This window comes from Phodopus roborovskii, unplaced genomic scaffold (genome assembly GCF_943737965.1).
Source record: "Phodopus roborovskii unplaced genomic scaffold, PHOROB, whole genome shotgun sequence".
In the NCBI taxonomy this organism is placed as follows: Eukaryota; Metazoa; Chordata; class Mammalia; order Rodentia; family Cricetidae; genus Phodopus; species Phodopus roborovskii.
In genome coordinates, this window is record NW_026125572.1 from 657,476 (window position 1) to 945,833 (window position 288,358).

The 288,358-nt window shown below is 40.1% G+C and overlaps 2 protein-coding genes and 1 non-coding gene across 6 annotated transcripts; 1 reads left to right on the plus strand and 2 right to left on the minus strand.

Annotated features, from left to right (window-relative positions):
• Positions 1–3,897: 3,897 nt before the first annotated feature.
• Positions 3,898–203,098, minus strand: Pdgfd (platelet derived growth factor D). Of its 4 annotated transcripts, none has more exons than XM_051177792.1 (8): positions 202,685–203,098; positions 151,838–151,915; positions 80,247–80,433; positions 75,450–75,630; positions 32,845–32,907; positions 27,751–27,949; positions 16,470–16,684; positions 3,898–4,433 (listed from the first exon to the last, which is right to left on the minus strand). In XM_051177792.1, the coding sequence occupies exons 1-8, from the start codon at positions 202,806–202,808 to the stop codon at positions 4,308–4,310; spliced, it is 1,173 nt and encodes a 390-aa protein (XP_051033749.1). In that variant the 5' UTR covers positions 202,809–203,098; the 3' UTR covers positions 3,898–4,307. The 4 variants fall into 4 exon arrangements, with proteins under 4 accessions (XP_051033749.1, XP_051033747.1, XP_051033751.1 ...); XM_051177790.1 differs by having other exon boundaries at positions 80,247–80,451; XM_051177794.1 differs by lacking the exon at positions 151,838–151,915.
• Positions 111,689–111,795, minus strand: LOC127216927 (U6 spliceosomal RNA). Its single transcript, XR_007834056.1, has one exon. It is a non-coding gene; the product is annotated as a U6 spliceosomal RNA (small nuclear RNA).
• Positions 121,970–123,531, plus strand: Ddi1 (DNA damage inducible 1 homolog 1). The gene has a single exon (XM_051177789.1). It carries the CDS (start codon positions 122,199–122,201, stop codon positions 123,420–123,422), a length of 1,224 nt encoding a protein of 407 aa, XP_051033746.1. The 5' UTR covers positions 121,970–122,198; the 3' UTR covers positions 123,423–123,531.
• Positions 203,099–288,358: the final 85,260 nt, after the last annotated feature.

Below are 288,358 nucleotides of genomic sequence, written 5' to 3' on the forward strand. Positions count from 1 at the left end.
GCTCTTGGGTCTATATATCACTTCAGAACTCTTGACTCAACTATGTTTACTGATGCTCTATTCATAATAGCCAGAAACTGGAAACAACCTAGATGCCCATCAACAGATGAATGGATAAAGTAAATGTGATAATTTTACCCAATGGAGTGTACCCAGCAATTAAATAAAAAATAAAATCATGATCCAGACTCAGAAAGAAAAATATGCCATATGTTCAATTATAAGCGGATGTTAATTGTTAAGTCTTTGATAACAAGCTACAATCTGTACAACCACAAAGGTTAGGTGCTGAGTGAGGGACTGGCAGGAGTGATGGATCTCTCCTTTGGAAGGAGAAATCACATAGATAATTATGAGTGGATTGCATCTTAGGGACATCCGGAATTGAAGGATAAAACGGGGAGGGGGAGGAAAGAGAGGGATGAGGATGAGAACAGAGATATGGGTAGGGGCAGCTAAAACTAAGTGTCATAAAGGAGTTATAATGGAACTCAATCACAGTAAAGTTTCCTGAACTATACATTTATGAAGGTGTTCTAAATGAAATCTCCAAATAGTGGGGGAGACCGGGCCCTGACTGGACACCTTTCTTCTCCAAATGAGCTTTCTTGTAAAAAATGAACCGAAAGGTATCTCTGGAGATTCTTATCTAACGTTGAGCCAGGGATTCTTTTTTTTTTTTAAACTGTGTAAGTCTTTTGTATATACATTTTTGCTTCCAGTTTTGTGTTTTCATGGGATCCCTATATGTCTAAGTGTGTGTGACCCTGTGTCTATATGTATTTCTTGTGCTTTTTCTTTGGCTCTTTTCTTTTTTCTTTTTTTTTTTTTTGTTTTGTTTTGTTTTCTCTTAACTTGTTTGTTTTTGTTTTATCTTATTGTACTTTACTTAATTTTATTATTTTCCCTTAGATGCTATTTGTTTTCTAAGGAGAGACAGAGAGGGCATAGATCTGGATGAGGGTTGTGGGGAGGAACATGGAGGAATTGAGGGAGGGGACACTGTAATCAGAATTTATTGTATAAAAAATCTATTTTAAATAAAAGAAAATATATCTTCAACAGCAAGAAACACACAACTTGTTGCTTACCCTACCAACAATGTCTATTTTATTTGACACATCACAGGGGGATCTTTTTATACTTGTAGGTCTCTGCAGTGTTCAACTTGATCTTTAAAAACAACAGAATTTGAGTAAAAGCCAATAAAACAAAAGCATTATAAATACTCTATTGTCCAGCATATATGATAGGAATGCCAATAAACAAAACTGTATTTTATGAGAATTCAGGACCGGATACTAATCTGTGAGTTTTAATTTAACCCTGATGCCATTTGGATATCTGTGGAGTTAGTAGTGGAACATAACTGTACACCTGTACATTTTAGGAGATGAAATTAAAGTCTTAATGCCTTCACATTAAATGCTTTGCATATAATTTCCGTGATGCTTTACATAAAAACCAAAGCTATCTGAACTCATTACCACACATACTACTGTTTAATCTTTCACCCATTCCATCCCTTGGCTAACACACTGACCCATATTTCTGCTGATAAAAGTTTACCCTGACCATATAACAAGTACATTTCTGTATGTGTTTGTTCTCTAAACTTCTACAGCCATCAAGTGAGAAGCAATGTTTCCCTCAGCTCTTGGCAGCTGCTGTTCTGTCTTTTGCGGGATGTCAATACAGACCAAGCTGTAAGCAAATGCTCTTGGTTGTAACAGATGGCTCTTCTTGGTCATGGTCTCTGCTCCTTCAGTGGGGAGAGAGCTCAAAGGCCACAAGGAAGAGAGAGGATGGGAACTCTGATAGATGGGCAATGTCAGAGGAGCATTCACTGAAAGGCTGACTGAAGAAAGAAACACAGAAGCCAAGACCACCAGCAATGAGAGGGCAGCCCTCCCTCAGGCGAGAGGCGGGGAACATGGAAGCCTGTGGGCTAGGAGCAGATGCTCTGTCTTCCCAGCCATCTCCCTTCCTGCTATTCTTGTTAGATACATTTGTGAAAGTGCCTTGGTAATGTACACCTTTTACAATCGCAATTCAGTACTAAATAATGGAGTAGTTTTGTTCAAAAGCAGTGTTTATTTTTTTATGAAGATAAGAGCCATTATTAAATTTCTATAGAAAATGCGGTCTGAGGAAAAAGCTGCATGTTACTGATACGATTAAAAAAATGTCATCAAAACCCTCCACTTATGAAAATGTTCTGCCCAATAAGAACATGTTTAGACTGGCTTTATTCCAGGTAAGTGAGCTATACAGAATTGTGTATTTATTAGTTTGCTTTGAAACGTAATTTGTACTGTGGTTTGTTTTTATTATTAGTCCTTTCATGGCAATCAAACAGATTTATTTGCTACATGTTGGATGTGGAATAGATAAGCAATAACCAAGGGAGATGGTTTAATAAAATATTCAAGAAAGGAAAGGCAGCCTTTGTGTATACATGTGTTTACAGTGGAGCTAGTAAATAAAAGGATAGCAAGGCTTTAACAGGTTATTGCAACCTGGAAGAGTTACTGAAAATTGGGTAAAGTACTTTATGTTTTTTTTTTTTTTTCACATCTATTTTGTGAGCTCTGCCCTATACAGTGAATGATGTAAAATATAGTTTGGTTTTGGTACAGGAAGCCATTGTTTCACAGGAAGCTTGCAAGTGGCCAGCCACGGAGGGGAAGTGGCTTCTGACTGTAGGCCTGACCTACTTTTCACTGTTCTCTGTCATGCTGGACAACTAACAATGCTGTATTTCATTCTAATGCTCGCTGAGTAGAAATTGATAGATAATTGCAGAGAACCTTTAGAAGACATGTGACAATAAGCACAGGTCTGCTGAGCACGGCAGTAACTTGGATCGGAGGGCATTGTGCATCATAGCGATGCAAGTGTTTTTGAGCCAATCATGTGACACTGCACTAATGAGGCCTGTGCACAGATCTCGTGTCAAACTGGTCTGTGCTCAGCACAGCACTGGAATCACAGAAGAAATCACAGAAGAAGATGTAGTTCCCTGGGAGCAGCCCAGGCAACCTGACTTCAGTGTTCCCTCTCAAGCATCTGGCTTTGGAAAGTGATGGACAACTTTCCACTTCTGGACTCAGTCTCTGTAGCATAGATATAGGGGAGCCACTGATGAATATGAACTCTCATTCCTAATAACCAATGCAAGAAGCTTTCCAGTGGGAGAACAGGACCAAATATTGGAGACTGAAAAGGTAGGAAACCTCACATCTAATTTCCACTGATTCAGAATACATATTCAGCATCTTAATTATAGGATTAGGAATTTACATCAATAAAAGTTAGTTATTTTGTTACTACATAAAAGCTTTTAGGCAAATATATTCATATATATATATATATATATACATATATATATATATTAAATGTGGATCTAATCAAAAACCATTTAACTCCCAGTTATGTCATTATTTGCTTATTTCTGACTTTCTGTAGCTCACATCTTCCGGTGAATGCCATGTTGAAAGGCTCAAGGGTAATGGTATGCTATTCCTGATAATACTTGATTTTTGGCAGATTTTAGAAAGAGAAAAAATGAATAATTCTGCTGCAACCTCTTGCTTGCCTCTTGAAAGACTTTCACACTCCCTGAACAACTGATTGAGAAGGGTGCTCAATGATTTAGTTTGCTTGACAAAATACAACTGTGTATGACTTTGATGTTGTTTTGGAGACAGATAATTACCATCCACATTTGTAGGTGTATAGTGAATCTCATGCAGAAAATACTTAAATACTTGCTCTTATCCCTGGAAACTTTATTGTCTTCAATATAATTAAGATATATACATAACAGAGTTGCATCTTTTGTTTAATGAACACATGCCTTCTTTAAGAAAGTCCTGATATATTTTGTGAAACATTTCAAAAGAAATTTATATTCTAAATTTCTTAAAGAGATGTTTTATATGTTTGACACATCTTTATTATAGCAAATTTTTTGAGTAATAATATAATCACTTGTCTCTGATGGACCTCAGTAAATATACTGAATAAAGCATTTCATCTATTTACACACATAGAAATAGACATGTGTCTGGGTATGCATACATATCTTCACATACTATTAATAAATGAACTCCTATATTTATGGATAGAGAAGTTGATGAAATATGCTTCTTCTTACCATGGCACTAACAAAGCGAGATATGCACCTGTGTTCGCTGCATTGTATCTGAGAATCAATTTTGGTTGCTTAGGGTGGGACAAGGGTCCCTTACCATGTCTTAATCTAAAGGTCTTTTCATGCTTCATGTAAAAAGGTGCACAGTGTCTTATCGAGGTGGTCTTGAGCTGCAGATACAGTCACACCGTTCATGGTGATCCAACTGGATATCTACGAGAGCCATATTCTTAGCTTTGCCCCTTCTCTTGAGATGGCCAGGCTCAAACTTTAATACCTAGAATAAGAAGCATATTTACTATTAGAAAGCCCTGGGGAGTGTTAATTCAACCAATGCCACCGATCTATTTCCCTTTTGATCACTACTGTGTGTGGCAATTTGAAAGAAAATGCCCTCCATTGGGAGGTGTGACTTGTGGGAGTACGGATGGCCTTGTTGAAGGAAGTGTGTCACTGTGGAGACAGGCTTTGAGGTCTGACGTGCTCAAGCTATGCCTAATATGGCATACAATTCACTTCCTGCTGCCCGAGGATCAAGATGTAGAGCACTTAGCTCCTTCTCCAGAACCATGCCTGCCTTTAAGCTGCCATGAAGATAAAGGACTAAACCTCTGAAACTGTAAGCTAGCCCAGATTAAATGTTATCCTTTAGAAGATTTGCTGTGGTCATGGTGTCTCTTCACAGCAGTAAAAACCCTAAGACAGAGCATAAGCCTTTAAAAGTCCAATGAATGAGATAAACTTGCTGTTGAAATAAACACATGAAGACATTTCTGAAAATAACCTTTGACCACATAACATGCAGGAATCTATGCCTCCCAGAATAATCTCCCTGCCTCACCTTCAGTAGGAAGATGTCTTCAGGTGTCTTAGCAGGTATTATTTATAGCCTCCTAAAGCTGTGCAAAGTACTATACAAAGAGATCATTGCTCTTTTGAGCAAAGCATGTTTTCTAAACAAATATAATACTAAGCATATTAACTCCCAGGACAGGATAAGGCTTGAGCATCTGCCAATACAATAAATGCTATACTGAAGTAAATCCCTTCCCCAAGAAGGCCATTAATGGCCACAAAATTAATTATTTGTGACTATATAATGCCTTTTACAATTCAAAGAACTCAGCTACAACAATACTTGCATGTCATCATTTTGTTACCATACTCAATAAATATATAGTGACTTTTAAAGTAAGTTTAGAATATTTTTTCTTCTTTTAAAAGTACTTATTGTTACTTTTATTTGTATGGTGTGTGTATATGTTTGTATTATGAGAGAGTGTATATGAGAGAAAGTGTGTGTGTGTGTATGTGTGTGTGTGTGTGTGTGTGTGTGTGTGTGTGTGAGAGAGAGAGAGAGAGAGAGAGAGAAAGTCAGTGGATGTCAGAAGACAATTTTGGGAGAGTAAGTTCCCTCCTACTGTGGGTTTTTTGGGGACTGAATCCTTTTGTCAGGCTTGCACAACAAATATTTTATCTGCTAAGCCATCTCTCTGGTCCCTAAAATAATTTTGCTAGTCATTAATTTAAAGAGACTCTATGCCTTCTTTTCTGCTGCAGGCTTCAGTGAGTCAAACACTGGCCCAGGGACATACACTTGGTAATATCTTACACTCATCTCTACAGCTAGTCAGCCCATTGCTTCTGTTCCTCATGTACCTAGGTTCCCACCAGCCTAGATAGTCTACTGGTTTCTTTCATCACCATGAAACCAACAAACAATTGTGCAGCATCTTGCAGTTTCCCAAATATCTATACAGGTTTTCCCCAGTTTTGGTCACTGTTTGTAACATGAAGTAGAAGAGGCATTGCTATGCATGTTTTACTGATTAGACACAAAAGGGTTGTAAGGGCAAGGAAGCCCCTCATCGACAGTCTTCTGGTGCTGTAGGCCCAGGACCAGGATCTTATCTCTTAGCTTCTGAATGCTGATGTGATGTCTCTGTGACATACCTACCATTTCCTTCTGCATCTGAAGCTTTGGAGCCAAGTGTGAAGTGCAGTGGGAGCTCCTTATGCTTTGTTTGATATACTTTGGTCCTCACTGGAGATTACATGGGGTAGGGGGAACTTACTTTAATAACTTTCCATGACATCTCTACAGTTCTATGCTATACATTGTATTACCCTCACAGTCAGTGCTGAAAGTGTTAACCAAACTCAAAGCATGTATTAAGAACAACTATGCTAAGACTCCTTAGCACTGAGCATCTGAGTCTACAGTCTCCTTTTATTTGACTGTAGAAATGCTAAGTGTTGAGTTCTCCAGCAAGGTGAATCATTGTTTTTATGTTCATTCCAGTGAGGTTCCTGGAGTTTGATTCAAAAGAATGATTCTAAAAAGAGAAGAATAAAGGATCATGCTTCAGTCAGTTCAAGTGACAGTTTTATAGATCATATATTTTTGCCTTATGATTCTACTGAAATTATGTATGCATAATCTGTATCACATAATTGTGCATAAATTTTTATGTTCTCTCTGTTAACTGAATTGTAAAAACAAGAATGCTAACCATTACCGCCAACATTAAGTATGGCCTAGATACCAGACCATGTTGTAAGTGGCTGTGCAAGTATAAAATTATTTGGACTTCATTAGATTACACATCTATTTTCCTAATTTAAGGCTCATATTGAGAGAGGGATTAAGTTACTTGTTCAAGATCACAGTGCTCATAAGTGGGACTGACGACAAAGTTTCTGTCCAGTTCAGTCCTGCCGCCCTTCAGTTCCAAAGAAACACACAAAGGCTTACATTAATTATAAACTGTTTGGCTGATGGTTTATTACCACCTAACTCTCTCTTAATTAACCCATTTCTATTAACCTATGCATCTCCATGTGGTTTTGGCTTACCATAGAATGCCCAGGCATGCTACCTTCCCGGTGGCTACATGCATCTCCCTGACGACTCTCTATGTGTTTCTCCTCCCAGCATCCCTAGTCTGGTAGCTCTGCCTATGCTTCCTGTCTGGGTTAATGGTCAACCAGCATTTATGCACCAACAATATATGTGAAACATATAGTCACGGCATACAGAAGGACATCCCCCATTATGGAAGAACCAAAAAGACATCAGCTCCAGGTGGCCTAGGCCAGATCCTTATCCACAGCAAGGTTTGCTTGTACTTCTAAGCAGCATGTTGGCAGCAAAGTAGATCCTGAAGAAAATGTCTTGAAGATGATTGCTTCAAAGCTGACCTTCCTAAGTACATGTTAAAGAAGACCATTGTCAAAGGCTGGTAATTTTCAGTGGCAGGCAACTATAACATCAGTGCTCTGCTGATTTGCTTTCCATTTGAAGGCAAACATGACGAATGTTTGGTATAAGAGTCTAGGCAGGTGTTTTAGCTGATCTGATCATTCAGGAACACCCCTTCATGTGATTTATAATAAACTACAATGTATGTATGTATGTATGTATGTATGTATGTATGTATGTATATATGTTTTGGTGATAAGAAAAAAAAAAAAAGAAGTGGCAGACACTTTTTCCAGACAAGTCAGAAAAGACACTATTTGAACAAAGTGGAAATTGCACTGCTTTAATGGCTGATCACAGCACTGATGTTCAAAGCTTCAGACCCTGTAATAGTCTTAAGTCCAGGTCCACAGTACCGAAAGGATGAAGAAAGCAAGGCTGATTTGAGGAAGCATGGGAAGTTAAAAGAAAATGAAAAGCTTTTATCAGGGAGAGCAAACTGGTGGGTTATGGGTTACCTGGCCATGTTTAGAGAAGAGTGACCATTGAATTAACCGCAACAGCCAAAGGGACTTGATAACGGGTGCTGTCACAGAATGCTGTCCTATTTTCCAAGCTATGATTCACAGATGCAAGAATACACACTGAAATGAAAATGCACCGAGGTGTAGCCAGCCATGGCTCACCATCTATGGATGAAAATGGAAATCTGGACTCCCTTTCTTTGTCTGGAGACACCAAATGAAGCCAAGAAAATTGGTATCTACTAAATGGAGAGTTACAGACCCAGTTGATGGCTTTTATGCTACAAAATCAGAGATGCTCAGCTTTATAAATAACCAGTGTCACAGACACACAAGATGTTTGACTACAACCCTTTGCCTTGTTGCTAATACACCAGTGAATGAGTCATTGCTATAAGGCTATTACAGTAATAAAACAATACCAGGCAGAAAAAGCTATCTGCTGACTTGAGCTCTTGTTTATTGGGAATATAAAAAAAGTAGTTAAAGCCCTGTAACAGTGCCCAAATTAATGGATGGCATAGAGATACAAGCACATATTTCAGGGTAAATGTATTATATAAACCTGTATCATTAAGAGTTTATTTAAGGTTTTACCTAAGTTGGAAGGCAGGCAGTTTCAACATAGAGATTCCTTTCCTTAGGAAATAAATTCCTAGTGTTTGCTTCCATTTAACTTCTTTCACATGTAAAGACTTCACATGAATGTAGAGATTCACACCTTATCAGGGGTGTCATGAATTACTTTGAAACTTGAGTGTCAGGAAAGGTATTTGGAATAAGAATTATGTTTTTTTCCCTGATGATGACTCCTCAGAGACTGAGCTGTCTGTGTGAAGTACTGAAACTTGGTTAAAACACAGTACCCCAAGGAAAGACTATTTAAGCTGTTGTGAACAGCTTAAATAATATACTGAAAAGTTTGAAGGTGACAGAGACTTGGGTTACAGTGAGGGTTTAGGGAATGCTTATGGCTTCTAAAAAGGCAATCTTGACATCTGTGAATATTTGTTTCAAACAAAAGCCTTATATGAGCATGCTGTAATTATCATGGGAACCTTTATAGAATTAAATGGTAAAATAATTTTAAGCACACTTTAGAGGAATCCTGTCTACGTATCTAGCTTCTCTGTTGCAGGAAAACATGGGAGGTGTCATGCACAGAGTTCTAAAACACCTTTGGGTGTTGTTTATGACATGGGTGAGACTTGTTAGCCTAGAGAGCATCATATCTCTTGCAGGTTTCCTAAGGCCTGGTGTGGAAAGGGGTATCATCTGTATGTTACAGTATTGGAATGAAGGGTTATTCACTTGGCCTGTGATTATCAGGGCTGGAAAGCAGTCATTGTAAAGACAGTTGGGCCATTGGCTCAGATAATTCTGTTCTTACTTGTGTTGTAGTTTACAATCTCTGGATGGTGTCACCCACCTCACATCCCCACATGGAAAGATGTAAAAGTGTTGATTGCCATTCTGAATGACTAAACTCACTCTCTCTCTCTCTCTCTCTCTCTCTCTCTCTCTCTCTCTCTCTCTCTCTCTCCAAGTAACATCCCACACCACCACACTATATCTTTATTGTTTTGCAATCTCAGGGCCCTTTAATCTTCAGTTCCTTCATATGGCTTATACAATTTCAGTACGATATTCTGAGTAGAGGGAAATGTGGAACATATGATGGATTTCATGCTATTGGAAGGCCTTCAATTTGCAGGCTTCTCTGGGACTGGGGGATTTCCTTGGCTAGCGTTCAGCAGCATCCTGCTTGGGCAGAGCTTGAACCTATGCCTTTCTGCTTCTTGACCTGGTTCCCTCTAACACAGCATGGAAAAGGCATGACTCACAGTGCCTCCAAAGGTTAACGAAGGCTCTCTGTCTGCTCTGCAGATGCTTGTTCCAGGAAGCTGCTATCCAGCATTTCCTGATGTTCATTGTGGTTAGTTACATTCATGACCTCAACCTCACTGCTTCTTTTTGCAGAGGGTAGAATGTCTTGTCTTTTGGTTTCTTAGTTCTCATTTGCTTGGTTTAGTGTCAGTTTTAGTAAAAAAGTATCAAGCATGTAAAAGGAAACAGTACACTTCTTTTAAATCTGCAGCTCAGATTGGACATCTCAGTACCTTACCTAGGGTCCACTCTTCTGGAGATGATTGAACTTCTTAGTACTGCTCTTTGGACCCACTACTCCCTTGAGTCTGTCTTCTTCCTTATTGTGTCTTATAATTTGCTGTTTATTCTTCCAGAATAGATCAGGCGCATTATTTTAGTCTTATGAAGCCTGCATTTCAGGGATATATGACCACTTATATCTTCTATCCTTCACACTATAATCAGATGTCAGTTTTTAAATATAAAATTCTGCATTAACACACAAAGATGGAAGGATAACTCTAGATGCCATAAATCAGCAACTCTCAACCTGTGTGTCGTGAACCCTACGTGGGCAAACAACCCTTTCACAAGGGTCACTTAAGAACATTGGAAAACACAGTTCTTTACATTATGATTCATAATAGCAGCCATATTATAGCTATGAAGTAGCAATAAAAATAGTTTTATGGTTGGGGGTCATTACACATGAGGAACTGTATTAAAGGGTCACAGCATTAGGAAGGCTGAGAACCACCACCATATATGTACTAGCAACGTAGATCTCCACTCTATACAACAAGCATGGTATCCACTGGTCCACCTGGCAATTCGTATTTCAATTACTTACAATGAAATTAAATTAAAAAAATCACTCTCTCTGCATTGTGCACATGTCAGATGCTTGGCCATCATAAGTTGCTAGGAACTGTCCAACGTTCTCTTCCCTAAGCTGTGCTGATATGCAGAGTTTATGCCATCATGCAGTAAGTTTTACTGGATCTTATAGGCAGCTAAGCCTTAATGTGTAATTTTTGGTTCTACGTCAACTTGCCATATACTGAAATCAATGAGTTGGGATCCTAAACTGATTTAGGACTTGATTGCCTTAGTTGATTTGTGTTCTGTTAGTAGCTCAGACTATGCATTTTTCTCTCCACCCCACCCCCTCGCATCCCTACTGTGTTGTTGACCCTTTGTGGGTATCAGAGCAGTGATTCCATTTCCTGGTTTGACTATGGAACAGCTGCTCTCCAAGAACCGTCCAGGTGTTTGGCGCCAGATTGGGATGGCTGAGGCATCTGAACATCTGAAAATAGTTAATTTAATAAATTCTTTCTCTCTCTTTCTCTCTCTTTCCACCTCTATCATTCTTATTTCTCTAGAAAGCTCTGATTAACACACAGCATCATGATGGTATCAATATGGGAAGGACAGAGAAAATAGGTAAAATACATTTGTCTGTTGTCCCCTAAGTTTTTGACTATTGACTCAATGGCTGTGGCCTAGAGGCTAAACGATGACAAATAGTCACAATTCATTATGAAAGGGAGAACTGAAATAATATCACTGAATTATATTGTTATTGTTATGTACTGGTAGTAGTGATATTGAAGCTAGGACCTGACTATGCCAGGCAAGGACTCTGCCACTGAACTACAGCCCCAGCCCTGACCCTTGGTTTTCTTTCTTTATTTTACATACTGGCTGCAGTCCTCCAGCACCCCCCCCCAAACACACAGTCCTGCCCCTCCACCCCTTCTCCGTTTCTACCCCCAGCCCACTTTTTCTCTGTTCAGGAAAGAACTGGGGTCCCATGGATAGCAACAAAATATGACATATCCAGTTGGAGTAAGACTAAGCACCTCCCCATATATTAAGGCTGGGCAAGGTAACCCAGTATGAGGAATAGCAACCCCAAAACCAGTAAAAGACTCAGGGACAACCCCTGCTCCCACTGTGAGGAGGCCCATAAGAGGACCAAGCTACACAACTTAACATCTATGCAGAGTGCCTACATCAGTCCCATGCAGGATCCCTGGTTGTCGGTTCAGACTCCCTGAGCCCCTGTGAACCCAGGTTGGTTGATTCTGTGGGTTTTCTTGTGACGTCCTCGACTCTCTGGATCCTGCAATCCTTCCTCTCTTCAGCTTGATTCCTGAGTGCTGCCTAATGTTTGGTTGTGCATCTGCATCTGTTTCCAGCAGGTGCTGGATGAACTGAGCCTTGCCTTTGAAAGAGTCACTACCCAAAGTATGTTTTGGAAGGACAGAAGTCATTCTACAGATACTCTCAGCTGTCTCTCGTGAAATAGGTCATAAACCCCATGAAGCAGGATGAGAAGACCTTATAGGAGCTCCGTGCCCCGATGGAAGAAGACAGCCTCATATGAGCTGTGGACCGTTTTTATTCTGATGAAAAATCACTGTCGTCTTTCAGACAACAGGACAGAAGAGAACCCTGAACAATGCCCTGTGGGTGCTCTGGTCTCAGCAGTGATGCGCACTCCACCACCCATCGGCCTTCATCAGACCTGCTACACAGAACTGCCCTCAGGCTGATGAGTTTGTAAGGGTCTTCATTTGTTTACAATAGCTCCTGTGCCATGTGAAAGGTGTTAAATCTTTATGCGCTTCTGCTATTGTCTCTCTGATTAGGGTGGCCTCAGTCACAAACTCAGAAATGGTATTTTTCCAAGTTTACACTATGTGTTCAGAGATGAAGGGGAGGAATGCTATGAAAGATGAATCTGGAAACCTGCAAAACTATATATATATATATATATATATATATATACACATATATATATACACACACACACACATATATATACACACACATATCTATATCTATATATATACACACACATATATATATACATGCACACTCATATTACTGTGTGAACGTGTGTGTATGTATGCATGTGTGCGTGTATGTGTGTATGTGTGTGTGTGTGTTTGTGTGTTATCTATGCCTGTGGACATAAACCCAGTGATCCCCCATCTCTACCTATCACAGTGAAGGGTTTACAGACACATGTGGTCATACCCAGGTTTTATATGGGTGCCTAGGATTTGAACCCAGGTCCTCAGAATTACACAGTAAGCACTATCATGCATTCATCCTGAAAGTTGAAAGCAGAAATACTTTGTCCTGCACTGAAGACACTCACCCCACTACAAGAGAAGTAGTGCATGGCCTGTGCAAACAGTGACACTGTTAGCTTCACCTAGAACTTTCTAATTGTTCATTCTTATCTCTGACTGTTGAGCACTAAAATTCTTGTGGAGAAGCACACAGGCTCTCTATGTTCTTAATCCCTTAGGGCCATCACTTCTCATAGAAACTCATTTCACATCTCATCAGCTGCAACACAGACTGGGGAAGCTGCCTTTTATGTAGCAGAGGTAAGAATATAGGCACGGAGTAATAGAATAATAGAACAGAATAAAATAGAATGTAGAATAAAGGGTTTCCACTTTCTCCTAATGAGCTGAGGATGTTTCTGGAACTGGAAGAAGTTCTCTGCCACTCTTCACAGAGCACCTGACAGTGACCACCCTGACACATTTTAGCAGTTGGACGGGAGGTTGACAGGCCTGTTTTTCAGTCAATGACCTGACCGAGTGATTGATGCTGTTGGGTGCTTTTGTCCCGCACTTGGTAGGGTCATTTCATATAGGACTCTGTGGAGCCCTACCTGGACAAATATTATGACCTGCGTCTGAATGCGATGCTATACACCGTACTTCCAGAAGAACACTGATGTTTTATACCTCACAACCAAACAAAGCGATCAAGGCTTTCCTCTTTGTCATTAATTGTGACAGGCAGCTCAAGGCTGGCTGTTGTAGACAACAGAGAATAGAGGAACTGATGAGAGGTTGGTATCTGAGGCTTCAGATTACACAGGCCCAACTGCCTGCCATGCAGAACTCATTTTTGGAGTTTCTAGAAATAAGGAACATGGAAAAAAAAAAGTCAAGCTGAAACCTCATTCCCCAGAGTCAAGACAAAAGGAAAGCAGTCTGCAGATGCATCAAAGCTGGTCTTGCACATCGTGGCTCACTGCCACTGCACAGCAGATCCTGACACTTCCTGGAGTATTTTAGCTCCCACCAATTACTGAACCCCACATTTATCTTTTTGGTAAACATGACAAAATTGACATTCTGAGACTGAAGGACAACCTTCAATCTGGGGTTCATCTGCTCACACAGAAATAAAGCACGGTGAACAGGGGCGATACCACTCTGTTCACATGAGAACAGCTTTTACTTTCCTCTGAATGCAGTGGGGTGGAGCCGACTATCCTTCTCCCCCCTTTCAAATTTAAATTTGAAACAAGCTTGTTTTACATGCCAATCCCAGTTCCCTCACCTTCCCATCCTCCCATCCTCCCTACCAAACCCCAGCCCACCCCCAAAGAGGGTGAGGCCTTCCATGGGGAGTCTTCAAAGTCTGTCACATCATTTGGGGCAGGGCCTAGGCCCTCCCCCATGTGTCTAGGCTGAGAGTGTCCCTCTATGTGGAATGGGCTCCCAAAGTCTATTCTTACACTAGGGATAAATACTGATCCATTACTAGAGGCCCCATAGACTGCCCAGTCCTCCTAACTAACACCCACAGAACCTGGAAGCAACATTGATGCCTCTCAATGTTGGGATGGGAAAAATGTGGTACATTTACACAATGAAAACCACAATGGAGTCCTGAAATTCGCAGGGACATGGATGGAACTAGAAGAAACCATCCTGTGTGAGGAACCCAGTCACAAAAAGGCAGCTATTCTTAAGACCCAGAAAATGCTTTTTGTGTGGGTGTAAAATGGTAAATTATGCTTCTGGGAATCTAACACTGTTGTGGGACCTGTCTCTCCCAATGCACAGAGGCAGTGTTGATGTGCTCCGGTTTTTTTTTTTTTTTTTTTTTTTTTTTTTTTTTTTCTTCAGAAGTTACATTACATTGTTTCCAGGACAGAAAACCACTATAACAACAACAACAACCCAAAAGTACCTGATGCAAAGTTAGTGTTTTATCTTTTGTTTTTGTTTGTTTTGATCAAGGTCTAGGACTATTTGTAGCCTGCTGTTTTATCTTTTTTTGTTTGTTTGTTTTGAAAAAGGTCTGGGACTTATTGTATGGCCTACACTGACTTCTAAGTTGCAGAAATTCCCCTGCCTCTGCCTCTCAAATGCGGACATTACAAACTTAACCCCCTATGCTCAGCTCTCACACCCGCAACTCAAATTTGCAAGTCTTATTTTGAGAGACTGTCCATGTATTCCTTCTCTCTGCCTGGTTTTGAACTCAGGTCCTATTGATTAACCTCTGCCTTAGTTAGGGTTTTTATTGCTGTGAAGTGATACCGCGAGTGCAACAACTCTGATAAAGGAAAGCATCTAAGCGAGGGTGGCTTACATTTTCAGAGGGTTGGCTCTCTATCATCGTGGTGGGGGTCATGGCAGTGGGAAGTATGGCGGCATGCGCAGATGTGGTGGGGCCACATCTTGACGCACAGGCAGCAGGAAGTGATCTAAAATACTTGATCATGTATGAGACCTCAAAGCCTACTTCCAAAGTGACACACTTCCTCCAACAAGGCTATCCATACACTCCAACAAAGCCGTAACTCCTAATAGTGCCATTCCCTATGATCCGTGGGGATCAAGCACATTTCAACTGCCAGGGCCACCAAGCACTACTGCCCATAAAGCACCTCCTTAGCACCCAAAGTTGCCCAAGGGCAACATCTGTGCCACATGTTAGCATTTTTAAGTGCATTTGCATGGATGCCTCGCCTCTTCCTCATCTGTCAGCCTTGGATCACTACCTATGAATACAACCTTGAGCTAATGCATTCTTTTAGCACTGGCTACCCCAGAGCTTGAGCCGCTGTGTTCTCACTGTAACAAACATGTCCTTTAATTTGTGTTTTCTGATCTTGATCTTTACGTTTACTTTTCACTTCTTTAACAATCTAAGAGCTAAGTCTCCAGGTAGCAGTGAATACTATTTAGGGAAATTAAGCATTTCCATGAAAACCACTTCACCATTTAGAGAATGAACAGGCCTCGGACAATTTACATTTTTACTCTGCTTTTTTTTTTTTTTTTTTTTCAACTATAATTCCATTGAAAGAAAATTTGGTCCTTAGTATTTTCTTGCAGCTACCTAGATTTAACAGTTATAGCCTATAAATAAATACCAGATTTCTCTACAAGTTGGATGAAGAGGATCTAAAAAGTATCAATATATAATCTGATACACTGTTGTCTTCCCATATGTTTACTGTGAAGGTAAAGCAGGAGTCCCTTCTTTGGATGGAATTAACCTTGAGCCAAGGTACAATTTTAGCTCCCAGCCACACCCTTGACTGGGTGAGCAATTGAACAACCATATTTCTTTGTACAGATTTCATTACTTTCATTGTGTGTGTATGAACATTTGACCTGCATGTGTGTATGTGCCTCGTACATGTGCAGTGCCTGTCGATCCTCTGGAACTAGTGTAACATTCCAGCTGTAAGCTACCATGTGTCTGGAAAAGGAACAGGGGCCCTTTGCAAAGTCAGCAAGTGCTCTTATCCAGTGTGCAATCCCTTCAACCCCTTGACCAACCATGTTAAGTGGCATGATCTCCCATGACCTCACGGATACAAGATGACAAGGCTAGAGTAGCTGGGTACAGCACTGGAACGACGCTGGAGATGATGTACCTCATGATACTTCTTCACCGTCTTCCCTGAGCTGCAGGTGCAGGACTTCCAGCTGACAGTTCCACAACCGCAGTTGCCTCCACAGCGCTGCACGAGGAGGCATCGTGGGAAGAAGACTGCATTGGTCAGTTTCAGCTCCTCCCTGAGATTGACCGAGTGATTCCTGGGAGTGCAACTGTAACGCTTGACATCATCATTGAGCCTGTCCAGGTCCACTGGGGGCAAAGACACACACACAGGCAGTGAGCTTGTGAGCAGACACGTGCATAAGCAAAGATTCTGATTCGAGATAAACCTAATGCAGGGGGTAAACTTGTCCTTGGGATCCTACTATGGTTGGAAAATTCCTGTTTCCCTTTTGAACCCATATGATCAAAATCACAAAACATTCATTAGGTGAAATTTGAATCTTCACTGAAATTTCCTATAACTTGTGCATGTGTAACATTTTTGACACAGGTTTGATATAGCCCAGGCTTGCCCCGAACTTGCTATATAGCTGAAAATGGTTGAATGCCTGATTCACCCACCTCCAGAGTGCTGGGATTACAGGCATGCGCCACAAGGCTTTGCCTGAGAACCTTAAATGATGCAAAAAGAAAAAAGAAATAACAAAGTGACTCAAAAAAAAAAAAAAAAGAAATGAAACTTTTGACAATTTAAAATAATTATAATTACCCTATCTTAAAAAAATAAATAAATATACCCCAAGTCCCAGTTGTTAAATATAATCTGAATCATACAGGGGCAACATTAGGAGAGTTACTTTAACGTCTAATGATTTCCAACACTGAACTATTTACAGATGAACAGTGTGAAGAAAAAGGTTTTATTTATTTTAATTCCAAAACCAATCAAGGCACTAGTGAAAACAGTAGTACAGTGGGGTGAAGGAGCAAGTCTGCGCATGGAATCCAAGGAGCAAGTCTGCGCATCGAATCCAAGGAGCATGCGTGCGCATGGAATCCAAGGAGCAAGCCTGCGCATCGAATCCAAGGAGCAAGCCTGCGCATCGAATCCAAGGAGCATGCGTGCCCATGGAATCCAAGGAGCATGCGTGCCCATGGAATCCAAGGAGCATGCGTGCCCATGGAATCCAAAGAGCAAGCCTGCGCATCGAATCCAAGGAGCAAGCCTGCGCATCGAATCCAAGGAGCAAGTCTGCGCATCAAATCCAGGGAGCATGCGTGCACATGGAATCCAAGGAGCAAGCGTGCCCATGGAATCCAAGGAACAAGCGTGCCCATGGAATCCAAGGAGCATGCATGTACATCAACTCCAAGGAGCATGCGTGCACATCAAATCCAAGGAGCATGCGTGCCCATGGAATCCAAGGAGCATGCGTGCGCATCGAATCCCAGGTGGCAGTGGTGTCTTGCTGTTCAATGAGAATGTGACTTTACCTTATGTTTCCTTTTAGTGGAGCATCTGCTTCCTCCTCTAAAGCATTCAAGTATTTAAAAGGCTGAAAGAGTGGACCTGTTATGTGATGAATGCTGGCTAATTTTATCTTAATTCACTTGATTTTCTCCACCTTTAATTTTTCCCCCTTTAAAAGTAGGTGGTTAAAGCAAGGAGAGAAAATGCCAGTACCACCCCCCCTCCTATTTCTCTTCTTAAAAATAATTATTAAGGAGAATTCTGAATGGGGATTATGATGAATTAATAATGCTATACTAAATTTTCAAATCTAAGTCACTTTGATGTTTGATGTTGTGAGGATTAATTCATAAGGTATGAACTATCTAAAATGTGGGTGGAAATATTCCTTGAGCAGGGATACTCGACTGCATAAAATAAAAATGTGATATGAGCCTTAGCATTTGATGCTTGTTGATTCTTATATCAGGATGCAGCATGAGCAGCTGCCTTCTCAAGCTCCTACTGCTGTGGCTCCCACAGTGATGGACCGTAAGGTCAAACTATGAGTCAAAGCAAAGCTGTCTTTCCCAAGTTGCTTGATGTTCAGGTATTTATTACAGTAGCAGAACAGAAACCAAGACAACTATACATATTTACTTATATAATTGCTGCATGACTTACATTTTAAAAGGTTTTCTCATAATCTACATCTGAATTCTCTAATTGATGCACACCCAAGTAATGTACTGCACAACTAGTTAGAAGAAATCCTGGTACCCACTCTGAGTACCTTACCTTGTGCACCAACCAGGCTACCACCAGAGAAACATCACAGATGCCCTAGGATCCAATGCCATCCTCACTGGCACTCTAGCCTCAGTAAATGCCTTAGTCTGAACACAAGACTGAGGAGCAGGAAGGAGTGATCCCTCAAAAGTCAAGGATGATAGTGAAATGGTCCCGAAAAAAAGAAAATTAAGAGAATACACGGATATGGGCCAACAGTCCATTACCCCCATACAGTCAGGAAACTGCACTGAGGGTAAGGCTGAGTGGCCATATGGTCAGGTGACCCTTGCGTAGGAATTGAAGGCATCTGGATTGATGGGCTGCCCTGAGTGCCTTTTCAGATAGACAGCTCTGCTTTCATTCTCAAGGGCAGTGCTTTATGCCTAGCGGTTATGTGCTGAGCCCAGGACACTGTGGGGACTCAATAAATGCTAAATAATCACTGTGCATAATTTATTGCTGTTTTTTCTCCCTTTGTAAAGCCATGTCATAAGTTTAGCTATAATCAATGCAGCTTTAAATCGAATGAACTCTGTCTTGGGAAAGGAACCATTTTTATTGCTGCTAAAGCCCTGCCAGTAACTGCAAGGAAAGGAGGCAGGGTTACATAAACGGATTAAGAAGTGCAGCAGTCAGCCCTTGCAGGTGTCACCTTGAGATAATACTGCTGCTGGCCTGTGCATTATTGAGTTGGTAGACCAGGCTGAGGCAGAGGGCCAAATCTGCTGCTAGTGATAATGACAATGCTTTTTGTCAAACAGAAGAGAAAAGGATGAAGTTAACATGGGGGGGGGGGTGAGTGGGTTTCTGATGCCCACAAAGGCAAAGACAAGGCATATCTAAGTTGAGCTCTTTCCTTGCCACAGCCCTGTGCTAGGCAACTTCTCAATGTGACTGCAGGTCTTTGTTCCCCAAACCTTTCAAGGAGAATAATGAAAGTGAAGAGAAAATGGTAAAACTGCGTTTTGGTCCATAGCCTCTTTCCTAAAAAGCAGAAAATAGAGAAACCACTGGTGGAAGGAAGAAAATCAACAGCACTGGACCTGTATTAGGCTTTTTTGAAGGATGCTGAGCTGATAGTGAGTTACATCCTTACATGCAGGGGTATTTAAGCCGATTTTCAGTATGACTTCTCTACTAGGTTCCTTCAGCAATCTAGGTAAAGTATCCAAGTCTAATTCACCTTGGAAAGACCCCCTCATGCTGCAGACGTGTTTTTATGGCCAAGCACGGCTCCCTTGCACTTTTCACAGGAAGAGATTTGCAAAGCTGTCCAGTTTAATGAATCAAATCACTATGTGACTGCTCTCACCAGCGGATGAAGACCACAGAAGCACTCAGCTTAGAAGGACAATGAAGAGGGTCTTCTGACTGGATGTACCATACATTGAGCTGCCAATCAGAAAAGACTGATTATAAAATACTACAGACTGAGAACTCGAGGCTCGAAGGAGCTCTCCACTGTGAGCCCCCCCACCCCCCTGGGGACTAAGGAGAAGGGGCTGCCCTTGCTTTGTGGATTCCATTTCTGTGGCTGAACAACAAAGGAGAAACAGGATATCTCAAGCTTAATTCAAGTGTTCTTCACTTTCATCTAATTCCGTTTATTTCACTCAAGAGGATATGGTATTATAATGCCAAATTTCCTTTCCCTTCCGATTTGGCTCTAGATTTTTTTTAATGACTCTTTGACATCAGTTAAGTCCTGGGTACTCTGCACTGACAATTTTCTAGAAATGGTAAGAAGGTTCCAAGATGCAAAGCTCCTTCTGGAAACAGTGATGCAAGGTAGCATGCTGCCCACTGGGTCAGGGTTAGGAATTATCTCCCTGCTACAGCCTCAGCCATGAAGTGCAGCCCAAGCACAGGTTACCTGGGCTGTAGTATGAATTTTATCTTTATCGTAGAATGGGAATATGAATGGACACCTCTGTCCCATTTCTAATAGATGAGGGCTTAGGTGGGGAGAAGAAGCAACCCATCGTGTTCCAGTCTGTTTAGCAACTAGCCAGAAACTGTATCACATTCTCATGTATGACTGAATGAAACCCCCATAAAAACTATACACAAATATCAGCTGACTTTCATGGTGGAACAAATAAAATCTCTGAAAAACGAAGAAAAGAGAGAAACACAAACATCTTCCAGTGACCTGTAAGCTTTATAGGAACAGATTAATCATCGCGAGTTCTCCTCCTTGTTGTGTGGGTTCTCATGGGAGAAGCAACACAGATCACTTAGATATCCTTCTGAAATCATGATGCCCACCAGGAGAAGCCACGTGGAGCCAAACTAAATTCGCCCCCTCTTTGTGCCAGATTTGTTTTTTTTTTTTTTTTTTTTTTTTTTTTTTTTCTGCTAAAATTTGGTATTCAATAGCTAACAACAACATGAAGGAAAGAGATTACTCATTCTTTTTCGAATAATCTTTTCAATAGTACACAGAAGGAGACATAAATTGAATCAGATTATTGTCTCCTATGCTGGGAAGTGCCTACCTCTAACCTAACCTAGGAAGTGGCCCGAAAGGAAATAAATAAGTTCCGACCATCAAAGCTGTAGACTCAGCTGTCCATGGAGACAGATGCACGAAGACCCATAGCATCCTGAGTCTGGTGTCAAGGAGGCTGCCTCTCAAATGCCCACCTGAAATGCTGAGGAACACAGCCTTGTTTAATGTGGACTGTCACAGCAACCTGGTAGTAAGAGCTAAGAAGGGGGCATTGAGGCTGGGCTGTAGACTGTAGTCTTGGGGGGTGGAGAATAAATGAATAATTATATTTTTATAACAAGCAACCAGGAGCTCTCAGCTGTTTTCAAGGTTCATAAATTCCCTACTAGGAGTCCATCCACTTCATGTGCTTTACACTTTCACAGTGATGTTTCAAGTCCCCTCTTCTCTAAATCACGTCCCAATTGTACAAACTATTTTTATACATCAAGCAAAAGTTGGGAAAGAATCTCACAATCATTTCATGATTCTTAGAAGAAATTAGGATAATTTAAAATTAAAGCCATGAAATGTTTTAAATTTCCTAATTCTTTTTGTAGGTTGGATACTCAGATAAATAAAAACATTTACCATTGGCTATAAAAAGTAATCATCACCAGCCAATGCTAAATTCTAAGGTTCAGAAGCATCATGAGGCAATGTGGTATTGGGGAGTTACTGGGCCCTATACACTTGTGTTGGTTGCTTGCACACATTTGTATTGGTTTCAAGAAAAACCTTTACAAATCTGTTTTCTAAATGTCAAGACTCAGATACAAACAGGTTAAGTGACTTTTAAAACTAGTAGACACCTACCCAAGTTGTTCTAGGAAATAACTATGGATAACAGAAAATCTGAAGGGCATTGAATTAGACTTGGAGCATACTGACACCATTCTCGGGCAGGTCTCTGACCCCTGGGAACACTACCTGGGCAGACATATGTAGCCCACCTATGAAAGCTAAGAAAACAAGTGAAGGTGTGCTTAAGCATCAGGGAGATTTTAAAATACCCCTCTTTCTTACCTTTAAGCCTATGATTCTAAGCTTTAAACACCAGTGAATTTCCCATAGCTTTGTATCCAGCAAAGCCAGGTTCGTGACATGGCTCTCTACTTAGACAACGTCAGTGAACCTTTCGGAATTTGTCCCTCTTTCTGCAAAGACAGGAGTGATGATACTGTCATGCCATGCATTTATTTGAATGAATTTCGAGTGTTTGAAGTCCAGGTCCAAATCCCAGCTCTCAGCAGGTGTGGCCCACATTAGTGTAGCAGACAAATGAGGACAGGCTGAAAACAGAGTCCCCTTCCAGCAGAAGTAGCCAAGGGGACGAGGGGGGTCATAGTACCTTCAACTGAATATCAGAGGGTCAACAGCCAGGTGTGTTCAGTTCAATTTCATGTGACCTCCACTGTTATCTCAAGTGAAGGTACCCAGCGGGTCAGGTCCCTGCACTGCCAATCCCCATAACATATATGCTAACATGCAGCAGGGGCATATTTCCTAAATCTTGGTGGTCCAAAGAGCAAAGGTAAAAAGTGAAGTTTGAGAGAGGAAATAATGATGAAAGTAGTCTCAAAACGTCTGTAGGTAGGCAGTATCCTAGCAAGTTTTCTATAGGCAGTTCTGCAAACTCTTAATGAGTGTACCAGTTATACAGATACGAAAACAGGACAGTGTTTGGAGGCTGCACGAGGCTCTCCAGATTACTGCATGACCTCAGACCCTTACAGGGGAGAGCACAGAGCTCAAAGAAGGAATTAGCTCTGCAGAGAGCTTGCAAGCGATTAACATAAATACCAAGTACCATTTGCAGACCTGTGATTAGGAGAGGGATAAACTGTTACTGTCTCATCCTAGCTTTGAAAACTATATTTACAGTTTTGCAAACTATTTCACAGCAGGGGAAATAGAGAATCGGGTATTGTTTTAACATGTGAATTTGAATTGTACCACAGATTCACTTGGCTCTAGAGTCCTTTTTGATTTTTAATCCACAGCATTCTTCATCCCTTTTATTCTGTGTGTGTGTGTGTGTGTGTGTGTGTGTGTGTTATATTTCAGAACTGAGGGTAAACACTTTTAATACTATGAAAACTTTCATCTGGTGTTTATCATGTTTCAGAAAGTGAATTGTCAGAAAATGAAATCTATTGTGGTATTTGCTCTCCAGTGCATATGAGTGTCTAACTTACACAGAGAGCTACAGAAACTACCATCCCAAGGCTGGCTCACCCAGGGTTCACTAGTTTCAGTGAAAAGCTTTATAAAATAACTTTCACCCAGGGATTAAATAAGTATCTAGAGAAAGTTGTAAGTACTCGGTTTCTCAAATATTTACTACCTTAGTATTCTTGGGAACTTCTGGATATGACATATTTTTATACCCGTTCTCCAGGTTCTTGTTTATCATTTACCTTATTTTAAAAAGTAGAGCCAGATGCTTTTAGAGATTACAGGGAAATATAATGAAGAAATGGACAGAATTTATATTAGATCCTCAGAAACAGTTGGGAACCTTCCCAAAGTTACCTTCCCTAGCTATTAGGGTCTGTAAAAGTCATATATTTTACATTGTGTCATTTGTAATAAACTGAATTTCAAGGTATTTGTTGCACTTAATGTTAAAATACTGACAGGGAGCACATGCCAACTTTGGTATGTGCATCCATAGCTGGTAAATGGAGAAGGATATACTTTATTAACAATTCTTAACTTTTAATTTGGAGCAGGCCAAGACATTTGCTAATATTTTATACTTTCTCCCTCGTGGTGTGTGTGTGTGTGTGTCTGTGTTGCTAGAGATTGAACTCAGGTCCTTGTACATTGCAGGCAAGTGTGTTTACCATAGCTGTTGCTTATAAACTCCATCACAGCACTTACACAATGGACAAGTTTTTCCTTTAGCCACCATGTTTTGGGCATTACTATGACATGGTGTTGTCATTGTGAAAAAACAAGTTTTCCTCCAAGAAGCAAGCAGCTAGCTAGCTGTTATCTGCATTGTTAATCTCTTACTTAACATCCAAATTTAGCATAACCTAGGACTAATAACTTCTTAATGTAGAAATGTCTAATTTTGTTCTATGAGCTTAAAGAAATATACACAGCACCTAAGTTCACAGTTATATCATTTAAATGAATCACAGTTTGGCTTTGGTTAACTACAGTGGTCATGCAATGAGGTGGTGTTAGGCAGCTGCTCGAAAGAACATCCACATCATTTAGCTGTACGGTGTCATTAACATATTTTGTGGTGACATCGGGGTACGTTTTGGGTTGTGTAAGGAGTCACCCTTGCATGACTGCTTTCCTGTGTTCACTTCGTATTCTCAGATTCTGCTCCTTGGCCAACAGGACCCAAGCCCCCGGCTTTTGTTTTTAAGTTCTGAAGGCAGAAAAGACCGGCTGAAATATCAAAGGGACTGTTCCTTGGCACGTGATCTGTGCAGGTGGTTCAGCCTCAGTGGGATGACAAACGATTAGGCCAGTACATTTATTCAGTGTAAGACATCGGTGACTCGGCAGGGTTAAAGGAAAGGTGAGTGAGTTTGCCTTCAGGCTGTTTTGTACACGAGACTGGGGAATGCAACCTAAACCAACAGGGGGAGGAATGCTGTTTACTTTGTCATAAACATCAAGTAGGACACTGCCTTGAGGGCTCTAGCACGGTTACTTCTGTCACCAAAGGCACTCTTAACAAAGGGGCACTTCTGTCTGTTGGTGGAGATTTTAGAAGTGCACTGGGTGAGGGGGAGTGTCGGGCTAGCGACAGAAAACTTGGTAGGTGTGTGCAAGGCACCGAGTTCAGTCCTCAGCACTTTAAAAATCCATCCGATATCCAGTCATGTACAAAATGCACCTTAGACATAGGGGCTGAAAGCTGTCTTGACGGTGGCGTTCAGGATACCCTAAAGAAGCAGTAAACACCAGCAGTGTCCCCAGCCTCTTCCCTCAAAGATTCTGAGTCAATGCGTCTGGGGTGGGGCTACGCAGCTGATGTTCATAACGCTTCCCATAAAATGATTGATTCATTTTAAGGTCCTGAGATTGCTTATTCCCTTAAAGAAGCCACATTTTCTCTGTGATTGGTGTTACCCGTCTCAAGCCCCTCCTAACTGGACATATCAGGGACAGGGTAACGGACAAGATGGGTTCACCAAGGAAGTGACGCACACACATTTCAGAACTGGAAGTTGGTAGCGCTAGCGAAACACTCTTGAACAAGTGTCACATGGCTGACATACTTCAGGGCTTCCAGGATAGCCCTCACAAGTAGCTGATAAGTACCTCACCAAGAGGAACCAGAGACACAAGAAAGATTAGTGATTTAAAGGAAAAGAAAACCACAAAAGCCCATAAGGGTAGTATTTAAATTCAGGTTTCTGCACATAATGTAATTTTCAGGAAGGAAAAACAAACAAACAAACAACAACAATAGAAAACAAAAACAAACAAACAAAAAACAAAAAAACAAAAACAGGACTATGCAATTTTTGCCCTGAGGCAGGGTTTCTCAGTATAGCCCTGGCTGTCCTGGAACTCTCTGTAGACCAGGCTGGCCTCATCACAGAGATCCACCTGGCTGGGATAAAGGCATAAACTGCCACTGTCCAGTCACTCCGCGATTTTAAGTTGAGTATTTGCAGGCAAGAGGTGTTGGTGCTGAGAAGCCTGAAGGCAGGGTCCGATGCCCCTAATTCTGTGTCTGACACCATATTTTAAAAATGTTTTCTGCTGGTATTTTCAAGACTTAGGTTCATTCCGCTTTCCTTCGGATTGGCCTAGTGAACCATAAAATACAACAATTCCTTAAATAAAACCAATGCCATCTCTGAGATGGATGTTCTCCGAGGGCATGGATGTTCTTTCCTGTCACACCAATGGCACATGGTACATCTCCGTAATACCGGGATGCCTATGCATCTTTGGTCCTTGCACCGTGAATACTTAGTATGTATGATGTATGACCTAAGCCAGGAGCAGAAAATCCTCACAGAAGTTTAGTAATTAGTCATTCAGGCTCAGCATTCTGATGGGTTGTGTAGGAGCAGCCTGGGCTCAGAGCCTGGAAACACCCTTGACATTACACAGTATGGGAAACAGGCCACATCTTGGCTGAACACCGTCACAGCATTGTGACACAAACCCCATGAGACTTGTTAGCAAAACTTGATAACAAATCTTATCAAATAAAGCAAGTACATAATAGGAATGTAACTGGAGGTAGCCATGTCTACTGATTACATAACATAAACACACATTCTTTCTCTAAGATTATGTCAGTCGTCTGTGTGATAATTATAGAACATAAATGCTTTCTATTTTTTTAAAATGTTGGAGTTATTATTTGTCCTCAAAACTTCTGTATAAACATTCTCTTTCTCTGTCATTATTTTTTTCCTCAAACTTACATGAAATAGGCACAGACATGCCTTCAAACTGTCCCATAAGTTCTTACTCTCTTGGGACCCTTACCTTTTCAGCCTGTGAGTCACATAGGTGCCCAGTACTTAGTAGACATGGATAAGAACAAACTTTGCCAGGTGCAGAAAAAATGCATGTGACTGCAGATAATCATGATAATATAATCTCAGAAAGCAAATTTCCCATTTCCCTCTCATTTCTGGCTTCTAGATTTCATATAGGTTAGGTGTCAGAGGAACAGAGGACCAACAGGTGGGGAGGGGGACTACGAAAGGGAGGGTGGGATAGGCGGATATGCTAAACATGCATGCAGTATATGCTTAAGCAAACCAACCTTGAATGGGTCGAATTGAACAAGTGCAGAGGCCTAGCTGTTCACAGCAGCCCCTTGGCCCTAACACAGGCAATCCTGCACTGAGCCAACACTGACAGCTGTTACAAAAGCACAGTGGCTGATCACATAGACACTCTGGTATAAACCAAAGACCACAAAGCTCATCTCCATTGTCACCTAGCGGAGCCGTCTCTGTGATCTATACACAGTTCTTGACTTTGGCTTCTTCCACTGTAAAATCAGGATTTACAGGCAAGAAACAGGAAGCTTGCCTAGATGTTGTATTTTGTGTTTCTGTTGTGTTATGTGTAGGTATGTGTGCTCTGTGCATGTGCATCTGTGTATGCCAACGTATATTAACACGCATGTGGAGGTCAACGTTTGATGCTGGAATCTTTCTCAATTACTTTTTAACTATTTGTTTTTTTAATTTTAGTTTTTTGAGGCAGGGTTTCTCGCTGCTCTGGGGCTATACCTGCTGACCAGTGAGTCCAGAGGTCCCGCTGGTCTCTGCTTCCCCAGCACTGGATTGAAGATGTCTGCTGTCATGTCTGCCTTTTTCTGAGTGCAGATGATCCAAACTGGTGTCCTGGTGCTTGTGCAGCAAGCTCTTTACCTACTGTACCACTTTTTCTAGGCCACAGATACTTTTCATAAGGTCTCCACACTATGGTCTATTCTTTTCAGCCATACACAAACAACAGTGTGGTCAAAACACACAACGTAATCAGAAAGTATTGTGGCATACAGATGTGATAATGGACTGACAGTACTCACTAGACAGAGTGAATTAAATAGATTACATTACAGATTCTTATTATTACTCTGAACACTCTCACTTACTGGTGAAGAACATCGAAGACTCAGCTTCTTACCTTTGGACTTCCGGTCATGGTATGACCTGCCTCTATAATGAGGGGTGTCCAGATACAGATTTTCCAAATCATCTTGCCAAGACTCTGGATTGAAGTGCTTGAGTAGATCTTCTACAGTGTCGAATTCTGCAATTGTTTTGTCCAGAGCATCAGCAGTGAGCGTGGGGTCCGTTACTGATGGAGAGTGATAGGACACCCCCTAAGAGTGACATACAACTCAGTGTACTTAGAAAGGGCCCATTGTTTGAAATACAACAATCACACAACCGAAATGAAGGGGCACAGATAGGTTTTGGAGCACAATATACCGTTAAAGTATCATACCATAGCAATCCGGCACTTAAAAGTCATATTGTCAAATAACTCAAGTGTACCATTCTAATGCACAACACTTACGGATATCAAAGCCAAGAAGATCATACAACTTCCAGTTCATCTGAACTGTGATTATTTCAAAAGATACAGCCTACATGGAATATAAAAGTTGACTTCTGATTTCTTGGTTCCCAGTTCCAGATCATTTCTATATCAACTAATAACAGAATTAAACTCTTTCCTTTCAAGTGATTTCTGATCTGATCTGTTCTTTTATGCTGAGGTTCTGTGCCCCATGCCTTTTCCATATACTTCCCATTGCAGGCTCTGCCTGAGGTGAATTTGACTTGTCTGGAGACATTCTGATAAAATATGGCACTTTAACCAACTTATTTACTGTCAACAAGATAATTAGCCTTGAATTGACTCTCATAACTTAAGAGCAAGGTTCACATGGGAAGCATATTAAAAGGGAAAACGGAAAAGGACTGCCGTCACTTAGCAGTGATCCCAGTTGTCATGAAGAGTTCCAGAATATTATTTAAGCGATGAACACAGTGCCTTTGAAAGGCCAGAAAAGGGTTATTATTTTGTCAGAAATAAAGCATTCTCACATAGTTCCTAGACACTCCAGTAACCCTACTATACTCTTGAGGTAAATGAGCCATAAGTCATCATCTCGGTGAAAATCATGACCCATTATCAGGGAGACAGAAAGGACACAGCCTCAAATAACTATGTAAACATCTTTATAGAAACTAGCCAACAACTCAGATCTCCCCATGGGTAAATATTTCCTATCACTGATAGCTGGGAAACCAGCATTGGACCAACTCGGACCCCCTGAACATGGGTCTCAGCTAGAAGGCCTGGGCAGTGTACGGACCTCTGACAGTAGAACCAGGATGTATCCCTGGTGCATGAAAGGACTTTGGGAGCACATTCCCCATGGAGGGACACTCCCTTAGCCTAAAGGCAAGAGGGAGGGCCTAGTCACTACTCCATGTGACTTGACAGATTTTGTTGACCCATCCTTGAAGGCCTAACCCTCCCTGTGGAGTGGAGGGGGAAGGTATGGGAGGGTGGTTAGGGAGAATGGGAGGGAAGGAGAGAGGGAACTGGGATCGATATGTAAAATAAGAAAAAAAATAAAATAAAAATAATGAAAACAAAAAAAGGAAAAAGAATATTTTCTATCACTAAAGTGGGAATTAATGAAAGCTTGCCTTCTTAAAGCTGAGTTTTAGGAGAGAGAAATAGCACTGCTTCAGAGCTTACAATCACACAGCAAATCTCTCATTTCCTCTTAGTCTTACCTCTTCCACCACTTATGGATCATAGGACAGTGAATGACTCTGTGACCCCCCACTTTCAGAGGACTGCACCCTAGTTGGTGAAATTATGGGGTCTAATGAAATCAGCTACTATTGGTGTGACTCAGGAGCTTCCACTGATGTTTTGCATGAGGATTATGGAGAATGTGGGAGTTGCAAATAGACTGGTGAATTTGTCCACTTTTAGTTAGCCCCATCAAGATAAGCAGTCTTATCCTGTCTCCACCATGGAGCTTCACTCCCTCTCCATGAGGCCACACTGGCATGGACAAACAATTGTTTATCCGGTTACTTAGCATTTGTCATTCATGACTTTAGAGGGGTTTGTTAATAGCTTGAGCCAAGATAAAGACATACTCTATACTCACCTTGCTGGTGATAATACAACTTCAGTTCTTTTATTTTAAATATTTCTTACATTTATTTATTTTATGTATATAAGATGAGTGTTTGCATTGCAAGCATGTATTAATATGTAACACATACATGTCTAGGGACCCAAGAGGTTAGAAAAGGGTGTCAGAGTCCCCGGAACTGGAGCTATGGTTGGTTATAAACCACCAAAATCGGTACAGGGAGCTGAACCTGGGTCTTCTGCAAGAGCAGAAATTACTGTTAATTGGGGAACCATTTCCCTAGCCTTTAATTATTGGCAGGCTAGTTCTTTAAATGAGGTCAGTGTGTGTGTGTGTGTGTGTGTGTGTGTGTGTGTGTGTTGAGATGAATTCTGATAGAGTCACATGATTTTGCCTTCTACAATTCTCCTTATTCAAACATGCTGTGGGTTATAACATTTATAAGTCACACTATATTTACAAATCTCCATTCACCCTATATGGATAACTTATTATTCAGTCATCCCCAGTGGTTAGAATTCACCACACAATTAGCCTTATATCACAACATGAGTCCGTTACCCCACAAGTCAAAATGAATTGACATGTTTATGAGATTTTTAGCATTTAAAAGCTTTTAAATAAAAGTAAGAACGTCAATCAAGTCATTTATACACAGGTAAAAGCTTTTTGCTAGCGCCCTGGGGAAAGTGGCTGCAAGAAGCATTCTCTGATAGCCCTCAACAGTTCCTGGAGTGCTGCTGTATACCTAGACACTTCTCCCAGAAGGAGCTCTTAAGGGATTCTCAGCCCTGGGAGGGAGGCAGGGTGAGAGCAGACCACAGAATCCCCTCTAACCGTGAGCTGGACTGAAAATCCAAACTATACATAGAATTGAGTCTTATCCTTCTGCATGAGGTTCATGGTTGTTTTCCAGGTTTCACTTAGGGAGCTGACAGACAAAGGATGATAATTAGGAATATTAACTGACCAATAAACCTACAAGTATATTTGTTTCTCAAGTGAATATTTAAAAAAAAAATTAGAGAGCCATTTACATGTATCTCCTTCAACTGCACCATGCATTTGGTTGCACTGAGCTTCTGTTATATATTTATAAAGATAAATTAGAACGTTAAACTAAAATATTAATTGAATTAAAATGATCACAACAGCATGCCCACTACATAAAAGTAACCTCTGAATTCGTTTTAACAAAACAAAATATGGTCCACATAGAAACTGATAGTTGCTAGTGACCCTTAAACTAATCTAGAAAGATCTAAAATCTAAGAACAGTTTTCACAGAGGAGAGGATAGAGCAAAGGGGGAGGGTGGAAGAGAGTAGTGGGTGCTTATGCCATCGGTATCTCACTCAAACTCACCCTCACTGTATACTAATGAAAATTAATGAAACAACAAGGAGCACACTTGGTTTTCATGTTCTCTAATGAGGCTAAAGCCTCAGATGCAAACCAGAAGTTTTCAGTAAATATTGACCAGGGCTGAACTTTGCCAAATATTCTGAGGGGATAAGCCAATCTTCTCCCTGTTTCAAAGCCTGGATTATGCTTTAGTAGGTAAAGGCCGTGTAAACTGTTTGGCTCTGCACTCAAGAGCAGGAATAGTTGGACCACCCTGAACCATCATAGTAAGATGGAAAGGAAGCTGGAGTGTCCTTCTGCCCTCAGCCCAGGCTTCAGAGGCCCCTTTGGTGTGTACTCAGTGTCATTAGCCACAGGCTGATAAAGGCCCTGACCTCCTACTTAGTCTGAGGAATGCATGCATGGGGCTACCTCATTTTGAAGTCCTCCACCTGATAGAGTGGCTTCCACTGAGCTGAGCACAGAATGTGTGTGACTCAGAACATCACCACCACATCCTCAGTACTCTTTTCCTATCTAGTCTCCTGACACACTATTTGTTTCAATTTTTTTTGATAATTTCAGACATGAGGTCTCACTGAGCTTCTATTATATATTTATGAGGATGAATGACAGTGTTAGCTGAATTAAAATTACCTTCATGTTCATTGCCAGGCCTTCTCTTCTACGTCCTTGCCTAGTGACTCAGCACTTTTCCTCCCAATTTCATGGGCTCATAGAGAAACAAAAACGAAAACGAAACATCCACTGAGTCCACTGAGTGTGGCCTGTGTATTCTCAGGCGTGGGGCCATCCACTCTACGTGTAGAGAACCGATCGCTCACTCTCCAGAAGCCACCTAATGTTCCTCCGCTAGGGAGAGACCTCACAAGTCTTTCCAGCCAGGAGGGATTCGGTGTGGCTTGATCTTGTGCAGGCAATCACAGCTGCTATTGGTTCATTTGTAAGCATCTTGCTATGTCTGCAAAATACTGTTTTTCTGCAGATATTCACTACCTCTGCTATTACAATCTTTTTCCTTCCTCTTCTTCAATGATCCCTGAGCCCTGGAGGCTGAGGGTGTAGATATAAATTGAGTGGCCACATTTGGGGATTTCAAGAGACATAGAATGCAGACTTGTTGAGACCTTGCCATAGAGGGAATTAAACACGTTGCCCCAGTGAGAAAAAAAAAAAAAAGCATTGGCTTAAAAATAGTACTACTGACTCAGACACATGTCCCTGTGTTAGAACTAGCGACACTTATTCACCGTGCTTAGGCATGGCTGAGAAGAGCTTGGCTTTATCATCTTGTATTTCATTACTGCATAAGTTCTACATGCAGGATTGGTGATGGCAAGATCTGTTCTTCCCATGCAAAGCAGATAAGGCGATAGGACCCTGAGAAATGACTAAATTTGGAGGAAGAAAATGAGACATGAACCGTTTTATAGCCGTAGGGTAAGATATGTGTTATATCCCAATCAGAGCTGTGCATGGCTGATTTTCACTTAAGTCATCCTACTGTAAACACTGAGATTTTCCCATCCTAAAAAGACTCTTGAAAATGCAAACGTTAAAAAGCAGCCAACAGCGGGCGTGCCTGAAAGAAACAGAGGAGCTCAAACTGCCCGAGATCTGGCTTATCTGGCTCACAGTCAAGCCAGAGTTCTAATGCAGTCAAGGTCCCCCTGAGGCTGACCTGAGCAGTTTTGTTCACTGGCAACAGAATAATAAATTACTCACAGAGATAGAGCTTGTGACTGATTCCCAGTTGGTATCTGAGGCTGCTTCAGGTTGGAAATCTTCCTGGAAGGTAAAGACACATCCCTGAGTAAGTCAGCTCTGTGTTCAATTCACCATGCCCATGGTTGCAGCATCTCAGCCTTCTGAATCTCATTCCAATTGGGTGAAAAGAGGAACAACCTACATCACTAGCCAGCAGGTCACATTTCCATGAAGCACTGTCCACAAGAACCCCTTTCACGCCAAACACAGACAGCTGTCATGTAAATATGGGAGAAAGAACTGTACAGAGGTTCAAATTCAACTTTGCCATCTATTGGTGTGTGACCTTGACTGACCTTCTCACCCTCTAATTCCTCTCTTCTTCATCTGCAATGGACTGGGGTGCTTAAATTGCAGAGGTGTTTCCGGAATTGAATGCAGCAATTATGTAATTATAACAGGCATTTAATAAGATCTTAATACAGAGAAAGAATAATTATTGTCATTCTTGATGTGCATTTGGTTTAAACCAGGTTGTAAATCAAGTTAAATTATGCCTGCTAAGCCAGTCCTCAACAGCAATGGTCTTTTCAAAGATTACCCTCTAAAAGCTGTCCCCGACTCCATTACATGGAGTACCCCCCCCTACTCCATTACAAATGCCAGAAAGGATGGCAGGGGAGGACGGTGACTGGGGACTGACAATAGGCAGAGAACGGAGCCAGCCTTAGGCAGTTACCTCTAACAAGGGTTTGGGATAGTTACTGCCCTCAGAAAGAATTCCCCAAAAGGGCAGACCACACACACACTCACACATGCACATATGCACACATATACACACATATACATGGACACACATATACACACATGCAGACACACATACACACAAACACATTCACACACATTCACACACACAGACACGCACACACACATATACACACATAGACACACATGCACACACACATGCACACATATACATGCATATACATGGACACACATATACACACATGCAGACACATACACACAAACACATTCACACACATGCACACATAGAGACACATGCACACACACACATGTACACACATGCACACACACATACACACAAACACATGCACATACATATACACACATGCACACACACATACACACAAACACGTGCACACACATATACACACATGCACACACACATACATACAAACACATTCACACACATGCACACACATATACGCATACATGCACACACACATACACACAAACCCACAAACACATTCACAGACACATATATGCACAAATGCACACATACACACAAACACATGCAAACACATATATACACAAACATTCATACACATACACACAAACATATTCACACATGCACACACACATATACACAAACATATCCCCACATATATACATACACATATATGCATACATGCACACACACACACACACACACACACACACACACTGGGAAGGAGAGGTGAGCCTACCATTTGTACATGTCACAGGAAGCTTCTTGTCTCTGCTAATATAAGTCATCCTGGTCGTTTCTTTCAGACTAGGTTGAGTTTGAGGCATTTTGTGATGATACTGATAATATATTCAGTGGCTCAAGCCAAGAAACTTATTTTCTTAATTATGTTTACTGAACGAGAGCTGAGAATCAGGTCTGAATATCATTTGCACCATAGAGGTCTGAAAGCACATCTTTCGAATTGTCACAATGACATTGATTTCTGTATAAATGTCGGCAGTGAGGAAATGTAAGTTGTTCACCTAGAGAGAACTGGATCACATATGAGGTAGAAGGCAAGTGGCTATTGATCAATATTTCAATCTAGCCTGAGTGCATAAAAAGAAAGGAACAGCAAATATGTCAGACCTGGGCATAGGGAACAGAAAGGACCTACAGTAGAACAATGTATCCAAACAAGGGAAGACTGGGGCTTATAGGAGCCTCTTGGAAATGGACCACTGAGAGAGAGGTAAGGGCTTTGTGGGATGTAGTGAGTGTATTTTACATCACTGTAACCCTGTACTCCAAACTGGGTCCTTAACAAAGAAGCAAGAGTTAGTTAGTTCAAAGTTTGGAAGTCCCAAAAGTTGAAATTTCCAAATAGGGCAGCCCTGTTTATTAGGCCTCTGGCAAGGGCCTAAGCACAGGTGACAGGACTGTGTGAGGGTCTGTGTGAGAGGGAGAGATCACATCTTAAAACAGAAAGCCAGAGGCTGGACAACTACATTAATTCATCCCTGGGTGGCCTAAGGAGATCACAGTAGGCCTCAGCTTTTAAAGAGTGAACTAAACTTTGTCACTCAGAAAACAAGCTGCCTAACACACGAGCTCTTGGGCTACCACTCAAGCCATATCCAAACCACAGGACCAGGTAAGGTAATGCCATGAGCAATTTGTAGACCATACAGTTTTCCTTTCACTTGTTCATGTAACACGTGTTAATTACCTATTATGTCAGAGTGGAGTCTGTGAAGTGTGGTTGAGTCATACATAAGTGAATAAAGACAGCATCTCTTCTCTCAAGGATTTTGAAGTCCTTAAACTCACTTGAGTCTCTGATCTCACTCTGCTCATGTAACATGGAAGGTGGCAGACAACTGTGCCCAAAGAGGGCCTGGAATCTTGCAAGGTATATAGGTTACTTCCTAGAGGAGGCTAAGGAGTTGCGCATGGTGTGTGAGGTCTATACATAATTTACAGGGAAGAACACTCAGAAAGCTTCCTGTAGATGAAGGATCTCACCAGAGAGACTTAAATTTCCATACAAAGAAGACAACAAAATCAAGTGATGGTTAGGGGAATTGTGCACAGTTTCAGAGCTAGAAAGAGTTTTAGGACTTTAGCCCAATTTCCTCATTGGTAACAATTTATAAATAATGAATGGGTTGTATGTAATCTCAGAGAGACATGTGGCAGGCTGTTGGATATAAGAGGCCTTTGGTGAAGCCAGAGCCACCAGCGGAAGCTATCCCCCATAGCTGGCTCAGACAATGTGTGGGGGTAGAAAAGATGGACGCATGTTCATGGTGCAGTCAAGACAAATAGCAGAAAGAAAAGCAGAGTATAGACCTGTGTGGTCTTCCTTCAAGAGGATGGCAATACTTAATGAATTCCATGATTTCAATTTGTTTTTTCATATAGATACGTAGGTATTTTGTTGGGTAGGGAGATGGCTCCCTATGTAAATCACCTGTTATATTCCCATGGGGTCCATAGAACTCACAAAATACCTAGTATGGTGATGTGCTTCTGGAATGCTAGTGCTCCTATGGAGAGATGGCAGGAGGAGAGTCCCATGGAACCTCAAGAGCGAGTAGCATGGAATAAGTCACTAAATAAGAGACTGTCTCTTGAGACTGACAACTGGGCTTGTCCTCAGATTTCCACACAGTCACAGGAGCTCAACTGCAATCTCTCTCTCTCACACCCACCATTACACACTTACACACATACACACACGGAGGGCAAAAGGGAAGGAGAGAGAGAGAGACAGTGTATATGAGGTCCTTTCAGAGTATAAAAGGATTTTCACAAATAAGTACCTAGATAAATAAATGTTACACAAGTAACTCCAAACTTATACACCATATGAGTTACAGAATTCCAGTCAGAAACTGTGATAGGAGCAAATGATAAAAGAATTCATTCCATTCTAGATAAAACGCAAGTTCATCTTCTGTTACTCACACAAATATGAGACGTTTAAGAAAAGCCAGGTTTTATGTTAAGTTTGCCATCATTTAGAAGTGATATATTTAACATGAACTTATAAAATGGAATGGCATCATTTATGTGATCATTATTCATCTCCTTCACTGAGCCACCCCATCAAGTCCAAGATACTAGTAAGCTTCCACACGCTACTGCTTGAATATTCATGCTCCAGTGGCAGCCAGCAGGGTGCTGAAATTGCATCAAATCACTGCAGTCCCCTGTTCCATCTATTCAGTGGCTGCTTTCCATTGCAGGCAGGACCTGAGTCCCCTGCCTGTGAGAAGTCACTGCTTGAGTCATTCTCTCTGGCTTGGTGTTCTGTTTTCCCCACTGAGTCCACTATGTCAACAATGACCCTCTTAGGCTCCTTCAGATAGTATCAAGTTTCTATTCTCCTTAATCAGAAGCTGTTTTCTCTGCCTAGAAGCACCTCCTTCAAATGTCCTTGCAGCTAGCTCCTCAGCAGTTAGTAGTCTGCTGAAAGATCACCCTTGGGCTTGTTAGACACATTCTCATTCCAGGTCACTCGTGGTCTGCCCTCTTAAGCCATTCAGGTTCATTGAAGACTTTTAGGAATGCCTGGAATGATCAATCTCCCATTTCTTTGCCAATGACTTCGTTAACTAGAATGGCAGAGACCATAGTCCTTATTTCCTGCTCAACTTCAAGTGCGTAGGTGTGTTTTCTGGATGCACTTCCATTTCCCCTGTTGTAGTTTACTTAGGAATGAGCACACAGGCAGCACATACTCTGACCGGTAGGTACCTGTATTCTATGATTTACATATCATCATGATTAGTTTAGGTGGCTTGATTGTAAGTGCTAGGCTCATGACAGACACACTCTTTCTCATGAGTACTCTTAGCAGAGCAGTGTGCTCAATGTCACTTGAAGAGCTACTAAAATAGAACAAACAGTGACTAATCATTTGAAATGTCAAAACATCCCAGTGTCTAAAGAACATATTTCTGCTCTTTGTAAAAACACACTCATACAAACACTTCACCAGCCATGTCCCATCCCAGGCAGAGATAAGGGTTTCCCAACTCCAGAGATCTGGTGTATAGTCAGATCTCACTTTGCTTACCTCCTGCTGAGCTCCATCACAGAATGGAGAATGCCCATGGCTTTGTTACTTTGTTTCCCAATCTGTGCAGGGGACTGCTACACTTTGGTATAATGGCTACCTTACTGTACCATATAGACATTATGGACATCTACTTTATAGACATAGGGAGAAAATGACTTTTCTAGAGAGGAAAAATGTGAGTTCACAAAGCAGCGTACCTCCCCATCAAATGTCAGAGTTAGACCCTGAGTAGCTACTGTGTCTCTATAGTAACCTGTTCTTTTCAGCTCACATAATATTATAAATCATTCTACAACCACAGGCACTGCAATCTACACTATTTTTATATTATAAGAATAATTTATATCATTTAATATACTATTTTCTTAGCTCATACTCTCATATTTAAAGTTCATAGTTATATTTGGGCATTGAAGCTCATTGTTGGCATATTCTTCATTCCAATCCTTTCATTCTTTGGGTTAGTTTAAAAAGCAAACAGGAGTCTCTGACATTCAGTTTTAAATAGCACAGTAACCAGAGTTTGATATTTGTGAAGAAAGAATTGTGGAGATATATAGAACTGAAATCTAAAAACATTACATGAAAACACAGATGAGTTCTTTATATCAGTGCAGTGAGAGAATATTTCTTGTGAAATTTTATAATTATATATATTTTTTTGTGTACTTGTGTGAATTGTGCATGTCCAGTCATGTGCATGTATGTACGCTCATGCACGTGTGTGCATGACCTGTGTGTGTGTGTGTCTATGTATGTGTTCATGAGCACATGTATCCTGGTACCTGTGTGGAGGTCAGAGCACATCTTTGGTGCTCTTTCTTTTCAGCATGTAGAAGTTAGGGATGGAACTCAAGCAATCAGGGTTGGTAAGAGGCACCTTCTCACCAGTCCTAGAAGCAATATTTCTAACCACAAAAGCTAAACTTGAAAAACACAAAAAACATATACAATGTGTCTGTAGAAAATCTGCAAATCCAAAAGTTACTGAAGCAAAATGACAAACATAAGCGTAAACTGATAAATACACATGTGACAGATGTATCTGACAATATCTTTAAAATAAAATGAAGTCATAGATCCACAGACAATAGATGGTCAATTTTGACACTATGTAGTCTTGCTAGAAAAATGTACTGAAGCAGAATTAAAAATGTATATTTACAAAGATACTGATTTTAACTAGCCATGAATGGTAGATGTTTTGTTTTCTTCCTTTTGTTCATATATTATAAAATTTCATAACAAACATCTAGTTTTAATAAAAAAATTATATATATATATATATATATATATATATATATATATATATATGTTTTCACAGACAGGGTTTCTCTGTGTAGCCCTGGCTGTCCTAGAACTAGTTCTATAGACTAAAAGAAAAATTTTGATGAGAATCCTTCTCACTTACCCTTAAAGTCTTATATGCTATTAAATTATGTTCTTAAAGGTGTCATTCATGAATTCCATGTTGGAAAAATGGTACTCACCAATTATTAAATAGGGTAATTGTTGTGGAATATTACTTCAACTGTGCAAAGGTGTGTTGTAATTGTTTATGCTGCATTTGTTGAATGATGCATGGATGTGTGTTTAATTATGTAAAGAAATGCTGCATTTGTTCCATCTTGTCTGCCTAAGGTACCTGACTGGTCTAATAAAAATTTGACTGACCAGTAGTTAGGCAGAGAAAGGATATGTGGGACTGGCAGAGAGAGAGAGAGAGAGAGAGAGAGAGAGAGAGAGAGAGAGAGAGAGAGAGAGAGAGAAAGAGGAGAAATCTCAGAGAAGAAAGGAGAGACTAAGGGAGATACCTGAGGCCAGTCAAGCAGCTGGCAGCCAGGAGATACAAGAAAGTAAGTTATATTACAAGAAAAGAAATGGTTAAAAAAAAAAAAAAAAAAAAAAAAAAAAAAAAAGAGCTAGCCAGAAACAAGCCTAAGCTAGGCCAGGCATTCAAAACTATAATAAGTCTCTGTATCATAATTTGGGAGCTGATTGGTGACCCAAAAGAAAAAGCATGGTACAGGGTATTAGGCAAAGAATAGAATTAAAGGGTTATACAATGGATCACAAAGACCTCTATATAATGAAAGACAAGCAATATCTTGAGAATCACCTGCACCCCATCATCAACCAGGGGCCTCTATAGGTACATGAACACATACTCATGAGCAACTCTCCCCCTCACACAGGGAAAGAGTAAAGAGCAGTCATGAAACATGCAATTAGCCACGTCTATTTTCTAGCTAATCTCTAAAAACCTGAAAACAATTTACCTGCAGACTTAAAGCAATATCAGAGGTTAAGTCAAATCAAAGACCTCTCTAACAGTGGAAACCCTGAATTGTGTCTTTGTTTTTAGTAGAAAAGATGGCTATTGAAAACATTTGGTAGCCCTTGCTACTAAAGACAAAGGCACAATTCGGGTTGCCACTATTGGAAAGGTCCTTGATAACACTGAACCTTTGATATTGGATCCTTTAGGTTCATCTGAGAGAGAAGGCAGAAGACTATAAATAACAAATACTACACTACTCAGCAGAGTGAGCTTGCCACGCAAGTGATCACAGAGCACCTTCAGGGAATGTCCGAAACGAATTCCTCTCCTACCCTGTTGGAGCAGAGCTGGGGGCTCCTGTTCTGAAGACAGTTGTTGCCATGTCTTTATTCCAAATGCTGTGTTCAGCTGGTCCCATCCCACTCCAAACAGTTCGTTTTCATCCTAAGCTGAGTGTGAGCGCATGAGCTATTGACAACCCATTGCTAGAGGACTGTATTCACTATCCCCACAAAACATACACAGTCACTTACAGTTTCTCAAAGCTTGCAGCCCAAACAACCTAACTTAGCCAGGAAAACTTCCACTAGGAAGGTTTCAGAAGACATTTTGTGAAGTCCTTTTCATCATCTTGGATACTTTTCTTTTGTTTGCTCTTTTATGCTCATCCCTCAGAGGAAGAAAATAAACGTCTTTGCTAAGCATACTTTTGCTTCTTGATTGGTCTAATGTTTTGAAGTATTTTCTTTGCAATTAGAAAGATGCACTAAAGGATTGTTGGAATCCATAAGACAACAACTGACAATCACACTATTGACATTATTCCTTCAATGTATTCCCTGCCTACTCATGGCACGCTCATAACCCACTGAGGAAATGTCCAATGTTAAATCTTGAAGGCAGTAGAATAAGATCACTCCACAGGGGAGATTCTTTAGAATAAAGCTGTTGATCCTTTAGTACTTGAGTTTCTGTGATGAAGCCAAAGCTCTACATATAGAAATGTTAATATAGCAAAAGTCTTCAAGGATGGGATAAAGTAAAGGCTAAACACATGGAGGCAACCAAACTCTGATCCATTAGGCATACTTTGTTGGAACATACTTTGATTAATCATCAATTAATCACTTCTAAAATAATATGTATATAAGGAAGTGCGATTGTTACAGACAATTATAGTTTTTAAATTTATGTATCTGTGTCTCTGTGTGTATGTGGCCATGCGTACAGATATGCTCGGAAACCTGAAAAGGCTCTCTGATGCCCTGGAGATGAAGTAGCAGGTGATTGTAAATCATCTGACATGGCTTCTGTGAACCAGTCAGGTCTTCGGCAAGAGTCCCAATCACTCTTAATTGTTGATTTATCTTTCCAGCCCTGAGCCAAAGACATTAAATATAAGCATACAAAACACTGAGAATAAATAATGAACAAGAATCAGAGACTGTCTTTTAGAGGTAGAAAAATCTCATTTGCCTCTGGAATTTAACAAAACAAGACACTTAGAGTTCTAAGGAAGGTGTAGTCAGTAATTTGGAGGAAGCTGTGAGACAATAGTGAGATCCAGAGATGTCAGTGTGTGCTTGTAGACACAAGGGGAGTATTTACCAAAATCAGTAAAGGAAAAAAAAAAAAAAAAAAAAAAAATGAAAGCCTGCAGTTGCTTGTTTTGTACCATGAGCTGAAAAGATAATGGTCCTGGAGAGAAGAGGTAGAGTGTCAGAAAAGGTCACTAATACTGCACTGACCACATGACAGAACGTTAAACTGCAAACCGAAAACTACAACTTCGCTCATTGTTTCTGTCATGTTTACCCCCTTCCCCAAACAGACGATTAGAGAAGACTTAGTTCACACCGCGGAAATGCTGTTAGAGATCTCACCATGATGTGTTGCTGAGATTGTAGGTGAAGATGAAAATTTGGGGACAATCCTTTACTATTAATATAAGCCATTGGGAGGCCACAGAGATGGCACAGCTGTCAAGAGCACTAGCTGCTCTCCTAGAGGACCTAGGTTGGATTCCTAGTGCCATCATGACAGTTCACAACTGTCTGTAACTCATGTTGCAGGGATCTTTCACACTTGTCTGGCTTCTGTGGGCACCAGGTATGCAAGTGGTAACTGACATCCATGCATGAAAAACACCTATACACATAAATTTAAAAAATTAAAAGACAGAATAGTTCTATCCAAGCAACTGAAAGATTTCTTTGCTAAATTCTTCAAGTTGTTGAAGAAAGAAATTGAAGAAAATATCAGAAGATGGAAAGATTTCCCATGCTCATGGGTTCAGAATGGTTAACATACTGGATGGCCATCTTAACAAAAACTACAGATTCAATGCAATCCTTATCAAAATTCCAACACAATTCTTCACAGATCTTGAAAGGACAGCTATCAGTTTCGTATGGAAACACACACACACACACACACACACACACACACACGAAAAAACAGCATAGCTACAACAATCCTGACTAATAAAAGAACTGCTGGGGGTATCACCATTACCAATTTCAAGTTATATTACAGTTATATACAGTTATAGTAATAAAAACAGCATGATATTGGCATAAACACAGAGATGTTTATCAATGGAACTGAAATGAAGTCCCAGACATAATCCTCAAAACTATGGACACCAGATTTTTTAAAAAGCCAGAAATACACAGTGAACAACAAACCCAGACTCAAATCGGAGGTCTGAATGTAGAAGAATGCAAATAGATCCATAGTTACCTCCCTGGAAAACTCAAGTGCCAATGAGACAAAGACTTCAACATGAAACCAGATACCTGAACCTGGAGAGAAAGTGGGGGATATCCTTGAACTCATTGGCACAGGAGAAGACTTTTTGAACTGAACACTGATAGTGCAGGCAAAAGAATCAACAATTAATAAATGGGACCTTATGAAACTGAAAAGCTTCTGTTGAAGACAAAGGACATGGCCAATGATACAAACCGGCCACCTACATAATGAGAAAAGATTTATTTTTAACCAATTCCACATTTGATACCGGACTATTATCCCAAATATTTGAAGACCTCAACTAAAACAGAACAAAAATCCAATTAAAACTGGGGTGTAGGTCTAAACAGAGATTTCTCAACAGAGAAATCTCAAGTGGTTCAAATGGTTGAGAAACTCTTAAAAAGAAATGTTTAATGTACTTTAGCTATCAGGGAAATGCAAATCAAAACTACTTTGAAAGTCCATGTTACTGCCATGAGAAAGGCTAAGATCAAGAACAGAAGTGACAGTTTGTTCTGGCAAGGATATGCAATAAGGGAAATGCTCATCCATTGCTGGTGGGAGAGCAAACTTGTGCAGTCACTATGGAATTTATGTGATAATTCCTCAGAAAGATGGGAATTGATCTACCTCAAAAGCCATCTATAGCGCTCTTGGGTAAAAGACCCTTCCACCTACCACAAGGACACTTGCTCAGATATGTTCATTGCTGCTATATTAGTAATAGCCAGGAATTAGAATTAGCCTCAATGTCCTTCAACAGAAGAATGGATAAAGAAAATGTGGTATATTTACACAATGACGCATTACTAAGCTCTTAAAAATGAAATGTGTAGGCAAACGGATGGAATTAGAACAAAAGCATCTTGAGTGAAGTAAGGCAGGCCCAGAAGGATATATCCTTCTGGGATATATATGTTATGTATTCACTTATATGTTGATATTAGCTGTTAAATAAATGATAACGAGGCTACATTCTGTAGACCCAGAGAAGTTAACTATAGAGGAAGGGACTGGTGTGACATATGGATCTCCCTTGGAGAGAGAAATAGAATAGATCTTATGGGAAGACTCAGCCTGGGATACAGATAGGAATGGGAGTGTCAGGAGGGAAGGTGATTGGAAGTGTTGAGGAAGGGAATGCAGGGAAAGACCGCTAGAATTGAGAGGCATTTGATGGATGGTATGGAAACCTTGTGCAGTGGGAGGCTCCTAAAATATATGAAGGCAATCGTATTGAAATCTTCAAATAATGGCGGACACAGGGTTCCATCCAGTCAACTCTTGTCACCAAATGAAGCTTTTAGTACCAGGATTGTGTTACAACTTATTCAGTTGTTGGTCAAAGGGGTCCCATGAGGTCCCCAAACAACCTAGGCTGTTTCCAAGACTGTAGGTTGTTCTCCACAAACTGGCAGCAAAGCCCCCTTGTTGATGGCTACACCCACACAACTGACTGAACAGGAGAAGTCAAGCTGGTGCCTACATGGAACCTTCACTGCCATGCTCTTGTGTCTTTGGTACAGAAAGTGTTCTGCAGGCTACTAAAATAAAACACAAACATCAATCCAGCCACAAACCTTTGATCTACAATGTTCTCCTGCCTGAAAAATATTCCTGGGCAATGGGGGCACAAAGGTGGTAGGAGCAACCAAACATGTGATCTGACTTAAGGCCCACACTGTAGATGGACACCATGCGGAACATGGCTTGGGTGAACAAGAACCAGAGACTGGAGAGCCCAGAGACCCAGGGAAAAGCTAAATGCTACTGGTCTTTAAAAAAATGTGATAATGAGTCCTAATGATATACTGCTATCTCATGGTTCAGTGACTTATTTAGCCATGATCAGAGAGGCTTCCTCCTGCAGCATATGGGAAAAATAGACATATTACATAGAGAGTGTATGAGATTGAAACCCAAAGCTCCATCAAATCCCTCCCCTCAAAGCTCAGGGAACCCCATGGAATAGGAAGAAGAAAATGTAAGAGCCAGAGGGGATGAGGGCACCAGGATAGCAAGGCCCTCTAATCAACTGAGCAAAACTCACAGAGACAGAAGTAGCATGAACAGAGCCTGAATGGGTCTGCACCATGTTCCCTGCATGTATATTATAGCTATCATGTACTTTTATGGGGATCCTTTGTTGAAGAATATTCATTTAACTACTCAAAAATGTGCTACATTTGTTTATCTATGTACAGATGTGTTGCATTTGTTTATGTCACAGATTATTTGTTTGATTACATAAACATGTGTTGTTGTTTGACCTTGCCTGCCTAAGGCACCTGATTGATCTAGTAGAAAACTGAATTGCCTGTGGGATCTGGGCAGTCTATGGGGTTGCTGGTAGTGGAACCAGTATTTATTCCTACCACAGAAATGGGCTTTGGGAGTCCATTCCCTAGAAGGGACACTCTCTCAGCCTAGATCATGGAGGCAGGCCGAGGTCCTGCCCCAAATGATGTGACAGACTTTGATGATCCCTCATGGGAGGCCTACCCTCCCTGAGGAGTGGATGGGGTGTGTTGGGGGGTTAGTGGGGGGAACGGGAGGATGGGAGGGAGAGGGAACTGGAATTGGTATGTAAAATAAGATTGTTTTTAATTTAGATAAAAATTAAGTTAGAAAAAGAAAAGAAAATTGAACTGCCAATAATGAGAAGGGATGGGCAGAGCTTCCAGGCATGGAGCGCAAGTTGGAGGAGGAATTTAGGCTCAAGGGAAGAAAGAAAAACAGACACCAGGGAGATGCCAGGAGCTAGCCAGCCAGACAGAAAGGAAGCATGAAAGTAGGACATACGGAATGAAAAGAAGGTAAAAAACCCTGAGGCAAAACATAGATGACTAGAAACAGCTTAAATTATGTTAAAAGAACTAGTGGAACAAACCTAAGCTGAGGCTAAGCTGAGCCGTGGCCCAAAGAAAATTCTCTGAGTCTCCTACTTTCTCTCTGGGCTTCTTTATTTTTCTGTTGGTAGCTTGTTCAACTTCAATGTGATGTTTTATGATTTATCTCATTATTTTTTGTTTTGTTGTTATCTCAGAAGCCTGTTCTTTTCTAATGAGACAGGGAAATGGGGTGGATCCAGATGGGAGCAGCAGCAGGGAGGAATTGGGAATAGTACAGGGAGGAGAAACTAATCAGGACATACAGCGCGAGAAAAGAATCTATTTTCCTAGAAAAAAAAGGGGTGGGGGAATATGTGGGTAATAATTCTGTATCAGTGGCTGTTATTTGTGGGGTATAGACTTTACCTCAGGCACTGTGTGAAAACTACCCCACAGTGTGTCATTCATCATGCCTCAACAAGGTGACAGGTCATGGCTTGAGGAAGGAGTGTGTCTACTGAGAAGATCCGCAGATGTCTGAATCCGAGGCCAACTCCTGACTTTGCAAGGGATCCTTTTATATAAGACAAACACAACTTTTGCATTTGTGCAAAGTACAGGCTTCCATAAATTTCTAAATATGTTTCAAAGAGAACACGTAGTGTAGGTACAGGGGCCTGAACATGATTAGAGATGGTACTTTCAATATCACAGCACTAATCTTAAATAGTTTATATGGCTAAGCTAAAGCGGGAGGCTGAGGTAATTACTCCATGACCTTAGGAAGTAATTTGTTTTAAAACCAAGAGAAGTAACACAGGCCTGGCCTATTCACATTTTGGTTTCTTGTATGTTGCACAAAGCCTGAAAAGACAACACAGAAAGCGTTCTGTTTATTTGCTTGTTTGATTTTTGTAACTCTGTTTGGGGAAGAAAATACTGTTTCTTTGGTAGGGAAAAGCAGCATTAGAATTGCTGCAAGCTAAGCAAGATCCTTGCACCTGAGAGATACTCCCAGACACAAAAAGTCTCATTTCATGATCAAAATTCAAAAAATCCTTTCCATCACTTCGCTATATTTAGCAAGAATTTCTTAATTTCTATAGACAGATTATCTTTGTCTTAGCCCAAAGCTATCGGCATTATTAAAGCTATTATTAGAGGAGATGAGAATTATAATGGGTATGAAGATTAAGGCCGTGTCACTAAAATCCCCGAGTTAAAAGAATTATCTCTGAAAACTCAAATCATTTCATTGGTAATTAAAATATGCATGATCTGACTTTAGAGAGAAAATAGTGTTTGAAATTTAAATGAGAAAACCACAGTGTACTAGTTACTTGTCTTGCTGCTGGAACAAAATATTTGACAAACCAACTCAAGGAAGAGTTCATTTTGCTTCACAATTCAAAGGTCTTGTCCATAATGGAGGGTAGACCCAGGGATAGGAACACTTTTACTCATGTTTTGTCCACATCAAAGCTCAGCTTGCATTCTCCCTTAGACCAGTACCCTGCCCATGGATGCACTCAGCTTTCATTCTCCCTTAGTCTAGTACCCTGCCCATGGATGCACTCAGCTTGTGTTATCCTTTAGCCCAGTACCCTGCCCATGGATGCACTCAGCTTGTTTCTCCTTTAGTCCAGTACCCTGCCCATGGATGCACTCAGCTTGTTTCTCCTTTAGTCCAGTACCCTGCCCATGGATGCACTCAGCTTGTCTTCTCTTTCAGTCCAGTACTCTGTCCATCGAAGACTATCACCCACATTTTGGTGGTTCTTTCCACTGCAATTAACCAAATCTAGAAACTTTCTTATGGACAGGCCCAGAAGCTTGCTTCCATGGTGATTCAAAATCTTATCATGTTGGCAATAAAATTAAGCATTGTGCATATTAAACCTAGTATAAAAACACAAAGCCAGGAAGGGAAGCCCTCACTACATGCTATTGGGCAAGCGTTTTTGGTGAAGAAATCAAGGGGAAAATCTTGTAAGAGATTCTAAGAGAGACAACCAAGCAGCATTCAAGACATATATCGATGCTGTTTTTAAAAATAAGTATATTGCCTAGGGATATATTTGAGTATGCTTTCCATAAGCCCATAACCAAAAGCAATCTGGGTAGGAAAGGCTGTACTTCAGCCTACAGTTGCAGTCCATCAGGAAAGGTCAGGGTTGGGCCCCAAGGCGGGACCTGGAGGCAGAAGCTGAAGCAGAGAATTCAGGAAAGCCATCCTCAGTCCTCATAGCTTGCTCTATGGCTTGCTCAGCCTTCTTTCTCATACAGCCCAGGACCACCTGCTCAGGGCTGGTGCTACCTTCCCACATCAGTTCATAACAATGGTGTACACATTTGCCTGTGAGCCATCTGATGAAGGCACATTCTCAGTGGAGGTTACTCTTCCCAGAAGAGTTGACTAAAAACCAAATCAGGACAGAAAGTGACTGAGTCTCTGCTGTGTGACATCTTCTTCCACATGTTATCCATATCCTTAAATTCTACCATCCTGCATTCATCAAAAAAGCAACCAATCCTAGTTGGGTTTTATCATTGAAAGTCACACCAAATATAAAATATTTGATAGCCACATTATATTAAAGAACTATGTTTGTGAATTAATAGTTAATTAAAAGTATTCTTTTTATTTGTGGTTATACCAGAAAGTTTATTAACATAAAGTCTGAAAAAAAAGTATGGCTTTTAGAACCTTGCAAATCAACATTCTTGACCCCTAGTTACTCCTTCCAGTTCCCACCGTTTTTAGTTTTTCTTTGTTTGTTTGTTTTTTCAGTTTCTGATCTCTGAAACAGGCTTGCTTTCTGGGCCCCAAACAGCCTGTTGAAGACAACGGTCAAACACACAGCCATGCGTCCTATTCTGTGCTGCTATCAAGCTGTGAGAGACCTTCTAGGAACCACACAATCCATATAACTTCGTAACTGCATACATAGTACAGGGCTGTCTTTGCTCTCTGGGGATCTTCTCACTGGGCAGGAGAAATGGTGCTTCTGTGAGTGAGTCCACAAAGGTGCAAGGTCCTAGAATGCCATTTGACTTTTGTTGTCCTGAGTTTCCAGTAGCATATTGTTAGTCTTAGCAGAACCATACAGTGACAATTTGTTAGTTAGGACATTAATTAGGCTGTTCATGGCAGTTTTTACCCCAGGTCACCTACCCTATGCTCTGTGTTATACTATTTGCGCATCACCATGTGCTATGAACTAAGAGAATAGAAATACACTGTTGCGCATTTATGCTTTAGGGTTTGTCTTGCTGTGAAGAGACAGCATGACCACAGCAACTCTTATAGAAGAAAATATTTAATTGTGGTGGCTTGCTTACAGTTCAGGAATTCAGTCCATTATCATCATAGCAGGAAGCAAGGCAGCATGTGGGCAGACAAGATGATAGAGCAGGAGGCTGAGAGTTCTTAAACTTGACCCAAAGGCAACAGGAAGTGGTCTGAGACACTGAGTGTGGTTTGAGCATATATGAGACTTCCAAGCCTGCCTCCATAGTGATACACTTCATTCAACAATGCCACATCGACTCCAACAAGACCACACATCCTAATGGTATCATTCCCTTTGGGGGCTATTTTCTTTCAAACCATCACATTCTACTCTCCGTTCCATTTCTGAATCTGTTTGTCTCCCGGAATACAGGACACAGCTCCATTCCACTTCCTCTGCTCCTTTTCTCCTCAAGCATCCTTCCTTACTCAGCTTGCCCCTTTTCATTACATAACTTCATCCAGTTAACAGAAACCACACAACAGTCTGGACTGGGCTGTTTTGAGATTTGTTCTGCCAAGGGAATTAATCCAAAACTCTTCATTTTAACCTCAGGCAAACTTTTCAGACAAGGGCAAAAAGCAGCCATATTTTTCACCAAAATACTGCAAGAATGATCTCTATAATTCTTCTTCTCTGAAACCTCTTGGGCCAGCCTGTCACAGCTCAAATCACTCTTAGCATCACTGTCTTCCATGTTCCTACTGGTATGGTCCATTGAGCAGTGTTTAAAGCATCTGATTGCTTTCCTGACTCAAACTCACAAAGCCCAAATTCCTCCAAGCAAAATCATGGCCAGATCTATCATAGCGGTACCAACCTGAATGAGCCTGATCTTGTCTGATCTTGGAGGGACCTTCATTGTTGGGAGGGCCATCCAATTTCCCCATGGTAATCTGGATCAACCACCACTCCTAACACTGTTATTTCTTTCTTAACCTGCTGGTTTAAGGGCATTAGAATCCCAAAGTGACCAGGGGGAAGTCTAAACTTCCAGTTCAATGCAACCTTTGTTGTTGTTACTGGAAGGCATGCTCTTCCCTCTGGGACCAAAACGTCTAGGCCAACAGAACTTAGGGTGGTGGGAACAGGAAGCAAAATTTTCCTGGTGGGTCACTAGGGATTATAACTGGTAGAATTATTCCCTTTCCTACCCCTGGACCTGTGCATCCTGGCTATGGGAGAAACAGTACCATATACTGGATACTGGGGAGATCCCTTCCCCAGCACTCATGGAGATTCTACCTAACTGGTGTTGGAACTGCGTCTTCAAAAGGCCACTCCATCTTTCTATCAGGCCTGCTGCTTCAGGATGGTGGGCAACATGGTAAGACCAGTGGATTCCATGATCATAGCCCAGTGTCATACTTCTCTGGCTGTGAAGTGAGTTACCTGATCAGAAGCAATGCTGTGTGGAATATCATGTTGGTAGATAAGGCATTATATAAGTCCATAGATGGTAATTTTGGCAGAAACAATATGTTCAGGAAAGGCAAGTCCATAACCAGAGTTAGTATCTACTCCAGTAAGGAGAAAGTGATCTTCTTTCCATGGGGAAGATGGTCCAATGTAGTCAACCTGCCACTAGACAGCTGACTGGTCACGCCTGGGGAATGGTATCATATCTGGGGAAAGGAGCTGAGAATTAGTATATCTTGACCTACAGGCAACAGGAAGTAGACTGTCTCACTGGACATGGCTTGAGCATATATGAGACTTTAAAGCCTACCTCCATAATAACACACTTCCTTTAACAAGACCACACCTACTCCAGCAAGACCACATTGCCTAATATGCCACTCCTTTATGGGAGGGGGCATATTCTTTCAAACCACCATATCATCTAAGCCAAATAAAATTTTGTGGTTAAAAAAAAAAAAAAGCCTCAAACACAAAAACAATGGATTCCAAAGTCAATGAGAAACACACAAGGGATAGGGAAGCTTTTTTTTCTCTCTCTCTCTCTTCTAGATCTGGAAAATTCAGAGATTAGTATATATCATAGGTTGGCTCAGGGTATCATATGGAAATTTTGTTTTTTGTTTGTAGGCTTCATATCTCAACCCTCATAACAATTTTTTTATGCTCAGCAGCACAGCATACCATCTGGAAGAAAGCTCACAGATCTTATACATTCCAAGCTAGTACTTGATTACAACTCTCTGTGTGTGTGTGTGTGTGTGTGTGTGTGTGTGTGTGTCTGAGAGAGAGAGAGAGAGAGAGAGCAAACATATGTGCATGAACGTGTGCATGGCATATGTGCATTTGCATGTGCTAGTAGTTCCTGTGAACTTGCACAGGCTGAAGGAAGATGTAAATGGCCCTGCGCTAACACTCACCTCCTTTTCCCTTGAATCAGGGTCTCTCATTAACCTGGAGCTAGGCTGGCAGCCAGCTAGCCCCATTGATTGTCTTGCCTCTGTCCTGCACAACACTGGGGAACAGTGCTGCAATCATGTTCAGCCATACTCAGCACTTTATCGTGGGTGCTTGGGATTTGAACTCAAGTCTTCATGCTTCCATAACAGGCATTCTTATCACTGAGCCACTTCACAAACCCCATTGACTGTGACTTGAGAAAGACGAAAGCATGTGTCTTGATTAAGGCAACCCAGACCAGGCTTTCACGGAGACTACCTCATGACCACCATTTGCCTACATGCATGCAGTGAAACCACTAAAGGCTAAGCATCATCACCCGAGGCAGATCTAGACCTGGAGCTTCGGTTGCTTGGTATACTGTACAATATTGTGCTACCCCTTAAGGAGCTGGGATTTAATAGAGCCAAATCTGCTGCCTTATTCCTGTGACCCCCTTTCAATGTGTGTGTGTGTGTGTGTGTGTGTGTGTGTCTATACTGTGGGGTGGGAATATTTTATCTATCTTCTTGACTTTAGTGAACTTAAGGAACATAAGGGCTTTCTAAGAAAGATATAGTAAATGATAGTTACTTTGAGTAATGATAGAAGAAAAAAAAATGTCCAGGCAAGAAATGTCATTCTGAGTTTGGAAAACTTTCCAACATGTCCATAATTTTTCCAAGCAATTATAGAATTAGGAGTCATTTTTTTTTATTTTGCTAATCAAACCCTTAAGATGCATTTTCCCGCTGAAATACAATTTCTTCCTATCTCACCTCTTAGCAGGGCACAGAAGAACCTTCCTCTTTCATAGAGGAGTTAATGTGTTTGCCTGATCAGTGAACGCTGGAGACAGGGATTGCCTGAGTGCCTCGTATCTACTACTCAGGTCAGTGGGCAGGAAGTGTTTCAGTGGGGTTACTATAAGCTATTATACAGCCAGCAGGGATCATAATGATGCTTGAATACAAATGGTCATTGGTTGTTGTCTTCAGAGGATGTTTGAGGACATACAAAATAAAAACAGAACCTTTGCCTTCAGAAAAGCAGACAAGTCCACAAACTTGTGTGAGTCCCCTTGCTGGGTGAGGGTGATGGAGATGGTTTCACCTGGGCAGAGGGATTAAAGAATCCACCTGCTAGAGAGCAATCTTTGGAAAATTTCCCAGTCAGACTCCACCTGGAACACCACAGAACTTTGGGGGAGACTCCGAGCACATGACTTCTCAGTGACAAATGAGCAAGGGGCACTTTCTGTCACTACAGAGTTAATGCAAGGATTAGAATAGTTGAAGTTCACAGAAATCTGTCTGAAACAACTGTAGTGTATGTGTTTCTGTGCCTTCCTTAGAAGGTAACAGAATAATCCCTTCCAGAGGCAGGAATCACCTACAACAAATGGAACTCTCTTCATTCTGTTGCACACTGACCACTTAGGAGTTACGCTACTCGAGTAACTCAGTTTCCTAGTTCTTCCATATTCTTGCTTAAAAATGAAGACACTTTTTTTTTAGAGGAATTGGGGGGTGGGGGTGGGTGGTGCAAAGCAGGCTCCTACATGCAAAGTGGTAATAAAGCTCTTGGCATAAGGTGTCAACTTGGATGCCTTTCCACATTTCTTTTCTTGAAGAAAAAAAAAAAAAAAAAAAGCCTGTTGGGTCCTTTTCCAGCTCCAGCTCCATAATAGCCTAACATATATATTGTCATATAATAGAACTGAGATTTTTCTGAAGCTTCCCAAACTCTCACCTGTTCACCTGTTCTATTTGTCTCTCTCACATACAAGCTGGATACAGGTCAGCCACAGGTACGTTAGACACAGTAGCCAGGCTCCTTCCAGTAGAGATGTTCGGTTTTTCTTATCGCTCATTTCTGCCAGCACTAGAGAGGAGTATGAATGATCTCTGCAGGCTTTTACACAGGTGAAAAGGAAGCAGGTGCCATCTTTTCCAGTGTCCCATGTGGTCCCCACCACTTTCTGCTGGGCACTTCTCCAGGCAAGGGGAATGCCTGGTAAACAAACTAGATATGAACAGTTGGCTGAATAAATAGTTTATTAGCTGTAAATGACAATATGCATGAAAAATACTATTTTATACAACCTTCAAAAGAAAAATTTATTAGGATGAGAAGAAATAACCACTTGATAAATTGATGATGGAATGCAAAGATAAAAAGTTCCTGTCCAGGCACAAATTACTAATTTACATGAGAGTTCAGCTTGTTCTTGGAGTGGGTTATCCTTTATCCACTGAGTGGTTCTGGGCAAAATATTTCTACATTGGAATCTGTTATTGCTGTCTTTAACACAGAAATAACAGGTAATTTGGGAGTTGGAGGGAAGTCTACAAATCATTTAGAGCTCTTTCAATGCACAGATATCATACTTCTCCCCATCACGGCTCCACTATTCCCACACGTCCATGTGTGCCCTTCCTTGAGGAATGGTCCAGGTTTGCAGGCAATGTAAGTGCTCATCAATGTCATCCCTGTCCAAAGCTTTGAAAACACTGCATGTTCTTTCCATTGCTCATGTCTGTGCTACAATAATAGCCTTTTCTAGAGAGGGGTGACCCTTCATGGTGCATCCCTTGATGAAGAAGACAGACTGGGGGATGACAATAACTCTAACAGGAGTGAGACGCATGATCAGCCATGCCTCTCCAAGAAGGACTTTGATAATCCATGAGAGCACCAATTCAATTCCACCCTCGTGCCGGAGTCCAGGTGTTTTTCACGTTAGCACACATATTAATAAAACAGTGTCTTTCATTTAGTCACAATATTTTCCTTCTCATTGTGTCTACTGAGGAATTTACTTGGGATCCGGGTATTGAAACTCATACTTCCCTGTCACCACTTAACCATGGAGCCATCCCCATTGCCCTCATATCTGTGTCTTTAAAAGTAGGGAGACTTCACAGGATGGTAGAGTATTCAAAGATTAATCCCATACTAGACCTATGATTGCAATTGACATTTAGGGTAAGTCCCCAGAAATGGAATTCCTGGTTTACTATTAAATGATAGTATAGGCCATAGTTAATGCCTAATTTCAATTGTAAGTCTGATGAGATCTAGAATTACAGGCTTCTGGCCATGCCCCTAGGGAATGATCCTGATTAGTTTAACTGAGATGGAGAGAAAGCCCATGGTGGGAGACACCATTCCATGGGCTATGAAGGAGAACGTGAGCAGAGTGCAAGCATTCACCTCTCTCTTTTTCTGATTGCAGAGGTACTGTGCCCAGCTACTGCCTCAAGCTTGCCCTGATGTGACTTTCTGAGCTGTGAGCCACAATACACGCACAGTCTTCCTGTGATCCCCCCACAGTCCTCCCCCATCCCTCCCCTATGCCCACAGTCCTCCCCCATCCCTCCCCTACACCCACGGTCCTCCCCCATTCTTCCCCTACGCCCACAGTCCTCCCCATCCCTCCCCTATGCCCACAGTCCTCCCCCATCCCTCCCCTACGCCCACAGTCCTACCCCATTCTTCCCCTACGCCCACAGTCCTCCCCCATCCCTCCCCTATACCCACAGTCCTCCGCCATTCTTCCCCTATGCCCACAGTCCTCCCCATTCTTCCCCTACGCCCACAGTCCTCCCTCATCCCTCCCCTACACCCACAGTCCTCCCCCATTCTTCCCCTATGCCCACAGTCCTCCCCATCCCTCCCCAACGCTCACAGTCCTCCCCATCCCTCCCCTACACCCATAGTCCTCCCCCATCCCTCCCCTATGCCCACAGTCCTCCCTCCATCTCTCCCCTACACTCACAGTCCTACCCCATCCATCCCCTACACCCACAGTCCTCCCCCATCCCTCCCCTACACCCACAGTCCTACCCCATCCATCCCCTACACTCACAGTCCTCCCCCATCCCTCCCCTATGCCCACAGTCCTCCCCAATCCCTCCCTTTCCTTTATTCCTGACTTGAGGTTCTTTTCTCAGGGTATTTTGTCATAGCAACAGTAATATTAAGGCATCTTGATTCATTGACAGTGAAGTACACTCCCACTCTCTCTGTGCATCTGAAATCTGAGAAACCACAGGAGTTTTTATACCCATTCAAATGTAACTCTTCAAATTGCAAATGGTATGCAAGGAAGGTATCAGCAATTGATAAATTCTTTTCCAGAAAAATAAAATTCAAAGAGGATGTTAATACTTACCTGACTCACAGCTCTACAAACTGAATCAATTCTTCATTACTATTAGAAGTGGCCAGTGAGGTCTCCATCCTAATTTCCAGTTATAAAGGCTCTGTTTTGAAAGGTATGAAATCAGTGCTTGATTCTATTTGTATTCTAATTGGATGCCAAGGTCCCCAATACTCTAAGCACTTCTGCCTCAATGCAATGCTTATATACACAAACAATTCAATTGAAAACTCTTACATACAGAGGAGACTCTTACCAGGGGTGCTAGCTGGGGGCAGTGGCTTGGAAAGCGATAATGGTCCAGCTCACACCAGTTTATCGCATGGTATCAAGTCTTAATATCAAATCCATGCCGCCCCCCCAGAGGTCTTTAGTGAACTCCTGACAGTATGACCAGCAGGCATGGAAGAGCTCTCAGGAATAGGAAACACCTGTGCTGTGTAAAGTGAAAAATCCTGGTGCTTCAACAAGTTCTTGCCTGCTGGGTCAATGCAACAAAAGCTCCTGATTTAGCAGCTCCAGAGGAGTCTGCAATGTCCCAGGTAGCAGGGTTCAGCTGCTATCTCCTAGACCTTGAAAACCTGATAGTACCATCGGCCCCCATTTTAGCATGTACTTGTGTCCAGAGCCACCAGGAAAAACAAGATATTTTTCATATCTTGTCATGAAGCTGAGAGAAAACAGTAAAAAACCACATTTAATATATGAAAGCCCCAAAACTCTTATCTCAGGCTAAAGCTACCCAATTAGATCCACTTTTATCTTGCGGTCCTTTAAGACACTTCTTTAAGTTATGGAAGTCAGGCAGATGGACAGAATAAGAATAAGAATAAGAATAAGAAAATAATAAGAATGGAGAAATATATCTGAGAGCAAAACAATATTGTATTTAAACACAGTGTCAACAGATGCTGGAGATTAGATTTGCTATAGGCCCATCCACCTCAGCTAACTCTCCCTCAAATAGTTCTAGTCAAGCCCTATAGTTATGTTCATTGCATGGTTGCTGCATGCCTGTGACATTTTATCAGGATAAACAAAGAAAAGCACCCATAATTACCCATATGGACCATGGGAGATGTGATATTTTTCAAGAGGAAAGTGCCTTAAACTTCTATGGGAGATAGGAATAGAAGGTAGCCAGCGGCTTTGCCTCAGAAGAACACCTTGGTATCTATCTTCTGCCCTCATCTTAGCTTAGTGATGGAATCAAAAGCTGAGGATTTACTATAAATGATAAAGAATATTGCTTTTGGGAGATGCTTATCCTGCACTCTATATTCTCTTAAAATGAATAGCAACCTTGATATTGGATTTCTGACAGTGCTGGAGTGATTTCAGTCTAGAATCTATTGTTTATTAAAATTGAAACAGGCTACCATGAATCCAGTGTTATTTCTGAGAGGATACACTTTGCGTTGTAATGCCTTGTAAACTCCCAGATCAGTGAAGGCATAACTTGGGATCTCTCAGCCTTCAGTGGCTGCTTACCCTTCACTGCTGTGTAAAAGGTTTTACTCTCATTGGAAAATAAGACTTCAATCTGCTCCAAAGTAAATGTGGGGGTTGGGTACTTCTGTTCAAGTTCTTAGAAACTTTTGAGATTTCTAGCATCCAACAGTCATAGAATGGACTACACAAGTTAGTGATGGGGGATGTCCTTCTGTATATATGTTTCTCTTATTGGTTGATGAAAAAAATGCTATTTAGTCAGACAGGAAGATAGGTGGGACTAGGAGATGAGGAGAATTCTGGGAAAGGTAAGCAGAAAGACCCCGTCAGAAACAGACACAAAACCTAGCACACTGTGTGGGTTTTTTTTCCTCTCAAGGCTTTGCCCTTTCCTTTTGCTTGTTCATTGTTTATGATTTAGGGAAAGATGAGTGTCATTAGCTCCTTGAAAACTATTTCCTCAGTTCTTTCTAAGTATTTTGTTAGTATTCTATATTCCTTTTCCTTTATATACAAGCTTCTTGAAATGTGTTACTCTAGTTGGCTTCAATTTGAATTCTTTCTTTATCCCACAGCAGTGTGGTTCTTGGGTTCATAATTTTATAAGATGGCTGGTTCATTGATATTTGAAATATTTTTTGAATTGGCAGACTTCCCTCCTCTCCCTTTTCCATCCCTCCATTTCGTTACATCTTTCCATTGCTCTATTACTGTTTCTTTTCTTTTATTTGCATATCCACCATAGATATGTTACAGTGAGCATTTCTGAGTAATATACATGGTCAATATTTAAAGTAAGATGTCTTAGGGTTGTAAAATGGACCAATGGGTTAAAGGAGCTTTCTGTCAAGCCTGAACTCCTGTGTTTGATACTCAGGATTCATGTGGAAGGATGTGCTTTGATGTGTGGTGACTCCTTACCAGACTCAATACATAAATAAATGTAAAGGATTCAGATGTCTCTCAGAAAGTAGAGTCATCTCCGCAGCTACATGCATCAGGGAAATCCTCCAAGATTTGTCAAATTCACTTACCCTTTTTAGCCATAGAGGTACATGACTTCTTTCTCACACTTAATGTCTCGATGGTCCTCTCCTTGACATGTGACATGTTCCTCCGGTCCTTTTTGTGATATTATTTTGATGTGCCTTTTAAGATATTCCCTGTCTCTAGTTACTTCTTTTGTTATCTCAAATGTCAATATTTCCCAGGATTCTGAAACTCAATATTTAGCACCCGAGCAATGTGCTGAATTTCCTGGCTTGTTCATTTATTTATACACCAATGATGTCTGACTCCAGAATCCAGGCCAGGAACTCTTTAGTGTGAACTTCTGGCCTCTTCTGTTTGGGTACTCCTTAGGCACTTTAAAGTCCACATGTCCAAAATGTCACGCAACAACTCTTTCACAAAACATATTCACTGTACTATGTCCCCTTTCCAAGAAAAATACCATGACTTTCATCTGATAGTGTCTCCTACAGAGGAACTTATGCACAAATATCCTATATTTTCCTAACTCTTCTAAGATGTGTTTTTAAAGCCATTCTTCAAATTTATTACTTCTCTTCTAAACAGTCCTTCTCTGTTCTAAACCACTTGAAATACCTTCTCCACAGGCTAATCAAATTAGTCTCCAAAACCAAAATCCAAAGAGAGAATGATAAGATGTGCATGTAATCTCCATGATCAGATCTCTGATGGGCCTGTGGAGCTTTCAACCACTTGATAAAGGAACACATTAATATTTCTGAACTAGCTCCTGTCTTCTTCTCCAACATCATCTCCAGCTATTAGAACATGCCCAGGCTCTCAGGATCATTTTACACTTTATCAGCCCTTACATTTGCATAAATTATTGCTTTTTCTTGAAAGTTCTTCTAACTCTTTCCCATTCAGGGAAGTTTATCTCATTCCTTTTAGAATTATGTTCAGATCCCTACTGGACAGCAAAGGCTAGGAAATAAAAACATTAGTCCTAGAAATGAGTTGTTGCTTCTTTGGAGTTGTTGGCCTTCACAAACATTCAAACTATTTCCAGTCTCTTGTCTGCCATCCAGAACATGACAACAAGATTCAATTGTTGAGGACAAGACACACTTAACTCATAGAACATGGAAATATCAAGCTTGCACTGATTTGGAAGCTTCACCCTGGTGGATAACTTTCATGGTGATAGATGGTGGCAGACACAAGAGAAGATAATTTGTTGTCAGTCTTACCCAGGTATAAACCTTGTGAATTACAATCCTAATTGGGTGAAATAGTCCTATGAACACCGTAGTAGTCATCAACCACTTTCTGATTGGATTTAAGGCCCATTGCACAAGATGAAACCAACACTTGGCATCATTATTGGGCCAAGAACATATGGCCAGACAGATAAGAGAGCCCAGAGGAGACCTTACCACTGTTATTCTGCTAGGTATGTACAGTATTAATCTAACTTCTAATAGCCTATCATCATCTGCATATATTATCATCTCTCATCAGAGAAGCTTCTGTTTAAAGCAGATACTGGTCAGCATGTATCAACCATGCACCAGTGGTCAAGGCTCAGACAATAAACAAGTGCAGAACATGAAGCCCTGAATGAACATCTATACTACACTTCCTCCTCCAAAGATTCAGGAATTTTTTCAGAAGAGGAGATGGAAATAGTATAAGAGCCAGACTACAAGAAAAAGTTGTTCTCTGCATAGAGGATGCTGGGTATGAACCCAGTGTGTGACAGCTTGCACAAGGCCTGTGCAAGCTTCAACCAGACAAAATCTCAGCATGGAGAGGAGACCTGAGCACAAGTGCAAACCCTTTCTCAAAAGTTATTGGGAAATCCTAGCTGCTGGGAGAGGAATGGTCCATTTTCTTTAAAATAGGTTGACCATGCTCAAGTGGAAGGGAAAATATCCAAGAGCGATTGTACAGTACAAATTGGCCTTAATGAAAAGATTAAGGGGGAAAAAAGACAGAAAGTTGTGTAGGAAGGGAAGGAGGTGGAGGATATGGGGAGGGTCATGATAGGAAGAGTGAATACAATCAGAATATTGTATGAACGTTAAAGAACTATCAATGGGGAAAAGAGGCTTGGCCAGGTCTGGTGTAGCTGCTCCCACCTCCGTGTGTTTAGATTTCAGAGACTTCATTTTCTACTTCTTTTCAGGCTCCATAGCAAACAGTATAATTCCTAAGTTGTAATAGGATGTCAATCAAGACTAAAAGAATGAATGGGCTCTAAGATTGAGGCACTGATGTTATCAACTTCTCAATTGATGCTATCAGATTCCCAATATAAGCCCACTATTTATAACTGAGAATTCATTTAAAAGCTTGAAAACTCCCAGGTGTTTGAACTTTGGCTAAAGAAGTAAGTCAATTATTTCTAGTCTTTACACCTTAGACATATGAAACAGCTGAAGTAAAGGCCTCCAGAGCTACTTTCTTTTCCATGAAATCACAGTTAACATTTAGTTTTATTTTGAAGGTAGTTTTCTTCTTAGTGAACTGTTATGGCAACGCTAAGAAGGTCACTTAGAAGGTGACTGATTCAATCAATTTAAACTTGTATGAAAAGGATATTTTCTTGTACATTTTTGTCTTTCGATCCATCAAAACTAGTCCTTCAGAGGCATTAGTGTGGAATTTAAGGAAGTGATACTCCAGGCTCAACAATGCTAACAGGGTCAATATCTTTTAAGATTTATTCACAACCTACATTCAGTTGAAGATGAAAATAAATGCATCTTCTAGGAGAAATACTCAGGAGAAAACCATGATACTATCACTAATTCTGAGGATGGAAAACAGGTTTGAGTGTTGTGAAGATGAAACAGCATGGTAGAAGACAGAAAATGATCATGTCTTACAGATACATGAGCAGGAATTTGAAAAACAAGTTTCTCTTCCATAGGTGATTGTGCCTAATCAGCATGAAAGATACAGACAAATTAGATGTCTGTTGAGCTGTGATGGGCAAGGTCCATGTTTGACAGAGGCTGTGCAGTAAATTAAATAACAGGTAATATGCACAATCTTCTGAGAGTAGATTTAATGGGGAAGTGTCAATAGATACAGGTCACTTGATAGGACTCAAATATTAGTGAAATGGCCGCTAACTATCAATACTAAATGTAAAGTGTCTACTACAGTACAAAAGATATACTGCAATAAGGAGTATATGAGTTTTAAACAGACTTGTTTCAACTTGTTTGGTTATCATTAATCCTACAGCTACAAAGTGCTTTAGCTGAAAAGAGAAAACTGTGATGGAAAGCTAAAGAAATCACTGGGAGGTCTCAAAGGTGCAGATAAAGTCAACAAAGCACTGGGATCTGAAGCTGAGAACCCACGGCTGACCTGTGGGCAGCCTCAATAAGACAGGACGGAGATTTCACAAGCATGCTCCAGATAGATGTTCACAAAAGTGAGAGAAATTGATGAAGAGCTCATTAATTAGCAGACTTCGAACATGGCATGGGTAAGAGTATCAAACCCAATATTTTGTTAATTGACTAAAGAATGAAGTCCTGGATACATGGGTATACATACCATTTTTCAGAAAGTGACCTGTGGTGTACAATATTCATTACTGAAATTTTAAAAATGCATCCCTGTGAAGGGAAAGAATTGTTCATGATGCTCCCTGGGGATCTAACTAGAAGTCAGGGCATGAAATTGAATATGAGAAAATGTAGGCTCTTTAGCTAAAAAGTTTTCCCAATAGTGATATCTATTAAACTGTGGAATGCCTCACAATGAAAGTAGTGGAAAGCCATTTTGTAAGTCATTTCACACACGAGTGGACAAAGTGTTCAAAGACATACCTGTGGACAAAAAAATCTACATGGCTGCTGCACTGAAGAGCAAAATGAAAGGTTCCCTGGAGGCTCCTACTTCTGCATCTAGGAGTCCTACGTGCTTCAAGCAAGTATCTGTTGTCTACTGTGAATATACTCATGTCACAGGTTTGATTTTATGCTTATCATCTCTACTCTTTTTTAACTTTTACAAAAAGCTCCTTGGATTACAAATTGTTTGTTTTGTCTAAAATTTATAAATCACATTTCTAGTTAGTATCTGGAGCTCTCTTAGGATGACTGCTTTGCGGAAGAGGCCAAACAAGCAATTGACATTTAATTCATTTTACCATGTATCTTGAAATGTAGATGCCCAACCCTCAGTTAGTAAGTAGCCTTGCATGCAGATGAGAGTGTGATGAGAGAAATTTCCATGTTTTATTTGGTACTATAAATTATGTCTTAAAAGTCTTCCCTTTAAACCACTCATATACACACAATTTCTTTGTGTTTTATTGAAAACAATTCTGTTGCTTATGGGCATTTATTAACTGAATTTTCTCTCCTATGATAATTTATGAGAAATGGATTAAAAGTAATGGTTGTACAGCACAGACATATCTGAGGTGGCACCTTGAAAATAGCCTATTAATTACAGGCTCATCCTGGAAATGGTAAATGTATATAGATACATTTCATGAACTAAAATACTCAGCTAAGTGGGAATGTATTATAATTTTAAGTAATGTCTTAAACAATAACAACAGCAACAACAAAACAATAAACCAGGAGCCTAAGGCATTATCTTTATAAAAATGAAAATATCCCATTTCATGTCTAAGACTGATTTAAGGGCTGAGGCAGCAGCTCCATAGGTAAAGTGCTTGAATTTCCAGAACCTAGATAAAAGCCAGGTGTCACAGAATGAATGTGTAATACCAGCACTCCTATGGGGAGATGGGTGCTGAGGCAGGAGAATCTCTAGAAGCCCTGAGGCCAGATAGCTTAAGCAACAGTGGCCAACAAAAGAGATCCTGATCTTAAGTAAGATGGAGACTGAGGACCAATGCCCAAGCTTGTCCTTTAATCTCCACACTTACTCCATTCAAGTAAATGCACACATCAGACAGACAGACCGATAGGCATGACTAAATTAAGTCTAGTAAGCAGTGTCCAATGCAATAATGTAAGGAAGGCAGGAATGTGTAGGTAGGACCTGAAGCAGAGGCTATGGAAGAATGCTGCTTACTGGCTAACCCAGGACTACCAGTCCAAGAGTGACTATTCACCGTGGGCCAGTCCTTCCCTCTTCAAGAATTGTTTCAAAAAATTACTTCATAGAGTGTTCTAGTACTAGTCTGATGGAGGCACACTCTCAATTGAGTCCACTATCTTCAGATGCCTCTAACATGTCAAAGTGAAGAAAAGTAACCAGCACAGTGATGTCATAAACAGCAAAGATCGGTTGCTTTACAGGCTCCAGTGGGTGGGGTGCGTGGGGTAGAAGACTTGGGATGGTATAAAGAAAAGGGTTACTTTATTGTCTTTCTTTTATTGTATTTCTCCCTTATTGTGTTTCATCCTTCCTGTATCTCCCTTCCTTCCCTTCCTCCATCCCTCCCACCGCCTTCCTTTCTCCCTCTCCATATTTTTTCCTTTGCATCCTCTTTCTCTCTGTCCTCCCCCATCTTTCTCTACCCATCTCTTTCTCTTCCCCTAATTCCTTTCCCTTCTCCCTCTTTTTCATTTTCTCTTCTTCTTCCTGTCTCTCTCTCTCCTTTTGGATGGACATAGCATGAATATCTCAGAGCAAGTCCTGGGCACTTGCTCCCCTGACTCTACACAGGAAATGGGATGCGCAAACTAAAATGGTATTTGACTTGAAGATAGGAAATTAAGAGCACAACTTAAAGTTATTTTCTTCATAGGACTTAAATATGTTCATAGAAATGTGAAAATCTCATAAGAGAAATATGCCATTCTACTGAGCATTTTAATGGAATTCAACATGACCCATAATTTGTATTATAAATTCCTTCAAAACTATATGGAGCAATCACATGTTACAGAGCACATGCTATATCTCATTTTATGTGATCCTACTGCTGCTCGGTACACAAGAGTTTTAGAAATGTCCAGTTATTTTCCCAAAGTCTTTGAACCAACACATAAACTCAAGTAATAATGTACATTGAGTACCTGCCAACTTTATCCCAAATGATGCCACTGCTTCTGAAGCTCTTAGATTAGTGATGGCACAGGTCCTCATCATGAGACCTGTGAGCTCAGTGTTATGCAATGAGCAGCACCATGATCTTGGCAACAGTACTATGAGAGCAGAGGGATTAAGTCTTGTGCTCCACTCTCTGTATTGAGAATTCCTATCAACAAAACAAAGAAACAAACAACAACAAAAAAACCAAAACCAAAACAAAAACATTCTTAAGGAGTCAGTATGTCAGAGACAACTTTTAAAAATAAGGTTTGTTTGCAGGCTGTCTCCCAAGAGAATCTCATATAGGCTCATACTCCAGATATCTGTGTTATAAAGGTCCTCAGATGGTTTTAAAAGGAGCACTTGTTTATGAATCACCACCCTGCATGCTCCTCCCACTTCCTGCTGCCTCCCTGGTCCTCTGAAGATGGAGTCTGAGCTGCCCTGGGTCACTTACTCCCCCTTGGTCTCAGACCTTCTTGCTTTTATATGTAAATCCTTAGGATGGGTAAGGCTCCAAACTGTGAGCAGCCAGACAGTTCCTTATCTATCAGCTTTTCCTTTTCTCTTTCACTGGCAGGGTCATTTCCCCTTTCTTCTACTCTCCCAAGCCTTAGTTTGAATTTAGCTGAGGTTTGCTATGTCTTCCTCCTCACTGAATGCAAGGTGGGCTTCATTATGCAGGTCTTACACCAGAATCCCAAGGCCTATGTTGAAGCCAGTCGTTGGAGAATAAGACTTCAGAAAAAGGCTTGTACAATAAGCTAATGAATAATTCAAGAATTAATTCACATTCCGATCTATGTTCAAAATCAGCTAGTAATTTTGATTTCTGTGGAGAGAAATACTGAGTATTTTGTTAAGGAGAAGTACGTGTGTGGATGGCATGTCTGTAGAGGATTCCAAGAGGAAACTGCACAATAAGATCTGTTCTGTCACTCTGCCTGAAAATGAAAGTTTGTCACCTCCTAAAAAACCACTTTATTTTCAGTGATGCATCCCATAATACATATATACAAAAAATAAGTATGTTTATACATGTTTTACATAACAAATACTCTTTTTGTTATGTTTTTGCTTAAGATTTATTTTCTGTATTGTGTGTGTGTGTGTGTGTGTGTGTGTGTATGCTCCCTCTGTGTAGGCACTAATAGTGGTCAGAAAAGGGCATTGGATTCCCTGGAGCTAGACTTTCAAGCCACCTTGAGCTGCCTGAAATGGGTGCTGGAAATGGAGTTCTGGTCCTCTGAAGAGCAACTAGTGTAACTAATCCATCTCTGCAGCCCCTTCTTGCTTCCTGCGGCAGGGTCTAATGTAGCCCAGACTGGTCTTGAATTTTGATCATCCTGTCTCCATCTTGCAAGTGCTAGAATTACACGGTATACGTGACCACATCTGTCTTGTGACACACACTCTTCTGACAGACTCAGAAGAAAACTGAATCAAGGAAATTGTTTATGCTGATTACAACATTAAATCAAAACTAGGTACTTGTTTGAAAATTTAAATTAAAGCTCTGTCTTTCTAATTTTGAGCTCCTCTCAACAATGATTTCTTGGTTAGATTTTTATATTCATAGTTTTAATTTTCTACAATTAAAAAGAGGCTCTTCCCCAACTAGGCCATCTCTTGTGGCTGAATGGAATAATTGTGTATTAATTATTCATATTTTTATTTGATATAGACTTATTTACCACAGAGACTTAAATTCTAGGGATGGTTATGTACTTCCTCCCATTACAATAATACCTGATTTAACCTTTCAGGAAAGAAAGGAAATGCCAGAGGGTCAGGAGCACAGTGGCTTCGTGTCTGTTTCCTTTAGTGTGCAGGTTCACCTTTGAGCCAAAGGAATATATTAGGAGCTATTTGTCCAGTAATTTATAGATTTCTATTAGGAATGAACACTTTTCCCAAGCTGTGAAATCAAGAACAGTTCCAAATCTAAACTTATTATTGATATTAGAATTTTTTTATTAAAACTATATTTCAGAGTTATCATTACCAGTTCAAAAGTGACTCAAGGAGAAACAATAGAAATAAGAGAGCGGAAGAGAGTCAGAGCTTTGGGGCTCTGGTCCTTCCTTTACTGCCTAAGAGACGAATGCTTCTGCTTGGGAACTGGATTCACACTGCATACCTGCTTCCTAATACAATCTTACTCTAAAGTGCTGTCAGGGTTCATTTGGTTCTAAGCTTCTTTGAGGGCCTTTGTTAGTGGGCATTCTCAAAATTCATATATGGAAATCCTACCTTTCAGTGTGGTAGCATTCACTTAATTAAGTCATAAGGGTGCAGTTCTCACCAAGGGGATCTGTGCCCATCTGAAAGTCATCCCTGAAGCTGTCCCCAAGAGCTGTCTCACTGTAGGAGAAAATAAGGCTACAGAATGCGACCCAGAAGACCTTCATCAGAATCATGTTCACACTCAGATTTCTAACACTGCCAGAATGGTCAGAAGCATGTTTCTGGTGTTTACAACCTACTTTCTTATAAAAGTTTGTTTTATGGGTACTTAACTTGACTCCCTCCTAAGGTATAAAAAAGCTCCATCTTTGATACAAGGATGTGGCCAAGCTATAGATTTTATAGACAATCCTCACATCTTACAACCCACGTGGATCTTTCCCAGTTTACAGATGGAGAAATAGTGGTTTGAATTATTAAAATGACAGGCCCTCGACCTTATACACAACACACAATTCTGAGGGACTCTGACTTGTGTATTTTTTATTGGAGAGGGGCAAGAATATAATCAAAGTATATTGCATGATTTTTTTTCATAAAAGCCAATCAAGAAACCACTCTACACATACACACACACACACACACACACACACACACACTCACACAAACAAACAAATGAACACACACACACACACAGACACACTACACATATACACACAAGTGGTCATGGAGTTTCTTAAAATTCTGCAAAGCTCTTGATATCTCATCAAAGGTCTTTTGCAATGAAATTTTTGGAATGTCAGAGATGTAAGTATTGAAAATTCCTGAATATGTCAAGGCTCTCAGTGCTGTTCTTAAGGAGGCCAGCTCAGCAGACACAGAACTGATCCTGTCTGCTAGGACAGTACTTACACAGCCTGACGAAAGACATGGCTGCTCCTGAAGGCTCCTTGATGTTGGAAGGTGACAGAGACATTCAGAATTGATTATGTGTTTCATCTACATTCTACACTTACCCTAGCATCAGCGCCTCATGGCTGGCTCCTCTCTGTTCTTATCCCCAAGTCAAGCCCACCTTCAGGTTCTTCAATGTCCTAAGGGGCCCACAGGAAGGCAGCTTCAAGCCCTTGGTACAGCCATATGGTCACAGCTTTAGAGATTCCCAGCCTCATGGAAAAGAAAGCCATGTTTTACATGTGTGTTTTTGCTTTCTACATCATTGGAAATTGTTTTGTGACACACTGTTTTCAAGCTCCCAGATGCATCTTAAGTAATGGATTGATGTCTGTTAGTCTAGCTAATTAAACATCACAGGACTTCTTATAACAATGTCCTGTGATAGAAGTTTTAGCCACCATGAAAAAGCTCCAACTGCAACTGTCTGAGAAAGATATACTCATGGGTTTTTATGGGTTGAAATAAATGTGCCATCACACACGTGTGTGTGTGTGTGTGTGTGTGTGTGTGTGTATACATATATATGTGGATACACACACACACACACACACACACACACACACATATATGTTGAGGGGTAGAGTCACATGTGGCAGAGTACAACCTCAGGTGTCTGTCTTCACATTCCACCTTGTTTGAGAAAGGGTCCCTTGTTATTTGCCACTGTACACATCAGGCTGGATGGTCTATGGGCCTCTGGGTTTCTACAGTCTCTCCTCCTGCCTTACTGCGATTATGGATTTACCCCACCACATTTGGCTTTATGTGGGTTCTGTGGATTCAAATTCAGATCTTCAAGCATTCATAGCAAAGTGTCACCCCAGCCTACGTGTGTGTGTGTATGTGTGTGTGTGTGTGTGTGTGTGTTTATAACTAAATTAAATGTTCAGCTAAATAGTTTTCAAAAAGATAGTTAAAATGTCTCATTCAACCAGAGGTCTTGTCAATAAAAATCAAAGGAATGTATAATTGTGTACTTCTTTTCAGACAAAAGAGTTTTTGTTTTGTTCTTTAAAGGTTAAAACAACATAACAGCATTAAAATAGGTGGTGTCAGGGGCAAGAAAAGAGGAGTTAAGACTCTCACATAATCTTTACACTCATGGGGGAATTATGACACAAAAGGTTGTTTTGTTTTTCTAAGTGGTGAGCATTAATGATCATGATTCTTTTTAATTTCTGCATTTCTCAAGTGTCCTTTGCTTACACTCAAGGAGAAGAGAGGATGTGGTTGGAATGAGAAATGCTCCCCATAGCATAGCTGTAGAACCAGAGTGACTAGAATTCAGTTCTCAAAGATGACTGTTTAATAGCTACATGAGAATCAACATCCATTATCAACAAATATTTTTGATCTTTCTTTAATATAATACTTCATTCCTTCACCACAGTTTCTTTCTCTTCCCTATCCAAACCTCTGCCCCATTATCTTTTTTTTTTGGGGGGGGGGTGGTAGGTCTGATTTTAGCCCTGCTATCTCTTGCCTCTCTTCTACTTCTGGGATTCATTTGCTCAATACAACAGGGTTCAATGTCTTCCCATCTTGCCTGCTTTCCTGCCCATTTGTGACCATTTGTAACCACATCTTTGCTCCAGCAGCTGGAAGGACCCGCTGGTTAGTTGACCTCAGAGTTCTCCTAAGAATCTTTGTGTCTAACCACCCCACTATGGAATTTTGTCCCCGGAAACACCTCAGTTCTAGCTTTACTAGAAAGTCCTGAGCCATGGTAACCCTGTGATGAAACTATCTTGTTATCATTTTGCTTCTTGCATCCTTTCTACTGAGTTGAATAAGGAAGTGGTAAGTGTAATAGACTCTCAGTTTGTGAAGCTGAGTATCCTGAAATACATGGGGTTTCTTGCCATTCTGCCTCCCTTACCAACACCATCTTTCTAGAGTGCTCTTCTTAACTCTGGAGGACCCACGCACCACCCCTCTTAGGGTTAAGAGAGTCATCCTCGTGAGATACACAGACTGTAAGCTTTTTATCAGAGCCTTCACACTGATTCAAGTGTGAATTCCAAGTCTGGAATTCCTTCATATACAGAGTAAGTCTTCAGAACACGTGTGAGAGGTGCAGGATTAGGGGGAAGTGTACTTCACTCTTCTTTGAGAACAGACTCACTATTTAGCGTCAGCTATCCTAGACATTACTATACAGACTGACTGGGTTTAGATTAACACCTATTCTGCTTTAGCCCTTCCCAATGATAAGATTACATCAATCACACTCCCTCATGCCTGGTTTCACCGTTTAAAAATTTTTCTTCAGTTACATTTAGTGGAGTGTGTGTGTGTGTGTGTGTGTGTGTGTGTGTGTGTGTGTGTGTGTGTTCATACATACTACAGTGTGTATGTGGAGCCCAGAAGGCAACTTTGTGTCTTCAGCCATGTGGGTAAAAAAAAAATTGAATTCAGTCTTGGAAGCAAGTGCCTTTACCCACCGAGTCATCTGTCTGACCCCTGTCATCCCTTTTTAAAAGTGAAATGGTGATCTACCTGAGGCACAACTTCCAAATACAAGCCATTTTCTAATAGAGCTGTCTAGCTCTTATCATTTTCATTTTCTTCTTTGCCTTTATGTACCAAAAGGTGGATATCCCAGAAATCTTAGTTGTCGACAGAAGGTAATATGTACAAAAAAGGCACAGTCATCTATAAAACACTACAGCTTTCTGGCTCTTAAGGGTGCAAGTTCACTGGTCTCGCATCAGTATAACTAACATGAGATAAGCAGGATGCTGGACTTTCCAAGTGTCCTCAAACAGCATCTCCCTCCAAGCTGCAAATGTTTGTACTCAGCACACAGAAGAGTCATCTGCTCATGTGCTTAGCCAATTAGGTTTATAAAGAAAATTAATTACAGTAGTAAAATAAGATTTCAAACACTCCTGTGTCAGAAGGCCACCTCAACCCAGAGGCCTCCTCACATGCAGAAGAAAAAGGTGTAAGGCTTGGCCCTCTACCTGGGGCTCCGTAAGACCTCCCAGTGAAATCCGGGGGGCCTGCTGAAACTCTCTGCACAGTGTTGAGCATCTTTATTTTTGCCTGAAGTGAGTCCACTGCGTTTAGTTTTGGGAACCCTGGCTCTATGATCACACAGCCACTTTCTTACTGCCCTACGCTCACTGCTCCATCTCTCATTGGCTACATTCACATAGCACTGGTTCTCTAAGCTGCCAGGCCTGCATCCTAAATGTTCCTAAGACAGTTTTCATGGAGATGCATAATTCCTGGTTGAACAGCATATGATATGCAGGCTCTGCAAACATTAGACGCCTTATGTAATCTCCTATATAAAATCCTTGCAGTTTCAAAGCTTTAGCAACTATTATTTTTATCATCATCCTTTTGTAGCAATAGCAATATATTATTACTGTTATTATCATTGTTACCAGGACTGTATATACAAAACACTATGTTCTGGAAAAGCAAGAGTTTTGTTAAATTGACTACAATATACACAATATTAACCTTAATATATAACAAGTAGTAAGAGCCCAAGAGATACAAGCTTTGCAGTGCATTGAAACCAGTGTAGAATGGAGAAAGCATTTCTTTTCTCTCACCGATTGGGCCCCTTTCGCCCTCTCAGTCCTTCTCCCCTCCCTCCCCCTCTGCTGCCTCTCACCAAAGGAATCCCTTCACCTATTACCTAGCCTTGTATTACTCCAGGGTTCCAGCACATTTTGTCTCATTGGTTATGAGCTCTATCACAGCTCTGTTACATATTTATACATGTAACAATCTGATTAAAATAACTGACCCACTCAATGCTCCTACGGAGAAACCTCATTCAGAGGCATCTCTAAAGTTGGTGATGTCTTAGCACATTTGAGAGATACTAAGTGTTGTTTGGCTGTGGCGGTGGTGGTGGTGGTGGTGGTGGTGGCGAGGAATGAATTACGGAGCTGAACAAGCCCACGTAGAGTTTATTAGGAAAAAGGGTGGGGGTAGGGAGAGCTTATGCTGGTCAACCAAGAAAGGGAGTGAGGAAGAACAGATAGAATGTTTAAAGCTAAGATAAAGAATGCTTGAATGTATCGTAACTCCTTCCATTTACCCACCTGCTGGCAGTAGTTGGAAAATATCCATAAAATTTTGGGATCTAAAGAGTCATTAAGCTGCCAAATTTAGTTGATATCTGGGGGCATATTGAACCATTTCGTAGTGCAGAGGCGAATAAGTCCGGAGGCTGTTACATATGGCATTAATAGAAAGAGAGAACCTAATTGTCATTCCAAGTTGAATTATTTTTATTGTAATATTTTTATTAATTCTTTGAGAATTTCATGCAATGTATGGGGGTCATATTTGATCATTCCAGTGACTGACCTAAATTATTAAATAGCGGTAGTAAAGGAACTTCTTCCTTTTACTTTTAAATTTTGTGGAAATTCCATCACGTTTTATAAAGGCAGACACATTTTTAAAAATATTCTGAACATCTTCTGGTATTTGGCGATTTACACAGAATTGTAAGGCATGAGTAGTGACATCCATGGCAGAATCTACTCACCTCAGTTTCCCCCTGAAAACACTGTCCTGGAAGTTTGAGAGCTGTCGGACGGAGCTGTGGTGTTGTACAGAGATTGTTTAAAGGGCCAATAGGAACAGATAAAAGGGAGCAATGTGATGAGAATTGACTGGGGAGGGTCTCAAACGAGCCAGGATGTCAAAAAGGATGAGCTGAAATAAAATGCCAACTGAAGGAGAAACATTAGGGCATAGTGGTGTGAGGCTTCGGAGAAAAGCAACCCGCCCCCGGAGAAAAGCAAACCCCAGAGAAAAGCAACCCCCCCGGAAAAAAGCAAACCCCCCCGGAGAAAAGCAACACCCCCCCCACCCCGGAGGAAAGCAACCCCCGGACCACAGCAAAGTCTAGGACACAGAGAGGCGCTGCCCTCCTGTAGGTGGCAGCAATGTTTCCCTTCCTTCACGGCTGCCAAAGGTAGAGAGCATAAAGGGGAAGCCAGCCAAAGTCTGTGCCAGGTAAAAGGGAGGACTTGCTGGGCTTGGTAATGCACTTTACTCAGAAGGGTCATAAGTTCAAAGCCTGCCTGGGCTAAGAAGTGTATTCAAAACCATCTGGGTAACTAAGCAAGACCTACTCTGGAAATAAACAAAAACAAAGAAAGGAAGGAAGGAAGGAAGAGAGGAAGAAGGAAGGAAAGAAGGAAGGAGGGAAAATTAATGGGCTGAACTATAAATCAGGAATAGAGTACTTGCATACCATGTTCAAGGCCCTAGGTTCAATTCCTAATAGTACAAAAGAGTAAGAGAGAAAAAAGAACGAAGATTCTTACCTTGTCTACGGCCCATTCTATATTGGACATATCTTAAGTGTTTTTGTGTTCATAAGGGATAAAATAGCTAAACCAAAAAGTCAGGAAAGACCAAATGCTAAAAAATGATCAAGACAGTGAACAATGCTGACAGAAAGTGAGTCCAGGATGTAGTCATAGGCAGACACAGTAAGGACAAGCACTAGCTCCAAAGTATGAAGTCAATTGTGTCGGCCACAAAGTTAGCAGCTTACTAGTCCTGCCTTATTGGCCAGACACTGTTTTATCCAAAACCCAATAAGAGAAACATATATACAGAAGGACATTCCCTATCATCTCCTCTTTTTTGTCTATATAAAAAGAAGGGTTTTAACTTCATCCAGCAACAAAATGGTGCCATTAATGTGGGTCACATGGATTTCCATGTAAAATGTGACAAAAGCTTAGAAAGGGATTCTAAGAACAAAACAACAGAGGCAAGCAAGGATTCTTGGTAGCAGCATTTTCTCTGGTGCTCATGGCTCTTTTAAGGGAGGCTTCCTGACTCAGCATTAGCAGCAAAAACCACACAGTTGTTTTAAGAGGACCAGTGTTACCAAACAATTGAATGGTGTTTATGAGCAGCTGGCAGCAGCAGGGCCCACATCTTCAAGTTGGCAGCATGCTACTTGATGGCAGCATAGACCATGGTGGGGAGCACAGCTCCATGTGCTGGTGGTAAATGTACCCCCCCACCACCGCCATCTTGGAAAGCCAGAGATTAAAACAGCTGCCCCTTTAATTTTAGTGATGTTGTTTAGCAGATAAAAGACTCATTGCTAGAAAAAGATGTACAGTAAAGACAGATCAGATGAAGGAAAAAACTCAAAAGGTTGTACAGTGTGTTTTAAAATATACATAGGCTTGGGAGAGAAAAGAAAAAGGATAAAGTGGTTAAAAAAGAAATAGAGTAGCTAGGTATGGTAGCACACGCCTTTAATCCCTGCACTTGGGAGGCAGAGGCAAGCAAATCTCTATGATGTCAAGGCCAGACTGGTAAATAGAGAGAATTCCAGGACAGGCAAAAGTTACACGGAAAAACCCTGTCTCAAAAACCAAACAATAAAAATAAAAGAGAGTAATTAAAAAACCATGTAAAGTTGGAAAATACACAGAGTCTGGATTTTTGTATGTTATTGTGTGGTCTTTGAATTGTTTGATTGCTGAGAAAGGAACAACAGGTGCTAACAGATATTTGTTGATATTTGCTGCTGGATTAACCCAATTTATACAATTTGAAAATGCCTTGCATTTTTAATGTAAGTATAAGAACATGTTACTTTGGAAGAAGAAGTTTTTTTGTTTCCACAGAAAATGAAAAGCTGTGGATTCCTTCCAGACTAACATGATTTGATCAAGCCAGACCCACTGAAGCAGTGTCCATGGGACAGGGCAGCCTTGCGACCACTACAGCAGGGTTTCTGTGTCTTCTTAGGATCCTCATGACAGCGCCCCCTACCAGCAGGAAGCAGTTTGGAAAGAACGATGCCAAAATTCCCAAATGTTATTATAAATGTTTTTTTTTATTTAATCGTGATTGATTATAAATGGTAAATGATCACAATCAATCTCTTTTTAAAGAAAAAGAGGGGAATATGATATAGAAATGAATACTTTGCATTGGTATAGATTTTATTGATACAAATTTAAGGCCAATTTTGTTAGAGATATATTTCTATTCTTGTGTAGATATTGCATTTATATAGCTCATTTAAAATACAATGTATAATTAAATTCAGGATATAGATAGTCACCTATGACGGTCAAAACTTATAATCATGTTAGGTTTTCTAGATATACAGAGATATATTTGAGATGGATAGATAGTCTTCAAACCTTTTAAAGACCTTCAGAACATGACATTTAAAATGGTTTAGGGTTTTTCATGGCAAAGAGACACAACTATGATGGGGGTTGCCCTTCTGTATATGTGTTTCTCTTATTAGTTAATGAATAACCAGTGAGACAGGAAGATAGCCAGGACTAGGAGAAGAGGAGAATTTTGGGAAGTGTAGGCAGGGAAAGAGTTGCAGATCTGGTGTTCTGGGGTGAGCCAAGACCATGTGGAAATACACAGATGTATAGAAACGGGTTAAGAATTTACAGAGCTACTAGTAAGAAGCCCTAGCCATCAGCAAGCAGTTTCTCAACTAATATAGCATCTGTCTGTTTATTTGGGGCCAAACAGCTGTGGGAAGCTCTCTACACAACTGCTCCTGCAAACACCAATTACATCAGAAAGGAGGATAGGCATCAAAGAAACTTGATATGGAGCTGCATTCATTATGGCAGAAATAGCCATTTGGGCAAGAAACTGCTCTTGCCTGGACTGTTTGACTGTGTGTTGTATAAACTGGCCATGCAGGACCCCACAGGAACATGATTGCTGAATTCTCCAAACCAAGATGGTACATTCCTGCAGAGGTCCTGCTTCATGGAAGAGTCTGGCAGACATTCTGCAGGGCACAGAAAAATGACTGACAAACTGCCAATACAGTAGACAGTTTCAAATGTCCTGCTTGCTTCCAAATTAAAACTGGAACCAGTGTCAGGTCAGCTCAAGCTAGGTTTTTTATTGACAATGTTCTGATGGAGAATTCACTCAGTGTTTACAACACAAGAAAACAACAGATGATTAAAACAGAAACAGAATAATATTTTTCTATTCTAAATTTAACCCAAGCACAAAAGACAAAAAAAAAAAAAAAAAAAAAAAAAAAAAAAAATGGACGAGGAATGAAGATACATGACTATCTGCAGCTCCAAAGCTTGAATTAGATTCCAGCTTACTACAGGGTCGAATATTTCCAAACACAGAACCAATGTTGAAAATGGCTGTTAAGAGGCACACACACACACACACACACACACACACACACACACACACACACACACACAGCTAGATATATTTATTTTGCTTTAGTTGAATTGACCTCACTTTGCTACAGACACTTTCCATTTCTATTTTCTATTTCCCCTCAAAATTCATGGCTCTAAGTTTGACAGACTAGATCCAAAATGGTTTTCCTTACAAATAGAGGCTTTAAGAATTTGTTTATAGGGAAGGAATAAAACATGCGATAAGGAATTAACTACACTACCCCTCATAGTGATGTATTTAATTAGAGGAAATGATCTTTAAGCTTTATGAATCCAGTGTCTATTTTAACCACAGAGTGATTTTGCTACTCACCACAAATGAATAGTAAATTTTGAATCCAGGTTTTGCCACAAAATAGTCATCGGATTTGAATGTGATTTTGATCTGGTTTGTTCTTGATGTTATCCTTGGAGGGATTTCCTTGTGACCACACCACCTTCCTCTAACCACAGTGCTGGTTTCAGAGATATCTTCAACTTCCACAAAGTCATACCTAGACACAATGTGATTCATGAATGTTTTTTTTACTAAAATTGATTTCACTTGCTGACATACCAAGACTCACACATGATTTCTTATGACTTACCAACGTACTGAAAATGATAATGTGACTAAATGTACAAACCCCAAAACTAGTTTGGGGAATCTTTGGCAAACTTGAATTTCAACAGTCTAACCAGAGAGAACCCTAATTTACTCCATTTGACAATTGCAATGTTCTATATAATTAAAAAGTACTTTCAGACCATGAAACTTAGAATGATTCCTGGGAATAAATAAGTACCTATAATCTGTTAACATATTTTAGAAGTAGGTTGAGATACATGTCCAAATATTTACCCATTCAACACCTCCTTGAAAAGTACATGATTGACATCTCCATAGGTCAAGGAGTCTCTCTCTTTCTCTTTTTAAATGTCTTCTAGAAAGACCATAAGATAACATGGCATTTTTTTTTTTTTTTCAGAAAGGAAAGCATTTAATGTTAAATTGGCTATGTGTGTTAATCAGTAACTGCTCGTTGCTTACAAAGGGTGAGTGAGTTCTGCATTAACACAGGATCACTCTTAGCACTAGTCACAGAAACGCAGAATCCCAGGACTATAAAGAACAGCACAGACAAGTAAGTATTCCCATTTGATCCTTGTAGTTCCTCTACCCATCCCTGATGTTCTCCTTCAGTGACAAACCTACATTCTCTATGGAGCATTTATTCTCTTCTAGGACACCTCAGGTCTTGAACCATTATACAAGATCCATTAAACAATCTGTCTTCCATTTGGTCAAGATTCTCACTCCTTATCTCTACCTTCCCCCAAGTGACTTTAGGTGTTAAAAGTCACAAGCAAGTGGCAGGCACTCATTCCAGTGTCCAGAGGTAGAAGTCTCATGTCCACCTTATCTATTTGTTTGTTTTCCCAGAGGAGGCAGAAGTCTCAGGGCAGTCTTATTTATTTGTTCATTTATTTTCCCATTAGGATTACTAGAAGGAAGCAGTATAAGAAACCTCAAGTTCCAATGTTCAAAAAACCAGCTGGCCCTCATTTAGTAGCTGACAGAAACAGAAGCAGACACCCACAGTTAAACACTAAGCCAGACTGCAATCCAGATGCAGAGAGGGAAGACAAGACCAGGCTACAGAAACCCACAGAACAGCTGACCTGAACAAGGAGGAGCTAATGGGCCCCCAGACTGATAGCTGGGAATCCAGCATGGGACTGACTCAGACCCCCTGAACAAGGGACCTCTGACAGTGGAACCAGGATGTATCCCTGGTGCATTAAAGGACTTTGGAAGCACATTCCCCATGGAGGGATACTCCCTTAACCTAGAGGCAGGAGGGAGGGCCTAGTCCCTACTCCAAATGACTTGACAGATTTTGTTGACCCCTCCTGGAAGGCACCACCCTCCCTGTGGAATGGGGGGAGGAATGGAAGGGTAGGTGGGGGACATGGGAGGGAGGGAGAAAGGGAGAAAGGGAGGGAGAGGAAACTGGGATTGATATTTAAAATGAGAAAAAAAAAGTGATATAAAGACTTGAAAGGATATTTGAGAATTTAAATCATGAAATACATTGTCTCTGGTATAAAAGTGAGCAAATCAGGCCTGGAGAATGTGACTATCTAAGGTGGCTCTGGTAATATAAGGATCATGGGATCTTGTCTCAATGCTGGACTTGGTTTGAAGGGCCTTTTCTTGAATTTAATTCATCCAGAAAACATGTTTTATGAGGGATATTAAGGAACATTGTAAGTTACTAGCACTAGGTAGTGAATAAAGAGCTCTATTCCTTACATAAAATGAAACAAAACGAAACAGCCAGCCGGAATTTGTTGCCTTTACTCAGGCTTTGCAGGGTTTTCACTGCATTGTGAAGGATGACCTAAAGAGCTGCTAGAAACAATAATAAGCTGACTAAATATTCCTCACAGTTATTTATGCAGCCTTTATGTCCTTTGCCTCAGTTTCTCTCTAGGTAAAATAAGAAGTACATATCATATAATTTTGCTAGCTACATACATATCCCCTGTGTGCTGTGTAGATTAATTATTTAATGCTTATATGGTTCTTGGAAGGTGAAAAGCAATGAGAAAGTGTTGGTATTTCAGAAAAAAAAAAAGTATTGCCATGTACATAGCCGCAAGGTTTGCTGGAAGATGGTAAGAAATCACTTTGCATTTTATTTCATATATAATATTTGTAAATCATTTTTACTGCAAAACATAAATCCATTTGAAAGATTTTCATAACACCAGGTCACTTTTATTTTAAAACCTTCAATGTATTTTAAGCTGTGTCCCAGGGGAGTACACAGCACAGGGGCTGTGGGGCTAGGCTCCTTTCTATCTCCTTCACCCTCTTTCCATTCGACCTTATCCTGGAAAATTTGAGAAGCAACTTGAATTGAAGAAAGGTCCAGAAAATGTACCACCCTAACACTTCTTCCAGTATTGTCTAGGATCAAAATCCCAGTTCATCTGTGGCTTCCTTTCTGTTATGAGAAAACAGACTCATAGCAGAATGGAAGCCACAGATGAACTGCCAAGTGATTGAATGAGAAGAGCATCTGTAGTTTTCGGCAGTTTATGCTAATGATGGGAGTATTTATGACACCAAGGGCATCTGTGATTTTGTGATTGTGATAGTAAATAAGCAAAGCCGAGGAGGAGTTGTGATGCTCTGGTTCACTGGGTGGGGCAGAAGGTGGAAGGCCAGAGACCTGCATGTGACATTCTACCATGGGGACGCTCATAGGATTGAACTCTGGTCCTGCGGAGTTGGATGCCAAATCAGACTGGCTATGCCAGAATTAAACACACTATAGGACATGCTGCAGATGTCAAGCGCTGTTCAGAGTGGAGGAAACAAAGCTGCCCCCAGCACACATTTGGGTCTGTGAAGATACACCACAGTAGTTAATTTGATGAGGTGTAGAATAGATCAAGGGATGCAGGCCTCTGGCGGTATGGGGAATTGTTTTGATTCAGTTAGTGGAGGGGAGAAGACACATCCACCATGGATGGCCACTCCCTGGACTACCTCCAGGTTACAGCATAACAAGAAAATTAGCTGAGCACCAGCGATCCTCCCTCCCCATTACTTCATAACTAGCATTGCCGCATGACCAGCTGCCTTGGCTTCCCTGCCATGGTGAACAATGGACCTATTCTCCCACAAGTTACTATTGCCAGGCTATTTTTAGCACAGCAATTGCAAATGAAGCTAAGGTGGTGTCTGACATCTAATACCATCCAAGACCATCCATGTTATCGCCTTTAATCTTCTTTAATAGTGTTTTATTTTGTTTTTTTTTTTCCTCTTGTCTCATCTTATCAGCACACACACATACACAAATAGTTCTCTTTTTCAAGGATGAAAGACACAAGATCAGCTTCAGTTCATTCTCTGTGTAAATATTAACTAGCTCGCCATGTGTGTATTTGTCTCTATATTCTGGCATACATTACCCTCTGTGGTCCTAGAAAATAATAGTCAATCCTGTTATTTTTCTGGGAAAAATAGCAGCATAATAAAAGGTGCCAGTATAATAAGTATGCAACAAAGGACAACCAAATCAGATGCACCTCTTTTTATTATTCAGAGGAAGATAAACCGTGGAAAGGATTTAGTAGTTCAGGAGTTCACTGGCAATGCAGAATAAGGGCAGCCAGTAAAGTACAAAGAGGAAAAAGGAAATCCCCTGAGGTCTCTCTCACTCAGGGCAATTAAGGGAGTATGCTGAAGCCTGGACAGTTTCTGGTCAGCATGCTAATGAAGAGGGGCATTAGCTGGCTCCCATCTTCTCCCTCATCAGGAAAGAACACAGGTTCTGAGTTGCCTCTGCTTCCTTCTCATGCCTATCAGTGAAGGCGAGGAAGGCCCAGGCCTGGGTCTCTGCCATCTCCCATCAACACTACAGTGGTCTAGCCTGTGGAGCAAGCCAAGTCTTCATAATTTGTGCCTGTGTCAGACTTTGAGCAGTCACAGCATGTCTCAGGGGACCTGGACTGAATGCGCGTGCTTGCTCACAACACCTCCATGGGCTTTGGAAAATCACAGATCCCAGAGTCTATTATCAGGGAAAGGTAATGGCGACTGATGACCGTGTCCATTTCTATGGGCCTTCTACAGTACCAACATAACACTTTTTAAAAAGAAAGGCCATTGTCATTGTTAGTATTGACTGAAAACCTGTTAATTTGAATTGCAACTTACCCTAAAAGATGTTGGCATTATCCCCCATGCTAGGGTCCTATATTGCATGGAAAGGGAAAACAAGGTGACTCCCAACATTGTCCCTCTATTCTTGCTGACAGTAGGTAGGCTGTGAGCATCTTCTACAGGTTCAATGAGATCCTCAGACTGTGAGCCTAAAACCTTCTCACTTAAACAATTTTTTTACACAGGAATGGGGAAAAAAACCCACAATGAAGTAAAATAAAAAACCAAACCAAAGCAAACCAACCAACCAAACAAAAACGAAGACTAACAACAACAATAACAACAAAAAAAAATGTCTTTGGTAATTTCAGGCAGTTTAAGAAGAATGTTTTAAATTCAGTTTTTCCCACTTTGATTAAAAGACTACAGAGGCTTATTTTCTCTTACCTACAGATGTCATTTTCTGCTTCCTCTAGTCCAAACTGATGGTCAAAGGCCAGTTGTATGCGTGTTTTCTCCTGTGAGTGGAGCCTCCATGTGAGGAGCAGGTTCCGGGGGTAGCTGCTGGGGAATCGAGGACTCTGCACGTGACCATTGCCTGTCACCTGGATGTTCTCCTCTCTTCGGTACAAGTCTGTGAGGTGATTGCTCTCTGTTAGTAGTCACAACTTGTAGAAATTAGTATGTTGCTCCAATTACAGGAAAGCAAAAACAACAGCAAAAAGAACAATTTACAACATGACGTTTCAAAACACTTCTTCATTTTGTTTATAGACATAAGATTAAGTAGTAGATTTGGGTCAACAAAAAGTTCCTGTTTCTATTTTGCCTGCTTCCCCAAACTCCCTACATCTCCTAGTGTTCAATACTTTGTAACCTTGGGGGCTTTCCTCCATTATTCTTGAGACGTAAACTTATCCAATTATCTCAGACCTCAGATTCATTTAGATTAGAATCAAATGAGAGAATGACTTCAGACATTTCATCTTTTTTTACTATGTTATACAAATAAAATGAAAAAGTTTAACAGCATTTCTAGTGACTACAGGGTTCAATAAGTAATGATGAATGAATGAGTGAAAAAATACAAATGAAGAGATTCTAATAATATACAGGGCGACTTATAACTTGTTTAAATAAAAGGTTTTAAGTGAGTTTTTCCTCCATAAACCCTAGAAGCTTCTCTTTTTGGATTTCTGTGACTTAAGTATCTTTAATCTGTGTTGTATTTTCTGAATGTTTTATAATAATCATTTATTTGGTCCTTGTCTTGGGTCCCTGGGAACAAGGGTCTTGTCAAGGGTTCCAGACCCTTGAAGTTCTCAAGTGGTTACGAGTATGCTTGTTTTTATGATGGGGCCCTGGGACTCTTTTTAATGCCCATGGAGAAACTGGCTGTGGGATCCTTAGACAGCTTCAGGGTGAACACCAGAAACACTGTGTGCTCACAGAGGTCCTTAACTATGGGCAATCAGACTAGACTTTCAAAGTCTAAGAATGGCAGTGGGTTGGATATCCTCTCAGCATCATCACTGCTTCAGTAAATCATACCTACCTCTGAGAACTCTTGTAAGCTTTCTGCTTGTGACACATGCTTCACAGGAGGTGACATAACCTAGGAACAAGTGGAATTTTCCCGGACTTACCCTCTGAGTGTTATGATTTCACCTCTCCTAATTTTGGTGTTTCAGTTTTCTGAATGACTGAAGAGCCATGGACAGGGATTCTTGTATTAGTAGCCAGCTTGTGAGCAGTGCAGCTATCTTGGGATTTGTATACATGTCTGAAGTGAGGGTAGTTTTATGTGGACTGCACATTTAATCTTTGAAATGACTAGGGTGGCTATCAGAATTGCAGACTGCACGGTGGATATCATTTGGTATGTTTCAAGATTCAGAGTTCTTGGCATTTTTTAGGGTTTCTGAATCCCATAATAAACAGACCTCCAACCACACTCTATTTGTATCCTCCCACGAAGAATTGCTCTGAAGCCTATAATTCAAATGAGCCTAGCAGGAGTGCCCTGGAAGGTCTAAAAGATGGGGCTGCTGAAGCCAGCTTTAAAGCTTCCAAAACAAGAGAGAGGATGCTAGGCAGGCACTCCCAAGTGCAGATGCAAATGGAGAGAGTCTTTGGAACTGGTTAATGCTCAGTCAGACCTAAGGAGAGGGAGTCATTCCAGAGAGGAGAAGTGTGGTAATTGAGGAAGCTGAGGTCCCCTTCCCTGGACCTGGATGACAGCACTGGCTCTGTAATAGACATGCTCAAAGAGCTGAGAAACATCCACCAGATGACCTTCTCTTCACCCTTGACATTATACTGAAAATCACTGGTTTTCTCATTTTGTGCTGAGGAAATCTTATAGAACCCAGGCAAATGCTGCTTCCTGGGCTGACTGATGTGTGCTCTCAACCAACTAGCTATTATTCAAATGCAGACGAACTGGACCATACCACACCGTCTTCAAGCCTCCTATTACTTGAGTAGTATGTGCTACGTACTACAACTGTGTAGTGCCACAATTGCTGTGCTATTTTCTTAGATTTAGTATTGTGGGATGACTTAGTTTTTAAGTGAAACTTGTGTTTAGTAAACAATAAATTTATTCTAAAATACAAACATATCAACAATGTCAAAAGCTCCTAGATATAATGTGCATGAGTAAAAGGAAGCATATATCTCAAAAGGCTACTAAATTCTAAAGCACTTCAGATTCCTCATTTACATACTAAAGGGGTTGGGGGTAAGTTTTTCTTTGGTCTTTTTCAGAGGCAATATCTAGTGGTTATGTGCATTATATGTGTATATTTCCTGTTCCAGATGCTATGCTAGATTTGGATTTAATTGGAAGACACTTAAAGAATAGGTCCCATCTTCCTACATGCAAAAAAAAAAAAAAAAAAAAAAAAAAAAAAAAAAGTGGATTCTTGTCACACAGTGTAAATAATGCCCAAAGGAATGCTAAGAGGCAAGTATAAACTCTAAGTGCATTGGCTTTCCTGAAGCTTTGTGAAACTAGGGGGGATGCATGTAAGATATGGGCTTGGCATGGCAGCAGAGGCCTGTCCATCACACTTCAGCTGGACTCTTGGTACACAGGCTTTAAAGATGAATTTGTAAACACCTAAGAGAAATTGAAGTGTCTGCACTTGATATGAGTGGAAACTGGAAAGTTCTGGGATGAACAAATAGCTTGGCAAAAGGAACATCAACTGACTGGTGGTACACAAAAGGAATGGCGAGAGAGTGCCACCGAGGTACCATCTCCCCGGAGGAAACTGCTACCTACAGGGTATGTGTGACACCAGGAGCCTGCAAGGACAGTTTGAAGAAATGCAAGTTCAGTGTGATGTAGTGATACAGAATTCAAGTGGAAATGTCGCTCGGCTTGGGGATAGATAGGTGGCTGGGCTTGTGATGAATACAGAGAGTATGTGAGACCTAGAGCTCCCAGAGGAAAGAGCGTGGGACACTGAGCCCCCAGAGCACAAGTGTAGCACACCCACCCTAAAGTCAAGGTCAAGTTTGATGTGAGTGGATCTGCTTGGGTGTCAAGTGACAACAGGCGTGCTTGGGGAGATCAGACCTGTCCACAGAAGGGAAACCACATCTGAGCTAAGATGCCCCGTAAAGAGCCACTTTCAGATGTCAAATCCAGGGCCAAACACCGTAGAACTTGGCGACAGGGAAGTCAAGGTCATACTTTAAAATCCACATTGAGAGATTGTGTGAGAGGATCTTTTTCGTACATCTATCTGAGCATATCATTACAGGCCAGATTATCTTAAAGATATAAACTGTGGTTATAAATGAAATGTCAGTCACGTCTGGAAGGGGACACTGTGGAGGAGGTAGGTAGAGAAGTTTATCTTTTTATATAATACTCGATCCAGCTTGGTGAACTTACAGACCGCACTGTTTTGAAAAAGAGAAGGAAATTAACAGTTTTCTAAAAGTGTTTTCCTTATAAACTAATCCTTTCCAAAATATACATTCGTATAAACTCAGTACAAGTAACAGAAGATTATATTCATGTTTATTTCATGTTAGACATTATTTTAAACTCTTATCATTTCCTTTCCAGGGTAAAATCATTGCTATGTGTGTTTTTTCCTGTAACAGGCATTATTACAACCAACATTGTCATTGTTTGATATATGATGGTTCTGGAGTACAGAGAGGTCAAATGTCCTTCTCAAGATGGCAGAAGGTGAATCCAGCCATCTGTCCCACAGCTTACGGTTATAAAGGTGCTAAGACTGTCATCTCGGGGGCAGGTGCTTGCTGAATACACATGAGGACTTGAGTTTAGATTCCCAGCACCCATGTGAAACCAGAGCAGTTCCATGCATCCATAATTCCAGTGCTCCAGTGGCAGATGGGAGCCAGAGACAGGGGAATTCCTGGAGGGTCATGAGTGGGCTATGTTTGTGTATACAGCAATGAACAACTAGAGACTGTCTCACACTAGACCTTAGTGACAATGGACCTTAGACCTTCTCCTCAGACCTCAACTTGTGAACCATGACACTGGGAGGCCCAAAACAGCTGTCCTTCCAATAAAATAAGTAAATAAATACATAAAAAAAAAAACAAGTATCAGTGAGCAAGAGGAAGTGTTCTTTTTAGTGTGAGATTCATTGAAGGCGGTTTTGCTTCTTAGCTATTTGCAATACACTTTAACTTTAGAATCATATTGTTTACATATAATTTATAACTTCATGCCAACTCAGGGTTACTCTTGGCAGGAGAGCTGCAATGAATTCTAAGTACAGAGAACACCTATCAGGTTAAACACAAGATAACTACAAACATTATGCACAGTCACATTCCTGAACAAATGCATTTACTTTGGTGTTCCAATAATAGCTAACATTTATGGGTCAATTATTATGTGCCAGGCACTCTGATAAGTGCCTTTCAATCCACTCCTGCATTTAATCCCCATGATAACCCTGTGCAGTTAGTAATATCAGCCCTTCACAAAGGAAATTCTGGGAGTTCAAGAAATCTATGGCTCAAGGCACAAAGCCACTCCAGAAGCAATAACAGACTCTGGCAGCTGACTTGTCAGAGCAGACTTAACAAGAACAAGGCATGAGCTGTTAAAGCAAAAACATAAGCCATTCACCTATGTGTACCTAGCTAGCAGGAGTATATAGTCTTATTTTGTAACTTAATACAGAAGGAGGTACATAGTTACAGCTTCATAAAATCTGAACTATGCATTTGATATTTAAATATTCAGTTAAAACAAGAGAGGTAAAATGTCATCTGCATCTATTATATCCCTAGCCCTTTAACAAACCTCAGTTCACCCTATCACATCCTAAAGCACAGTCCTCTGTTTCTAGGATTCTTTTAAACCAGTAACCACTAGTGTAATGGTCACCAGAGGATCAGCAAGTTCTAGCTGCACCCTAACCTACACGATTCTCAACTTGCAAAGGGATTAATACAAGTATCGTTTGTGTAAAGGCTGTTTCACCACCTCAAACCATATCACTGCAGCACCGCCCAGGATGTAGTCGAATTATTTTTAAATATACAGTCTCAATTCTGCTTCCAAGCAACCATGGGTAAGGGCATGTTTAGGGAGATGAAATGAAGTTTATCCACAGCCACTGTGGAAGCCTGTCCCAAGTTCCCAAAAGTGAGAGCATCACGGGCGCTTTCATTATTGTATTTTCATTATTATTACTTGTTTTATTTTTGAGGGTGGCAGAGGGCAATGGGGCTGGGTCTCAGACTGACCTTGAACACACTATGTAACTTGGGATGACCTTGAGCTCCCTGTCTTCCTGCCTTCACCTTCTGGGAATACAGGTATCCATGCCTGGCTCATCATGATTTATTCAGATTTCAAACAATCAATTTTTGTAGCATTTTAACAGAGAAGAAACTCAGCAAAGAGAGCTAAAATGATTGGGTGAAAGAATGAATAATGGGTAGAGAATGCTAGAGCTGTCCCCTGCCTCCCCCTTCCTTGGGCTCACAGGGCTGACTCCCTGCAGCACTGGCCAAATGTTTTGTGTAGCTTTCCTAACCTAACATGTCCTTGGCTGGATGAGATAGAATTTAAGAGTCTTTTTCAGGCAATGGTTTTCTCCTGGAAATCAAAATTACTAGTAATTTGAGCATAGCTAATAGAACATGAAGTAACAATGGGATTGTGGAAGCAAATCCAGTATGTGATATTAAAAATGAGATATTTTACCCCTAACACTAGTGCTTTTAAACATTCCTGAATTTACTTTTTATGTCTCCTTGTGTGTACTTGTTCATGTATGTGAGTGGGATTGAGAAGCATGTGTGTGACATCCACCTTGGGTATTGGTCCTTGCCTTCTACCTTGAAAGATAAAAATTTCCTTGTCATTCATTGCTATACACACAGGCCAGCTGCCCCAAGAGATCTGTGACTCTCCCTATAGCAAGGGAGGTATGCTGGGATTACAAATGCTCAAGATAATGCCAACTTTATGTGACTTCCGCTGATGTGAACTCAGAACTTGTCACTTGCACAGCAAGCACTTAAGTCACCCAGCAATGTCCCCTTGAAAAAATGATATTAGAAAGTGAATAGTATCAATTCCAGTAAAAGCAGAAATTGACTGTTTAGACAAACTGATCAAAGATATTATTTCGAAAAACTATTTTGTAAAAATTTAGAAAAGTATCTGATAACACAAAATAATACATTCCTATTTGAGTTGAGCATGTCATAATGGAATTAAAATGAATCTTTGAATTTAAAGGAAATGTAGTTTGCCTTTTGTTCATTTTAAAACTATGTAAAACCACTCTTTCAAGTCAACTTAGAATGTAAGATAATAACTAAAATACTTTTACTTTCCATGAAAGTTTGGTGGGAGAGTTAAGAAAATAACAGTGCAGATATTATATTTATTATGTCTTATTCAAACATAACTCCTGTGTGTTGCCAGTCAGGGCATATGGAGCTACTCAGAATAAATCAGTGTAGTACTATGTGGATGGATGGATGCTGCAGATAATGAGAGACAGATAACAGAGAATAAAATAATCAAACAAAAGACAATTTAATCAAAAGAACATAAAGCAACCTAAATAGTTTATTTGTAAGAAATTCAATTCCAATGTTAACCCTGGAGGGTTGACATTTGTGTGAACATATTTACTATGAATGTTAACAGATTAATCTTGAGGGCGTTCCATAGAAATAACTTTATTTGCTCTTTGATATTTACATATGAATTCTGCAATGGGTACCTCCTATTAAGGTCTACTTGAAGTTTCATTCACAACTAGTTGTACCAGAACCAGAACCCAGTACACTTGGGAAGTCACGGCATGAAAGGAGCAGGTGAAGTAGGAGAGTGTGGTTTTGTGTTGGGGGTTGGAAGTCAATCCTTGATTGCTCTCCATGACTAAGTGGTTGGAGAAGGTGCTGGACTGTGTACCATCAGGCTCTCACTATGTGCCAGCCTCTGTTGAATTGTAACCTCAGGCTGGTGAAGCCTCAGCTCTGTGCACTACAAAGACATTACTTCAGGGTTATTTCTCAACCACTTCCAATGATTTCCACACTCTTGTTCAACAAATACTAACATAGAATAGAAAAATGTCCTAGCATGGAAGATGGTGCCTGTTGAGACCTGGTGCAGAGTACTGTTGCAGACTAGAAACTAGAAATGAGGAGTATAAAAGAAAAGAAGGCAAGGCATCTTTAATTTAAAAATGAAGAGGTCAAATTTTAGAACAGAGCCTCATTCACAGGACTGGGGTGAACTTAAACTTAATGAAATAATTTCCTACTGAAAATTCCCTAAAAAGTACAGGGTTGCGTCTCTGAGAAAGGGAAGTTAAAGTTTAACAACATTAAAAACAAACAAACAAACAAACAAAAAAAACACACACAGCAAGGAACACGTTCAATGCTTTTGCCCTTCAATGTTTGATTGGACAATGAGGCTTGCAATCAGTGAAATAAATTCCTCCTGCCACTGACTGCTAATGGACCAACCTTCATTAAGGAATTTTTGGTGAGCATCTTGAACATGTCACAGTGAGAAACCATGTTACTAGCCTCAGCGCTTCCTACAAAGAGCCTTCACTTCTGCTCTGGCTCTGGTATATTTTGAAGCTACTCGACCAAAACTGGTAAAACAGGAGTCACTGTTTAGAAAACACCAACAGAATTTTCTAGGAATGAAATCACAATATTTAAATTTTATGTTTACATTTATTTTGGAAGGAGTGTGTACGTGCACATGTACACTTGTGCAATGCACACACATTTACATACACATCACACATATGCAAATACGTGCACATGCACACACAGGCACACATGAACATACAGAAACATATATGCACATACAAGCTCATAACTTTGCAAGCCAGGATATGGAGTATTTTTTTTTTCTGAAACCTTTTTACAAGGGTATGTTTTAGTTGGAATCCATTACTTGAGTAAAGATATATTTGTAACATTTCCTATTATTGTGAACCATACAGTATGAGAAAATAAAGAATTATCATGGTTGAAAGTTTCATAGGTTTAGACCATGATCACACAGTCCTGTGTGCTTGGGCAAGAACATCATGGTGGCATGATTATGTGACAGTAGAGAAATGTTTACCTCGTAGCAGGCAGAAAGCACAGAAAGGAAGGAAGGAAGGGTCCAGAGACCAGGTAATCCCCCCAAGTCCCAGTGATACATTTCCTATAACTCTGCCCTACCACTTCAGATCTCCAGAACATTCTAAAGTAATGCCACCAGCTAGGAACAGGGATTAAATATAGGATTTTGTGGAGGACAGTTCACAGTACTATAACAAACTCCGGTGTGTGGAATTGGACAGGCAGTGAAGATGGCCATAAGTACTCAAGTGGTCCAAAGGATGATTTTCATGGGTTAAAAGTTCTTTCTTTACTATTTGACCATACAAAGATCTCAGAGAAGCCTAACATATATTAGCATAAGAAGCACATTGCTTATTATGTGAGTTGTACATACATCTACGTATACATTTAATAAGTCATACAGCATTTAATTTGTAGTCATACTTAAATAGTCATGAAGCTACATGGCTTTATTAGTGCTGTCTACAAACTGTCATTTGAATACTATTTTTCTGAGTTCTAAATTTTTTTTGCACATCTCAAAGTTTTAAAATTGGGAAGTATTATTCTTACAGATAACTGCCAGCTTGTTAGGAAGCGAAGCACATTGGGACACAGGTGTAATGTCTTGGTATGTGTCAGTTTACTAACAGTAAGATGCCAGTTTGCTCATTTGATTTCAACCTCATATATCTCCTTTAATGTTTCCAAGTATGCATGTATATGACATATTTAACTACCATTTATGATGTCTTTATGAAGAATGTAGTATGGTGGGACACAGACAAATCATAAAAATGCAATGAAATTAAGATGCAGATATACTCAAAGATGTATCCATGTTTGCTGGTAAAAAAGCAAGCAGCTCATGGAATTAGGAAGCTGGGATGATGCACACAAGTAACCCTATTGTGATTTGTTATCCATCCTCTACACTTACTGCCCACATCAGAATTAAAATTAAAGCCAATAGAAATCAGGGAATGTCTCAAGTTGTCACAGAATTCTCAAACTTCTGAAAGACTAAAGTAAATAAACCCCACATTGTGACAATGCCTTGGACCTGTTTGTCACAAGCTGGTGACTTTCAAGGAGAATACTCAGTCATGTTCAGTAGCCAGGGATTATAGAAATACTGAACAGGACAGGAAATGTGGAGAAATTCTCCAGCAGTACCTGTTAGCATTTAAAACACCATCAAGTCCTAAAATGTTCACTGACTAAATCATGTCAGCTTATAACTTAGGGGACCATGCTATCTTACAGCTCTGAATCAATGAATACTGGAAGACATGGATGGCTTAGAAGACCTTGGAGCCTCCATGTGAAGGCTTACACTTGGACTCACACTGTTACAAATGGATGTACTCCATTATCACTTTACTGAAGAGGGTTCTGCGAGCTTTTAAGGAAGATTTCTCTTCTCAAAGTCATTACTCCATGGGGACTTGGTAATTAACAGGCAGTGCTTCAGAAAGAAGCCCTTGGGTTCATTGTTCAGTCTCAGTCTAGCATGTCTCACCCAGCACTGCTGTTCCCCAGACTGCAGGGTCCCTCAAGGGACCCTTTTCTTGGGCTAGGAATATTCAAACCATGTCTTGGGCTAAGAATCTTCACACTGTGTTTGTTAGTACAGATGACTATCGAGGTGCTGCTGTGAAGTTGTTTTCCTCTTTCCTATGCTACATCCCCACTCCCCAGTGGTGAGATTCCATTTGCTCACTTCCCAATCCACAGCTCAGGCTCTGGGTTGAACTTTAAAATGCTGTGATTCACGGCAGTAGAAACCAGGAACTGTCTGACACATTGACCATTTCAGGACTGTGGGTCTTGTTTCCTTCTCTTTTTGTGGTGCTGAGGGTCAAAGCCTTAGGTATACTAAGAAAGTATTTTACCCATGAGCTACATTCTTGTGGTGTGTGTGAGTGTGTGTGTGTGTGTGTGTGTGTGTGTGTGTGTAAAAATGCATGCCCTGTGTCCATGAAGAAAAGAAGCAGACATCAAAAAGCCTGCAGCTGGGTGACAGGTGGTTGTGAGACACTTGATGTGGGTCCCTCTTGAGAGCCACCTCTCGCTTTCCTTCTCTCTCTCTCTCTCTCTCTCTCTCTCTCTCTCTCTCTCTCTCTCTCTCTCTCTCACACACACACACACACACACACACACACACACACACACACACACTGCCTTTTAAACGCTGCTGCTCACATTCTACTGGTAGCCTATGAAAATGAAATGGCCACACCCAACTTCCAACAGAATCACAGAATAACTGAAGCTCGGTGATGAAGTGCAAATTGAATGCTGTGATGGTCCATTTGCTTCTCACATGCTTAGTTAGGGTAAAACTCAGTCTTTTTTCCCTTGTGACCTTTTGTTTTAAGCAACTGAGAACATGAACTTTCCACATGCCAAGCAACATTGCATAATTGTTTTACTACAAATTATTGCAATGATATAGGCAGAGATGATGAGGAGAGAACTATAGGTTAAAACCTGATAACTGGGAAAGAGGAAAAATAGTGTTGATATGCTAGGAAACGATATTTGAGCATCTCCACGATCCTTTGACTTGCTGTCTTCTTGTTTTGAAAGAGACAGCCAACAGATGTTTCTCAACGGAGAACCCTGAGCAGTGGCGGCTTCCTTCTTACGGTGCTGTGTAAGAAAGGGTGGGAGAGATCTCAGTAGTTAAGATCACTGGCTGCTCTTGTAGAGAACCTGGATTCTCCATCACCTCCATCACCTACATGGAGACTCACAACCACCTGCAATTCTAGGTTCAGGGGATCAGATGCCTCTTCTGGCCTCCAAAGGCACTGCATTCATGTGGTGTACTTACATACATGAAGACATTTAAATATATTTTTAAAGGAATGATGCAGAACCTGCATTTGCATTAATGAAAAAAGAAACAACATGATTGATTAATAGTGTCTGGCTCATATTTGGGAAAAAAGAGACAGATAAGGCTTTGCTATCCTTGTTGACAATATTCTATATTTCATCATTGCTGTGTTATTTTTTTTTTTGCTCATTCAACAAGATTATGAATTTTCAGAGAGCAATATTTTTCATAGTAAGTATACAGTAATTACTTACGAATTATTTTTTATAATTTACTTTAAAAATAATCATGTAAAAGCAAAAAAAAAAAAATCTGTGGGGTAAGTACATTTCTGTAGCAAGCCATTTCAGAGTTTCTGAGGATGCTAATTGAAATAACACTGTTCACAAAAGCTAATATTTGCTAAATATGTATCAGGCACTCCACTAATGTTTAGTTCAAGTAAATCTCAGAGTGTCACAGATGAATTAGTTCCCACTATTTCCAGTTATTCAGGAATAAGAAGCAACCTCCAGTAGAAGACTATGAAATTTCCACAACAATTTCAGCCAATATTGAGGGAATAAACTGAACAAATGAGGCCAGTGTTCACTTGACTTAATTCTCTTCCTCCCAATAGTTCACGGTCCATCACTCAATACAAGACTGTGTGCATATAATCCCAGCAACAGGCATGGTCCCTATAACAGATTCCTCTGTGCTTGCTGCGTGAGGAAATAAATGGACGGGATGTAAGGAATGTATAGCTTGGTGATCCTTCAAAGAGGAGATGTCTCACCATCTGTAGTGGTTTAAAAGACAACTTCCCCACAGTTCCAAGCATTTGAACACATGGTCCCCCACTCATGGGGCTGTTTAGGGAAGTTGAAACAGTTCAGTTTTACTGGAGGAAGTTTGTCACTGGGTATGGCTTTGAGATAAAATGCCTTGCCTCTCTGTTTTGTGCTCATGGCTGCAGATGCGAGCTCCTAACTTCTGTCTCCTTTAATTGTGCCTGCTGCCTGCTGCTTGCTACAGGGCTGTTGCCACCATTTTGGACTTTAATATTATGAAACCATAAATCCAAATAAACTCTCTTTCTCTTGCCTTTGGCACAGTGTTTTATCACACTATTAGAAAGGTAACTAATATACCATGTAAAGAAGATGGTCCTACTTAATGCCTATAACTGTCATTTTAAGCTGAACTTTGGTAGCTGTTAGACTTCCGTGACTGCTTAAACTTATTGATGTATGATGTTTGCAGTGTACACATCCAGTAAAGTGACAAACAGGTAGCCTATAATTATTCTAAAATACATTATCTTTTAGGGATTTTTCAAAATGTTTATTATTTATCCCTGGCTGATGAACTATGTGACAGAGCCGGATGCACTTGCCTTCTAATTAGACTCTTCCCATGCATGACAAGTTATGGTCTCTTATTCAGATACATTATAAGAAATAGGTCTAGTCCTTAATAAGGGACAACGTATGTTTAATAAATATAGAAAATGCAGGAAAGATATATATATATATCTTGCTAAAAATAATCAATTTGTGAATTCAAAGTGACATTGCCACACTTAACAAGCTTTGGGGAAAAATGACTAATGCATAATATTGGTTTGAATGTTCTATCAACCAATATATCAATAATAATCAGATAATAAGGTATTTGCTGAGATGATATTCAAAGTAGGCTGTCATTCTACATATTCTCACTGAGACCTTAGAGAACCTTGGATGAGAAATCAGAGCTGCATACAAACAGTGAGAGAGACTGCTGCTTCCATTCTCCATGCAATTGCTACTACACCAGGTGGGCAAGCTCTTCTGTCTGTTTGTTCCATTATTTTTGTAGAAGCAAAGACAAGGTAGCCTCTCCATGACATCATCTAAAGGCTTCAGTGCATCTATGTTTCACAACTCTGCATGGTGTGACTTTTAATACATGAAGCTAAGCTTTAAATAAGAAAGATCTAGAGAACTACAAGACTGCCACCAACTAACAATTTGAGCTTCCATGGAAAGGCTACCATAAATGCCCTTCCCGGATAGTGAGATCAACAACTAACTTATCCATGGAGCCTTCATCTAATGCCTGTTGGAAACAGGAGCAAACTCCCATACATAAACATTGAGTCGAAGTAGAACTCAGATGCAGATGGAGAGGACAAGACCAGGCAGCAGAAACACATAGAGACAGCTTACCTGAACAAGGAGGAGCTAACAGGTCACCAGACTGACAGCTGGGAAGCCAGCATGGGACTGACTCAGGCCCCCCTTAATATGGGTCTCAGCCAGAAGGACTGAGCAGTCTAAGGGACCTCGGTCAGTGGAGCCAGGATGTATCCCTGATGCACAAAAGGACCTTGTGGACACATCCCCCATGGAGGGATAACTGCCTTAACCTAGAGACAGGAGAGAAGCCCTAGTCCCTACTCCACATGACCTGTCAGATCTACATGACCCCAACTGGATGGCATTCCCCTACACACAGAATTGGGGTGGGGGGATGGGAGGGGAGGGTGGTTAGGGTGCATGTGAGAGGGCAGAGAGGGTAAAAGGGAGGGAAGAAGGGAGGGAGGAAGGGAAGGAGGGAGGGAGAGGGAACTGGGATCGACATGTAAAATAATAAATTAAATTTTAAAAAATGCTTTGACTCAAAATTTAAGTTCAAGGATAAGATACTGGGAAAAGGATTTCTATTTTTGTTTCCACAGAAAATGAAAAGCTGTGGATTCCTTCCAGACTATTGTGGTTTGATCAAGCCAGACTGCCTGAAACAGAGTACCAGGTGATCCTACATTCAAAACAGCTGGACAAAGCAGCCTTACAGACTACAGCTATGATTTCTGCATCTTCTTAGAATCCCAAATGACAGCGCCCCTTACCATCAGGAAGTAGTTTTGAAAGAACGACGCCCAAATTCCCAAATATTGTCTATAAATGTTTGTTTTCATTTAAATGGACTTAGTTATATAAAATAAATTAAAAAAATCACCAAAAAAAAAAAAATATCAAACTTCTCGAGCACCCACAGGAGAATTGTGTTGAGTTACCAGTCTCTTCTGAGACTGGCACAGATTCCAGACTGTAAAAAGCCAGAGAATGCAACAAGACTCTTTCCCTTCTCAGATTGTCAGGGAACTACTAGGGAAACAAACGAAGATTTTTCTTTTCCATAGAGTCTCCGGTGTGAACACAGCTCTGGTTGAGGTGAATCTAAGAAGAAGGCCAATTTTAAAGCTGAAGGGCTGCAGGTGAGCTCTTTCAGGGCTTCGCAGGAGAGAGGAGACACATTGCTTCTGCACTGCAGTGCAGGAAGCAGCTGAGAACACCTGCGCTCATAAGATCACGTATTTAACGTTTGCCTCAAATAAAACATCACATTCAAAAGCATAGGCTTTGGCAAATATGTCTCTACACAAGACTTGAAAACCATGTTCTGAATAAAATACGGATCTCATAAATGTGAGCCTGAATAAACTTCAAACAACCTAGGCATTAGTACACAAATAACTCTCCAGAATGGCACATTTCACCAAATTATAATAGCACATGAAAATTTTGCTTGTTGTTAAATTTAGATATTCATATATTTTACCTTATATTTTCCCTTTTTAAAAGTAGAATCACACAGCACCCTTTGATGGAAACACCACATTGAATGCCAGCTGGGTTTTTCTCTTGATTTCATATTTGTGTACAGTGTACAAATCCTCAGGAGAAACACGTTTTCTTTTAGTTCATCCGTTTTCAAAGAGAAGTAACTTCTCAAGAACAAGTTACTTCATGAGTTCTGCTGGAGTATTTCACTATAATATATATCATATTGGCAAATTATCAAGTATTCTTTAGGTTTATTGGAAAAAGACTGTGGGAGCAAAAAAGCTTTCCCTGGTCTCCCCCAATACTCTCTACCCAGGGATGGGATTGGGATGGTTACCCTAACTGTGACAAGGAGTAGCAAAAAGGTCCAAGAGTTAAAACGTGTCCTTGTAAATAGCTAGAACAGAGTTCATCATTGAGGAGCCCATGAAAAAAAATTGAGATGTGGGGAAGAGAAACTGGAGGTTCAGAGATGGGCAGTTCAGCCATGGAGAGAAGGCTCAACCAGGCTCTCAAGCTGACTAGCTCAACCTCTTCAGTCAGCAACTTCCAGAAATTCCAGATTTGGTAATGCTACTTTTGGTTGCTCTCCAAGTCAGTCTACTCCCACCACTTTCGTGGGATGCTGTACAAGCTCCTGAGTTGATGGTGTTTTGTTATCTGCTGCATCATGACATGCTACTTGGCATCTGTCCTTTACATTGGTTTGCTATATATTTAATACATTCTCCCACTTGAAACTGAAAGCAGGGCTATTGTGGTTCACTCTCCAGATCATAGCAAACAAGTACACAGAAAGAGCTTCTCCTCTATTTGAATAGAACCGTATGTTCAACTACCTCTCGATGTTGTTCCTTAATTCTGGCTGTCAAGACCAAGGACCAAGATAAAAGTGGCTTAAAGTATAAGGGTGATGAGTTTGTCACATAAGAAGTCAAGTAGGTAGGTGCCTTTAGTTTGGGTTAATGCAGAGCTTTGTGAGCAGTCATGAGTCATTTGATATTTCTGTTATTACGTCCTGGGTAGAGTGCTAATAGGTGCTAATAGGAAAACCCTCTTCAGTTAGCATTATTAACAAGTTTTCTTTTGCTGTGACAAAAGGCATTGCAAAAAACAATCTAGAGTATGAAATTTTCTCCCAGTAGAAAAGGCATGACCATAGCCAGTGCAGAAGACTGGGTGGCTGGCCACAATACATTCAGAGAGGAAGAGGATGTTATTAATCTTGTGCTCAATTATCTTTATCCGTTTTATTCAGATCAAGATCCCACACATAGAATGATGTGGTCCACATAGTTTGGATCTTCCCACCTCAGTTAACTTAACCTATACAGCTCTTCACAGCCCTTGCCAGAAGTTTCTCATCTAGAGGGATCTAGATTCCATGAAACTGACAGTGTTAACCATCACAGCACATCATGACACAAAGGAATGTTAGTTTCCAGAAGAAGTTCTGTGAAGAAGATTTTGCTCATTTTCTCAGTACTCCAATGTCTCTGTGCAACACTGGGACATTTTTGTCCTCATTAACATTATATGTTGACATCATAAACTGCTTACTGATCGTATAAGGAACACAGCTTTCTGCGAGATACTTATAAGGGTGGAGAACTTATGGACAAATTAGTGATGTTATAAAGGGATATATAGAAATACCCTTAGCATTTCATTTTCTACCAGCTTAGGACATGGTGACAAGATACCACCAGTGACTCAGGAAATGGCCCGCACTAGATGTCAGATCTGCTGGTTTCTGACCTTGGACTTCCTAGTTTCCAGAACTATGGGAAATAAATGAAGTTTCTGTTACTTATAAGCAATACAAACAACTAACGTACACATTGCCTACTTATTCCCTGGGTCTTTTTCCTTGTTTATACAGATAACTCCTATAAATTAAATATCTATTTATTGTAAGCAGAGTCATAGCCATGTGAATGTCAGTCTTGCTCTTTTACCTTCTACAATTCTGATCAATCATATGACCAAACCTGGCTTTCTTAAGCGTTTATTGCTGTGAAAAGACACCATGACCACATGGCAACTTGCCTTTTCTCATAAAGGGAAAACATTAATTGGAGTGCTTTACATTTTCAGACATTCATTATTATCATCAAAGTTGGTCATAGTGACATGCAGACAGACATTGTGCTGGAGAACTAACTGAGTGCCTACATCTTGACTTGGAGACAACAAGAAGTGGTCTGAGACACTGCATGGCTTGAGCATATGAGACCTCACAGCCCATCTCCACTGTGGTACTCTTCCTCTAACAAGGTCACACCCACTTCAACAAAAGCCACACCTCCTAATAGTGCCACTGCCTTTGAGGGCTATTTTACTTCAAACCACCACATTCCATTCTATGGTTCCCAAAGTCTTGTAGCTATCGCATAATGCAAAACTGCATTCAGCCCAACTTCCAAAGCCCATATATTTTGTAATAGCCTGAGAGTCATGCAATCTCTTAGCTGTAATTCCCTGAAAAATAAAAATCAAAAAGCAGATCACATATTTTCAACATATAATGGCACAGGATGTACATTATGATTGCAAAACATAGGAAAGGAAGCACAGTGAGGAAATATTGGACCAAAGTAAGAAAAAAAAAAAAAAAAAACTGGGCAAACTCCAAACTGTGCATCTTCATGTCTGCTGTCTTTACATCTCCAACTCTTTTCTTAACTTTGTAGACTGCAACACACTTCATTCTCTTGGGCTGGTTCTACTCCTGGTTAGACGCTTTCCTGAGCAGATATCTGATGGCTCAAGCATCTCCACATCTTGAGGTCTCAAAGGCAATTCAGCTCTTGCCTCCTCAGAGTCACACACTGGCCTCTCTGGGACTGCATTCAGGGACACCCCTAATGCAGGACTGGCCTCAGCAGCTTTCCTCAGACACGGAGGCAGATTGCATGGCCCATTCTATCCTTAACTCCGGAATCACGTGGTTGAAGCTACCAAGTTCTGCTGCCTACTGGTCCTGGAACATGGCTCCCTTGTTCATAATATCTTTACACACTTTTAGGTTTTGGTGGTTTTCTTCACTGACTAAGCTTGGCTCTCATGAAACTGGATCTCGAGACCAGGCCTCAAACTCAAGAGAACCACCAGCCTCTGCCTTCTGAGTGCTGGCATTAATTTTTTCAGACCTGGATCTAATGTTTTCTTTAATTCCTTTTCACAATTTGGAAACTTTGCTGGGTGAGATCTTGCCCTGAGGTCACCACTCCCTTTATTCCATTCCTCAATCTATTTATCTCTTTGAACACAGAACTTAACTCCATTCCACATTCTGCTGCTCCTTTTCTCCTCAAATAATTTTCCCTACTCAGCTTACACTTTTTCATTATATATCTTCATCGAGTTAACAGAAATCACACAGCAGTCTGTACTGGGCTGTTTTGAGATTTCTTCTGCCAAGGGAATTAATCCAAAACTCTTCACTTTAGCCTCAGGCAAACTTTACAGACAGAAGCAAAAGGCAGCCATATTTTTCACCAAAATATCAGAAGAATGATCTCTAGGCAGCAACACACTAAAATTCTTCTGCTCTGAAATCTCTTGAGCCAGCCTGTTACAGTTCAAATCACTGTTAGTACCACTGTCTTCCATGTTCTACTGGTATGGCCCAATAAGCATCATTTAAAGCATTTTACCACATGGTCTTGTCCTCTCCATCTGCTTCTGGATTTTAGTTAGACTCAGTGTTTATGTATGGGTGTTTGCTCCTATTTTCAACAGGCATTAGTTGAGGGCTCCATGGAGAAGTTAGTTGTTGATCTCTCTCTCCGGGAAGGGCATTTATGATAGCCTTTCCACGGAAGCTGAGATTGTTAGTTGGGAGCAGTCTTGTAGTTCTCTCGACCTTTCTTTGTGTTCAATTTTATCTTCAAACCAATATTGGCTCCCTCTTTTATGTTCTCTCTCTTTGTCTATGTCTCTCTCTCTTTCTCTTTCCTATCATCTATTCCTAACCAGTCCCTACATTCAAAACAGCTGGACAAAACAGCCCTAAAGACTACAGCCAGGATATCTGAATCTTCTTCGAATCCCCCAAGACAGCACCCCTTACCAGCAGGAAGTAGTTTGGAAAGAATGACGCCCAAATTCCCAAATATTGTGTATAAATGTTTGTTTTCATTTAATTGGACTTTGATATATATATATATATACATATATATATATATGATACAATAATCATGTAGGATGTCACATTAAAAAAAAAAAAAAAAAGCATTTTACCGCTTTCCTAACACAAGTTCTCAAAGACCAAATTCCTCTAAACAAAATCATGGCCAGGTCTATCAGAGCAATACCGCAGTCCATAGTACCAACTTCTGTCTTAGTTAGAGTTTCTACTGCTGTGAAGAGACATCTGAGTTAGCCAGGGTTTCTATTGAACTGAAAAGATACCATGATCAGGACAATTGTTATAAAGGAAAACATTTAGGTAGGGCTGGCTTACAGTTCTGGAGGGTTAGTCTACAATTCTCATAACAGGACATAGTGGCATGCAGGTAGACCTGGTGCTAGAAAAGGAGCCAAGTGTCCTTACATCTTGACTTTGATGCTACAGTAAGTGGTCTGTGACACTGGGTGTGACTTGAACATATAAGAGAGACCTCAAAGCCCATCTTCACAGTGACACACTTCCTCTAACAAGGCCACACCTACTAATAGTGCCACTCCCTTTGGGGGCCATTTTTTTTAAACCACCACAAAACCCATCACCATAAGACTTTCATTCATTCATTCATTCATTTATTTATTTTTGCCAAAGGACCTTTTAACTAATAAACTACACAGTCATACATGGAAAACTTCCATAAACAATAATTAAGATGTAACAATATTGCTCTTTTTCTCTACTAGGGTACTGATAGTGTGTGATCTGCCTTTTAAAGACTTATATTGGGGATATTTCTCCTGTTTTGTATTATTACAGGAGTTTGAGATGTAGGTCAGTGATAGAACATTTGCCAAACATGCACAAGACTCCAATTCAGTCTCTAGCATTGAAAGCAAAAGGAAACAAAGTGAAAAAAAGGAAAAAGGAATTTTAGCACATATACCAAGGTGATAACTTTCGTAGTAGCTGGCACCTATTAGAGACTAATAAGTCAATGCCCACTGTTTGTTACATTACAGACAATTTCATGGCTACTGATGAAAATGCTATTTTTTAAGGCATAACATTGCCCTTTTGCTGTGTAGAGAAATATGAAAATGTGTTACAGTGGCTATTACTGTTGGATAATTATGAGGAGTGGGTTTTTGTTTATTTCATAGGTAGATGTCTAGATGTAATAAATTAAGATTACCATTTTTTATGACAAGGTTTGAAGGCAGGATAAATAGATTTCTCAGGCATTCAGATGGAAAATTTATCTTGTGTCATCATACTGGCTTTGTCTGAAATATTAATTCTTTTCCTTTGACTTACTTCCCAGACTGAAACCTTTTGGCAAATAAAAACTGTTTTGTTCCATGTGACTTGATGCTTTGGGGAAACGATAGGTTCTTTCAATAGAAATAAAGAAATGAAACTCAGAATATATTGGAGGCAAGTCATAGATAGACAACACACACACACACTCACTCACACATACTGACACAGAATTCACTCACACAGAGAAACATTGACATACACATACACACACATACACTACTCACACATATACACTCACATAATACACTCACACATACTCTCTCTCTCTCTCTCACACACACACACACACACACACAGGAGTACTGAAGAAGATAGGCTACCCATGGCTCCTTTAGCTGAATAAGGTCATTGCAGTTTTGAAGCTAGATTCACACACACCCCAGTCAAATCCATGACAGGTAATCTTGCAGGCAAATTTCTGAAGACAAAGATGCCTCCGAGAGCACTGCTCAGTTCCCATAGGTCCCCTAGTTGTGAGTAGTACCAGGAGTGTACTGCAACTCCTGTTATTCAGAATAAGTGTCAGTCAGCCGTGTCCTCATCACTACGTCTTCCTAGCCATTACTCATTTAGTATATTGTGGTATGTTGTGATGGTTAGTTGTAAATATGGTATGTTGTGATGGTTAGTTGTAAAGTCAACATCCCATGATGAGAGGGTCACCTAGGAAGAGTCTTAATTGAAGAATTATCTTAATCACGCTGGCCTTTGAATGTGACTGTGGAGTTATCTCAACTATTAATTGACTTAGCCTACTGAGGACTACACCATTCCCTAGGCGAAACCATGAGGGGATGAGTGGAGAAACCTGGCTGAGCAAGCAAGCAGGTGGCAGCACTGTTGTGTTCATTTCTCTCCATTTTTGACTGGAAGTGATGAGACTATCTGCTTGAGTTTCATTATTTTCTTCCGCGATGCTGGAATTGTAGCCCAAATAAACCTTTTTCTGCCTTATGTTGCTTTTCGTTGGGCTATTTTGAGACAGTCACAGAAGTGACAGTAGGGCATATGTTCTTTTCTACCTACCTGCCATGCCTTAAGTGTGGCCTGCTTTAGTAACCCTTCCTGTTTTGGACATCTCACCCCATCTCTCTGTCTCAGATCATCCTGATACTCCCCCACCATATTACTGCGGATCAGGTTGTTGACAAGTACTATTCCTCTGCTGGGTGGAATTCTCTTCCATAAAGGATGGGAAAGATTATTTCTCCTTTTGCCTGTCCTTCAGTCACAAAGCTCTGCACTACCGTGCAAGGCTTTCCCTACATCAGGACCTTTATGCAGAGAGCACACTCCCCTGCTCCTCACCAGCAAACCTGTCCTGTCCTTTTGTGGGCATCATCTTTTATGCCCATTGTAACCTTTTCTGTTCATTAAATGCACATTATACTTTGCATTTTATATGTGGGTGCTATTGGTTTTAGCTGGTTCTTTCTGAAACTGCACAAGGTCAAATTATGCTTGCTTTTTCCAACACTCTACATCCAGTATCTGGTGCAGAGTTGACTAAATGGATTCAACCTTGAGATTCAAATGGGTCACGTGTGCCTGGCACAGGTGAGTTCAGCATCACCTTACGGATAAATGATTCAACACTGGTTATAATTTTTTCCTAATAGTCATAAAATTCTTCCATATTATAAGTTTCACTGGATCAATGGTTTGCTTGAAGTTATTAATGTGGGGAAAGTTTTATGGTACAAGTTGCAGTGAAAGAGATATCAAAGTCATAAATCCTCACAAAATATTGAGCTGGAAAAACCATCATATTGAAACTTGAATAAAACTGATGAAAATTGGTCTACAGTGATGAGCTATACAACCTTGTCATCATTGTCTTCTCACCCAATGGCCACCTCTTCCAAGTGGAGTTCACACAAAAAGGGCTCCACGGTGGTTGGTGCTTAAGGAAGGACATTGTTGTTCTGGGTATGAAGCAGAAACAGTGGCCAAGCTACAAGGTGAAAGAACAGTATGGAAGACCTGTGCTTTAGACTATAATGTCTGCAAGGACTTTGCAGGCCTCACTACTGATGCAAGGATAGCTTTCAACAGAGCAGAATGCAGAGACACCAGCTGACTGTGGAGGCTCCAGTCACAGTGCAGCAGATTTCTTGCAACACTGCTAGTCTGAAGCAGCGCTACACACTGAGCAATGGACACAGTCCATTTGGCATCTCTGCCCTCATTGTGGGTTTTGACTTTGATGGCACCCCAAGACTATCAAACTGACCCCCTGGGTCCATATCATGCCTGGAAGGCCAACACCATACTGGGGTGCCAAGTCAGTGTGTGAATTCCTGGAGAAGATCTACACTGATGATGCCATCCAGACATGATATGACCATCAAACTAGTGATCAAGGCACTTCTGGAAGTGATCCAGTCAGGTGGCAAAAACATGGAACTTGCTGTCACAAGGCAGGGTCTGCCCCTCAATATTCTAAATCCTGAAGAGTCTGAAGAGTGTGTTGCCAAAATCATAAAAAGAAAACAGAAAGAAAATGAAAAAGAAGAAACAAAAGAAAACATCTTGATGAAGAAAGCATTGGTTGGAGAAGCCTTGCTGGTGTGAGCCTCTGTTTACTTGTCTGCAAGGTCAATGAAAGTCTACACTTTTTAACTAAAAAAAAAAAAGCCTACAATTATGTCCCCCATCCTGATGTCCTGATGTTGTATGGTAATGAAGTAATGAACATGGTGTACAAGGAAAAATGTTTGCCCTGAGTCTGGAGAAGAAATAAATGTCAGAGCACATGTCACATTAGCTGGTACTATTGGAGAAGGACAAACAGTGAAGCACATTGTCTCTGTAAAGAAATGTGTGCTTTATAAGAACACTTATTATTGATCCTTTCTGGATTTCACATCATGCATCCTGATCTAACTCATCTTCTAGTCCTCTCGGTTCCTCCCTCTGCCCTTTCAAACTCCCTCCATAAAAACCAAGCTTTAAAAATGTGCCCCAAACCCAACCAACCAACCAAGTCTCAGTATGGAAGCTGTAGTGTGGCCCAGTGACTCACACAGTATACCCTTCAGTCCGTACAGATTTGCTTGTAAGTTTTTACTGCAGCAGGTGGGAAAGCTGGCCTTGGAGGCATGAGAATGGAGGAACTGTCCCTGTCCCTGTCCCTCATCAACTGCAGCAATCGGGACAGCCGGGTCCTGCACCTCACCTGGGCACGACAGTAGAAGTGTCGCTGGTGTGCATCAGACGGACCCTAGGTCCTGAGAGCAGAATTGGCCCTGACTGGGGCGGGACTGGAGATGATGGGGCAGTGGTGATGATGAGGGAAGCTGGTGGACTGACCAACCACTATCACCCAGGCCCAGAAGCAGAGCTATAAATTAGTCCACGCCAATATCCACCTCATCCATGAGCTGCTGGAGTTAGAAATGTGATTGAGTGGAGTTTGCTCCACTTCATTTGTCATTTGCAAAAAACATCTTGTAAGCTAGGTCTCTTCTCTTGTAAAATAGTGACAATATAAACTCCTTTCTGCAGCTGCTATAAACACACTGGAAATGTGGACATGTTTTTCACCAAATGCAAAGCAGCACAGGAATGTCACAGAGAATGCAAAATGAGCAGAGAAAGGAATAACAAGAGTGAACAAATCAGAAGGTGCACAAGTCATCTCTTAGGACAGCTCTCTCTCCCTCTCTCTTTCTCTCTCTCTCACTCTCTCCCTCTCTCTCTCCCCCCTATCTCTTACAGGCACAAGAACAGATGCAGTGAAATGCAGAGATGTAGATACACAAACCCAGTGTGTGAAATTCTCTTTCCTTGACATTGTTTTTAGATGTATTAGGCTTGAAGCCAGTTCATTAATTTTTTTTCCTAGCAAGTTTAAGATGGTTGAGGCAGTCTAATGAACACATTGAAAATTTTAAAACCATAAAGTTTCACCAAATTCTCTCCATTTTGTGTCTCCCAATGTATTATAGATGATTTACTGATAGTTTTGTGTTATCAAGATGGCTCACTGGGTAAAGGTACCTGCTACCAGGCCTGATTTGAATTTAGTTCCCAGGACCCATGTGGTGAAGAAACAACAGAACCCTATGGGTTTTCCTCTAACATTCATAGGCATGGTGTAGCGGGAATGTACACACACACACACACACACACACACGCACACACGCACAAGCACACACACACGCACGCAGGTAAATAAAAATGTAAAAAGAGGAGACATATTTTACATGTCCTAGATTAACGAGAATAAGAAAATGCATAGGGAAGGACAAGTATCAATCACAATAATTATTTTAAATCATTAAAACTTTGAACAGATACTTACACAGTTAAGGAAACACAAATGTTTCAAGAAAGTGTGGAAATAGGTAGTGGGGTGTGGATGTTATAAATGTCTCTACTTAAGAATAATAGGCCAAGGAAATTGTTACATTTTACTTTTTATTTATTGTGCATTTTTACAGAAATGCCACACATCATATCTATCCCACCATCACAAGACAATTTCCATGAATTTCTACAAATAAGGGAATGGTTTAAAAACACAAGAATGTCAGTAAAAAGATATCAAGTTCATTATATCATAAGTTAATTCTGGGTACTTACATGATTTATCAGTTTTGGGAAAACACTGAAATTCTGCATCATGGGCCCTATTTTCCCATACACTCTAGGGCTAGAGAGTTAATCTGCACTGGATTACGAACCTTGGACCAGGTTGAAACCAAGAGGAATATTATCTTTAATAGACAACTTCTTCCTCAGAAACATCTTTAGCAAACCAAGTAAGAATTTTGAGTTGTAGCTAATCTAGACATGGCTAAAGATTTTTCCTTATCTGTAGACTAAAAATAAAGGGCCAGACAATGGCACCCACCCATGTATCACATCTGGGCTGTGGTTGCTTCAGGAATGCAAGGAATGAAGTGATTCTTCTCAGTCTGACTCAGTAGCAAATATGTATTACTAAAATATCTTAAACAACTTTATTTTTGGAGGCTAAGGGCCTAGAGGTCAGTTTCTGAGAACATCCAATGATAGATTTCAATGTTGTTCCATTTCATCTCACTGTATTTTAAAAATTCTTTTATGTCTTTGTGATGTCCCATGTAGGGTTGTTCTTTCATGTCCAGCCCTGCTCATGCTGGTATTGAGAATGTGGTTTGATTGTGGTAAGAAAATCCAGGGGAAATAGTAAGTCTGAGCCAAGCTTTAGTGTCCTCAAGTGTTTTCATTTAAATATCGTTTGCTTCCATGAGTGACATGGACAGGATATTCTACTGAGCAGGGTTCTTTGCAAAGGGTCAGAGATTTTCAGAGCAGGTCTAGATCTAGCTTGAAGGGAGAAGCCAGCATCACCCATGCTATTCCAGGTTAGTCAAACCCCACTAATGCCAGATATGAAAGAGAATGAATACATTATTTCTAATTAAGCTACTGAGTTTGTAGATTATTGTTGTATGGCGCAATATGCTCACAGCTGACTAAGGTAAGCAAGAACAGTATATTTAAAAATTTAACTCAGACAGGGCTATTGAAATAGATATTATTGAAAGAAAAATGTACACACCATGGTGACACACATATTAAAAGTACTGATGACTATGAGATCAGTGAGTTGCATCAGGTAGGCATTAAAACCCTCTTCAGTGCTCCAATATATGGAAATGACTACTATTACTCACTTTCTACCCTGGTTAGTTTAGCAAACAACAAAAGTAGAATGTAACACACAAGGTCAGGAGATGAATATTTTTAAGATATAACAGAAGACTTGAGTTATTTACTACACAGGAATTTGAGACAATACAGAATGCATGTATACTAAAATATACTGAATATATTCATCTTGCTTCATTAAAATAGTTACACAAAGGGCAAGTACAGAGTTTATATTCTATAGTGTAGATTCAGTTGATCACTTAATATTTGAGTGCTTTAAAATTCTAACTTAATGGGCTCCCTCAAGACATTGTTTAAGATGAGTAGTTGACTTTGGAAGACTACAGCATTAATTTACAGTATGAATAGACTGGGCAAACGGAGCTGCTACAATAACACATTCATGATTGTTGTTTAGAAGCACCACATTACCATAGCCTGTACTTTTTGTGCCATTCACATGGAGCAGATTTTTCCCCTCCAATTTTTCCAATGTCTGTTTCCAAAACATATGGTCCCAACCACATGATAAGAAAGGAACAAGCTGACCCTAAAACTTACAAAAGTAAGTGTCACAATATTGTATCTTAGTTCTTATGACTTCTATGTTAAGCCAAAATTTAACACACAGGTCTGAACCTAGCAAATGTTTACATTTAGGTATAAATACAAACACACACTGGAATGTGTAGTCTACTTTTAGTGCTATTAAATTTTCTGGATTCCATGCAGGGAAAGTGTAAAATTTCCAGTTTATTCCCTAGAAGGCTTATTGGTATGTATTTCAGATAGTCAGGAAGTGAAAAATATGAGCCAAATCTCGCCCGAGGAAATAGGACATATATACAACAAACCTTTGAATTAGTAACCACAGCCAGATTCTGAGCGAACTGATACAATAAGATGGTGAGTCATTTCTGGTGTGTGTGGGCTCCCTAGAGTGGAATGCCCCACTTCTTAAAGCTTTGTATATAATTAAAAGTCTCACGTAGATATGATCTCAAATATCTTCTGGAAAAGGGTATAATTAAGTAAGGCAGTGCTCTGGTAACTAAGAGCTGAAAGATAAGTTCTTTGCCATCCAATCTGTGTCCCAGCCTCTGAAGGCATTCCAAGCTTTATGGCTCCTGCTCACTGAGGCTCCTTGTCTCTGTTGATCTCAGAGTTTTAGCATCTGTTTTTGCATTTAAGGCTTTTCCCTGTTTATTCCTTTACCAAAGACAGATCCACAGGACCATCTCCCGACACTCCTACCCAGAGGCATGGAAAGAGTGTTGATTTTTTGAAGACCCAGGGAAAAAAAAGCATTGGTGATTTTAGCAAGAGGCTGTACTATAGTTTAAAAGCATGGTACCCATCCATTCTGATAAACTGAAACATTTCCCTGCCTGTTCAGGTCTTTATCACAGAAAGACAATCTTGTGTTACAAAACACGTTGTGGAGCAGTAAAGTTCAAGTAAACATGCTGTGGAGACACAGAGCTCAGTGCTTCTGAGAACAAAATCTTATTTTAGTCACAAACTTCCACATGGAGTTTTACAGGCTGGCAGTGAGACCACCACGTTCTATGTGCACCACTGGGGTTCTTTCAGGAGCAATTAGTAACTCCCCTGCATGTATAAAAGTCAAATTCTCTCTAATATTATTCATATTGTAATGTATGAAGCCAGCATAGCTATGAAAATGATATAAAACTTGGAGCAAAATGACTAATGTTGATCATAAACATTTTTTCAAAGCACACTTGATTTTTACAAGCTCCTATAAACTTCAACATGTGTGTTATATGTATAACACATATGTCATGTGTTATATTAATTAGACTCCCATCATAAGAGATCACCTGATCAAGGTCAAAACTCTGTGCAACCCCACAAGGTCTCTTAAAATATGCAATTTGTCATTTAGTGTGAAAATGAAGTTTTCCTCTTTCAGTAAAGGAAGAGGATCAAACAGGTCATAATAACCTTGAACATACACTTCAAGAACATATTGCAATATTATATGATACAAAAAAAACCCTAAAGATTTGAATCTGTCAGTTATGCCTTTGCTGACATTGCAAATGTAGCACAAATGGTCACAGAATATGAATTTTCTGCAAAGAACCTCAGTGGGTTGACATTCAAATTGCATGCAAATACCTGCGGCTGAAGTCAATGTCTCTAATGTTTGCTAATATTGTCAAAACAATGAGGCAGACGCTGAAACCGCTGTCAAAACTGTGCATGCAAATTCACCATTTGCACACATAAGCGGCAGGGTCTGTTCAGCCTCCACAGAAGACCTGATTTTAAGACGCTGAGTGTGTGCAGAATACAGAACACGTTCATACCCAGTTTCTCTGACAACACAGTATCACAATTGATTGAAGCTATGACATAAGGCTCTGAATCAGTTCCTCATGGGTTTCTTTTTTTTTTTTTTTTTTTTTTTGCAAGCCCCTTTAGGAAAAACTGTATTTGGATTTTGCTTCATAGTTAATGGTTATCCTTTATACATGGAGTACCATAGTTAATGAGGAGAGGTGAAACGAACAACTTGGTCTAAGATGGCCTTGATGAGGCATCAGCTTCAATACCAGCTTTCAGGCAATTCGTGTATCCATGTTCCAAGATTTCTAAATCACATACTTTCACAGTTAATGATACATGAATTGTTCTCTGGCTATATCCAACTCCAGGAAGTCTACCTTGGATGGAATGCTATTAATAAAATTTCACTTGACAACGCTGTTTGATTGTTCTCTGGACAAAAGGCATACCCATCTCCAAACGTTCATCAGCATCAACTGAATATGTAGAGTTGAAAGTACATAAAAGGTCAGAATGTCCTCCAGATCAAACGTTGTCTAGGGCAGTGGTTTCAAGCAGTATTTTATGAAGAATTTTACATAAGGAAGTCCCTTTAGATGTTACCATGATGGTAAAGGAAGATAGCTGTGGCAGGCTGCAGACCCCCTACTTCTGCTTCACTACTTCATCCAGAGCAGCTTCACTTTACTCTGGACATCCACATAGCTTTCCTTCAAAGGCCTTTGTCAACATAAAGCCTTTGGAAAACCAGTGATAGGGTAAGTTGTTCACATAATGCATATAGTTTCTATCTTGATGTGTCAAGAGGTCTTTTCCGGAATCTGGTTGAAGCCTTATCAGATGGTTAGGTAAAGGGATTCCTTAGTAGAATTTCTTAAATTGGCATGAAAAGTTTTGGTTCCTGAGTAACCCAAAGATGGTACTATGCGGAATTCAATGTGCCTTGGTTTTGATCCCAGTGAGTCAGAATATCTGTTTTCTCATTCAGTAGACAGCTACAAATTTGAAGTAGGAAAAAAAACAAGAGTCCAGTGACCTTGACAGGATCCTAGGCAGTTCATTAAACTTCAGTCATTTGAGATTGTGGAGTATATGTTCCAATGCTGTTCTCAGAGATGATGCCATTTTCAGACAGTGTTGACAATTTAAGAACAAAACACAAAATCCCCCGGTCCAAGTTTACTATGTGTCTCTGAAGACTTTTAACTGCAGAAATGAACTGTACATATTTATGGAATAAACTTGGCCTTTGTTGTGATAAAATAGCTTCAGTTATTTGGCTTGAAGACTCTTGACTGCACTATAAAGGGCCGTGCTGAATCTGAGCAGAGTAGAACTGGAGTGGAGATTAAAGGTCACATCATGATGGCTGAATGCTTCTTGGGTCACAGTGGTCCAATGGAATGGTGTCTTCTTCAGTAGTAAGGTGGTAGGAATCACCATGGACAAAAATCCAGGTACCAGGTCTGCAGGCTGATGGACTAGCCGAAGGAAGGTCATCAGAGGGTCCAGGTGAGCACTCAGCAATCAGGAGGCACAGGACGTAGTTCACTTTGGATGGAGTGTTGTCAGTTTGCACTGAGGGTCTGGGCAGAAACTCAGGTCTTCAAGTTCCCCATAACAGTGCTGGTGGCAGTGCTTGGTGACTTGTTGCCTCTTTACTCACAGCAAGATCAACAGTTCCAAAACTGAAAACAAAAAACGTCTACCTCCAGAGTTGCTGCCACATCTTGACAAGCTCTTCCGGGTCACAGATCCAGTTCTTGAAAATCTGGAAACCTGGAGTCCACAGTGGCAGCTACACAGAAAAGTGTATCTGCTCCAACTACTGCAAACACTTCACGAACCTTCAATCCTGGACATCTGTGTTTTGTTGTGGAATTTCAAGCTTTTAAGTTCCAGTTGATTTTTTTTCTTCTCCTTTCTCCTCCTTTCTCCAGAGGAAAGCCTTTAACACCACAGTCTTAAAGAGTCTTTTGAGGTACATCCAGATTTAATTACAAAAGAACTAAGACCAACACATTTTTTCTCCAAACAGTCACTTCTCTTGAAAGGAAAGCATTGTCTCTGGCCCTTTGGTAAAGGGAATAGTCAACTTATTTTTTTTTTTTTTAGGCTTTTGAATAAAATATCAGAGTTGGTAACCTCTAATCATACAAAATACACTTAAATATGTATGTGTTCACTTGCTTCGAGAGCTGTACCACTTGATAAGCACCACTCCACAAAACGAAAATGTTTGAAATGCAAATGTCCAAACATTTTTATAGTGTTTGCTGGATAATGGCCTGGAATTTGAGAAAAGCAGCTGACAATGAACAGAGAAATAAACAAAAACAAAAACCAAAAACAAACAAACAAAAAAAAAAAAGGCATTTTGGCCATTTCAGTCTCACACTTGCAAGGAATTAGAATACAAGGTTAGCCAGGAAAACGTAAAACTCCAAATTACTTTCAAATATATCGATTTTGTGGTTCAGCCAGAGTCCAACAAAACTTTTCAGAGAATGTTAACCTTCAATTAATAATAAGAACCAAACCAAAAAATAACCCCAAACATCTTCAGGAATCCAATGCCTGGTTCAGTCTGTTCCAGGGAGCCCGCTTACTAAAAATTCACCCGCACCATTAGCTGGGTTTGGCAGCACCATTTAAAAATACGCCTGTTCCCTATTAACCTCGCAAACCAGGGATACAAAATAGGAGCAAACGATGGATGTCAATCACGGTCGGAGAAAATAGTCAATAAAGAAAAGTAGTCAGGCACCAGTACAAGCAGCAGGAAAACAATTGCTGGGCCAAAGATTACATTTCTTGATACTACAGAACACATTCACTCCTAATTGTAGCTGCTTTAGTTTATATTGGGTGCCATTGTACCATACGTATCAGCCACCCTTCAGGCACCCTATGGTGAAAGGAAAGGGCTTCGAATAGACACCAAGCAGTGAAATGATGTTACCCAAAATAGCCATTATGCATTAAAAAGCAGCTCACATATACCAGGGACTCAGATGGGGGCTTCAAATAGGTTGTGAAGGGTCCCAAATGACATGTAGGCCTCAGTTTCCTCCCAGAGGCATAAAATTGTTTTAAACTCTTTCAGGTCATAGCCCCCCTTTGAAAACTTTGCTATCGATGGATACGCTCATTTCCCTAGAATGCACTTTCCCACATGTTTCTGCACACAAAATCAAGGAGCCCGCCGATCTCCAACGCCAATAAAGGTTCCCGGATTTAATTTCAGGGAATGAGCAATTGCTAAGTCTTCTGGCAACTCAAAGAAAAAAAATACAAACAATAATCACCCTTTATATAAACCGACGCTTTTGTAAAGCGATTTCAATCCCATACACACACTGATAGGCAGAGGAGGAAACTGAGGCGCAGATAAATTACAGAGTGACTTGCCTAAGGTCACTCACCAGTGGGTAAAAATATGGAACGCTTCAGGAATTTGCGTGTCATCCTTGCGCAGGGGCCATGCTAATCTTCTCTGTATCGTTCCAGTTTTAGTATATGTGCTGCCAAAGCCAGCACCCTCATGGGTTTCTTGACCACCAACAAGATATGAACATTATTATCCTCAAAGTAAAAAGAAAGCTACACACTTGAGATGCTCTTGAGGCCCCTTCCCTTACAAAGGAGCCATTGGCAGTCGCTAGCTGCTGACAGAGAAAGAGTCATTCCTTTTTGGATGTGTAGTGACTAGTATATTTTCCATGCTCTAGTGTATGGATGCCTGTACAGACGTGGGCAGCAGCCTGATGCCTTTGATTGTGTACAAGAATTACTAAATAAATATGCATAATTCTCAGACTTGCTGTTAGGCCACTTTTGACTCTGAAGAGCCAATGCAGAGCAGGAGTGAAGAACACACTGCCGTGGAATGGGCAGATATATCAGTGCACAGAACACAGCTTCACACGTGCACGAAACCCCGATCTAAACATGGGCATTTTGATTGATAATGTGAACTACAAATCCACTGCTGTTTCACGTGAATTATTTGAGGCTCTGGAACAAAGTATTTTAGAAAAATTCAACACAATGGATAAAATATGTGACTGTACCTGCTATGCCAAGTTCTGTCACGCAAAAGCAGTATTCATCCTGGGCAAGTAGCCCGGGCCATCTTTTGGGAGGACCAAGATTAGAATAATGGCTAAATGCTTCCTCTTGGGAAGCTCCCAAGGACAGAGAAACCAAGACACAAGGCTATAGACCTCAGCTTTACAGGGATGCACAAGGATTTGGGGCAATGCACTAAACAGCAAGCAGTGACTGCTCCCAGAGCATAAACATACAAAGTCACAGCATTTCCGTTCCTCTGCCTTGACTTTCTCATGAGCAGCTCAACACCCAGCCACCAATGAACAGAAGCAAAGTCTTCTGTGTTTGCATCCCGTTTCCCTCTTTTCTGGGAGAGGTGGCCATATCACCTGACTGCTGATGGCCCATGGAATCTGTGAGAAGGCTCTTAGCAGCTCTGGGTAGACTAAGGTCAGCAGAGCTCAAACCCTCAGCCCCTCCCCCACCAAACTTGACCCTGTTCTGCCTCAGCAGCTTCAGCATCCCCTCTGGGCAGTGGCTATTGTACTCTCTGAAGGCTATCTGCTGAATATTCCATGGAGTCCATACACAAATGAGTTGGAAAAGAGATTGCCACCATCATGGTTTTACATGACAGGACAGTGAGTCTGGGAGAAACCCTGCTGTGTCCGTGGACCTGCCAGGGAACTGGGAGGAACCCGAGAACTTAAGTGTCAACGTTCTGATGCAAAGGCTTTCCATATCATTAGTTTATATCTCTGTTCTACTTCAGGGTTTGTGCCAAGACTCACAGAGGGCAGGTCTTCACAACTACCATCGGTACAGAACATGATTACTTCCAGATATACAGTAACATGCCTTCATTTTTTAGGAGGCATTTTTCTTTAAATTTTGTGTCTTATAGACTACTTTGGGATACAACATCTAGGTCAGGTCAATATTTTCAAAGAAAATATATTAGGGATGTCAAGGTAAGCTGTGGTTAACTTAGAGCCTGCTATATCAAAAGTGTGAAATATTTTTCTCTATTGAGATACATTTGTCTAGTATGTTCCTACTCATTTTATACTTAATAAATCCTCCTGTTAAAAAAAAATAATTTTCCTGCTGAGCATTGCTGGTGTACACCTTTCATCCCAGCACTCAGGAGGCAGAGACAGGCAGATCTATGGGAGCTCTAGGCCAGCCTCGTCTACAGAGCTAGTTCCAGGACAGGCACCAAAGCTACACAGAGAAATCCTGTCTCGAAAAACCAAAAAATAAAATAAATAAATAAATAAAAATAAAAGAAAGAAGAAAGGAAAACTCATTTTCTCTGTAATTCTAACAAGGGAGATGGAGGCTGGCCACTAACTTTAAAGGCATTTGCTCTGTATCCATTGCTACAAATTCAAGTTAAAATTATTTTTCAGTTTTATCATTATCTTTCTTTTTGGCTGGCTTACTGCCAATCCAAGGGCTGGCGACCTTATTTTCACCATTGTACATAGAGAGGCCTCAGATCTAATTTTTGTATCAGATATCTCAACTGAAATAGGACTTAACTTTTTGATGCCATTCTAATGTCAGTATATTTCACATAGTTCATAAGTAGTAATTTGCGGTTACCCTTAGAACATTGGGTCTAGTATCTCCTAGCCACAGGCCCACTGCAGCTCAACATTCTAGATGAACAACACTGAAGTTGATACAAAAAAAGGGGGGGGGGATGTTAACTATAACAGTGTTTCTAGTTTTTTTCTTTTTTTGCAGAAAAATAAAGAACTCAGGAACAGCTTTGTTAGGCTTGCCTGAGATACTTTGTTTTATGTCATTTATAGTTTAAATGGAAAAACAAAGCCAACATTCTTTCCTGCTTGGTTCACTATCATACACCTGGTTCCTGATAAGCCAGGATACACAGTCACTTTGCTTAGTTCCCATACTCCAAAGAGATACTCTGAGAGAAAGCATGGGGATATATCCCTATACTGAGTATGGGAGAGCACATCAATATTAGGCACATATTAGGAGGAGAGGCAAACAGAACATCTGTGGCTAAACGGAAATAATAATGGAAAAGTGGATGGTTGGGGAAGCTCTATGGCCCATCCCTCAGGACAGACACAGCCCACTGAGGCATGAATGCTCTCCAACCATTCCAGTAATAAGAAACTCCGTAGGCCTGCCATCATGCTACTGCTCTGAGAACTCTGCTGTGTCCAGGCTGCTAAATTCAATTTCCTGGGGAAAACAGATAAGAAGTGAGCTGATTTATCTTCTTCTTTGCCATTGTTAAAAAAAAAAGAAAAGAAAAAAAAAAAAAAAACGAAGCTTTTATTTATCAGGCTTTGTTTCTCATTTTCATGGTTGGAATACAAGGACATTCTACAGACAGATGGGCCTCTGCCATACTAATTACCACAGAAGTCTGTTAGCTCAGGTGCTGTTGAGAGTGGGAAGGCCACATAATCTACAACCAGGGAATTCTGTTCTATGAGACAGCCACAGAAGCAGCACTTTTCATGCATGTAATTTGTAAAATTTCCAAAATGGCCATGTCTGGGGTGACAAAAAGCCTTTTCTTATTTATTCGGGATCTTTCAATACACGTAGCTATTCTACAAATGCCTGGCATGTGGCCACAAAGGAAGGGACTTGGGAAGCAGTAACTGTTGATGTGTTCTGACCAGATGCTGATTGGGCAGACTTCATGTGATTACCCTTACTGTTCTGAAAGGTTAGGAGTCTTATTTTTCAGAGGTGAAGGCCAGTGGGTAACACAAAAGCTGTTCACTTTCTGTCGGTTCTCTTTGATGATATTGTTAAATATGTCAATCACTAGCATCTCTTCAAAATTTAAGAATGACATTCAGCGATTATGTACATCAATATGCAAAGTATCTGTAATGACTTTGCTCGAAAAATGTCCCCAATGAAGCCTCCACCTTTTTCTAATAAAACAAAACAAAACAACAAAACAAAAAGATAAACAAAAACCCTGCTGGCTAGAGAAGGCCAGGGGTAAAGATGGATGGCAACACAAAGGCTGAGGGAATCTTCAGCGATGCTCATCAGATGAGCGGAGTCAATGACCCACTTAGGTTTTGACTCAGGACCTTCGTTTATGAGGGGATGACTTTAGCCATCAGACGGAAGTACTGGTGTGCATTGTGCTGTGCCAGGGACAATAGTGTGGGGTGATGGGCTGCTGTTTGATAAAGGAAGAGAGACTATACTTCCTATATGCCAACCCTGCTACCTTGGTGCATGGTGGTGGTTATATCAAGCACAGGAAAAACATGGGCAGAACCATTTACATGGAGCAAAAAAAACCCAAAAAGTCAAGAAACGTGTGTGATACATCTAGCCATGTATTCTCATTAAGTAGAACCCAAGTGGGTGCAATGTAAATGCAGCTATGGCTGAGTCTTTCAGTGACAGTACTAGGGAAGATTCTGGACAGTTCTGATAACTCCCCTCACCATACTATCTCCAACAAATGAACAGGTTTACCTCCTGTAAGTAACTAGCACATCTTACATGCCTTCCATTAGTTTCTATTCCATAACACAACTCAGCATGCATTTATCTCCATTAATAGACAACTTGTTCAGAGGAGGGCACCCACTCCATTCTTCCAGCTGCTCTCACATCCCTGGCTTCATTCATGCTCATAGAGGGTAGCCAACAAAGATAGCATGGTTCCAACATCAGTGGGAAATGTCCATGGCGGTAGGTGAAGGGTTTTACTAACATTTTTGTCACGTGTACTGTTCTCCTTTGTGTAGCTCTGTGTTTATTTTGTTATTTAGTCCTATCTTTTTGACATGTATCATGAACAAAAGACATGTCAGGAATTTTGCAGATGTCGGGGTTGAGCAAGAGAAAAAATCTGACACAGAAAAATTAAATGGTGGAAATAAGTCAGAAATTTTCAAAAGCTAAATTTTCAAAAGCAAAGCATAGTGGAGATATAATGAGTGTCCTGACTTTCAGACCTCATTGTCCTCTTACTGACACCTTCTTAGTACCTTATGCAAGCCTTTGTTCCTGGGGATGAATGCGCATGCTCAGAACTAAATGTTTAAAGAGACAGGCACCCAAAATGTGCCTGGAAGTCTTTATTTTCTTGACGGATTATGAATGCCACAAGAGGTTGTTAGCTTTTTCCTTCCCATGAGAGCAAGTGGGCACATCCGTGCAGTGTTGAGAGTGTGCAGACACTTCACTAATGTTAGAAACACAAGGTGTGTCCTTTATGCATGACAGATCTTCTGATCGGGCCCCATGGGAATTTCTAAACCTAAGTAACTACGGTTTGTAAATGAGATTACAGGATAGTGAGATAAAGTAAACCCAAACCAGACTGAACGCTTTTTTTAATTGAAGAAGCACTCAGTGTCCTTGAGGCCTCCTTACTAGCCCTACTGTTTGTGAATCTGGTAATTTCTACACTAGGATCATGACAACATTCTCCTCACGGACACTGAAAGTGTCAAATGGAAATATCAATCCACCAATCAAACGTTTCTTATTGTGTTTCAAACTTGCTCCAAATTCATGTAAACTGTGTTTATTTCAGAAATTATAAGTAGTAATAACATGACATGAGCCCCACAGACCAGATAACATCTACACTATAATTAAGAGATTACAAGAAACCTTGGGGCAAATGAAACACACGTGTTATTAACACATTTACACACAGAGACAGACGTGGGGGGATTGAACATGGTTTATCAAATGCAGCAATCAACGTGGCCATGGGAGTATTCCTTACAGGAGAGTAAGAAAACCCTTCAAAGGCCCTTTCTATGTATTTGCAAACACGTCCTGTCACTCATGTTCATCTCAGACTTCTCCCCTCCCCCTCCCTATGGGTACACAAGCACATACTTTCTGTCACAGGCTTACCAACTTGTACCAGGTGAGCAGCTGCTTCAGGGTGACTTCCCTGGAGACTGATGGGACTTCTAATGCTTTCCTTCAATTACATGTCTGCTTATGAATCTCATCAGTCTTGCAGAGTTAAGTTTCAATGACAGGCAAGACTAACCCTTTTCTCATTTTAATGTATCTAGCAAATAGATGTTCGATTATGTACATGCTACTGGTTCCTGGTGGTTCTCACCTATCTTGCATGAACCTAAAGCAACTGAAGAAACAGTGGAACACTGAAACTCTCAAGTGATGAAACTCTGTGTGTGTGTGTGTGTGTGTGTGTAAGTGTGGCTGTAACATCCAAGTGTGATGCATCTGTGTGTGTTTGTGACATCTAAGTATATATGATATATCTGTGTGTGTTTGTGAATGTGTGTGGCTGTAACATCCAAGTGTGATGCATCTGTGTGTGTTTGTGACATCTAAGCATATATGATATATCTGTGTGTGTTTGTGAATGTGTGTATGGCGATCCCATGAACACTTCTAGTATAAATCCTTGCCTGCCACCTTCTTTGAGACTGAGTCTGTTTGCCTCCCAGTGCTTGCATGCCAGGCTACTTATCCCCAAGCCTCCAGGGATCTGCTCTTTCTGCTTCCCAGCTTGCTTTAGAGGGATTAGGGACAACTGCTAGGAGACCCAGCTTTGCACTGGTCTTAGGGAACTGAACTTAGGGCCTTAAATTGACACACCCTCTCTTTCTCTTGGAGTACTAGGGAAGAAACGCTGGGTTTCCTGAAGCTAGGCAACTTACCTGCTACTGACCAACATCTTGAGCCCCTCAGGCAGATTTTAAAAGGATTCTAAGCAGGGTAAGCAAATATAAGTACTTAGAAGTCTTTTATTCTTATTTATGTGAAACATAAAATTTAATCAGACATCCTATTTTTTTTCACAAATTAAATCCCATATTTACTTTGCTTTGTAAAGCAACATATAATACAGTAAACAGCAACTGGTTATAGTATCATCAGCTATCTGAGTTTTTGTTGTTATTGTTGAATTAAGGCAGCAATTCTGAACCAGTGCATCAAGACCCATTTGGGGTTTGAATGACCTTTTCACACAGACTCCATATTAGATATCCTGGATATCATATATATATATATATATATATATATATATATATATATATATATTACTATGGGTCAGAACAGTAGCAAAATTACAGTTAAGAAGAAGCAACAAAAATTATTGTATGTTTGGGAGTCACCACAACTTGAGGAACTGTATTAACAGGTCTCAGCATTAGGGAGGTTGAGAACCACTGCATTAATATTTTAGAAAGAAGTGAATTATAGAAGCTATTATTATGGGTTTATTACAGGAGTATCAAATCTGTGTTCTGTCCTCCAATCTCTGAGTATTTTGGCTATATAAGGAGAACTAATGTTCTGAGTGATAGCCACAAGACATTGTAGGAGTCTCACTTATCAAAGAAAGAGTCAATTATGTTCTATACATTTCAGGGAATATTGAAAGTATTCCTGGATAAAAAGTTGTAATAACCTCCAGTTAGCTACATGCTCACACCTGGTTTTTCTCAATATTCGTCAGTTCACAGCGCCTGTGCAGTGGGAATTTATGGCACATTTGATGTCTGGAAGTTTCTATAATTACCATGTTTACCACATAATCAGATGATGCTTTTAATTAAAAATTTGAGTTAAGAAAATTATACATCTGGTATTTGAATCACCAATACTGCCGAGTAAATTCAGTGAATTAAAGAATACACAATCAGGGAATACCAAATAGCCTGGGGAGAAGGAGTTTAGCTTTGGAGATTCCAGCTGTTTAGTTTAAAAGGTTTAAAAGTGTGGTGGGTGGCTGAGCCAGATGATTCTTGCCAAGCCTGTCTAGCTGTGAGTTAGGGGTAATGAGAATTCACTGGCTAGACCTTGAGGCTCTTTGCTTCCTTATGGGTGGAAGGTAAAACAGTAAAACCTACATCAATGCAAAAATGGCATAAAAACTAAATAATTACAGCAAAGTAACAGAATAGTCTCCATAAAACTGAAATCTGTTCAGTATCTAGGCAATGATAATATTTAAAAATGTATTAGTTTCTTTTGATGTAAACCTTCAACTTTTGCTTTACTAAAACCAAAAGAAAAGGGGGAAAATGGTAAGAACACAAAGATAGCTTTTATTCTACAAAAACAATTTCATTTGCATGCATGCACGTGCACGCATGCATAAACACACACACACACACACACACACACACACACATCAAACAACCCTAGTAGTATCTCCACAAGTAAATACAGTTTTAAGAACAAAATATCACATGGTATTTGAGGAATCACTGAATCCCTGTTCTACCAGCTTTCCCAGAGTCTTCTGGAGAATAATAGCCTGCACAAGATGTCCAGTATCATAGCTGGTCCCAGACTTGAGAAATCATTAGTGACTTTGGGAAAGCATCAGAATACAGAGACAGTGAAGGAAACAAATGACCTGGGGTGATGGCATCGTGAGTAAATCACCTGTAACACAGGAGAGAGGCCAGGGGTTCAGATCCAGGCACCCAAGAAATGTCAGACAGGCTTGGTTGCTGCTCTCTGATGCCTGCACCCAGAGATAGAACCAAGAGATTCTACTAAGGCAATCAGATTAGCTGAGTCTGCAAACTTAAGTCCTAGTGACAGATTATGACTTAATATGTAAGGAGGAGAGGGGCCAAGTCAAAGCTGTACTCGCAAGCTCTGGTGGCCATTTTTCTGTACACCCATACATGTATGAACACACATAAAAATGCAACAACAATGAAACAGAAATTGAATGACTAGATAGGTATAAATGCCTGTAGCAGAAAATGTTCTTTGTAAAATTAATATGCTTCCCAGAAATTTTTGTTGTTTTTTTCCCTAAAATTTTAAGTATTTCTCCATATTAAAAAGTTTTGCAAACCAGGGCACCCTTCTCCCCTTCTTATTTGTTTCTCTGCCATGTGGCACCTTTCATCTCGCTAAAGCCTGTCTCTTTCAGAAATCTTTAACAGATCTCATCATCTTCCACATCTGTTCTCCTGGTAAGTGATTACCTTCAGGCTGTTTGGAATTATCCTGTGCTTTCCTCCTCATATGCAACCTCCCCAGTTTGTGTGCATGCATGTGTCCTCTTCCGGACTGTGAGCTCCTATAAGAACACAACATGTATTTCCCAACATTTATGGCTGTCTCCCTGTAACCCAGCTAATGCTTCCCATTCATTCATCATTCCCAATAAAAGAAACAAGGAGTATGGCAACGATGAGATAATTAGAGCAAGAAGTGTTACTGTCTTTCAACTGAGACAAACATAAGAGAAACTGTTGCTGGAATTTCTTACTTGCCAAGTCCCACGGCTTCAGTCCCAAATAAACACACAGAGATACTCTATTAATTATTAAACTGTTGGCCAATGGCTAGGGCTTTTTACTGGTTAGCTCTGCCTTAATTAGTAACCCATTTCTATTAATCTCTGTATTTCCATGTGGTCTTATCCTACTGGAGAATGTCCAGACTTGTTACTCCTTCCTGGGCTACCTGGTATCTCTGGAGGTCCCTCTCTGCCTACCTTTCCCAGAATTCTCCTCATCCCCTAGTCCTACCTATCTTACGGTCTCTATTGGCTAGTGTTTTTTTCATCAGTTAATATGAGAAACATATATACAGAAGGACATCCTCCATCAAAGAAAATTCTTTAAGCTGGTGCAATAGCCTCTGTATGGTGGGGCACAGCTGAAAATTCTTAAATATGGGTGGGGTCCTGGCACAGAACTGTGACTACCCTTTGGTTCATAAGTAGACACCTGGGAGCAAGGGGCCAGGGGCCCATGAACTCTTTATAGCAGAGAACATTTTATACTAGAGAAAACTGAGTACACCAGAGTTCTACCCAATCCCCCTTTACTTGTTTGATTGCTGGGGTCTGCTGTGCCTCAGGTTCAGAGAGAGTCGTACTTAGCTTCTGGGTTGCCATGTACTTTACTACAGAATCAGTGTCAAGCTCGTCTCATCAGGGGTTCATTTCACTCATCTGGGCAAGACCATGGCCTATTTTTACCCAGCCTTCCACTTTAGGGACTTTATGTTTTGCATGTAAACTTTGTCTTTGACATGGTGACCATCTACCCAGAACACCTTACTTCCCACTATTCTTCCGCTTTCAATCCCTACCATTAACTCCCTGTCAGCCTCTGGAGCAGCTTTTGCCACCGCATATCCTTTCTGTGCTTCAAGACACCCTTAGTATGTCAATTCAATGAAAACATCAATCACCACATCTCAAATCTTTTTTGTTCCTTTACTTTTTCTTCCTACCACACGTCCCTATTCTTCCTTTCTCCTTTATCTCTCAATTTGTCTGAAATAACTAACCTTTTCTTACCCAGAAAAATATTTCTCCTTCTGCATTTAGCTAGCTACTTCTGTAGAGAATACAGTCTCTATACTGTTGGCTGTGCTGAAGACAACCCCCCTCCCCCGATCTACCCTCAATGGCAGGCATCTACTGTCCTACTAAGAACACAGCATGGTCCTTGTAAAGTTCAAGTCATACCCTCACTGTCTCAGAGATAAGAATAAGTATATAGAATGCAGGTATAAAGTTAACAGACTGAATATTAACATGTTAAAAAGAGTTTAGATGTTCCGCATAGGTAGTATTAAGTAGATTTTGAAGGGACAGCCTTGGAACCCACTGGCCTTGAGTAACAATTTCTATGGAAACAGACGTTCTAAGTTCCAAGCAGTACATACGTACATGGACTTGTTACCTTGAGGCTCAATGGGGCCATCAGCTGGCGCTGGGGCTGGGAGGCAGCCCCCATTCTGGTCGCTGGTTTTGCCTTTCTGAGGGTTGAATGAGTTTCATACCAAGGTGTGAGGAACAGGCCAGCCATCCACCCAAACCAGCACCAATCAGCCAGCTATTTACCAGATGTTTTCTGCCAATGTGGCTTTCCTGAGTGTGTACCATGCTGCTAACTGTGTACTGTGTGCGTAGGGACCTCACAGAGGTAACCTTTTCCCTCCAGGTCAGCCCTGACTTTGAGCTCTGCAACTTCAGAGTCCTCTGTGAGCTTGAGTCTGGTGTGCGTGCCGAGGAGATTCAGCTCATCTACATGGAACAGCTCCTCACAGATGACCACTGTACCCTGGGCGCCTATGGCCTCAAAGATGGTGACATGATTGTATTACTCCAGAAGGACAATGTGGGACTTCGGACTCCAGGAAGGACCCCAAACCAGCCTCGAACTGATTTCACTGGGTCAGCCGTGCCTGGAACGTCAAATTCCCGACACCATCATCAGCATCAGCACCAGCATCAGCATCACCATCAGCAACGCATACCATCAACACAAGCGCATGGATTGGCCTCAGGAGAGAATATGGCCTATGCTCAGGATCTCAACAGCCCTGCTCTGATTCGCAGCATGCTGCTTTCCAACCCCCATGATCTGTCCCTATTGAAGGAACGGAATCCTGCTTTGGCTGAAGCTCTGCTTAGTGGAAACCTTGAGACATTTTCCCAGGTCCTGATGGAGCAGCAGAGAGAAAGGGCCTTGAGAGAGCAAGAGATGGTTCGTCTCTATTCTGCAGACCCATTTGATCAGGAAGCTCAGGCTAGAATAGAAGAAGAAATCAGACAGCAGAATATTGAAGAAAATATGAACATAGCTATGGAAGAGGCTCCAGAGAGCTTTGGACAAGTGGCTATGCTCTACATTAACTGCAAAGTGAATGGGCATCCTTTAAAGGCCTTTGTTGACTCAGGTGCCCAGATGACTATCATGAGCCAAGCCTGTGCTGAGAGATGTAACATCATGAGACTGGTGGACCAGCGATGGGCCGGGGTTGCTAAGGGAGTGGGCACACAGAGGATTGTGGGCCGAGTTCATCTGGCTCAGATTCAGATTGAAGGTGATTTCTTACAGTGCTCTTTCTCTATACTGGAAGAGCAACCCATGGATATCCTTCTCGGGCTTGATATGCTCAGGAGGCATCAGTGTTCCATCGACCTAAAGAAAAATGTGCTGGTGATTGGCACCACCGGCACACAGACACACTTCCTTCCTGAAGGAGAGTTGCCCTTGTGTGCCAGGCTGGTGAGTGGAACTGTGCAAGAAGACTCTTCAGATAAGGAAGTAGCAGGCAATATCAAACATCACGTCAAGGGTCCAGGACGAAAAAAGCATTGAAACAGGTTGTATATGAGCCACTGCCACGAGGGAGCAAGCTGTGGGTCCCAGGAAAGTATAAGACATGAGCTCACTGGCAATGTCATCATTAAAAACATCTTAGCAAACAGTCTTGGCCTTGTGACTGAGTTCTCAGATGGGTGGCTCAGTAAGTCATCACTGACTCATCGCATTGGGTCATTCCTTCACTCCAGATCACTGAACCTCATCCAGGGGAAGGACAGGAGCTCCAAGTTGGTTTCCCAACAATCCACTGGAGGGAAAATAAGTCTCTCCTGTCAGATTACAGGGAGGGCAAATCCAAACCAAGGCGGTTTATTTTGCATAAGTTCCTGGAAAAAAAGCCATTCATTCCTTCAGACTACAAAGACATGTAAACAAAAGGATTTCACATTAGCAATAGCAAAGGTTTTGTTTTATCCTCGTGTGTGTGTGTGTGTGTGTGTGTGTGTGTGTGTGTGTGTGTGTGTGTATACCCACAGAAGTCAGAAGGGGCCATCAGACCTTGTGAACCAGAAGTTACAGTTATTTGGGAGTGTCTTGAAGTGGGTTGTGGTATCTGAACTTGGACCTGATCTAGCATTGGTAATCTCTGAGCCATGGACCTGATCTAGCATTGGTAATCTCTGAGCCCTGTCTCCAGTTCATAGTTTCTCACCAGAAGAGCTTTTTGAAGTACAGAATTATCAACATTTTGATGAAACTTTCTTCTATGTTGAAGTCCACGGAGGTGATGTGGCTCTGCTTTAGGTCTGGACAGAGTATATATTTTCTACTGCCAATTAAGTTATTGTTTTTGTATTCAAATAGAAGGTTAGCAATTACCAACATAAATATACACTAGGGACATAATCATTGATCCATCAGATTCTTACCCCATAACCAACTTGAAATTCTACTGTGCCAAATCTTTATATCAAGGACCCCTTAACATAGACAAAATAATTAAGACTATATTAAATCACATGTTTTTCTCTTCAAGCTCCTATTGTATCTAGGAATACATGAGCTTTTTGAGCCAAAAAAAAAAAAAAAATCAGTGTTCCGCATTTGAGGATGTGTGAGTTTTGGCCCCTGTCTCATATCATGAAGAGAAACAAGAAAATGAAGATACCAACTTAGCACTTACAAAACATCACAGCCCCAGGAGAGGAATTAGAAAGTGCGAAGTGACACACTAAAGCATAGAGATTCCAATGCTGACTCATGTGCAGGGTTCCAATGCAACAGACTCAGCAGAGCACAGCAGGATCTGCCCCACAGAACTGTAATGATCATCGATCATGTGCCAGGTACAACATTAGGTATTGGATGTCCTCAGTCAAGCCACTGATGTTCAGTGCAGGAATGGTACTGTGACCTGCAGCTGGGATGGAAAATCTACCACTTTGTTAGAACTTGACAATAACGTGACTTTATCACTCATAGGTAGGGTTATAATAACAGAACTGGAATGCATGTGTAAGTTAACAACATTGCTGATATTTGCATAGAAAATTAAATTCAACTAATCCTTCAATAGCTTTTAGCATAGTGGACTTGTGAAGTGCGTCCTTCCTCTTGCTATAATAGGTGTTTATAGTGGCCAAGAAAACATTTCCCTGATATTCCCTCTGCTTCATCAACTCCTCAGACTTGGACAATGCACAGCAGTTAGAAGAAGCATTAAAAGTGAAGTTTAAAAGGTGCCCTTGCGGGCATGATACACACCCCCAAACAGAAATAACCTGTAATGGTCTGGTGATAAAGGTTCCATGCTAGCAGTACATGCCCCAAGGTTAACAGGAAGATACACTAATTCATTTAGACAGAAGAAGCAATCTGATTGAAATAATTTATCAAATATGCCTGGGATGGGGAAAGTTAATCATTTCAAAATTCAATGAAAAACATTATTAAAGAACTATAAAGATAACTTAATGGAAGTATTCTGGAATAGTTTCTATCAAATTCATTCTAGAGCTGAACCTTAAAAACCTTTAATTTATACAGCTGAGACCTAGAATGAGTATAAAGGGACATGGAGAAACAGAGATATGAGACACTAAAAACATGCTGCATTGAAGTGACTCCCAAGCTCGGATCAACCTAAAGAAACATTAATCAAATTACAATAGTTTTCTTTACCATTTGATATGGATGGAGTGAATTAGTCAAAATAGTTCAAAGTTGGAGTGTTAAGGGAGTTTATTTTTTTTAAGTAGACAATTCTGAAGTAGCATAAATAGTGATGATACCTGCATACTTAACATTAAATTGTCAGGAGGGTTGGCCAAAAAGGCCGGGTGGGAAGGAGCACAGTGGGAGATAAGTGCAGAGGACTGGCACAGAGAGATGATTCTGTTGACAGAGGTTGGCATGCAGAGTCACAGACTGGCTGGGTGATTGGATGAGGGAAGTGTAAAGCGGGGAGGCCACGGTTCTGTGTCTGCTGTGCAGAGTGCAGACAGAGCAATGGTTCTGAGGGTGCTATGCAGACTGCAGGTTCTGGGCAAAAATGGAGAGGTGTGACCAGAGTAGCCTGTTGCTATGGAAGCAGAGGGAAAATGTAGTTGCAGAGTAATACTCTCCCTTTGGACCAGAAGCACAGATAAGAGCTCAGTTCCACAGCATTGAATGCCAGTGCACAAATCAATTGATCATCAACAGAACACCACATATTTACCCAATTTGCTACTTACTTTGAAAGCCACTGTTTAATAACTGTGTTCCGGAGTTTAAAATTAGATGGTACGAGGTCATTTTTGTAAAAAGTTGAGAGAGGCAATGTTATAGGCTCCTATCAGAAATAATCACATAAAGTTCAAGCAACAGATGGGCAGTTAGGGTGAAAGGGAAATGAAATGGTCTCTGCTCACACACTGCCAAATGCTATCACTTGGGCTTCAGAACAGAAACTGACAGGAAGTGATCCCACTGGTATTCCATTGCCATAGGAGCTTATGTTCCCATATGGCAAGGCCAGTGTTGTGAAAGTCTTGCCGCACGACTCCCACAGCACTGCTAGGGAAATGTTCTCATTGGCACAAGAAATAAACACGGCTTGCTTTCTAGCAAGTTTCCAATTTATATTTCACGAAAGACAAAGTATTTCCTCCACCATTTATCTGATCTCACTGATTCACTTTAGGTTGTTTTGTTTTTAAAATGAAAAATATATCCATAATAACGAATAGTGATAGCATCCTTTACAATTTTTCTCCCGTGGAAAATTTCCAGGCATATTTCAGTTATGGGAAAGGACTATCGTCAGCACACACTGGCAAGTTTAAATTTCTACTGTAGTGTAGCTTTTGATCATTTTCTAAAATTCTGGGGATTTGACCATGGACAAAAGGGATGACCTGATACCTGAGAGCAAGTTCTGGTAACTCATGGGGAACTGGTGTCCTTTGGTAGAGACACTGGAGAATGGGCCATTGCGACAGAGCAGAATAACTGTTGTGTATTCTTTCTAGGTAACTCATGGGGAACTGGTGTCCTTTGGTAGAGACACTGGAGAATGGGCCATTGCGACAGAGCAGAATAACTGTTGTGTATTCTTTCTAGGTAACTCATGGGGAACTGGTGTCCTTTGGTAGAGACACTGGAGAATGGGCCATTGCGACAGAGCAGAATAACTGTTGTGTATTCTTTCTAGGTTAGCCACTGATTACAGTGTATGTCTGAGGGAGATCTGCTTCTAAAAGGCAGGCAGATGTCACCGTTGTCACTTGTCCTTCAAAATGCAAATGAACCCCTGTATGCAGTTGGAGAGGACCATTCCCTGGCTGCATATATTTGCACAACCTCACTGAGGAGCACATGTGGGGAGTCCTCTTAGGGGCGTATTCTCGAGTATCTGGCTACACTTCAGCATTTTCTCTGATGCTCTGATGGTCCCCCATTCTAACCGACTGTCATCAGTTTAGGGGTAACTCATCCACCCAGACCAGTTTACATAGGTAGCAACTAACATTTATCCCCAAATAGAAAACACTAATTACGACTTTAAATTTCCCAATATTTAAAAGACTCTAGAAGCAAGTGGATAAAGCTGAGTATTAAGATCACACACAACACTAAACCTGCCTTTCGTTCCGTTTCAGCTGACTTTTCTATGAATGGCAAAGTCAGCGCTCTGAACTTATTTCTATGCAGTTTCCGAGGTCACTTCGGACATTTGGTGGCCACATGGGGAAGGTCTGAGCAGAGCCTTAAACGACTGGAAGGTTATGGAAGGCGAGCTGACACAGCAGGTATTGTACCTCACAAGTGTTCTAAGTCGCTTCTCATGACAGACGGAATGGATTCACTGTTTGCTGGCTGTGTATACAGAGATCCTCTCCATCAGTCACCTGATGGATCTCACAGCTAGGTACTGAGAGCAACGTCATTCATATTACAAAATGGCAGTGCAGGAGAATGGCTGCAATCTTCTCCTGGAGCTTCAGATAAAGACAGAAATCAGTTAGCATCTGCCATTTCCTCAGCACTAACCAACTGAGTCATGGATTAAACATGGTATCTTTCAAAATAACTAAGTCATAGCAATCTAAGTAATGAGGAACACCCTTATTTTAAGATTGGGACGCTGAAGACTGGAACAATGAAGTGGCTTGTCCATGGTCACAGATCACTGAACTAGGTGACAATATTCAACAACTAGGGTATCCAGAGCCTGTCGCTCATTTTGTTATGTTGCCTTCCAGTGACAGTGCTTCAATTCGAAAGAAAAGGTACCAGGTAAATCTACACACACTAGATAAATGTATAGGACTGCAGTGAAATGGAAGACAATGGAAGAGAGAATACAAATTTACTCCTGAGTCGGAGATCAGCTCCCTGAGAAAGAGATAATTGAGAAAAAGCTGGGTGATGAGAGGGATGAATCCAGAAGACGTCAGGCCAAGAACATTGCAGAAGGAAGGGGCTGGAGTGGTAGCAAACAAGGAGCGTGAAAGGAGATGAGCATGGGCACAGGGAGGTGTAACGTCCTCCTTACAGGGAGTAATGTGGAAGGGACTGCATGGATTAGGTAAGGTTCACAGTTAGAAAAGCAGTCCTTCCTAACTGTTCTGTGAAGTGATAGGGGTTTTAAGAAAACAGGGTCACCCTGTTTTTTAAAGTAACTTTACTGGTTGCTTTGTCAAAAGTCACCAATTGTAGATAGGGCCTTGAGAAGTCCAGAGCCTCTGGTTATGTGGAGGACAAAATAGAGCTGGAGGAAAATAAGTGAGGAGGGTTAAAATGACCAAGACACTCAGTGAGGACATCTCAAAGAGGAAGGTGCAGACATGGTTAGCACTCATCATGGCAGGCTCAGAGAGGTGGCAAAGGATGGCGCCCACCGCCAAAGGGAAGCTATTGCTGACACTGAGTGTGGTTTTGCAGGGTGGGGGTGAAGAAGCCCTTGGTATGAAGGGGTAAGATATAGGATGGGCATGGAGAGCAGCAGGAGCCATCAGGAGTGAGGTCTCTGGAGGCAGAAACGCTGTGATGGGGGAAGGGGTGAGAGCCTTTCTTTGGCTGTAATGGTAGTCCAGTATGGCTCCAAGATGATGGCATTAATCCCATGGGAGGGAGGGACTGAAAAGTGGTAATGAGGGGACTCAAGTGGTATGGTCATTGTTCCCGAGGGAGAAGCTGGGATTGTGTGACTCCAGGGTGCAAAGGCAGGCCAGTGGGTGTGAAGGAGACTGCTCCCCCCCACAGCTCCCTCGTACAGGAAGCATGGGGTGCAGAGAAGGGGGAGGACTGAATGTCTAGAGATGCCCTTTAGACAAGACACGAAGCAGGGAAGAAAAGGCAATTGGATTTCAGATTATTTCTGGGACCAATTCTAATTTAAGATACAAAGGATGGGACCAAGTCTACCTTAAGATATAAAGGAAGGCCAGGCATTAGTGGTGCATGCCTTCAATCCCAGCACTGATCTCTGTGTGTTCAAGTCCAGCCTTGTCTTCAGAGCTAGTTCCAGGACAGGCTCCAAAGCAATACAGAGAAACTCAAAAAGCAAGCAAACAAACAGAGATGCAAAGGAAATCAACTATACTCATGGGGCATTAGATTGGTTCTGATTTTGTCACTTCCTGGCCACGTGTCTTTATTCAATGCAGCAAACCTCTCTATAATTCAATTTGTTGGCCATAGACTAACACTGTGAGACACAGAGGAAGGTAGAGGAAGCTTTGAGCTGTCTCGGGAACACTGGGATATAGTTTTGGGGATGCAGAGGTGTTCAATGTTCTTTAGTAAATGGGAAAATCTGTAGGATAAATAATTATGTCTCTTGATTATCCAGCAGCACCCATTCCTGTTGAGACAGAGGCAGATGATCATGACAAATGTCTCCCAAGTCTAACAACCATATCCTGAGAGTCTAGGTCAGAGGAGACCATTTATGATGATGAGTAAATCATACCCCACTAGCTCACCACTTTTAACCCTCCATCTTCTCTTAGTACATATTGAACAGAAAATAGGTTGCTACCCAGACAAACTGAACAGAAGTTGACTCTGCTCCTGTTATTTCTTCAGGCTTAGAGGTACTATTGAGCATTGACATGCTCTGTAGGTGACAGCCAAGACAAGCAAAAGCCAGCAGAGGGTGACCTAGAAGTGGAAAGGAGCAGTGATCGTGGAAGCCATTGTCATTAGTGATCACAATAATTAACCCTGGTGCTGGCAGCAATCACACCAACAGGAGCAGAGAGGCTGGGTCTCAGGTGTCAGTGCGGCAGCGATCATCCCACTTACTCTAAAATGAGAAAAAATCTATTTTAACCAGATTAACCATAGGCTTCCAACATGAACTAAGAATGTGTCCACAAGGGCAGGGCGATTATCAAAGGCAAAGGATTAATCTCTATTCAAATGATTAGTCCGGTGCAGCAGGCATGGCTTTTAGTGACCTTTCTAGTTGACACCTTCATTAAGGACATACAAGATGAAGATCAGCAATGAAATGGATTTTCAAAGATAATTCTGCCCTGGAAATTGCTCCAAGTGAGAGCTTCTGATATCACAGTAATCACCAGTTGAAATGAATACCTGGGTCGCTGGGAGAGTTACAGGTCCAGGTAGATGACTGAATAGTGAAACAACAGAAACATGTGCAGGCCTCTAGGTGAAAATCTTTAACAAAAGCAGGCGATTCCTGGGGTGAAAACCCAGCCATTGCAAATAATGGTTTTGTTTTGTTTTGTATTGTCCATGTCAAGTCATTTATTTCTTTTTCTATTTTTTCATTTAAATTAGAAAGAAGTTTCTTTTACATGCCAATCCCAGTTCCCTCCCCTCCTTCCCTGACCTTAACAATCACCTATCCCATATTCTTTCTGCTCGCCAGGGAGGGTGAGACTTCCTTGGGGGATCTTCAAAGTCTGTCATAACATTTGGAGCAGGGCCTAGGCCCTGTTCCTTGTGTCTTGCCTGAGAGAGTATTCCTCTATGTGGAATGGGCTCTCAAAGTCCATTCATATACTAGGGATGAATACTGATCTACTATCAGAGGCCCCATAGACTGTGCAGTCCTCTTAACTGACACCCATGTTCAGGGGGGTCTGGGTTGGTCCTATGCTGGTTTTGCAGCTATCAATCTGGGGGTCCATGAGCTCCCCAAGATCTCCTGAGCAAATTGGGGGCAGTGAGGAGCAGTGAGGGACTCAGAAGAAAGAAAAGAGGAGAAAAGGAGGGGAGAGGAGGACATGGGAGAACAGGAAGATTGAGTCAGGGGAAGAATAGAGGAGAGCAAGAAAAGAGATACCATAATAGAGGGAGCCATTATAGGTTTGAAGAGAAATCTGGCACTAAGGAAATGTCCAGAGACTTACAAGAATGACCCCAACTAACAATCTAAGCAATAGTGGATAATGAGATTGATGAGTACTTTATATGCCATCCTAGAGCCTTCATCCAGTAGCTGATGGAAGCAGAAGCAGACACCCACAGCTGATCTGAACTCCTGGAATCTAGTTGCACAGAGGGAGGAGTGATGAGCAAAGGGGTCAAGACCAGGCTGAGAAACCCATAGAAACTGCTGACCTGAGCAAATAATTTTCTAAATACTTATTTTTAACTATGTGTAGAGGTGTATTGTAGAGGGAAGGAGGCCATAAAAGGTTATCAGATCTTGAGTCCAAGTCACAGGTGCATGTAAACTGCCCTACATGGATGCTAGGGATGAATCAAGGCCCATGAAAGATCAGTATACGTTCTTTAATGCTAAGCCATCCCTCCAGCCTCTAAATTAGTTTGGAAAACTGCTCATTATATCTGTTACAGAAAGCAAGGAGCAAAAAAGCACAGGCGTTCAGCAGAGCAGAAATGCATAAATACATGCATAATCCTGAGAGAGCAAATCAAATGCAATGCTGGGCCACAAAATAGCACATGCTCGTTGTAAAATTTGATGAGTCTATAAAATGGATGGAACAATTCCCCAAGCTCCCAAGGCTTCCAGACTTCGGGACTGTCTTGATTATGATGCTACTTTGCTACATAGTGGATATGAACGAGATTTATAATTTAGCTTAACAGGGGCATTTTGAAGGTACAAGTTTCAGGAATCATAGAAAAAGAAAAACAGGAGGCATGTCATCTTATTTTAAAAGACAAACTTTGCTTCTGACTGTTGACAGCCCGCAGGATTGCAAAGACATTACGGTCTGTCCCCAAGAGCTACAGAGGCAAAGGCAGTATGTCCTCAGTCCCTAACTGATTTGGGCTGCTGGGAGGTGCTGCGTGCAGAGGAGGTTTTGCTGAGGAAATGAGATCTGTACCATCACATGATGTCCCTCATCACTCAGCTGCTGATGTTCTCAGCTACAGTGTACTATTGACCTTTGCAGGAGATGATGGAATCATTTCTGCACCCTGCCCATTGCTGCCCAGCGAGGAAACAATCTTATTTTCACCAATTGACATGTGACTATTTATAAGAAAGGGAACAATGACAGCTAATAAATCGCCTCAATACTTGAACAAGCAATAAAAACAAACATCAGAAATGGGCGGGAATATGGAAACGTTCAACATGGAGCAGAATATTGTTATTTTCAGCATCAGGTTGGCAGAGTCTTTTGAACACAGACAGTGGAAATAGATGAAGAAGATGAAAGTGGTAGGGAATTAACAAGTAAGGAGAAAGATGCTAGCATGCAGAGGATGCTTCTAAATTGCCTTGTTTTAGAGGGAAAGAGGAAAAGCATCAGCTGCAGGGGGCCAGAGGGGTGGAGGGTGATGCTTGTTAAATGGTAGATACTTGTGCAAATTTCAATGTCAAAAAGAAGCTTCTAAATACGGTAGGACAAGCAGCGGCTGAGGGATTGGGGTAATGGCAAAGTAAGGGCCCAGAAGCAGGATAGCTGGTGCTACAGAACAAGTGGGCAAACCTTCTTAAACAAGAGGCCAGTCGTAGAGAAAACAAGGGTTAGTGTCTCTGAGACTGTGGGCAGGGCTACCCCACTGTTTCTGAACCTAATTTGTTCCCTTTAAACTAAGAAGAAAAGTGGTTATCGTATTAAAATAGTTCAACCAACGACATATAAATGTTTACTCATTTCCTAATATGTGGAGGACCTCTCCCTTAGGTGGATTCTACTAGGGTCAAGTCACAAGAGTTGAAATCCAGTTTCCCAGGGTCGGGAAATGCAACCTGGGACAGCGCTGTGCTGAGCATGAGGGAGTCCCTGAGTTCAATCACCAGAACGTAGAAAATAAGAAAGGAAGCAAGGAAGAAAAAGGAGGAAGGGAAAAATCAAACAAGAAAGGAAAACTAGAACAATCTCCTGGCAGAGACTAAGGTATGCTTTTCCACGGTGCCACAAAATACAAGCTCCCTTGTAATGACTCACTTACAAGGAGCCAACAGTCTGAAAAACAGGCTGAGAGTCAGCAGACTGTGTATTGGAAGGAACACAGAGTACATCTTGGAGACAAAGCTTGAATTCTAGCCCAGTTTTTTTCTAGTTCAACCTTGTTCACTGCTGTGTGTCTGATAGAATAGTGTCTGTGAATATTCATTAAGTTCCTGTGCTTTGATTTCTTTATGGTATTTAATGGTAAGCTGGACTCAGCTACAGCAGAATAAATAAAGAGGGAAAACGGAAGCGGTAATGCAGCTGAGCCTGCCACTTAGCTGGATCTGCACAATGTACAGTATCACTCAGGTAATGACAGACAAAACCAACAGAGAGAGAGTAAGAAATGTTACATGTGTGATAACTTTATTATTGCTCAAATCTGAGGTACATTTAAAACATATTTTTAATTAGAAAAGTGTCCCTAAAATCTTTTTTTTTTTTTTTTTTTTTTTTTTTTTTTTTTGTAGTAAAGTGACATACTTGTGTTATTCTGCAGTTTGCTTCTCTTGACCAATCTCATGGTAGGGAATCATGATTAAAAGAAAAGCATAATGGACTCATTTTGATCTTCTTCACTATTTATTGAATGTATTTCCTTCAAATGACTATAAAACAAGCACACACACATACAGACAAATAAACATGTAGGTACACGAACACATATACAAATGTGCACCTACCTGTAAATACATGTACACATATAAACAGGCATGTGCATGTACTCATATGCATACACCATGTATATATAAATATATGCAAAACTGACTGGATTCTCTTATTTTTCATTTAAATAGTTCTTCTCCTTTAGAAAAACCAATTGAAGAACAACAGCGCTCAACCCACAAAACTAGAATATTCACCCCAAACTAAGAATTAAAATGTTATCTATAATATGACTTAAAATTGCTAAAAATCCTCTAACCACAGAACCTATATAAAACCTGTCAAACTTTAAAGGCTTTTCAAATGCAGGGATAGGGGAGAAAGAGAGAGGGGGGGAGAGAGAGGAGAAAGTGCAATTGAATGTGTGTCAGATTTGGTTCAGAAACAAATACATCACACGTCCAAGTCATTCCTCCTTCTTTACTGAACCAAGCAGGAAATTTAACAAGAAGCCAATGTCTTGACTTTCCGTTACCCATTCTCTAACATTGCGAGTGGTTGAAGGGTATCCTCCTTCTCACATACAAATGGCCAAGTCACAATTGCTGATGCTTCTGTTTTTATGCAAACATGGACTTTGTAGATATACTTAAGTTAAAGGTTTAGAAGCAGATAACTCTGAATTTAAGGTGGGCCCTAAATAAGTTTCTCTTTCCAAATTGGCGTCTGTAAAGAGGAGACAGTGACTTGGGCCACAGAGGAAAGACTGTCGCATGAAGATGGATGTAAACATGGAAGGTTTCCACAAGCTGAGGACTATGGAAGTTTGGGGGGGCATGACACAGATTCTCCCCAAGAGTTTCCAAAAGAAAGCAATCTTACAAATGCCTTGTTCATAAAATAACGAAAGCATATATACTGTCAGGGCCCAGGAACGGGGTTTGAGAGGCACTATACAAGAACCCAGGAAGTTTTAGGTACAATACAGCCTATATCTTTGCCTTGCTTGGAACTCAGCTTCTACTAATCAAAACCTGACTATGGGGCTCTAGATGGTACAATGTGTTATGTATAAATGACATCTTAATATGTCTGTAAAGAAATGATCTAAACGGAGGATTTGGAGCAGCTTCAACGTAGCTATAAATGTACTTGGCCCTCTGAAGCTTCTTTTTTCCTGTGTAAGGTGTGGGGTACCCAAACACGGGACCTTGGACAAAATCCATTTGCATAGATACATCCATCAAGATGCCTGGCACTTCTGGGTAAACAGATATCTTAAACAAAAAATTTATATATTTATATATCTAAAAAACACATTTTTCTTCTATGTATCAAGAGTCTTTTTAGCATGGCCTCAAATGTCCTGGTTATTTGTAGTTATTCACTGTTTCAAGGAAAGGCACAAAGTGTGTGTGTGTGTGTGTGTGTGTGTCTGTCTGTCTCTGTGTGTGTCTGTGTGTGTGTGCGCGTGTGTGTCTATCTCTGTGTGTGTGCGTGTGTGTATGTCTCTGTGTGTGTGCATGCATGTGTGAGTCTCTTTGTGTGTATCTGTGTGTGTGTGTCTGTCTCTGTGTGTGTGTGCATGTGTGTCTCTGTGTGTGTGCACACATGTGTGTGTGTCTGTTTCTGTGTGTGTGTGAGTGTGTGTGTCTGTGTCTCTGTGTCTGTGTGTGTGTGTGTGTCTGTGTCTCTGTGTCTGTGTGTGTGTGTGTGTGTGAGCCCTCCTCTTCCAGGTCAACCTTTTAGCTCTAGATATGATATGTTCTTATAAGATCAGTCAATTTAATTTCACTTATTCAGCACACCATCCTTCCGCAGCTGGCTGTAAAAACCTCTGCTTAGAAACACATTGCTCACACGTGTCTTTGCTAATCCTCTAAGACAGTTGGCACCCCTCCTTCCCAAAGTTCTGTTGTTCCATGGCTTTTACTCACTTGATGCTCCTACTTGTGTCTTGGCAGAATGTCACCCCTTTCCAGGACAGTGTCCTAATATGAGATCAGGTATCCTATCATTCACACCGATGTTTTCCTAGCCCCTAGCAAAGAGCCACACCATTACAAGGCTCTACACACAAGTTAGATTTGGGAAGAAGCCCTTTTGAAGATCAGCTACCATATCACCATGTGGAAGGTTTAGTTTCTGTAACTGATTGGCCTACATGGATGATAGCCCTAGGAGAGATTCAGGACGGCATGATATACGAAGGACAATACATTATATCTTAACTTAATGATTGCAGATGATAAACAAACATGACAACATTATGTCATTCCAAAAGCCCAGCTAATGTGGGTCTGTGTCAGAAACGTGTAGACCACTCAAAGAGCTGCAGAGATTTATTTTGCTAAGAATCACTTTTTGTGTCCTGAAACACTCAGTTCTAGGTTGAGGTTTTATCCATATCAGCAACCCAGAGGACCCCCTTAGAACTTAAACATAGGCTGCTGGCACCCTGACCCTCATGGCTTCCACATTCCTGGACTGTGCACCCACCTTTAGACCAGAGGAGCACCATGGTGTACATAATCAGTTATTGATCAAAACTGCCCATTTAAGTTTGGAATTAAATTAACTTTTGTTAGACTACAAAACCTGTGGGGATATCCCAGAAGTGATCTCCTATATTAACTAAATATTCCTATTCACTCACTGATACCCTCCATTTATTGCAGCAGTAGCCTACTGGGCAATGACATTCCAAGAGAGCAGAGTACTGTACCCTGTAAACATTCTTCCTCTGTGAACAGCCAGAACAGACAAGACAGAGGGGTTTTCCAGAAGTACTTCCTAGTAACAAAGAGATGCTGGAAAGTTCTTGTGAAAGTAGAAAACAAACTATCTTCAATCAGACTTGCTCCAACCCACAACAGATATACTAATGACCCTCATGATTAGATCTGCAGTCTTTAGAGGTGAAAACATGGAGTCTGCCATTGCTATTAGTTTTATCTTCCATACAGAACTTTCTGGCTACCTACTTCTGAGCACTAATGGAAAAATCCTTTTAATTTTGAATATGCATATTTTGAGATAATTTGCATGCTTTTAAGTAATTCTCCTGAGATTCAGCTAAAGGAGGCAATTATTCCAAGTTTTGAAAAGTGCTAACTGACATGCATTCAATTATGCTGCTTCAATATGGCTCTATGAAAGCACCTTGAGGGCACAGAGGAGGTAGTTTTCTCTCAGGTACAAGATCTCGACAACTTTCTACAAATACCCATATCTCAGTAACAGAGCATCTTCACTCCTCCATGAAGACAAATCAAAAAACCCAGGAGAGTCCTTTAAGCATTTTCCCTTCTATGATGATGTTGTATGTGCAGTTGCATGACTATGCATGTGTGTGAAAGACAGAGACAGAGATGGGGGGGGAGCCCAAGATTGAATTTCTTTTATAAATAGGAGGAAAAGAGCTAAACCCTGAGTTATAAATACATGGTGATACTGTTAATAGCACTGGATCACAAAACTGCCTTTTTTTATAAAATTAAATGCATTGTTTTCTAAATCGTTAAATTTAGTCACAGCAAATTCCACTATTGCTCAAAAAAAAAAAAAAAAAAAAAAAAAAAAAAGGAAGCTAGAGGGCTCACAGAAGGCAGTGACCAACAGGGAAATAAACACCTTATGGAAATGACTTTGGACCTTAATTCCAAACCTACTGAAGCTATGCGTATAGACATTGATTTTAATCTTCCAAATGAAGTCAGTGACATAACCAAAATGAAACTCACAGCATCCAAAATATTCCTTGCGCACTTGATTTTGCACCTATGATAGAACAGTGAGTGACACCTTTGTAAATTTCCCTACCTATTGATTTGAAAGAGAGCACCTAAAATTGTGTTTGAGGTCCTATCTTCAACTGCCATTTGGTAAACATCTTCACTGGCTTTACAGTGTGATCCAATTGAAATGATAACTATTAGCTCTATGGACAACACTTCTGAAGGATTCTTTAGGCAAATGCGCATGTACCTGAGCACATGGGGGCAAGGATAGAGTCATTGTTCCTATAAGGTAGATATGCCCACCCATTAATAGTCATGGAGGCGGGGACACAGATGCAGTGAATCAACATATGACTCGGATGTGGCAGTCATATAGTACACTGGCATTTCATTTTTAAGGAACCATTTTGAATTGTCAGGCACTCATAATACTGAAGGAGAAGGTGAGAGATAAACTAAATGAAGGTATGCAATAACAATGCAGGGGGACCACTCTGCAGGGGCCCTCTTTGGAACAAAGGCCACAGCCTGCTTTTGCAATTAATCCTGTAAATGCTGCCTCCTTTTACACTGTGGCTTCTGAGTTTCACTCCCAGTTGAGACAATGTGTAATTGCTTATGCTTCAAATTAACAGAACCTAAAGTGAAAAAAAGTTGCAATTAATGAGACCTACTTGTATTCCAAACCTAAACGTGTACTTCCTTGACTTACCAGTTTTGAAAAACATAGTTTTCTTACCCGCATACCTTATTAAAAGTTTTGATCTGGAAAGTGTTTATTATTTCCATTTTTTACTATTTTACTTGTGTATACATGAATTTTTTGTTATTCTTGTCTAGCATTGTCCTTAAAATTCTTATTTAGGAGTGTGAAATTTGAACTACTTATAAATAAACATTTCCATGAATTGGTGAGCATAGTTGGTAAAGAAATTCAAAGTAATAGGATACAAAACCTCTGAGAATATAATTGATCTTTTAAGAGTTTGTCTTGAACTTTACTGACAGGAGAAAGTGCCTCATTCCAGCCCATTAATCATATTCCGAAGACTAACGATTAGAAGTTTTGCATAGAGCCATTTAAAATTACATTTAAGAAGTTAATCATGTGTATATGTGTGTTGGGGTATACATGGAATGGCATGCATGTGGAGGTCATCAGCAGAGGGTTTGCAGGAATCGGTTTACTCTATTCAGTATGTGTGTCCTGGGATGGAAACCAAGCAGCTGTCAGCTTTCCTCACTGTCATCTCATAGACCAGAAAAGGACATTTTTATTGCCTGTACAATTCTTTGCTCTGCCTTCTTCATCCAGTGTTTCAAACAAAAAATCATGTGTTTTCTGAATATGTGGCCTGATAGATTTGCTAGAGCAAAATTTTGCTAAAATGTATGGATGCTTTGTTCAATCCTAGTATGCAATTAATATGTGACAGGGAGATGAGAAAAGACGTCACTTTAGTAGATGAAGGTGGACATGATCGTCCATCTCCCCTCTCACCAGATTCGGTATCACCTGGGTTGAGTCTTTGGGTGTGTTTGTGAGGGTGCTTCCAGAAGAGATGCCTGGGAAGGAAAGGCTGGTGGCATCAGCTCTCTCTCCCCCCCTCTCTCTCTCTCTCTCTCTCTCTCTCTCTCTCTGCTTCCTGACTATGAATGCTGTGTGGCCAAGTGCCTCACACTCCAGCCCCCATGCCCTTACAATGATGGACTGCATCCTCAAACCATGAGCCATAATAAACACTGAAGTTTCTTTAGACAGATATTTTATCACAGAAACAAGAGAAGTAATCAACAGAAATAGAAGTACAAATACTTGGATTGTTCCAAATCCTACAAATAATAATAATAATAATAAAGCTGGTTATCTATAATATTCCCATAATTGTTTTTGAAATCTTGTCATATATAGCAGAGTCCTATAATCTGTCAATGTATCAAGTTTAAAAAATGTTTATTGTTGAAACATAACAGCACATAGCTGTTTTGTGGGGAAGGATGACTGACTTTTACAGGGCAATGCCAGACACAATTCATATTCCAAAATTTTGTGTATTCTCTGACAGCAACATAGCTTTGATTTGCTACGATTCCCAAGAACTCCTATCTCTGGAGATCTGTAACAAAAACATCATAATAATCTGAAAAATACTGGGAGAAAAACCCCAAATGTACTGAATTAGACAGTGCTATGCAGAGGCTAAAAATGATCTGATACTTCAGTGAATAAATGAACAAAAGACAAAATTCTTTCAGAAATCTGCTTTCTTTAGTCTCATTGATGTAAACTCCGAAGAGTGAGAAGATAGTAAAGCACTCATTGAAATGACAGAAACCTTACCACAGTGGATTTCAGACATAATATGGAAATATTCCTTTTATAAATGCATAATAGGCTTGACCTAACACTGAGAGGTAACCGTGCGAAGAAGCGTAATGGATGATGATTACAGTTTAACTTTCACATAGAGAAGTGCTGAAGCATATTATTAAGCACACATCCAAAGGTACTGATAAAAACCCATTCTGATATCATCACTGTATGAAACTCTGACTTCAGTCTGTCCAATGGCCATCCCAGACATACTGACAGGGTTCTTATCTTCAAATCTAATAGGTTTCAATATTCTTTACTGAAATCCAAAAGTATCTTGGGTGCTTAAAAAGTTGTATTCTGCCATGTCTGTAGGAGCAGGGGTGTCTTCAAATTCTCTCCCATTCTCAGTCACAGATCTCAGTTCTTCCCACAGTTTGGGGGACCAAATATAGATCATTTACATATACTTAGCTTATTTGTTTTTAGCTATATCTCTTTCTCTCTGTGGTGGATTGAATGAGATGTCTCCCATAGTCTAGGCATTTGGAGACTTGAACCAATTAATGACTCTTTGGGGAGGCTTAGGAGGAGTGGTCTTGCTGGAAGGAATGTGTTAGGGATGGGCTCTGAGTACAAAGACTATGCCATTTCAAATTATCTTTCTGTTTCCTACTTTTAGATTGTGATGTGAGCTCAGCTGTCCTGCTACCATTCTTGGGGGCTGTTGTCATGTTTCTCTGTCATTATGGTGATGGAGCCTTATCCCTCTAGAGCTATAACCTTTTCCTTCCAACTTGCTTTTGGTGAAAATGTTTAATCGCAGTAATAGAGACACTAACTGTGTGTGTACATGACTGGGGGTCCTATACTCTGTACCCATGTTATCCTATTCATGCCTTGATATTTAAATGCTTTTCTAAAAGCAAGAAATAGTCTCATAGAACATGGTGCTGTCATTTCAATCAGAAAACTAACATTGATGTAATATGAAATGTATAGATGCTACAATCCCTCCTTGTCCTAATTATTTCTAGAAAAGTCTAAGATCGCGCACTTGTCATGTCACAGACACACCTTTTTTCCTTTGACAGCTTCTCACTGTTTTCCTCTCATCACACATCTTTGAAGAGTACACGTTAATTATTTCATAGGACAACTGGCAATTTAGGTTTTCATGCTGGTTTATCAAGATCTGGTTCAGTTTATTCTTTAGACAAGAAAAGCATAGAAACCCTGCTGGAATGAAGGGAATGATAGTAATGAAGGACATAGTGTCTTTCAGACTCATAGCTAGCTGATGATGTTATTTTTCAGTGCTTTGTTTAGTTATCCTCTGCCATGTTTTCACATCAAAGTCATTATAACACCATCATAATTAATGCTTATCTTACTATAGGGTACTTGGAAACTGTAAATATTCATTTACTTAAATTTATACTCACTTATTTTATATCCGCTGATGTCACTTACCAGAACTAATTATTTTTATGATTATCATGGCTCAGAAATAGAAGCTTTCTAATTCTATCAACCCATTTTTACTTAATGGAAGACTTTCTCCTGAAGAATGGTAGGTTTATAACCTACCATTCATAAGTGCAATACTCTACCCCCACATTTTTTAAGGTCCCAGGTTTTGCCAGTGGGGACCCCTCCATTGTTGGCTCCTTTAGAGAGAGGTCTTTGGAAATAAAAGCCTAGGTTCTAACTGTACTCATTCATTCTCTCTTTAGTGTGGAATGTGGCAGGCTCTGGGCTTTTTGGAGAACAGAGCTGGGAGATAAATGCATCTGTCTATAATTATTGAAGTGCTATTGCTTTTAAAGTCATGGATATTGTAGGAGAATCTATAAACACCACTTATGAAACAAGAAGAGTCCCTAACAACAATCTACATGTATCCTTACACCCACAGATAAGTGTAGTCCTAGTCCTTCATCAAGGAAATTTCTCTTTGCTACAGACAGAGACCATTATAGAAAAACAATAACCAATCAAAATGCAAATGTATGGTGCCCAGTCCCAGCTGATACATCTGTAAAGTGTTTCCACACCTAAGGGCCAGTGAGCATTGGGGAAGGGATGTCTGTGTGTAGAACCAGAAGGATGGGGAGTTATCTGTGAGACTGTGTCTCCTAGGAATGTCATAAGCTACACCCACACAGTCACACCAATATGACCCCCCAGTGTGAGCTGAATGAGGAGATGCCAAATTAGATGGGAAAAGCCCATGAGGCCTCAACTCTACACAAAGAATGACAGATAACTGAATGTTAAGAGAGGAAGAAACAGTCTTCCGACAGGAAGAGCACACTGATTGGTTACCCAATACCAAATGGCCAGCCCTGAAAACATACATTCAAGGAACATTATATAGACTTACAAGGTTATATTTAGGAAAATACACATATGCATTTGATAATAAGAAAGAAATAACTCGAAAGAAGGTAAGGAGGGGTGTGTGGGACGGTTTGGGCAGAGGAAAGAGAAGGGAGAAGTGTTGTAATTACCTTATAATCTCAAAAATAAAAAAAGTCTCAAAAAATACAAAAATGGCCATGAAGAACAAGAAGGGTCTGTGATTTTCTGTACCCAAAAACCAACATAGGCATTGTTCTCTCCCATGCAATAATTATGTGAAACATGTTACTGACAAGTTTACAAACATCTTTTCCCTAAGGTAATGTTAGCAATATTTAGCTACATAGGCAGATTTTTTTTGGCAAAATATACGAAGCTCTACAGCTTTAAAATATGATTCTAAATCTAAGAGATCTGTCTACCGCCTTACCTCCAAGTTATTAGCTAATATGAAATTGTATTTACTTGACAGAATGATGAAGTAAAGCTGTCCTCCAATTGTCCCTCTCTGTTGCATGGCTATTACACTAGCCTTATCACCTTTGTCTACATCTTCTTTCTCTCACACTTTGCACTGACTCCAGGGTCCTATCACTAGGCCCTAGTCCTCCGTGCTCTGTGATATAAATCTATAATCTATTCCACCGTGCTCTGTGATATAAATCTATAATAGGCATCACACCAGAATTAGTGTGAAAATCCCTTGACTGGGCTTCCTTCTATGGCTCTGTGCTCTAATCATCTGCCATTAAAAGTATTTCCAGAGCTATCTGTCATCACTAATAACATTACCTTTTAGTGTGACTCCATACCAATTTTCATATTTCTCCTCCCAGGTACTCCCCTCACTATCCTCGGGTCCCATATTTCAATCCACGTCTTCATTTCTGTTTAAGAAAGCCAGGTCTCCCATGGCATATCAAGTTGCAGTAAGACTAAGCACATCCCCATGTATTGAAGCTGGGCAAGGTGACCCAGTATGGGCAGTAGGGTACAAGAAACCAGTAAAGGAGTCAGAGACAGCATCTGTTCCTACTGTTAGGAGCACCATAACAGGATCAAGCTACACATCTGCAACATACACAGATGCCCCAGTTCAATCCTATGCAGGCTTCCTGGCTTTCAGTTCAGTCCCTATAAGCTCCTATAAGCTCAGGTTAGTTGATTCTGTGAGTTTTCTTTGGTGTCCTTGAGCCCCTGGCTCCTATAATCCTCCCCCTTCCTTCATAGGATTCCCCAAGCCTGGCTTGTTTGGCTGTGGGCCTGCATTTGTTTCCATCTGTTGCTGCATGAAGCCTCTATGATGACAACTGGAGTAGGCACCAATGTGGTATCAGTAGATAATCAGTTTAGGCTATGTATCCTCTATTTCTAGGGGTATTAGTTGGGGTCATCCTTGTAGATTCCTGGGAGTTTCCCTTGTATGAGGAATGGATAAAGAAAATGTGGTACACCATGAAAGTTGAAGGCAAATAGATGGAACTAGATAAAAAAAAATCATCCTGAGTGAGGTAACCCAGACTGAGAAAGACAAACTCACTCTTAAGTGGATATTAAATTTAAATAAGGAATAATGATGCTACAATGCAAAGCCCCATGGAGGGACCAATGTGGACACATGGGTCTCCCTGGGTAGACTGGGGGTGGGGGAGTAGCAACTTGAGAGATCAGGTTGTGATGGACAGAGGAAGAGAGTACTGAAAGAGACTATTGGGAAGGGTCACATTTCAAGGTACATCACTCTTTAGCTTAAGAATTTTCAAGTGTTTTCATTTAGGGGATCAAGAGGCACTGTTATAGTTTATGGCAGGAATATGTCTCAAAGAACAACGAGGTTTACAGGAGAAGTGCTGAACTTAGGGTTTTTGCTTCACATTTGTCTTTTTCTAGATCATTTTTTTAATAACTGTGGCTTTGATGGAATCTACAGAGGAGCTTTGAGAAAACATCAATGTAAGGGTGTTCAAATCCATACAATATGTGATGTATTTTCTCTGGAAGACTGGCTGTCTCCCCTTAAATCATTTAGATGATATTCTTGAGGCAGTGGGATGCTGCAGGAGGATTTCTAAGCATGGAGAAAGAGGAAAGCAGGCTTGACTTGGAAAGGGGTCACAGAATCCCTGTGAGTGATGTTCCCAGAGCAGGGAGCTCCAGATGGGGTCCTAATGTACTCTAGCAAAGCACGGTGGGGGGAGCTAGAGTCAAGAAGTGGGGCCAGTTGTACATTTTGAGAGAGAGGGAGGTGGAGAGAGAGGAAGGGAGGGAGGGAGGAAGGAAAGGAGGGAGGGAGGGAGAAAGAGAGAGAGAGAGAGAGAGAGAGGTTGAGCACTTTAAGGAAATGCAGTTCAGATAATTCAGGCTTAGGTACTTGAGATCTCAGCCCCCATCACTGCCCCTGAAAAAGAGAAAGCAGGATGGACTTGAATTGGGGAGAGGTTAGGTACCCATATGAGGAGCTCAGCAGTAATGCAGGGAGCTACCCAGAGAAGTCAGACTCATTGGTGTGCCTGATGAAACTGTGCTGCCTTTTCACGTACTTGTACAGAGCATTACAGCTTCCCTCTGCATCTCCTCAAGACCTCACTCAAGGGGCATCTGCAAGGAAAGGCGTCTTGCTAAATACACGCATTTCAGTGTTTTCAGGGCATCTGAATCTCTTGTCATTGTCTCAAAGGAAAGTATGGAATTAATTCACAATGTAGGTTCTCTAAAAATTATGCAGTCTCTCCTGTTCTCCGCAATGGCATTTGAGTGACTAAGAAGCCCAGCCCTGGCTTTCTGTGAGGTGGGCTGTGGAAAGATGCGGTTATTCTGTGGTCTCTATGGATGTAGTCCCTGTCCATTCATGGAGCTGGGCATACAGAAAATGCTGTGATACTAATGGTCTTCCATCACGGGTTTGCCTTCGCTGTAGTGGGATCAGACCACTCAGGGCCATGTTTCTGACTGAGAAGTCAGACACAGCCTCTCTGAATGGCCTTCATACCTGTCGCTATTATGACCTCAGGAGACCACCTGCTTCCATTCTCAGAGTTCAGATCCCCTTTTCTCCTGCAGGGTACGTATTTATTAGGTTTTAAAAAATTATTATTGTTGTCATGTACATGATGAGAGAGAGTGGGAGAATATGCCTGAACATAGGCAGGATCCCACAGAGGGCACAAAAAACCATGGAGCTGCAGTTGCGGATGGTTGTGGCCCAACATGGGCACTGGGGACCAAGCTCAGGTCCTCTGAAAGAGCAGCAAGTCCTCTAAAATGCTGATCCATCTCTTCGGCCCCTCAATAACTGGCTGAATTGCTGTCTTCTTAAAAACGAATGGTACAATTTTATTTCCTCCAGTTCTGAAAACATTGAGACCAGCCTGAGAAATGTGGAAGGAACTCATATGGTCATTTCAGTCTCTGCAGACTATCAGCGGACTCGGATTCCACTGTCTTATAAGTAAGAGAGGGCCACTACTGTGCCTCAGTTACCTCCACTGCTTTAGCAAATTATGTTTGCTCAAGTTGCACATGTGCAATTGGGACAAGACTCTCTCCACTCCACTCTTCTCCTAAAATGAGCTAAATAATTATAACATGAGCTCCTGAATTCCAGCCCTAATTCCAGTTTAAGGACCACATTTTTTCCTCATGATCCCCCTGCAGAAGCTCTGACCATTCTCTAAATATTATGTATTTATTTACGAACATGTGTATGGCTACATGCCATGAGTGTGGGAGCTCCTGTGGATGCCAGGAGAGGGTTGCAGATTCTCTAGATCTGGTTACAGGTGGTTCTGAGCCACATGAAATGGGTTCTGGGAACCAAACTGCAGCTCTTTGCAAGAACAGTAAGCACTCTTAACTACGGGCGTTTCTTTCCATCCCCAAATTAGTATTCGTATCTGATACATTCACAAATGTATTTCTGCATTCTCAAAAGTTCAGCAGCATAAGTTCAAGACAAAGATGAAAAGGTGAAAAGATAATTTCATGGGACCCACGCACACTACAATTTGTATTTCTGAGAGGGACCATATGCCTCTGATATGTTTGTTTTATACATGATTCTGGGGCTACATCACAATCTCTGAATTAAAAAATTAACGGTGCTGACATTTTCATTGCTGATACATAGAAATGTTACAAAATTTCATATGTGTTTTTTAGTCTTACTCAAATTCTATGCCAAATAGGGCTAAGTAAAGTGAAAAGAAGATAGGGAGAGGGTGCCTCTGTAGACAAAACATTCATGAAAGAAGATAGGGACAGGGTGCCTCTGTAGAGAAAATATTCGTGAAACTCTATAGAAAGGCTACCCCATCTCAAGACTGATTCACTCCATGCTTTTTCTCTTAGCCCTATAGACTGACACTCAGAAGCACATATGTGTTACACTCTGTAATAATAGGTATAGATAACGCTGTACACACACCAACAAAGGTGGATAGTAAATTCTAAATAATGTCTTAATAATAGCCATCCATCCCATTTGGATCAGATGCTAGAACTACAGATCCATCCATACCATTCAGAGCATAAGTAATTCAGTTACCACATATGCCCCAGCTCATTTATTCCTTGAACAATCTCATTTAAACATCTACTCTTTTCAGGCACTGTATTGTGTGTTAGCAATAAAACAATGAGCAGAGCACAGTGTTGTCCATGTAAGACAAGTTCTTATTAGTCTTGTGTTTATGAACTAGTGGATTTCAAAATTAATGCAATTTCTAGTCTACAAAGGGAGCATAATGAATATAAATTGCTCACTCTAAGAAGGGGAAGAGGGAAGGGAAGGGAGAGGGATAGATGGAGAGAGGGAGAGATGAGGAATGAAAGAAAAGGTAGCCTGATAGAGGGCACAAAATAAGAATAAATCAAGCTTATAATATGAGAAATAAAGTACTTTTACAATCACAACACATAAAATAAAATTAAGCAAAAAGAAATATTGTATTGGAACCACAGGAAGTCTAAAGAATAACCTTGTCTTACAACATTTTATTGTTTAATTGGGAAACCATACTTATCCAAGGCAGGATTCAATTTAATTGTTAACTGGGTGGTACAGGCAGTAAAGCACTGCAGAAAATGATGGAAAGAGCGATCACTGTGCTCTTTGTTCATAATAAGTATAGCAGTATGACTAATACTTCTGTCAATAAAAGCAATAATGCCAAGGATTATGTGAGAACAAAGAAGCAAAGTAGCAAATATTTAATGTATTAAAACAAATTACACTCTAAACTCAGATCAATGCATGACAAATTACAAAGCTGTGCCTTTTATTTTGTGAGTTGTTCCCTCCCTCAGAGAGAATATAGAAAAAGCATGGGGAGGAAAGGCCTGCCTTTAACTTTATAACTCACCACTGCAACAAAGCAACCTTGTCTGTTAATCACTAAGAACACATTCTGTCCATCATCATTCAGAAACAGCTTACTGAGCCTTTTTATGTGTGTGGTATCATTCCAAGATGGAGAAGTGATGTAAGATAAAAGAATAGATACTTTAGGGACTTCCAGCAAGATTACAATTATGTCTAACATATTAACAAGCCCTCTTTAATCCACCCATTCACCCCACAGCCATGATCCCACCACGATTATATAGGGTTCAGCAAGAGAAAATGATGGAAGCTTGATGGAAAGGATCTTGGGAAATAAAGCAATGGAATGTGGTTTCTGAAATATGGAAAATAGCCATACATAATATATTCACACACATATACATACATACATACAAACATATGTACGAGAGCCATTTCAGATGAGTGGAACATATTGGTCAATCAGAAATAAAATTAAACAATAATAATGACTTTGTATTCACCTTCAGATACTTAGAATTAGGCATCCAGATTTTTTTAAATGAAAATGTCTCCTAAATATCCTTTTCCAACAAATACCTAGGGTTTGCTTTCCAGTTGTCTAAGTGACTTAAGCACGTTTTTAAAACTTTGTCTGAATATGGATTAAAACATATCAGTGCTACCTTATTATTAATGTGTTAGATTAAAATACCTTCCCAAGCACTGGAGAGACAGCCCTTTGGGTAAAGTGCTTCAGGACTGGCATATCTCTTCATGTTATACTGATCATCAACTAAAAGGCTCTGTGTGGCTGTGGATTTTAAAGGCTCTGTGTGTCTGTGGATTTCAATTTCTTTATCTATTGACCTACTGAAGGGCATCTCGGTGGCTCCCAGTCTTTGTCAGTCATGAAAAAAGGCACTAACTGTCCATGCCAGAGTTTTCACATGGATGACTTTCATTCAGCTCCTTCTTGGTAATTGCCAAAGGGTTTGTGATTTTGTTTCAATCAGTTACTTTAAGAACAGTTCAGTATATAAATAATATCTTAGTGGATTCAGAAGAGAAATTGGTTTTCATTTATTTATGAACTCTGACAAGGAAATACCCCCCAAAGCACCGTGCGTAAGTCCAGCAATATGCTGATGGAGTAGTATTTTCAGGCTGCTGTTGATAGAGAAATTCATTGCTAATATTTTTGGTGAGAGGCGAAGTTGCCTGTTTTATGTGACAGATTGAAAACCCCTTGGAATGCATGTTCAGCTTGTTATTTAATGTCTTGGAAAAAATAAGTCATCAAACGTTATTTTTCTTTCATCGGGAAACCTATAATTCCTATCAAATACCAAATGAACTAAGAACCACAAAGAATATACAGTCCCTATGATAAACTCTCTTCATTCCAACTGTAAAATTTCACTTTCATTGTAGTTATGGTGGCATAAACAATGAAGAAGAGTTCAATTTTGCAATTGCAGCAGCGGGTAAGAATATTCAGCTATAAAAATTCTGCAGACGCAACCATGTTTACAAGGACAGTGAGATCAGCCATTTACACAGGTCTTTGCTTTCCTGCTTTCCATCACAATATTTTGCATTTTACTTTCCAGAGAAGAACAATTCATATCCAGGTTTGAATATCATATGCAGAAAATAACTCCTACATTCATTTTTACAATTATTAAAATTGGTTTAAATCAATGACCTTTGAAATAGCCAGTTGCATAAAATCTTCATGTTAAGAAAAACCCTTTGGGCATATGAAGAACACCAAGTTTTTCAAGGCAAACACACATTAATTATAGCAATGAATTTAATTCACAAACTTTTCAATTTAGTTTTTGACTATTAATGCTGCTATTTTTTTTCTTTTTCCATTGTTAGCTTTTATATTCCATTTTCAATTATGTGTATGCATTACATGTGTGCAGGAGTGTGTGTATGCATTACATGTGTGCAGGAGTGTGTGTATCTACAGAGGTCAAAAGAGGGTGTCAGGTCCTCTGGTGCTGAAGTTACAGGCAGTGATGACGATGTGGGACACTCGCTTCAGGCTCTGGGAGAATATCATACTTTTGACAGCTGAGCCACTTCTCCAACCCCACTTGTTTATTTTTGAAGCGATATTTCCTATTTAGCCCAGGCTGGCCTCAAACTGGTCACCCTCCTGTCCCACCATTCGGGTGCCAGAATGAGAAGGATGCCTACCACTCCAAGTTCATAGGGCTGTTAGTTGTCGACAATCTTTGTCTCGGTTGCTTAGCAATCAGAGTGAATTAAGTTTAAATTGCCTGCTATAGTTGGAAAGTGAAATTTCCCTTAGGTTCATGGTGGGAATTCTCTTTATCTATCTTGCAGCGCTATTTGGAAGCCTGGAGTTCCTTTAAGTGGGTAGGATCTTTCTGACAAAAGTAGGCTCCTAAGGGAGGGCATCTGCACCTTAAATCTCTGGCCTGTAGTAGTCTGAACTTGCTTTATGCTTCCTGGAGGGGCCCACATATGGAGGCATTTCATCACACCTTTTCTGTTACAGTGGACTGAAGTCTCTGAAATCATATAACCAAATAAAACTGTCCTTTCTCAGGTTGTTTCCAAATAGGATATTTTTTTGTAGAGACAAGGATAAGAAATCTTCATATGATGTCTTTGCTGCTGTTGGCATGCAAAGAACGAGTGTTGACTTTGGCCCTACTTACATCACATAGACACATGAGCAAGTATTCCAGGTCTCAGCCAGGTGTTAGGTGTCCTTCTCTGACAGCATCGGATACAGAAGATGGATTAGTTATACCTAGCTGTCAAAAAGTAGTTTAAAGAAGGGATGGCTTGATTTTACTCATGGTTTAAAAACACTGTCCTTTAATAGGGAAGGGAATGGTGGCAGAAGCCTGAGAAATCTGGTCACCTTGTATCCACCTTCTAGAAACATGGAGAGTTGATTGGTGCTGGGCTCACTGTATTCTTAATATTAGTGTAGGAGCCCATTCCATAGACTGGGCTAAGGTGATCCCAAATCCCATGAAGTTCAGAGCCATGATTCACTATCATAGGAGACTTCTACTCTGATGAACCAAACCTGGATAGTTTCACATCTGTCCTTGGGTTTCAGAGCCATGATTCACTAACATAGGAGACTTCTACTCTGATGAACCAAACCTGGATAGTTTCACATCTGTCCTTGGGTTTCAGAGACATGATTCACTATCATAGGAGACTTCTACTCTGATGGACCAAACCTGGATAGTTTCATGTCTCTCCTTGGGTTTCAAAAATGCTTGTCCCTTATATGAACTTCACTTATAAGTCATTCTAATATTGGCCTTAAACATTTTCTAAGAAGAATCCTTTCTAAGTTTGCTTGTAATTTTAACCATGTAGATTATAGTTATACCATTTTTCTTATAGTTACTAAAATTTCTAGTAACCTTTACCCAAAATTGGCCTGCTGAGACTTTTGATTGTTCATCTCAAAGCCCAATTAAAAAAAAAAAAGTAGTGTTAGGTCTTATTTTATCAACAAAGCTCATAAAAAGGCATTATTTTTATTTTACTACACATGATATAATGGGTAATATCAGTTTTATTATAAGAATCTTTAAGGTCTTCATCAGTTATCAATTTTTTGAGGTCATTGTAAATCACCTACATAATGTGTAAATCTCATCTCATATTTATTTCATGTTAACCATAATCCAATAATTTTTTAAACTCTGGAGATCTTTACAGATTAATTTTAAAAGTTTGAAAATAACAGGTTAGTCATAGGAGAATTAGAAACAACAATAGACGCTAGTTGAAAACAAAACATTGAATAGAACAAAAGATGGGGGAAAAGAATTATAGCAAGGTCAAACTATGTGGTTTCTAAGAGACAAAAGCATGTATCAGACATGCTGTGGAGAGTCCTAGGACATATTAACATGTGAGACATCTGAAAGCAAGCAGAACCCCTCATGTGTTAGTGTTTTACTGAGCTCTGACCATATTCACTGACCTGCACATGCTGGCAACACTGGACATCCTGATAGCTCAAGTCAAAATTTTCAAGTACTAATACACAGAAAATATGGTTGTTGCCCAAAGTTCCAAATAACAACAAATCAAACAAAATATGATATGATTCCAATAGGAATATATAAATTTTATTTATATATATATATATATATATATATATATATATAAATGCTTTAGACAAAATACCAGAGTATAAAAAAACCTAGAAAGCAAAAATATTAAAATTGACCAACCATTTTGGAGATTGCAGTCTGTGACTGGTTGTCCGGAAGAAGGGCAGCGTCTCTTAGTAGGACAGCATGTTGCTCTGGCTGTATTGGTTGAAAAGAGACAGGAAGGACTATAATACGTTTAGTCCATGACGATTATGCACATCCAAATACTACCTAAGGGCTCTCATTCCACCTCTATTAATGTTCTACCCTTTCAACAGGGCTAAGGGTTCATCCCAGACCTAAACTTCAGCACTAGAATGACTTAGCATGGAAGTAGGTTCCTCTCACGAGTCTGCACGTGTATCTTGAGACAAATTGCTGAGTCGTATAAGATAATCTACTCTTATAGAAATCCTGATAAAGTACACAACACCCAGTTACATTTGAATTTTAGGGAATGAACTGTCCATTCAGAAGGGGCTACAGCAGCTCAAATCACACACAGATGTTATGAATTCAGCCATGCAACTGCAAACTGACTAAGCGTTTTCAACACTAAGAATGTTGATCCGATTTAAGCCGAAGACGAGAGTGTATGGAAAAGCAAATTCACGGAGCCTATCTGTTTCCAGTTTGGGTGGGCTTCCCATGATCTTGGGTCCAGGCTGGTGAAGTGTCACGGTGCGAGCTGAACCAAGAGAACACAGAACATGGCTCGGGGGCTGCCTTATATACCATGGTCAACTCCAAGGAAATCCATTTAAACTGAGACTAAATTATGAGACAGAATCAGAGATGGAAGATGGGGGCACAAGTTTTAGGAGGAAGAAAGGGTTGGAGCAAAGGTTTGGAATTCATTTTAAGAAGAGTGCAGTGAAATGTAGTGAAGGATAAGAGAGGTGGGTTCCCAGGTTTCCACAGAGATCCTTTCTATTCTCTTTACCTTTGTTTTAGTTAATAAAGCATCACTCTCTCTCTCTCTCTCTCTCTCTCTCTCTCACACACACACACACACACACACAAAATTTTCCCTTTCTTTGTGATTGTGCCTTTGTAGTGTATGTATGTTGGTTCACATATATGTATTGCTATGTGTATCTGTGCATACATGTGTGGAGGCCAAAATTCAATACTTAGTGACTTTCTTAATCACTCTCCACCATATATTTTGAGACAGTATCTTCCACTAACCCTGGGCCTCATCACTTTCATTAGATTGGCTAGTCAGGAAGTCCCATAACCCACCTGTCTCCTTCTTCCTAGCTGGGAGGGGGGGTTAGGCTCCCATGGCTGACTGTTATGTGGATGATGGGGATCTGAACTCAGACTGTCATGTTTATACATCAAGCACTTTAAACAATAAACCTCTATGCCTCTGTAATTTTCATACAACTAAATTTTTATTATCTAATTGTAAGGTAATTATAAGGCAGTTGTATCATTTTAATACATAACCATACATGTATTATATAATCTGGTGTGCTCTTCTCTCAATTATAATTTTTTACATACTCATAACACATTTTAAAACTGATAATGGTAGGGCACTATTAACTTACATACATCCCTTATTCAAATTTCACTGTTTTATAGTAGATGGTTTTTTTTGGGGGGGTTGTTTTGTTTGTTTTGGTACATAGATGTAGAAGTTGGCTCTCATTTATAAATGTGGATAAGCACACAACAATGCTGTTATTTCACCATGAAGGAACACTATGTATGATGGTTTGAATAAGAAATGTTCCCATAGGTTCGTCATGCATTTGAACACTATGTTCTGTGTTGCTATCTCTGCTTAGGGAATGGGGTAACTTTTAAGACCTGTACATAGTCTTGCAGAAAGAAATAAGCTGCTGGATATGGCCATTGAGAGTTTATAGCCTTGCTCCATTTTTCAGTTTACGTTCGTGGCTTCTTCTGTGACGACATGTGCTCAGCCAGCTTTCTGCTCCTGTTTCTATGCTAAGCCTTCCTCACTATCATGGGTTTTCCTCTGGAACTGGAAGTGAAAATAAACTCTTTCTTCCCCAAGTTGCTTTTGGCCATGGCATTTTATCACAGCAACAGAAAAAGTAACTAGTGCCTATGTAAATGAATCACTTCCTTCAAGCATGTCAGTTACTTGAGATCCTGATTGTCTGCTGCAAGATTCAGGCACTTCAATTTTCTTGACTGCCAGGTAGTGTCCCAGGGATGGATGCACCAGTTTACCCCTGCATCTGCTTTAGGACAGTTCTGTTATCTTTGTATACCAGAATAATACCAAAGATTCCAAATGTCTTCAGGTGTGTTGTAGGTGCCAAGGTTTACCATGCTAGAATCTAAAACGAAATCTTAAAATATTAATTTACCTAAAAATTAATGCTAAGCTCATTACAAATAGCAGTGTGCGTATGAATGTTTGCATGTGTGGCATATTGCATATGTGTTTGCAAGCTCATTTATTTGCATCTACGGTAAGGTGGAGAGGCTAGAGGTCAGGAAGTTTTCACTATTGCTTTTCACATTATGTTTTAGGAAGGGTTTCTCACAGAATTTGTAGCTCACTGATTCAGCTACACTTTCTGACCAATTGGTCCCCAGAATCCTACTATTCTCTTCCCCTTTCACATTGGGGTCTCAGAGGGGTCCCACAAACAGTGGGGTCACTGGGGGATAGCCCAGACAGTATGGTTACAGAGGGGTGTGCCCCAGAGGGTGGGGTCACAGGGGTGTGCCCCAGACAGTGGGGTCACAGGGGCGTGCCCCAGACAGAATGGTTACAGAGGGGTCCAACTGTGGGGATATAAAGGGGTACCACTGCATCTGGTTTTTATGTATTTTCTGAGATTTGAACTCAGATCCTCATGCTTTCTCAGTGAGTACTTTACCCAATGGTCATCTCATCAAGCATACGTATTATTTTTATAAATTCATATGTACATATATGCATATATATGTATTCATTATATACACACACATACACATACACTGAAACAAAAGCAGTTTAAGAATAGAATGGTGTTGCTTTTCATGTTTACACAAATGCTGTGAGATAACCCTTCTGTATGCTATGAATGTATGTTGTTCTCATTGGTTGATAATAAGAGCTGCTTTGGCCAGCTGGTGGTGGCTCACACCTTTAATACTAGCATCTGGGAAACAAAGGCAGGTGAATCAATGTGAGTTCCATGCCAGCCTAGTCAATAGAGCAAGTGCCAGGACAGGGTCCAAAGCCTCACAAAGAAATCCTGTCTTGAAAAACAAAAACAACAGCAAAATAGCTACTTGGCTTATAGCAATGCAGAATATAGCTAGGTGGGAAAGCCAAACTGAACACAGGGAGAAGAAGGATGGAGTCAGGGGGAGATGCCGGCCACCGGAGCAGCAACATGTACTAGGCCACAGGTAAAGCCATGGGCCACATGACAACACATAGATTAATAGAAATGGGTTGATTTAAATGTAAGAGATAGTTACTAATGAGCTGCAGGCCAGGCAGTTTGTAATTAATGCTAAGCCTCTGAGTGATTAGTTGGAAGCAGCTGTGAGACAGAGAAACCTCTGTTTACATACACGTATGCAGTGTGTGTCCTAAGAGATGATTTTAGGATTCTCACATCTGCATTCAATATGTTTGAATATCATATGTCCCTTGACCTTTGAGGAACCTGCCTGAACAGTGATGAAAGGAGGAGATGAGGGAGAAGAATTAAAAGGTGCCTTAGAAATATTATACAAAATGTTGTGGCCTCATAGAACAATGTGCAGAAGTAACAAGGACCCCTGAGAATCCCTGCATTCTTAGATAATAAATAATTGTGCCTATAAAGAAAAAAATCTACTCAAGAGTCATAAACCAGTATTCTGATTTGATTCATACATTTCCACTGATAACTTCTCTGGATTCTATGAGCACATGAATGTCTAGATTCAGGGTGGGGTAAATGGGATTTAGGAGAGACTCAAGTTTATCACTTAATCGTGATGCTGTCTTTGGAAGGGAATATCCTTTGTGTAAGTGGGCTACAATGAAGACAGCATGGTTTTGGTATGTAGAGTTTGTATTCTCAGTGATGGGTGAAATTGTGGGAAATGAAGGAAAGAAAATAAACAGTTGATTTACCTATTTTGCACTTGGGTGTTGGTGTATAGAACCATGTCCTGAATAGCAGCAAAATTTGGAGCAAGTTATGCAAAAAAGAGAAGTTTTCAGCTAATAGGCTGTATATCCCCTGTATCTTCCAAAACTGTTATTTTTTACTAGCCAGTTATAATCAATGATTCTATTAAGGAAACTACATGTCTTCACTAGCCCAAAATATTAAAAACAGAAGACTATCACTAATTGAAGACTTAAAAGGTAACTTTATACCTAGGCACACATAAATGTTTAATTCTCAATTCCACTTTTACTCTCTACACTTTGTACATTGGATAGAAACTAACATTGCTTAAATATGGTACAGTTCAGGGGAGACACTAACAGCAGGTGAATATGCCACTCAAACATCAATACCACTCACTTTTTCATTAGCTGTTTGTCTTGCTCTATTCCTTTCAAGGATGAAATGTAAACAAGATCACTTAATTGAAGTAAAAGCTAAGCCACATGTTTAGAGCCAGCGGTGATCAGATGTGCAGCAGATTCATAAATACCTGGCCATACTGTCTCAAGTATGCCAAATAATATTCCCTAGTACATTAACATTACGGGGAAGACTCTAATACCTCAAGAGTAATGTAAAAAAAAACAGTGGTAGGGTTGCTGGACTTTGCTTTTTAATACAACCCTCATCACTCCATTAATTATCAAGTTTTTAGTGTCTCTGTTCCTTCATCATTTCAATATACTTGACATGAGTTCTTTTTGTTTGTTTTGGTTTGGTATGGTTTGGTTTGGTTTGGTTTTTCGAGGCAGGGTGTTTCTGTATGGCTTTGGAGCCTGTCCTGGAACTAGCTCTGTAGAGAAAGCTGGCCACAAACTCACAGAAATCAGCCTGCCTCTGTCTCCTGAGAGCTGGGATTAAAGGTGTGGGCCAACCATGGGATTGACACAAGTTCTTAGCAAAACAAAACTTATATCTAAATTATTTTATTACAACCATCCTGCACTCAAACCAAGCTATCTGCGTAGAGCTTTCTGTAACCTTCTCTGCTCATACAGAAGTGTCCAGTAACATTAGGAGACTCAGCCTTCCTGAAGACAGGCTTTGAAACAATCTACTTTCAGTATAAAGAATCTTTGAGATAGAGCAGCTTGTACAAGGGTGGGTGCTGGGATTTTTTGTGAGTTAGAGAATTAATTAAACTAGAGTTGGAATCAGGGAAGGGAATATTACTGTATCTTCTCCCCACTGAGGAACACAGACGGTTCCCTAACATGCACTTGCATTGATAAAGCCACATTGTAGGAGCAACTTAATTAAGCAACACATGATAGTTTAACTAGGATGCCCTCAGATTTCTAGGCATTGAATGTAGGTTTGATGTTAGAAATTCTTAGAATATACAAAGAGAAAATTCAATTGTAAAAGTAAAATACTAACAGGAAGAATGTCAATGACAATCAGGTTGTCACTTAGAAATGCCAAGTACTATTAGAAGAATATTTACAGCCCCCATGAAGTTATCTTTTTGATTTGATTGATAGAAAAATGGGTCATGTCTGAGTTTGGCCAGCCCATGAGAATATCTATATTGGTAATTATTCAGAGTTTCAACACCAAAATGCAGCCTCTTACTTTAAGGGGAAACAATCATAAATCTATTTTTTGATTTATTTTCCTTTATGCGGATGTATGTGTGTCTGTGTGTTGATGTACTTGTACATGCGGTCACCACGGATGCAAGGTAGCTGATTCCTTAGGTGTGAAAGGAGACAGGTGTTGTGAATTAAAACTACCCCTGAGAGCCTTGGAGCCAGACTTATGTATGAATAAAACAGGACAGGCATCGTTTTTACAAATATCTTTTCAGTTGGACATACTTAAAAATTAAAACAATATTGAGAATTTTTTCTTAAGTAATTACACTGCAACATCAGCTGTGAAATACATTCTTATACATTACGAAATAGGAATAATATGGTCCCTAACTTATATCTGAGAAAAAGGATAATGTGTTTCATTTCCTTAGCCCTTCTGTAGTTCTACATGGACCACATATGGCCAGTGTTGCAGAACATGCCTGAGAAAACAAGGCTGGGCTAATGGCATTGACAGAATGGAGGGAGGCTGAATAACCCCAAATTGACTGACATTTCATCACTGCAGCAGAGGACTGGGATCCACACTCTGCTTGTGGAGAGAAACTGACAAGCTGCCTGTAATGAATCCATTTTCACAGCTTGCTGAAAAGTTCACTGATAACATCCTCCCAGGAGCAGCAAGCTAAGATGCTGGTTCATGAGTTAGCTTCTGTACTTAGAACAGAGCCTCTACAGCCTATCCAACAAATAATTTTAATGTCCATTATATAACCAATGACTTCATAAGCTTGGTCTTTTTTTATTCTGAAATTGACACCATATTGAGAAGATGACCTAATATCCAGGGACTTGTGGGTGCAACAGACCATGGGGACTGGGTAAGGTGTTAGATGAAATTGCAAGTCATATCTGTCAGGACAGAGATGAATCTGGCTGATAATAAAAGAGAAGCTGATGTGATGTAATTGTTTCTAACAAAACAAGTTGATATAATGGTACAATACATGAGCAAGCCTTACATATTCTTTTCTCTATGATATAATATATATGCATATAATATATATATATATATTTATATATATAATACTCATTTAACAAGAAAACCAGCCTTATGAAATTAAGATGAATATTTTTGCCTAATGATGAAGAAGAAACTGAAGTATATAAAAGATGTGCATCTTTATTCCTAAAGATTAAGTTAATCTAGGCTCAGAGAGCAAGATGATATCCCCATGTCACAATCTACACATCTGGATATGTGACTACAAAGACAATGACTTCTTTAATGGCTATACCTTCTCCACATTTCTATTGACTTGTAACTGCTGTTTACTCAATAATAATGAAAGGGGTCATCCTATTAGATTTATTCTTATCCGTTTCATATGTGTACACAGAGCACTGTGATCATTTCCCTTTCCATCACTCTCTCGTAATCCTCCACATTCCTACTGAACCTCTTCTTCCTAAGTAGCCCCCTCCAACTTTCATGTCTTACTTGTGCAGACAGCCACCACTGTGGAATGTTCAGGAACCCACTAGTCAGGTCATGCCAAAAAGACATTTCATATGTTCCAGGCTACATATAAGGTCAGAACAGATCCTATTTTCCAAATATCTTTACAATATCTCTACACTAATCAGTGTCCTCTACGGAAAGAAGCTTTATGGGAGAGAAGGAAATGTCCATATTTTCACTAACACTTGAGAGTTCTCTCAATGGACTTCCACAGTGCCCCAAATGCCAAGATGCAAAGAGCAAAACAGATCCAGAGTTAGAGCAATTGCTTTTATTCCTTGTGGTGGCTGGAATAGGAATGGGCCCCAGAAGCTCATTTATTTGAATGCTTAGCCATCAGAGAGTGGCCCTATTTAAGAAGGACTCTGAGGTGTGGCCTTGTTGGAGGAAGTGTGTGGAGGCGGTGGGCTTTGAGGTTTCAGAAGCAAGCCCAGTCTCTTCTCCCTGCAGCCTGCAGATCCAGATGTAGGACTCTCAGCTACTTCTCCAGTGCTGTGTCTGCCAGCTTGTCACTATGCTCCCTGCCGTGATAATGAACGGAAAAACAATAAGAGTTGCTGTGCTCACTAACACACTAGCTTGAAACACAACTTGAATAGTGTTCTGAGCAATAACTGCACTTTTCACAAATTATAAATATCTCAGGCAAAGATGTATTTTTAGAATTGAACAAACCTCGAGTGGTGGGAGATGTCCTAAACCTTAGCGTCTTTCAAAAAGTTACTGGATGTGACATAGCACTGTGTTAATGGCACATAGGTAAGAAATTATAATCTTTTGAAATATCCTCTTAACAAAAATACACATTTACAATGCTGGCTTTTGTAACTCCTTAGTCAATGTGTAGATTTATGAGAGAACTACACTAGTATAAGAAGTGATAAAATGACATAGCCATTTTTGCTCTATACTCTTACTCTCTGGTACTTTTAGGATTGTCCCAAACATGGAATAAATCTCTTTACAGGTGGACTGAGAAGATGTCTAGCATTTTCCTGTGACATTAAACCAAAGCTCAGTAAAGAGCAAACTCAATAGATTACAAAATAGTTTGCTCTGGCTCTTTTCCCACCTGCTTTCAAGTATGTGCATTTTCCTGCCCTGTGTTCCCCTGGGTCCTGGGGCAGATGTTTTAGCTTTCAGCCAGCTGAGTTTCACATGCTAATAAAACTTACAATAGCCCTTCTGAAAGGATTTGACTTCACTGGGAATACTGGATACTCAGAAGAAATCAAATGATACATTTTGTTGGTAAAATTTTAGAGGAATGGATAGGGAAGAGCAATGGGAGATTTAAGGTCAGCCTTGGAGGAGTTGGCATGAATGTGTCCTCAGACACTGTCACACCCTCAGAAATAAGAGTCCCTGTGGAGAAGTCAGGCACATTTTCTTTAGTTAGGTATTCTTTTATTTTTTATTTACTTTATTATTTTATGTCTATGAATGGTTTGTTTGTATATATTTAAATATACCATGTGTGTGCCTAGAGCTCAAGGATATCAGAAGAGGGCATTGGATACTGTCAGATGAAGTTTAACATACTTGTAGCCACCATGTGGATGCTGGGAATAGAACCCAAATCATCTGCAAGATCACCAAGTGTCTTGACCACTGAGCCAACTCTCCAGCCCCTAGTTAGGTATTTCTAACCTAAGGGTTTTGATGTCGAATGTGCTCTTCTGGAGCTGCACCAATGCTTACAGAAAACTGGGAAGAACTCATTGTTTTTCTCATCAGCAATCTCACACTTTTTTTTTTTTTTTGGATTGGTCTGTGAGCAGTTATCAATAGTTATCAATAATTACCAATAGTATGCTACAGTGACCATAGTATCTTCCTGGTATTCTTGATCTAGTTTCTTTTCCAATGTCAAATTCTCTAACGTCCCCATGCCCTCTCTGTCAGACAATGACTTTGCTTCTTTTGCCCACCCTTTTGTCTAGAATCCACCATCTTAAAAACAGTCCTGTCAATGTCACCATCTTGCAGCTTTTGTTCACCTTCTCACCTTGGGGAGCAGCTGTGCGCTCTGTGTGCAGTCTGGTACCCTGCTTTCACTCCTCACCACATGGTAACTCCTCATAAGCACTATGGAAAGTCTCATTGGATATGCTGTGGTTGCTGGGTCCCCAGCCTTCTCACCAGCAAGCAGCCCGTCATCCATCAGGCTAACTGGTTAGCACCTCTTTCTTGGTAACCATCAGCAGCGCAGGATGAGCACTCTCCTTCAGGGTCCCCTGGCTTCCCCTGCCCTCTTCCAGTAGTATCTCTTTACACTTCTTTCTCTCGTCCAAATGTGTGAATACTAGAATTCTTGGGGGAAAGTTCTGGCTGATTTTTCACTCCAAACAACACCCCAGATATATCCAAACCTGAAATTCCAAATTTTCTATGGAACTAACAAAGTTATATGCCAAACTACCTACTTGATATGCATGCATCTCAAACTTGTGTTTTACAAAACCAAACTCTTTATCATCTCTTGAAAAGCTTATCTCATTCTCTTCAGCACATGGAATCAGACCGGTTGCCTTGTTACCCAGGTGGATCACGTTCATTCCTGTACTGCACGTTTTCCTCTGCTTGGAACCTGGCTCTCTCCCCAGCCTCTCTTTCTTCATGCTAGCCTCACTCACTCACTTCTATACTCTTAGCCATCAGTAGTTTCTACTGAAGTTTCCAGTCTTGATTAAAAGAGTGTGCCTTCAGACACCTTTTTTGACTACCGATAAGACCTCAGTAGAATCCTTAGTGTCTTCCTTGAAGCTGATTAAAAGTTATTGTTTGTTCCCTTCTTGATCTTTTGTGATGTTCATTTAAACTATAATCCTTCTGCAGTAATATTTTATTTGTTAAATATTTTATATTCAATCATAGACATAGTGCACCCCATATACACCACAAATTTATGTAAATTAATAAGTAAAATGCATGTTGATGGCTAAAAAACACCTATCCTACTAAAGAGGGATCTATGGTGGCAATTTATGAGATTCTGTTTTCAGCAACATTAAAGTTCTGACATTTGTGGCCAAAATTCTCATTGCAATATCTGATTTTGTCCAAATGCTCTCTTAATACTTTGGGGACAAAAACAAAAGCAAGGAGGAGGAAAAGAACAAAGTGACGATTTAAGGTCTTCAGTCAAAGCATATTTCATATGTAAGAAATGTTCTCTCCATTTTCGTTCAAGATTTGCTCGATAAAATACTTCACAATAATGACTGTCATCTCTGAAAGGAACACTTGGACTTGCAATCTTCATCACCTTTAGTGTGTGGAAAAGCCAAATAAACAGCTCCAATCTCTACCAGGGAACCTCCTACACACTCCAATACGATATTTGTCTCTTCATATTTCACAGCAGAGATGAAATCCACGCTACAATATACAGGGAGGTAAAATGTGAGTTGGCTCTATTAGTTCTGGTGCAGCTCACGCTACAGAGCCTACGTGTGAACTGTAACTGATTCCAAACTCCCCCAGAGGCTTGAAAGAATTAATACAATCCACAGATGTGCCTCAGCATACCTTCCAGGGAATCACTTAGGCACTGGTATTTAGTTCTAAATCTTCTGGTGTTATTATAGTGTAGTTTTCTGCAGTATGTTGCTTGAAAAGATCATAATTTCAGTCTAAACATACTAAGTGAAGTTTGTTGAATGAGCTAAAATAGACTTGTCTCTAAGCAGTTAATTCCTCAAAAATCTAAATCTCTAATATCTGCTTCATTTTTCCTGAAAGAGAATGATCGTTACAGGGTTAGGAAAAAAAGACAATAGCTCTCTTTCCTGTGACTATCATAGACAATGGGTCAAAATGGTGGGGACAGGTGAAAAATGACAAGTAAGTTTGCTTTACTTGTGAAATTTGTGTTGTCAAAGGTCAATGCGAAAATAAGAGATTGGAGTAGTGTTTGTATTCTAGCTTGAGTTCATGTTATTTTATTGTCTTTACTCCTCTCTGTTTCTCTCCTCCAGCCTGTGTGTGTCTATGCACTTGAGTGCATGCACCGAATAGGAAGTCACATCCCCCAGAGTGAAGTCATAGGCAGTTGTGAGTTATACAGGGTGGGGGCTGGGAATCTAATTTGGGTCTTATGCAGGGGCATCATCTGTTCTTAAATGCTGAAATGTCTGTCCAGCTTCTGGATTTGATTTTAGGGTGGATAGAAGTAACGAACACATTATTATTATCCATAGTGCCTAACCTTCGTTTCTTTCTCCAGCAAACATATGGGGATTATGAAACACAAGACATCATCCTTGGGATTGGAAAGAATTCATGGGAGAGTCAGCTCTCTGGCTTCAACATGTATTCATTCAGGCGCTCAACGGTGGGTGCACACATTCCTATGCAGCCCCTAATGGTAAGGTCACATTTACTATGTCTTGAGTTACTTCTTTCATGAATGGCCAAAATTTAATAATTTAACAATAATGCAAAGTATCTTTTGTAACAAGAACAAAACTGCATGGGACTAGTAATTGTGAGGAAAGGTATCCGTGGCACAATTGTATCCAATGGCCTCAGACCCCTTCTCCACAGGGTGTAGACCTCTAGTTTGCTAAGGAACAGTGACATACTGGTCAACACTTGGGTAGGGCTTAGCTAAACAACATGGCGATTTATGTGAGATCTGTATTTATTTTCTTTCATCATAACACAGCTTTTAGGGAGGATGGTTTTGATTTTCCACCAGTCAGGCCTTACTGGAGTCTGTGTGCCATCATTTCTATAAACAACTAGGCCATGGGCTTGTTCCAGACCGTAGAGAAGCTACACACAAACAGAGCTGTTGATTCTATTTGCAGCCTCTCAGCAAGCCTCCTGTGTACTGACATCCATCAGTGTGTTAATATATCAGTGTACAGAGAACTGCAGTTCATTTTAAGAAAATACTGTCACGTATGTAGGGATTTCTGCTCTTGTAAAGCGGCAGTCAGACACGAATGGTTTCCACGCTAACTAGGAAGAGTATGGCATTCCTGTTTTGCCACAGTTCACCTTGGACAGGGGCTAACATCTCCAAGTTTAAAAGCACTGGCTTTTAAACAGTAACATGTGCAATTTCAAGTTAGCATCCAGGACATGACTACTTAGTGGATGCTAAAACTGTATATCATTATGCTGAAATTCATCAAAAATAAATAAAAACTGACTGCATCTGAAGGGTAGTCATGTGACCTTCAACTATGCTCAGAGCTCAGCTACCTCTATAGATCTCCACACTCTAAGAGGGAAGGAATGCTATTTCCTCATTTAAAAGTTACAGAAATCGCGATTTACTAATGAGAACTTCCCAAATGAGACATCACCTGGAATATTTGAGCACAGAAAGGAATGTCAGTGAGCCTAATATTGATGCAGGATTGGAGATTAACACATGCAGGCTGACAGTGGAATGATTGCGGTTCTTTAACCATTCATGAGAGAGAGAGAGAGAGAGAGAGAGAGAGAGAGAGAGAGTATTAGAGAGAGAGAGAGAGAGAGAGAGAGAGAGAGAACCAGGGAGTCCTGTGAGTTCTGGGGATTAAAATCAGGCACTCAGGCTTGGCCACAAGCACCCACCTTACCAGCCTAGGGGTAGCATGTTGCAGATTGTTTTTAAGGTGCTTTACTTTTGTTTATGCTCTAGAACACTTGTTTAATGATGCAAAGATGTGCTTGATTAAAGAAAATGCATCTTTAGTCAGGAGGCTGAGTAAGGGCCTAGCTGACAGGAAGTAGTAGGTGGGGGAAGGGTTTTGAAAGGACTCCAGAAGTCAGCAAGGAGCAGAAGTGAGCCACTGGCTATTCAGGCTCTCTGAGAATTCCACCTCAACCTTTGAGTCTTGAGTTCTTTAGAGGGACAGACATTTAGATAAATTCCTTTTGTAGCTTTGAAAGAGGCGGTGCCTGAGGGAACAGATTTCCCTCAGGCTGCAAATCTTGCAGCATAATTGCTGTGCTGCTGTGCTGGTAGCTGTGGAGTCGCAGCTGCTGACTGGACAGCTGTGGCTTAAAAGGCAGCAACAATTTAAACAGTAGCATCCCTAACCAAATGTCTAAATCTCATCCCCAACTGTACATAATCTTTAAAAATATAATAAATGATCGAACCAAAAAATTCTGAATTTTATGTACCATCTGGGGTGAGAGGTGATATCTGGATTTTAGAAGTACTCAAATTTCTCCGAGTAAGAAATCAGCTCTTGTAGTTCACTGCATGAACGCAAGTCTCTGGAAGATTCTGTTACTCTACACATACTCAGAGCTACAGTGGGACTGCTCTACAGCAGTCTTTAAACGTAAATGCTTGTTACGGTTGGCTGCCCTGGATGTTATGTTTGCTGGCAGCTATCTCAAGTGACACAAGCTAACTGCAGTTCATGGGCCTTTATGAACTGCCTGGTGGATAAAGTAACTCTGTTTAGACTCAGGGAACATAATGGGAACAAAACAGAAAAAAAATAAAATAAAATAAAATGAACGTAGTTTACACGTGTAAAGGGAACTGTTCGGCACGTTCTCTGTGTAGCTCACATAAAACTGTAAAACAGGGAAGAATAACAGAATGTTCCTGTCTGCAGTCTTCCAAACTGCCTGGTTGTGAAGGCCTCCATGTTTGCTAGTGTTTATAAGATGCAGGTTTATACACCATTTCTTCTCCATGCAGAGTCTGTACACAGGAGATGACTCACAGAATTCAGTAATGAAAGCCATAATGTATAAAGTGACAGTAAGGAAACGCTATCTGTAGAAGACAAGGGATGGACAGCAAAGGCACATAAACTACAGACTCCCTTGTGCAGAATTCTTAGAAAGCCTCAAGTTTTGCTAGAGAAGATGTCATAGCTGTACTGAGAAAATTAAGCATCTAAGATGGTTACACTGGTATTATCAACTAGAAAAAGAAGCTTGAACTTGAGACAGGGCTACAAATAAGTGTGAAGGGTTTATCTGCTTAGCAGAAGATTTTGAGATGTGTTTTGTTTTTAAAAATCTTATTTGCTTGCTTTGCTTTATTTTATTATTATCCCTCAAAAAGGAAATGACGATGAGGTAAAATATGAGAGATTTTTACAATGAGCTATTTCAGAAATATTATTAAAACTGAAAAGATTAGGCAGCACTACAAGAACTGTGAATCACACGTATAGTAGAAGCTTAGAAATCTGCCCCATTTCAGACTAAACCATTGGCAGCAATGGGAAGCATCTTGGGACTGTGCCTTGTAAACTACAGTCTCCAGACAGGCCAGTTGTAAACAAGATGAAGTAATGCAAATTTTTAGCCCTCGGTACTATTTATTTGCAAAGTTCTTCATGAGCCCATTAACTGATAGCACATGCTTACATTTTTCAACGCTGAAGAATGTGTGTGATCATCAAAAGTCCAGCCAAACTTCTAACAAATGGTTTTTATTGCTCCTTCCACAGAGACACAATCCCCAGCTCTGCTGCAGCCTCTGTTCTTGCGGGGATTCCTGCTCTCGTTTGTAAATAGGCACTGTAGATAATAATGTCAACCATATGCCAATATGAACTCTGCAGAGAGGCTGAAATCGACACATGGGGTATAAAAAGCCACACTCATTCAGCCATTCATCAAATACTGGGTGACTAGGTGAAAGGTCAAGGCTTGGCTCTGTGTCCTATGGATAAGAAAGAACAACAGTTCTGAGCCTTGAATGAGCTTGCCACAACAGAAGAGCAGAGGAAGAAAGTGTCCCTCATAAACTCTGATAGCCAAAACTCTATGACAGCTAGACTACAAGTGACCCTACAAGTAATCCCGCCCATGGGTTTGGACAGTACTGGTGTCTAAGAAGGGCAACTGTGCTCATGATTGGGTACACATGAGACAAAACTTTAAAAATAAACATGCAATTAAATGAAGGTTCCCTAGATAGTTGGCTGGTTCCCTAAATAGTTCCCTAAAGGAAAACCTGGTAAACATGGGACCTATTACCCCCCCCCCAATTGCAGAGGATACTACACAACTCACTGAATGTAGAGAGGATGAACCGCTGCCCACCTAGAGCCGTCACACCTATGGACTAGTGCACTAGTGTGTGTGTTACTAGGAAGTCTGCTGCACACTGCTGCCAAAGGAGAAACTCTTCGACCTGCAGTGGCATCTTACCTGCAGGATGTGATAGTGCATGGTGACACAAAGCCTGGAGAGTAACCAACCAATATCTGATGGTGTTTAAAGCCACCTTCATGAGATGGAAACCATTCCCAATTTTGCTCATGTGACAAAGAATCTGAAGCTAGATAAGCCAGAGACCTGGGGAAAATTGAATACTAGTGTTCTGCTATAGGAATATAGCAATAAAATGACTCCTAATGATGTTCTGCTATACCGGTAGATCAGTGCTTGTTTATCCATCACCATGGAAGTTTCTTCCTGAAGCAGATTGGAACTAATACAATGTGCAGACGATGTGCAGAGAGTGACAGACTTTGGAACACTCAGTCTTAATTAGGATCTCTCCATGAAATATCTCCCATTAGGGAACATTACAGAAGAGGGAATGCAAAGATTCTAAGAGCCAGAGATGATGGAGGACACCAAGGAAGCAAGGCCTAAGCACAGCACACCATTACACATATGAACTCAGGAAGACTGTGGCAGCATGCACAGGGCCTGCATGGGTCTGTACTAGATGAGGTTCCGGGTCTCACAGAAGTGAACACAAGTTCCACTCTTATTTCTGAAGTTATCTCCAATTACTAACCATACAAAATGACCTTCAATGGAGTCTCACGGAGGAATACAAATTACTCTTAAGGGCAGGCCCCATGACCAGTAGTTACATGGCCAACAGAAGGCAAGCTCAATGGCATCATTGAAGGTACTTTACATATGTTTTCACAGAGTTCTTTTATCATCATCTCATCATCATCATCACCATCGTTATTATTATAAGGTCCTTTACCTATATATCATCGCTTCCTGTGTTGCATTTCTATGGGATTCCTGTGAGTGTGAATGTGTCCCTGTGTTTCTTCTGTTTTTTGTTTGGCTCTTTTTCTTCTGTTTTATCCTACTCCAGTGTGTTTGTTTTTATTATATCTTATTATTATTTATATACCTGTTTCTTTCTAATGAGAGGCGGAATGGGTGTGAGTCTAGATGAGTGGGGAAGTGGGCACTACCTGGGAGGAGCTGAGGATGGAGAACCATACTCTTAATATTATAGGAAAAAACATCTATTTTCATTAAAAGAAAAAATACACAACAGGAAAGCAGTTTAACAGGGAAAGGGCTTATTTTTGGTTACAGATTGAATGGACATTGCCTATCATGGTGGAAAAGAACATGACATGAAGCAGAGACTGAAAGGAAGTTGGGGGTGGACCATAAAACCTCATAATCCACTTCCTTCAGTGAGGTTCCACCTCCTGAGGATTCCACAGACTTCCCAAATAACACCATGAGCAGGGAGCCAGGGTCCAAACATATTAGCCTGCCACACACTTTACATGAAATCCACAATTGCCACAGGGCGGAGTCCCCATCCTGATCATGACAGAGGAATCCAAACCTCAATGAGACTGTGAGCTGACACTGTATCTGCATGTAGGCAGAGGACTCTAGCTATAGCATGCTTGGGCTCTGGAGCCCCTGAAACTGAGACAATAACACATGCTGCCTTGAGTTGCTAAACAGGTGATGATTTGTTACACTGAAAGAGAAACTCCATGAAGCAGATGATGCTCAGTGCTTTTCAGGGAGAGCAAGATCTGTGCTAGCCTCTTCATTCAACCCTCCACTACACACTACATGGGTTAAGAAATCCTGGAACCTGAATTTAAAGCTGTGTAACATTGTCCATGTTGCAAAGATCAGGATGCATAGGACACAGGACAGAACCATAAGTGCATGTAAGCTCCAAGACCCCACCCTATTGTTTTAGACCTCATGTGTCAAAGGTCCCACAATTTCCTGAAATAGTACCAATAACCCATGAGAGACATTTCACATTAATACCATACCAACCAGACATATACGCCTTCAGAAAGGTCCTCCTCATCACATCTAACCAAATGATACTGAAATACAACTGCAGGCCTACTAAATGTCCAAGGTACAGAACCAGTTAACACCAGATGTTGGCAAGAATGCAGAGCAATGAGAACTCCTCAGATGCTGCTAGGAATACGAAATGATGCAGTCACTTGGGAAGATAGACTTTGCTTACAACTATATACTCTTACCTGCTGCAATCTAGGACACAGCAATGGTGTTCATTAAGGTTTAGTCCGAAGAGCTGAAAACTTACGTCTGCAAAAAGCTGCACAGTCTTACTAGCACTTTTAAGAATAATTGCCAAAACATTGACACAACAAAGATGTTTTTTTCACTGAGTAAATACATAAATAAGAGAGAGCATCCAGATAGCAGGTCATTATTCTGAGACAAAAAAAAAAAAAAATATATATATATATATATATATGGCTATGGAAGAAGAGATAAAGGAGAACTTAAAACATCTTAAATGGTGAAGTGAGACCTTAGGTAGATGTTGTGTATGAGTCCATCATCATTGACTTTTACCACAGTTGTCTCTCAAGGAGCCAACCATTATGACCACTTCCCGAGAGCACAAAATTACTTCCCAAACAGATCCTATGTCCTCTAAAAGAAGGGACCAGTGTGTTTTCTCTGTCCCCAAAGCTCAAGTGCCCATCAGCCCAAGGTACACTGCACTGGCTGATTTGCTTGCCCATAGTAGCGACATATAAATGACAGAGTTGGCTGTTTAGAGGAGAATTACTTCCGCTTTATTCCAAGTAGACTGACCAAAGACAGGAAGTAACAGCACATTTCACAATTTTTCTTTTTTGTCTCCCACAGATTTTTGTTAACAACACATCTTCAGTCCAAACATATTAGGTTTTCAAGGACAAAATGAAAATTTAATTTAATCATCAACAATGAAACATAGTTTTCCTCAGACCACTATAACATCCTTTTCAACCCAGGTGACAATATGAATAAATATTAAGGCTAAGATACTCTAAATTTCAATCTAGCAAAGCAGAATTGGCAAAAATCACTGTATCTGCTGTGAGTCTATTTCATATTTCTTCGAAAAAGAAGACTGTTCAGTTTCTCCTAAATTAAAGAAATTTGAAGCTAGAGAGACTGTCTTAGAGATCATCTGCTCTGTTACTGCTGACTGCCTATGGTGGCTTGAATAAAATGTCCCTCATAGTCTAAGCATCTGAATCCTTTGTGCCCAGTTAGTGCCCAATTAGTGGTGCTGTGTGGTGATGCAGGCGATAAGACCTTCATGGAGGAAGTGTGTCACTGAAGGTGGACTTCAAGAGTTTAAAGCCTCATGCTATTTCTAGTTTGCCCCTCTGTTTTGTGTTTGTGGTTCAAGATGTGAGCACTATTTCTGCTGACATGCCTTCACTCTGCCATCATGACCTCTAAGCCTCTGGGATTGTCAGCCCAAGTAAAGACCCTTTAGTCACAGTGTTATTTCCAGTAATAGAAAGCAACTAATGAGCTATCCTTGGAACATGGCAAGCTTTTATTTGTTACTTATTTACTTTAGTTGTTTGTAATCTGCTGTGATAGAACAATACTCTTGCAAAACCGAATTGCTACAAAACGAAGTGATTACAATGTAAAACCTGAATAAATAGAGCCTCAATTTTTACTGCAGTCACCAGATGTAAAATTATTCTGGCAAAATGCTTAAAATTATTTCACTCACTAACACTCTCCATTACTCTGCTCATCATGGAAGGGTTAGCCCATGGAAGGGTTCATTACCAGTCCACATAACATACAGGAGTAGGCATGACACTATCTATCTTTACAGATGAGCAGGGAGAGATTTCAAACTCCCTGATTTATCTTGAGCTCTATGTACCAAACACAGTCTTAAAAGAATCCCTTTTCAGTAAGCAGTATCTCCATATTATAGTCCAAGAAATATAAGTTCATAAAATATCACACATATGACAATGCAATAATATACCTAAGAATAAGCAGGAATATTTATTCTGGCCTTGTGTACTTGTTAGATAACACTTTTGACGTAAAAAAAGTTATTCCTTCTCTTAATCAAAAGTATATTGAAAGAAAAATATGAGTTAGGAAGTTGTTATGCTTACTTTGATTCTGATAATATTGTTATAAAAAAGAAGATAGGATGGAGCAGGGAGCAGACAGACATACACACACACACACACACACACACACACACACACACACACAGAGAGAGAGAGAGAGAGAGAGAGAGAGAGAGAGAGAGAGGCAGATGGGGGCGAATATGGATGCTGATACAAGAAATGATCAATACTGATCCAAACCTGGATATGATATATAGGGAAAAGCTGAGTGAGTTCAATGGTGTGGATCTCCTTCCCAACCTGCAGAATAGTGCTGACATTTTATTTTATTTTATTTTTTCTGTCACCACCAAATCATTGGTAATTGGATGGTATGTGATCGTCTTACTTAGGGTTTACTATTCCTGTGAAGAGACACCATGATCACGGCAACTCTTCCAGAGAAAACTGGTAATTGAGGGTGCCTCACTCATAGTTCCAGAGGTTCGGTCCATTGTGATCATGAAGGGCACCATGGCAGCGTGCATGCCGATGTGGTGCTGGAGCTGAGCGCCCTGCATCTCTCCAGCAGCCTGAAGTCAACTGACTGTCACACCAAGGGAAACTTGTGGAAAAAACACCACAAAGCCCGGCCCCCAAGGACACACTTCCTTCAACAAGGCCACGCCTCTAAATAGCGCCACTCCTCGTGGGGCTACTTTCTTTTTGTCAGTAACTGGGAACATGCATAGTAGGAAATATATATTAGACATTATTTCTTATGTATAAAGTAACCCGAAACCAGTAACAGCATCACTGTGGCTTCAGCAGGGAAGTGACTGAGTAAGGATGCCATCTCTCCCACGTGCCCTTTACAAAACAGACAACTTTGCATTCCACCTCTTTGTCTAAGCTTGAAAAGCAAATAGGGCACCAGGGCATCCAGACTACTCTAGGGACAAGTTCTTGCAATGTCTCGTTAATTGTCTTAAATCACTATCTTATTACTCTCTGGAGACCAAACCTGTCTCTGCCCAGTGACTGGTAAATAATGAGCACAGCATCTATTATTAATAGCAAGCATTCTATCAATTTTTAAAACCAGAAATCTCTGAGTCAATATTTTCCTGAAGCTCTGAGTTCATTTAGTTAAATATGTTTAAAATGGCATTCTTTTGTCTGTATTCATGAGTTCAAATGCAAAATCATTTGCTAGCAGGGCTTACAATTGTGATGCCGACTCTTAAAGATCTTTCAGATGCCCTTTGTTTTGTAGATAATATGTGGGCTTCTTTGAAACGATTTTCTCATGGGATTTTGTATGTCTGTAATTGAACTTTTGTCTTTGTTTTGGTATCTCCTATAGTCACTGGATACTGTCCCTGGATGACTGACAAAATAATAACAACTTGTTTCTAATCAGGAAAGATCCAGTCATTCTGTCAACATTCATTAGGGTTTGGGACACATACAGCAAAGTCTATTTGGCTTAGAAAAATATTATTTTATATTGAGTTGATACGGCATGGAAAAATCTATACAATATTTGTGACCAGTAGAAGTGCAGCTGTCTTGAAAGCAGCTGGTGACGAAAGGCTGGCAAAGGAGACAATCAATATATAGCTGGGATGGCAGGAAATGAGTTCTGTGACCGCCTCTGCGGGAAGTGTGCTGAGTGAGAAGAAGCTAAGCAGAGACCTGAGCCCAGTGTCCTTGAATCCCTTTCTAGCTTCTCTTGAGGAGACCTGTGGAGTTACTGCAGACTACACCAAGCTCCTGGTACTGGGGTTAACTGGGTATTGGTTTTGCATATTCAAGCTTACCCAGGTCCTCACTTTCACACCCCTGTCTCTCCTAGGTCAAAGATGAAGAGAACCCCTGTGCCAGTCTCCCTGAGCACAAACATATCAAAGATCAAGGGCAAAGAGCAGAACAAATGCCAGTCTATTTTAGGAGTTGTCAGAAAGGAGGTTTGCTTTGCACATGCCTTACAGTAGAGGCTACAGCTTGGAACTCTACAGGAGGCATGAGAAGACCACTCTGCAGCTGAGGCAAGAACTGAGTGGATTGTAGCACAGATACTGCACCCCCCATGCGTCAACACCTACTATGGCGAATCTGGGGAAAGTTGCACACTCACAGATCCTGCAAGGGTTCATCCTAGACAAGTGTGAACATTAAATATTATCACATGAATTAAAGCAGCTGGCTTCATGTTTCACTCTACTCAGAGGTCATGAAGTTGGTTTCATGTATGAAAGTGGCTATAAAAATTTATATGAGTTTATAGCATGGCAAACCTTTAATACTCAGATGTAATAACTTGATAGCCAGTTTCCAGAACTGTATCTACTCCAAACCATGCTGTGCCCTGAGGGCTCAGGCAGGACCTGGTTAAGGCTGCATGCCATGGGGAGCATGTTCACATAGATGCCACAGCAATTTTATGAGTGACTTACCTAGGCACTCTCAAGCTGAGCTTTGGGAATATGCAAAACTTGAGACTTTACTCCTTTAGGTAACAATAAAAGGAAACACAAGAAAAATAGCCAAACATATAGTGGGCTGTTCCATTTGTTCCCTCTACCTTTATGAACAGCCTTTCGAGGTTTGTTTTTCCAAATACCAGTGAATGATTCCACCATAGAAATGAGTGTGTTGTCAGTCTTATAGTTTCTTTTCTTTTCTTTCTTTTCTTTTCTTTTTTACTTACATAACATAACAGAGAAGAGTGGACCAAAGTCAGGCAAGCGCCCCCACACCTAATGGGCCAGCGCACCTGATTTGCTTTCCCAGTATTTGAGAATCTAAGGCAAGAGGATTGCCATGAGTTCAAGGTCAGGCTGGACTACATAATAAGGTTTACAAAGTTAGAATGTTGAGACTATATCTCAGAAAAAAGGAGGGAGCACAGGAGAGAGGGAAGAAGGGGGAGGAAGAAGGAAGGAAGGAGAAAAGGAAAGAAGGAAGGAAGGAGATAAAGAAGGAAGGAAGGGAGGAAGCAAGCAAGCAAGGAAGGAAGGAAGGAAGGCAGGAAGGAAGGAAGGAAGAAGGGAGTATTGTAAGGTAAGCAAGGCTGGTTTGGTTAAGGACACTGTCACAGCCTTCCAGGGAAAAGGCAGATAACTTCAGAGGTTTTATTTCTAGCTTCTTTGGTATGTGACCTTGAACAAGCTGCTAGACCTCTCTAAATCTGCACACCTTAAATACATACCTCCTCCGGTTCTGTTTTTAGATCAAAAGACATAAGAAACAAGGGACCGTGTTTAACACATAACTTCACATAGCAACAAGACACTTGTGCACATGTATGCTTGTTTTTATTACTTTGCATTCACAGAATTATTCCTTAAACTTTTGTGAGAGTCTCTGTTTCAGACTTCCACACTGGTTAGAGGGAAATGGCCAGGGACACACTTGTTCTTCAGTGTAGTTAGTGATTATATATTCAGACTGAGGTTCAAATGAAACCACAAGGCACTCCCTTAAAATTCATTGTTTACAAACTCTTGGTATAGTCCCACTCTTAGGCAAATTTTAAGAATCATGCTACATGTTACATTTTCCAAAGGTTAACACTATTTGACTTCATGGAGCCAATGCTATTCTTAGGAATTTATTTGAAAAATAAACAAAGAAAACAAATCTACCTATAATATAACTAGTGTGTGTGTGTGTGTGTGTGTGTGTGTGAGGACCCTGATGCTTAACACAGGTAGTGGATAAAGCTGCTGAGACTATAGCCAACAGCATGTTTTCTCTGCACATTTAAATGCAAGGAGCTCATTTTAAGACACTCATTGGGCTGGTGACACCACTACAGAATGAAAGTTGTAAGCTCATACAGATCACACAAGGAGGACCAATGAAGACAAAAGCTCATACACAAGGCCTGCAGTACCACAGGATATACTGGTGTCACATGGTCCACCCCAATGTTTCCTTCGAGAGGTCTCCACGGTATCGTGTGCTTAGCTTCTCTCTGCTCATTTGCTTCCAAAGTAACTTGCTATGGCCATGGCATAGGTCAGTAACAGAGTAGCTGTATAGTAGTGTTTGTGAGGTTTTTAAGTGTAAGCATTTTAACCTGATTCCCAGAATAGAAAGGGGGGGATATTAAAGGAGGGATGGGGGAAAGAGAGGAGAGAGAGAGAGAGAGAGAGAGAGAGAGAGACTAAGAGAGAGAGAGAGCATACAATTGATTTTGTCTAAACACTATGAGTAAGCAAATTATGGCCACAAAATCATTTGGAGTCCTCTTTGTCCAGAAATGTGACTGGGTGCAAATGTGACCATCAGCCTGCCTACTTCTGTTGCCACCTTCCCAATCATGGTGGACTGCATTCCTTAGGAACCGTGAGCCCAAATAAACCCTTCTACTGTAGCTTACTCCTGTCCCCGTATTTTACCAAAGGAAAAGTAAGTAGGAGAGCATCCAAAGTATTTCTCATGCTTCCAACTACTTCTGCAGGGTAGTGCACCTCTGGAATCTCAGGGTAAGTCAACAGCTGGAATGAAGCATGTATTATTGTGCCTGTGGTTCATTTTACAGGCATTCCACGAACAATGAAATACATAAAATGACAATATCGATTTGGTTCCACAGTAAGAAAAATTCCTCCTTTGGGACATCTATGTTAATTCACAGGCTGTCAGTGTGCAGTAGTGTAGTCAAGGGTGGGAGAGAGGTGACTACCATACGCAGTCAGGATGTATGGGGGCTCTGAAAGGAAGAATGGCCCCATATAATCTAAGATCATTTCGGATGCCTTTTCATACCAAAACTTACATTGAAGTTGAAGCTTTCTTCTTTGTGAGACAGGAACGTAAAGGAGGATCCAACATCATCTACACACAATAGGAGCATTGTAAATAGAGGCAGATGCATGTGTCTCTAGGTGGTGGCCTGTCCTAAGGCGAATGAATCTGGCAACAGCAGTGCTAAGCAAGGTATGGAGAAACAGCAGGCAAGGCTGCTGGCAAACATATGGTTATCCCACTGGATCGGCTGACTTGGTGTCAACTTGATATTGCTAGAGTCATCAGAGGGAGGAGCCTCAGCTGAGGAAATGCCTGGATGAGATCCATCCAGAAAAGGCATTTTCTCATTTAGTGATCCATGGTGGAAGTCCAGCTCATTAGGGGCGGTGCCATCCCTTACTGTTTTGGGGGTTCTATAAAACAGTGGGCTGAGCAAGCCATTGGAATTAAACCAGTGAGCAGCACCTCTCTAGGGCCTCTGCATCAGCTCCTGCCTCCAGGTTCCTGCCCTGTTTGGGTTCCTGTGTTGACTTCCCTCTATGTTGACTAGCAATATGGAAGTGAAAGCCAAATAAACCTTTCTCTCCCCAACTTCCTTTTTTGTTCATGGTGTTTCATAGCAGCAACAGAAACCCTAGCTGAGATACACTGTCCCCCAAATGGCTTGCTGGGTGACCTTAAAAAGGAAATGCAACATCCAGCTTACACGAGTTGGTATCTGCTACCTACCATTGGAACACATGACAAAGGTAGAAAATAGCAATCACAGGCCCTCTTAGCACTCAATTACATAAGCCTGTTGCCTTAGGGCCGCTCACACACGTCAGCCGAGTTCCCTCTTCAGCATCCCTTTGGACTAAGGTTCATTTTGTATCATTTCAGCTTTGGCCCAAACCTATCCAGAGCGTCCTCATTCAACTTGTATGAAGTAGCCCTTTCTCTACTCCAGCTCCTCTCAATCTCTTCTTCATCTTCCAAAATTCTGTTCTTTGGCTTATTAAATGTATTCCAGAAGGTCTAAAATGCTGTTACTCTAAACTGTACCATTATCTTATACAATCCTAGTCAAGTTTTATACTGCTAAATTATAGCATGATATTTTTCTTTGCCAGTTTAACTGTGATTGTGTATTTAATCAAAAGAGTTCTTATAGACTCATGTAGTCATTTTGTCATATGTCAGTGCAAAGTACATCTAATAAGAAAATAGAAATAATATATGTTATTTCATGTTTTTCAGTAAAGCACAAAATTTTAGTGAATCAGTGTGAAAAATGAGTATTAATTTTATTAATATAAAATTTGTGTCCTTCGTTCTGTCTTTCCTACAGTCCTATATTTTTGTTTTAATGTTAAGCTGTAGCATAATCTTCAGAAAAACTATATGAATGGCAATTAAACTCAACCTTTGCAATGCTAACAATGCCCCTCTTTGAATAAATTTAGATAGAAGCAGGAAACAGCTGCTTGGTCTCTACTGTCTCGCCAGCCCCGAGGATAACACCTTTAACTATAAGCAGCATCTGTCTTAAAATTAGCAAAACTGCCAAAATGTGTGTCACTTAGAGTTAAGCCACCGATCACATGTTTGCCATCTTCCACATACTCCTTCAGCATTATTACATAAAAATCTACAAGAACAGGATCATTGCCTAACATCTTAGGAACCTATAACATAGTAGGTTCTCAAAGAAAGCTGTTCCAAGACTGGCCTGTGCTTGCTTGCCAGATGTTCTTTACCATCCAGAGTAGTATAAGATGTGACAACCGCAAGTGAATCTTGATGTGAGCTTCCAACAAGTGGCTGTTCTGGTCTAGCAAATCTGTCTTGAAGGGTGGCTCCTTCAATAAGGAGCGATGCTATCTAATCTCCCTCGAGACATTGTCTGGATGTTTTCCTTTAAATATCCTAGAAGACAATGAACTGTGGAGACCCAAGATGCCTGGTGATCTGCTCTGGGATGAGATAACCTCTAGGCAAAAATTCTCATTTGCAGAAGCTTGGCAGAGGGGAGATTGAGCTGACAGAGTACCACAGTGGCTTGTCAGATGTCTGTGCCTGAGAAGCCAACTTAAAGCCATGCTATCACCATGCAGTTCAGAAGGTCTAGAGACATAAATTCAAGATGACAAGGTAAGCATGCCAAAAGACAAGACAGTGTCCACAGCATAGTTTGTGTCAGAGAAGACTCTTTTGTATCCAGCTCTAAGTTCAAGTTACTCGTTATTTTATTACATCAATGTTTTTTTTCATTCAGCATTTTCTCTGTCCCATTTTTACAGTTAGCTAGGTAAAGCTGTATTTAACAGAGTGACTAGTTGTAATAAAAATGAACTAAATCCATGAAGTTTTCCAAAATTTCTGCCCTAATAACACAGTGTTGCCACATGTGTGTCAAATGAACCTCAGATACACATACCAATATGCACCAAATAAAGAAATGCATTTTATTAACTAGCACATCAAACCTCTCTCCTTGCAGGACATTTTATCAGCTTGTTTTTACAACAATAGTGTCACAGCAGAGAATAACTGAGAAGACCAAACAAATAGTGGAGGTAGGAAGACATCACTGTGAACAGGGAGCTTCAGGGAAAGGAATTATGAATTGAGCTCCAAGGAGGCTAGCGATGAGCAATGAGTATCTGCCTACAGGGCTGGCACACTGTTAGCATCCTGTCAGGACTTACTGGCTTCCTAGAACACAGTAGGTATTCAAAATATTTATTCAGGGAAGAAGATTGCTCCATCTTGGAGCTGGGCTTCCAGCATGCAGATCACTCTAAGACGAGGCAACACCTGTGAATGTGGTTGCTCTGTGAACTCCAGCAAGTGGCTATCCTGATTTACCATTTATATTATTTTCCACCTTCTTTGCCTGTACAAAAGTATCTCCCACATGACACAAGGTCTGCATCTGAGACCAGCTTTGGTCTGAAATACAGCCTAGCCCCAGAACTAGATTGTTTCTCAAGTAAACATTTAAACTGAAGTGGTCTACTTTTATTTCCTTATTTTTAGAACAAATCTGAATGGAAACTTGAGACCTGCTCAAGGTCAATTGGTCAATCCAAACTAAGAAGTGTCTTTCTTTGTCAATATCTGGAGGATGGAATCAGAAAATCCATTCTTCTCTCAACAGAATCCCAGTGGACATGAAAGGAGCAAATGGATTACTATGAGTCTTCAATTAGTCATTAAGTTGGTGATCACATTTGGGCAACTTAGTATCTGTGAAACAGCACAGTTCCAGGAAACAAACAAACAAACAAACATAATAAATGGTGGTTAATCGGCAAGAGGGTAACACACCACACAGTGGTAGGTGCTACAGAGAACACTAAGTCCAAATATTGAGCTAGGCAGAGTTGTGAAGTATTTGATCACACTGTGTGAAAAAGGTGGTGTTGTTTAATTCTGGTTGGTTTAATAAAGAGCTGAATGGCCAAGAGGATAGGCAGGACTTCCAGGCAGAAATGGGAACTCAGAGCTACAATCTGGGGTGGGGGATTCAACAATGAGATTCAAAGCAAGTCAAACATACTGTACTGAGGAGAGGCAGAATATAGACTAATATAAATGGTTAAGTTCCAAGAGCTAGGTGGGAACAACCCTAAGCCTAAGCTAAGGCCAAGCATTCATAATTAATAAGAAGTCCCTAAAGAAAATACAGCTACAAGCCAGTGCTGGGACATTTATCTCTGTTATAGAGACATCTGGAAGGATGAGGAAGAACGGCATAGGGAATGATGGGCTGTGTGGGAGGTAGGGAAAAGAGTGGGCCAAAAGGAAACGTATATATGAAACTCCAGTGTGAGATAGAACACATTACTTTCCAGAAATTCCTTATGACTAGCTAAAACCAAAGCTCAGAGCACACATCTGTGCAAAGTCTGGTCACATTCATTGGGAGAGTTCCAAAGAGTCACACCTTGGGACTTACCTAGATGGTGATTTGGTGAAAATGGAAATTTTGAAAAGGGGGAGTGGTCTTCACTATGTCCCAGCTGCTTGGTATAGATGATGGCATCGTAGGCCAGGTAAATGGAATACCAAAAGAGGTAAGAATTTCCTAAGAATGCCATTCTCCACACTGAAGAGTCACCTGCTTAGTAAAGGCTAGGGCGAGCATAGGTCTGCATTCAACATGTTTGAGGTGCCTGAAGAGAGTTATGAGATATTGATATGGGGCAGGAAATATAATGGTCTAAATGTAAGAGAGGGGAGTCAAGACAAGAGGTGGAGAGAAAGGAGAATAGGAAATCAGATCCCAACAGCTGCAAGAACAGAGAGACAGATCCCTTCGCTCTCCAGAACCCAGGACAAGGACTCACGGGGAAAAGGGACACTGGGTTTGGAGTCTGAAGGGAGGAGAATGACTCCAGGAAAGCAGATGAAGTGAGGCCTGGAGGGACAGAAGGACATTCTAGGATGTGAATTCCACACAGACATGACTCTGCACCCCTGAGCTTAGGAATCTGGAAAGGGGACTATCATAGACCATGCCTACTTTCAGCCACATGACTTCATGATCTAGCCACTGACCCGCGCAGACTGGGAATGCCAACAGATGTTTCCAAAACCACATCTGCAGCTACCCATCATGTGTGTCCGGTGCAATGAGTGCATAGCTTCCTTAGCTCCCAAAACCCAAAAGCCATTATCTCTGAGTGTCCTGTCTATTTGAAAAACAGAGGAACTGTCATATATAGGGAAAAAGAACAAGACAAATGCCAATTAAAGCAAAAGGATGAAGTCCTTTGGCAATAGCCACTCATGTCTATGAAGGGATTCGATGGATCACTGTTCTAAATTATGAAGGGATGGGGTCATGGTTGCTTTATACGTATACATGTATATGTGTGAAAATTAATATTTTATAATATATACCTGAAAAAAAATAAATATTTTATAAATGACATCGTGAGGTGAGAATAATACTCAGCTTGAATGCAGTGTTTGACAAACACCTTCTATCCAGTAGTAAACTTCACGTGCTTAGCCTGCACTCTTTCATCTCTCCTTGCTCGGTCAGGGGCTTCTCCCTGCCCCCATTCAAATATGTCATTGCACTGACATCAAAATATACACAGTCTGCTCCTCTATGCCTCACTAAGAAATACGCAAGCATTTGGGTCAAATCCATAAAAATTCCTGAAAATCACATTGTACAATCCTATGTCACAGAATTTGAAATTAAGCGTGTCCTGAGGAGAATGTCACTAGTTCAGCGTTTACTCTGGACGAGTACCATACAACAGAATGTGCCAGAGGTCAACCTTCTCCTCCGTAGCTGAACTTGGATAACAATTTTCTTGTTCATTGCTCCACTCACCTAGTATTACTTCCAACACGGCACTGGCACTCTTGGTTTGTAATTGAGTTTTCAACTTTATAAGTAGTTATAGGAAGTAATCCGGAAAGCTTTTATATGCCTGTGTTCAGTTGTTCCTAAAGGAAATGCTTTGCACAGCAATAGTATAATATCATGGCTGTGGTATTGACCTTACCAGCATCGAAACACTATGTGAAGTTTTGAATTTGTCCTTGTTTAGACCATCAGTAAATACTGGTCTGATGTGATAAATGAAGTAAATGCCCAATTCTCTCCTGAGGACAAGGGAGGGAAGAGGGAGTCAATCTCTCTTCTCCTTATCAGTATGCGTTCCAGAAGGAGGGAGGGGAATTAATCAGACAAAGAAAGAAAGTAAGAAGTGCTCACACACACACACACACACACACACACACACACACACACACACACACACGAGAACTGGACTACATTACAAAAAGCACAAGATAAAAAATATGACTGCAGATAAATGATTTCCAGGGTTATAACTAGAATGAATTAAGGATTGGGATAGTTAACGAGACTGTCAATGTGACACTATCTGGAATCAAATAGGTGACAAAACTTCTTGGCAAGTCTCTAAAGTTGTTTCTAGAAAGGTTTAACTGAGCAGGAAGAGCCTTCCCTCAGCCACACAATGCAATGGAGATCTGAGGTACAGAGAGGCCTGTGGTGCAGAGAGGACTGTGGTGCAGAGAGGCCTGGGGCATAGAGAGGCCTGTGGTGCAGAGAGGCCTGTGGTGCAGAGAGGCCTGTGGTGCAGAGAGGCCTGTGGTACAGAGAGGCCTGTGGTACAGAGAGGCCTGTGGTGCAGAGAGGCCTGGGGCATAGAGAGGCCTGTGGTGCAGAGAGGCCTGTGGTGCAGAGAGTCCTGTGGTGCAGAGAGGCCTGTGGTACAGAGAGGCCTGTGGTACAGAGAGGCCTGTGGTGCAGAGAGGCCTGGGGCATAGAGAGGCCTGTGGTGCAGAGAGGCCTGTGGTGCAGAGAGTCCTGTGGTGCAGAGAGGCCTGGGGCATAGAGAGGCCTGTGGTGCAGAGAGGCCTGGGGCATAGAGAGGCCTGTGGTGCAGAGAGGCCTGTGGTGCAGAGAGGCCTGTGGTGCAGAGAGGCCTGGGGCATAGAGAGGCCTGTGGTGCAGAGAGGCCTGGGGCATAGAGAGGCCTGTGGTACAGAGAGGCCTGTGGTGCAGAGAGGTCTGGAGCATAGAGAGGCCTGTGGTGCAGAGAGGCCTGTGGTGCAGAGAGGCCTGTGGTGCAGAGAGGCCTGGGGCATAGAGAGGCCTGTGGTGCAGAGAGGCCTGTGGTACAGAGAGGCCTGTGGTACAGAGAGGCCTGTGGTGCAGAGAGGCCTGGGGCATAGAGAGGCCTGGGGTACAGAGAGGTCTGGGGCATAGAGAGGCCTGGGGTACAGAGAGGTCTGGGGCATAGAGAGGCCTGTGGTGCAGAGAGGCCTGTGGTGCAGAGAGGCCTGTGGTGCAGAGAGGCCTGGGGTACAGAGAGGCCTGTGGTGCAGAGAGGCCTGGGGTACAGAGAGGCCTGTGGTGCAGAGAGGCCTGGGGTACAGAGAGGCCTGTGGTGCAGAGAGGCCTGTGGTGCAGAGAGGCCTGTGGTGCAGAGAGGCCTGTGGTGCAGAGAGGCCTGGGGTGCAGAGAGGCCTGTGGTACAGAGAGGCCTGTGGTGCAGAGAGGTCTGGAGCATAGAGAGGCCTGTGGTGCAGAGAGGCCTGTGGTGCAGAGAGGCCTGTGGTACAGAGAGGTCTGGGTCATAGAGAGGCCTGTGGTACAGAGAGGCCTGTGGTGCAGAGAGGCCTGTGGTACAGAGAGGCCTGGGGCATAGAGAGGCCTGTGGTACAGAGAGGTCTGGGGCATAGAGAGGCCTGGGGCATAGAGAGGCCTTGGGCATAGAGAGGCCTGGTGTACAGAGAGGTCTGGGGCATAGAGAGGCCTGGGGTACAGAGAGGCCTGTGGTGCAGAGAGGCCTGGGGTACAGAGAGGCCTGTGGTGCAGAGAGGCCTGGGGTACAGAGAGGCCTGTGGTACAGAGAGGCCTGTGGTGCAGAGAGGCCTGTGGTACAGAGAGGCCTGGGGCATAGAGAGGCCTGTGGTACAGAGAGGTCTGGGCCATAGAGAGGCCTGGGGCATAGAGAGGCCTTGGGCATAGAGAGGCCTGTGGTACAGAGAGGTCTGGGGCATAGAGAGGCCTGTGGTGCAGAGAGGCCTGTGGTGCAGAGAGGCCTGGGGTACAGAGAGGCCTGTGGTGCAGAGAGGCCTGTGGTGCAGAGAGGCCTGTGGTGCAGAGAGGCCTGTGGTGCAGAGAGGCCTGGGGCATAGAGAGGCCTGTGGTGCAGAGAGGCCTGTGGTGCAGAGAGGCCTGTGATACAGAGAGGCCTGTGGTGCAGAGAGGTCTGGAGCATAGAGAGGCCTGTAGTGCAGAGAGGCCTGTGGTGCAGAGAGGCCTGTGGTACAGAGAGGTCTGGGTCATAGAGAGGCCTGTGGTACAGAGAGGCCTGTGGTGCAGAGAGGCCTGTGGTACAGAGAGGCCTGGGGCATAGAGAGGCCTGTGGTACAGAGAGGTCTGGGGCATAGAGAGGCCTGTGGTACAGAGAGGCCTGTGGTGCAGAGAGGCCTGTGGTACAGAGAGGCCTGGGGCATAGAGAGGCCTGTGGTACAGAGAGGTCTGGGGCATAGAGAGGCCTGGGGCATAGAGAGGCCTTGGGCATAGAGAGGCCTGTGGTACAGAGAGGTCTGGGGCATAGAGAGGCCTGTGGTGCAGAGAGGCCTGTGGTGCAGAGAGGCCTGGGGCATAGAGAGGTCTGGGGCATAGAGAGGCCTGTGGTACAGAGAGATCTGGGGCATAGAGAGGCCTGTGGTACAGAGAGGTCTGGGGCATAGAGAGGCCTGTGGTGCAGAGAGGCCTGTGGTACAGAGAGGCCTGGGGCATAGAGAGGCCTGTGGTGCAGAGAGGCCTGGGGCATAGAGAGGCCTGTGGTACAGAGAGGTCTGGGATACAGACAGGTGTGAGGTATAGCAAACATGCAGGGCTGGAGTCTTCCTAATCAAGCTTCTCTTTCTCTACTGCTGGCATGGCTACTCATGCTCTGTTGTCCTGTGCTGACCTCAGACCCCAGCTTCTTCAGCCTTTCAATATAGTTGAAATTAAAAGATTGTATAGGAATGTTCTAGGCCTTCAGTACAGGATTACGGCATCTGAAATCATCTTATGGATAGACCAGGTTCTTGGTTTTCAGACTAGCCTGTATTGTGTAAGGCAATTTAATAAATCCATTTTATCATAGATAGTTACATTCTACCAGCTTGATTCTCTGGATAACCTGGCCTAACCCAGAGGCATTTGGCAAAATGTATCATTAACAGAAGGAAACACGACATTGTTCAAGAGCAGTGAGCTCCATGTGTCACATTTGATAACGTTAGCTAAGATTATAGGGTCACTCTTTTGCCAGGGATGATTTTATCGATAAGATCACTGACTGATGGGACTGTCAACATTTATAAAGCAAATCCATGGAAAGTGACCACAAATTCCATTGTACCTGAAGTTGGGCTGTAGTTATTCACCACTGGGGCCGGTGTTATGACAAAACATGTGGGAAACCATGGTGGATTCCATGAGAGGCAAGTGTGACAGCCGACAAACAATACCAGACATGCAGAGCTTTGTGAGAAGTGTTATTAAAAAGAGGAGGGAGGCGAAAGGAAAGAGAAGAGAGGTAAGGAGACACAGACGCAGGACAATAAAGAAGGAGACAGAAGAAGTCCTGCCTGCCCCAGGGGAACAGCAGGAAAGAGAGAGGCAAAGAGAGAGCAGAAAGAGAGTGAGTAGGGTCTTTCTAGGCAATCATGGAACCCTGAGCTGACCGGAGTACTGCCTGGGTGCATTCTTCCAGGTGACAGGCAGGGGCAGGCCAGCATAATGCCTAAATCCTTACTACCACCTTCCTCTGGACTGTATGTATGGATTTCCCCATTTGGAATACTATCTATGCCTACTCCCTTTGTCACAGGCTTAATTAACCCCCTGATAAAAAAAATGCTTCCATAGGCTACACAGACACCCCAGGTATCCTTCCAAGAGCACTCTTATAAAGGCACCCTTATACAGCATGCAAGATGCACCTCAGACACTCTCCCCAATAACCTCCTCAGCCCACCTTCACACAGCAGGCAAAGCTGCCCTCTGCAGAGAAATGCTTGGCTATAGTTCTTTCCACAAGCCTACATATCAGCAGAAAAATGAGCTATAAACGCAGACACCATCCCTGATCTTCTGTATCTATGACTTGTGTCTCATTCTTGCTGTATGAGCAACCTGGACAAACTGGTCAAGCTAGTGGAACTGGACAAATTATTTTCTGAATGCTTATTAAGAGCAAGGAGTATAAATACATGTGATATAATGTGACAATTTCATGACTTGAAGAAATAAAATTAAGTTTATGACTCACAAATTACCATAGTTATTGACTAGAGAAGAATATGACAAAAGGCTTTATTTACATCTCAATTCTTTCACTTAAAACAGTCAGCTTTTAGGAAAATCAATATATAAATCCTTACTTTGTGGGTTATTTTGGATAAAATAATTTACAAAGCTATTTCTCTATAGAGTTCATTTGTTTCAATACTTTTAAGCCGATTCATCCAACGAGTACAGTGAATTCATATTCCCTTCTGTCGTTCTGTGAGTTACAGGAAAGCTCTGGAGCTCTATGCCCAGAAACCAAAAGTGTCCTCACAGAAGAGAAGCAAGCACCCCACCCCAGAGCTCCTAGACAGTCTGGGCTGACCCGTCACCTTTCAGGTGTTACAAGATGAAACATGATCCTAGAGTGCACAATAGATTTTAGAATATGCCACTTTAGTCCATTAGCAATTTCTGCTTTGTAGTCTGAATGTGTCACTTCACAATAATATGATGAAATAACTATCATATTAAACACAAAAGATGTCTCATTGGGAAAAGATGCTTGCAAAACATGACACCCTGAATTAAAGCTCTGGGACCCATATAGTGGAAGGTGAGAATCAACTCCTACAAGTTGTCTTCTTATCTCCACAAGTACACAGGCCTCATACACCCCACAAGGACACACACACACACACACACAAACAATAAACATGCAGCACATTCAAACTTTACATGACATTTTATTCAGAGAACTTTCCTATACATGCATTTCCTTGTTATTTTTCCATTCTCTGCTTCAAAAATACCAGAGACTTCTATTCTCTTTGATGACAAATGACCCAAAAGGGCTATGTAGACTGAGTGGTGGTAGCAACACCTAGAGGGCAAATTAATTTCTCACGTAAGAACCGCATCAAGTGTATTAACCACATTCAGACCCACAGCATACTCAAAGCTGAGTTTAAGGAAGGGATCCACTGCCCCTGATAAAGCAGAAAGGTAAAATGGATACAAGTAATATACAATAATTGGAAAAAGGTGAATGTCCTCCAGCCAGGAGAAATTATTACCTAATAAGTAGTGAAACAGCAGGTTTGTATGGATCTAAACTGAAGTAGACATAGGCCCCTGGGACAAAGTCCAATCATAAACACTAAAGACTAGCACAAAAGTTACAAGCAACTCTAGGTCTTGAGCACGGTGTAGCTTCACTCAGTACCCACCCCCCCCCAAACAATAGAAGCTTCATACACAAAGACATTATTCCAGTCAGCTGCTAGTTAACAAATTCTTTTCCCTGAAACCTACTGTTAATTCTGCACATAGGGACAAAACACTGGACTCTTGCTGTGTCTTAACGACTTTTTCTGAACAATGACAACAAAATGCCAAAGGATATATTGGGGTAGACAACAACTCAGGCTGGTGTGCAAATTAAATCCTAATTAAACCACTTAAATATCAGAATAAATATAGCTCGAAATTGTAATGCCAATTAGCATTTTGTTTATCTGTCATTACCATAAAACAAAGAGCAAATATAACTGTGCTGCTTTAATAAGGTCATAATTAGAGAAAATTACTTTAGCACAAAATAGAAAGTATCATAGCAAGATTCACTTTATCAGTGCTTGGCAGAGATAGCATAAAAAAGCTGAGCCTATATGCAATTTAGTAGTCCATTAAAAGTCTTATAAATACATTCTACGTGTGACAATCCTCTGTGTGGAAAGTGTGAAAAATATGTACTTTTTGAAACAAAATGAAGCAGGAATTTCATTTCTCTTTTCTCTTTATCCAAAGTTAAAAAGAAGGAATCACCACAATGGTAATTTTTAAGGCACTCTCTTTGCTCATAACTTTCGGTCTTTGTATACTTCACCCCTGAAAATGGATAATCTCCAAACTAAGTTCTCCCTGGAGGTCATATCTACCTTCCTCTTCACCTGTGAGTTCAGGTACCATGTTAGCATCTATGCCAAGCAACCTCATCCATGTTCTAGAGCAGTGGTTCTCAACCTCTGGATCATGACCCCTTCAGAGTGAAGTGACACTTTCACAGGCCAGTGCAAAACACAGATATGACTCCTAGCAGTAGCAAAATTTCAGTTATAAGATCACCCCAAACTTAATTGTATGGATGGTGGTCAGCACAGCATGAGGAACTGTATTAAAGGGTCACAGCATTAGGAAGGTTAAGAACTACTGGCCTAAGGTCTTTGCTGCTCATATCCTAAATCTTCCCCTTTAGATCCCATTCTAATTCTCGCTGGTTCCCTAGGGTAAAGTAGACTCCACAGAACAGACCCACTTTATCTTAGCGTGCCTCTCTCATCTTTACTACACACAGAATGAACTCCTCTGGGGAACCTTCCTTGTTACCCATTTGCCTCATGCCCTTCCCTACAGCTCTGCTTAGCCTAGTTTGAACTTCAACTTTATTTGCTTTACTCTTATGTGCCAGAGAAGGAAGATGGAGAAGTGGTAGAGATGGGCTTGTAGCAAGAAGAGGAGAAGGATTGAGTTTGTAATTGAGAGGGGGAAGTTTACTGTGGGGTTTGCAGGTGAACTTTGAATGCAAATTTCAAGTGTCTTTACAAAGTAAACAAGAAGGTCAAGGGATATAAGACAATGGCAGAAGAGGAAGGAAGAGGAGGAGAAGGAGGAGGAAAAGGAAGAGAAAGAAGAAGGCGAATGAGAAAGAATGAGAATGAGAAGAAGAAGGAGAAAGAGAAGGAGGAGGAGGAGGAGAAGAAGAAATGTGTCTATGAAGGTGGAGACCATGGTAACGTGGGTGAAGCCAAGAAATGCCAGTAGCCAGCAGACAGAAGAAGAGATTCTCTGTCCAACCTTCCTATGGTCAGCAGTGTGGCCAATGTTTCACCTTTAACATCTGGTTCTGGAATTGCAATAGAACAAATTTCTGTTGTCTTTAAACACAGGAAAGCTTCGGAAGAGAGCATGGTAAGAGTAGGCTTCATCCTGGCTTTCGAGTATTATTTACATTTATGTTTTACACATAAGAAAGATTGCTGGAGACTGGACTATAACCTTTAATCAAAACTTTGATGGACTTGGAAACTCATTCTAGCAAATAGAGCACTGAAGTATATGGCTGTAATTAGAACAACAATGATAAAGATCATATGAATTCTCCATTCCTACCACTATTTTTCACTTAACATATAAACATTATAGGCATTATACTGATGTCCAAACCTACAACCAATCTCAGAGCTGATAAAATGTGGGCAGAGCCACTTTTCCTGACTCACTGATTTTATTGAGGTTGGCCATTGTAGCACCTACCAACAGACAGAAGACCTGTGAGCCACTGTGGAACAGAATGGATGAGAGACCAGAAACCTTGTATTTCAACTCTGACTCTACCACGGTGTGAGTCTCGCCAGTCATTACATCACTCTATGCCAGGGTTTATTAGCCAACAGCAATAAGATGGCCTGGACTGCCCCAAACCAGCCTTCTAATGACTACACTTACGTAGTCTAAGGAGTCATAACAAAAATAATCAAGCAAACAAACAAAGAAAAAACCACAATGTGATCATAACTGTCATTGCCACTTAGCCAAAGATTGATCATGACTTTCAGCATTTAAATGTTACTAGAAAACATGAAAATAGGAGAACCCCTGCTTCAATATGCAACTCCTCACAGGCACCTGAATGCCTTCTCATGATTGTATGTTGTTTCCCTCTCATTGTGTTAAGCGTTTTACTGACAGTAGTCATTTAATCTTTACTTTCATATCCTAAGACAGGGGTTTGCTGTTGCTGTCATTCAATCTCTGCATCCTTCCTAAGAAAGTATTGCTAGTGAGAAGCAGAGATAGGATTTTCTTCACCCCTTAATCAGTATTCTGTTCAGCCTTCACAGGTTAGATTTTCCTTTCAGGTTAATGAATTTCATTAACTTCAACTGGCATAAATTGGATGCCACAAGATACAATACATGAATCTCTTTAATACAACATTTTACCCTATGCATGCAATAATGAACCCTCTTATTTAACACCATCAAAAGAGCACTAGATTGGTTAATTGAAAATACAGGTTGAAATGGGGATTTTGCATTTTTATTTCAGCTGAAAATATATGTGTGCATTCCTGTTACTGAGTTCTGACTAGGCACAGAGTTCTTTGATTACATCCCATGCTAATAAATGCTTTGCAAACATTCTTACATAAAGTAGATCCATAATTTACCCAGGCACCCCAAATCTTCCTCTCTTGAAATACTAGAAAAACGTGAAGAAGACGGTAATAGACGGTAATGAAGCAATGTCTGAATAGCGCCCTACAGTCTTTAAATTTTATTTTGCTTTCCTTTCTTTTCTCTTTCTGTAAAATCTTCCCATTGTCTTTCCTGCTCAAACCTAATGAAGTCAGAGCCTCTGGAGAGGTGACTATAGTTAGGTGGGTTGATAAGGACAAGGCCATCATCCAGAAAATAGGGCAAATGTCTTTACAAAAGGAGCATTGGAAGTTCCCTCTCTCTGCAGGAGTAAAAAACAAAGGGCTTGTGAAGGACACAGCAAGCAAGGGTTGCTGTGCTGGCCAGAAGGAGTGTCTCACCAGAAACCCAGATTTGCCAGCTCCTTCCTTGACCTTGGAGGCCCCAAGGGAATAAGTGGCTGCAGCTGTAACTTATGAGTCCTAGGGTTTTGTTATGGTTCTCAGAATAGACTACTCCACTGATTTAGTAAATTTCACATAGGCAACTAACTCATCATTCAGGCTCAGATAAAGCATTGACGTAAATATTTGAACAGACAAAACTCTATTGCCTTCATATTTTTCTGTGTCACAAAATATTTAATTAAGTTATACAGCTATGTAACATACATTTGGGAACAAAGGCAACATGTCTTTGAGACAACAGAGGAGAGAGAACAGTGTGCCCCAGGAAAGTAACCTAAGAGTCTGGTGATGGCTGAGGACATCAGACACTGACACAGATTTAGGTTCTACAGTAATGTATTTAAATTTCAATTTGGGGGAAACAAAACCCTTACTGCATTCATTTGTTCACCAGTTAGAGCACATTTAATTTTGTTTCCACAGTACTTCAAGCCAAACATCTACTGACAAGATGAACCCTTTAACTGGAGAAATGGTCTAGATTTTGCAGAATGTAAGATTTATGCAACAGGGATGTCTCTGTAGGAAAAGGAACATCAAATTGTGACTATAAAATTAAATTGTAAGGCCTTATGTAAGAGGCCAATCAAGGGATGTGAAGTTTAAGACGTATTAGTTTCAAAGTTAGTCTGGCTTTGCCACCACATTACAGTCTCTCTTGCTCTGCGTGGGGCTTCCTCTGGATTGCCCTCCCTCAATCAGCAAATGTTCCTTGAATGCCTCTTTTTTTCCCCACACGATGCTATAAAAGCCAAACAAGATACAATGTCTAGTACAGAGTTTATGATCTTGAGGGAAGACAGCGTATAAACAAATTAATGAAATGATTTCAGATAAAAAAAAGTGAGAACGGCACACATTCCACATCAAGGCACATTTTAGATTATGTTTTCAAACTCACTCCTCTGTGGAAAAATGAGAAGTGCCTTTGGAATAAAATGTTTTCAGCACCACAAGAACCCTGCTGTGTCCTGACATACATCAGGGTATTGAAGAGATGTTGAGCTCCTGAAGGTGTTTCTTGCTTAGAAAAAGACTTTCCCATCTCACCTGGCAGTTTTATGCTCTGGCCCTTCATGCAATGAGGCTTCAAACTGGGAAATTTGTTTTCATTCTCCAGAAATAGACTAAATAAATCCTACAGCAATGTGAGTTTCCTATATGAGCTTCTCCAAGAAAGAATCCAAGGAAATATTGTGAAAGTCAATTAAAGAAAAACAAGATTCCAGACAACGCCAAAAAGAATTTTAGGTGATAGACTATAAACACTAGCTCGGCATATGTATAATAATACTTATAAAAGACACATGAATTATATTTCTATAGTGATCTTTACTAATTGCCTTTAAATTTGGGGGATTTGAATATTTTTAAAATATTTACAGTTTTTATAATATTTTTTAAAAATGGCCTAAAGCCACTAACTCCAAGGAGACAGGGCTGCTTCATAAAGAATTCTCTGTCCAATACATAATGCGTAAAACCCCAGAGAGCAGGGTTTCTTTTTTCATACATTTGTTATTGGTTAGCAAGAAAGCTAACTCATAAAAAACAGTCAAGTGATGAGAGGCAGGGTTATCATTGCCTACATCAAATTAAATTGGGAATGAAAGGAGATGGCATCCCTGGTGTCTTCGCAAGAAACACCCCAAATATCCTCTCCTTTACATCTGGCATGATCCAGATAACTGTGAGTTTAAGACTGTTAGTTATAATTTTTTAAGGATAGTGGCTGACTGAATGAAACAAAATGTAACCAATAGAAAAGAAACAAAATATAACCCATAGAAAACATATGGTCACTGAATTATTAATCTCAATGATTTAGCCACTAATCTCTGTAAATCCCTGTTTAATGTTTTAAATGCTACCCTTAGAACTCTGCTTTGAATATATCCCTCTCTTCAGATGGGTTCAATACAAAGAATCAAGAAAGAATCACACTTGTTCTTTATGTTGGAAATAAAGCAAGGCCAACCTATGTTTGTTTGGGTAAATGACCTCAAGAGCATTATTGACCTTGGTAATGACCTAGAGCAAGCAGCACTGGATGTTCGAGGTGTGGTTAGTCTGAAACTGCTTAAAGAGTAAATGACACAGTAAACTGAAGATTTAGTACCACCAAAATCATTATAAAAGAAATCCCAATAATTAAAAGAAAATATTACTTCACACAAAAATGTTTGTGTATGTATGATTAAATGAAATATTTTAAAAGGAATTTCCCACATTTCTCCTTTTCTTGACTTAAGTGGCTAATAAAGTCCATTCACACTATCATCTTTCTCTTGGGCATCGATGACTTAGTTTGGCAAAGGTTCAATTCAATGTCAGCTCCAAAACCCAACTGGAATGTTTAATAGTCTTCTCTCTTGCATCTCCAAATACCAGTTCTTTTTCAGTTACATTTTAAATTTCATTTTAATTCTGATTATGTATATGTACATGTGCATGAACACGTTTGGACATGTATGCATGTATGTGTGTGTGAGAGAGAATGTGTATGTGTGTGTACCTACACGTGTTCCATAGCTCCCATATGGAGGCCCGAAGACAAATGGAATGAATCATTTCTCAATTTCTCTACTTCTACCATGTGAATCTAGGGGATTGAATTCAGATGGTGGACTTGGTAGCCGGCATCTTTTCTACTTGCTGAGACATCTTGCCAGATGCTAATTATCTTCACATGTGCAAATATTTTTTCTAGACCTATCTCTTCCTCGTTCCTATCATTTAATGCGGCTGTCATTTTACATGTGCTTGAATGTGTGTATGTGTGACCATGACACACACACATACACTTTCATTATAGTTTGTGCTCTAATGAGCCATTATTACATTTTATGGTGTAGTTAATAAAGTTATCATTATACTGTCTCCAACCCTTCAGACTCTAGTATGGAAATGCAATTATAGTGGGATATCAGTAGAAATTTAGGGTATAAAGCAATGACTATTACCACTTGACTAAAGATTACTTTTTAATAATCATCTTCAATATAGTAAAGTAGGAACCCAGTCCTAGTCCTGAGGACTGCCAACATCTGTAGCTTATGGTACATTACTCAGACCTTGACCTCTGTGCCCACCCTGCCATCGCTTTTCTTTCTGAACCAAATTTCTGTTTGTGTGTCCAAGGAGTTGCTAACCAGAGCTTGCTCAAATGTACTCACTGTTTTGAAAAGTGTCTTCAACTCCTCAAGTTTCCAACCTGGATCACCATCGCCTTTACACAAATATACTAAGTGGATGTGTTAAGAGTAAAAACTGTTAAGCCCTTACCTAATTATTTCAACATGTTTTCATCATACCTCAAATATATCAATAGTATGTGTACATAATAGTTTAATATCAGTGGTAGATTCCCATTGCTCTTTTTTTTTTAAGAACTGCATTTTTAAAATATGAGAGTGTCTTTTGTTAGTTTACATTCTCAAAGAAAAAGAAGGAGGCAAAAACAAACAAACGAAAGCCTTAAAAGCCATTTTTGGCACATAAAGCAATTTTTGCCTACTTCCATCAAGAGGGTAAGTTACTAAGACTCATCAAAAAGTTAGGGCCCTCTATGCTGCTAACTGAGTGTACAGTGTACACACTAGCTTTTATGCTTCTGGCATATGTGACAGAAGTCAAAGTCATAAATATAGTCATAAATGTAAAAGTTGCCTTTCAGTTCAAATTTTAATCAGTGTAATAGCACCTAAGTAAGAAATTCACCTTTTACCTTTAAGGTATTGTGTTCAACAATGGCTTGGCTAACACACTTTTTCTAAACCAAATACTTTGATAGAACACCAGCAGTTAGCGTTTGACCAAAAAAAAAAAAAAAAAAAAAAAAAAAAAGAATCCTCAATGGGAATATCCTAAAACAGGCAAACAACAACCAAGCCCAACAAGCCCAATTACATAACACTAGGTCACATAAGGTAACACTCAGGGCATTACCTTGCCTTAGATTTGTTCATAATTATATTTTCTCTCGTCAGCCAGTGTACGTTTTAACTGAGACAGGACTGAGTCTTGGATTTACTGTTGTTAACAATAGCTCAGTTCTGTGCCTCCAAGCTCCATGCACTCAGGACTGCGCAGATACCCTGCAGGCATCAGGAATGTCGATGCTTACTTCTGCCAAGCTTAGTATACTATGGTGCACTACCGAATCAACACAAAAGGTCATGGATGACTTTTGAGCTTTTCAAGTATCTTCTATTAAACTCCTCTTAAATTAAATTCTAAGCAGTTCTCCCTCTACTCCAGACTAGCTAGCTCTCTTTTAAAAATCAACAAGTATTTTAAAGTCTTTTCATTCCACATTTAATAACTTTCTCATGTGTTTTTGTTATTATAAAAATGCATACTATATGCTGTATGAAAACGTTTCACCATAGATAACTCCATAAACAGAAAGACTGGCTCTCTTAACTTCTGTTTATTTCTTCCTGCACCCTTGCTTTAAGTAGAAGACAATTTAGACAAGTATTTAACATGCTAAAGTGCACTAAAAGCACCCACTCTGATCAGTGTTAGTTTAACCATATTTGAAAGTGTTTGAAGTTGAAGTAGTAGAAACATCATCACATTTCTTTAACATTAGTTCCAACTTAGCCAAATGCTTATGCCAAAGGTAGCAGTCTAAAAATAAACATTATGTTGGGATTCTCAACAGAGTTTTCTGGGGATATATAACCAGTTCTTCACTCAAAGCCGTTTATAAAGCCTGTTGAGAGCCACTTTTCACACTAAAAGTGCTTGGGGTATGTGGAGCACTATCATACCCTCACAATATCAGACCATTTGCTTGGCTACATGAACATGCACAGCTGGTCTTCATGTTCACTGTAAAAGCAATTCATATAGATCCATCTTTCTCCTTTCTTCCTGTCAGTGATACAATGACCACCCAAACAATTAAGCAACCCAAGAGCTAAAAGTTCAAAGTTGAACTCCTTTTCTCTCATAGTTTGATCATGAGGGGACTTGTAAGGCCTAAAAATCTGTCAAAAAAAGAGAATACTGCTTGGTTGATTTGTTAATTTATCAAATCTTACTGAACTTCTACATGTCAGACAGTGCCATGCACAAGGCAGGAGGTTCGGCTGTGCTGAGTGAGTCCATGGTCTAACATATTTATTGGGGCCATTGATTCCCCAACAGTGATACAGATACTTATTTGTTACAAAATACAGCCGATAGCTTGTGCTTATAACTCTTATAACTTAAATTAACCCATATTTTTATTAATCTGCTTTCTACCTCATGACTTTTATCTCTATTCCATTTTGTATATCTGACTTGTTCCACATCTGTCTGATTTCTTGCCTTCTACCCAACACCCTCTTTTCCCCCAAAACCTGCCCAGCTGTTGACCATTTAGCTTTTTATTAAACCAACCACAGTGACTTATCTTCATGCAGTGTAAAGGAATATTACATATCACCAGTCAGCCCACACATACAAGCAGATGTTATCTGTAAACAAGTACGTATAATCATAGGTTTCAAGATACAAACTAAAAAAAGCAGAGGATTTGAGAAGGCCGAGGGCTGGGAAAAGAGAGATAGAGTAGGCACTTCTGTTTAAAATGTTGTAGCTGACCAGTACATTCACTGAGGAGTGTTCAAAAGCCACTATGACTTGTCTGTCACAGAATTCTCCATTGGGTAAATAATAAAACTTAAAAAAAAAAAAAAAACTAAATATTTCAAAATATTTCACACTGCTTTTTACTGAATTCAAGGGTCCTTGAATAAGTCCATTGGGATCATTCATTGTAAGCTTTGGATAGTGAAATGAAATTAATGAAATAAATAGACAAACAAATCAGGAGATCAGCAAAGACAAGGAAGCAGAAAATGCAGGCTGATGGGTTATTTTCCATAATGGCATAACAATCAGAATAAAGTAAGATTTCCCAGAAAGGATCAATGGGAAAAATGAAGACAAAACAATATTTGTAGGACTTCCAGGAGATTAGGCCAATGGTGGGGAGTGGCACTAAGCACCACAGAAGAATTCTATGTATATAGCCAATGTCTACTTTTAAAGCAACGTTATATTTTAGCCCCACAAATGCTGCCCTTATAGACAGGTAGTAAGACATTACTTTTATCTTCAAACATTCTGTTTATATTAGCAGGACCCTCATAATGCTCTCAGATCTTTCACATTTCCTTCAGTACTTGCAACCGTCAGGAAGAAAGAAAAGGCATGAGCCATGTCTTAAGGTTTTGTCTAATTTCGCTGCTCCAAAGAAATAAAAATGAGAACTGTGTTAGTTTGGGCTTCATTTCCACCATCATTTTCACTCATCATTTAGGAGAGTCAAGACAGAAAAGGTGTATCCCTCGACTGAAGGAAAGCTTTAACAGGACTGTTCAGTCAGAGACTAAAAGCTTACAACCGTCCTCGGAGTGACTCTGTGAGACAGTGGGATGTTTTCAAATTGCAGCAGGTACTGGAGATGAAAGGGAGGGGGACACTGGGGAGGGTTACGGGACAGCTGGGGAGGGTTACGGGACAGCACCATGAAGAGAAACAGGAAAATGTCTTGCATCTCTGTAGGGCAGGGGGAGGTGACCTGAGCATGTGTGCTGGCCGAGAAGAGGGAGCCAACAAGAAAGGAAAGTGAGAGACAGTGGAGACATGAACCCCAGAGACCTAGGTCATGGAGCTGTTGTCAAATGAGAAGTTCTGGGTGTGAGAGAATGGGCTCAATCTTTTAATGAATATCTATATAAAATGCTTTTATGTGATACTGTATGGTATGTTGAAAATATGTACTATGGCTTTTTTTTTATTAAGAAACAAACAATAACAAAACCTAAAGAAGATGTTTGTGTAGTTTCCATGAAATCTTTCTAAAGCCTTAAAACATGGAGGGAGAGAAATCCCGAGGTCTCGCTCTTCAGTAACCCCTCTGTTCAAATATTTGTTAATATTCTGTGTGCAGATATGGAAATCACCTAGGCAAACATGGTAATTAAAGTCAAGCGGTGGTTCTTTATTATCTACCAAAACCTTAATGACTTGTTTATATACATTCTGACTGTCATTTAAGCTTTTGAGTAAATTTGTTGCCTGTTTATTGGTTCACCTAATTGCTCTTCCCACAACAAAGGGCGCTCCAGCAATATTTCATAAGAGGGGGTATTGTTATGTTGCTTATTAAATGTTCAGTGAAATAGAATACTGTAGGCCTCTTCCTACATAAGGTGAAGAGTTGTCCAACTCCTGTTCACAGTCACACGCAGCGACTATCTCCATGCTTCACCATGTTGCAGTTCATTTACAACTCCAAGAATCTTAATGTACATAAGCTGATGAAATATGATATGTACATAAACAATTATTTACAAAATATTACATGCTTGAAAACTGCCAAAGAGATCTCAAGGGAACTTACCACCAAAAAATATGTATGAGGTGACACATGCCAGTGGGTTTGATTTAGCTGCTACACAATAAAAACATATATCAAATCATGTTGCATGCAGATATATACATTTCTGTTAATTAAAAATAAATAGCTAATACAATAGTTTAAATGTATATAAATTAAAATTTTATTATGCTCATATTAGGATTACACTAAAATGTAAAAAATTTCAGATCATATGTGGCGCAGCAGTACATGAGTCCCAAACTCTCTTCACGCATCCACTCTGCCAGACAGTAAGTGCTAAGGTAAATGTCACTCCCGTGGTGAAAGCCAATCAAGTTCCTCTGCCACCATGTCTCAACCAATCTCTCACCTGCCCATATGAAAGTCAACAAACCATAGAAGTCACAAATCATAAGAAAGAACACTCTAAAGATATTGTATAGATGTCAGTAACCCGGGGTGAAGATGGGAAAGAAGATATATTATGGTATGTATCATCAGTGTTTGCGGTGAAACAAAACAATGCTCCATTCTTGTTCTAGAGAAAACCCTCCCTAGGACATACTGCTTCCTGTTTGTGTACTATGAGCATAGGACTTTACTTATGACTTACATTTATTTGGTCCTGGAATACTGTGTAGGGAGACAGAGAGTTTCTTCCTACAGCATCTGTCTTGAATGCTTTGTCTTGTTATATGTATTCCCTTTGTGCTTTTGCTGCAATGGTCCTACCCACAAAAGTTATTGTAAAGTATGTGCGGTTTTGTTGTTGTTTCTGAGACAGGGTTTGGAACTAGCTCTGTAGACCAGGCTGGCTTCAAACTCACAGAGATATGCCAGCCTCTCCCTCGGAGGGCTTGGATTAAAGGCTTGTGCTAACACCACCTGGTCATGGTATTTGGTTTTCAATTGCATTTAATTCTGAAATGCAGGCATCTGAAATGACTTAGTGTTACGAAACTCTATCCGAGTTTTTCTGACCCTCCACATTCCCTTGTTCAGACCTCAGAAAGAGTTAAGGATACAATATTTTCCATGTTGAGCAAGAGGAAAGCTTACAGAGTTAGAGGGAAATAGAGAATAGCAGGTGGCTTTGGGCACTAGTAACTGGAGATTTTGAACTAGGGAAGTCACTCATGTCTTCTAGTATTATCTTGAAAAAGAACTAACACAATCTGTGTAGATGTTACACAGGCAATAGGTTTACAAGGAGTCTGGTCCCACCCTTGTCCTGGCTCACTCCTTAGGACACACTTTTTTCTGCAGTCAACACTGAGAAGCCACGATTCTCTCTCATTTAAAATTCCCTTCTCTCCCTTCATTCTTTCCCTCCTTTATTTATGCTTTTGGAGATTAGCCCTGGTTCTCTACGTATTCTGGTCCTTCATACTCTACCTCTTAAGTGTTGGGATTACAGGTGTGTGGGGGCATCGAACCCAGCTCCTCATGCCTTCCAGGTAATCACTCTGCCATCTGAGCTGCATCCCCCACATCAGTTCAGCCTTTGATGGTGTCCCGGTCAACCTCAGAATTACAGCCAAACTCCCCCATATTTCCCAGGTCCTTCGCTAGTAGACATGTACATCCTTGCAAGTTTACTTTTATATTTATTTATTTATTTGGCGTGTGCATGCATGCCATTCTATGTATGTCAGGTCAGAGGACAGTTTTATGAAGGCTATGCAGTCCTTCCAGCTTTCCATAGGTTCCAGGGATCAATCAGGCTGGTGCGACAAGCACCACTACTCACTGAGCCATCTTTCCAGCCCTTTATTTTAATTTATAAGTGTCGTTTTTAAAATTCTCATCTCTAACCCTTGAGAAGAGCTTTCTTTCCATTGATGAACTCCACTCTCTTCCTCACTGTCCCTGAGTTCTACACTCTTCTTCATCTTCTCCTTGACAGGAAGCCTTGCTCAGTCTCTCAAGTCTTTGCAATGTTCTAGAACTTTCCACACTGCTCCCCATGAAAGTGCCTGGGACACCATACTGTGCATTCCCCCTTCACACTTTAGCAGTAAGATACACTTCTCTCAACTAAAAGCCTTGTGCTCAAACACACCATATGAAAAAGAATAATTGGGAAATGTGTGGGCTTATTCTGTTGACAAAGTGATCGAAACTTGGAGGGTGTTGAGCAGCCTTAATATGTGCTCCATGATATCCAAAGCAGGTCTGAAATCTTGGCTTTGCCAAAATGAACCAGAAAGTTAGATGGAACTACTCATTTCTATTCTCTGCTAGATCAAAAGCTGCAGGACAGTAGGGATTGTGATTGTGTCATCCATGTCCTGCTAGAGAACTGAGCATCAGCACAGGATATGGCAGATAACAAAAAATCAATATAGTCATTAAAAAAATAGTTGTTTCACAGAGCTTGGTTAAGGTTTTGTGATAAGAACTGTTGGTGTCATGTTCACCTTCAGAAGACACTTGAGCTCAAGTAAAGAATTGCTTCAAAAGAGGTGACTGAATGAGTCCTAACTTACATCAACTCATTTCTACCCTAAAACTTTCCAGATCCTTGTAAGAGATGAGTATTCCAGTGTCCATGAGTTACATGTGGCTCACAAGTGTTCCCATCTTAACAAAGAAAAGGGTTTCAAATGGTACTCAAATGTTGCTCTAAAATACTAATCAGATCATTCAACAAGGAAGATCCAAGCTTCAGAAGGAACAGCATTTGCCTATGACTCAGCTCTCAAGGAGGAACACAGAAAACATGCATCCTTCCAGACTGTCAAAATGACAATGATAGGGTTCGGAGACCACAAGTCCTCAGAGTCCTACCTGACCACAAGCTGAGGCTTCTGACAGTCTAGAAGAGAGCAATGATTCTGTGGAATCTGCTCTATGTTTGGCCCTACTGTTTTAAAGCAATCCAGTTTTATTTTTAGTCACTGAAAGGAACAAAAAGCCTTTGGACAAAAAACACTTTCAATCAGTAAAGCTCACAACCTAGCTCAGGGCAACCTTCACTGCACAGCAGGTAGGTACCACAGGAACACTACAATGCACAGCAACCAGACACCCCAACACACCTTACAATGCATATCAACCAGACACACCAGAATACTCTAGAATGCACAACAGCCAGATACCTCAGGACTCCCTACAATGCAAAGCAACCAGATCCCCCAGAACATCTTACAATGCATAGCAATCAGATGCCCCAGAACACTCTGCAATGCACATCATGCAAATGTCCTAGGACATCCTACAATGCACAGTATGCAGACATCTCAGGACATCCTACAATGCAAAGCAGGCAGGTACCTCTCCATCCTTCAAAAAACACAACTGTCACCGGAAGGAGATAAGAGAGAATATATTCTAGAGCCACATCACCATGGCCCAGGAACAGATGTGTATATTACCCCAAATTACTCACTCCAGTGTGGAAGCAGTTTCATGAGGTTTTCATAATGACAGAACACTGAAGGTCATGAATGAAGACAATTTTAAGACACCTTGGTGGAGGTAGGTGGGTGGAGCAAAGCAGAGAAACCTCTTCCATGGACCTCCAAAGCCATGGATGCAAGGGGATGACACTTGGTCTCTTGATTCCGGTGTCTATAAATTGTGAATGACTTGCCTAATGTTTATTACAATGTTTGGGCTTTGAACTTGCAACATTTGGACTTCTCCACAATTATTAGAGTTCTCATCAGTTAATCAGCTTTGTGGAAGGTTTAGTTGGAAATGTTATTGTGTTCATTCGTGTGACTTATGACACACATGCCACTGCACTCACGTGGAGGTCAGGACAGCCTTGGTATTTGCTTCTTCACAGGCACAACCTTGGCCCTTGCCTTCCACTTTGAAATAAAGACAGAGCTTTCCCCAGTCTACGTTGCCAGGATTGCTCCTTAACACTTCAGATAAATCGAAGATACTGCCACTAAGTATGAGTATGTCATAAAAAGGACAGTATTTTTCCACTCCAATTCTCAGAGTTTTCAAGTCTGAATATAGGACATATCAAGTAAGTAAGACATTTGTAAGTGATGAAGGTGTCTACTACTACCAAGATGGGTCGATGTTGCCAGAGCAAACACTGGAGCCACTAAGAACAGCTTGGTGATGTCCTTGGTGTTTGGGGGCAGGACGACTACAGGGAGAAAGTGCTGGCACTTTAAGCAAGTAAAAGCGAATGAAATTCACGTAGGAAAACAAAGCAATAAAGGCTTGGGCCATTCTGTATACCCCTGGCAAGAACTGTACCATGCTGAGGCATAAGTCCCAGCTAAAGACCTAAGCCCAAGAGGAAACCAAACTCTACTTGGAGTTTCAGGGACCCAGTGACCCATGTGTCTTCTACAGAACAGGAAAACAAGCAGTGTGCTCAGGACCTTGCTTAGGACAGCCATTTCAGGAGCTTGGAAAGCCTCAGCACAAAGGAAACCAGGTCCCCTGCGGTACAAGGAAATTCCAGCAGCCCCGCCTCCCAGACTCTTGAGTTTCTGAGCCTCTGAACTCCAAGAGAAAATCACATGAGGGTCGGAGGGGCAACAGGATCTTCTCTTAAAAATAAATGACATAAATTGCCAGTTCGCCACAGAAATAACCACAATGCTGAAACGTGTCATTTCTACCCTCCTCACTAAAATAAGTAAATAAGAATTATGTCATCCAGTAAAGGCCACTGGATTCCACCATCTACCACAATGCCTGCTTTACTAGGGTCAGAATAGCCTGACCCAAAGTGGGCACAGTGTGCAGCTTTGCAACTCTGGAAGGAGTCATCCACATGTAGGTATGTATGTATCAACTACCCCAGGACGCACACCTACTGACATGACTTCTCAGGTGCAGGGGGGAAACACACTTGACACATCATACTGCCTCCAGTGGCACTCAAGACACTTCACACTCTTCAGAACAGTTCTGGAAGGAGGGGCTGCCTTAGATGGGGGTGAAGCAGGAGAATCCATCCCCCATACAATGCCTTCAGTCTGAGTTCCTTTGAAACTTTTAAGAACGAAGGGGCTGGGAGCAGGGTGAATGGCCCAAAGAACCCGACTACAATAAAAGTGACCTTGTCAACGAAGAACACAAATCAATGAGTCTCTTACCGTCTCTCCGGAGGTTGGCATTGCGCAAAGCTTTGATGGATGCGCTCTGCGGAGTCGCAAAAGTGTCCCGATAGCTGCAAAAGTTCGCGCACACAAGAATGGAGATGAAGATGAGTCGGTGCATTTGGGACCAGCGACCTAGGGACAGCCGTCGTTCCAGAATAAATATATAAATAAATAAAGCCCACCGGGTTGGGCCGGTGGACCTCTGCTGCGCTGACCCGCGCCTTCTCTGTCTGCGCTGCCCTGTGCTGCCTGGGCCGTCCAGCTACTCGCCCAGCTCTTCCCAAACTTCCTGCATGCTGAACTTTCCAAGCGCGTGTGGGTGCCGCACTTCCTTGTGGCGCTGACTAGATCAATGGGGAAGGGACAAACAACAGGTTGACGTGGGTTCGCCCCCCTCCGGTGGCCAGCGGCTGCAGCACAAGCTACAGCGGGCGGCGCTGCGTCTGGGCCTCTTAGAGCTCAGAGGCTCTGCAGTGGAGCTGGAGCAGCGATCCCAGAATCCTGGCTGGAAGTCCCAACCAAAGCTGCTCTGCCAGTGAGCATGCCCAGTTTGAAGGTCGGCCAGACCCTTCCCATCTCCCAAGGTTTTGTAGGAGGGCGGGAGGCGTGGGGTGAGTATAGAACTTCTCTAGAAGTGAGTGCTAAGTTCTCCTACCAGGCAGTAGGCAAAGGTGCTGGCCTTGGTGATGGTGGGGCCTGGGGGATGGGATAGAGTGGAAGTGTTTGTAGTACCACTGAGTGGAGACTCCACTGTGCTCTCAATGGGAGATGCAATTACAAGAAGCTCCTGCTGGGTTTGCCCTGAGTCAGGAAGAGCTGAGTTGATTCACAGGTGATACCCAATGATAAGCTAGGCTAGCCAGCTTTGCTAGGCACACATGTTTCTGTGATTGATTCTACCTTCTGCACAGTTACAGCATCATCATCAGGGCAAAAACAGGAGTGTTTGCACACCTGAGACAAAAGGGGCTGCCGGCAATTGGAGGCCCGCTGGCTCTACAGAACCCTTTTCCACGTCAACTAGAGCTACATGGTGTGACTTGTTTCAAACAAAACCAGAAAACGAATGGCTACATAAATAAATTAGTCAGGTGGGCTGGTGCATGCCTGTGATCTCAGTAGGTGGACAGGAGGAGCAGGGGTTCAAGGCCATACTGAGCTGTATAGTGGACAAAACACAAGGCTGAGAATGCCATGCTTTCTAGATTGAAAATATGTACATGCGATACACGGAATGAAGAAATATTTGGGCAAAGGCCAAGAACCAGCAGGACTAACAGAAGCAAGGAAGTACCAGATCCCCTCCCACAACCTCTTTTCTTGTTACATACACGTGCAAGTGGCAGTTCTTAGTTTGTTTGACTGTGTCAAGGGTTAGATGAAATCATTTCAGATTATGATAATTGTTTGTAGCTGCATCTAAATCTAAACACATATTTACTCAACTGTTTACTGGGGACATCTAAGAAATAGAAGTCCAGAGCTCTTGTAGGTGAAAGTCTGCGATATAGGACATACCTGATAGCTATTCACTAGACGAGCTGAGAGAGAGAGAGGGCGTTTATGAAAATGCAGACTTCACAAGTTACTCTACCCTCTGACACTAAAGAGGATAATGATGTGGACTACTTCATTTCAATACCAGCACTGTTTTTCATAAGTGAGTAAAAGAACACAGTAGCTAAGAAAGCGCACTATCGAGTTCATTAAAGACACTCTTGCTTCATGGATATCATCACCTTAGGGCCTCATGCATGGCAATGTACACAGTATTTCTGTGGGCTACAATCAAAAAGTTAGAAAACCTTTGAGGGGAAAAAAATCTGATTATTTGTTTCAAAATACAATCTGCTCCTAAAAGAAACATAAAAAGTAAGTTTGCAGGAGATGGTACCATCAATAAAGTGTGTAGAGACCTGGGTTCAGACCTGAGCACTTACGCAAAAGCCTAGGACTGTTGTACACATTTGAAGCACAGTGCTGCGGAAGGCAGAGACCAACAGGTCCCATCTAGTCTAAAGAGAAAGTTCGTGATTCTGCAGAGACTCTGTGTGAGAACCCAAGATCCCAAGATGTGCAGCTATGCGTGTGCATGCGTGCGCGCGCGCGCACACACACACACACACGCATACACACACCTAAAAATAAGCATAGATTTGCATATTCTCATGTATTTATTTGACAAACAGTAGATTTTCTTTTGTTGCTTTCTCTGTACTAATATCTTGAAGGTGAGACAGCAGTCAACCAAGACACAGTTCTCAGTCCTTTGAAGCATAGTCTTGTGAAGAAGAGAGACCATAGCAAATGCATATATGTCTGCACTGAAAGAGGAGCCAGAGACAGATGAACAGGCATAGAAGGCAATCCAAGCCATTTCCCAGACAGCTGGTTTAATTTCATCCTTAGGTCAACCATACGCATGTAGGAAAAATGAGAAAATGGGCAGTGGATTATGTAATTATTATTACAAGTATCAAAATGGTCAGATTATGTCTCAATTTCATATAAATCTTTAAGTTGGAATTATTTATTTAAAGTAGTTTTATCCAAGATACTGATGCTGGACCCAGTTAGTACATGGTTAATACATGGTAGCAAATATTATGACTGAGGATGTGCAAAGCAGGGAATATCTAAATATAACAATAAACATAAAACCAGACACATGAATCAAAGTAGTTATTTTGAATCCTATTTCAGCATTACTTAATAACTAACTTTTAAAAACTAGGTCAATTATTGTGCACAGCATAAATTTTAATAAAACTACTCTGGGAGTGGGAAAGTTCTGACACAGAGAGGGAAGATTATTTCACTTTCTTATGTGTCTCAAGCTAACTCAACAAAACATTGAATTAGTCATTGCTTTTACATTCTTGTGAACCAGTGAGAAGAATGAGCCAACACAATGAAATCAAGTTTATAAATATTATTATTATGATTAACTACTTAATCATCTCATCTATATTTAGTCACTGCCCAGTGAAATCCATGTAACTAAAGAACGTATGTATTGTTAAGAAAGTGAAAGAAATAATAGCCTCTTACAATTGGTCTAGCCATAATGGTGTTTATCTCAAACAAATATTGTATCAGGAAGGGCCTGTAATATGGTTAAGTTAGGACGAGAAACTATTTTTAACATGTGCCCTTTTCTTTTTTAATAGACACCAAGAATGCCATTTTCTGTTACATTTTCAAACCTTCTTGGCTTCTTTTGCTGCTTGTAAAAGTCTTGGTGGAACAGGAATGAAATATGGCCTGGCCTTTGAAAGACTTCTCAACTCGGCAAGTGGGTCACCCTTTTATTAAACTGAATTTGTGCCAATCTTTAAATTGTAACTCATGCAGGGCCATTCTCTTGACAATAGTTGCCGTTTTTTAGGATGACTACTCCTTCTAAGAGAATCTCCTCTGTTGTTCACCTTTCACTGAATAGGTTTGAGCAAACACTCAGGATGAGGACATTGCCTCCTGATTTCTACTCTGTCCTTTTTATGACTCCGCCATGAAGACTGCCTTCAGGGCTCTGAACATTTGGTTTTCTTTCTAAAATATGCTTGTCCAGACTTCAGTATGTGACACATGAGAAGTCTCATTCAAACCCACATATATTTCAAATATTTCTGTTACAAAGTCTGGTTGGATTCTGTCCTAGATTCATTTCTGTTGGTGTGAAAAAAATATTCAGGCCAACAATTTAAGGAATAAAGGGATTATTTTACCTCACAATACCACACCACAATATATCACTGCAGAGAAACCACGACAGGAAGTCTAGCATCTAGTCTCAAAATGTACTCTGTCAAGAGCAGGGTAAAGGGTGGGATGAGGTGGGTTGAGGAGATTGGGGGAACTAAGTGTATGTGTGGGGGTGTCAGTGCCCTAACTCTGCCCGCCTGCTTGCTTCTGAGTTTACTTAATACTAAGCTAGCTTTACTCTTAGGTAGTTCAGTCTCCTGGCCAGGGAGCGGTACCAGTCACAACAGGCTGGGTGACCAAGAAAATGCCCAAGGACATGCCCAGAGATCAATCGAATATGTGCAGTCCCTCCATGTGATTCTAGATTGTATTGAGATGACTGTTAAAAGGGACCTCAGACAGTGGAACCAGGATGTATTCCTGATGCACAAATAGACCTTGTGGACACATCCCCCATGGAGGGATAACTGCCTTAACCTAGAGACAGGAGAGAAGTCCTATTCCCTACTTCAAATGACTTGACAGATTAACATGACCCCACATGGATGACATTGCCCTACATGTGGAATTGGGATGGGGGGATGGGAGGAAATGGTGGTCAGGGCGCATGTGAGGGGGCAGAGAGGATAAGAGGGAGGGAGGGGAAACTGGGATCGACATGTAAAATAATAAATTAAAAAAAACTAAACAGCACATATACTAACATGAATGAAAGATTTCTGCACATTATAATCAACAGGGGTTTGAAATTTTATTAATCAATATGAACTAAAGTGTCAGCTCAAATATGTATTTTATACCGAATCTTGACAGTTGTCTTTACTTTTATGATTTGTCTCACTTTAAAGAAATACATTAATTAATGTATAGAATATATACATATTTCCAAAATGAAATATTAAATTTTATTGTCAGATCAGAAAACAGACTACGACTTTTGATTCACCCCATGATTTTCCCTGAAAGATAAAGAGTGAAGTGATCTTTGAATTAAGTTATCCATGTTTGAGCTGACTGTTCTGCTACATGCATTATAGTTATTTCTTCATTACCATTATTATTAAACATGAAATGGATGGAATAAAATACTTGAACCACCTATTCTCAAAATCATTATGTTCTCCATGTAAACCCTCTTCTGGTCTTCTGTAGACATTTGCCTATACTTGATACACATTCAGACACTCATGTACTAACATAAATACAATATAAGTCAATACTTTTAAGTTACCGGGCAGCTGAGCCAGGTGGAGGTTCCCGACTATAATCCCAGCACTAGGGAGGCAGAGGCAGGTGATCTGTGACTTCCAGGCCAGCCTAGTCTACAAAATGAGTTTTAGGACAGGCTCCAGAGTTACAGAAAAACACCCCCACCCCCAAAAAAGAAAGATAGAAAGGAAAGGAATGGTGAGAGAGAGAGAGAGAGAGAGAGAGAGAGAGAGAGAGAGAAGGAAGATCTGCAGAATTCCCACCTTTATGAACTCAGATATGGACCTTTAGTACCTCTATGTCCTGATGTGTGGAAAGCCACTGCATATGTCAGTGCTGTGAGAAGCTAGGTGTGTTAGGAGTAAGGTTTTTCCCTACCGCTGGTCCCACCGCCATGCCAGCCCCAAATAATACACAGAGACATTATATTAGATATAAATGTTGTTGGCCAGTTACTTTTTTCTTATCGGCTAACTCTGTCTTAAGTATTAACCCATTTCTATTAATCAAAGTAATTCCATGTGGTCTCATCTTTCCAGAAACTGGGGCTAGCGTCTGCACTCTCCAATCTCTACATGCTGACTCCTCCTTACTTCTTCCTCAAATCCTCCTTGTCTCCTAGTCCCACCTATCTTGCTTTCCTATTGGCCAACAGTGCTTTATTCATTAACCAATAAGGGAAACATTTACAGAATGACATCTCCCATGATAGGTGTTTTTAATTCATTTTACACGGGGATATTGACAGTGTAGATACAAATGTACATTTTGTGTAAAAACCTATAAATAAACACCAAACACATTTAGGAAGTTCTAAAGTGAACACATTTTTGAGCAGTAAGTTCCAGGTGTGATCATCTGGGGCTTGTATTTCCACTACTGCCTTTGTCTTTGAAAGGTCAGCGAGCCTAGCCTCCAGCCAGCTCTTCACTGTGTTGCATATCAGCCTTTGTGAATGAGCCACTAAGTTATGAGTTCATCACATCGATGAATTTCAATGTCAATATTTTTGTCCTCACCTTCTTGTGCTTTTCAATTTTCTTTCACTCATTCTTGAGCTGCATTATCAAAATTTAAAATCTCAAAGAGGGATATGTTGCATATTCTGCAAGATTTCTTCCTTAATTGATATGGGACATCTGCCAGGCCCCCTCAGAATGATGCACTTTTATCCTTATAAAGCTGGCATACATCCAGTTACTTTTATATTTTAATTTCTGTCTTGCCTTGTAATTTTTTTTTTAGCAAGAAATCGATACCCAAGTCGTTGAATGTTCCTTTCTTTAAGGGAGGACTTTAATTCAGTAAAGAAAATATTTTTCTTATGTTTATGTGCCTTGCTATTTACATGTTCATTTTCCTTTTCAGCTGAGCTTGGATTAAATCTATTAGTGTGATGGTATTTAAATTTTCAGTGGCTATTGACCCTCATTAATTACCAATTCTTGTCTTGCTCTGTAATTAATTGATCATATCTTTTGTCTTCTAAAATCTTGATTACAAGTCTTTGTACAGTCTTTTAAAGATTTTTTTTTAATTTACCCACTATTAGTTTATCCATTAGTTATTAATTAATTTATTTAATTCATTATTTATTGACTTTTTCTATGTGTATTTGTGTGCATGAGTGTATACATGTATACCACATGTGTGTATGAACCCAAGGACTCAAGAAGAACATGTCAGACTGCCTAGAATTAGATTAATAGGCAGTTATGGAGTGCTTGATCTGCATGCTGGAAATCAAAGTCAAGTTCTCTGGAAGACTAGTGTACATTTTTAATAGCTGGATCATCTCTTCAGTCTTGTGCTAATTCTTAAGCTGCAGTGTGGAAGAGAAGGAAAAAATGTTAACATATCTCATGAAGATGTGCTTTTTGATTCAGCAAATGTGATTTTCAAGGCCACAAAGAGTCACCTCCATCATTTTGAACCATTTATAAGGCTAGATGCCAGAAAATCAGCTTGAAAAAGATAAGCAAGGTAATTGACACTATTCAGGATAATCAATGGTACTGTATCAATAACAGACCGGATGAAGTGGGAAACAAATTGAGTGGTGCCAAGAGTTAAGTTTCTGGAAATGGTGAGAAATCATCCACTTCTTTCAGATAATGAAGGTACACTTTTCAGTTACTTCAAAGATAGTTCCTTAGAGGGCTCAAGCTTGCAACCGCCTTGGATACTGCCTCAAGAAAAGTATGTGCAGAAACTGAGTCCCATAATGATGTCAGTGAAGCTTCTGTGTGTAGACGGTCTACCACGATCATGGCAGGCTTGAGTCAGTGACAATGGAAGGGAATTTGGATGGAATTAGCAGGTATTGGAAAACATTAAAATAATAGAAATGTGAAGATTTGAACCTCTACCACAAGGAAGCACAGAGAACACAACTGTATGCCACATGTGTGCAGGTACACATGGAGGTACACATGTCAGACACTCTGGAGCTGGAATTACTGGCCTCCACAAATCACTGGACATGGGTGCTTTGGCAGCAGAACCCAGGACTTAACTACTGAGCCATGTCATCAATCCCGATCCTTCTGCTCTTGAATAAGTGAGATAGAGGAATTGGACAAAGGTAGGAGATTGATGTACATCTTAGGTTACAAACCAGGGTAAGTATGAACCTGATGATTTATCTTCAACTTTAGTGCTACAGAAGTGATCAGAAGGTACTGCCTAATGTGCCAGAGGTGCTGCAAACACAATTAAAGTGTTAGCTTCACATGGGAAGACCAGAATTAATGTCTCCAGAAACTCACTTTATGCCTTTTTATTCAGCCTGTAGTCAGAGAAAGGGGATCAGCAGAAGGAGCTGGCAGAAGGTTCTGAGTTTGACTGAGCACTCCCACACCAACGGATAAGATGGAATAGCTATCATGACATTAGCCTTGGGCCTTGACATGCACACACACACACACACACACACACACACACACACACACACACACACACAGATATGCAAAAAGAAAAAGTGGTTATTTGCTATTACCCACTGGTCAAGGTCAAATTTCTATAAATGGCAAACATATGCTTGTGTTTCCTTAAAAACCAAAACCAAACCAAAACAACAACAACAACAACAAAAACAGGTATTGCTAGGTGATGGTGGCATAGTGGCATACATCTTTGATCCCAGTACTTAGAAGGCAGGTGGATATCCAAGAATTCAAGGTCACACTGGTCTACAGAGTGAGTTCTAGGACATTCAGGGCTATACAATAAAACCCTGTCTATAAATAAATGAATAAATAAATAAATAAATAAATAAATAAATGCTGGTGCTGAATTTTAGAATAAAAACATTTAGGCAACACCTCTACCCACCATCAGAACTGCCTATATTTAACAATAAAAAAGCCTACACTTACCTCATGGATATTCTCAGACCTCAAGCCTTCAATCCCAGCACTGGAGAGGTATATAAGAAAGGAACAGGGTCTCATACATGGCATTCAGTCTTGGGTAATTAGTCTCCAGCCATGTTGATGCTTTTCTGATCTTAGCTTGAACCCCAATATCTGTTTCTGGGTTTTTAATTATTGATGCCACAAATTGGTGCCCAACTTGGGGCTCGAACCCAAAACCCTGAGATTAAGGGTCTCAGGCTCTACCAACTGAGCTAGCCTTACATCAGCCCAAAACACAAGTATATTTAACAGAAATGAGTAACTTTGCTGTATAACAGACAACAAATCAAGTGCTTAAATTAGAGTCTATTAGATAGTTTGTCTGATGTGGACAAAAGCAAAGAAAGTGGAAAATCAGGACAGAGACCCCGCAGTCCTCTTCAAGTGTTGGTCTTAATGGCAAAGAGCACTGGTGCTTGGCCCCGCTGTTAAACTTCTGATCATCTCCTAATATCACCACTCTGGGAAACAAGCCTCAACTTATCAGCCTTTTGAATGATAAAAAAAGCTATGAATGAGTAAATGTGAAGAAGCTTAAACTTTCTGATGATAGCATATCAAAGATTATTTGACATCTCTTCATTCTCAAGAGGGAAAGGTTCAGTGTTTAATTGCACTTGCTGCTTTTTACAGAAGCCCTGGGTCGGTGGACAGCACCCATTTTGTGAAGCTCACAATCACCTGTAATTCCAGCTCTAGAAGATACAATGCCCTCTTCTGGACATCAGTGGGCACTTACAGGCACATACTCATACACACACACACACACACACACACACACACACACACACACCACGTGAGAGAAACTTATGCATATGCATATAAATAAAAATAATTTTTAAAAATACAAAATATGTAATATTCAACACTACATGTCAGTTATATTTAGGACAGACCTTCAAAATATGGGCCTTCTTTTTTTTTTAGGAACTTGATAATTTTTTACCAACAGGTGACATTTTATATCACAAAGGTATATGTCTTCCAACTGACTGTCTTCAATTGTTTATAGAATATTTGAAGAGCTGAAAGTTATCTTTACATCGACTCAAATGAGACTTTGCATGAACTATGTCTAATCTAACTGATTTTTAAAAATTCATGATGAGCATGTATTGCTGACAGTGAAACAACAATGAAAAGAAGGTTAAGGAATCACTATCCTGGGAGACTGTGATCACATGATAAATTCTTGTTAGGCCATCAGACACAGGCTGGAGAGGCGACTCAGCTATTAAAGGCTAGGCTCATAACCTAACATAAGAACATCAAATACATGACTTTTCTTTGTAAACTCTGATGAGATTCCTTTTGTTCTAGATTTTTCTACTTTTTCTTCTCATTTTCCACTGACTTGGTTATATTACACATAGAGTCCAGTAGACTAGTAAAGAGTGGTAACTCTACAATGCTACATTCTTTTCAAATTTGTTACATGTATTTTCTTCTTTGTAAATATGCATCTTTAGCCTTTTTTCACAGAAAGGTACCATACGTTTAGGGAGTTATGCTTCTGTGGAATGTTCCTCCAAAACCCATTATCATCTCTAGGGAAAGCAACTAATAAACACAAGTCCCTTCACAAAGCCATTCTGTTATCACTCCTTCAGTAAAATCTCAGAGAACACTGGAGGCTCAGGCCTCAGCACAAAGAAGTTAACTTTACAAAATGTAGCCTTGCTAAATATGTTGGTAAATTATAAATAGACAGAGGCATTTATTTGAAAGTCTCAAAAATTGTTGATTAGGAATTCTTTCCATTAAGGCAGTCCTATTTCTTAAGGGACAATGTCTGAATTCAGGCACTCTCGTCAAGAATAGCATGAGTACTCTGTAGAGTATAAAAGTAAGAGGTGCCATCCTTTTCCACAGCATTTCCCTATCATGTCAAGTAGCTGATCTTTACCATTGTGATTAAAGGTGGAACAAAGACATAATAAAGACTGGGACGCCAGCATTTTTCAAAATCTGACTCATCTTAAAACTGTATCTTTAGAATATTTTCCAAAAAAAAAAAATTCAATTTACAGAGAAAAGCTTAGAACATGTTAGTGTCTCTGTGTACAGATAACCAAGGCAGAATAATGAGCCTGTGATTTCATTTTGAAACAAAGGGTCTTTTCAATTTTCTGCTGACATTGGCTGTCACTATTAACATTCACTCCTCTGCTACATCTTAGAAATGTAGTTGCAATTTGAAGGTTATTTTTTCTTTTTTAACTCTGTAGTTCAGGAGAACATGATTGAAGTAGCAGATCCCAAAATGGCACAGCAAGTGCCTGAATTCCTGAAAACATCAGGAAGGCTTTCAGAGAAGTGGAGACACGAGGCTACTGCATTGCACCACTCAATGAAAGCGTAGAAGGTGAACTTCACAAAGAAATCCTTGGTGCTTCATCATGATGGTCAGGGAAGCTCATTATGGGGCTGTTGCATGTAGAGCCATGTGGTTTGGTCATGGGAGGTGAGTGGGGCATGGAATATGGTCAGCTTTGAAATTAGACTCCAGAAGATCAATGATGGTGGCCAAAAATGATATCAGGCGCCTCACCCCAAAATCATTTCTGTCATTTTTAAGATGGAAGAACAGTGTTGAATTTGAGATTGCACAAGAGGGTCCGCAAAAGCAAAAGCTACTATTTTCTCAGCAGCAAATGACATTGGACTAAATAACACCACAGCAGAAATAAGAGCAGCTACGTGGATAACTAATCATAACTGGACTCAACGACTGTTCCACAAGAGGCAAGTCATGCCCGGGAGGTCTTAGATCCTAGGGAAGAATCTACTACTATCATTTTGCTAAACTGATATAGTTAGCAATCTGCCTTCTAAATATGCATCCCTATGCCTACTTACTGAAAGTGGCATTCTGGGGTCACCAGTGATACTTCTTTGCTTGGTGGAAGACAGCGGATTTAGAGACTTGAAGCCCAGCAAAGGTCAGATCTAAGTGTCTGTGGTGTGCTTAGCCACAAATGGGACTTCTGTGTCACATGCTCTCACAAAAGGTCAAGGAAATACCTCAGAAGAGAAGGCAGTGACACCATAGAAGCCAGATATCAGAATGGTCTGGACATGACAGGATCAGTGCTCCCATGAACTCATCGAAGTTGTTTCCTGCATCAGATCTGCCAAAGACAGACGGCATTGCAGCATGGGGGAAGGACACATGACCTCCACTTCTAGTAAAGAAGCTGTTGACAGTAGATGGCTGCTAGGGCATGAAGAAGAAGCCTTTTTCATGGGTGTACTCTCTGGTGGGTTGACTGAGCTCCAGTAAATGGCCCACACATGTGCGTAAATGAACAGAGCTTTGGTGCGATCTTAAAACAAAGGAGAGGGAATAAAAAGAACATGATGTTATGAAGGGATCATGGGGAGACTCCAGGAAGAATTGAAGGGGGTGATTAGATAGATATGGTCAAATATGTGCTATGCATGTATGAAGTTCTCAAAGAATAAATAAAATGTAAAACTATTTGTACACATTCACTTAAGGAAGCAAAAGATTCTTTTCAAGTGTGAAACCAAGAACTGCAATTAAATTGCAGAGACTCAAGAGAGAAACATTTGCACTCTGAGTCACTCAACCACTCTTATTAAATGCTTGCAATGTGTCAGGTACTGTTGAGTGTTAGAGAAATAGAAGAAAGGGAGGTGCACGTAGGACAGGCTTCCTGGGAGCTCGGACATTGTAAGATGCCCAGGAAGTCCACGTGCACAGAAAAAGAGCAGAGGAGAGCAATGGAGTGGTGTGGGGTTAGGAATTTCCAATAGTAAGAATAAGTTCAGGAATGGAGAGATTTGGGGCAGATTACTCAAGAAAGTGTGGTCGCAGAAGCTGATATTTAAATAAAGACTGAGGAAAAGCCATGGAAAACTATGAACATATCTGAAAGAACAACATCCCTTGGCAGAGGTGACATCAGTTGAAAAGTGGCTGTGGTTGTTGGAGTGTGTCACTATGTCCCAGAGCAGTGTGTGTGTGTGTGTGTGTGTGTGTGTGTGTGTGTGTGTGTGTGTATTTGGGGTTAGTGTAGCTGGATCAGAGGAATAAGTAGGGTAGTAATAGGAGATGCTTGCAGAGGGTTGAGTGGTGGCAAGTTTCTATCAGGGCCTTGGGACTAGGGGACAGATTTGGCTTTAGACAAGAGTAAAAGATGTCATTGAACTTTGAGGGGTGATATGATCAATGCATCTGTTGTAGTATGACAGTTCAGAAGGGACAATGTGATGGGGAATGTCCTTCTGTTTATATGTTTCTCTTATTAGTTGATGAATAAACACTGTTTGGCCAATAGAGACAAGAAGACAGGCAGGACTAGGAGATGGGGAAAATTCTGGAAAAGGTAGGTGGAGAGTGACTTGAGGGAATGCCATGCAGAGACTGGGAGGATAGGATGTGCCAGGCACTCTCCAGTAAGTCAACATGGAAGTACATAGATTTACAGAAATGGGTTCGTTATTAAGACACAGCTAGCCAATAAGAAGCCCTAGAAAAGAGTTTTATAATTCATATAAATTTTGCGTGCTTGTTTGGGAGCAAATTGTCTGTGGAACAAATTGGAAGAAACTCAAGTAACAACAATGAGTGAAAGGAAGATGGTTAATGAGGTGGCTTTAGATTTTCAGGAGAGAAACTGGTGCAGGACCCATGTGACTGATTTAGGAGTAATAAGATTATTAACATTCAGATTATAAATTCCATGTTAAGAAGAGCTAATCAGATTTGTTAATGGATTTGGTGTAATATTTGATAGGAAAATATTCTAATCCTTAGAAGTACATCCAATTTGCTGTAAATAACATCTAGAAAATTGAAGAAGACCGAAGGATAATTAGATTGGGGGATATCAGACTTTATACTTGGGGGCATGAAAATCTGAGGTGCTTTTTATGCTCTCATGTGATGATGTCAATGAGTCAGTTGGATATTCAAGCCAAGGATGAGTAAGGACACACAGGGAATGGTTTACATAGGGAAAGGATACGGGAGGGTTTCATACACAAGAACTGAGTCCTGTGTATGTCAACACTGAAAGGCGGGGAGACAGGTGATAAGAAAGACTGCTGATGGCTGTCCTACAAATAGAGGAAGAACACAGGCCAGTACACATTTGATTCAAATGGAAATGTTGTCTGCAAAGCTACAGGGATGAGAAAAGTGAAGTAGCAGGGGAAGGAGGTTTTGAGAGAGAGCAAATCCCTTTAAACATTCAAGAAAAATACAGTCTCAGTGGAAAACATAAAAGGCCAAGATGATATGAATGACTTCCTCCTTACAAAGCGAGACTGGGGGCCTGCTACTTCTCAAGACATTCCTGTGAAGGTCACCCACAGCAGGATTACTTGAGATCTTCATAACAGCACATATTCAAGTCCCTATTTCTTCTGACACCATGAGAGAAGTCACACTTTTGGGAACTCCCTTGATGACTCATGTGCACATCACTGAAGCAAAGAAATATGCCATCCTCCAGCACGTTGACAAGCACTACATGTAAAGAAGTCACCACAGCAACTGCACCTGCTGGCTCCTGTCCACATGGTCTGCATCTTCATCAAGAAATAGGATTCGATTATAACCCTACAGAGGGAATGGATTGCTTTACTTTCAAACTTAATATCCCTTCCTGCCAAATCTATTAGAAAGCTCAAATTGACAACATTTATTTTCCATTTCACTTGCATGCTCTGTGGGGGAGGAATCGAAAATTGAAATTTGCAAGGCTTCCCGTAGGTTTGCCTCTGCCTCCGAAGAACACTCTGTCAAAGTGCAGTAGAACCATCATTACCCTGCTCATTATTGCATCAATTCAGTGATCTGGCTTGTCAAAAAAGTTCCTTTCTATGGCAACTGTACCACACACATGCACACACACACACACACACACTCTCACACACACATACACACACACACACACACACGATTTTTTTGTATGCATATCCATATGACTGTCAGTATTTGTGTATGTGCAGCGCACATTCAGATGTGTGTATGCATATTTGGAGGCCATTGCACAACTATGGGTGACATTTTTCAGGTGTTATCTACTTTGTTTTGGGAACATGGTCCTTCATTACCCAACAGATCCTAGGATTCCTCTATCTCTGCTTCTACACTGGGATTGCAAGCATACATGACCATATCCACCTTTCTGTGTTAATGCCTGTCTAAAGGATAAACTTTAGTCTTCATAGGTAAAGACAAGCAGTTAGCAACTGAACTGTCTTTCCAACTCAACTTTGCACATTTCTAACATACAAATAGTTGCTGCAAAATGTAAGGCCTCACACTGGCGTGTGGAAATCCACTCCAACAGTTTGACCATTTGACAAGGCCTTTTCCTTCCCCTTAAGGATCATGGCAGATCTTTACTGTGTAGGGCTGATCTACAAACAGTGAGTGCCAACAAAAGTGCAACTTAGCTAAGAAATGTAGAAAACCATCAAATGGGTTCTAGTTCAGTGAATTCTGTTTGGATAGAATGGCAGGAATAAAAGAGGGAATGATGCATACATTAGACACTACAAATGTATAAAAAACATTGAGTATCTGTTTTCTACCTTCTCCTTCCAAATACCGTCCTCCATGTTTGAAGTTTGTTATTTCATGATATTGTCTCAATTCTAATAGTTAGGTATTCATCCCCATTGATTAAAATATTAAGTGATTTATTTGTTTACTTATTATGTGCAGGGTGGGGCGGCCCATGTGTCATGGTTTGTGTGGAGATTTGAGGACAAATTTGTGGAAATGTTCCTTTTTCCCATCATGTGATCACTCATGTCCTCAGATTGGCAGCTCAGGCCCTTACTGATTGAGCCATCTTGCCAGACTTACCATCCCTCATCCTGTGCATGAAGCAGTCAAGGCTTACTTGCTCACAAATACTTAATGGAAAAACTGGGATTTATTTACATGTCAGTGGAGAGTGTTATTTTTGGTTTGTTTTGTTTTCCATTGTAGCATCTATTTTGTATTTCGGTGTTGTACCTGGGAATTCTGAATTTTGAAAATCTTAAAAAGTAAAGTGTTACATCACTTAGGTGTTAGCTTGGCAAGCACAGGGAAGTGACTATAAAGAATCTGCATCTTTTAGCAGGAATAATGAAATTCACTGTGAGAACACAATACCTCTGAAGTTTCTGTGGATTGCCAGTAAAGAAAAAAAAAGTTAGTCTTGTACCTTAAATTCCAGTGAAAGGTTCTGTATTTCTGTATGAGGTAACATTGTTTGCCTCTTTTGAAGCTTCCTGAATGGAGCCCCAGTATTGTATCTATTCCACCAGTCCACCATCAAAGACTCTGCCTACAGTATACTAGGAGCTTACTATGCTTTAGGTAATATTTTATTCATATTTCAAATGTCATTTTTTATCATGTACATCTCAATTGCATCCCTCCAACTCCTGAAACTTCCCAATTCATTTACCTCCTATCACTTATTATTATTATTACTCTCATAATTATCATTACTTATGCCTGCTTCCAATCAGTGTTTCCCATTATGTACAGGTGTGATGCCATTCACTGGGGCATGATCAGCCTACCAATGACCATATCATCAAAATAAAGGGAGTTCTGTCCTTCAGAATTCACCAATTGCTAGTAGCTCCTCCACTAGCCCTGGAGCTTTGGGAGCAGAATATATTTTTCTAATTAATCTCTTTAATTTAACCTTTCTTTTTTCTTTTCTATAACTTTTATTGATACTTTTTAGATTCCTCATCATGTGTCCTAATCCTGCTCATCTCTCTGTCCTCTTCATATGCCCTCTGCACTTGCAATCTCCCCTTCAAAAACAAAACAAAATTTCAAATTAAAACCACAAACCAAACCAACCAAACAAGCAAAGCAAAAAATAAACAAACAGAGAAGAATCTTATCACAGAAGCTGTAGTGTGGCCCGTTGAGTCACACAGTTTACCCTTTAGTCCATTTATCTTTACTTCGAAGTGTCCATTGCTATGTGTCATTCACTGGTCTGGCCGAAGGACCCTGGCTTCTGCTGCACTGTTAATACTGGGCTCTCACTGGGGCTCCTTTTGGATACCATGTTGTTGTTCTGTGTTGTGGAGATCCTGACGTTTTGGTCTGTAGGTTTGTACCCTTCACATGTTCCAACAGTTCATAGATTGGGTGGATGTTGGGGTGGGCCTAGTCATGTCCTTGGACCCAGATATCTCCCTAGACAGTGCTCAGGCACAGATGTCCATGGCCTCAGGTGGTAACACAGACTACCCAGATAATTATGGGTCAATTGACAAATGGCCCCCAGACACTGAGATGTTCTCAGATTGCTGACCAGATCCTCGTAGAACAGGGGTCATGGATATCAACTCAGACCCTGGCTGCTGTTGGACTGTCGACCCAGACATGTCCCTCAGAAGCTGCCCTGGCTCAGGTGACACCAAGACTCCAGGTATGAAGACAGGCCACTCCAATTAGAATGGCCCTGGCAGGGCACAGTCATTGGACATCCACCTGGCCACAGGCTACAGCCCAGACCCTGGGAATCTGTGTGGACTCTGGTGGCAACATGGGCAACAGACATTAGTACCCACCCTGGCTGTATCTAAATTTTGTATTTGATATTTCCCCTTTACTTGTTGGAGGTTAGGAATAGAGTAAATCATGAATCATAGTAATCTTTATATATATATATATATATATATATATGTGTGTGTGTGTGTGTGTGTGTGTGTGTGTATTTCATATTTTATATTCTCTGATATTGAGATCAGGTGAGAGAATAAGTTTTTTTTTGGGGGGGGAAGTCATTCTTAGCAAATTTCATTTGCTAAGCCTTTATTCTGTATTTCCCTTCTGTAATACTTTGCTCAGGAAAATTGTTCTGTAGCCCAAGCTTTAACAGTAACATGCTGTTTTTGTCCTGATCTTTGTTCTCCTCTGTTATTTTATCCTCTAGCTCTGCTGGTTTTTTTGTTTTTTGGTTTTACTGCATTTGTCTGATTTACTTCTTGTAAGCTGAATATGGGTGAAACCTGGGAACCTCTATACCTGGGAACCAATAACTGTCTGTTACTGGCCTGGAGTCTCTTACTGTGCCTGTCCCTGGATCAGCTACATGACTGTCCCTTAGTTGAAAAGCCCCTTTATGGAGGCTTACAGAGCATGCTCTGATTACGGGCACATCCTGGCTCTCCAGGAGCCTGCCCTATCCTGATGCGTGTGGAAGGACAGTTTCCTCTAAACTGTTACACAAAGGCCCTATTTATCCTTTTATGTGGCTGCTCCTCTTGAGGCAAATCGATCTAGCTTGTGTTGCTAGTTTTGCAAGCATATTATCTCACTTGATTCTCGTGCGAGTAAACACAGCACAATGCTAATTCTACTTTACTGATGAAGGAACTGATGCTGAAGAGGCTGGGAACATGCCCAGGTTGGATGGATGGAAAATGGCAGTACTGGGTACATCTGAACTCACAGCCAGTGGTAGAAGATCGCAGTGGAATGCTTGAGTGGATATTATGCCCCAGGTCTGGTAAGACTATTACACATTTTATTTCAATGAACACCCTCAGAAACCCATTATTCCTACGTGACAGATGCAGTAATTAAGATTTACAGACCTGCGTAAAGCTGCATGGCTTCTATGCTGTAGTGCTTCCAATCACACTGCTTGGAAATGCCTTTGGGTAAATGTGATTTTTGTTACAGGTTTGGTAACTCTGATACCACTGAAGTCCAGAAATGTAGAAGCACTCAAACTCAGTCACTGTGCATCTATGAAACTTCAATATATCACTTAAAATAAACCAACACATATAAAAAAAAACTGACTCACCCTTTCCACATAATTGCATGTTAAAATATGATATGAAGTCTGAACTGAGGCAGATCATTTCACACCCACAGAACTTTGTAATCTGAGCAAAACAATCACCATGTGAAATATACTATGTTTAAATGGACATATTTCTTCCTGTGTAGTGCTTTGGATAAGGCTTTGGCATCAGTGATTCACAGAATGGTAACTACCAGAGAGCAGGAGGAAATAGAGTGGAGCCATTTCACACACTGCTATAAAGATGGATAATGAATATTACTATGCATGTATCAAAACCATAGAATTTGCCTGAAAGAAGGCTATTGACAGGTGTCGTCCTTGGTAGCTCATTCTCACAGGTTTTGACATACATGAAGGTTGTCAATAGTGAGTGCGGCTATGCATACATACGTTAGAGAGTATAAAAGATCTTTCTATGCTTTCTGCCCTATTTTGTTGTGAATCTGCAACTGGTTCAACAGGTTGGAGAAATGGCTTAGCAGTTAAGAGTGCTGACTTCCCTGGATTCACATTGGACAGCATTTAACTCCGGTTCCTATGAGTCTGCTCACCACATCTGGCCCCCTTGGGCTTCTGTACTCACATGTACATACTTACAACCAGGTACACACTCATACACATAGTTAAAAATTATATGTGAACAAACAAAATAAAAACCCAGAAGTATGATCACATGGTATGCTTGCTCCTAGTATTGTTTTTCTGTTACCTAAATCACATACCTGGAACTTGTATCCATCCAATAAGCAGTCATTATCTGTATACAATTTGGCTATTATCCTGAATGTTTGTAAGAGAACACTGATTAGAGCAAATGTTGTCATGTGTTTCACTGAGCTTATCTTCTAAGAATTAAGAGAAGGGAGAAATATAAAATATGCAAATTAGTAACAAATAAGAAACATCCCAAGAATAATTAACAATACAGGGAAAACAATTTGAATGATAACTTTGCGAATAATATGAACAGGATACAGTTATTTTCTGGTGTATTTGTGTCTTCCCAGAATTGATACAATTAAATTATAAATCCTATTTTAGTATCATTTTACGAAACCAATCTTTGAGGATGTAATAGGTCTTGAGAATAGAATCTCAGAACATGGCCCATGCCCTTTAAAATTATTATATTTAATTCATTTATTTTGTGTGCATATATGTCTGTGTATATGTGTGTGAAGAAATGTAGAGGTCTGAAGACAATTTGCAAGAGTTGGCTATCCCCCTTCATCATGTGGGTCTGGGGATCCGACTCAGGCTGTTGGCATCTTTACCCACTTAGCCATCTTACCACCAATCTTTACAAAGACATGGTCAGAGAAAGATGCTCACAGCCTTCTTACACGTCAGGTTTAAGGAAAGAGAAACACCCGTGAGCCAGGAAACAGGCCTTCAACAAACACTGGATTTAGTTGTGTGCTGATTTTGGGTTCTAGCTTCAAAACTGGGGATTATATAGGGTAATACAGTAGTTGTGCATGACTTTAATCTTAGAAGTTCAGAGGCAGAGACAGGAATATAGTCAGGTCTGACACCAGCCTGGCCTGTAGAGTGAGTTCCAGGACACCCAGGGCTATACAGAGAAGTCCTGATTTTTTTGGGGGGGGAAGTGGAGGGAGAGTAAAATAAATAATAAATAAGAATTTTCCAGACAAAGGGAACACACAAAGCCAGTGCCTTGTGGCAGATAAGAAGACTAACATGTCAGAAGTGTATTTCAAACACAGTAGCACTGATCTGGCAGAGGAGACTGCTCTTTCTATTAAATGAGTTAGGGGCAGAGCTTGGAAGGTGCAGGGGTGCAATGTTGAAGGGCCACTGTGAGAGTGTTTGTGAAAGCTAAACACAGAGAAGTCAGGGGTGACCAGATAATTGTGGCTGCACACACTGGGAACAACACACATGAGAGACAAGTTGCAAGTGACAATTATCACATACAAGCATATAGCTCTTTCCTTTAATCCATTACTGAAATCATCAATCTGCTCATTCTTTTGAATCACTCCCATCCCTTTCTCCTGGAAATATTATAGAATAAATACGGAGAATATAGAAGACTGTAATAAACAAAAATAAATGGAAGAAAAGATTTCAGGGACAAATGAAATGGCAAATACCTGTTTTCTGAGAGCCTTTATCATTTATTATAGAAGTAACAATTCATACTCTAGGTATCAACCTACCAGAATTAATTTCTGATGGAGAAAAACTTGCCTTGCAAAGACTACAGAAAATACAGACTCTAGAATATTTCTTAATATGAATTTGGCTTTATATAGAACACACACACACACACACACACACACACACACACACACACACACACACACACACACACACACACACACAGTACTTTGTATTCTTAAATAAGCCCCAGAGAAAGGAATTCCTTTCTCACAAGGATATCAGCAGTAAGAGCTGCAGCCTCCAGATCTCATACTTCATAGCCCTATTTTTTCCCTATGATAGAGCGCTGAGAAGCTCCCTTTAATGGGTTAACAGCACACATTACAAGTCACATCCCCTCTGAGACTTTAGTTTGCCTGGATGTTTTATAACCCATGTTCTGCAGTGAGGCACCCATTTTTCTCAAGATTTTATCTGCCTTCCTGTTTCTGAGAGATATCTGGTATTTTTGTTATTGTTAGAGAGCAGTTAATTGTATTTGTATTGGTTATTAGATATAGAAACTGGAAGCCTTATGGGATCTAGGAGATTTTTTTAAAAACAACTTTTAAAGAATTTTTAAGGAGAACTTCAACTTTTTGTGTTTTCTTTTTAGTTTTTCAAGACAGAGTTTCTTTGTGTTGTGCAGCTCTGAAGCCTATCCCAGAACTTGCTCTTGTAGACCAAGAGCCTCGAACTCACAGAGATCTGCCTGCCTCTGACGCCTGCATGCTGAAATTAAAGGTGTGTGCCACCACCACACAGCTTAAGGAGAACTTCTAAAATGAACATTAAGAGAGTGTTCTAGAAGGAAAATTTTTAGAGAGAACTGTTGAGGAAAAAAATCTTAAAGACAGTTTTTTTTTTTGAGAGATAACTTTTGGAGAGAAAACTTTTGAAGAACACTTAAGGGGAAAAACATTTGTTTGAAAAATAAAGAGCCACGAGAGAAATGTTTGCATGAACTGATTCATTCACCCTCAGATCTTATTGGTTAGCCTCCTGTCTGAACCCTCATTACCTGTTTGATGGGAGATGTCATTCTGTAAATATGTTTCTCATACTGGTTAATGAATAAAACACTGTTGGCCAATAGGAAAGCAAGATAGGTGGGACTAGGAGACAAGGAGGATTCTAGGAAGTAGTAGGGAGGAGTCAGCATGTAAGGACTGGGGAGAGCAGAAGCCAGCCTCACTCTCCAGTAAGATGAGACCATGTGGAAATACTTAGATTAATAGAAATGGGTTATTACTTCAGACAGAGCTAGCCAACAGAATTACATCTAATACAGAGTCTCTGTGTGTTAATTGGGGCTGATGCCACGGTGGGTCCAGGCTGGCAGGAAAAACCTTACTCCTTAAACCTGTTGCTCAACCTGAAGGCTTGAATTCCATCCCTGAAATGCACAGGGTGGATGAAGAAAACTTACCTTCTCAAATTACTCTCCAACCTCTACATACATGTCACATGTGTGGTGTACACACACACATACACACACACACACATACACACACACAAGCTCATGAGTAAATAAATACAATAAGCATAACTTCATTAGAACTGAATTGCCTTCCTATAGTCTAAGGATAAAACCATCATAGAACACTCAGAAGTAATTCAACATGACCCTCTGGATTGTTATAAATCTTCGTCCAGTGAAACATTAGGCTCACTTCTTTTAGCAAGTTTAAGTGGTGAATGAGCAAACCCATTGTGAGCAATCATGCAGAAATATCCACAGAGATACTCAACCATAAAAACCACCACTCTAGAAAATGAAAATGAAGCACTTGTCTGGCCCTGATAATTGTAGCACTTAACATGCCAGAGGGTAGAGCATTCGACTTAGATGAATATAAATTATCTATGTCTAACTCAGTTAGGATACTCAAACTACAGGCTTCATCTTTGAAACTGTAGTTTCTTTATTGGAGAAAAACAGTTTATCAACTTTAATGCTTGCTAATGGACTTTCAAGCCTGCATGTTGAATAGCTCTAATATTTTACCTAGAGATAATTTATCAGTTTTCCAGCATTTGCTGTTATTGAATTTGTTAGGCACAATGCTTAGTAGTACTATATCCTTCAAAAGAGTTTATTCATACACATAAAATCACACAAACAATTGCATTTTCTAGGGGTAGTAGTGTTATCAACCATCACGCTTCTTGTTAGTTCAAACTTGATTACCAAAATGAGTCTTTGTAAATACCTTGACAATGATCTTGTTTTTACAATTTTATTTTTTAGTGTCTAAAATTGAAAATGAATTATAGAATAAAAGAGGTATTAGGATGGATGAATTATGTTTTATAGAATCAACAAATAGAGCATAAAATTAGGTAGGAGAAGATAGATGTTAGGAAATATATTTTAAAAAAATCTTTAATATTAAGGTCCCAGCAGGCAATTTAGAACCACCATGTCAACCAGGGTGTTTCCTATCAAATCAGTTTCTCAACAAATTAATGAGTTTCTAAAATGTCCTCATCTTGATGTGTGTAGACATAGCAGAGGATGTCTGCATTGACAGTATTGGACAAAGTAATGCATTTCCTGACAGTGATAAAGCTGTGAAACTCCTATCTCAAGAAGTGTTCAATGTAGCAATATTTCAGCAATGTATGCAATGATCGCTGATGGAAAATCTAGGCCTATTTTTCACATAGCAACTCCTAGACAATCTTTCTTCTATAACTTGCTTTAGCAAAGAAAAACTTCACCATCATATGATTTGAGATAGAAATATTGCTATCCAATATTCTGCATGTGTGCATGCACATATGTTTTCAGTGTATTTATGTGTTTGTGCAATAATGTGTACAAGTGAGCATTCAGGCACACATTTGTGAGTGTTGTCCATATACATGTGAGGGGCAGTGGTCCACCTTAAAGTGTCTTCATTGACAGTTTTCCACTTTATTTATTTATTTTTAGATAGTCTCTCATTTAGTCTGTAGCTTTGCAATTTGATTAGTTTGGTCACTGAACTCCAAGGTCCTGTCCCTACACCTTAGTTCTGGAATTACTGACAAATATACACTGTATCAAGTTTTTATGAGAATCTGATCTCAGATTTTTGTATTTCATCATAGACACTTGGTACTTGCCACCCAGTTTTCTTGTTATGTTTATGTTGTTGGCAAACTCTCATTTCCATTTGGTGCTCTCCTGTGCCTGTTGCTGTGTGCAGAGATGAATATTAACCATGTACACATTAGTGGAGGACATGACCTACAGGACATGTCTTTTCACCTCCATCTGAATTGAGTGTATGGCCAGAACTAGTGTTTCATCAATCCTAACTTGCACTGTTTGGTATTCTGGCAAATGACCAAGACTAACTGTGCTAGTTAGTCTTTGTGAACTGTAAGGAGTAAGGTTTTTCCTCCTGCTGCCGGTTTGTCCCGCCGCTGTGCCAGCCCCAATTAACACACAGAGACTCTGTATTTGATGTAATGCTGGTAGCCAGGTACTAGTTTCTTATCGGCTAGCTCTGTCTTAATTAATAATCCATTTCTATGTATTTCTTCGTGGTCTTACCAGCGAGAGGCGGCTGGCGGTTCTGCCTTCTTCAGACTCTTGAATCCTCCCCACTACTTCCTTTTTCCTCCTTGTCTCTTAGTCTCTCCTATCTTCCTTTCCTTTTGGCCAACAGTGCTTTATTCCTTAACCAGTATGAGAAACATTTATAGAATGGCATCTCCCATCATCTCCTCTTTTCTGTCTAAAATAAAAAGAAGGGTTTTAACCTTAACATAGCAAAATATATCACTCAACAGTTATAAAATAAGAATCACAGTTAACAATATTTAGTTCATTTCCCATCAGTGAACATGTTACCAACTAGAGTCACCAGGAGAACCTCAACTCAGGAAATGCCTTCATGACCTAGGCAAGTCTCTGTGGCATTTAATGATTGATGTGGGAACGACTGGGCCCCTGTGGGCAGTGCCACCCCTGTTGCATGGTCCTAAGAGACATAGAGAAGGGTAGCTCCATTCATGCTTGAGATAAAGCCAGTAATCAGTGTTTCTCCATCATCTCCACTTCAGTTTCTGTGTTCAGGTTCCCACCTAGACTCTCTGGATGGTGACTTTCAACCTATAATCCAAATACATCACTTCTCTCCAAATCTCTTTGACTTATAGCATTTATTATACAGGCATAGACCAAACTAGAATACTGATTAATATTAACAAAACGAATTCTTTTCTCACCATTGTGGAGGCTGTGCAGTCAAAGAGCAAGGTACCAGAGGAATGACTGGTCTGTAAGAGAAAAAGATGAGCTTTCAAGATGAAGCCTGTATCTTCAGGAGGACAGAAACACTGTCCTTCACATGTTAGAGGAAGGATAAGCCACCTAAACAGTCTGATGTATGGTGATATCAGTCCATACTGAGATAGAGCATTCATGATTTATTGGTCTTCCACATCTTAGTATTCCATGGCCATGAGATTCTCCTGGCCAGTGACTTCCCAATTATGTTTTAATGGATGATCATTAGGGCCGTGGTGATGGCTCCACTGGTACAGTGCTTGCTGCATAAGCATGAAGACTTGAGTTCAGGCTGCCACTCTCATGAGAAGCTATGTCTCAGGTGTGTATCTATAGCCCCAGTGCTGAAAGGCAGAACACATTGGATCATGGGAACTTATTGAGCAGGGAGCTCTGGGTTAGGTGAAAGGATTTTTGTCAAAGAAAAGGTGGAAGGAACTCCATAAAAACACATGTAACAATAATCTTTGGTCTCCATACTTCCAAGAACATATATGAATATGTTCCTGTATAAGTATGCATGTGTGTGCATGCACATACATACATGCAAAAACACATGCTCACAATCAGTAAGTTCTCACACTCCTTTCTTCTCCAATATCTTCATCCCCATATTGTTATGTTTTACCTTAAAATATGAAGAACCACATTATTCATTCTATATTTTTCTTTATGGGTATTAAAATATAACCTTGGGAAATATCTTCACATAACAACACATTATTATTATTATTATTCTCTACATGGAAAAATCTAAGGTCATTGGGATCCTTTTTTAGCTTCAACCTCATTCATATTTTCTCATAAAATAAAGCAATTATTTTAGAGAATCCAGAGTGCTTACCACTGAAGGGACCAGACCCTCACCTAGCCGTCTGCTTTGACAGCCATGGTAGGCTGCAGAACAGACTGCCAGATACCCTCCATGTGTCAAGGAACCAATCAGAAATTGGTTGTTTAGCTCTGGAATGCAAAGCATAGCAACCATTCCTTCAGGTTAAGCTGACCAATCAACACAGGATAGGATATACAAGCTTGGAGGTGCACCAATCCTGAGACTGTTGCTGTGCAACTGGCAGACCCCCAGACACTCCCCTTGCTCTACCCCAATATATCCCCTGCCCTACAGGTCACTCTGCTCTGGTCCTTCTTGCTCCACCTGTTATGTCACAGGAATTCATTAATTAATTAAAGACTCTTTGCTTTCACATTGAACTGGGTATCTTGGTGACTTTGGGTTTCAGAGTTTGGACACAACAACTACCTATCCAAGATAGTAAAACAAGGTAAGACACTAGAACATGAGGCACAATCAGACCCATTTTTTCCTGTTTCCCCATCTTTCTGAGATTCTTTCCTTATAAAAATTGAGCATTTGTGGCCTTTTAATTACATCCACTTACCCAGGTCTAGAAACTACAGTGAAAATATTTTTCAATGATTACATTTCTCCATATTATGACACTGCTCAGATTGTCAAATGACTATAAGATTGGCACATTGTATCTTTTGGAAGTAAGTCTTATAACTTAAAAGTTCAGGACCAGCCTCTGAAGACAGGTTGCCTCTATTATTTGCTTTTTCCTGTTTTCATCCACTCAGATGCAGCATAGCTTCTCAGGGTGGGAGATGTCCTGAGCAAGTCTGGCTTAATATTGGCTCACCAGGAGTGTAGGCTTGGGAATATTTTAGAAAGCTAATGTGAGAGCAGATAGTGGGTGCTGCTTCTGAAGCATGATTAAATGTATACATATAAAAGTTTGGAGAATTTATTTTCAGGTAATGGTTGAGGGAGAAAGAAGAGTCATTTCTTTAATGCTGTAGCCAAACTTCTGTAAATATGCTCCCATCCATACTCCTATAAACACACCCTAGAGGACTCATTGAGTCTCATGCACAAACAAGACATCAAGAGAAAGGGATTCAATGCAACTGAGAGGAGATAAGAGATGGTACCAGGAGATGAGTATAGTTGAAATACAATAAGCACAAGTGAAAATGTCACAGTCTTACTGTGTATAGCTAATATATGTTAATGAAAACAAAAACGGCACACACACACACACACACACACACATATATATATATATAATTGCCTTGCAATTTATGTCATATTGGAAAACATAAAGTTCATGCTCTATTAATTTTCTGCACTGGTGGTTTGTTTTATCTATACTGTTTTAGTCACTATTGTGAAGAAACACAATGAATACAAGTCACAAAATAAAGGATGTAAGGGTTCTTGCTATTTCACAGAGTCAGCCTGTTATCGTCATGTCAGGGACCATGTTGGAAGCATAGTGCTAGAGCAGTAGCTGAGAGCTCTGTTCTGACCTGCAGACAGAGAGAAGCCGGGCCTGGCATGGGTTTTTGAGGCCTTGAAGCTTAACCCTAGGAACATACTTACTCCCACTTCCTACTCATATTAATCCTTTCAAAGCATTCTACTCCAGGTTATTGTAGATTTAAATATAAACAATATAAATATATATATTTAAAAGTAAATAGCCCATGGAGGGGCCAGTCTCATTCAAACCACCACTCACTTAGACATTCACTTTAGAAAGAATGATAGACTGTTTATGTATTTTTACTGAGAGTGGGTATAAGCTGGGTAGAGAATATAAAGACCATCAATACTTATAAATAATATAATACATGCAGCAACCATCTCACTTTGAAAAAGAATTAGATATGATCTCTTCACATATATTTGTTTTAGAATTTGATGACACATCTATGTATTGAAACAAATGATGTGAGGGCAGCTGTGCAGGATGAGATTAAGTATTCATTTGGAAATGTTCATGAACACTGTTATAAGAACATTGTATCTACCAAGGCAGTCATTAATGTTTGGGAGCCTGCACGCAGACACCAGCACATTCACTGCAGTGAATTTCTACATTCTTAAAGCATGCATGGGGAAAAAGCTATCTTTAACTCTTTTTATTTTGTCTTGTACAATGGACACTCTGCTATCCATTTTGAGTTAAATAATTTGACTTGTGTAACCACCATACAACTATGAAGTATATAAAAAAAAAAAATCAACACCCTTTGAGGGTGCCATTGTAAAAACCCATGGTGATAGAGGTCCTATCCTTTTTTCTAGTCAGCAACTACCTGTTATCTTAAAGTCTTTAGATGTACCAAACACTGTAATTATATCCATGACTTTCCATGAACTTATTACTGCAGCATTTAATCTTATGTTGTCCAAAAGAAGAGGTTTGAAAGCTCATTTAGGGATAATGAAATTGTTCTTCAAGGAAAATAGCGTCTAAAAACAAACATTTTTAAGTAGTATGAAAACAGGTTGATGTCTCCTGAAACAGAAGTATTTCTTTTTAGGTCAGTGACTTCAGTTGAGCTGTGAGTAGTAGTGCTTTGTTAAGTATCATAGGTTTTATCTATGCTAAAGTAAAGCTCAAATATAGTTTTTTTTCTATCCTGTGTGTGTGTGTGTGTGTGTGTGTGTGTGTAGGGGAATGTGCATGCATCCAAGTGCATGTACTCGTGGACATCAGAGGAAGGCTCCCTTGGAGCCAGCAATATAGGCATTTAGTTGCTAGCTGATATAGGTGCTGGGAACTGAGTTTTCTGCAAGTGCAGTGCATGCTCTTAAATATAGATTAAGAAATTTCACCTGGAATTTTTTTCGTCATACTAAATACTAAAGTCAGTGAATCTGTGCTGTCTCTTTCCTACATTTTGAGTTGAGACCATTATCATTTATTTTTAAACACATAAGTCTGGAGCTTTCACTGATCTGTTTGTGAACCACTTCTACAAGCAATAGAACACATAGTTCCAGACATGAGGACTTGATCACTGTTTTGACTAAGTATTGGTTACTATGATCAACAATGTTTGCTTCATCACAAGTTGCCCCTAGGGCAATGAACTTGGAACTCAAGGTTTTGCAATGAAATAGATTAAGAGATATTTCCCAAGCCCAAGATAGGTAGATATAAACTTTGACTTCTGCTTGACAAGGCTTACTGAGATGTAAACCAACATTGTCTTAAGAAAATAAAGTATTTCAGGTACTATTGTACCTTTAGCAAGATGGAGCACAAAGTCTATGATCTGTGTGTCTTTGGTGAGTTGAAGCCTCTCTCTGTGGCTTGTCATACAACTGATCTTGTACAATACAGGAAACCTCCGGGACAGGACCATAATCCCCACTCTTAAATCATGTCTTGTAAATGTCCCCTGGATGACTTACTAGCTTTTATGAGTAGGACTTGAACTGACTCCAAATTTTACTTTTATCTTTAATTAAATATTTGTCTGGTGTCTACAGGACCCAGGTACTCAAGGCTCTTTGATTCTGCTTACTTCCACCCATTGCTCTCCTGGCTTTCTACCTAGGAATACTTCTTTCCTTCCACCCATCCCTCTCCTGACTTTCTACCTGGGAATACTTCTTTCCACCCATCCCTCTCTTGGCTTTCTACCTGGGAGCATTATGTTACTTCTACCTACCCACTCTCGACTTTCTATGTGGGAGTACCTCCATGTTTCCACCCACCACTCTCCTGATTTTTTTGACTGGTAGCATTTTCTGCCTTCTACCCATGCCTCTTCAAAATTTTTATCTGGGATCATTTCCCTTCCTCCTACCCATAAATCTCCTGATTTTCTATGTCAGAGGTTGGTGTGTTTTCATTTTGCTCTGATGCACATTTTGTATTTGAGATGTACCACTAAAAAACACATACTTTTGTCAGAGTCTAATTCTCTTAATTGTAGAAATACTTAGTTTCTATAAAATATGAATAAGTAATTGATGAACTGAGTTAAAAATCCCAGCTCAATACTTTATTCTGTTTAAGCTGGGTATTTCTGAAAATTCAGTTGGCTAAATTTTTACTTTAAATAGTATCACTGTTTGTTACTTATTCAAGTATGTGGGTGGTGATGTGAATAGTGAAATATTGGCATGAAAAGTGATAGTGTTCTCAGTCATGTTTAACACATATTGTTTCTTATTTCTGTAACATGTGTTCCCTGCACCCCACAATATCAATACTGAAGAGCAACATGAAAAAACAACCCTCCATTCTTATTTTCGTTTTTTATGTTTTTGGTTGTGAGCCTAGCCTTTAATGGCTGAGCCATCTCTCCAACCCTTATTTTCTTTTTTTTAAATGTATTTTTTTTTATTATTTCACATATCAATCCAAGTTTCCTTTCTCCCCCTCCCTCCTCCCATGACCCTAAACCTCCTCTCATCACATTCCCCACCCACTCCACAGGGAGGGTGAGGCCTTCCAGGAGGGATCATCAAAATCTGTCAAGTTATTTGGAGTAGACACTCCCTCCAGTCTCTAGGCTAAGGGAGTATTCCTCCATGGGGAATGATCTTCCAAAGTCTTTTCAAACACCAGGGATACATCTTGGTACCACTGTAAGGGGTCCTGTAGACTGTCCAGGCTTTCTAATAAAACCCATGTCCAGGGGGGTCTGAATCGGTTCAATTCTGGTTTCCCATCTATTAGTCTGGGGGTTGATGAGCTCCACCTTGTTCAGGTCAGCTGTCTCTGTAGGTTTCTGTGGCCTGGTCTTGACCCATTTTCTTATCACCCATCCCTATGTGCAACTGGATTCCAAGAGTTGAGGTCAGTGTTTAGCTGTGGGTGTCTGCTTCTGTTTCCATAAACTACTACATAAAAGGTTCTAGGATGACATATAAGTGAGGTATCAATCTCATCATCAGGGAAGGGCATATAAGGTAGCCTCTCTACTGTTGCTCAGATTGTTAGTTGGGGTCATCCTTGTAGGGCTTTGGACATTTATCTAGAGTCACTTTTCTCTTCAAACCTATAATGGTATCTTTTTTTGCTCTCATGTATTCATCCCATGACTCAATCTTACTGATCCCACATGCTCTCTTCTCCTCCCCTTCTGATTCTCCTAACTCCCTCTCAACTCAATTCCACCCCCCTGCTCCCAATATGCTCAGGAGATTTTGTCCCTTTCCCCTTCTGTGAGGGAACTTGTATGAACTTCTTAGGATCCTTCTTGTATCTTAGTTTCTCTGGTGGGGTGAATTATAGGCTGGTGATTATTTGCATTAGGTTTAAAATCCATATATGACTGAGTTCATACCATGTTCCTCTTTTTGTGACTGGGTTACCTCATTCAGGATGGTTTCTTCAAGTTCCATCCATTTGCCTGCATATTTCAAGATTCCATTGTCTTTTTTCCACTGAGTAATATTTCATGATGTAAATGTACCACATCTTCTTTATCCATTCTGCAGTTGAGGGGCATATAGGTTGCTTCTGGGTTCCTGTTATTACAAATAATGATGCTATGAACATAGTTGAACAGATGTCTTTGTTGCATAGATGTGGATCTTTTGGGTATACGCATAAGAGTGGTATACGCCTAAGAGTAGAATTCCCATTTTCCTGACGAACTACCTTACTGATCTCGGAAATGGCTGTTCAAGTTGTTTGGATTTGTATTTCCTTGATGGCTAAGCGTTTTGAGGACTTTCTTACATGTATTTAAGCCATTTTGAATTCCTCTATTAAGAATTCTCTATTCTGTTCTGCACCACTTTTTAATAGGGTTATTTGGAGTTTTGGTGACTAGTTTATTGAGTTCTGTGTATATTTTGGAGGTCAGTCCTCTGTCATATGTGGGGTTGGTGAAGATCTTTTCCAATTCTGTGGACTACTGTTAGGTCTTGTCCACTGTGTCCTTTGCCTTACAGGAGCTTCTCAGTTGGAGGAAGTCCCACTTATTAAATGTTGATCTCAGTGTCTGTGCTACTGGAGTTATGTTCAAGAAGTGGTCTCTTGTACCAATTTGTTCAAGGGTACTTCCCACTTTCTCTTCTAAGAGCTTCAGTGAGGCTGGATTTATGTCGAGGTTTTAGATCCATTTGAACTTAAGTTTTGTACATGGTGATAGGATAGACATCAGTCTATCTGCAGTATTCTACACTCCAGTATCCAGTTGTTGAAGCACCATTTGTTGAAGATGCTTTCTTTTTTCCATTGTATAATTTTAGCTACTTTGTCAAAAATTAGGTGTTCATAGATGTGTGGGTTAATATCAGGGATTTCAATTTTTTTCCATTGGTCTACATGTCTATTTTTGTGCCAATACCAAGTTGTTTTCAGGATTATTGCTCTATAGTAGAGCTTGAATTCAGAGATGGTGATGCCTCCAGATTTTCCTTTATTGTACAGGGTTGTTTGGCTATCCTGGGTCTTTCGTTTTTCTATATAAAGTTGAATACTTTCCTTTTAATGTTAGTGAAGATTTGTACAGGGATTGTGTGTGTGAATTGCTTTTTGCAAGACTGCCATGTTTACTATGTTTATCCTACCTATCCAAGAGCATGGGTTATCTTTCCGTTTTCTGATATCTTCTTTAATTTCTTTCTTTAAAGACACAAAGTTGTTGCTATATAGTTCTTTCATTTGTTTGGTAATTGTTAGCCCAAGATACTTTACATTGTTTGTGGCTATTGTAAAGAGTGATGTTTCTCTAATTTCAGTAGGGCTACTGATTTTTTTTTTTTGAGTTACCTTTGTATCCTGCCAATTTGCTAATGGTGTTTATCAGCTATAGGTCTTCCCTGGTAGATTTCTTTGGGTCACTTATGTAAACTATCATATCATCTGCAAATAGTCATAGTTTGAATTCTTCCTTTCCAATTTGTGTCACCTTGGCCTCTCTCTCTCTCTCTTTCTCTCTCTCTCTGGTCTTATTGGTCTATCTAGAATTTTAAGTACAATACTAAAGAGATATGGATAGAGTGGACAGCCTAGTCTTGTCCCTGATTTTAGAGGAATCACCTTAAGTTTCTCTTAAGTTTGACACTGCCTGTTGGTTTACTGTAAATTGCTTTTATTGTGTTTAGGTATGTCACTCTTACTACTGATCTCTTGGATTTTGTCAAAGGCTTTTTCAGCATTTAGTGAAATGATCATATATATTTTCTTTTTTTGTTTGTTTATATTGTGGATCACATCAATTCATTTTTGTATTTTGAATCATCCCTGAATCCCTGTTTTGAAGCCTAATTAGTGGATGATTTCCCTGATGTGTTCTTGGATTCAATTTGCCACTATTTATTATTTTTGCATCAATATTCAGGAGGTATATTGGTCTGTAGTTCTCTTTGTTTGTTGCATCTTTGTGTGGCTTGGGTACCAAGGTAATTTTAGCCTCATAAAAATAGATTGGTAATGAAACTTCTGCTTCTATGTGTGGAACAATTTAAGGAGTATTGCTATTAGCTTTTCTTTGAATTTCTGGTAGAATTCTCCACTGAAGCCATCTGGTCCTGGGTGTTTTTTTTTTTTTTTTTTTTTTTTTTTTTTTTTTTTGGTTAGGAGGCTTGTGATGTGTGCTTCCATTTATTAGGGGTTATAGATCTACTCAAGTTGGTTATCTGTTCTTGATTTAATTTTGGTAAGTGATAGCTATCCAGAAATTTGTCCATTTATTTTCACTTTTCAGATTTTGTGGAGTACAGTTTTTGAATGTTTGACCTGAAAATTCCCTGGATTTCCTCCATGTCTGTTGTTATGTCCCTCTTTTCATTTCAGATTTTGTTGAATTACATGGTCTCACTCTGCTTTGTTGTTTGTTTGGGGAAAGGTTTGTCTATCCTGTTGAGTTACTTGAAAAACCAACTCTTTGTTACATTGATTCTTTGTATTGTTTTCCTAGTTTTTACTTATTGATTTCATCCCTCAAATTGATTATTTCTTGGCACCTACTCCTCCCGGGTGAGTTTGCTTCATTTTGCTCCAAGGCTTTCAGTTGTGCTATTAATTCTCTAATGTGATTATCCTCTGTTTTCTTCATATGAGCACTTAGTAGTAACACTGGTTTCTTGGTAACACTGCTTTCAAAAGTGTCCCATAAGTTTGGGTATGCTGTGCATTCATTCTTGTTGTTTTCTAGGATATCTTTAATTTCTTTCTTTATCTCCCTTGACCCAGGAATAGTGGTGCAATTGCTCATCGTTCAGCTTCTGTGAGTTTGTAGGGTTTCTGTCATTTGTGTTGAATTCCAACTTTAATGGATGTTGGTCTTATAAGATGCGTGGGCTATTCCATTTTTTTTTTTGTTTTGTTTTTGTTTTTGTTTTTTTTTTTTTTTTGTATCTGTTGAGGTTTGTTATGTTTCTGAGTATGTGGTTGATTTTAGAGAAGTTTCCATGTGCAGCTGAGAAGAAGGTATATTCTTTCGTGTTTGGATGGAATGCTCTATAGATGTCTGTTAAACCCAATTGGGTCATTTCTTCTATTAGTTCTTTTCTTTCTTTAACAAAGTTTGTGCCTGGTGGTCCTGTCTAGTGGTGAGAGTGGAGTGTTGACATCTCCCACTGTTATTGTGTGATGTTTTACATGAATTTTGAGTTTTAGTAGTGTTTCTTTTACGAATATGGGTGCATTTGTGTTTGAGGCATAGATTTTCAGAATTGAGAGTTTGTATCGATGGATTTTTCCTGTGATTAATATGAAATGACCTTTGTCTCTTTTGATTGATTTTAGTTTGAAGTGTAACTTGTTGCTTCTTGGGTTCATTTGATTGGAAGATCTTTTTCCCAAACCTTTATCCTGAGGTAGTGCCTGTCTTTGAAGCTTAGATGTGTTCCTTTTCCTTGTATGCAGCAGAAGGATGAATTCTGTCTTCTTATCCGTTCTGTTAGCCTGTGACTTTCCACTGGAGTGTTAAGACCATTAATATTGAGGGAAAGTTAGGAACATTGATTGTTAATTATTGCTCATTTTAGATTTGTTGTTGTCGGTAGTATTGTGAATATATATGTCCTCATTTTTCTTTTGGTTTCTCATAATGTTATCTTATTCATTGCCTTTCAATCTTTTTGTCCTTAGCATCATTGCAATAGAGAGAATTTCTTTACCAACATCACAAGTGACAGGGAAGCTCTCTCTTCACTATTAACTATTTCATTTACATAGTCCATGCTTATCACTTATTTGTTTATTTATCTTATTGCACTTTTCTTATTTTCTCATAAGTTGTCAGTAAAAATGTTGAATGCAAGGTAGTATTATAATTCCCTTTTACTGGGTACCTGATAATCTTTGGTAAGATTCTTTAGTCTGTATTTCAGTTTCCATAGCTACTAAATGAAGCTAAAGGATCAAGCCATAACATTATAGGAAAATGAATGTCTTTTAGTAAACAAGCTATCCTCACCAACATCATTGCACTGCCAATTTTAGGGTAAGATTTCCTGTACCATCAACGTGAGTGGAACATCTCTGCCTGAGCCATTTCACTAACAGTGAAAGTATTTAAAGAGGCAGCATATCATCACATTAGGTTTCATGACTTTATATCTAATTCTCCACCTCCATCTTAATTTGAATGTCAAGATTCTACAAGTGAAACATGAGAAATTGCATCTATAAAGCACATATCACCTGATTCTCAGACGCTGTCTTTCAAGATTTGTTACCCTGTTTACTTTCTATCTTTGCTTGCTACCAGCCCTCTGCCTCCATCTCATGGTATTAAAAAGCTCATTGTAACACTATGTTTCTAAAATTTTATCCTGTCTCTTTTTGTCCCATCCTCTTGTGATCCAGCTTAGAAGATACTGAAGAAAGTGCCGGGGTGGGGGGCTCCCTGATGATCTGTACTCACTGCCTCATCTGGATTCAGAGAAGAGTTGTATGCATCCTTCATTATTCTGTTCCACTGCACACAAAAACATGAATCCCTTCCCTCTCTCTATGTGTGTTTACATGAGAAAGAATGCATGTAGAGGGTGGAGCAACCTCACCAGACATTCCCCCTTGCTTTTTTGAGAAATGGCCTCTCATTTGCCCTGACTCACAATGTAGGCTAGGCTGGATAGCCAGCAAGCCCCAAGGAGCTTCTTGCCTCTTCCCATCCAGCACCAATATTCCAGGAACACGCCACTTGCTTTTTTAAATGGGTTCTGGGGATCAAATTCAGGTCCTCACTCTTTCAAGGGTGGCTCTTCACCCACTGACACATCAGTCTAGCTCTGAAAACCTGTGGCACACACAGTTCCATTGGAAGCTTTTCCATTTTCACTACCTGCTTTTCTTTTCTTACAAAGCTTTATGCTTGTTCTTAACCCTGAAACTCAGGCTACAGTGTCCCTTCTTCCTGAAGTGCTTAGCCCTGCCCTTACCCTCCTGGTTCACATTCAATTTCATAACCACTTTAAATGTTTTCTCTGTGTGAAATCCTCCCTGAACTCCTCTGATAGACTCAAACTCTATTCTGTGAGATTCCATTAAGATTTCCACCCTGGCAAGATACTTATCATTTAGTTCCTATACAGAGTGAGAGGATGCTAGCAGAAGTTATAGCTAGCAATAGACTTAAATTGGAATTGTCATGAGAATTTAGGATGTGCAGCCCTTTGATCTATGACTATTACTTGTGTGCATCCATGAATGTCTTCTAGGACAATCCTAATGGGCAACTTAATGTCTTCCATTGTATTGCCAGTTTCTAGAATCATTCTTGACTGGTTGAATGATGACTGTAGTATGTTGGGACCTTAATAAACAGCAAAGAATGAAAAAATATAGATGCCTTGGCATCATTTTAGCAGGGCTGGTGATGCCCAGGAACCCTGTTAACAAGAGTGATGATGCCTAGGCACCCTGTTAGCAGGGCTGGTGCTGCCCAGGCATTCTGTTAGCAGGACTGGTGATGCCCAGACACCATGGTAGCAAGGCTGGTGCTGTGCAGGTATCCTGTTAGCAGAGCTGGTGATGTCCAGGCACCCTGATAACAAGGATGGCGATGCCCAGACACTCAATTATCAAGGCTGGTGAGAATTTTATTCTTTCTGGCTGTCCGTTTTCTTGCCTCTCCCTCCCTGTGACACTTTACTCCATAAGTCTGCTATCTACTCTTAGGACAGACATCAAGGGTTGAATAAGATATAACAGAAAAAGCCTATAGTGTCACATAAAAATGTTCCTCTCCTGAGGATTTTCAAAACACTGAGAATTAATTTTTTCTTTAATTTCTATTCTCCATTGCCAAATATTTTAAGAAGATCAGTAATTTCTTTTTTAAAATCTGCTGTTACTAAACACATTTGTTTTTTTTTTTTTTCCGTATTTGTGAAAAGCTGCCTAAACTTATTCTGTTGGGCCTTTGTTTCCTACTACAGTGACAATTGTTCCAAGTTCAGTGAATAACTATGAAATGACTAAAATGGATGCATGTTTCTCTTTTTTATTCTCTCATATATTCACCCAGGTAGCCTAGATTGAGAATCCGTGAAGATTTCAGACCCTGCTCCAGGTGCTTTAGATTCTTTGGTGAGTGAACTCTAATCCACTTTTTTTTTTATCTATATCATGGATCATCAGCACCACTTGCTTAAACTGCTGTATAAACTGACATTAGTTTAGGTGACTACTACAGAACTCTGATCAAAAGATCACACATTCTAGTGGTGACCTGGTGATAGACATATAAAGATAGAGGGTTAATGGGCAAGATCTCCAAGACATACAAGGAAATGTGGAGGGTATGTTGGATTTATTCATGTAGTTGTGATTATTGTTTCACAGGTATGTGCTGAAGTTAAAGGACAATAGGGTTAAATACACACAGGTTAGTCATATGAAAATTGTATTTGACAAATACATATATAAATCATATATGTAAGGCACATATCAATACAACAAAATATAGTAACTTAAATAAGGTAAATGTTTATTTCTCTTGCATGTGTAGGCTTGCTCTTTATAGTGTGGTTTAGGAATCCCACTGAAAATCCATAGCTCTACACCATCTTTCCTTGTATTTCTTCATCTGATTCAATATTCATCTTTGTCATCATAGTCACTATTGATTTTCTTCAATTCCTCAAGCATATTCCTTGAGAAAGAGAATAGGTCATAAGAAAGAAGGACTCTTATATTTTTGGCTGTGGATCTAGCCTTTAACAGGTGAGCCACCCTCCATCCTACCACAAGGACACTTGGTCAACTCTATACATTGGTGTTCTGTTCACACTAGCTAAAATAGACTGATGACCTTCAGCTGAAGAATGATTAAAGAAAAGTGGAATATTATTCAGCTGTTAAAAAAATAACATCATGAAATTTGCAGACAAGTAGATGAAACTAGGAAAAATCATTCTGAGTTAGGTAACCCAGACCCAGAACGACAAACACTGTATGTAGTCACTGAGAAGTGCACACTAGCTGTAAAGTAAAGGATAATCATGCTGCAAACCACGAGAGGCTAAGGAACAATGGCGAATCAAAGAGGAATACATGCATAGAATAAATTTTGAAAGTGGACTGGGGGAGGGTGGGGATGGGGAGGGGAAAAGGTGTTGGGGGAGAGTACTGGGAAAGATAACTGGAATTGGGGGGCACTTTAGAGATGAGGTAAAACCCCAGTACAACGGAAACTCCTAGGACTCCTTAAGGGTCATCCCAGCAAAGATTCTCAGTAAGGAGGGATATGGAGCCTGAAGCAGCTATCTTCTATATCCAGGCAAATCTTCCAGTGGAGGGTATGTGGAACCAGTCCAGCCACAACACATTTGACCTGCACTTTTTCCTGCATGCAAGATGCGCTGAGAGAAAGGTGGTGCATAACTTGTGGGAATGGGAAACCAATGACTGGTCTGACTTGAGACCCATATCATGAAAGGGAGTCTATGTCTATTCCTGATACTACCTGGAGGGCCAGGACCCACAGGCTGAATAGACATAGGATAGAACAAAAAACAATGGAGAAAAATGTCAATGAAATGATTCCTAATGCTCCTCTGCAATACTCAGAGCTTAAGGAGTCCCAAAGAAGAGGGCTAAGAAGGATTGTAGGAGCCAATGGTCAAAGATACCACATGCCAATGGCCCACAGAATCAATTAATCAGTGCCTATTGGGGCTAACCTAGACTAAATCAGCCACCAGAGAGCCTATATGTGTCTGACATGCATTGTCTGCACACATGTTATGGTTGTGTAGCTTGGTGCTCTTGTGGGATGCCTACAGTGTGGTAGGTGTTGTCTCTGACTTTATTTTTTTTGCCCGGTTTTTGGATCCTTTTGCTGCTACTGGGCTGCCTCACTCAGCCCATATGAGGGGAGATGCCTAGTCATAATAAACTTGATATCCATGGGAGGGCTGCTCACTTCCTAAGGGAAATAGAGGAGTAGATCTGGGGAAGAGGAAAAAGTGTGGGGAGGGGCTGGGAGGAGATGAGGGCGGGGGAGCTGTCCAATATACAGCAGAAGAATAAATAATAAGGACAAATAAAACAAAATGAGAAGTATGACTTGCCTCTAATGAAAGATTAGAGGTTAGCACTTTTTTCTTCATATGTCTTTCCTCAGGTTTGGTCTTGTTACAGTATATGCCTGCCTGGGAAGCTTGGAAATATGGACCTTCAGCAGATGGCAGATGATGATATTGAATGGAGAGATGGCTGAAAATCTGCCATGGTAATTCCCATTACTGAATACATATAGGCTGTATTAGGCTCTTTTAATGACTGAACTTTTTTCTTAGCCCTGCTATGGGCAAATGTTACCTTGAACATTTATGAAGTGCACAACTCAAGTTATATATTGTATGGATCTGTGGTCATTCTTCATATTCACTATGGAATAAATACTGTCCATGATGTTTTTTAATGAATAGTCTTTAGTTCTGAACTCTATAGCCAGGCCTTGGTAGTTTAGGCTTCTCTCCAAGGTACTTGTACAAGTAGCCAAGTTTCTGTTTGCTTGTGGATATGGTACGTTGAGAGCATGTGTACTTATCACACTAAGTTTTGCATTAATGCATTATCATGACGTCGGCCTTACTTTGTTATTAATCTCAGCTAAGGAAATTTTATTTAGATAGTTTATTTTTAAAATATTGTTGTATGTGTATGTGTGCTTTGCCTATGTGCCATGTGTGTGCATGCTACAGAAGGCCAGAGGAGGGTGTCTGATTACCTTGGATAGGAGTTACAAGTGGTTGTGACCCACAGGGGGCCGGGTATTAAAATCTCAGTCCTCTGGAATAACAGCCAGTGTTCTGAATTCTTGAGTCATCATTACAGCCCTAGGTTTTTTGCTTTTAATTGCAACATTATAGAGGAAATCACACAGCTAGACCAACAATTGGCAGGCTTTTGCTTTGAAATTTTTGTATTAAGGATTAGATAGTCAACCGTGTTTGTAGCCCATCTGGTCTCAGTCACAAATATTTTACTCTGTTCTTGCAGCATGAGAACATCCATGCACAATATTCAAATGAGTAACCATGGCTGTGCTCTGTACAGCTTTATTTCACTAACAGGAATGAGGCCAGGCATGGCTTACAAGCAGCAGGGTACCAACTCTAATTCAGAGAGATTTTTCACACCAACACAGGCTGTGTTAGGGCATGATGCTTCTTTGTCCACTCCACATGTAATCCACAAGTGACTTTTATACATTAGTAGCCATCTACAATTACTAGTAACTCTTACAGATATGTGAGCTGTGGGCTGGGTGTTTGCTTCTGAGTTTGTCTACTTTGTACCAAGATAACTGTACTCTCAAATTTAAACTAAATTCTCAGATTTTGAACACAGTTCTAGGAAATCATTGTCTCTTCCCAAACACCAAACATTATTGTGTGACATGGAATACATTTAAGTAACCAGTATTATTATTCTTTTTTAAATTGAAATTGCTTGAACTGGCGTATTAAAATAGATAAGTTCATTTACAGTGTCTCATTTGATAGTTTGATGTATGTTGACATTAATGTTTAAATCACATTAAGCATAGCTTTCTTCTCAGCTATTCATTTCTGAAGTACAATATCACTCAAATTTTCATCAAGTATTAATCATCCATATTAAAGGAGCTCAAAGTACAACTAACATGTGTACCCATCCTGGACTGACCACATTAGGATAGTAAGCGTTTTTTTTTTCTATTATTTATTCTTGGAAATTTTGAGCTCTTCTCTGCTACTTATCCATATAAATACACACTAGCTTATTGTAAGTAATTTTTAGAATGGCTTATTTTATAGAGCAGGCTGGCCTCAAACTCACTATGTAGTATATGCTGGGCTTGATGCATGGGAGACCTCCTTAATCAATCTTCCACGTGCTGGGATTATAGGCATAAGATACTATACCTGGTAATTATTATAAACTTTTTTTTCTGTATAGCAAATCATCAAAATTCCTTCCTTCCGTGAAAATGGGGTTTTGTATGAGAATTCAACTTCCTTTTATGTATCCCTGCTTTTTCTCACATTCTATCTTTCTCACATATCTGGCATCCTATGTCCTCAATTGCCCATCATGCTTTCAAAAATCTGTGGGCCTGCTCTAATACCTGACTATGTCATTGACATTTTTCTAAGTGATCCGACAGTTTCTCTCTCCTCTGATTTTTCAATTCCTGCTCATCTTTTCTGGCGAGAGGTGAGTGGTCCTTCTGCTTCAAAGCTCCTGTTACTGAACTACCACTTGTATTCAAAAGCAGATGGTCATTTCTTTATCCTTGCTTCTGAAGATTTCCCTGCTGTCTCATGGATTCAGCTGTATACTGGTCTTTCTTTCTGATCAATGGTGAATATCTCTGACAAGAACACTGCCTTTCATTTTTATCTCTTTCATACCTGGGGTTATAGCCTTATGTGTTGTGAATGCGCATGAAATGCCAAAAATGAATGAATGCACGAATGAGTAGTCCATATGTAACAATAAACTGTAGTGTCTGAGGACCATGGATGCACATTTATTTGACAAATATTCAGTAAATAACTTCATTAAATTTAACAAATTCTACATGAGATTTTTTTCTTTAGTAAAAATGGGTTAACATCTTGAGGTGCCCTGAAGCTCCATTTCTCCCCACGCTAATATTTTGAATTTTATCTATAGAATCATGGTTGAATGTGTATCTTAGAACATTTTTGTCTGCATGAATTAATAAAGACAAAATATGGACCAGTGAGGAGGCTATCAGTAAGTTAGTAGTAATAGTCAGCGATGATGCTGGGAAAATATTTTTTACTTTTTATATACATTTATTATTTTTTCTTATTTTACATATTGATCACAGTTCCCTCTTCCTCCCTCCCTCACATGCCTCCCTAACTTCCCTCCCATCCCATTCACACCTCCAGTCAACAAGGGATGGTGATGCCTTCCAGGAGGGATCATAAAAATCTGTCAAGTCATTGGGGGTAGGGACTAGGCCCTCCCTCCTGCCTCTAGGCTAATAGAGAATCCCTCCATGGGGAATGTGCTCCCAAATTCCTTTTGTGCTATGGTCACAAGTACCTTAAATAGCTCTAGCCTTCTAACAGAGACTCACTCACATTCAGGGGGTCTGAGTTGGTCCAGTGCTGGTTTCCCAGCTAAAGGTCTGGGGCTCCATGAGCTCCCCCTTGTTCAGATCAGCTGACTCTGTGGGTTTCTGTAGCCTGGTCTTGACCCTCCCTTTTTTTCCCCGTACATGCACCCTGACCCCCCTCATCTCTCATCCCCCCACCCCAATTACACATGTATGGCAATGCCATCCAGGTGGGGTCATGTAAATCTGTCAAGTCATTTGAAGTAGGGATTAGGACTTCTCTCCTGTCTCTAGGTTAAGGGAGTATCCCTCCATGGGGGATGTGCCTGCAAGATCCTTTTGAGCACCAAGAATACCTGGTTCCACTGTCTGAGGTCTCTTAGACTGCTCAGTCCTTCTGGCTGAGACTCATATTCAGGGGGTCTGAGTCAGTCCCATGCTGGATTCCCAGCTATCAGTCTGGGGGCCTGTTAGCTCCTCCAGTTCAGGTCAGCTGTCTCTATGTGTTTCTGCAACCTGGTCTTGTCCTCTCCCTCTGCATCTGTATTCTAGTTTGACTCAGTGTTTAGTTATGGGTGTTTGTTTCAGTTTCCAGCAGGTACTAGATGAGGGCTCCATGATGGTGGATAAGTTAGTTATTGATCTCACTATCTAGGAAGGGCATTCATGGTAGCCTTTCCACTGTTGCTCAAATTGTTAGTAGGTGGCCGTCTTGTAGGTCTCTAGACCTTTCTTTATGTTCAGTTTTCTCTTCAAACAAATAATGGCTCCCTCTTTTATGTTTGTTCTCTCTCTCTCTCTGTCTGTCTCTCTCTCTCTCTCTATTCTGTCTTCTATTCCTATCCTAGCTGGTGTGGTGGCACACGCTGGTAGGATTTGCTAAAGGAGGCAGAGGCAGGAGGATCACAAGTTCGTGGCCAGCCTTGACCCATTTTCTTATCACCCCTCCCTCTCTGCATCTGGATACCAGGAGTTAGGCTCAGTGTTTAGCTGTGAGTGTCTGTTTCTGTTTCCATTAGCTACTAGATGAGGGCTCTATGATGGCATATAGGTTAGTTATGAGTCTCATTGTCAGGTAAGGGAATTTAAGGTAGCCTCTCCATTATTGCTCAGATTGTAAGCTGGGGTCATCCTTGTACGTCTCTGGACATTTCTCTAGAGTCAGTTTTCTCTTCAAACCTCTGTTATGCTCTCTCTTTCTCTCTCTCTCTCTTTCTCTCTCTCTCATATTAGTCCTCCAACTCATCTACCTAGTCCCACATGTTCTCTTATCCTGCCCTTGTCTTCCTAAATCCCTCTCCACTCACTGCCCCCCACACACTCCCAATGTCCTTACGAGATCTTGTTCTTTTCCCCTTCTGTGAGGGACATTGTATGCATCTCTTAGGTTCCTCCTTGTATCCTAGTTTCTCTGGCAGTATGAATTATAGGCTGGTGATCCTTTGCTCTATGTTTAAAATCCATATATGGATTAGTATATGCCATGTTTCTCATTTTGTGACTGGGTTATCTCACTCAGAATGTTTTCTTCAAATTCCATACATTTGCCTTGAAATTTCAAGATTCCATTGGTTTTTATTTTGCAGTGAGTATTATCCCATTGAGTATATGTGCCACAACTTCTTTATCCTTCTTCAGTTGCAGGACATCTAGGCTGTTTCCAAGTTCTTGCTATTACAAATAATGCTACTATCAACCTAGTTGAAAAGATGTCTTTTCATGGATGTGGATCATTTGGGTATATGCCTAAGAGTGCAAAAAAAAAAAAAATTGATGGGTCCTATGGTAGACTGATTCCCATTTTCCTGAAGAACCACCATACTGACGTCCAAAATGGCTTTACCAGTTTGCATTCCCTCCAGCAGTGGAGGAGTGTCCCCCTTTTTCCACATCCTCTCCAGCATAAGTTGCCATTGGTATTTCTAATTTTAGCCATTCTGGCAAAAGTAAGATGGTATCTCAAAGTTGTTTTGATTTGCATTTCCCTGATAGCTAAGGTTGTTGAGCACTTTCTTAAGTGTCTTTCAGCCATTTTGGATTCCTCTATTGAGAATTCTCTATTCAGTTCTGTACCCCACTGTTTAATAGGGTTATTTGGTGTTTTGGTGACTGGCTGGTTTCTTGTGTTCTTTGTGTATTTTGGAGATCAGTCCTCTGTCAGATGTGGGCTTGGTAAGATCTTTTCCCAGTCTGTGGAATGCCATTTGGTCTTGTCAACTGTGTTCTTTGTTTTAAAGAAGCTTCTGAGTTTCAGCAGATCCCATTTATTAATTGTCCATCTCAGTGCCTGTGCTACTGGTGTTATTTTCAGGAAGTGGTCTCCTGTACCTTCCACTTTTTCTTCTAAGAGATTCAGTGTGGCTGGATTTATATTGAGGTCTTAGTTCCATTTGGACTTAAGTTTTGTGCATGGAGATAGACATGGATCTATCTGCTGTCTTCTACACACCATCATCCAGTTGTGCCAGCACCATTTGTGGAAGATGCTTTCCTCCTTCGATTGTATAATTTCACTGTTATGTCAAAAATCAGTTGATGGTATGTGTGGGTTAAAATCAGGATTTTTGTTTGATTACATTGGTCTACCTGTCTATTTTTGTGCCAGTGCCAAGCTGTTTTCCTGACTATAGCTATATAGGAGAGCTAGAAGTAGGGTATGGTGATAGCTCCTGAAATTTCTTTATTGTAATGGGTTGTTTTGGATATCCTGGGACTTTTATTTTTCCATATATAGTTGATTATTTTTCCCAGGTCAGTGAAGAATTGCACTGGGATTTTGATGGGGATTGCCTTGAATCTGTAAATTGCTTTTGGTAAGATTGCCATTTTTACTGTGTTTATCCTACCTATCCAAAAGAATAGGAGATCATTCCATTTTTGGTGCCTTTAATTTCTTCCTTTAAAGACACAAAATTCTTGCTACATAGGTCTTTCTCTTGTTTGGTAAGCATTGACCAAAGATACCTTGTGTTGTTCGTGGCTACTGTAAAGAGTCATGTTTCTCTGATTTCTTTCTCAGCCCCTTTACTGTCTGTATATAGTAAGGCTACTGATTTTTTCTTTTGAGTTAATCTTGCATCCTGCTAACTTGCTGAATGTGCTTATCTGCTATAGGAGTTCCCTGATGGAGTTTTTCGGGTCACATATGTAAACTATCATATCATCTGCAAAGAGAAAAAGTTTGATTTCTTCCTTTCCAATTTGTATCCCCTTGATTTCCTTTTGTTGTTTTATTGTTCTAGCTAGAATTTCAAGTACAGATTGGAGAGAGTGGGTAACCTAGTATTGTTCCTGATTTTAGAGTAATCACCTTAAGCTTCTCTCCATTCAGATTGTTGTTGGATGCTGATTTACTGTATATTGTTTTTATTATGTTTAGGTATGTTCCTGTTATCCCTGATATCTCCAAACCTTTATCATGAAATGGTGTTGGACTTTGTCAAATATTTTTCCACATCCAGTGAGACGATCACATGTTTTATTCTTTTTAGTTTGTTTATATGGTGGATTACATTGATAGAATTTGTATGCTGAACCATCCCTGCATCCCTGGGATGAAACCTACTTGGTCATGGTGGATTATTTTTCTGATGTGTTCTTGGATTCAATTTGCCACTATCTATTGAGCATTTTTGCATCAATGTTCATGAGGGAGATTGGTTTGTAGTGTAGTTCTTTTTCTTAGTTGTGTCATTGTATGGCTTGGGTACCAAGGTAATTGTAGCCTCATGAAAAGAGATTGGTAATTAACCTTCTGCTTCAATGTGTGGAAGAATTTGAAGAGTATTGATATTAGCTTTTCTTTGAATTTCTGGTAGAATTCTCCACTGAAGCCATCTGGTCCTGGGCTTTTTTTGCTTAGGAGGTTTATGATGAGTGCTTCCGTTTAATTAGGGTTATAGATCTATTCAAGTTGGTTATCTGTTCTTGATTTAATTTTGGTAAGTGATAGCTATCCAGAAATTTGTCCATTTATTTTCACTTTTCAGATTTTGTGGAGTACAGTATTTGAATGTTTGACCTGAAATTCCCTGGATTTCCTCTGTGTCTGTTGTTATGTCCCCCTTTTCATTTCAGATTTTGTTGAATTACATGGTCTCACTCTGCTTTTTTGTTCGTTTGGGGAAAGGTTTGTCTATCCTGTTGAGTTCCTTGAAAAACCAACTCTTTGTTACATTGATTCTTTGTATTGTTTTCCTAGTTTTTACTTATTGATTCAGCCCTCAAATTGATTATTTCTTGGCACCTACTCCTCCCAGGTGAGTTTGCTTCATTTTGTTCTAAGGCTTTCAGTTGTGCTATTATTTCTCTAATAAGACTATCCAATGTTTTCTTCATGTGGGCACTTAGTAACACTGGTTTCCTGGTAACACTGCTTTCAAAGTTTCCCATATGTTTGGGTATGTTGTGTATTCATTCTCTTTGAATTCTAGGAAATCTTTAATTTCCTGTGCAATTGTGCATTATTGAGTCTCCATGAGTTTGTAGGGTTTCTGCAATTTGTGTTGTTAAATTCCAACTTTAAATCATGTGATCTGATAAGATACAGGGGGGTATTCCATTTTTTTCTATCTGTTGAGGTTTGTTATCTTCTCTAGTATGTGGTTAATTTTAGAGAAGGTTCCATGTAGTGCTGAGAAGAAGGTATATTCTTTCGTGTTTGGATGGAATGCTCTATAGATGTCTATTAAACCAAGTTGGGGCATAACTTTTATTAGTTCTTTTGTTTCTTTGTTAATTTTGTTAATTTTCTGTCTGGTTTTCCTGCCTAGAGGTGAGAGTGGGATGTTGAAGTCTCTCACTATGAGTGTGTGAGGTTTTATGTGAGCTTTGAGTTTTGCTAGTGTTTCTTTTACCCATGTGGGTGCCTTTGTATTTGGGACATAGATATTCAAAATTGAGTCTTTGTGCTGATTGTTAATGCTTGTTTGTTTTAGATTTGTTGTTCCTATTGGTATTATGAATATATTTGCCCTGCTTTACCCTTAGGTTCTGGTGTAGTGGGATGATCTATTGCCTATGTCTTTGTGAGTGTAGTTAACTTCCTTGGGTTGGATTTTTCTTTCCAGAACTTTCTGTAGGGCTGGATTTGTAGATACATATTGTGAAAATCTGGCTTTGTCATTAAATATCTTGTTTTATCCATCTATAGTGATTGATAGTTTTCCTGGGTATAGTAGCCTGGGCTGGCATCCATGGACTCTTGGTACTTGTAGAACATCTATCCAGGACCTTCTGGCCTTGAGCGTTTCCAAGTCAGGTGTAATTTTGATTTGCCTTTATATGTTACCTGGCCTTTTTCCTTACTGTACTTAATATTCCTTCTTTATTCTGTATGTTAGTTGCTTTGATTATTATGTGGCCAGGCTTCTTTTTTCTTTGGTCCAGTCTATTTGGTGTTCTGCATGCTTCACATTTTTTTATTTTATATAACCAAGTCCATTTAAATGAAAACAAACATTTATAGACAATATTTGGGAATTTGGGCATCGTTCTTTCCAAACTACTTCCTGCTGGTAAGGGGCGCTGTCATGGGGGATTCGAAGAGGATTCAGAAATCCTGGCTGTAGTCTGTCAGGCTGCTTTGTCCAGCTGTTTTGAATGTAGGATCACCTGGTACTCTGTTTCAGGTGGTCTGTCTTGATCAAGGAATCCATGTCTTTTCTTTTCTGTGGAAACAAAAATAGAAACCCTTTTCCCCAGTAACTTGTCCTTGAACTTAAATTTTGGAGTCAAAGCATTTTTTTTTAAAATTTATTATTTTCCATGTCAATCCCAGTTCCCCCTCTCTCTCTCCCTCCCTCCCTCCCAATCTCCCTCACTCCCTTCCCTCCCTTTTACCCTCTCTGACCTCTCATATGCACTCTAACCTCCCTCCCATCCCCCCACCCAATTCCTGACATTCCCCTACATATGGAATTGGTATGCTTCTTGTACTTTCATAGGCATGTCCTTCTTCAGATTTGGAAACTTTCTCTTCAAAGAGTTTGTTGCATATGTTTTCTGCTCCTTTGAGTTGGGAATCTTAGCCTTCTTCTATGCCTATTATTCTTAGGTTTAGCCTTTTTTACAAGTGTCCCACATTTTATGGATGTTTAAGGTTTTCTTTGTTTGAGGAATCTATTTTCTCTAGTTTATCTTTGGTGCCTGAGGTTCTCTCTTTGATCTCTTGTATTCTGTTGGTTATGCTTGCATCTGAGGTTCCTGATCTTTACCCAGTTTTTATAGTTTCTAGCATTCCATCAGTTTGTGTTTTCTTTATTGTCTCTCAGTTTTCAGGTCTTGAACTGTTCCAATCATTTCCTTTATCTGCTTGCTTGTTTTTTCTTGGCTTTCCCTGCTGTCTTTAATAGATTTGTTGATTTCTTGCCTTTTTATTTTATTTTATTTTTTATTTTTGGTTTGTCTCTTCCTCCTTTTTTGTTTGATTTTCTTCCATTTCTTTAAGGGTTTTTCTCATTTCCTCTTTGAGAGTCTCTATCACCTTTATAAAGTCATTTTTAAGATCATTCATTCTCTTCTCTTTTATATGCATTTGTATGCTCAGGTCTTGCTGGTATAGGATCCCTATACTCTGGTGGTGTCATATTAGTTTTTCTATTCTTGGGTGTTTTATTGTATTGCCGTCTTCCCATTGCTTCTTCCAGTGGGTACAGGTGGCATCTCTGTCTCCCTTGCTTTTCTGGTGGGTGTAGGTAAGTCAGATGTTCAATGTCTGCAACTCTTGATGATCCAAGCTCTCTTGGAACTCTCTCCAGCAAAGGGCACGCAAAATGGTCAAGTGTGACCTCAAGGTGGTCCTGCATGGATAGGCAGGTCCACTGTGCTCAGACCATACCTAGGAAGTTTCACGGAGGTGGAGCTGTTGCTGGACCCACATTCTGGCTTAATGCTCACCAGGAGCAGGGGGCCCAGCATGACTAATTATGGCCAGGATACATGATGTAGTGAGATGCAGAGTTAACCCAGAGAGTTCCCATGGATGGATGTGGGGGGTGAGGATTTGGTCTGAACGGGTCCTAGACTCACCTCTGACAGAGCACAGGCAGAGATGAGGTCCAAATTCAGGCGAGCATGGCCTCAAGTTGGTCCCATGTGGATAGGCAGGTCCAGTGTGCTCAGAGCAGACCCAGAAAGTTCCATGTTGGACCCGCACTCTGGCCCAATGCTCACCTGGAAGAGCAGGCCCAGCAGCATAAAGCAAAATATTTTTTAAATTCTCAGTTATACTTATAATTCAGTGAAATAATGGAACATATTTTAGAAATGTTAGTGTATTACCATTTAGTTGTGAATACATGTCGTGATTGCTGTGCCATATGTTATTTGTAATTATTGAAGGACCTCATGCATGCTAAGTGTCAGTGACTATGTCTGACTTGTGAGCATCTCACATGCATAATTTGAGAGAACCATTGGCTTATAAACTTTTATGGTGCATTTTAAAGTATATAAAATTTAATATGATTTCAAATAATTACTTTCATTTAAAATTTAAGTAGTTAATATGCATTCAAATTAAAGTTTATTAAAAAAGTAAATGCCAGATGAACATGTGTGAAAGATAAAATGTTGCTGAGTAAAAGAAGAGAGGCATTTTGATCAGGTGTCATAGCAAGGTGATCAGGTAATGGTTTGGTGCTCAGGTGTGATGGTGTGGTGATCAGGTGTCATGACTTGGTGTTCAGGTGTCATGATGTGGTGCTGTTCTATGACTTCCACATATCCCTGCCTCAAGCTGGTCCTCTCATTTCTGACTTCTGTCAGAAGAGGTCACAGGATGCTTCTGGCTCTACTCTCTCCACCTGTGTAAGGCTTCCTCCACTGGTTCTGTCTTGTAGGTGATATGCATGAGCCACACATTTATTTTCTAAGAAAATACTCCTTTGTTTGCTATCATGGCAGAAGTTCTACCACTGAAAGGAAATTGACTTTTTCCTTTAAAATGACATGTGTCTACATTCTTAGCACTTGGATGGATGATTAGGAGTTCACAATTATCCTCAACTTTGTATCAAGTTCAGGGCCACACAAATGTCTATATATGAGATACTACCTCAATGTTTTTGAAATTTGCATTATTTATTTGTAATGGAAAATGGAAGGCTCAAAGATAGATAGTGATAAATCATGAAAATGAAAAGTATTTATTGAGCCACTTAAGATTCAAAGTATATTATTAAAATTTGGAGACTTAAAATTTAATGTAGCTTGAAAAGAAAAATTTGTCATCCAATAATATATAAGGGAGTTAGCACACATTTGTGAATCAGTAGTCCATGAAGTCAAAGTGTTATTTATCGTGATGCATGAGTATATCAAGTGGTATGGAGGGTGAAGGAGGGATGACATACATCAACTGGAGTGCTGTAGGGGTTCAGGGGAACTTCACAAAGGTGAAGACCTTGGCTGAAGATCATGAAGGATGACAATGTTTGTACTTGCAGAAATATGTAGGAGTATAGTCTTTCTAAGGCAGTTACACAAAGAAAAGCAGAGAGTTTGAAAGCACATCATTCAAGTGAGATCCTAATAAAAATGTGTGATTCAAACGTTTTTCTCAAAGCCCTCTGGTTGAGAAGTCAGTAGGAGTTAATACAAATTACTATTTTCTCCAAAGGCTTAGTGTGTCAAGAAAAAAAAAAGTGATTCTCTGTGAAACAGACATTCTCTCAAGCCAGAGTGCCCACATTTGAGAGCAGTTCCACCGCCTTTTGCCTCAGAGTTTCAACAGGCAAGTTTGGGTTATGCACAGGTCAACTTGTTGACCATGATTTAGCAGTTTCCACTTGGAGTTAATTTGCATCTTGGGACACTTGCTGTTTGTTTCAGGAGAGCCCTTATATGTTGCTTTTGTACTTTTAGGAAAAGTGTTTTTGGTGCAGATTTTACTGTTTAATTTTGACCCATATCATTAGTTCTACCAGAAGCCATGAACTATGTAGCTGCTTAGGTGCACTGTGACACTCAGTAGAGAGCTGATGGTCAAAGACACCCTGTGCTTCTTGGCAACCACCATGGCACATTCTTTCTACAGTGGAGTTCTACAGAGAAGTTGACATTTTACAGTTCCATCTGATGAGGTAAAGGTCATAATTTATTTTATTAGGAACATTAAGGCTTAGACAGGTCATACAATCATCACAGGAAAAAACTGGTCTGCAGATCTAGTGGTAATATAAGTATTATCTGATTTCCTATAAATGAAGAAACATCACTCATTTACTGAGTCAGTCCATCCTCACAGGTTGCAGAGCTTATCGTATCTGGGTTCTCCTACAGACATAAGAATTGGGATAACTGCATTTGGATTCAACATCTCCTGAGCAACAGACTTAAGACAGATAGTTTTAAAGAAAATAAGGAATTGGGGAAAAATTCAAAGGTACCCTTGAACCAAAAAGGTCACCAATTTACTAACTAGTGGCTTGGATAAGTATGGAGAGCAATATTCTCACAATATTGCACAACTGAATCAGAATAGAGCATGGTGACATATAAGGCCTGGGGGAGGGCAAAATACATACTCCTAGAAGTCCAACAGGAACAGTTGCTGGAAAAAAGCTTACTGCTGGTAGGAACAATTCTACAAGGAACACAAAGGAGCAATTTTAAAGAAAAACTCCATTTCCCTAAAATATAGATGAAATATAGCCCACACTCACAAACAAAACCAGGGACAAGTCTTTCAAGCTAGATAATAAGTCTACATAAATAACATTATATTATGGCCAAGAACTCAGCACAAACATAACCTAGCCTTATCCATTGAGAGGCTGTGGTAAAAGATCAATATATGGAGGTCTGTGTGAGAAGATGCTTTGAAGTTCTGGTAGTCTTTTTTGGTGTAGAACAGTAGACAGTTGTAGAGCAGTTTTGCTTAGCACTTATAGAGGACCCTAGTATGGAGACACTATAGGACAGGAGACCACTATTACTACAGCAGGAAGTAGAAGACCATAGCTTAGTATGAAATAAGCAGGATAAATGGAAAGCATCACAGGGACATTGTACAATGAACAACCTGTCTCTCTGCATCCTTCCTGATTCATAGCACGCTGTCTTGGAATGCAAAGTGCACTTTTGGTGAGCAGTCTCTTGTTTCACATTCTGTTCTTAGTTTCCACTTGGATGGGTGCCTTGATATGTCATTGCTCTATGTATAAACTGACTTTACCAGCCAGGAGAGGGTTCTACCACTTCTAATCACTTCCTAGAGGAGCTTAAAGCACTCAAGAGTCCTTTAAGACAAAACAGTCAAGAAAAACACTTGTAAGCCAAAAGTATAAAGCAAAAATAAATAGGTACTTTCACTGGAGAAATAATTTAGAGTTTGAAGTGAGTCTGAAAGTAAAAATAATCATTGCATCTATTTCTTTGTCAAAAAGAAACTCAGCATTAAGAAAGAAAACTACAAATTCTGTATAGCAATTTTGTTTAGCTGTGCCAATAACTGTTAATTCAGTGAGGTCATCTGAAACATGCAAAATTCAAGCCATAGAAAAATAAAGAGATGGGTGAATATGTTTTTATTTCCTTGAAAATTACTGCCTTTATCTGCCAATTAAAATGTAAGCTATCATGTATTGGTATGTTGCCAACACTGGGCCTAAACTCCTTAGCTCAAGAGATCCTTTTTGTGTTGGCTTCCTAAAGAGCTATGATTGTAGGTATGTGGCAGTATCTGTATTAAAAAACTGTTTTAAAAAAGTCTGGGGAGACAGCTCACAGTACAAGGATGATGGCCTCCATTCAGATAAATAGCATCTACCACGGGCTGGCCATGGGTGCCCACATATGCAACAACAGTACTGGGGGAGTTGCTAGAGACAGGCCTGATCCTGTAGCCCATTGGCCAGCCTGCCTAGCAAGTGGCAGAACCTAGTGAAGAGCTAGTCTACATAGTCTACAAAATGTCTATAAAAAATGTAAGATGCAGTGTAAAAGAATAAGGCACTCAATAGCCGGATTTGGCCCTTGTAAGCTGGAAGATATGAAAGTAAGCAAGATACAAAATTGTTCTCAAGACTGACAATATGGTGATGGAAATAGAGAAGAAAATACAAAAGTCAAAATTGATTTGTTCATCTAAAATGCCTGGGTCATCTAACTTTGGAGAAATGTGTACAGAAAGATGACAGGACTATCTTAGAATTCTTTAGTTAGAATTAAGATGGTTTGGGTGAAAAGAAATCTCTTGCCATTTTGGGCAAGTATATGCTGAATGAGGGACATTTATTTGTTTATTGGTCAGTAGCAGTAGTTTTCTTCCCATATGAAGTAAAGGGAATGTAAAGCCTTTGCACACTCTCAGGATTCCCACAGGGTCTGTCCTGATGCCACTAGACTATGCTGGTGATGAGTTACAGGCTCATTAAAAGAAGACATTATTGCTCCCTCTGTCCTTACCATTTTTCATATTCCTCTAAGTGATACAGCTTATACAAATAATGTCAACCATCAATGTCATAGCGTACATAGCATGAACATTACCAAACCACCATTTTATACTAACTGAATCCATATTTTCCATACATCTACTTCTTCTATGGAACAGAATGCATTTAAAATCATGGCACATGGGAATTATAGACCATATTTAATGACTATCAGATGTAATAATCATATGAATGTTAAGGAAGGTATTTTGCTCCCCGCCTAAGAAAAATTTCTTCGTCTTATAAGAGGTGCACTGAAAAAAAAAAAAAAAAATCTGTGGCTGAAAATAGAAAGCGCAAAGGCAGCACTATCCTTTATTTCAGCCAAGTTACTGATGATCATGATGAGTGGTGAAAAATGGCTAAACATTCAAAACTGTTTTATTTTTGCACCATAGTTATTTTTAGTACAACATAACACATGAATAATGGGCAACTGGTATAAAACACAAATGACCTTCCTATTATTTATATTTGAATCATGAGCCTGAACTATCACTTTCTGATGATTAAACAAGGAATGATTTATTTGCATTTTTTATTTAATATTTTTTCATATTTTACATATCAATCCCAGTTCCCTCTCCTTCCCATCCTCCCATATCTCCCATCCCATCCTCCATCCACTTCCCTGGGAGGGTGAGGCCTTCCATGAGAGATCATCAAGGTCTGTCAAGTAATTTGGGATAGGACCTAGGCCCTCCCCCATGTCTCTAGGCTAAGGGAGTGTCACTCCATGGTAATTGAGCTCTCAAAGTCCGTTCATGAACTAAGGATTCAACCTAGTTCCACTGTCAGAGGTCCCACAGACTTCCCAATTGTCCTAACTAACATCCACTTTCAGGGTGGTTGGTTTGATCCTATGTTGGATCCCCAGCTGTCAGAATGCCGTCCACGAGATTCTGCTTGCTCAAGTCAGCCCTTTCTGTGGGTTTTCCTAGTGTGGTCTTGACCCCTTTGTTTGCTACTACTCCATCTGGGAAACTGGATTCCAGTAGTATGGCTCAGTGCTTCACTGTGGATCTCTGCTTCTGCTTCCATCAGCTATTAGATGAAGGCTCTAGGCTGGCATTTAAGGTAGTCATCATTCTCATTATAGGGGAAGGGCATTTAAGGTAGCCTCTCCACTATTGCTTAGATTGTTAGTTGGGGTCATCCTTGTAGATCTCTGTACAATTCCCTAGTGCCAGATTTCTCTTTAAAACTATAATGGCTCCCTCTATTGATGTGTCTCTTTTCTTGCATTTCTCTTTCCATCTCCACAGTCAATCTTCCTGATCCCTCATGTTCTCTTCCTCCTCATCTTCTCCCCTTCTCTTTCTCTTTCCTCCCTCCCTCCCTCTCTCCCTCTCTCATCCTCCCATGCTCCCAATTTGTTCAGGATCTCTTGTCTCTTTTCCATTCAATGAGCAACCATGTCTGTCTCTCTTAGGTTCCTCCTTGTTTCCTAGCTTCTCTGGAATTGTGGATTGTATTCTGGTAAACCTTTGCTCTATGTCTAATATTCATATATGAGTAAGTACATACCATGTATGTCTTTCTGTTACTGGGTTTTCTCACTTAGAATGGCTTCTTCTAGTACCATCCATTTGCCTATAAATGTCCAGATTCCATTGTTTTTTTTCCCTCTGTATAAGTATACCACAAATTCATTACCCATTCTTCCACTGAGAGGCATCTAGGTTGTTTCCAGGTTCTAGCTATTACAAATAATGCTTCTATGAACATAGTTGGGCAGATGTCCTTGTTGTATGAATGTGTATCCTTTGGGTAAATGCCTAAGTGTGGAATTGCTGGATCTTGAGGAAGACTGGTTAACACTTCTGGAGGAATCACCATACTGATTTCCAAAGTGGCTGTATGAGTTTTCACTCCCATGGGCAATGGAGTGCTTTCTGCTTTCTCCACATCCTCTCCAGGATATACTGTCCTTGGTACTTTCACTTTAGCCATTCTGAAGGGTATAAGATGGTTTCTCAGAGAATTCTCCTTGGTGACTAGCTTCTTGAGATCATTGTATATTTTGAAAATCAGCCCTCTTTCAGATATGGGGTTGGTGAAGATCTTTTCCCAGCCTGTGGGCTGCCATTTTGTCTTGTCAACCGTGTCCTTTGCCTTATAGAAGCTTATGAGTTTTAGGAGGTCCCACTTATTAATTGTCAATCTCAGTGTCTGTGCTACTGTGTTATGTTCAGGAAGCGGTCTCCTGTGCCAATTCATTCAATGGTGCCTCCCACTTTCTCTTCTGTGAGGTTCAGTGTGGCTGGATTTATGTTGAGATCTTTGATCCATTTGAACTTAAATTTTGTGCATGGTGATAGACATGGGTCTATCTGCAGTCCTATACACACCATTGTCTAGTTGTACCTGCACCATTTGTTGAAGATGCTTTCTTTTTCCATTATATAATATTAGCTTCTATTTCAAAAATCAGGTGTTAGCAGGTATGTGGGTTAATATCAGGGTTTTCAATTTGATTCCATTGGTCTACTTGTCTGTTCTTGTGCCAATACCAAGATGTTTTCATTTTTATAGTTCTAGAGTAGAGCTTGAAGTCAGGGGTGGTTATGACTCTAGTAGTTCCTTTACTGTACAAGGTTGTCTTGGTTATTTTTTTATGTTGTTGTTGTTGTTTTGTTTTTTTTACATATAAAATTGAGTATTGTCCTTTCAATGTATGTGAAGAATTGTCCTGGTATTTTCGTGGGGATTGCATTGAAACTGTAGATTTCTTTTGTTAAGATTGCTATTTTTACTATGGTGAGCCTACCTATCAAAGAGCATGGGAGATCTTTCCATTTTTTGGTATCTCCTTTAATTTCTATCTTTAAAGACTCAAAGTTCTTGTTATATAGATCTTTCATTTGTTTGGTAAGTGTTACCCCAAGATATTTTATGTTGTTTGTGGCTATTATAAAGGGTGATGTTTCCCTGAATTCTTTCTCAGCCCCTTTATCGTCTGTATATATCAGGGCTACTGATTTTTTTGTTTGTTTGTTTTTGTTTTTGAGTTCATTTTGTATCCTGTCACTTTGCTGAAGGTGTTTGTCAGCTGTAGGAGTTCCTTGGTAGAATTCTTTGTGTCACTTATTTAAACTATCATATCATGGTTGAATAGAGATAGTTTAACTTCTTTCTTTACAATTTGTATTCACTTGATCTCCTTTTGTTGTCTTATTGCTATAGCTAGAACTTCAAGTACAAAATTTAAGAGATATGGAGAGAATGAACAACCTTGTCTTGTTCCTGATTTTAGAGGAATTAAATTGAGTTTCTCTCCATTTAGTTTGATGTTGGCTGTTGGTTTACTGTATATTGCCCTTATTATGTTTATGTATGTTCCTATTATCCATGATCTCTCCAATAAGGGGTGTTAGATTTTGTCAAAGGCTTTTTCAGTATCTAGTGAGATGATCGTGTGGTTTTTCTTTCTCAATTTGTTTATGGGGTGGATTATATTGATGGATTTTTGTGTTTTCATCCATCACTGCATCTCTGAGATGGAGCCTATCTGATCATGGCAGATGATTTTTCTGATATGTTCTTTGATTCAATTTGCCAGTATTTTATTGAGTGTTTTGCATCAATGTTCATGAAGGAGATTGTTCTGTAGTTCTCATCCTTAGTTGTGTCCTTGTTGTGGTTTGTGTCCCAAGGTAATTGTAGCATCATAAAGAGCATTTGGCAATAATCCTTTGCTTCTGTCATGTGGAATAATTTAAGGAGTATTGGTATTAGCTCCTCTTTGAATGTCTGGTAGAATTCTGCATTGAAAGCATCGGGCCCTGTTTGTTTGTGTGTGTGTGTGTGGGGGGGGGTTGTTTGTTTTGTTTTGTTTGCTTGTTTTTTTTTGGGGGGGGAAGACTTTTTGATGACTGCTTCTATTTCATGTGGGGTTATAGGTCTATTTAAATTGCTTATCTGTTCTTGATTTCATTTTGCTAAGTGATATCTATCCAGAAAGTTGTCCACTTCTTTTAAATTTTCCAATGTTGTGGAGTACATGTTTTCAAATTATGACCTGATGATTCTCTGTATTTGCTCAGAGTCTGTTGTTATGTCCCCCTTTTCATTTCTGATTTTGTTAATTTGCATGTTCTCTCTCTACCTTTTTGTTAGGTTGGATAATGTTGTGTCTATTTTGTTGATTTTCTCAAAGAACCAACTCTTTATTTCATTGATTCTTTGCATTTTCTTTATTTATTTCAGCTCTTAATTTGATTAATTTTTGGCATCTCCTCCTCCAGGATGAGTTTGTTTCTTTTTGTTCCAGACCTGTAAATGTTCTGTTTATTCTCCAGTGTGGCTATTGTCCAGTTTCTTTCTTTATGTGGACACTTAGTGCTGTGAACTTTCCTATTGGCACTGCTTTTAGAATGTCCCATAGGTTTGGGATTTTGTTGCTTCATTTTCCATGAATTCTAGGAAGCCTTATTTCTTTCATTATTTCTTCCTTTACCCAGGATTGGTGCAGTTGAGTATTGTTCAATTTCCATGAGTAAGCTTTTTGCAATAAGTGTTGATGCTGAATTCTAATTTTAAGGTATGGCAGTCTGAAAAGATACAGTGAGTTATTCCAACTTTTTTGTATCTGTTGATGTTTGCTTTATTGCTAAGTATGTTGTTGATTTTAAGGAAGGTTCCATGTGGATCAGAGAAGAAGGTATATTTTTTTATGTTTGAATGGAATGTTCAATAGATGTCTGTTAAGCCCAATTGGGTTATAACTTCTGTTATTTCCTTTGTTTCTTTGTTAAGTTTCTGTCTAGTAGTCCTGTCCAGAGGTGAGAGTGGGGTATTGAAGGCTCCCATTATAAGGGTGAGAGGTTTAATATGTGATTTGAGTTTTAGTAATTTTTTTTTTTACAAATGTGGTTGCCTTTGTATTTGGTGCATAGATGTTCAGAATTAAGACTTCATCTTGATGGATTTTTCCTGTGATGAATATGGAATGATCTTCTTCATCTCTTTTGGTTAATTTTAGTTTGCACTCTAATTTTTTAGATATTAAGATAGCTACACCAGCTTGCTTCTTATGGCCATTTGATTGGAAAATCTTTTCCCAACCCATAACTCTGAGGCAACATCTGTCTTTGAGGTTGAGGTGTATATCTTGTTTGCAGCAGAAGGATGGATTCTGTTTTCATATCCATTATGTTAGGTTGTGTTATTTTTACAGGTGAGTTAATACCATTCATATTAAAGGATATTAATGACCATTCATTGTTGATTCTTGTTTGTTTTTAGTGGTGTTATTGTGTGTGAGTCTCACCCTCCCCACCCCTCCCTCACCTCTTCCTCACCCCCAATCCCTGCTTTTCTGGCTTTTGGTAAATTGGTGTTATCTGTTTTCTATGTTTCTGTGAGTATGGCTAACTTCCTTGGGTTGGAGTTTTCCTTCCAGAACTTTCTGTATGGCTGGATTTGTGAATATGTATTATGTAAATCTGGTTTTATCATGGAATATCTTGTTTTCTTTATCTATAGTAATTGAGAGTTTTGCTGGGTATAGTAGCCTGGACTTGCATCTGTGGTCTGTTAGTGTTTGTAGGACATCAATCCAGGACCATTTGTCTTTCAGAGTTTCCACGGAGAATTCAGCTGTAGTTCTGATTGGTCTCCCTTTATATGTATCTTGGCCTTTTTCCTTTGCTGCTCTTAATAGTCTTTCTTTATTCTGTATGATTGGTGTTTTGATTATTATGTGGTGAGCAGAATTTTTTTAGTCCATTCTATTTGTTGTTCTGTAAGCTTCTTGTACATTCATAGGCATGTCTTTCTTTAGGTTGGGAAAGTCTCCTTTTATGATTTTGTTGAATATGTTTTCTATACCTTTGAGCTGGGCTTCTTCTCTTTCTTTTGTACCTATTATTCTTAGATTTGATCTTTTCACAGGGTCCCATATTTCTGAATATTTTATTTTAAGTGTTTGTTGGATTTAAGATTTTCTTTGGTTTATGAATCTATTTCTTCTAGTTTATCTTCTGTTCCTAAAATTTTTCTCTTTCTATCTCTTGTATTCTGTTGGGTATGCTTACATCTGAAGTTCCTGATCATTTATTCAGCTTTTCTATTTCCAGCATTCCCCTCTCTCCCTCTCTCTCACTCTCTCCCCATTCCCCTCTGTCTCAACAAAACAAAACAAACAAACAAACAAACAAAAACAAAACGAAAAACAAAAACGAGAAAGAAACAAAATAAACAAAAAAAGATCAAAGGAAAACAACAAATCAAACCCCCTCTCCCCCTCTCCCCCTCTCCCCCTCTCCTCCTTTCCCCCCTTCTCCCCCTTTTCCCCTATCTCCTATTTCCTACATTTTGTGTTTTCTTTATTGTCTCTATTTCAGTATTCCAGTCTTGAACTGATTTAATTGTTTCTTTCATCTGATTATTTCTTCAAGAGATTTGTTGAATTTTTCTGCATTTTTTTTTGTTTTGGTTTGTCTTCCAATTCTTTAAGATACTTTCTCATTTCCTCTTTGAGGGTCTCTATCATCTTCATAAAGTTGTTTTTAAGGTCCTTCTCTTCTACTTCATCTGCATTGGTATGTTCAGGTCTTGTTTTAGAGTCCCTAGATTCTTGAGGTGCATTTGGTCTTTCTATTGTTGAATGTGTTTTTGTTTATTGTCTTCACATCCCTTCTTTCAGTGGGTACAGGTTTGGTCTCTCTCTCTCTCTCTCTCTCTCTCTCTCTCTCTCTCTCTCTCTCTCTCTCCCCTCCCCTCTCCTCTCCTCTCCCAGTGAGTGTAGGTGGGTCAGGACTTTGTTGTCAGTAGCTCTGGATGGTCCAAATTCTCATGGAGTTCTTATGCGGAGGGAATAGGTAGGCCAAGACTCAAGCAGAGGATGTAAGTGAGGCAAGACTGAAATGGGGGAAAGCTCCAGATGGTCTGGTGTGCCAGGGTAGGTCCACTCAAGTAGTGGGTGTAGGTGGGATCAAAATACAAAGCCACACTGAGATGAGGGCAGACTCCAGATGGTCAGGCATGTTAGGGCTGGTCCAGTATGTGAAGAGTAGACCCACCAAGTTAGAAGGATAGGGTTGGGGGAGTTGGACCAGAACTGGCCAAACACTCACTCAGGCAGAGGGCAAAGGGGGACCAAGATTGAGATGAGGACAGGCACCGGATGGTTCTACACGGTGGGGCGGGTCCACTATGCTGGAATGTTATTTCTAAATAGCATTGCTCAAAAAAAAATTCCAATGGCAAATACACAGATTTGCTACATGTAACTATCAGACTCTCCAACAATTTTCTCCAGGAGAAATAAGTATATATAAATGATTTGACTTTAATTAAAATATCTAGATTATTAAATATTAAAGAACTTATTAAAATGCAATATTTCAAGAAAGAAATTAAAATGAATTAATTCATTTAAATTCAAATTGTGTATTAAATATATATTTCATGCTTAGTCCTGAGCACTTGTTGACACTTCTTTGTGTCATTTATTTAGGTGGTTTACTGTAATATATGTTCTGCTTATAGCCCTACAAACTTAGAAGAGACTGTGAGAGTGGCTTTGTTATTGAGGTCATGGAGAAACACAAAAACTGTAGTAACCAACACTAAACAACATGGAAAAAATGGAAAACAAATAGTAATGTTTTCTAGTGATGCTGCTTTCTTGTTGCTGTAAGACTACCGTGGGTTCAGTAAATCCATTCTAATATTGCTGCATCACGAAAATTCACAAGCTTGAATTTCAAAGCTCACATAAAAATGTTCTGGTCCTCTTTACTTTTATTTGTTAGCCTGCAGTATTTCTCTAAGTGCAAATCTCATTCAATCAGATTTTGCATGTATCTCATGCATTACTGAGTGTTGAACAACCCAGGTGAATCCATTTCCAGATAGTAAACAGTAAACAGATCAAAAGGGTTAAAAGCCCAGTGAAGATGGACTGGAACACAAAATCAACAGCAGGGTAATGAGAATCATTTGGGGCAATTGATGAGGGGCTCCAGTGAGTTTAATTCCATTGGAGATCTTCCATTTAGTGCTCAGATGTGCTAGACCTTGTTAAAGGCAGTCATTGAGCTGACAATTGCTGCACTTATGGCTGCTTTTTCACTGAAAGTCCTTAATAGGATCACTTGTTTTCCACAGTGGAAGGAGGTGCATCACATCTTGAAACCATTTCAGAAATAACACACAGGTAATATAGTAAGTTTCTACCCAAAACTTCTAGTTCAACAGGCATACCTTCTAAAATAGGAAGAAAATATAACATGTATTTTCTTGTCATTCATTAATTAGTTTAATAAATAACATTTGGGCAAAGGATTAGGCAAACTTCTCAAATTAGATGCTATAACTTGCCACTCTGATTGAACCAAGTTAGAAGCTCAAAGCTGATTAAATGATTTCTTGTCTCAGTTTATTTGCTGGTTCCACACTTCCACCCTCTGACCTTTTAACTCTAAATTCCCCTATAGATGCATCCTATTATTTTTTTTACCACTCCATTTTAACATGGTTTGCTTGTCAAATTGTTGCCTTAAAAAAGACTGCTTTGTAAACCATACAAACTACCCACAAAATGAATTAATTGTGTAATGGTTGAGTTTCGCAAATCTCAATGGAAAATTAAAGCGAATGGACCCTGAACATTATTTCTGAGTTTATTTCTCTAGCTGATTTATAAGCTATACTGAAAGGTAGAATTGCTTACTTTCAAATCAATAATAATGCTCAAGAAAGATGGATGCTAATGAAATGGCTGAATATAAAGCATCCTGGAAACCTCTATGCTATAAGTGTGAACAAAATAATATTTTTAGTGCTAAAGTCTATACTGAATAAACTGATCAGTCACAAATTCAGGTGAGCATTTTAAAATCCAAGTGTTGTAGGTAGCTCTTAAAATCAGACACTGAGACACAGTCTCCACTGGGACTTTATCAGTCTTAAAACTTAAAACTGTCCAGGTCAAATCATCAAGAAACAACTTAACGTGACCTATTATTGAGCATCATTATGGTACTGATACAGGAATAGCTCCTGATGATGCTAGAAGCACCCAGGAAGCGTGATGGATTCTTCCACACCTATTAATCCTTGCTTCTTTCCTTGAATCACAGTGACCTTACCCCAACTATTTCCCTGAGCCTGATACACAATTTGGTGAGTGAAGAATTGTTGGGATCACTGAGACTAATCTGTGATGTTCCCCATATACAGACAGTGGAGAAGTCTGGGTATGAATAGTATATTTGAAATGAGATCTCTGAAGCATCAGGAACATAATGCATAAGTTGGTATGTGCATGACTATAGCAGCTATTGGCAATTGATGGCTACTAGAGAATGGAGTTGTTTTCTGTTAAGGATAGGAATCTTGATGGAATGAGTTTTTCATTGTGGGAGGACATAGTTCTTTATTTGCACCATTGGGATACTGAGGAAATCAATTTTCCAGCAGATTGAATCAACACAAACCAAAATAAGAGTGCATCCTTCTGTGTAGTGGCAGATTATATTTTGGAGACGTGAAACTTTTTGGCAGAAGACATGCACAGTAACAGAGAGATGTCCTTTCCCACTAGGAAGCAGAGCACCATGGTTGTGATATTCAACTGTCACTCAGCTAACTTAGGAAATGCCTGGCTAACAGATATAAGAGAAGAAATTCAGTTTTGTTTCTTTAAGTATATAGCCTAGTACCACAAGTAGGTGAAAAGCCAAGAGAAAGAGAGAAGCATAGACAAAGACAAAATTCACCCTAAAGATGTATTCTTATTTTACTAGCTACATCATCATGAGCATGTTTTGCAATTTTGACTTAGTTTTCCACAGAACAAAGATTATATTCTCTACTTTCTAGAGTTATTACAAAGACAAAATCTTAGTAACCTGTTTAGTAGTTATATATTCACCAGATATGGTTAACAGAGACGTTAAATAATAGTCCTGAATAATAGTTTAACAAGAAGTTTGAAAACAATGTGAGCATTAATTAATTTAGTCAAGTGTTTTATTGAGCTTCTTAACATGCATTGGTGAAAAAAAAAAAAGCGAAATTGGGAAGGGAAGGGGTAGATGTTGGGCCTTAGATAGTGACCTCTGATGCTCTGGATGGTGACATGGGGCTTAGCCAAGCAGGTGCAAAAGGACTACTTACACTTATTCTAACTTCAGCTGTGAGGGACGCTCATGGGAACTCCAGGACCTCATAGAGCTATGAAAATGATTGTTTGTCTCAGGCAGTAAGCTGGGCTCATCGTTTCATCTTTAGAATAGTTTTAGGCAGAAGGAAGTCAAAAGCCAGTAATATGGAGAAGAGATGGCTTGGCGTTTTCTGTCTTGGAATGCAGGATATAGGTTTTACAGTTTTGACTTCGGGAATTTTACATCCATACGATGGAGTTCTGAACATCTAAGAGGTTTTTCTGCAGGGAGTTTTCACTACACAACACTACTGACCTGCTGAAAATAAACAAGTCTTCATTTGTCCAAAGTTTTGCCCTTGAATTAAATGCCGCATCATCATTCTTCATTGCTCTCCCTCATTTCCCCTTCCTTTTTGTTCTTTTCCCATGCTGACACAGACATTTTAGTTCTGCTGTGATCATCAATATAGAGATAATAGCTTTTTCTTTTAATTTTTAAATGTATGGTTATTGTTTTGTGACAGTGCCTAATGTAGCCTACATGTTTTTTTTAATTCATGTTAGCTGAGAATGACCTTGAACTTCCAATCCTCCTGTCTACTTCCTTAGTGATGTGAATGATCATACTCAGCTTAGTACATTTTAATTTACTAATGCTTACAGAATAATTGAAAGACATTTATGTAGTTTAATTGCTCAAAAATATAAAGTAACTCTAGATGGTGACATCTCTAAGCCATAAAAAATGATATAGTAAAAATTAAAGGAGTAATATTTGCATTAATGTTCTGTTTACACACTGTATCAAAGCCAATGCAATTATAATGACTCTAATACAAGTATATTGCTATGAATCTATACATGGAAGATCCAAAATTAATGCTCCAACTTTGTACCATATTAGAAGTTTCCAGAACATCTCAGTGATGAATTTCATTAGATACTTGCTAGTCTGGCTATGGAATACTAATTTTTAATGGTAGACACACTGAAATAAAAGATAACACTAAATTTTTTTTTATAAAAGCAAGTAGAGATTGATTAATCAGAAAGTAATAAAGCTATTGAATGACATTAGAATGGTTATGGTATTAAAGGTTGCAGGTAACCAATAACTTGCAAGATTACAATGTTTAGGGAAATCCTTGGACTGTAGACAGCTAGGCATTTCTGTTTTCAGCAGTGAATTACTGAGTTGATTTTTCACTACCCGCCAAGTTGATTCAGTGCTTGGGCCTAGATTTTGTTTCTATCTAGACCAATGCTAAATCTTATCAGACTTAATGTCTTCTTTTTAAAATAAGTCTTTAGATCTGAGCCCACTTTTATTAGACTTAATGCTCTATTTTCATAATAATTAGGTTTTTATGCCTACTTGAAAGTCTGAAAGGAAATGAACAGATAATGACCTATCTTCAAGGGAAATGTAAAAGACTCAAGCTAATGCTATAACTCCCCTTGAAGGATAGAGTTACTGTGTATGTCATAAGAGCTCAGTGCCTTGCCATATTGTACTAAGGACTGGAAAATCAGATGGAAATGCTGTCACTATCTGAGGAGTCAAAAGGACAACAGCAACATAACTGAGTTGACTATCCTGAAGACAAGTATGTGATTATTTCCATTTGTCTTCAACTATAGTTATGCAAGAGTGAGATGCACATTGTATTACATCACACTATTCTTTTTTACTTCTTGTTTGTATTATTTCTAGAACAGTGTTACTGTACTTTGCCTTTTTCTCATATGGATAGGGTATTGTCTTTTAATTTGATTTCAGAAGACTAAAACAAGCTACAAATTCAGTTACCTAAAAATTCAATGATGGATATATACATCAGGTCCCAGAATCTCAGAGACTGCTAAATTTGTAACTTCCACTTTTATTCTGTTGACCTGTGTGCAGTATTGTTCAAAGTATGATAGCTTGATTATGTATGGGTAAGTAATAGAGAAAAGGACAGAGTTTTTAACCGAGCACCTATTATGTATAATCTTAATACAAAAGAGTAATCAAAAAGAAGAATTTAATACAATGCAATAAAATTTACATATTCAGATATGCTGTACAGCTGTAGCCAAAGACAGATTAAAGTAATCAAATTCTAGAATTAAAATGTGACTTTCAAATTCAGTTGTGTTGCTACTGTCATATTGTCTCCCAAAATAATGCAAACAAAATTTACTATGGTTTTATAACACACACACACACACACACACACACACACACACACACACACACACACACAAAGAGAGAGAGAGAGAGAGAGAGAGAGAGAGAGAGAGAGAGTATGAATGAGAGTCATGTAAGATTATCAAAGGTAGGTCTTAAGGATGGGAAATAGAGACAACCCAAACTTGAAAGTGTCATTCATTCACTTCTGTCCCACCCTGTTCATGAGCTACAATACACTAAATCAGACACACATTAAGGAGGGGAAATATGAGTGGATAAGAGCAGGTGGAGGTCAGAGGTGGGTGTCATTGAGGCATTCCCAGAGCTCCTAGCTTCATATCCCAAGGTTGTTCAGAGAAGGAAAGAGAAATTGGGTTTGTAGTCTATTGTCTCATGTGTTATCACAGATACCATAACACTCTAGCTTCTTTATTTATTCTTCCTTCTCTTATACATCATTTATTATGTCTCTTCATTTATCTTTCAGCTGTCTCATGCCCACCCTTTGTTTAATCTTTCTTCTCTCACTCAAAATATATTCATCTCTTCCTTTCTCATGCCTATCTCCAAACCTTTTCATTTTCCTTCTTTTATCAGTTTTCGAGATATATAACAGATCCTACCCAGTTTCAATTTATGTCATTGTTAAGAAAAATCAAAGAATAACCTCATCTTTTAAAGTCAGAGTCACGTAAGATGTGCAGCTGTGCCTCTATTATCACCTCACCTCATGGCCTTGGGTCTTGGTGAAGTCTGTCCACATCTTTAATTCTCACTCAACCAAACACTCTGCTAAGAATATCTTCTTTAGGGATGGATATCAAACAACTTACAGCACACATTTCTAAAGGTCCTATCCTTAAATACTAAAAAGATTTCTACATCTTCCAAGGAACATATTTAATAACCTCTAAGATATAGCCTTAGGCATTTGCCATTCATCAGAATCATATTACAGTGAAGTAAGTACTAATATGGCTGTGATAAAACATCACAGCCAGAATCAGTTTATGGAGGAAAGTCCATTTTCACTCCATCATGTCTGACAGATGTTGCATGAGTGAACAAGTGACCCACATGGCACCAGGAGCAGGACACAGAGAGATCACATAGTTGACTTCATACATGAAACAAGGCAAAGTGGAGGTGGAGCAAAAGCCTGTCTCCAGCCATGGCCACGCCCCTGAACCCTTCCCAAACAGCACCACCAACTGGGACCAAGTGTTTCAATAAACTAGCCTACAGGAGAAATCTCAACAACCACACATATCATACTATTACACAGATAGGATAGGATCTTTAAAATACTGCGCTTTTGTTTTGTCTAATGATGTTTGTGCTACCTTTGTTCAAATTCCATATTGTAGACACATCAGAATATTATTTGTTCACTTTCCTGGAAGTCAATTATATTTTACATTTAAATAGAGAATAGTATATTGCACTGAATATTTGATACTTACCCATGGTATTCACATTTGTGATGTGCTTAATTCCTTTGTGCAAGTCCAAATTCTGAATTATTTCTCTTCTGTCCCAATGCCCATTAGCAGACATCAGTCTCAGGCCTATTTTAAACTTACATGTTTTTTATTAAAAAAAAAAAACACTCAGCCACTAAGGAACTTTAAGATAATTTTTGTTCTCCCAGTATCTTTAAATGTTGACCCAATGCTTTTAGTTTATAGCACTGACTTCACTGCGTACAATGTACCTTCTTGTTTGCTTTTCAGGCATTTTCTCTAACATTGATATTGAGAAATGTGAGTTTTATGTGCCAGCCTGTGGTGGTAGGGGTTATCTTGGTGGTGATGAAGGTCATGGTGGTGATGAAGGTCATGGTGGTGGTGAGGTGTCATGGTAGTGGTGGTTGTCATAGTAGCAGAGTACTGGCCTCTCCTTGCCTTTCACCTTCTTTTTGATCCTCCTTCTGATTGGTAATAGGCTTTCCTGATCTTCTTGAGTTTATTGGTTTATTAATTTATGATTTCACACTAAAATTTTAACATTACTTTATTATATCTTCAAAATGTGGGGCCCTTTTCATATTCAAGTCTACACTTGTTACTTTAGTGATACTAATAAAAATCATTTATATTTGTTTGAGTTTCTCTCTGTCTCTATCTGTCTCTCTCCACACACACAGCCACAAATAGAGTCATTAAATTATATAAAATAAGTTCAATAGTATATAGTTATTATATTTGCTTAAAAGTCCATTATATTGGGAAATATTTAAATAATACAAATTAATAGGTATGTACACATTAATAGATTCCCCCTAGGGAAATTGCTAATAGAATTTCTTTTGCACCACTCTTAGGTTTTAGGTATGCTGAAATAGGTAGACATCCATGAATTTGAGGAAGTCAATAAATTTTCATCAATTGTTAGACTAGAAGGATTTGATCTACAGATTTTTTCTCAATCTTTACGATTGTAATGAAAATGGCTTAATAGATTACATCGTCAATATTTTAATTTTAGTATGTCAGGGAACACCTAGCCTTGCTTTTTTATTCTGTGTAATATCCATGCTGCAGTTTCTTCAGCAATGGAAACTGAATTGAATGTTGTAATTGTACCCACTGGGAAGGTACTTAAAGCTGACACTTTCTCCTGTGCTGATAAATGAATAAAAGTGGAGATACTGCTCCTTTTCTTGTCATTTGTGTTAGAGAAACACTCCATATGGGAACACTTCAATAGCATTGTAATCAGAAGGTTGTTTTTTGCATTAAGAAGTTACACTCCATTGTACTCCAATGTGTCCTTTTGTGCTTGAATATACTTGACTCTTTATTCTGAAATGTGATGTCACTGCTCTTTCTGATGACCCTTGCTTAAAGTTCAAGGACAGATGACTTTTGATGTTTTATAGTATTCTTTGAGCACACTGTGCTGCTAAGACAAATAGGTAATAATGACACAGTTTCCATCCTGAGGAGCCAGTGGCCCATGGCAGGGGTTAGATAACTGACATGTAGTGTATACCATGCAGAGGGCAAAGCACACACCAGACTTTCAAGCTTCTTTTCTACTTCAGAAACCGTGGACCAGAGAAGCAGGCTCGTTAGAAGCAAGGACCAGCATAGCCCGTAACCCTTTCTCACACTGATGTCACATTTGTCTTGTTCACATTTTCTCTTCCTTTATAAGATACTTTTTTTAAATTTATTTTATATAACCAACTCCATTTAAATGAAAACAAACATTTATAGACAATATTTGGGAATTTGGGAATTGTTCTTTCCAAACTACTTCCCCCTGGTAAGGGGCACTGTCAAGGGGATTCTAAGAAGATGCAAAAATCCTGGCTCTAGTTTGCAAGGCTGCTTTGTCTAGCTGCTTTGAATGTAGGATCACCTGGTATTCTGTTTCATGGGGTCTGGCATAATCAAACCACATTAGTCTGGAGGAATCCACATCTTTTCATTTTCTGTGGAAACAAAAATAGAAATCTTTTTCCCCAGTAACTTGTCCTTGAACTTAAATTTTGGTGTCAAAGCATTATTTTTTAATTTAATTTATTATTTTCCATGTCGATCCCAGTTCCCTCTCCCTTCCTCCCTCCCTCCCTCCCTCCCTCTCTTCCTCCCTTCCTTCCTTCCTCCCTCCATTCTTCCCTCCCTTTTACCCTCTCTGCCCTCTCACATGCACTCTAACCACCCTCCCCTCCCATCCCTCCACACCAATTCCATATGTAGGGGAATGACATCCAGTTGGGGTTATGTAGATCTGACAGGTAATGTGAAGTAGGGACTAGGGCTTCTCTCCTGTCTCTAGATTAAGGCCATTATCCCTCCATGGGGGATGTGTAAGCAAAGTCCTTTTGTGCACCAGGGATACATCCTGGCTCCTCTGTCTGAGGTCCCTTAGACCTGAAGGGGGTCCTGAGTCAGTCCCATGCTGGCTTCCAAGCTATCAGTCTGGTGGTCCTTTAATTTCCTCCTTGTTCAGGTAAACTGTCTCTTTGTGTTTATGATGCCTGGTCTTGTCCTCTCCATCTGCATCTGGGTTCTTCTTTGACTCAGTGTTTATGTATGGGTTTTGATCCTGTTTCCAACAGGCATTAGTTGAGGGCTCCATGGATAAGTTAGTTGTTGATCTCACTCTCCTGTAAGTGCATTTATGGTAGCCTTTCCATGGAAGCTCAAATTGCTATTTGGCAGCAGTCTTGTAGTTTTCTAGACCTTACTTTGTGTTCAATTTTATCCTCATTGGCTCTCTCTTTTATGTTCTCCTTTCTTCCCCCTCGTTTTGTCCTACTTCTCTCTCCATTCTCTGCCCCCCCACTTCCCCTGAGCTCTGGGGGACTTGTCCCTTACCAGTTCTGTGAGGGACTTTATATGAATCTCTTAGAATACACCTTGTATCCTAGTTCCTCTGGTGGTGTGAATTATAGGCTGGTGATCCTTTGCTCTAGGTCTAAAGTCCATATATGATTGAGTACATACTGTGTTCCTCTTTCTGTGACTGGGTTACCTCACTCAGGATGGTTTCATCAAGTGCCATCTACTTGCCTGCGAATTTCAAGATACCATAATTTTTTTTCTGCAGAGTAGTATTCCATTGTGTAGATGTGCCACATCCTCATTAACAATTTTTCAATTGAGGGGCATCTTGGTTGCTTCCAGGTTCTTGCTATTACAAACAGTGTTGCTATGAATATAGTTGAAAAGATGTCTTTGTTGCATGGATGTGAATCCATTGGGTATATGCCTAAGAGGAGGATTGCTGGGTCCTGTGGTAAACTAATTCCCATTTTCCTGAGAAACTGCCATACTGATCTCCAAAATGGCTGTATGAGTTTGCACTCCCACCAGCAGTGGAGGAGTGTTCCCCTTTCTCCACATCCTCTCCAACATGAGTCACCATTGGTGTTTCTAATTTTAGCCATTCTGGCAGGAATAAGATGGTATCTCAAAGTTGTTTTGATTTGCATTTCCCTGATAGCTAAGGATGTGGAGCATTTTCTTAAGTGTCTTTCAGCCTTTTTGATTTCCTCTATTGAGAATTCTTTCTTCAGTTCTGTACCCCATTATTTAATAGAGTTATTTGGTGTTTTGTTGACCAGTTTCTTGAGTGCTTTGTATATTTTGGAGTTCAGCCCTTTGTCGGATATAGGATTGGTTAAAATCTTTTCCCAGTCTGTGGGCTGCCTTTTGGTCTTGTCCACTGTGTCTTTTGCCTTACAGAAGCTTCTAAGTTTGAAGAGGTCCCATTTACTATTTGTTTCTCTCAGTGTCTGTGCCCCTGGAGTTATGTTTAGGAAGCGTTATCCTATACCAATTTGTTCAAGGCTACCTCCTACTTTCTCTTCTAAGAGGTTCAATGTGGCTGGATTGATGTTAAGGTCTTTGATCTATTTGGACTTGTGTTTTGTGCATGGCGACAGACATGGGTCTATTTGCAGTCTTCTACACACCCTCATCCAATTGTGCCAGCACCATTTGTTGAAGATGCTGTCATTGCCCCATTATATAAGTTTAGCTGTTTTGTCGAAAATCAGGTGTTCATAGGTGTGTGGGTTAATATCAGGATTTTCAATTCGATTCCATTGGTCTATTTTTATGCCAATACCAGGCTGTTTTCAGAACTATAGCTCTGTAGTAGTGCTTAAAGTCAGGAATGGTTATGCCTCCTGAAGTTGTTTTATTGTATAGGGTTGTTTTGGCTATCCTGGGTCTTTTGTGTTTCCATATAATGTTGATTATTATCCTTTCAAGGTCAGTGAAGAATGTGGTGGCATTTTAATGGGGATTGCATTGAATCTGTTGCTTGCTTTTGGCAAGATTGCCATTTTTACTATGTTTATCCTACCTATCCATGAGCATGGGAGAGCTTTCCATTTTCTGGTATCTTCTTTAATTTCTTTCTTTAGAGCCACAAAGTTCTTATTATATAGGTCTTTTACTTGTTTGGTAAGCATTACACCAAGATACTTTATGTTGCTTGTGGCTATTGTAAATGGTGATGTTTCTCTGATTTCTTTCTCTGTCTCTTTGTCATCTGAAAAAAGTAGGGCTACTGATTTTTTTTGAGTTTATCTTGTATCCTGCTAGTTTGCTGAAGGTGTTTATCACCTGTAGGAGTTCCTTGGTTGAGTTTATTGGGTGGCATATGTAAACTATCATATCATCTGCAAATAGAGAGAGTTTGACTTCTTCCTTTCCAATTTTGATCTCCTTGATCTTCTTTTGTTGTCTTATAGCATTAGCTAGAACTTCTAGTAAGATACTGAAGAGATATGGAGAGAGAGGGCAGCCTTGTCTTGTTCCTGATTTTAGAGGAATTGGCTTAAGTTCTTTTCATTCAGTTTGACTTTGGCAGTTGGTTTGCTGTATATTGCTCTTATTATGTTTAGGTATGTTCCTGTTATCCCTGACCTCTCTAATACCTTTATCATGAAAGGGTGTTGAATTTTATCGAAGGCTTTTTCCACATGTAGGGAAATAATCTTATGGTTTTTCTTTTTCTGTTTGTTTATATGGTGGATCACGTTGATAGATTTTCGTATGTTAAACCATCCCTGCATTCCAGGGATGAAGCCTACTTGGTCATGGTGGATGATTTCTCTGATGTATTCTTGAATTCGGTTTGCCAGTATTTTATTGAGTATTATTGCATTGATGTTCATCAGGGATATTGGTCTGTAGTTTTCTTTCTTAGTTGTGTCTTTGTGAGGCTTGGGTACCAAGGTTATTGTGGCCTCATAAAAAGAGTTTGGCATTGTACCTTCTGTTTCTATGTTGTGGAAGAGTTTGAGGAGTAGTGGTATTTGTTCTTCCTTGAATGTCTGGTAGAATTGTGCACTGAATCCATCTGGCCCTGGACTTTTTTTGGTTGGAAGGCTTTCGATGACTGCTTCTATTTCGTTGTGGTTTCTAGGTCTATTTAAGTTGTTTGTATGTTCTTGATTTAATTTTGGTAAGTGATAGTTATCCAGAAATTTCTCCATTTCCTTTGAATTTTCAATTTTTGTGGAATACAGATTTTCAAAGTATGACCTGAAAATTGTCTTGATTTCCTGTGTCTGTTGTTATGTTCCCCTTTTCGTTTCTGATTTTGTTAATTTGCATGTTGTCTCTCTGCTTTTTCGTTAATTTGAATAAAGGTTTGTCTATCTTGTTGATTTTCTCAAAAAACCAACTCTTTGTTGCATTGATTTTTTTGTAGTGTCTTCCTTGTTTCTATTTTGTTAATTTCAGCCCTCAAGTTGATTATTTCCTGGCATCTACTCTTACAGGGTGAAATCGCTTCTCTCTGTTCTAAGGATTTCAGTTGTGCTGTTAATTCACTTTTGTGACTATCCTCTGTTTACTTCATATGGGCACTTAGTGCAATGAACTTCCCTGGTAGCATTGCTTTCAATTTGTCCCATAAGTTTGGGTATGTTGTGTCCTCATTCTCGTAGAATATTAGAAAGTCCTTAATTTCTTTCTTTCTTTCTTCTTTGAACCAGGAGTGGTACAATTGCACATTGTTCAGTTTGCCGGTTTTCTGCTATTTGTATTGTTGTTGAATTCCAATTTTAATCTATGGTGGCCTGATAAGATACAGGGGACTATTCCTATTCTCTTGTATCTGTTGAGGTTTGTTATGCCACCTAGTATGTGGTCGATTTTAGAGAAGGTTCCATGTGGAGCAGAGAAGAATGTATATTCTTATGTCTCTGGATGGAATTGTTCTATAGATATCTGCTAACCCCAGTTGAGACATAACTTCTGTTAGTTCTTTTGTTTCTGTGTTGAGCTTCTGAATTGTGGTCCTGTCTAGTGTTAAGAGTGGTGTATTGAATTCTCCCAGTATAAGTGTGTGAGGTTTTATATGAGCTTTGAGTTTTAGTATTGTTTCTTTTACGAATTTGGGTGACTTTGTATTAGGGGCATAGATATTCAGAACTGAGACTTTGTGTTGATGGATTTCTCATGCGATGAATATGAAATGACTGTCTTCATCTCTTTTGATTAATTTTGTTTTGAAGTCTAACTTGTTAGATATTAGGATAGCTACACCTGCTTGCTTCTTATTTCCATTTGATTAGAAAATCTTTTCCCAACCATTTACCCTGAGGTAATGTCTATCTTTGAAGCTTAGATGTGTTTCTTGTATGCAGCAGAAGGATGTATTCTGTCTTCGTATCCATTCTGATAGCCTGTGTCTTTTTATAGGTGAGTTAAGACCATTAATTTTGAGGGTGAGTAAGGACCATTGATTGTTGATGCTTGTTTGATTTAGGTTTATTGTTTGCAGTGGTATTGTGAATATATTAGTTCTGCTTTACCCCTGGTTTCTGGTGTAGTTGGATTATCTGTTGCCTACATTTTTGTAGGCGTAGTTCTCTTCCTTAGGTTGGAGTTTTCCTTCTAATACTTTCTGTAGGACTGGATTTGTAGATATGTATTGGGAAAATCTGGTTTTGTCATTAAATGTCTTGTTTTCTCCATCTATAGTGATTGAGAGTTTTGCTAGATATAGTAGCCTAGGCTGGCATCCATGTTCTCTTAATACTTTTAGAACATCTATCCAGGACATTCTGGCCTTGAGGGTTTCCATAGAGAAGTCAGGTGTAATTTTGATAGGTCTGCCTTTATATGTTACCTGTCCTTTTTCCTTCACTGCTCTTAATATTCTTTCTTTATTCTGTATTTTAGGTGTTTTGATTATTATATGTCGAGGGGTCTTTTTTCTTTGGTCTAGTCCACTTGGGGTTTGGTATGCTTCTTGTACTTTCATGGGCATGTCCTTCTTCAGGTTTGGAAAGTTTTCCTCGATGATTTTGTTGAATATGTTTTTGGCACCTTTGAGCTGGGCTTCCTCACTTTCTTCTATGCCTATTATTCTTAGGTTTGACCTTTTTATGGTGTCCCACATTTCCTGGATGTTTTGTGTTAAGGATTTGCTGTATTTATTATTTTCTTTGGTCAGTGAATCTATTTCTTCTAGTTTATCTTCTGAGCCTGAGATTCTCTCTTCCATCTCTTGAATTCTGTTGATTATGCTTGTGTCTGTAGTTCCTGATTTTTTGCCCAGTTTTTCTATTTCCAGCATTCCTTCGGTGTGTGTTGTCTTTATTTTCTCTATTTCAGTTTTCAAGTCTTGAACCATTTCCTTCACCTACTTAATTGTTTTTTCTTGTCTTTCTGTACTTTCCTTAAGGAATTTGTTCATTTCTTCCACTTTTTTGTTTGTTTTTTCCTCCATTTCTTTAAGAGATTTTCTCACATCTTCTTTGTGGGCCTCTATCATTTTTATGATGGTAATTTTTAAGTCGTCCCCTTCTGCTTCCTCTACTTTGTTGTTGTGTTCCATTCTACTTGGTATAGATTCCCTAGATTCTGGTGGTTTAATGCTTGTCTTTCTGTTGTTAGGTGTTTTCTTGTATTGCCATCTTCCCATAGCTTCTTCCAGTAGGTGTCGGTGGGGTGTTCTCCTTTCTCTCTTTGGTCCTTCCCCGGTGGGCTTATCAGGTCAGAGATTCAATATCTGTATCTCTGTCTGGTCCAAGTTCTCTAGGAGGTCTCTTCACAGATAGGGACCCAAGGATGGGGTCAGGGTTGTGGATCCAGTAGAAGATGCCATGAGCCAATGGCTGGCAGAAGAAGACAAAGTCTGAGCCCAAACTTGGGAAGGTTTTGCAGGATAGTTGGATCTCACTGGAAATTGGAACTCTCCAGTTGAGGCCTCTTTCTTTAGCAGAGGCCCTGATTCGTAGGTCAAGGATCTTTCAGGCAGAGTGGACCGGCAGAGATAGGCGGATCTCTGGGAGGGGCCTGGGACTCCAGCAGAGGACTGGATGTGGGGTCAGAGACCAAGCAGGTGGAAATTATGGGTGGTCCCGCATGGATAGGCAGGTCTGCCTATCCATGGATAGGCAGAGTTGCTCTGAGAAGTCTCCGAAGTAGGGTGGACTGTTGGCTCCACCCTCTGTCCCTGTGCTCAACCAGAGCTGCAGGACCTTGGGCAGGGTAGGACACAGGGTAGGGGGGGGCAGGCTCCTGGTGGGGATGGGTGGGGGGTGTATCAGAGTTCCGAGGGTCCTCTCGATGGTGCAGCAGGATCAGGGGACAACCCAGGGAGTTCGGATTGGGGGGGGAGAGGTTGTAGGGAAGAGGCAGCCCTGATTGGGCCCAGACTCACCTCTGGCCAATAGCTGGTGGAAGAGGACAAAGGCTGAGCTGAATCTTGGGAAGGTTTTGCAGGATAGTCGGATCTCAGTGGAAACTCCCTTTATAAGATACTTTAACATAGCACATGCTTATAGTATAACCTAACTTGCTATATTTCCCTTCAAGAAATAGATTTCCTATACCAGGAGTAAGATTTCAGGTGAACAGTGGCATCCACTAAGAGGTCGGGTTCAAGCCCTGGAGCCTGCCACTTTGAGTCTGCTCATGAGGCCTCCACAATGTCTTGGTAGTGAAATCAGCAGATAAACTCTGCCTTCCATGTGCCCAGGTCACTCACAATCACAAGACAAGGTGTGCACTCATATGATACCTTTGCCTTTGCCTTTCTAGAATGCTATCTCTGAACAAGTAGTTGGTCCTCAGTTGTTTGATAGCTAAGAATCTTTCAAATTGTGCCTAAATGTTGACATTTAAGGTGGAATTTGTCAAGTTCATCACCATTCCTGAGTCAAACATACCCCTAATCCATAGTTCTACAGTCCCTGGCCTATGTCTATCATAGCAGCTATTTTTATAGTGTCAAAATTTATGTAATGTAGTAACTACTTTTTTCCGGAACACTGTTGGAAGATGGAACTAAAAGTTTTAATTTCACACCCTAGTGCCAACCTCAATATCTATTTTCAGAAAATTGAATTAAAATAATAGATAACTTGGATTTTTATTTATTTGTAAAATATAAACATAAGAAAAATCTTGATTTTCAAAATTTTAATCAGGTCCATAATATTGAAGAATATTGTTGATAAAATTATAAATGCATAATGGTGGTGGAACATATATTGAAATAACTGGGTCTCATTCAGGCATAAAGAAGAATGATGTGTTACATTCTGGAAAATGAACAGAAATAGAAATGTTTATATTGATCAAAGTGAGGCAAACTCATGAAAAGGGATTTTTGTGAAGAAAATGGATTGGTGAAGTTGGCATATGAGAGGTTGTGAGAAGTGAGTATACTCAAAGTACATTGAATAAAAATTTTATGAAGCATTTCTTTTCACAGTGAATGCACAATAACCAAAATTTAAAGTTAACATGGGTTACTTGAACAATAAACATCCCTACATCATAATAGAAAAAGGAGATTGAATTTTACATACTTTCTCTACAAAGAAATGTAAAATAATTTATCTGAATAATGCATAAGTCAAATTAGCTTAATAATACACTAAGGCATAGATATATTGTAAGGTAACATAATACACACAATTATTGCTTGACAACTAAAAATAATGTGTTTTAAAGATTACAGTTGTCATTGTTTCTTATTATCCTGTCTTTGAAATATAGACATGCCAAAGTAGATGGCAGAAAGCCCATGGAGCATCAATGAACAACCACAGGCAACCAAGGGATGCCTGGAGTGGGACAAATAGTCTACCTCAGGGAAGACACGCAACAACTGGTTATCCGATACCAAATGTTCAACCCTTTAAACAGACTTGCAAGTAACATTACATAGGTTGAATAGATTACATTTAGGAAAATGTATATACATTATACATATGCATGCAACAGAAACTAAGGCAAAAGAGGCTACTAATGTAGAAATGAGCGCAGAGGCTTGTATGGCAGGGTTTGTGAAAGAAGAAATTAAATAATTACATTATAATCTCACAAATTAAAGAAAAATATTAAAATGCTGTGAAAGGTTGAATATAATTTTTTATGTAAATTTTTATGAAATAGTGTATTTGTGACTAATATAAAAATTAAAATAATGTAAGTTAAGCAAATAGCAAGAATGTATTTGCTATTTAATCAAAGCCTTGAATTATTTGGCTTTTCTTATTTTTAAAATTTATTTCTAAATTGGTATTTTTGCAGTACCCGCTATTGAATCAGAATGGTACAGGAAATTGGCAATAATTGCTAGTGAAATGTAGGATAATTACCACACTTCTTACTTGTAGCACAATGTTGAAAGCTCTGACAAAACAAATTAGGAGGCCTTCTTGTCACCACAGCAACAATTTTCAACTTTGTTTTGCTTTTCTGAAAATATAACCAGTCAAGCACAGTTAATTTAACTTGAGCAGAGTGAAAAAGTGATTCTCCACCTCCATGAGGCAATTAGATTTTGGAAAAAAAAAAACAAGTTAAATAATGATATGCAGAGTTTAATTTGTTTACAAACTTTAAGGAAGTTTAGTTTGAGTTATAGCAAATAAGGAATTGACTATAAAATAAATAAGCAATTTGGCTGTTGACAAACTTCAGTACTTTTTGTTAGTGTCACAGTTTGAGATTAAAGATGGCTGGTATAAGGGGCTAGTGAGAAGGCTCAGCAAGTTAGAATGCTTGCTGTTTTTCCCAGGACTTGAGTTTGGTTCCCATCATCTATGTCACAACACTTTGTAACTAGCTTCTGGGTATCTAGACATCACACCACACACATTCTCTCTCTCTCTCTCTCTTTCTTTCTTTCTCTCTCTCTCTCTCTCTCTCTCTCTCTCTCTTTCTCTCTCTCTCTGTCTGTCTGTGTGTGTGTCACATACACACACACAGATAAAAAAACTCAAAGTAAATCTTGAAAGAAAAAAGACAGCTGGTATAAATTCGTAGCATTATATGATTGTATCTTAATCTGTATCCACACTATTCATCCTGCCCATCAATTAAAGTGACCTAGTTAAAGTAGTTGCTCATTTAACCTTAATAAATATGTCTTTTCTTGAGTAAATGCATGTATTTGAAATAGAAGTTAAGGACACATGACAGAATTGTATATTGAAAGTAAGAATACTTAATCCATTAATGACATAATTAATAATCACAAAAACATCGCAAAGATTGACCATGATGTTATTTGGGCTCAATGTTTTTCACTTAGTATTTGTGTATATATTCTAGCATGTAAAATAAATACTGGCCTTTTGTTGTGAAAAGGTTTTGAGGTTGTGGTTGGGGGCAGGTGCTTGGGATTAAACACAGGTTGTCACATGTGCTAGGAATACACACTCCCATTTAGTTCTTTAAACATTGTTTTGGAGACAAGTTCTCACTAAATTGCTTTACTTAGCTTTGATCTCCCTTTGTAGCTCAAGGAAGCCCCTGAACATTCAATATTTCAGACTTATCCTCCCAAAGACCCCGGGTTAAGGTGTGATGCTACCAGACACTTTTTGTATTCCTAGATTTTAAAACATTTGCCTTCACAATCCCATATAACTTCTGAACTTTGCATTACTTTCTTCACCTGGTGTTTTATTCTCTGTTTTTCATACATCTGTTTTGCGCTGCATGTGTTTTGAATTTGAACATCTGCCTTAGTAATTTTTTCTTCCTTATTATATGATCTAACATGGTGTGTCTAATTAATCATTAGCTTGTAAGTCTTTCAACAGATTTGTCATAATCTTCCAATAGTTTACCTGGTACAGATGTTAGAAATTGATAAATAACTACAAGTGAACGAGATTATATATATGGTGACTATTGTTGTGTGGCAGGAAGTGTCTTTTAAACAGGGATGTATGTTGAAGGCTTGTTCCTGTGAAGGGATGTGGTCATGAGGTTACTGCCTTTATCAATGGATTTACTCACTCATGGGTCCATAGTTTAATTAACAATTAGGAGTTTGATGCTGGTTGGAGGAAGTCCACCACTGGAGTTTTGCCTTAGAAGGACATAGCCTGACACCCACCTCCACCTGTTTTCACTCTGCTCCACAGCCACCACAAGAAGTTTTGCTCCATTTCTCACCTTTCACCATATTGTTCTGCCTGACTGTAAGCTCATAGCATTGTAGCCATCAGCCCACATAGTAACACCTCAGATGCCAGTAGTTGAATAAATCCTTCCATGCTTTAACTGCTTTTCTCAATCATCTTGTTAAGGTGATGAAAAATGAAGAGAATGGTGATTAATTGTGAAGTCAGTGAATTTGTACCACTTCCCATCACCTGATAAAAGCAAATTAAATAGTAATATTTATCAGATGTATTCTGTTGGTTGGAGAAAGAATAGATGAATATGTAATAAAAGAATGACTTTTATGTTCTTATTTTTGACATACTGTTGAGACATAGAAATAATGACAAACAACAGAAAAAACACATTAACAGGCACAGTGACTTAAGAGAAATTTCAGGAGTAGGGAAGTCAATGGCAGCTCTTTGTTTTTTTCAGGCACTGGAGACTTGACTAAGAGAATTAGGCATCCTCAAAGTTCATGGCATGGGTATACTTTTGTGTAGGATGAGTCAAATGTTCTGACTTTAATAAAATTGAGAAACTTATTTGATTTTAGTAAAATGATGAATATCTAAGAGATAGATTAAGATATAAAATATTCTGTCATTTTATTCTCCATTTGGACATCTTTCCCCTGCACATCGTCTTATCCAACACTGGTGATTAGGCATCCTTGATTATTGAAGGTCCAGCAGTTCAAAGACGGTGTATTTTGCCTTTATCCTTCCACATTAATAATGAAAACCAAGGCAACTAAGTTGCCCCTGCATTCCCAAGGGCTTCCCAGAATTTTCCAGAGAACAAACAGCTTCTTGATTTCAGTTTCCTTTTAGTTGCCACTGATAACTGATTTCTATGAAGAAAACAGTGCCCCCATTCATTGTACATTTTAATTTTGAGAAATAGTTTTAGTAGTGAAACAAATGGTAGCTTTAATTTTCATACTTTTCTTGTTGCTGTGAGCTGACATGGAACTACCTAAGGTGGAAGGGCTGGCTTGGGGTTCAGCTTGAGGAGATCCAGCTCACCATGAGGAGAACATTACTGCACCATGAGGCAGGTGGTCAGACTTCACCCATCATCTGGAAGAGAGAGATGCTAATTGCTATCCCTGCTTTCTCATATTGGTACAACTCTTGGGATGGTGCTGCCCACAGCGAGGCAGGTCTTTCATTCTCAGGCAACTCCTTTCTGCAGACACCCTCATTAGACAAACAGTGATAGGTTTCCTTGATGGTTCTGAACCCAATCAAGTTTATACTTAAGGGTAGCCATTATAAAGGATTAAACCCAGGTCAGGGATTGTGTCCAATTGAAACCCAAATGAGACATCAGGAAAAGAATGAAGGTGAGCCAAGACACTGGTTGAGAAACTTACAGCAGTAATAATCTTTTTAAAAGGGGCAAGCAAACCAGTGCTGTCACTGTATTAAACACTGAAAGGGTAGACTAAATGTAATGTCAGGGGACTCATTGGTGTCTGTATGTGCACAAATGTGTGAATATGAAATAGAAGGCATGTAAAGACTTCCCAACACACATTAGAAATCCTTGAGTTTTTGGACATAGTACATGATACATGTGGGATTCTGACCTGTATGATTAACAGGACACTGCATTTCAATAACAGAGAAGTAAAAGACACATGTGGATGAAATGTATGACACACTGAGTTTGCTAGAGATTCCTATGTGGGCTGGCCTTATATGTCTGGTTTTGGAGAGTGTTAGGTAAGGATACTGGGAAATGGTTAGCTAACTGTTTTCTGAACTGTTCAGAGGGATAGACTGGAATCAGCACAGATGCTGAAATCTTCACAGGAGAACTTTGAGGAGAGGGGATGTTGGCAATTAGCTTTGAGAACACATACATTCAGAAACAGAGAAGCAGAAGGAAGCACAGTGAGGTCACAGCCTCCTTGGAACCAGAAAGGTGACACTGGTGTTAATAATGATGAAGGATGACAGAGGTTTATATTTGGACCAGCTGTGGCATTTGGTGACATTTGAAAGCACAGTTTTAACAGTTGTAGAGGTGGAAAACAGATTGCAAAGGATTAAGTTTTTATTGGGTGGTGTGGAATCAAAAACTAGAGATAAGCCTGGTCTCTCAAGAATTGTAGGCTTGAAATGTGTGAGTTGAGGCAGCGCTCGTCTGATGTATAATAGCAAGAGATGGTGCTGTGAAGACGGCAATGGCTTTGGGATAGTCAGCTACTGAGAGGAACAGGATAGCAAATATTTTGCTGTAGAAAAGCACTTTTGCAAGAGCTTCGGTGAAAGATGGAGTATGGCTTCAAAACGAAACATAATGGAGGGAAAAGTGAGTCTGGCACCCAGAACCTGTACTCCAGAAAGGACAGAAGTGTGTATTTAGCTTGCCAAGTTTACTTGGAATTGATTTTTGGCTAAGAGTACATACTCAGTCATGATTTCTAAAGTTCCAACAAGAGTCTCTCTCTCTCTCTCCTGTCTTTATTTTCTCTCTCTCTTTTTCCCTCTCTCTCACCCCCTCAGTCTCTTTCACACACACATGCACAAAGACAGTACATCTTAGTGTATAATATCTGCCATCTATCTATAAAACATTCTATCAATTACCAATTACCTATCTTACTATTAACGCTATCTATCTATCTATCTATCTATCTATCTATCTATCTATCTATCATCTACCTACCCATATACCTATCACCTATTGTTAGACCTAAGGGGGAGGAAACATTTCCATGACTGTCTGATTAAAGCAAGCTGTACGTAGAAGTTCAGAAGGGAATGGTCAGATAACTGCCTCCCCTACATTAGGGTTCCAGAGAGCAGCCTCTCACTGGCTTTTGAGGTCCACTTTATGGAGACAAAGTTCGGGATGATGGGAAACATCTGTCAAGATAATTGGCTGTTAGAACCTGAACAGAAGAGCAGGGAACTGAGGCTCAAGGCTGCCTATGGTGTAGATAAGTACAAAACTCCATCATGTGCAAGGGGTCATCAAGGCATCTGGGAAGACACATTTCATAAGACAAAATGCAATCATATCTCACAGATTCAGAGTTTAGCAAGGCAAAGGGTGGGTATACATCGTGAAATTACAAATTCAGCATAGATTGAAAAACATGGTTTACAGGATACATTATGTTTAGGGAACAGAAACTTAGCTTGTAAGGTATGGAGACATAATAACAATGGGGCTCTTAACAATGATGTGGCTACTGTTTTGGTTTCATATTATCTTCTGGGATTTATCTATCTTGAAATTTTGAAATGTCGAGCACTTTTCTAGATTTGATTTCTCATTACCAAATAAAAACCACACACACACACACCACACACACACACACACACACACACACACACACACACATGACAAAGAGAGGGAGGGAGAGAGAGAGAAGGGAGGGGGAGGGGTGGAGAGAGATAGGGGAGAGGGGGGAGAGGGGTGGAGGGAGGGGAGATGGGTGGAGGGAGAAAGAATATTTGGAAATACAATTAATTAAGCCCAGAAGATAACCTGCCCCTGAAGGAATAGAGGATCCCTCCTCAGGTAGCTAATAATTACCTTAGTGGTGATACCTTGTAACCTCCAGCCTGGGTCTGAAAGATTACATTGCATAGCAGTGGGTATTCCTTGGGTAATTAAGTTAAAGTCATGTTACTTGGTGGAGATTTCTTTTAAAAAATTCTCTGTGGACAAACCTACTATGAACTACATCTTGAAATTGCAATCTCTGTATACACAAAGATGAGCTTACCTTTTTTTTCTCAATATGTTTTCTTCATTATGGAAGCTGTATATAACTTAGAAAAGATTTGAGAAATTTCTTCCTCAACACCTGATGGTATTGATGATGATTTTATTTACAGTACACACTGTGTCTCTGGAATCATGTCTAAAATGACATCTTTACAGCAACCAGAGAAGTATCCCTGATTACAGTAGAAGACATGAACTTACAGCTAATTTTGATTAATTATTAGAAGTTGACGGTAAACTACTGCACTATGAGAGATCTTCAGGTTCCCTGGAAATTTCCCCTTTATCTAGTAAAGTTTATTACTTAAATGAGGATTAGATTAACTATAAGAAATTATACTTACCTCATAATAGAGGAGGTGTGTGTGTGTGTGTGATTTATTCCTTACAAAACTAGTACAAGAATACGTTCCTTTTGGTCCCTGCTTCCTTTTCTCTTATGAATATTCTTTGTAGTATTAATGAGCATTTGGCTGATGCAGCCAGAGGAGGCTGATGAACCATATGTCTAAGGGAATCCCAATGTTAATTTCATGAATGTTTCTATAGGAAAGCATGCATTACCAGGCACACTGTCAGGCACCAATGCCAACTCTCATTTCCCCTTTCCCTTACATTTATACATTCTTTTAGATAGAGAAGCTGGAAGGAAGTCAACAGGGCGGCTCCCAGCAATATCTCCACATGCTTGGAAATAGGAGCAGCTACAGGGACTGAACTGTGACTTGGGGTTGAAAGTGGTTTTGTCTCATATGTGATCTGTGTTATGATTTGTATGTATATGAGCTGTAGTCATCTTAAGGCTTGACTTGGCCTGAAGGATTGGATACTGAGACAACAGGCCGGTTACTAAGAAGTCCTAGTTCAGTCTTGGCTAAGCAATCTCCTTTCCTTGACATGTAAGCCTCTTCCCAGGTCACTAAACTGTCCTCAAGAAATAGCAGCTAGCTTCCCTGGTAGGAAGAATCCCAAACGAATAAGGAAAAAGACTCATGCATAGGGGACAAATGGGAAGGAAGTCCACATTGTGCCTGGGAAGCCCTCGATGTTGAAACTGACAGTAGATTTTTTCATGTATTTAAGTATTGGTAACAGGAGGAGATGAAATGCATGGTGAATGGAATTATCTTCCTATGCCAGTAAGGTATCCTGTGTAAGGACCATTATGGCTTGTGGAAAAGTCTGTTTGGGCAGGGTATCAGACTTTGGTTTCCCTTTATCAGGAAAGGAGTTGATGACAAATTGACAAATGCATTCTTACTACAGGAACTTTCCTTGGTGTGAGATAAGTGGAAATTTCTACTTTTGTTTACTGCTTTCTACTTTCTTCCATATGGAAGTAATACGTATGTTAGAGAGACACCCTTTAGAGCATCGGTTTCTAAACTACAGGCTATATTTAGCCTCTATCATGAGCCACCACTATGGATCTTTTTACCACTCACTCAGCCTCTTTCTGTTGACATTTCTAGAATCAGTAGGCCATGCTTTCAGTTTTCATTGTACAAGGCCTTCCTTTAAGGTATCATAATATGATGTTTCATGCAAAGGCTGTTTAGACCAGTGGACAGAACCCAAGTGTAGAAAGTACAAAATCTTCATTGATTATGGCTTTTGACAAACTAGTAGTAAAACTTTTCCTTTCCTTCAGGATATACTCAATTCCTATAATAAATCCCTTGCCTTTCATCTGAGACACTATATTTTGAAATAGATGAAACAGTATTGTGGGCCTTCTGGTGCCCTACTTGCAGCTTCCTAAGGACTGGAGACTGTGCACGGGGAAACCTATTCCAGCAGACCAGCCCATACAGCCTCTTCCAGCATCCTCATCCCACTTTCACCCATGGGAGGAGGTAAGCATGGGCCTGATTCCGGCTTGCCTTTTGGGGCCCTGTTTGCAGCCTCCTAAGGACTGGGGCTGTGCATGGGGTAACCCATCACCAGCAGACAAGCTCATATAGAGAATACCAGTGTCCTAGTCCTGCCTCTACCCTCTGGAAGAGGAGAGACATCGGAGTACTGAACCTGCTTACACCCACAAGAAGAGGACCTTGGTCCCATACCTGGAGAGGGAGAGACCTCACCATTATGGAATGGAAGTAGGGATGGGTAGGCAACAGTATAATAACACAGTCAACAGCAGCAAGATCGATATTAATGATGACACCAGAGTCTAGGGACTCCACACCAGCAGGACCTGAACATCTCAACACACATGAAGTAGAAAAGAATGACCCTAAAACAACATTATGGCTATGATAGAAACCCTCAAAGAAGTAATGAGAAAGTCCCTTAAAGAAATGGAAAGAAAAACAAACAAAAATTCAAGAAATGGAGGAAAAGACAAACCAAAAATTGCAAGAAACAATTCAAACAG

Excerpts from the sequence above, each read along its gene's own strand:
- Ddi1 (XM_051177789.1), top strand. The coding sequence starts at position 122,199 with ATGCTGCTAACTGTGTACTGTGTGCGTAGGGACCTCACAGAGGTAACC.
- Pdgfd (XM_051177790.1), bottom strand. The coding sequence starts at position 202,808 with ATGCACCGACTCATCTTCATCTCCATTCTTGTGTGCGCGAACTTTTGC. Across the intron at positions 151,916-202,684 it reads TGCCAACCTCCGGAGAGACG|CCAGAGCAACATGCTGTCCT; the intron begins GTAAGAGACTCA and ends CAACCAATACAG. Across the intron at positions 32,908-75,449 it reads AAATTTACTATTCATTTGTG|GAAGATTTCCAACCTGAAGC; the intron begins GTGAGTAGCAAA and ends TTTACCTTCCAG.